This window comes from Macaca nemestrina, unplaced genomic scaffold (assembly GCF_043159975.1).
Source record: "Macaca nemestrina isolate mMacNem1 unplaced genomic scaffold, mMacNem.hap1 Scaffold_73, whole genome shotgun sequence".
NCBI lineage: Eukaryota > Metazoa > Chordata > Mammalia > Primates > Cercopithecidae > Macaca > Macaca nemestrina.
Genome location: NW_027257864.1, coordinates 2,525 through 290,882, shown reverse-complemented (window position 1 = coordinate 290,882; position 288,358 = coordinate 2,525). Strand labels below are relative to the sequence as shown.

General features: G+C 47.7%; 1 protein-coding gene and 2 long non-coding RNA genes across 13 annotated transcripts; 2 read left to right on the top strand and 1 right to left on the bottom strand.

Annotated features, from left to right (window-relative positions):
- The first annotated feature begins 29,484 nt into the window (after positions 1-29,484).
- On the top strand, positions 29,485-51,047 carry LOC139361620 (uncharacterized). The gene is made up of 4 exons (XR_011619200.1): positions 29,485-31,275; positions 34,155-34,272; positions 47,842-47,990; positions 50,029-51,047. It is a non-coding gene; the product is annotated as an uncharacterized lncRNA (long non-coding RNA).
- A 56,006-nt stretch (positions 51,048-107,053) lies between these two features.
- LOC139361618 (disco-interacting protein 2 homolog C-like) lies at positions 107,054-127,976 on the top strand. Of its 3 annotated transcripts, XR_011619190.1 has the most exons (4): positions 107,054-107,492; positions 108,507-108,571; positions 122,369-122,587; positions 126,211-127,976. XR_011619190.1 is itself a non-coding variant. In XM_071090244.1 (3 exons), exons 1-3 carry the CDS (start codon positions 117,834-117,836, stop codon positions 126,273-126,275), a joined length of 321 nt encoding a protein of 106 aa, XP_070946345.1. In that variant the 5' UTR covers positions 117,500-117,833; the 3' UTR covers positions 126,276-127,976. The 3 variants fall into 3 exon arrangements, 1 of the variants encoding a protein (XP_070946345.1); XR_011619189.1 differs by lacking the exon at positions 107,054-107,492 and having other exon boundaries at positions 107,770-108,571; XM_071090244.1 differs by lacking the exons at positions 107,054-107,492; positions 108,507-108,571 and adding an exon at positions 117,500-117,870.
- Positions 127,977-133,286: 5,310 nt separating this feature from the next.
- Positions 133,287-265,254, bottom strand: LOC139361619 (uncharacterized). 9 transcript variants are annotated; one of them, XR_011619193.1, is made up of 5 exons: positions 265,121-265,254; positions 184,400-186,179; positions 136,431-142,624; positions 134,734-134,897; positions 133,287-134,343 (listed from the first exon to the last, which is right to left on the bottom strand). It is a non-coding gene; the product is annotated as an uncharacterized lncRNA (long non-coding RNA). The 9 variants fall into 9 exon arrangements; XR_011619192.1 differs by lacking the exon at positions 265,121-265,254 and adding an exon at positions 222,945-223,479; XR_011619194.1 differs by lacking the exon at positions 265,121-265,254 and adding an exon at positions 222,945-223,475 and having other exon boundaries at positions 184,400-184,548.
- Positions 265,255-288,358: the final 23,104 nt, after the last annotated feature.

Here is a 288,358-nt window from a genome sequence, read left to right as displayed (position 1 = left end):
TCTGTAGGGTGAAATGTGGAGCAGTGTGTGGACTCTGTAGGGTGAAATGTGGGGCAGTCTGTGGACTCTGTAGCATGAAATGAGGTGTTTTATGTAAACAGTTGTCTCGTGCCTGGCACATGGCAGAGCCTCCGTGGATCTTGCTGTTGTGAACTTTCTGATAACTTCTCTACAGTGCCCTCCACACTATAAATACCACACACTGTGGGAAGTCCAGGCCTTTTCAAAGGCTGGGTTTCATTTTAACAAAATTGGAAAGCCCTGCATATTTGGAGTGGCCAGATCATCCTGCACTTAAATGACTTCACCTGTCCGGCTGGGTACAGCTGGCTTTTCTGTTTTTTCTCCGTTTCTTTCATCTGGCAGTCTCTTCAGGGAAACTTTGACTTTGTTGTCAGGAAAACACTGATTAGCGAGAGATCAGATAGCAGCTGTGAAGAATGAAAGCCACACTAGTGCCTGATGAGGAGAGATGCACCTCCCTGCGTGCTGCCAAGGTTTATGGAGCAGAATTCCCTGACACCGCTGCCCTCACTGCCTGCACCTGCATCTGCTGTGGGTTCATTTCCTTATTGGACTTGGCTGGGGACCGCCTAAGGGGTGGATGGGTCAGGACTGGGTAATCTGGGGAAGGTGTGCGCGGCATTCCTGTTTGCAGTCTGGGTCCCTGTTGGAAGAGATACTTTTAGCGCATCCGTTAATCCAGATGTGATTAGCAAGGGCTGTCTCTCCCAGGTGAGAGTTGGTGCATCTCTGCTGAACCACTTCTGACTTCATCCTTTGTCAAGTCTGTTACAAAGAGAACTTTGGTTTCTCAAGGTTTAAGAATTAATGTCAAAGGGCAATTTAGTGTTCTTTTTGAGTCGCCAGCCTGGCTGTGGATGATTCGTGAGTCCTTGGTGGTCAGGGCCACAGCACAATCCGGTGGGCCGTCTGTTCCCCACCCTGGTGGATACTTTCTCACCCAAAGAAATGTATTCTGTTAACATGTCTCAAGTAGAATATTTTAGTAGGAGACAGAGTTATGGCTCTTGTTTTAATTTGTAATAGATAATTACTGTAGCAGGATCAAGGTTGAAACTTGCAGTGTAACTCATGGAAAACACTGATTAGAAACACCCAAAATATATCACCAGCTTTGTTGCTGCAGTTCCAAGGGACAAGGAATGCATATGTTGTTTTTTTTTCTTTTGTTATTATTTATTATTTTTATTTTTATTTTTTTTGAGACGGAGTCTTGCTCTGTCACCCAGGCTGGATTGCAGTGGCATAATCTCAGCTCACTGTAACATCTGCTTCCAGGGTTCAAGAGAATCTTGTGTCTCAGCCTCCCGAGTAGCTGGGATTACAGGTGCCTGCCACTATGCCCAGCTAATTTTTGTATTTTTAGTAGAGACAGCGTTCTCACCGTGTTGGCCAGGCTGGTCTTGAACTCCTGACCTCAAGTGATCTGCCAACCTTGGCCTCCCAAAGTGCTGGCATTACACACATGAGCCACTGTGCCTGGCCGCCATGACCATTTTAAATGTGGCACTGAATATCTGCCTTTTTTTTTTTAAGAAGTGCAGATGTCACCCCTCACACCTCTATTCTGGGGCTGGCCTGGGCTGGCCAGCAGGGTTCCCAGGCTCGAGGCCATGTCTGAAGTGTTGTTGGACAATGTGGATCTGTGACCCTTGGTCTTTGGGGACGTGGGGACCCCGAGACACCCACAGTCTTGCGAGGGTTTACGGCTCTGTGTGTGGCTGCTGTGAGGCAGCTTTGGGCGGGGAGGAAGGAGAGCAGAGCCCATCTGTCCTGGTGTGGAAAATGCCCAAGAAAGTGGGAGCCATGCACCTGTTTGATAATAAGAAGGCATGCTTCTCTTACTGCAAATACAACTTTTAATGGTTTTCTGCCAGAAAGACCCTGTCCTTTATGTAGGATACATAGAGGATCATTTGGCAAAGGATTGGGGATTTGGGGTTAAACTAAAAACAAATTAATTTCATTTTTTTGAGTTAATTATTTGAGTTAATTATTCATTGAGAATTTGAATAGCACACACTGTTCTGACTTCCAATTTCCCCCTAATGAACAGCATTTGCTGTAACATGACAAAACCCTGAGTCTTAGAATTACTGGGTAATGTGGAAAAAGTCAAAGTTGGTTCTCTGTTGTTTTGCTTTAAGGAAATTATATTATTTTGCAGCCACTTAGTTTTCTCCTTTCCAATAAGAAAAATTGCTTTCTTACTACCTGAAAATTCGTGAAGGTCAAGGGGACACAGGCTGCAGTGCATTAAAAGCCACCATCAAATGTGGACGTGGACTGAGTTTTCCCCTGTTCTCTCCCACCATCAAATGTGGAGGTGGACTCAGTTTCCCCCTGGTCTCGCCCATCAGCAAATGTGGACGTGGACCCAGTTTCCCCCATTCTCTCCCACCATCAAATGTGGACGTGGACCCAGCTTCCCCATGTTCTGGGTAACCATCAAACGTGGACTTGGACACACTTTCCCTCTGTTCTGCCCACCATCAAATGTGGACACGGATTCAGTTTCCCTCTGTTCTTGCCCACCATCAAATATAGATGTGGATCTAGTTACCTTCTGTTCTCACCCACCATCAAATGTGGATGTGGACCCAATTTCCTTCTGTTCTCACCCACCATCAAATGTGGACATGGACTCAGTTTCCCTCTGTTCGTGCCTACCTTGCCACCATGGCTCATTTCACAATCACTCAGGAAAGGAAGAAACATTATTTTTAATAGGCATGAAGGCAGTTGTTTTTAACCTAAGGAGCAGGACATAATTCCAGCAATGGAAATTACCAGCTGAGTGGGTCTGTGTGAGGTTTGGAAGAAAAAAAGGATTTTACCTTCCCCTCTCTGTGCGTGCCCACCTTCCCCAGTTGAGAGTCACAGATTTAATTACTTTAATTTTGAGCTTAAAATAATTTGACCGCCTAACAAAAACTACTCAGTCCTATAAAATTCTGCTGTGTGTTTGGTTTTTCAGTTGTTTTCTGAATATGGTAAATGAATACATTATGAGTTGTTATTTTAGTAATTGCTGTAAAAATTAATGTATGTTATAAGCAAGTGTTATAAAGTTAATTTAGCACCAAAGTAAAGCTAAAGCTGCATTGATTTCCCACTGTACTTGTGCATAACAACGGCTCCATGAGGCAGGCACTGTGACCCTGCAGTCTGGTGGGAGCAGGTGCCACCTGGCTGGTGCAGTCGCTGCCCGTCCCCTCTTGCTGCCAGGCAGCTTTGTAGTTTCCAGGCTATGCGGGAGTTGAGGCGGGTGGTCAGTAAGTGACGGTGGGGAGTTGGGTGGTGCAGGTTGGCGTGGGGTGGAAGGAGGCGTGGAGAGCCTGGGGAAGGCTGGACAGCAGCTCCGGTACCTGCACAGGGGGGCAGGGTGAGGCGGCACCGGGCAGTGAGTAGCTCCTGGAAACAGCCCTTGAGGTTTTTATAGACGAGTCTGTCTTCAGCTCTGCACCCATTTCCTGCTGAGTCCGGGTGGAGGGTGGAGGCGTCGAGCACTTGTTTCTCCAGGTGAGGGCCCATCGGACACAGCCAGTGTTTCCTGGAGTCCCCTCACCTGGGAACGTGCCCCTGCTCTTTTCAGAACAAAACAAATCTTAGTTAAACTTGACACATCACCTTTCCAGAAGGTGTTGAAGTCTGTATGCCTGTTAAGCCACCTAACTTTAAAGAGTAATGATACAATATGCTTCTTTTTAGGGGAGAAAACCTAGCTGATTTAAAAGATCAAATCAGAGGTTGGGGTCGCAGCATTTTGGAGGAGACTTGGTTTATGTCCTAGTGGGCAGCAGTGTTTCTTCAAATATTGTGTTTGCTCTATTATTACATTACAGAGGTGACACTTCAAACATAGGGAAATGGAAGGCAAAACAGCCCCCCCATTCAGAGATAAACGTTATCAACATATTCATGCCCTTCCTTCTGCTGTTTTTACTGTTCACTTTTAATTTTAAGACCACGTTCGTAGGATGGATATATAATTGTTTATGGTGACTTTAAAAGCACCTTTCTTGCTAAAAAGAGTATTTTTTCAGTCTGGAAAATTTAGACAACATGTTCTGTTTAAAAATTAATTATACTACCACCATGAAGTCATCAATATTTTTATACATTTTCTTGGTCTCTTTATGGACTTAATATATACAATTTAACAAATTTGAAATAACGTAATTTTATGTATAAAATGTTTCTTGGCATTAGAGATGGAGCAGAGAGGAGGCACAAGGCTTCTCGTTGACTGAGGTCCTCCCAGGGTGTGACCAGCGGCCTCCCAAGTTTAGAGTCTGCACGGAGTAAGATTTCTAAATCGCCTTACACCACACCCCCCGCAGCCATGAGCCCCTTTGATAAAGGGGTGTACTCTGATAGATTTTTCAAGACAAGAGTTTGCTGGATCTGAGGCTGTTTCAGCTGCTTCTGAAGACGGCAGCTCTGGGACGTTTTTGCCAGATCTCCCTCAAGACCCCACAGATGCCACACCCTCGTCTTTTGGAATCCAGTGTTAGAGAGAAGCCTGAAGCCAGTTTGATTTTTGCTTCGTGGTAGGAAACTGACGTTTTCAGGCTTTTCCCCTTTATTTCCATAATGAAGATGATGTCCCACCTCATCCAGAGGTGTCTTTGTTATCTTGTGGGGAATGTCCAGCCCTTATATGCCTCTTCGGGTCCTCAGTCCCTTTCTCAACTTCCTTGCAATCCTCCCCATCTCATCCATCTTCACTGTAATTCTGTTATTTTTTTCATTTTTGTGCTCACTTTCCCATGCGACTTTTGTTCTTGTTTCACGTGCCAAACTTTATGTCTGAGGCTCGGGGGCCGTGTTTTATCCTGTCTGCCTCTGCATACACTTTTGAGAAGTGGGCGTGGAGGTTGCCCCCAGGTGCTGTTTCAGCTGGACCTGCCCAGACTCTCTGAAGTGGGGGCGTCGGGCAGAGCCCATGTGGCTCTGTGGTGGGCCATGTTGCTGAACCGTACGTCTGATGTTTGGGGACCGTGTTTCATTCTGTCTGCCTCTGCATGTACTTTTGAGAAGTGGGGGCGGGGGTTGCCCCCTGGGTGTTTCAGCTGCACCTGCCCAGACTCCCTGAAGTGGGAACGTCGGGCAGCACCTGTGTGGCTCTACGGTGGGCTCTGGTGCTGACAGAACAAGAAGCCACACTCCCCGGACGCGCTCGCAGCTGTGGGCAGGTCTGGGATTGGGACAGGATCATTTCCTTCTCTAAAATACATCTCAACTGTTATCCAGAGGGTTGGCTGTAGGCTTTCAACAGCTTCACTCTTCTTAGTGACCAGGAGACAATTCACTAAACAGAGTTGTGGTCAGGGTTTAATTAGGAATTTCTTCGAGAGGCTGGCGGGACAGCTCCCTCTGCAAGCCTCCTGCAGCCTCCCCGTCCCCACTCTTGGGCCCAGCCACCTGCATTGGTCTGTGGAGGCTGCACATTCTCTGTTCTCCTGAGGGGCTCCTGGACTTCGGGACAGCCTTGGTAAGCTGATGTGTAACTCCCAGTCTCTTCTCTCTTTAAGTAAGTACGTTCATGGAATCCTGATCTTCTAAATTGTTTCATTTTTTTAAAACAGCCACAGCTTCCTAAGCCACCTTGTGTCTGAGTGTGAATCACTTGTTATTTTTCACTGCAGAATGAAGAGAACTGAATCGTAGTATTTAGAGGGTGATGAAAAGACAGAGGTTAGGGTATTCCATTTTCTCACCTTTTCCTTACACTATTTCCTTAAATGCACCCCTCGTATGTCTGTGAAGTTCTTCCCAATTCTGTAACGTCGCTCCATCCTCAAGTGGAACATTTGTGAACAGTAACAAGTATTGATGTGTACACCTCTGCAACCCAGCTGGAATTAATGCTTCTTATTTATCAATAGAGGGTCATCGGATGGCCTGAGGGATTCCCTGTGCATTGTTCCTAGGCCAACGTGCCTACTTGTGAGTGACATGCACATGGCGAGGGCTAGGGAATCTCAGTCTCTGTGATTCGAGTAGTGACATCGTTTACGCAAGGCAGGTGGACGACTGTTTGAGCTTGGCATGCTCCTGGGTGGCACAGCACAGCTGACATGGTGTGGGGCAAGGGCTTGTTCCACGAGCTTCTGTGTTTTTGTTGTTGTTGTTGTTTTTGTTATTTTTTTTTGACATGGAATCTCTCTGTGTCGCCCAGGCTGGAATGCAGTGGCGCGATCCAGGCTCACTGAAAGCTCCGCCTCCCGGGTTCACACCATTCTCCTGCCTCAGCCTCCCGAGTAGCTGGGACTACAGGTGCCTGCACCACGCCCTGCTATTTTTTTTGTATTTTTGATAGAGACGGGGTTTCACAGTGTTAACCAGGATGGTCTCGATCTCCTGACATTGTGATCCACCCGCCTTGGCCTCCCGAAGTGCTGGGATTGCAGGCGTGAGCCACCGTGCCTGGCCTGTTTTTGGTTTTTTTTTGAGACAGAGTCTTGCTCTGTCATCCAGATTGGAGTGCAGTGGCACGATCTTGGCTCACTGCAACCTCCACTCACTGCAACCTCTGCCTTCCAGTTCGAGCAATTCTCTTGTCTCAGCCCCCCAAGTAGCTGGGATTACAGGCATATGCCACCATGCTTGGCTGATTTTTGTATTTTTAGTAGAGACAGGATTTTGCCATGTTGGTCGGCTTGTCTTAACCTGTTGGTCCCTGGTAATCCGCCCTCCTTGGCCTCCCAGAGTGCTGAGATTACAGGCATGGGCCACTGCACCCGGCCCTGTGTTTGACTCTTAAATCTTCTTTTTCTTTTTAATATTTCTCTTTCTGGAGGGCCACTCAGTGGATATGGAGGAAGAGTTCACAGATGTCCGTATTACATTTGTTTCTTAAATTAGCCTCCCTTGAACACCGCTATAGGGTACAGACGCATGAAGGGCTGAAAGGGTGGTTGCGTCCCAGTAAGTGTGAGCGTGGAGGTAGTCTGTGAGACCCCGGTGTAGGTGAAGGCACCCGTGTGAGATGGCCTGGGACGGGGGTGTGCAGAGCCCTGACCGTGGCACACACCCTTCAGCTTTGATGTTTCAGGCCATTGCTCTGGTCATCAGTGAGCAGAAGGTCTAACAGCAGTGATATTTATCACTAGCTGTGTTGGTCAATGTGTTAGGAGGGTGAACCTGTTTGATTTAAGTTGCTTGACTGGTTTGCATTTAAATAGACACCTGGTGACCTGGTGCCTGGACACTTGCTCTGTGACCTACCCCACGTGGCTTCTCCCTCTGCTATGCATTAGATGAGATGGGCGTGTTTAGGGTGGTGTGGCCCTGGACTGGAATGCATTAGAAGTGCAAACCCTGCCTCACCCCAGACCTGCCCCACCCCAGTGTGACTTTTGGAGGTGGAAGCCCAGCATCCTTCACCTGCCCTCCAGTTGGGCCTGAGGATGCTGAGGTTTCAGAGCAGTGCTTTGCTGGCACACCAGCAAGTCCTGCTTAAAGAGACTAGGATCTGAAATGGCAGGTTACCAAATTGTATAGCAGAAAAATAGGAATGTTTCCTTAGAATGGGTGTAGGAAGAAAAATGATTTCCTTCACCGTATCTGGAGAAGATTTCAAATTAGCAGGCACTATTTTTAATTATTAGTGGTCTCTTGTATTTCTTATCTTTTTTTTTTTTTTTTTTTTTTTTTTGATACAGGGTCTCACCCTGTTGCCCAGACTGGAGTGCAGTGGTGCAATCTTGGCTCCCTGCAACCTCCGCCTCCTGGACTCAGGTGATCCTCTCACCTCAGGCCCCTGAGTATCTATCTGGGAATACAGGCACGATACCACACCTGGCTAATTTTTGTATTTTTTTTTTTTTTGTAGAGACGGGGTCTTGCTATGTTGCCCAGACTGGTCTCAAATTCAAGCATTTGTCCTGCCTCAGTCTTCCAAAATGCTTCTGTGCCCCTGTCCCAACAAGGAAGGACAAGAGATGTGAGCCACACTCCCGGCCTCCTGTCTTTCCTTGTTGGAGCAGGAATGGAGAAGCACTTGCCGCAGCTGACTTGAGTATATCCCGTTTTGGTTTGTTTACCTCACGGGTAACCTGGCAGTGCTGTGCACCAGTGTTGCTGGCCAGCTGTTTTTTCGATGGACTGGCAGAAAATGAAACTGAGACCCGGGTTCCTTTCTCCCTGGGTACTGACCAGGTGGGAGAGGAGGGACGTTATCTGAGTATCTTCTTCATGAAGGCTGGTGGGGAAACGTCAACTTTAAGGTGTCTGGGATCTAAGGCATGAAACCCAGCAGTGCAGCGGAACATAGGGGATGTAGACTTGGGAGCAGAGACGTGCTGGCTGGTGCCCTTGTTCCTGGTGGATTCTGAGTGCAGGAAAAGGTTAGTGAACCAGCCGAGGTCACGGAGCAACCTGCCAAGACCTGCCTGGATGTATGGCTAGCTGCCATGCTGGCCCCAAAACTGCTCATTTGGGGATTCCTTGAAGTTGCAGAACCACCTAGGAGTCCGGAGAGTGTCCCAACCATGACCTCAAAGAACGAGGTGTTACCTTGAGATCCTCCAAGGTGAGGGTAGGATTTTTTTTTTTCAATTAGCAATAATTTGTTGTGAGTGATCTTGGACCTATTTTCCACTTCTTTGTATAGGAAGAGAGACAGAATAAAAAGTCTCAATGTGCCAGATGCAACATCAATGGATAATGCTGCGATTTGGTTTCCTCCCGTGGTCCGAAACACGTTCTAGAGATGCCGCTGCTTTGTGTGTACTTGAGACAAGGGTCTAAATGTATTAGGGCCTTGATGTAATCTGTAAGACAGCCACAACATGCCTATTTCAAAGAGGCACTGGACAGGAAAGCGTGCTCTACTCAGTACAATGAGAATGCTTCATTGTCATAAGCAAAGTAAAATGCCTCCAAGGCGAGCTTGCCATGCCTTTAATGACCTTGGATACGAGCTACCTTAACCTGCCAGAAAGTGCTTCCAGCATAGCTTCATGCAGTGGTTTCATGCAGTGGCTTCAGTGGAGAATGTGCATATGCGGCTCATACTGAGAGCTGGGCAACACCCTACTGACCTGACAGGTGCCCATGTGTGAACCGTGAGCCGGGCATCCTGACTTGACGGGTCCCCATATGTGGACCGTGAGCCGGGCAGCACCCTCCTGACCTGACGGGTCCCCTTGTGCCCACTGTGGGACCTCCGTCACTCAAGCAAGTGACACGCGTCAAACTGAATACAGGGAGGAGGGTCCAGGATTGCGTGCGGGCTCCGTGTCTCGTCCTTCTGAGGCCTTCTGGGAAGCCAGGAGGGCAGTGGGGACTTCTATGTGTTTCCTCCTGGTGGCTGTGAATTTGTAGCAATGGCTTTTTGCCAAAGGGCCCGGAGGCGGAATCAGAGCCTGTCTTGGAAAGGATGACACCTTCATGGGCACCTTTTTCCGCCACTCCAGTGCTCCTGTGATTTTCAATATGTGCACCCTGCAGACTTCAGCCTGTTGGTGTCTTGGGGGAATAGATACCAGGATTGCTCCAATGCCTGCAAACCTGAAACAGGAATTTCTCTGCATGAAGTGGGTCACCAAAATGGGAGGTAAGTGGAGAGGGGAAGGAACTTCTTGGCCTCGTCAGCCCTTTTCTTGAAACTCACAGTCAAACTTTGTCAAATTCTAGGTGATGGTGCTTCAGGCGATGCACTTGTGTATGTTATGTCTTGTTTTCTGACTATGGTGCTTCGAGAATTTAAATATTAAGGTGAAATTGCCATGCACAGTTGAATTGGCACCATAATTAGACTCTCTGTAATGCCTTTTGGTTTCCTGTTAGAGTGACTTACCATTTTTTGAGTTAACTGAAGCAAACTCTGCTGTCAGCACGAAGGAACCACTGTATAGTTAGGACATCCAATTAAATAGAATTATCCTAAATAAAGTGTGCTCTTTTCATAAATTTTAAAAATTCATTTATTCATCAAACACATATTGAGTACTTATTATCCTGGTTGCTAGTCACTGTTTGTATATATTTTTAAGGATTACTTCCACCTAGCTCTGAAATAACATTACATTTAGAATTCAGCCCAGAGGTGATTAAGCATGAACTTTTCTCAGCAGTCTTGTTTTCATTTTTACTTGAGAACATGTTCTCAGACTCAGTGCCCAGCTGACATTACCGTGCGTTGCCCGAGGCACACACCTGCCCGGGGCTGTGTCTCTGGGGCTTTAGAGCAGGAAGGAAGGGCTGCCAGGTGTCTGGCCCTTCCATGTTTCCCTGGGGTAAGAATTAGGCCTTGGGCAGGAGTCTTGGCTTGTCTTACTGGATTAGCTGGTGTCATTCAGTCAGCTTTGCCTTGGTGTTAAGCTCTGGACTGACACTGACCTCTGAGTGGCAGAGGAGAGGATGGCGATTTAGAATCAGTCATGTAGACCGGGGCACCCAGCGGGTCTCGGATAAAAAGTGGTAGCAATTGATCACTTGCCTTTTTGGGAGAACTGTGTGGATTGACTCAGACCTCTTCCTTTTGATTTTATCTTGAGACTTTGTAGAAGCAAAAATGCCTTTAGAAAAAATTAAATGATGGGCTTTTGTAATGTTTGTGTCTCCCCAAGATTCACAAGTTGGAATCCTCACCCCCGAGGAGATGGTGCAGGGACGGGGAGCTTTGGGCGGTGAGGATGTTGTGAGGATCTCATAAATGGGATTTGTGCCTCAAAAAGGGACTACAGAGAGCTCCCTCGCTCCTTCCACGGTGTGCGGACCCAGTGAGAAGGCGCCGTCTATGAACCAGGAAGCCTTCACCAGGCAAACCTGTCAGGACTTGGCTAGGGATTTCTCAGCCTGAGACTGAGACTGAGAGCTGTGAGAAATGAACTTGTGTCGTTCGCCAGCCCCCGCCCAGCCTGTGATATGTTGTTAGAGCAGCCTGGGTGAACGAAGGCAGGTTGTGAATTTTCTGTCGTACTTTCTGGCTTCAGATACTTGCTAAGGAGATGTCACCATCTTACCCAGGTGGCACTGTCTGGAATCAGATATTTCGTTATCATTTGACCCTGTTCTTGCCCCACGCCTGTGCCGTTCACACCTCCAGGTGTCTCGGCTGCCCGCGGCCCCTCCAGACGTTTCTGATTCGGGGTGTGATACTGGTCGCGGCCGCGCCGTCAGTGACCAGGAGTAGGAGCTCGCGCACCTCGTGAACCAGCAGCCTCACCCGGAAGCTGCCGAGAAGCGTTTGACAGAAGGTGATCACGCCTCAAGACTGAAACTTCCTGTTTACAGGGAATGGAGGTGCATAGTAGGGAATTTAATGATGGCCCTAGAAACAGATGCCTCTGGGGTAGGGGATATTCTGCAGGACAATGGCCCCGGACTCTCGAAAATTGAAGATCACAAATAAAAGTGTGCGAGGCTGTCCCTGACGAAGACGGGGAAGGAGAATCACTCGGTGCAGTGTGTGGCCCGGATAGAAAAGACGTTTTCGGGACGATTGTGTTTACTGAACATAACCTGGACAGCAATGCTCTGAAATCGTTCTTGTCTGCTGATGATGGCAGTGCGGCTGCAGAGGGGCCCTTATTCCTAGGGAACGTGTGCCTGAGGACTCGGTGAGGCAGCAGGAGCCTCTCACCTTCAAGTGGCTCCAGAGGAGAAACAAATCTGTCTCTCTGTCTGATCTACAGAGAGAGTGAGAAAGCAAATCTAACGACACATTAGCAGTTGTTGGAGCTCCACGTGGAGAAAACTTGACCACTCATTGTACTGTTCTTCCACTTTTTAAATATGTTAGAACATTTTCATAATGAAAATGTGAGAAAGTAAAAATAAATCTGGAAATTAGAACGGAAGTGAGCCCAGCCAAGCACTCTTGGGTTCAGCTGGGAAGAGCCAATCGTCCGTTGGTGTTCTCTCGACTCGTCATGGGGATTTCCTCCTCCTGGGTTCACCACCTAGTTTTCCTTGTGATAGTTATTTTATACATAGCTATGAGCATAGGTGATGCTGAAAACACACGTTTAGTGTGGTTTGTCATTAAGAATTTGGAGAACTGGCTAAAGAAACCACTTGTGCAGATTTGAGATGAGCACTGCCTGCCTCAGCGTCTGTGGTAACAGCTTCATTTGGGTGCAGAGCTTGGCAGAGGTTTGAGTGACCCTGTCTCGATGGTCCTGTGTCAGAGGACAAGGTTAAACGTCACCACCGAGGGCCCTGTTGAGCCTCTGGGCCGGAAGTAACCTCCCCCGGGCTGGTAAGGCAGCCTCTGGGGGCCTTTCCTGACAAAGCCCTTCACTGAGCTTCAGTTTGGCCACCTCTGCCCTCACCTCCCCGACTGCAGGGCCTCGAGGTCTCACCACCTCCAGCCTGAGCGCCCAGTGCCCAGGGGCAATTTCCCGCCTTCCCTGTGGGCTCAGGATGCCGGCTCCTGGGGCAGTGCCTGCAGCTGGGCCCTTCCTCCTGGGCTGGGGGTAAGGCTGGGCACGGCCTCCTGCTATGTCCCACTGGCCACTTCACGACAGCTGCAGCCCACACTGCGTGGCCGCTCCTGCTTCTGTTGGATGAGGAGATGCAGGCCTTCACCGAGGCTTCCCGGCCTTGCCCCTGCTGGCCCCAAGGCTATGCCGCTTCCCCCTGCCCAGCCCCTGGTCTCTGTACAGTGTCTGTCCAGGATGTCTGTCCATCCGTCCTTGGCATTCTATCCAGACGCGGCCACTCTCATCCTAGTCTGTGAGGGGTGAGCAGAGCCCAGGTGCGGTCGATGTGGAGACGCTGATGGACTTCAGTGTGCAGGGAAGTGAGTTCCTTCATATCCACAGCCTCTGCGCAGCCAGCTGGGAGCGCACCCCATTCACTGGTGGATGTGCCTTGTTTTTTAGCCCAATCGCCTACATTAGGTCAGACAAGTCACAATTGCCTGCGTTTCCGGCTTTCGTGACCATCCGCCTCCCTCCTCTGCCTGGGGCTGAATGGTGGGGTCTGTCGTGGGTTCGTGGGAGCCTCTGTTCTTGTGAGGCCACCAGGGACTGTTATCCAGGCTGATTCCATAGAAGGAGTTTGGGGTGAGCTCCTGAGCGAGAGTTGGGAAGACTGACGTCTGCGTAAACCTTGCTTGTTCGTGGTTATTCCTCTCAGTCTTCTTAAATTCTGAAAAATTGGGGGCCAGTTTGAAATAACGATTTAGGTATGGATTGGTGAGGAAAGAACGTTAATCTGATTGAGTTTACGTTGTGTGTGATAATTTTATGCTACCCTCGGGAAGAACTGAAGATGTTGACAGTGTTGTGAGAATCGTTTCTTTCTTTCTTTCCTTCTTTCTTTCTTTCTTTTCTTTTCTTTCTTTCTTTCTTTCTTTTCTTTTCTTTTCTTTTCTTTTTTCTTTTCTCTTCTCTTTTCCTTTCTTTCTTTTCTTTCTTTCTTTCTTTCTTTCTTTCTTTCTTTCTTTCTTTCTTTCTTTCTTTCTTTTTCTTCCTTCCTTCTTTCTTTCTTTCTTTCTTTCTTTCCTCTTTCTTTCTTTTCTTTTCTTTCTTTTTTTTTTTTTTTTTGATGGAGTCTCACTCTTGTTGCCCAGGCTGGAGTGCAATGGTGCAATCTCAGTTCACTGCAATCTCTGCGTCCTGGGTTCAAACAATTTTCCTGCCTCAGTCCCCCAGTAGCTGAGATTATAGGCGCTCACCACCATGCCCAGCTAATTTTTTGTATTTTTGGCAGAGATGGGGTTTTGCTTTTAAGGAGATTGTTCATTAAGTATTAATTGGTGGCCTGCCGTTGAACTAATGTTAGTGTAGTACTGACATCATCAGCCACGGCAGAAACTTACTTGGCATCCCTGGAAAAGAGGGCAGGGAAGCATAGTGCCCTGAAACCACCTCATTCTCCAGTGCTACTTCCAACTCTGAGCTGATGGCATTATGAGTGGATCTGCCCTGAACAAGTAGTTTAGTGCAGCTGCCTTGGACAGGCAGGTTAAAAGTAACAAACTGCCAAGAGATGTAACAAAATGTCAAGAGAGACATGGGGCGCCAGGAAGGGGTGAGGCCTGTCTCCCTCTGTACCATCTGTGTGGAGCCTCAGTACCTAGGACACAGCGTTTACGCAGAGGCCCAGGTTTTTATTAGCATTTCCCTGAATAAAATGTCACTTGTGAGCTGCGGACTGGGAAGCTTTTTCTGATGATTAGGTTTTGTAATGTGGGATCATCAGTAGGCAAGGTGGATCTGAGGGCTGTAGGATCTGGAGACTGTCCAGGGCGGCTTTCTGGGGATGACAGGCTTGTCTCGTCAGCAGTCAAGACACCAAAGAGAGTCTTTCTGAGAATAAAAGAAAGAAGCTTTTAAGGAAAAAAGCAGTTTCTCTCTCTGTTTGGGAGTTGAGTGCATTTTCCTACATTTATTCGGAGATGTTCCTTGGTTCCCACCATGTGCTATTGCCCCGCTATGGGGTAGGGTCACCCCACCGCGTACCTAACCCAGGAAAACTCCTCTGCAGTGATTTCAGAGGCTGTGTGCATTTCTCTTGCCTCAATGGGTGGAGTGAGTTTTTCTTCCTACTTTTTTTAGTCAGTTTTCTTAATCTAGCGTACCTTGCGTAGAGAGCAGTCCACCTGTAACCAGTTTGTTCCTGGAGGTGCTGCAGTGACCTTGGTTACGCGTGGGCCCCGTGGCTCAGGATGGGTCGAGGAAGGAGTGTGTGTGTGAGCAGTGGGCACTGGCCAGAGGCAGGGGAAGTGTGGCCACTTGTGGCTTAAACTCCCCCCATGTGCTCTACTGCACCGCTGGGACGTGAACACTCTCGCCCTGGACGTTTTCTCTGAATGCTCAGTACCCAGGCTCTTGGGTACACAGGTGGCCCCGGGGTTTATTTGAAAAAGGTGTCATGAACAGTGAAGTAACCCACGTGCCTAAGCTTTGATTGACATGAAGGAACGTAGAGGCTGCTGAAATCCTGGTCATTTTAGAACAAAGTATTTTATTAACAGTTTTCTAAAAGAAAGAAATCGTTAAAAAATTGATCCCTGTTGAGGTAGAAGGATCTCGTCCTCATGCTTCTCAGTTCTTTCCAGAATCAGCTTCCAGTTCAGCTGCACAACAGGTTCTGCTGGTGGCTGGAGCAGCCCAGGCAGGTGCTGTTGGGTCTGAGTTCACACTGGTGCCCGTGTGGTCTCCAGTTATGGTGTGGGCTGTGGGGTCTGAGTTGACAGCATTGCCCATGTGGTCTCCAGTTACGATGCTGGCCGTGGAGTCTGAGTTCACACTGGTGCCTGCGTTTAGAACGTGAGTTTGACGTTACTGTGGTAAGGGGTATCCTACACGTCATAATTCCTAGTCAATATCGGGTATTTAGTTAAAATAGAGTCAAGTATAGAGAGGCATTGGCCCCTCTGGCGAAAGGGCAAGGCACGGTGCTTTAGGTCCAGGTCCCCAATATCAACTATGAAAATAAAACGTTGTCAACTCCAATTGCAGCCCTGTTCTCAGCGGGTCATTGTTTATGCTAACAATTATAAACAGCGTGAACTTGCTGTCCTGAGAGGCAACACACCATTCATTCTCTCTGCAGTGCAACTGCCTTGGTGGATGGAACATGCCCCTCCTCCCTCCCTCCACCCTCCTCTCTCCTTCTCTCCCTCATCCTCTCTCCCTTCCTCCCCCCCCTCGCTCCTTCCCTCCCTCCTCCTCTCTCCCTCCCTCCCCCCTCTCCTCTCCTTCCCTCCCCCCTCTCCTCTCCCTCCCTCCCCCCTCTCCTCTCCCTCTCTCCTCTCCTCTCCCTCCCTCCTGCCTCCTCTCTCCCTCCCTCGTCCTCCTCTCTCCCTCTCTCCCCCCTCCCTCTCCCTCCTTCCCCCCTCCTTCTTCCTGTTTTCTCTCACCATTCTCCCTCCACCTTCTCTCCTGGGTGAAGGGCAGAAGAGAAGAGACCTCTGGAATCTTGTGCTTCATCCAAGCAGCTTGGGGGCAGCATCAACAGCTGCAATTTGGCTGCCCCAGCAGGTGCCTCAGGGCAGCCTTTCTAATGGGAGTCCTGGAATCACGTCTTTCCTTAATGTGCCCTAAAGGCTGGAGGACATGAAGTGAAACAATGCTCCATGCTCAGTCCTGTGATTTTGTGTATTTATTGGACTTACTTTGAAATTAAACTAAATGATACTCAAAGTACAGCATGAGAAAAACGAAAAAACAGGCTATGGTGTTTGAAAACCAAACAAAACCGTTTGGTTTGTTGGTTTGTTCTTAGACCTTCACAGGCTCCTAGGTCACACGTTTCAGTTTCTCAGCGAGTGACATTCTCTGCGGAAGCCGTGTCAGCCTCTTGTTTGATGATGTCAGCCACAGCAGAAAGAAGCACTCCATAGGTCCTGTGCTCAGCACCTTGGCGTGAGCTCTTGCAATCTTCTGTTCATCCTCATCACAGCTCTGTGCAGTGGGCGTCCTCCTGATCCCGGTGGGAGGACGGAGGATGGAGGCGGAACGGTGAGTGACAGCAGGATCACATGAGGGGTCTCTCCCGAGGTAGAGAGGGGAACCGGCCCAGAATCTCAGTGCCCATTACGTCCTTCCTACTCCTCCTCTGCCTCTCTGTGACTGACTCAGGCTGCAGGGATAGATGTGAGTATGTGCAGAGTGTGTGTGCACCCCTGGGGGTGTGTGCTCATATTGGCAGGGAGGGATGTGAGTGTGTACAGAGCGTGTGTGCACACCTGGGGATGTGTGCTGGCATTGGCAGGGACAGATGTGTACAGAGTGTGTGTGCACACCTCGGGGGTGTGTGCTGTTGGCATGGACAGACGTGAGCGTGTACAGAGGAAGTGTACACACCTGGGGGTGTGTGCTGGTGTTAGCATAGACAGACATTAGCGTGTACAGGGCATGTGTACACACCTGGGGGTGTGTGCTTATGTTGTTTTGTAAGCGGCAAATACGTGGCCCGATGCTTCTGGCGGCCCTGCGCCCGTGCTGAGTCCGTCAGTGGCTCTCGGGTTGGGGTCTCCATCTCCCCAGACAGCACTAGAGTGTCTTGAGGTTTCAGATTCTTCCTCTCCGGTTACTTGGGCCTCCTCAGACCGAACATCAGAACCAGCCAACTGCAAACTACAAGAACATTCAAATGCATCTTCAGTAGAGAAAACAAAAGCAATTGGAATAATTTTCCAACATGACCCCGTGGTTAAGCCGTTAGATACTCCAGCTAACAGATTGAGTCACTTTAAAATTCACACCAATTAAAATGGTTGTGAGAGTTGCAGAGCTTTACCGCTAAACCTTGAAATAATTGAAGAGTTCTGCTCCACTTGCTTACAAACTGGGGTTGGGGATAACTTTCAGTCCAAAGTAGTAACCTTCTAAATCCAGCTTAGATGCGAGGCTCCCACTCACACAGGAAGAGAGAGAGACCCTTGATTATTCTCCTGTTTCAGATACTTTGTCATTTTTTTTGTATCCTGATCATCACTTCTGCTTTTCCAATTCAAACTAAAGGGAGTTTAGTTCTGTTTTGGAGAAGCTGTGGTTAGTGGTTTCTTTTCATGGTTTGCTTAATCTCTTAAGTCTGGCACTTACATTTATCCAAATGGACTTTGCTTTAGTAAGACGGTGCCATAGCCCAGGGCTTCTCCCTCCATATCTGCTCCCCAGGAGGCCCCCTAGGAATGGGCGCTAGAGATCCAGCCCCTCTCCGTGTGCCATTTTCTTTGAGTCTAATGTAGGTTTGGCTCAGAGAAGAAAAGAGGCCTCCGGGTTAGGTGCCTCTGACTGCTTGCTTGTGAAATGTTTAATGATAAGGCGACTTCCAAACTAATTTTACACATTAATAGTTGTAACTTAAAGTATCACTGCAGTCATAAGAACAAGAAACACTCCCATAAAGTAGATAGGCAGAAAAAAGCCATAAAAGTTTAATAAAGTGCAAATAAAATGGTGTTGTAAGAATGTACAGTGGGAAATGTTCTCAGTCCAGCCAGATCGGCTGTGGCGTCCTCCTGTAAATACATTCAGCCACGTGTGGCCCTGATCGCAATCAGTACTGTGAATTGTAATCCAGAATGTTCTTGGGGGCCGATACCTGGACTGTGCCAGCAGCTGAGTCTGATTGGACGTCATGGAGGTGATGTGCTAGGCGTGGCCAGCTGGGCCGAGGGGTGGCCACCTGTGCACTAGCCACGTGCAGCTGTTATTCTTGTGATGGAGTTGCACGGGGCGTGGCCTGTCCACCTGGGCTACTTATAGTACCGGGAACCCAACCTCTGGTGGGTGCCTCCCGACATGGGAGCTGTCTTTTTTTTCCAGGGCCCTCTGGCGCTGCAGACCCTGAGTGCACGGGGAGGCAAAGGAGGGCTCTGCTGGGCCATGGAGGTCCCCAAGCAGGTGGTCACTCATTGCTTGTGGAGTGGTCCATGGCCTGTGAGTTTATTCCCGGGGTCTGTGTGAGCGAGGTTAACCAGTTCACAGCTGGGCACTTACCCCTTACACAGGTGATACTAGTTAAAGTGGAATCTATATTAGCTCGCACGGGAGCGTGTGAGGAGCTGGGAGGGTGGTGAGGCTTGGCCCTAGCACTGGAGCCCGGGCTCCTGACTTTCTGCGTCTTCCTGTTGCGGGGCCATCAGGGCCGCTGTGGGTCCTGAAGACAGTAGTGCCATATGGACCAGGGGATGCGGAAGCCTCTAGAGGCTGTGGGAGGCAAGGAGACAGTCGCTTCCCCAGAGCCAGCCCTGCCGACACCTCGACGTTAGCTGGTGGGACCTGTTTTGGACTCCAGCTTTCAGAAATGGGAGAAAATAAGTCAGTGTTTAGGACGCTAAATTTGGGGTGATTTAATGGAGAAATAGAAAACCAGCCCACGAAGGTGCACGCATTGAAATGTGCTGTGTCCAGGTGTTCACAGTGGCGTGAGGGGGATGGCGTCAGGGTTCTGGGAACTGTGCAGTTTTACTGAAGGAAGGGGGCTCGCCACGCCTTTCCTCATGTAACTGAAGGTATGTATGCCTGCCACACTGCCCAGGAGACAGGGACTAGAATTCTGACTTTATTTCTTATGGGAACCAAGGTCAGAACACGGTGAGGGCTGAAACGAGCTTCCTACAGCCTGAACTGGGCAGAGGAATCGCAAGTAGTTTGTGTTTTTCTACACAGACCTGTCCTTTCAGGTTTTGTTAAGTTCTGGAAAAAGGGAGAAGCCAGGCACACCTCGGCGACGGACAGTGTTTCTGGAGGTGGTGTGGCTTCAGCCTGAATGTGGCCTTGTGGCTGGGGGGCTCAGAAACTGCCCTCCAAGAGCACTCATCTGTTCCTTATTGCACTAATACCTCATTTACAGAAATCCACAAATTACAGAGCTGTGCGGGAGGCCTCTGGTCTGGATGGCTTTGTGTGGACCGAGGTCACGGGGTGTTGTCCCAAGTGCTTATCCTGATCTGGCAGAGGCTCTGTTCCCAAATGATTATGCCACAGTTTCAGAGCCTATATCTGAGTGATAGTCTTTTAACTTTGGTGCATAAAAGCAAACAAAGTATGTCTTGAGAGTCTAAAAATCCGTTTAGTAGCATGGCTGTAAACTCATACATGGGGCATTGGGATGGAGTGAAAACCACCGTCACCTGGCGTGGACGCTGTGTGGTATTCTGTGTGGTGGCCTGCTCGTGCCTTGAGCTCCATCTGCAGTGTGAACAAAAGCTGTGCATTTGAGAAATGTGGGCAGGTCAGCTTGCTCCTCCAGGGGCCTGCAGGCGTCCGGGCGAGGGGCCTGGGATGAGGCCACGTCAGTGGGAAGGAGCTTGGTTGTGTCAGCAGATATGTCTGTCTTTACAGGCCCGCAAGCCCGCCAGAACCCCGTTTTCTTTGGTCATCTAATGCCAGAAAAAAACCCATTTCTTAGAGATTCTCGTAATTTATGTTAATGAACCATTTGACCATACATAAGATGTTATAAATGCATGAGGCTTTATAACTTGGCAGATGTATAACTCGCATGTTATGATTGAATCAAACTGTTGAAGATACTGGTTTCACTTGAAGATTTTTAGCATTTTATGCGCAAATCAAATGCCAGTAGCATTTTGAAGGAGTATTTTGGAATCGTAAATACAGTGGGACACTGCTGGGTCTCTGCGATGCTGGTGAGGTGTACGTGACCTCAAGCTCTTGGAGCTTACAAATAAGATTCCTAAATTGTCACACCTGCAGTGCTGGAAGTCAAAGTGGATTTCTGTAAAGGAGGTATTAGTGCAATAAGGAACAGATGAGTGCCCTTGGAGGGCAGTTTCTGAGCCTCCCAGACTCCCCAGGAGGAAGCGGGAGAGGGAGGCAGTTACCCACCAGAACATGGATGGTGGAGCTGGGTTTGCTGGTGGCCCTGCGTGGCAGGTAATTACGTGCAATAAGGAACAGGTGAGCGCCCTTGAGGGCGGTTTCTCGCTCTGCTTCGGAACTGCAAGTGAAAGACGCCCCAAAGTGGGGGTGGGGGGTGTGGTTGGTTATCCAATGGGGTCGGATTTGCTGTAGGCCGCTGTGTGGCAGGTCACTGCGGGGAGCGATGGGAGGTGAGTGGAGTGGGAATAGAGGATGCACCCTCCACAGCTACTGCTGGGAGTTGGCTCTGGTAGCAGACGGGGCATAGAGGGATTCCCATGAGGGGCAACACGGCCGGGGTCCCACGTGTGCTGGACGCTGAGGTGTGGCTATATGTGATCTCAGTCTCCACAGCCGTCCTGGGAAGTGGGTTCAGTCACCTTCCTTTCTCCCATTTGAGAAATCTCGGGCTTACAGCACAGCTGGGTGGGTTGGAACTAATGTCTCAGGCAGGACGTTGGCCCGAGAGCCCAGATCTTAACCCCCCCTGCTCTTTTCAGTTCACCAAGCTTGTAGAGAGGGGTGTGTGGTGGTGGGGGGTGGTTGAGAAACCAACACAGTAGAATGGAGGAAGGAAATAAACTGGGCAGGAGACACAGGCTGTGCTTGGGAGGTCTGCACGGGGTGTGGGTGGCACCTCTGGGCCTGTGAACCCCGTTCTGTGCTCTCGGCTTGCCCAACCTTGGCCCTCAGCCATATGCTGTGCACTTTAGGTGAAATCTCAGTCCCTCGAGTGATGCGGGCATCTTTTCTCCCTGGCTTTGCCTCTCCTTAAATCATGGAGTCTCAGTGGGGATGGCGGGGTGGTTGGTGGTCCATGGAATTGGCCCTCCACTTCCCCATCCCTGTCCTGTCCTGTCTGGCCTGTTACCTGTGTCTGTGTCCCTTCAGAGCCTGCAAATGAGTGGAGGCCACGGCAGCCTCTCGCTGATTGGCCTCTCAACTTTTTTATTCATCAGAATCGTGTTAAATGCTGATTCCTAGGTACCCCATTAGACTGTCTACGCCTGCCTGGCATGGGTACTTTGGGGAAGGTACAGAGGGTTGTTGGGCTGTTCCAAGAGGGAATTTGCATTTGTAGAATGTCAGCTGTGGTCTTTCCAGCACTCTACTTTCCACGCACACATGGCATTAAGCCTGGAAGACCTCTGGGTGCTGTGCTGGTGAGGAAGCCCCGGCTGGACGAGGGGCTGCTGGGGCTCGGACTTGATTCCTGGGCTGGGGGCTGTGGGCTTATTCTCTTCAGTGGGTCTGCTGATGGGATGCCCTGGGAAGTCCTGCTGTGCACTCGGGGAAGGTGCAGACACACGCTCGGGAAATACAGACCATGGATTTAAAACTTCCTACTGGAATCTCTTTTATGAGCAAAGTAATTTGCATCTAACTGTAGACAATCATTGCTTGAATAATTGATTTGTTTACCAAATTGGTCCTATGAACAGAATAAAGTTTTCATTCATGCCTTGTCTATAACGTAAATAGGAGCATTACCGCAACCTAAATTAGCTTTAAATTTTGTATCAGATTGCAGTCCAGATTACAAACGGCTGCTTGATAATCTAATTGATAAAACAGAGGAATTTAGTGCTTGGAACCCAGAGTGAAGGGAACAGAATTGCTTTGGTTTCTCAAAAGCGTGTGACTGAGGGGTGACCTGGGGTGAAGAGAAGTGGCTGGAGTCATTACACTCGAGGAGATGATCTGCCCCAGCCTTTCTCAGCTGTCTTCTGGATAAAACAAAAGGGCGATAAACAGAAAAATTCAGCACTGAGTTCATCTATTCCCTGAGCTTCTCATATGGTCATTAATGTGACTGGGCTGTATCTGTGAAGCCGTATAGAGGCACAAAGGAATTAGGCTAGAGTAAGGCGGCCGGCGACCTCTGGCGTCTGTGCCACGTGTCATTTCCTGAAGCCCTTTTGGGCGAAATGACAGTCGCAATGTCTGTTGTTCAGAGGAGTGTAATCTCACGTATGAGATACAGATTTTAAACGATGTAGATTTTAAACACTAAAGCCAGGAAGCTTGGTGGGAGTGGCTGTCTTCCGAGTGGTTTTCTGTGCTGCCATGGACGAGGCGTGGATGTGTCATCCGTTGGTGAGATCCACTGGTGAAGGGGCTAAGCAAACCCTGGGGGGAGGGGGGTGAAACTACATCTCTTCTGGCATCCCTAGTAAATACGTTTTGTAAAACCTGTGAATTTGACCCTAACCCTGAGTGTTGAAGTCTGGTGCAGTGTCTTGAGCCCTCTTCTGCCTTGAGGGTGAGTGACTGTAAATGACCGATTCCTCAGTGATGAAAGTTCAAATTTAGCTTCCCTGAGGAAGCCAGACCTCAGTCACCCGTGTCTCCATTAACACTGCGGTCCCTACTCGGGTGGCTGCAAGTTTCCAGGTCCTCCTTGGAGACAGAGCTGTGCGGTACTTGATGATTAGATAACATCAGCCACCTTCTGTCTAATCGCGGTACAGATGATTCTCCTACAAGGAAACGGATCTAGTTTCTTCCTTGATCGTTGGAAGAAGCAGCCCGCCTAGGGACTGCACCGTCCTCTGCACTTTCACAGCGAAGCCTGTGTCTGTCTGCGAGGAGTGTCGTGGGAATCGTGGGAATTGCCTCCTTAATTCTTTCTGCTTTTGAGGGCTCGGACAGCTCTGCCTGTTTCACCCGGGACGAGCAGCGGGTGGTCTCTGGCTGCTGTGGGACTAGGGCTTGGGGTGCATCATCACATCTGGTGACCTGTCCAGGTGGGCATATTGTCTTGCCTGTTGGCTGAGGCAGCTGTGATGCCATGGGGGTCATGCTTGTATCAGGGCCAACCCAGTTCTTCCCGTGCACACTTCTGCTGCTGGAGTGCCTTTCCTTATGATGACGTGTTGAATTAGGGTGGAGAATGCAGAGAGGCTCTGGGCCTCTCCTTCCCATTCTTACTCCCTGGAGCTGTGATGCCCGACAAGGGAGCCCATAGCCAGAGGCTCCTTTAAATTTAATTAGAATAAAGATTTGATAACATAGCCAAACACATTTGAAAAGAGCTTCACAGATTAAATTCCGGATTCAGCCCTTCAGGCCCAGTGGCCACGTTTTGGGGCTCAGCAGCTGTTAGGTGGCTGTTGTCTTTCTGTGTTGGCTCAGCAGATTGGGACGTTTCTGGTTCAGCAGGCAGTTCTCTTGAATGGCTCTGCCTGTGGTGAAGGCACCTTGGCTGGAGAGCCTCGTGGGGATCCCTTAGGCCTCTGGCTCCAGCCAGGCTGCACGGTTCCTGTGCCCTGTGTCCTCTGCAGGCCCAGAGCTATCCCACCACAGAGTCAGCACTGCTAGACTTGGGTACTGTGTGCAGACAGCAGAGGGGCATATCTGGGTCTTGCAGGGGCTGGGGTGACTGGCCTCCTTGGCCAGGAGCCCGTCTCCGAGTCTTCAGGGGAAATGCATCCACCATCCACACCGTGCACCAGAGGAAAACTGTAGGCTTCTCTGTGGATGGTGAATTGAGATCATGCAGAGTGACTAGGCTTGGGCTCCTGACCAGAGTGAAACCTGATACCTTTAGGTGGAACCTGACATGCCTCCGTGTGTACACGGCAAAGAGAATGCAGCGTTGTCAGCTTGAATCCAGATGTGCTCCCGTTTTGAGGTGGAAGGTTCTGGGAGTATTGGCCATTGGTGATTGTCCTGCCATGGAGGACTTTGAATGCAGGCACTGGTTTAGGACAACCCTGGTTTCCTGGTCCTGTATGTGGGCATCCCTGAATATCCCGGGCTGGAGGAAAGCAGGGCAGATGGGAGGGTGACAAGAGGTCAGGTGTTTCCAGCTCTGGGGAGTGATGCCATCAGACGGCTGAGATCAGGTGGCGGGGGAACAAAGCAGGGGTGCATGGAAATGTCATGTTTCCTGGGGCATGGGGAGGACCTGTTGAGCTCTATTCCTGGGCAACAGTTCTTCCATTCTCAGGAATCTGTGCCATTTGTAACTGAGTAGCAAATTCTAGAATTGCTCTAATTACTTACTGTTAAGTCCCCATCCCAATTACCATGAATTAGCAACAGTGATAACAGTTTGCCAGGTCAAACCTTGCTAAGAAAAACCAGTGGAACTAGTTTTAGTTGCCTCGAGTTCCCTCCAAATCGGATTCCTTAGCGGCTTATGTCCCCACAGCTGCTGCAGTTCTTCCTGGGCCTGGCAGGCACGTTCCAGACATTGACATCTCAGGTCAGATGCAGGCGTGCATATTATAGAAAATCGCACTGTGCTGTGATTGGCTTGAGCTGACGTTCTCTACGTGAGAGGCGGAGGCCGAAGACCTGTGAGGGACTGTCTTGAGTGTCCTCTCATTGACTTGGAGCAGATGCACATCTGTTCTTCAAAAGTTCTAATGGGATGAAATTAGAAATAGGAATTTTTAAAATTCATGTGTTACGAACTGTGTTCAGTGACTTCCTCTGAAATGAGAGACTATTTGCAGACGAGGCATTCAGACTGCAGCTCTCCTTAGAACTGTCCTAGACCTCGATGCCGTCCTTTGGCCTCTTCCTGGGTGTGGGGTGCTCTGCTTGAAGCAAAACCACGTGGTCTGTGCATCACTACTGCAACCAGCTCAACGTACACACCCACTGGGAGGGGGGCCAGATCACTTAACATTTTAAATGCATTTAACATTAAACCAGTAAGTCAGCCAGTGCTTTCTGTAACCAAGCTGCCTGGCTGATGGGAACCTGACACTTAATTTTTCGGAAAAGAATACTTGCTTCTGTGGAGTGTCAATATTTGTCTCATTTGTTGAGACTCTGCTCAAAGTGATGAACGTGTGTAAATTAGGACCCTTTTGTGTAAATTGGGCCACAGAGCTCTCTAGGCACAGTCAGGGGAGTAAACGGCTGTGAAAGATGTCGCCTGATGTGAGCCGTGACCAGGCACTTTGGAACCTGGGATCCCATCTCCAGCCTTTCAAAGGACGTAGAGGAATCGGCCTGATGTGAGCCCTGGCCGGGCACTTTGGAACCTGGGATCCCATCTCCAGTCTTTCAAAGGACATAGAGGAATATAAAATGCAGATGGGAGAGTTCATATTTTGGGCATCTCTGTTCTTTTGAAATCAAAGTGCAAAGAAAACGTTTTGCCTTGAGGTCTTACCCCATCCTTGTTTTTCTCCTAAGGTTTTAACATTTTCTTAACTGCTTTTTTCTCCCCGGATCCTTGGGGAACTTCTATCTTCATATCTTCTTAAAAGATACGGTTAAATTCAACACTGAAATTTAAAAACATGCATTCATATTATTTTTCTTTAAACTGATGTATCTGACATTGGTGAAGAACTAACTGGGCGTATTGGTGTATTTTTATTTTTTTGAGATAGTCTTGCTGTGTTGCCCAGGCTGGAATGCAGTGGCGCGATCTTGGCTCACTGCAGCCTCACCTCCTGGTTCACGCCATTCTCCTGCCTCAGCCTCCTGAGTAGCTGGGATTATAAGTGCCTGCCACCATGGCTGGTTCATTTTTGTATTAGTAGAGATGGGGTTTCAACATGTTTGCCAGGCTGGTCTTGAACTCCTGACCTCATTTGATTCGCTCACCTTGGCCTCCCAAAGTGCTGGGATTACAGGCATGAGCCACCACACTTGGCCTGGGATATTCTTGATTGTAACTGTAATAGATCCCTTTAATAAAAACAAAACAGAACAACAACAGCAACAACAAAGAGCTGTCTGAAAAGTCCCAAAATTAAAGAGCTCACTTGGACAGGGATTAAAACACCAGTTGAATGGCCCAGCACAAACCATAGTTACATGGGCCACTCGGCCTGTTAGATCCTTAGGGTATTTGAAGTCGTGGGGATATTTGCATTTCTGCTTCTGGATATCGTGTCAGTATGAATTCGGCTAGTGTTTGAGGGCCAGGCTCAGATCCAGGAAAGCAAGAGCCCCTGCCCTCACGGCACTTCTCTTCCATGTGTGTGTGTTAGGAAAATAGAAAGCATAAGATATTTTTTTCAATGAGCTGGGAAGATGGAAAAATAAGCTTAAGATGTTTACTTGTTCAGAAGAAGGGAAGTGCAAGGAATACTCATCTTTGTTGCTGCTGAAGGAGGCCCCTGGCGGAGGATGTTTCAGAGGTGGGGTTTGTCTGAGAAAGGTGGTAAGAGGCAAATAGGATGCCCCATCTGGTTTGCCAGAGATGGGGAAAGTCGGTATCCCCAAAACAGCCTCAGCATTCTGGCAAAGGCTTTGGAAAACCAGCTAGGGTGTGGGACGTTGTTGGCTGCTGGGTAGAAGGAAAACATTGCTGGTCCTGAGGACTGTACTGTTCTTCCACTGCTATAAAGAACTACTTGAGGCTGGGTAATAAGGAAAAAAAAGGTTTAATCGGCATACAGTTCTGTGGGCTATACAGGTTTCTACTTCTGGGGAAACAGTGGAAGGTGAAGGGGAGACAGGCATGTCTTCACATGGCTGGAAGGGGAGAGAGAGTGAAGGGGAAGGTGCCATGCACCTCCAAACAACCAGATCTCAGAACTATCATGAGGACAGCACTAGGGGGATTGTGCTAAACCATTAGAAACCACCCCCATGAGTCAGTCACCTCCCACCAGGGCTCACTTCCAACAAAGGGTTAGAGTTCAGCATGAGATTTGGGTGGGGACACACAACCACACCATATCAGGCTTCCCATTCTTCTCCTGCACATGCTTCACAAATGGTTCTGTCATTGGTTTTTGTTTTTGTTGATACATAATATGTGTACATATTTTCAGAGTGCATGTGATATCTTGATTCATCCCTGTATTGATGAAATCTGTGTACTTGGGATGTCTTTCACTTTAGTTTCTTTTCCTTATGCTGATAATGTCAAGTTATTCTCTCCTAGCTGTTTTGAAATACACAGTAGATGACCCACTGCCATCCCCCTGCTGATTTATCAATAGTAGGTCTTGTGCTCCCATTAGGCTGTGTGTTTGTGCCCGTTATGAGCCTCTGCTATCCTGCTTATGAGTGGACTCTGCTGGGCCCTGTTGACCACCTACTCTTGGCCTCCATGAGATCTGCTCTCAGCTCCTGCTTATGAGTGAGAACATGCTCCGTTTCTTTGCTTGGCTCGTTTGCTTAACGTAATGTCCTCCAGCTCCATCCATCCTGTCTCGGATGACAGGGATCTCAGCTGTATGGTGGAGTATTGCTCCTGTGAATGTTCGGGCCACATTCCCTTCATCTCCTGTTGACGGGCACTCAGGTGATTCCAGATCTTGGCTGCTGTGGATGGTGCTGCATTGAAGCTGAGAGCAGTCACTGGCTTTATACTCGGGGGACGTGAGCCACTTTGATGTTCTCAAGCAGCCATTCCCCAAAGTCCTCCGTGGAATGCCGCTTTCCTTTGTGCCCATGGTTTCCACTAGGATGAAGAGCTGGGAAGGGGCTTCGAGTGAACCCTTGGGTTTCTGTCTTTAATTGGTACCCAGCTGCACTGACCAAGTGGGGGTCCCAGTGACCCTGGACACTACCTCACATAAGGTCCAAAGATGCAGTTAGGTTCTTTTTTTAACTTAAAAAACAAAACAAAACAAAAAAAAAACCCTTTTGACCTGGTTAAGCTATAGCATTATCAGTTAGTGTTTTTCTTATTGGAAAGGTGTATATTTTATTTTCTAAGAAGGAAAGAAATCCTGTTAAATACTCTAACTACAGATTAAATCATGTCAAGGAAAGAGGTACTATTTTGGGGGAAAATTATCCCTTCATGTCAATGATCAAGGAGAGGACTTAGATTGTTTAATTGAGTTAATTATGAAATCTTAAGTGGTTTTGAGAAGATGAGCTGTGGATGCTGCAAGACATGAGACTGATGGTGATTTAATGTGAGTCAGCCCTGACAGAATGTGGCTAATATTTAAAGCTTGCTCCAGTATTGCTTGATAGATTGTAAGTTAATGTAAAGATCTGTTTGATGCTTTTATTTTACAAACTATTATGGAGAAAAAGTTTGACAGCCAAGGAACCACCTTCAACCAATTTCTTCCTACTTTCTCTCACTAGAAAAATTTGTCCTGTTAATTCCAGAATTTACTTTTGGAAAGTTCCTGTAAGGAGAGCAGAGGTATTGGTGATTGAATAGTGACTTGAATTTAGGTGAAGATCGTTAAATATTTCATAATCATATTTGTCTTGGTGGTTTTAGCAATTTTATATTAAATTTAGAACTGCGAGTGAAACCAAATGTGTTCTTTTGCTTTTGTGATACTCCTTTGTATGACTATACTGGTAAAGAATGATAAAATGTGTATCGGGTATTTTTTCCGTGTAGATATTAGGATTTTGAGGGGAACAAATTAATCATTCTTCTAATAGACATTGTGCTGTGTGTTGGGTCCTTTGTATATTAGTTGAATCACTATAATGAGGACAACTTGAAAGTTTGTTTCTATACAAGATCTTTTATATGCTGACTTGTGTTACGCAAAATCCTTCATCCTCTAAGAAGACTAAGCAATGGGTTGGAGGAGAGGTTTAATCACCCATTAGGTTTATTCTAAATGCCCAGAATTGAAAGCAAGTACGAATTATGTTTTTGAAGTGTGGTGTGTGTGTGTGGTAGACTCCTTTTTAGGTCATGGGAGGGAGGTAAAGCAAAGATCAGATTTGCTGATAAACATTTGTGCATATGCTAGTGGAGAAGTCATATGACTTGACTGCACCTGCATACTCTGATTTTGGTTTTGTTAGTGTCTGTAGCTACAAGCCACAGCCGCCTCTGGGACTCACTCTGAGGGGCTGTGATGAGGGTTATTACAGAGTTGTGTGTCTTAGCGAATGGCACAAACGGTCTTGTGGGCCTACTTTGGCTTTGTTTGAATCTGTAGATTGTTAAACTAAGTTTAACATTTTGAGGATTATAAATTGTGATTCTTGTCTAAGAAGAGGTTTCTGTTGTCTCTGAAGACAGGAACCACAACACAGATGGTCCCTGGCTCACAATGGTTACATTTGTGATTTTTCTTTTCAACCTTGTGATGGTGTGAACTAGTCACACTCAGTGCATTGTTCGGCCCGAGATGGGCTGCCTCTGGATGAACCCATTGTAAGTTGAAACTATTATGTCAAATGCACTTTCTATTTAGGATATTTTCAGCTTACACTGGGTTTATTGGAACAGTTTCATCCCACGGTAAGTCAGGGAGCATATATGCTCATAAAAGTAGAGAGAATCTCATAGATACCATGAAATATAATGTCTCTGATGTTATAGAGATACGATGAAAACAATCAAGTGGGACTTGGAAGCCTTGGAGGGACTCACATGGGCGGCTCCTGGAATGCAAACGTGAGCGCCACTGGCTTCTGGATGTGACATCTGTGCCTTCTGCTTAGCCCAGTGGGTTATTGGCTGCTCCCGAGGGCAGAGAGGTCCAGCGTTCCTGTGTTTAGGTGTTTGAGCTGCCTTAAGAGGCTAGGTCAATTCTCACTGGTGTCTTCAGGGCTTTAGGTCTTCTGAACAAGCAGGAGGAAGGACGACTTTGTAGAGCTTTGGAAATCTCAACGGACTTCGGGGCCATCCCCCTTGGCAGGAGAGAGCTCCACTGGAGGTGAGCAGGGTACCATGCATGCCTGTGCTGGGCCCAGACGTGTACGGACGTTGTGAGGGCCACAGGACGCAGATCGGTCTTGGTTCACAACTGGTGTCAATGGCCACGCAGCATTTCTGCCAGGTACATGACTGCGGGGACTTGGGTTTTGGGGTGTGCGTCCTGGTTGCCTAGTTGCTTGGAATACCCCCATTCAGACCCCAGCCTGAGTCACCGTGACAGGCCTCCGGCTTCACACGCCACACGGAAGCCGTGGCGTCGGTCACTGACGCCCACCAGCTGTCAGATGTGCGTATGTATCTTCCCTGGTCTCGTGATGTGTCTTGTTTTGAGGTTATAGTAAACGTTCTTTAAGAGGGGTTTTGGATTTTTTATGTTGTTTGCAAGGAGGCAGCAGGGAGTGCTTGAGCAGTGAGATCCCCTTCCCAACCAATGCAATTTCAGATCACAGCAGATAATTAGGGCAGCGGAGCTGTGGGATCACCTACCCAACCAATGAGAATTCAGATCACAGCAGGTAATTACGGCAGCGGGGTGGGTGGCAGAACCCTGAACTGTGGCTGTTTCTGGTGTCTTGCCCCGGACAGAGTGTGCTGGGGCCTCCGTGGTCCTCTGTGGGGTGGGTGGAGCACATGAGCTGGGTGCTGCTGGGCTGTGACTGGCTCCCCAGTCCGGGGTTTATGCAAGACTCGTTCTTAAGACAACTTGGAACCCAGAAAGCAACATGAGGAGAACGGGTTTGTGCGTTTCTGGATCCTTGGTGCTTCCCAGTCTCAGACGCTGTGCAGGCTCTGAGGGGTCTCGCCGGGAAAACTTGAACAGTTGGCCCCCGGGGTGGAGTGGGGCTGCAGCGGGTCTTGCAGAAACTGGAAGTGGGGGTGAGTGTGGCAAGCAGGACCTTTCAAATGGGCCCAGCAGGCTGCATCTGTGGAAATGGTGCCACCTAAAGCAGGGCTGTGGCCAGCAGGGCCTGAAAGGCTACAGCGGGCTCTGTTTCTGCTGTCTTGAGAGAGTCTCTGCATGGTTTTCCTTGGTCTTTGTCTATTTGGAGGACGCTTCCCCCTTTCTTGGGCTTACCAAGCCTTCTGAGCTGCCTTGTTGAGTATGACAAAGCCCTGAGAAGGCATTTTTATCGCATAATTATGTTATCCTGGTGGCTGGATAAATGACCTGCAAATGTGGGTGACTCAGTAGCTCTGAGGGTGCTCAATATCCAAGACAGGTGGGAAGAAAATGTTCAGGCAGGTGTCAGAGAATCTGTTCTCTGCTTCACACTGGGGCCCTGGTTTGCTGACAGTCTTCGCACTCGATCCAAAATGGGGATAATGAAGTCTCACGGATTCGGCTTCAGCTGAGAGCTGCCTCCAGCACAGTCTTGTGTGAGTAAGAGTTTATAGGTTTGGTGCAAAGGGCGGGCGTCAGTTGATCTTATTTGTGGTGGTGCTTATGGTGGCTTTTCCGTAAGGAATTTAGAGTTTATTAGGTTTGGCAAGGGAATCCTGAGTGATAAAGTGGAAGAATGCTTCAGGAAATTCTGGAACCTGCAGTGAGTTTGGAATCTGTATGAAATTGAGATTTAGATTCTCACGATTTCCTAATGCTACCCCGAAACCCAGTAGTTGAGACAGTCATAGAGCTTCAGTTGTGCTGCCCCGGTTCCCCATTTTAAAAGGAACACGTTGCTTTCATCTAGAATGTTCTGAGCTCTGAGTGCTGCCAGCGGAGTTTCCAGCTCTCTGCATCAGAGGGGAAGCCAGGACTGCGCTCACGGTGTCGCGGCAGCTGGGAGCTGAACCTGGACCTCAGGCACGTGTGATGCTGACCATTTTCTGTAAACTCCAAGGGTGCAGTGGTCTCCTTGGCACTGTACAGTCTTCTGAAGCTTTTGATGTGTCTGTACTTTATAGATTTTTCAGAAGTAGAAGGCCTTTTCCCACACCCTTGGGCTGAGTTTTGTCAGAGGCTGGTGTGTGGGAAGCACCACACCCACATTCTGACAGCGAAGACTCTGGTGCCCAAACGAGGTCAGAGTGGAAATTTGTTTTTCCTTCCCTCCAGTCTGGTCCAGCTGCTCCCTGCTTGGCCAGAAGAAAATCATGCTTATCCAAGTCATAGGCAAACCCCCGAAGTCAAACATTTGTCTTTTTTCTTTAATATACCCATTTAGTTTGTATGGGACGATAGATGGAGAAGTGTTTTTTAGGGGAAAATTAATTTCTTTAATTACAGAGAACTTTTTGGACAAAAACTGTAATCAAGAAGCTATTGTGTAATAAGATCTAGTTAAATACTACAGTTGAAAGCTCTTTATATTTGATCTTAAACTTGGGCCTGGTATGCATGTCCGCACGCTCGTGCTCATGACGCCAGGCTCAGCTGTGAACTACAGGCACGGTACAGACTTTCTGGTTGCTTTTTTGAAAGTCTTACTGCTTGGCCTCTCGGACTCAAATGTTGAGTTAGGTTGATTCTGTTCAGAATGTTCATCCCTCCATCTAGGGTCCAGTCATCTTTCAGGAAGGAACCGTCTTCCTCATCTTTGTCCCCTACAGTATTGTATATTTAATAGTTAAATATTTATAGGTTACATGGGTGACTGATCTGTTCATTAGGAGGCAAACAATGCCAATTTTTACATCATTATAATGGACTTGTTAAATGACTGTGAGTATAATGAAGTTTCCATGGCAAAAGAGGCTTTGCAGATGTGACTGTAACGGACAGTGGGATGGGGGAGGACCCTGGATTGTCCAGGTGGGGTCTAGCGTCCTCATATGTGCATTGATGGGAGGGAGTACGAGAGTCTGCCTCAGAGGAGGAGACCTGAGGATGAGATAGAGGCCAGAGGGCTGTGGGGCTGAGGGCGGGGGTGGGGTAGGGGCCGGGTGGGGCATTGTAAACTCTCCCTCCCGGGTTCGTGATTCTCCTCCCTCAGCCTCCCAAGTAACTGGGGTTACAGGCGTCTGCCACCTTGCCTGGCTAATTTTCGTGTTTTCGTTAGAGACGGGGTTTCACCATGTTGGCCAGGTTGGTCTTAAACTCTCGACCTCAGGGGATGCACCCACCTCGGCTACCCAAAGTTCTGGGATTCCGGCCATGAGCCACCACACCCAAGAACTTAATACCATTTTTTTTTTAAATCATAATAGGCTTGTTAAATGCTTACGTTAATGTTTATTTTTAAAAATGTTATCTGTGACCTTTCAGCTTTTCATAGCACTTCTCGTGTGAATATTTTAAAAAGGCCCTTTACTCGTGGGGGAGAAGCAGTTATCCCTTTCAGCAGAGGGAGATGGAGGAACAGGCCCTCGTGGGTCTGAGCACAGGCAGTCACCCCAACCTTGGTGATGGCTTAGGTCTGTTCTCCGTTCACCGTAGCGCATCCACTCTCATTGTCAGCTTAAAAATAAGCTTTTTCCTCTTTCTAATCAGAACAGTTAGTTTGCTAACCATCACGTTAAGGTATCAAGAATGATGGCTTTCAGGCCTCAGATATGACACAAGTAGTAAATGCAGCTGACCCTGAACAACATGGGTTTTGAGCTTCGAAGGATCACTTATGTTAATTATTTTCCAACCAAACCCTTACTGAAAAAGCCTGGCTTTGTGGAGGGCTGACGTTTCCTACATGTGGTTCCATAGGGTGGCCGCGGGTCCTGTGGATACGTAGATTTGGGTAAACTCGGGGGGTATTCTGAAATCCATGTCCCTGTGTATACAGAGGGACAACTGCAGCTTTTTAAAAGTTTGTGTCCTGCCTTGTCCTAAAAGGCTCCAAGGTGGATGCAAAGTTATTTCATCCTTTTGGTTTTCTTGGTGGGATATTGATGTTTATTCTTTAGTGTCTAAAATCCTGAGTGAACAGAGTTACCGCTTCAGGAACAAAGCCAGTCTGGAAACATATATTGAGATATCCACCTTTTCTTCATGGTTTCACAAAAGGCCATGATCATATTTTATTCGGTTGAACTGTAGGAAACTGCCAATATTTGCCGTTTTTGGCCTACAAAATGGCAAGTTCGTACGATATTAAAAACAAAGGCTCCCTGGATGGGGAAAATAGGAATCGGTGAGAACCTGAAGTTGTCTGTCATGGCCTCTGAGTCACAGGTAAATAAACCTGTGTGAGGGGAAGTTGGCTGTACAGTATTTTCCCTCTGTTTTGAGACTGTCAGAAAAAGGAAAGTTCCATTGCGTTGGGTCCCTTTTCCTCACCTTTGCTGCAGTGGGGACTTGCCATTATTCCTCTTGTTTCCAGTGCCCAGGAGGCTGATGCCACATAGAAGACCTGCAGGTCGGTGGATGTGAAACAGGCAACGGACATGTTGTGAACCTTGGGACGCATCTGAGAAGTGCGTGCTTGCAACAGGTCTGAGGTGAGGGCGTGTTCCATCTCCTCTCCCTTCTCTGGCTTTGCAGGCCTTTGAAGTTGGTCCTGGAAAGTGAAATTAGTTAATGCTGATTAGCTCCAGGTCAAAGCCTGGGGGCCGAAGAGACCCGCCCTTCACTCAGGGTGTGAAGCATTGGGCCTTCCCATCAGGAGGCAGCAGGGACTGGAGAAAGCCCCACATGCCCTCCAGTTCCCTTATGTTGAAATTTTTTGTAATCGGCCATGCCAGGTCATTTGGGAGGTAAGTGGGGGGTTCACATGGGGGTGTGCAGTATTCCTAGGTGTCAGGTGTGAGAGTTGAATTTGTAGAAGCTGTGCGGATAGGAAAGGGCCTGGCAGGGAGTGCTGTTTACACGGAGCCAATTTAACGCGAGGTCTGTGCTCTGCCTGGGTCCATGTCTGACCGATGTCTCCCAGTCTGCAACAGGACGTTGATGTGACTTGGTGCCATCGTCCCACTCTGTGTAGACGTCTGAGGATCTGTGCGCGGCTGCTCTGTGAGAATGAGTTGTGATAATGAACTGAGAAACAGTGAACAAACCCTGAATTGGTTAGCACTGGTTCCACAGCCACTTCTGCCGTGGTTGGGGTCATTCATAATAAAGTGTGCTGGACTCCTATGCAGAGCTCTGAATTTCAGAGGCCCTTTAACTCGGCAGCTAACCAGCCGCTTCCTTCAGAAGACATTTGAGTCCCCTTTACCTACCAGGGTGACCCTGGGAGTTTGAAGATGAGTGAGACAAGCCCTCCCTGTCTTGTGGATTTTACTGTCCAGAGGGCAGACAGATGTGGATGGTGAAGGGGGCCCTATCAGAGGTCAGCGCACGTCAGTTTGATTTCTTCAGCACTTGCTGTGTTCAGGCGGTGCCCTGGGCCATGTGCAGAGCATCTGGGGACACTGCCCATGGCATCCCAGGCACAGCTAGCATCTGCGCCATCTTCATACTTGGCCTGAGTTTTGGGGAAGTACCGAGGACGGCTTCTGCCCTTGCTGGAGAGAGTTGGAAGTGAGGGTAGCCCTCCACAAGGAGATGATCGCCAGCTGATTCCTCAAGAAAGAGAGGTGGTCCCCACATGGGCAGAGCAGGGCAGCATGCACAGACCTGGGTGTGGGTCTGGGGCATGTGCATCTGAGTGGGGTCTGCTGGGAGACAGCAGGGGTGAGGTGTGAAGGCAGTTGGAATTGACAGGATAAATGATCACTAAGGCGATGCTGGCAAAACATAAAATCGGGACTCTCTGGGGTAAACGTGGACTTAGGGTGACCCTGGGCATAGGTATTTTCAGGCTCTGAAGGCAGAGATTTAGGAAATTGGGGCAGAGCTGAGCCCCAGATGAGGATGAAGACCACCCTTGGGATGTTGAATGAGACAGGGGTGGAAACCCAGTGAATGTTGTTGGGTCAGTCCAGCAGGAAGGCAGCAGAGGAGACCGGTGTCCTCAAAGGCCCCATGGGGCCTGCCTCTCAAAGTACAGGGATTACAGGCATGAGGCACCGCTCCCTGCCGATACTTTTAAAATTTCTAAGCTACTCTCTCTCATACCCACTCCCATATTTTTTTTTTTTTTAGACTAGGTTTATGGCTATATTTTTTCCAAGGGAACCAAACAGTTACCTGTTTGAAGTACAAATAACACTGTGTTTAAAAACCGAAAATGCCAATTTGCATAGAAGTTTTCAAATACCCAGTTGGTTTGAGGCTTGCATTTCAGTGTCACTACCTGCTCTTAAATTTCTACATGATGTATAGATAGTGAGGCAGGGACGGTTCGTACATCTTCAGGTTTCGATTCTACTAACTTGGGCTATATTTTCATTTATTTTGGCACATCTGTGGGTGTGGCAAGCAAGGCCAGGGTATTTATTTTGAAGCTTGTCCAATAACAGTTGGGAAGATTTTCACATTTTCAGAATTTTCATAGTAATAGTCATAATTTACAAAGAATTTAAAATTGTGCAGTCATTATTTTGCTTTTTTCTAGATATGCCCTGAAACAGGGTTGCTAACTATCATTCTACATCACAGGATTCAGAACAGTACCCTTTTGGAGCAGAAGCCTGTAATCGAGGAATTCCGCCTAGTCAGTTCACTTTAAACTTGTTTAAAAGGTTTTCTTTCTCCTAGTTGGCACCTGTGGCTATAGTTTGTTTTCACTGCTGAGGAATATTCCATGATGAAAACTGTAATTCATCTGTTTTTCATATCGGTGGACATTTGGATTATTTTGGGAGGGTGTGTATGTCTATTCAGCCTTCCTTTTTTCAGGATTTTTTGTAGAAGATAAAGTAACAGTGTAAATCCTCTGCTACGGAGCCAACACGAACCCTGATGACAGCCACACAGACTCATGCACAGACTCTCAGGCCTTGTTACCAACGCACAGAACCATTTTCTTAAGTTGAAACCCAGTAGCAGAACCTGAAGCCATGTGAACGGGTCCTCCGATCTTACACTTGGAATTCACTTTTTATTACTATGTCTGCTAATTAGGAAGCATATCAATTATAGAGAAAACTGAGAACGTAAAATTATATGTTTATAACAGAAAAAAACTTATTTAATAGCCCAGAGCACATGGCTATGTTTTTCCCTCATGCCACACCACTGTTTTCTTTGCTTGAAATGGGAAATGACACTTGAAGGCGGTTTTCTAGCGACTGTTAGACTGGCATAGTTCTTCAGAGACAGAGGATGTAAAGCACATGGAGAATTTCTGTTTGTGGAATGTGATTTCCCGGTCACTTCATTCAGGCTGCCGCCGCCTTCCCCTCTGGCCGCCTGCACCATGGGACGTCTGAGGAGGTCCCTGTTTCATCCTCTGGAAATTCTGAAAAGGAAGGAGAGGAGGGCGTGCAGGGTGTGATGCATTTGTGTTGGTCCTTCCAGCTTTTATTTGGAGTCTCGGCTGCCTTGGTGGTTCCCGCCTTTATGTACCTAGCTCGTGGCTTCGTCCTTGTGTCTAATTCACAGGCAGAGGGATGGAAAGGGAAGTTGTATTCAGCCAACAGCTTGATGTTATTCTCAAGGCTCAAATCGACTGGGTATTTGGAGACTTCTGTGCAAATGGGCATTTTTGGTTTTTAAACACGGTGTCTTATTTGTACTTCAAATGGGTAACTGGTTCTCTTGGAAAAAATATAGCCATAAAGCTGGTTCTTTAATAAAAAAAAAAAAAAAAGGAGTGTGTGTGAGAGAGTGGCTTAGAAATTACACCAATAATGGTTGGGCCTGGTGGCTGAGGCCTGTAATTCCAGCACTTTGAGAGGAGGAGGCAGGTGGATCCCCTGAGGTCAGGAGTTCGAGACCAGCCTGGTCAACATGGTGAAACCCCGTCTGTACTGAAAAGATGAAAATTAGCCGGGCATGGTGACAGGCACCTGTAATCCCAGCTACTTGGGAGGCTGAGGCAGGAGAATCACTTGTACCCGGGAGGCAGAGGTTGCAGTGAGCCGAGATTGTGCCACTGCACTCCACCCTGGGTGACAGAGTAGAAACTCCATCTCAAAATAGGAAGGAAAAAAAAAAAACACCCCGGTAGATGGCGGATTATTTCATTTTTAGTGACAGGATGAATTGGATATGTTTGCAGTATTGATCTTGACAAGGGAAATGGTGAGAACCAAATGTGCCTCCCAGCTTGGGCCTCGCCGTTGGCAGAAGACCCTGGCGGGCAACAGACTGGAGACTCGGAAACCGAGGGGAGAATTCTCACGCCTTGATGCTGGTGCAGTGTGTGCTTCTGGACTCCTGCTGGAGGGAGTGACCCCTTTGCCCTGCAGGCTTTGGTGCTGTGGAGACCTTAGGACCTGCCCCTCCTGGCACACCTTTGGGTATGGCGAGCAGTGCCAGGGCTGAGGCACAGGTGCTGAGCCGGGAACGTGGGACGGGAGAGGCTGCACACGCCAGCAGGTGTCTACTGCAGCAGCCGGGGGTGTCCGCAAGGGGGCGGGGCGTTGGTTTTCTTCCTTGAATTTGGGTGGGGAGGGTGTCCTGGGGTGCTGTGTCTGCACTTGTGTTGCTCTGAGGTCAAGTTGTGGCCCCGAGTCCCTGTCCCTCTGCCAAAGTGAGGGTTTGCCCATTTTCAGGTCAGATTTCCCTTGGGTCCGGGTCTCTAGGAGTGGGGCACATTCGAAGGGGGCGTGAGCACGGTGGACGTGCATGGGCCTCTTCCTCTCCCCTCAGCTCCTGGGCTGTGTGTGAAGAGCTGCCCAGCGGAATCACTCTCCTGCCTGGTGTTTCATTCACCAGAAATCGTTCTCACTGTGGACTCGTGAGTCAAATGTAATGGAGGAATGAAACGTGCTGTTGCTGGATGCCACACACAGCATCAGGAGCTTAGTTGGGGATTATATGATCTTACCCCACACCTTAAAAGTAAAGACTGTAGTTGTCAGGCCTCTGAGCCCAAGCCAAGCCATCGTGTCCCCTGTGACTTGCAGGTATATACGGCCAGATGGCCTGAAGTAACTGAAGAATCACAAAAGTGCAAATGCCCTGCCTGGACTTAACTGATAACATTCTACCAGAAATAAGTGAAAATGGCCGGTCCTTGCCTGAAGCGATGATTTTTTTTTTTTTTTTTTTTTTTTTTTGGTGAAATTCCTTTTCCTGGCTCATCCTGGCTCAAAAAGCTCCCCCGCTGAGCACCTTGTGACCCCCACTCCTGCCCGCCAGAGAACAACCCCTCTTTGACTGTAATTTTCCTTTACCTATCCAAATCCTATAACATGGCCCCACACTTACCTCCCTTCCCTGACTCTCTTTGGACTCAGCCCGCCTGCACCCAGGTGAAATAAACAGCCATGTTGCGCTCACAAAGCCTGTTTGGTGGTCTCTTCACACGGGCGTGCATGACAATAGTTAAGGGGATACTGAAGTCTTTGGCAGCTCCAAGAACCTTTTCAGTTTGTGTCAGGACATTTTAGGCAGAAGGAAGAGCTTGCTTAGAGAAGCTTACAGAAATGTTTGGTGCAGTGCCATTAACTCGTGGAATAAATGTGTAACTTTCCGTGGAGGCCCTCTGGAAAGAGATGCACTTTGAGTGCACCTTGGCCTGCTCGCTACAAGAATCGGCCATGTCACCCCGCTTTCCGTGGGTCTGCAGGTGTGCGTGGTCCATTGCCCTGCACCGTGGCCATGGAAGGGAAGATGATCTGGAATGTTGGCGACAGTTATCGGTGTGTGTTGATGTGTGCTGCTTTCTACAGGGGAGAACATTTCTGTTTAATAAACATCTCATCAGGATGATGACTGCAAGATATTTGAGTTTCATTCAATAGTGTTTCGGGGTTCCTTCTGTTTTTAATCTGCTTTCTAGCACTAGGCAAGTGAAGACATGGAAAGTAAAAACCCATCAAACTTGTAGAGACATGGTGTTGTGTAGGAGCAGACTGTAGCCTCTGGCTCTGTTTAAAGATTGTAGTAAACCTCTTACCTGGCATGGTCAGGGTGTAAATTATCTTGTTTAATCGAAATGTGTATGAGTCAAAGCTGGCGCCTGTATTGTTGATGAAATACCAGATTTTAAGGGAACATGTCAATGTGCCGTAAGATACCAACAAAGTTCCTCACTGAGGTTCGGCGCGGGTTCGGAGGAGCTGAGCCTTAAGTCACCGGGGTCGTCTCTGGGAGCAGATGCTCAGTGTGGGCATTAGTCACTTAACCTTTCCAGAGCTGAGGAACAGCTCTCTGTGATGGTTTTTGGAACCTGCATTTTGAGTCAGTTTGTCCCACTTGACTCGAAGTTGCCGCGCAGTTTCAGACCTTTGCCTCCACCGTGCGCTCGTTTTCTTGTCCCCTGATAACTGCCTCGGTTGCCCCGGCCTGACATTTGAGCCTCGTCGCTCATGGACACAGGCTCCATGGTGGGGCAAAGGCCGCGACTCCGGCTTGCACAGTTCCGTGCCTCTCACCATGGTTTATCACATCACGCCCAGGATCTCCCGTTTAGAGGAAGAGTGTCCCTTTCCTGCAGGCCCTGTGTGGTGTGGAAACCACCCCTACCTACCTTTCTCCCGTTTGAACTGTACCGTGAAGCTATTTCTGTCCTAGTCAACCATCAGAATTTAAGGAACAGTAATTTATGTAACTTATTACACGCTTCTCAGCAGTTCTTTATGAATTTCATTCTGTTGTGAAATTATCGCAGTTTTCACGGCTATGCTGGTTTCAGGTTGTGGCCCTTGAAATGAATTGCCTTCCCCATTGTGTGTTAAGGTTGTGCCTGGGAGCTGTTGAGGCCTCACCTCTGCTTAGGGCAGTGGCTTTGCTCTCCTGACAACAGGAAGAATCTTATTTAGAGCATTTCTAATGTGGTTTTTGCTTCCAGACAGGATTATTTTTTTCACAGAGATGGCCACTAAAGTCATAAATTATGCTCAGGATGGACACACGGGTCAGCTGACAGAGTGGAGTCCAGAACAGATCCAAAGAGGCAAAAGCAGTTCAGTAGAATTTGAGTCTTTTCAACAAATGGTGCTGGAATTATGGGACAGCCGTATGCAAAAGAGTGAAAACAGGGAGAAATTCCTGTATGAAAATTAAGGTGGACCATAGCCCTGAATGTAAAATACCAAACTACACAACTTATAGAAGAAACGGAAATTGTCGAGACCTAGGGTGAGAGCTCTTATCCATACCATGATCCATAATCAAGGAAGAAAACAAGTAGGTAAGACTCATGAAAATTAAACTTCTAATATAAAAGACACCCCTAGGGAATTGAAGAGACACATTTTCGATAGATGGGGAGAAGATGTCTATGAACCGTGCAGCCGGCAAAGGACTCGTATCCAGAATGCACAGGACTCCCACGCCTCATGACAGAGAACAAACCACCTGACTTAAAAGAGGAAGAGACCTGAACAGATGCTTCACTGAGAAGGACGGGAGGATGGCCCGAAAGCATCTGAAATGACCTTCAGCGTGACTGGTTGCACCGAGATGTGCACCGAAGCCGCAGTGAATTTGTTCACGCCCCTGCTGGAGCGCCTGACTAAGGTCTTCCGACAGCCCCAGATGCTGGTGAGGACAGGCAGTCGGGACTCCTGTGCGATGCTGGGGTTCAGCATGGTGCAGACAGCTTGGCGGTTTCTTACAAAACTGAACTCACACAAACGTGGGTCCCGGTGACCCCAATCCTGTGTATTTACCCTAGAGAAACAGAAGCTGATGTTTAAGAAAAACTGTGCCCAGATGTTAATAGCGCTGTCTATAGTTGCCCAACACGGGTTACAGTGTGCCACAGCCATACGTGTAATAATAATCACCCAGCAACCCCGAGGCCTGGCTGTTGATTACAGGACACCCTGGGTGCACCTCCAAGCACGAAGCCCAGGAAATCATGATTTTGCGAGGGTTTTGCCACAACATTCGCAAAAGACAGACCCAGGGGATGGGAGAACACAGAGAGGGTGGTGCTGGGAATGGGAGGGTATGCCTATGAGGCCCCGTGAGTGGGTTTGGGGCTGTTGGACTGTTCTGCTTGTGTGATGATGATTATGGGAATATTTGTGCCGAAATTCACAGAACTGAACACTGTCCACTTTACAGTAATTTTTAAAAAGTGGTAATATGCTCATTCTCAGGACTGTTTTTAATGGAAGATGGAGTTTTCAGATGATTTGTTAGGGCAAGCCTGTCTCAAGAGTTGGTAGATGATTCGTTAGGGGCCTGTCTCAGGGCCCTTGGGTTGGGTTGGGATGGGATGGGATGGGATGAGATGGGATGGGTTGGGTTGGGTTGGAAAAGCCTTCCCTGTTGCGGGCAGTAGCATGGGGCATGGAAAGGACATCGCCAAGGAAACACGTAGAATCCTTTGAGGAAACGTGCATTTCTAGCTTGCTATAAGATAGAATTGGAAATTGTGACGGTTTTGTTTCCTAGAGTCTTGGTAGAATAGGGAAGACAGTGTAATAAAAGCTAATTTTGAAATGAAGAATTTGAAAGATTTTCAACAGCAATAGCTCTAGGAAGTCACCCTGGAAATGTTTTTAAAGATGTTTAGTAGCAATAGCTCTAGGAAGAGTCACCCTGGAGTTGCTTCTTGAGCATTGGTTTCCTGGCTGTATCTTCCGACTTTCATTTTTGAGTTTTGCTGTGAGTTGGGGATGTGTGGGAATAGCCATCCCCAGGTGTTGGGTAGGAGGCCCTGCAGGGGGGTGCTTGTGACCCGAGGCCTGAGGCACTGTTTCCACCTAGCTTGGAACATGGGGACTCTTGTCAGTGGCTGGAGTAAGAGTACCAGCCTGGCAGGCTGGGGGAACCCCGGGGTGGTCTGGGCACTGTCATCCCTGCCTGCAGGATGGCAGCTGGAGGAGCTCGAAGGCTGCCTGCCTCGTGGCTGTCAGCGCAGCAGCTCCTCCTGGCCCTGGAGCAAGCTTTGGGTCTGTGAGTCTCTGCGCCGGGACTTGCCTCCTGGGACCTCCGCCACTGTCCTGAGGGCCCTGGTGCCACTTTCCCGGTGGGACCCAAGCCTCAGGCAGCTGCGACCCCAGATTCGGTTGCTTTCCCTGCCGTCTCATTCCAGCACCAGTGCTCACCTCACTCAATGTAGAGCCTCAGGTTCCTTCAAGATCCCCAGAGATGGAATCTCCCAATTTTACAAGATAGTTGGTGACAAGATTTGAGTGGCACTGATTTAACTCAGCTTCCAGAGTTTAAGTTCCCAAGACACAGTCCTGCTCCTTTCCGGGCCTCATCCTGTGTGGCTGGTGTGGATGTGGGGTTTCCGGAGGGTGGGGTAAGGTAGGTCAGCAGTAGGGGGATGGCTCATTATTGGTCGCTCAATGCCTTGAAGATAACTAGGAGTAATGACCTTTATAGGGCTGTAGGTTTGGGGTATGTGCGTGTGTGTGTGTGTATATATATATATATATATATTTAAACGAGGTGGACACAGTTATCACTGCATTTTTCTGACATGAAACTTGGAGAGCAGAGGGTTTAGGAAACTCCTGAAGCCACACTGTCAGTGGGACCCGGGCGGTCTGGCCTTAGACCCTGCACTCTTTGCCCCTCGCCACGCTGTTTTTGCCTGTCTCTGGGCAGCATTTGATAGCTTGTGAAACAAGATCAAGACTTACTATGAGTGGATACGCCATTATCTGAGATCCAGAACGTTTCCTGGACCTGGCGTTGCCGATGTCACGTAAGGGGAGGTAAAAACATTTTCATTGTGGTCACTGGGGCTCCTGAAATGGTGTTTTTCCCAGTGAACATTGACTCAGAAAAATCTGTTAACTCAATACTATATGAACAGGAAGAAGTGTGTTGGGCTCTAGTTAAATGTCTCAGAGCCACAGAAGTAAATGAGGGCACCTTCCGAGCACAGCCTCCCAGAGGAAGCCAAGGACGTTTGCCTGGAGGGTTTGCCATGAAGCAGGACTCGGGTAGGGCTGGTCTGCCTGGAGAGGCCTCTGCCATGATGTAGGTTAGTTGAAGTAGTTGAGGGGTAGTGGCGTGAAGTCGGTGGGCCCCGAGGAAGCCCCTAGCAAGGCTGATTGCCGTGGGATGGAAAACTGCCATTCAGTGGCTGTAATCCTGGCTTCACGGGTCTGACGTACAATCCTGTACTTGGATACTTGGATCCCAGCCAGGTCAGATGGCCCTGAAAGGACATTTGGACTGTGACGGCTGCACCCATTCTCAGCATCTGTAGGGTCTCCTATGTATGTGTGTGTTTCTATTTTCTTTCAGCACAATTTCTCTCTCCCAGTGAAGTCGCGAGAAACAGAAGGAAACATGGAATGAAGATGTGATTGAGGAAAGTGTGGTGTGGTCTTCGACCTTCTTTTGCTTTTGTTGGTGCTCAAGAACTCCACCTGACCTCAGAGCTGAGCGTTTCTGCAATGAGGTCCTGCCTTTTATCCTACCTCGAGGCCTGTTGAGACACTCCAAGAAGCTTCGTTAACAAGTTGCCTTTTCCTTTTACAGCAGTGGGATATATTTGCGGCAAAATAAAGGAATAACCCCCCAATATGGTGATGAAATGCATTTAAGTATAGATAACATTCAGTCTTGAAGGGCCTGGGATTTTAATCATCTTTGGGTCGTGTAACAAGTGGTGTTGGTGATTAAAATCTCCTGACAGCTTTGGTCTGCCACGTTCCTCAGTTTTGAATGATGATCTTCCTGGTTGTACCTTGGAGGGGCATTTGTGTCAGTAGAGAGCAGAGTGATGGTTCCCAGAGGCTGGGAAAGGACAGAGGTGAGGCCCCTGAAGGACGCTGGTCTTTCTGGTTTAGGGGTTTAGGGCTCAGCCACCTTCCTGTGTCCGTGTAAATTATACCCAGGATCATATTCACTCGCCCCACTTGAGTTGAGCATTGGAGCTTCAGGATGTGTGTGCCTACATCACCTGGGCCGTGATCCTGGAGTTGGGTGAGACATTCCCGGGTTTATAGAATTCCTCTGAGTTTATTGAAAACAGAAGCACTTGAGGCATTCGTAATGCTATTTCTTGAACATAACTTAGGTTCAGTTCTTCAGAAACATTTATCTGAGGAAGCATCTATAATTTTTGTTTACTGCCACTCAGTGCTAGAAAGAATTGTGCAACACTCAAGTGAGTGGCATTATTCCCCTCCCTCCACCATGCAAGCAAGATTAAAGGTACCTCTGGCTCCCCTCAGTCTTCTCACCTGCAGGGCGCCTGGCGTGGCAGTGTGCTGCCTTCCATCTTCTTTCTGGGGAGAATTAGTTGTGTTTGTGTGTGCTGCTCAGCTCAGCCTGGTGCGGTTGTGTGGGTGAGGAGCTTGGTTGCTAGGTGACCCTTCCAGGCCTGCCTCCCACCTCCCTCGGCCTTGTTCTAAACTGACAGATAACCAGTGTGTTTTGGAAGAGGACAGCAGCAGGGCAGGAGAGAGTTTGTTCAGACTTTCTCCGTGCACTGACGTTTGAGCCTTCATTCAGCCTGGGCCGTTCTACAGAGCTGCCTTTGTGTGTTGCAAACCACTTCCTCCCAGGAACCGTGCTTTCAGAGGTTTGGAAATGTGACTGAACTCATCTTCAATTTAAAGCGTACTATTAAATTTTAATGTTGAAACAGATGTATTTTATGGCCTTTATTTGATTTCTCTTGATTTTTTCCCCCATATGAGACATGGCATCTTAAGGGAGACAGCATGGTGTTGGCCTCCTTTCCTAAGGATGGAAGTGAATTCTGAAAGCCCTTTATGTAGGCAGTGAAATATTCAGGGAACCGTTATTATAGCTATGCCTGTCCATGTAAAGCGAGCACGACTCATAAGCAGAAAAAAGTGCAGCCCGGGGGCAAGGTGAGCCCTCATGCTGCCTGTGCCTCACCTCCCCACCATGAGGAACGGAAGTGCAAGCGCAGGTGGTTGAGTTAGCCTCCAAGCCCAGCCTGCACCCCCTCACATCCCTCTGCATCTGCAGGGGCACAGGCCATGCTTCCATCCCTCGCTCAGTGCCACAGCTGATGCATCAGGAACAGGGGGTGCTGTCTGCCCCTTGCTCGGTGCCAGGGATGATCTGTCAGGATCCCTCGTGCTCATCTGGTCCTCCTGTCTTCATCACCAGCCTCCTGCTGGTAACGGGCTTGTTATTACCTTGGTAAGGGTAATAACATACCCATACCAAGGTGTTGTGGGGCGGTGCTCAGTCCTCCGAGGGAATCGGCCCTTAGCCGCTTCATATTCAACAGGACCGGGAAATGGGTTCTTGTTCCATGTCCTGGATCCCAGGAAGCCATGGTCCTGGACCCTGTAATGCCCAGGGTCTTCGTGAGAAACGCTGGTGCCACTGGAGCACAGCCCAGCCCCCTCCAGTTTCTCTGCTTTGTAACTGCACTTGTGTTTAGCAGGTCTTCCAGGACTTAGATGCTGCTTGGTGTGAGCCAGGTTTTGTGTGGAAAGAGGACAGGTCTGAGCTGGCAACGAACCAGCCCAGAATCATCTTTTATGCTTCCAGATTCTGTGGCCAAAAACTTACCCGTGGACATTGAGGGTGATGCATTTCTGCTCCAAGACGTCTGTGGACTCAGCTGGAGGGATGGAAAGGATGTGGAGCCTCTTCACTCCTGGCCTGGTCTTGGACCTGCTGTGGAGCCTCTCAGTGGCACCAGGGCCCCCTTGTGTCACAGCAGTCTTGGGTGGTTGCACTGCCCCAGGATGTCCCAGGCTTCATGATGTCCCGGCTCCCCTGGCATGGCAGCCTCAGGCGGGTGGCACTGCTCTGACGGACGTCCCAGGCTTCATGACGGTAGGGCCTCCTTGTGCCATGGAGGCCTTGTGATGGTGGCACTGCCCCAGGGTTTCCCAGGCTCCAAGACCAGTGTTCCGTCCAGCGAAGGGAAGTTGTACTGTAAGGTCTAGTCTCGGAAGGTGCCTGGGGTCCTATCCTTCAGAGTGGTCCTACACTCACCAGAAATCAAGCCAGGAGGTCCTGCCAGAATTTGCAGCTGCGTTTCAGGTCGTTCCACAAGACCTCTTTTATTTTGGCCTAGTCAGGTATATAATTCTTTTTCTCTTTGGTTTTTTTCAGACAGGCAAAAAAAAAAAAAAAACCTTTTTGTTGCCCAGGCAGTGGTGTGAGCACAGCTTATTACAGCCTCAACCTCCCAGGCTCAAGTGGTCCTCCTGCCTCAGTCTCCTGAGTAGCCAGGACCCACAGGCACATGTCCCCCATGTCCCCATGCCTGACTTATTTATGTATTTTTTTTAGAGATGGATTTTTGCAATGTTGTCCAGGCTGGACTCGATCTCCTGGACTTAAGCACTCCAGCTGCCTCAGACTCCCAAAGTACTGAGATCACAGGCATGAGCCACCATGCCTGGCCAAATGTGTTTCTAATTTCAAAATTAAGAGGACCCAGAGCCAGTTAATTACGTCTCTATTGGAACATGCTCCTTATAGTACATTAGGAAAAATCATCCAGAACTTGGAAAAGGGCCTGGACAGACACAGCCTTCGAGGTTTTCTGATGAACCCCTGGGGTCTTTAACCATCTGGACGGATGTACCGTGTCAGACTCACTGTTGTCGACGGGCTGAAGCCCAGGTTTCATGAGGTTATGTGTCGGCTTGTAGTACTTTCTCTGGCAGAGATGCGAGTGACTTCTGCTCACTGAGAGGCTCATGTCAGGGACTTCATGGCCTGAGGGACGGCAGCCTGTTTGAGCTGATCGAGCAATCTCGCACTACCCTTATTTTCTGAAACGCCTATGAGTGACTTCTCACATGGTCTCTGAAGCGGCTTCATGCCCGCCCTCCTTGGTAATGATCGAATGCTTTTTTTTTGACCCCTCTTCCCCTTTCTTTGGGGTGTTCCAGTCTCAGTTCTCATGTGTTCTGCTTCTGCGGGAATTTCTGAAGCTGCTGAGTGTAGAAAGCACTGAGGAGGCTGTGCTCCCACCCCTGTGAGCCTTCCAGGCATCATCCTCTCCCGTTGGCGAGGCGGCGTCCATGGCACACCGAGGAGGCTGTGCTCCTGTCCCCTGTGAGCTTTCCAGGAGTCCTCGTCTCCCCTCCAGGGGGACGGGAGGAACTTTTCAAACCCTACTTAAACTTGTTTTCATGTCTTTGTTTTAACAGATTTCTTTGCATCTTCTCCCTTATCCAGAAGTGAGGGTGATCGCTGAGTTATTCACGGGAGTCAAGAAACCACACGCAGCCCAAAGTGACGTTTGTTTCCCTGGAATGATTTGTGTGTGTTCACCTTAAAATGCAACTCAGTAAAACAGGTGTGTTTTGAGGAATAACTTTAAATTACCCAGGTAAAAATGTGACAGTTAAATGTCATCGTCTGTGTGGGTGTCCACAGTCCCCTTCTGTGATTGCATGTGAGTTTGTGACTTGTGGTTATTTTTGAAGAAAGAAAATCTGTTGCTGAGGACTTCAGAGGGTGCGCTGGGATTGTGTAGGGTGGACATCGGGGTCTTCAGTGTGTGGCTTCCTTGAAGAGGTTCAAATTAAGGCTGAGAGTCCCTACTCCAAAATGCTCCGAAGCATGAAACATTCCGAGCTTCCCCATGACACTCGAAGGAAATGCTCTTCGGAGCACTTTGAATTTCTCGCTGGGGATGCTCAACTGGAAAATGAAACATTGCTGCAAGACCCTTCTGGCCCCAGGAGGCTTGGATAAGGACATGGAGGGGGCCTGTGCCGTGTGTCCCTGGAGTGTGAGGCAGCCTGGGCTCGCTGGACTGGTTTTTGTAGGAGCCACAGAAAGGAAAGAGGGTCAAAGTGGCCACGTCTGGCTCCTGAGAAGGCTGGACCAGAAGGAGGTGGGCACGGAGGGCAGCAGTTGAGTCCCCAGCGTCCGGGTCTCCTGTCTGGTGGAGTTGAGAGCCTCCTCTAGTTTTGGCCTCTCCCCTGTCAGCAGCCACTGAGGCCTGAAGGGAGAGGAGGGGGCTGAGGAGAGGAGGAAGGATAGGCCTGCTTCTGGAGAGGGCCAACATCGGCCTGTGCTAGCCTCGTTTGTTACTCCCGCGTCCACGGTGCACGGCTGTGCTTCATGGTGTAGCGGTTCCCGGAATGTGCAGCGCTCTTGTCTGCAGTAACAGCTTTGTCTCCGACCCTTGGAGGCAAGTTACCTTTTTCCCCAGTGAAAAGAGGTAGAAAATCTTATAGAAATGCATTTGCTCTAATGTCTATTTTCCGATAAGACATGGTCGCTTAGGCTAAATATTTGGGAGGTCAAGGCAGGAGGATCACTTGAGGCCAAGGGGTTGAAGACCAGCCTGGACAACATAGCAAGATCCCATCTGTATAACAGAAAAATTAATTGAGTGTGGTGGTGCGTGCCTGTGGTCCCTGCTACTCTGGAGGCTGAGGTGGGAAGATCACTTAAGGTTACAGTGAGCTGCGATTGCTCCACCATACTCCAATCTTGGTGACAGAGCCAAGACCCTGTCTCAGAAAGAAAAGTTAAAAAAAAAATCCAGAAATGTCATTTTCTTTTTAAATCATCCGAAAAGAAAAATCGTTTTTTTCTAAGAATGTAAAGGGAAACTGATACGATTCTTTCCTCGCATTGTTTTTCCTTTTCAAATATTTACAGTAGTCCGTCCACATCGTCTCTCATCTCATTACAAAGCAGCAGGTGTCTTTGAGGTTAGTGGTGTTTCTCTGCGTCGCACCTTGGAGAACAGCCAGCATGAAACCTCTTACCACAATCGTGCGCATCGTTTGTAGTCCCAATTAAAATCCTCTCCAGAGATGCCTGTGCTGCTTTTTATAGCAGAACTTTGGTTGTCCTGAAATGTGCATTCAGCTAATGGTTTTAAGTTCATATCTGAGATGATGTTGTATAATTCATGAAGCATATGGGATCAGTAATGATTGAAGATAATTCTGGCTGATGTCATTTAGAGGATACTTTTCACTTCAAGTTAAAGCTTCCTTCGCGATAGTCATTTTGGGATTCATTTAACTATGTGCTTTATTTCATAGCTCAAATTTTCATTAGTCATTTCATAACATAGGATTTTGAAAGCAGATTTGGCAAAATATTTCTAACAAAATGTTTGCTTATGGCGTCCTAAGGAACAGCACTCAGAATTGCTGATAACTGTGGTACATTTTAAGGCTGACGATAGAAGTCACTTGAACGGGAAGGGGTGCTTTGTGAGGCAGATGGGGTTTGAACCCCGACCCTCCTGATACACCAGTCCTGACCCTGGCCTTCTCTCCTCTCCACTGGGAGATGAGAAGGTGCCAGCGTCCACCTCATAGGCCGTCCTGAGAACCTGGGACTAAGGACTTGTGTTCCTCTTGCAGGTGGCGCAGATGTGGGGGCTTGACGATATACACACTGGGCTTACAGATCCCCAGGCTGGCAACCCAGAGAAATCACGAGGGCTCGGCCACGACCCTGGAGGGAGATGGGTACTGGCTCAGGTATGCGAAATATGAGTCCTCATTTCCATACAGTGTCACCTACGACAGCGTCAGGTGAAAGCCAGTGGTTTGGCATTCCTGGGATAGACAGTCCTGGAATTACAAGGGAAGCTTTTTACTCCTCCCCTCTGAACACATGAGGTCCATGGTCCCCTCACATTTAACGCTGGGAATCCGAATCAGTGACTCCTTGTCCACCTGAGGACCACCCAAGAGGATCCACACACCTGCTACAACAGTGGCTCCGCACCTGGTCAGCAGGGGAGCAAAGCAAATCCCACCTTTATGACTAAACTGAATTACCCCGACACTGGCAGTCTGCAGTGACGTCTCCGGTCTTGGCCCCCGCTCCCCGTGGGGACAGGAGGTGGCTTCAGGAGGCTGGTGATGAATGCCTGAATGAAGTCGACTTGTGACTGCAGTTCTGTCTAAGGGCCTCCCTGGGTGTTAGATGTCAGTAAATGACACCTATGTGTGGATCTCATGTGCTGAGAGAAACAGTGGGGGAAATCAAAGCTTGTGGAGTCTGCAGGTTCTGGACTTGGGGGTGTGTGCACCTGTGTACTTGGTGAGTGGTGTGATGTCTGGAATGAGTGTGCACGTGTGTCATGTTTGTGCGTGTGTGGTGAGTGTATTTAGCAGGTGTGGGTGGAGTGAGCATGTTCATGTGTGTCGTATGTATTTGAGGGTGTGTGTGGAGTGTGTACATGCATCACATTTGGTAAGGGTATTTGAGGGTGTGTATGGAGTGCATATATGCGTTTGCGTGTATAGTATTGGGTGAAGGGGTGGCGTGTGTGGAGTAAGCATGCACACGTGTATGCTGTGTGTGGGGTTTCTACGTGGTCCTCCCCTGAGCCTGCTCCTGGGCCCTGCTGTCCTGGCAGCTTTACAGTTTGGTGCGTCATTGATTCCGGAAGATTCTGGAACCAAATTCTGAAGCTGTGATCACAAACTTGCAGCCCTGGAGGACGCTGGCCCATGGAGCTGGCACGAGGGTCTCTGTGCTGGCCTCTCCCTGGGCTCTGTCCACAGAAGAGCATGTCCGATGATTAAGCTGTGCGAGTCTGTGGCTCCCCAGCCTCCAGTCAGCCCTCGGTTCTGCCCCACCTCTGTTTTTCTTGCTGAGGGGCTCCGGGAAGTGGTGCCTGGGATGGCGTTTTCACCCTGGGGTTGCTTCACCAGCTGCCCAGGTGCTGGCTGTCTGAGGCCTGCTGCCATCCTGGGTGGACGGGGCTGTCGCGGGGGCATTCCTGAGCACCTGCGGGAAGGCAGGGTTAGGAGTGCCAGAGGTGAGTGGCTTCCTCCCACACTTGATTTTCTGGAAAGTTCTGGGTCTCCTATTTTTCCCTAAGGGAAGTTAGAAACTGAGTTTGTCTTTAGGGGAACGTCTTCGCAGCGTCTGTTGTTTGAATGTTCTCCAGGTGTGGAATACTCGGGGCCGTATGTGTTTGGGAACATCCGTGTCCTGAGCGAATTCAGTAGGGAATGGAGAGAGGCCTCCTGTCAGCTTGGCCTCTGTTTCCTGCTTGTTGAGAGTTGACAGCTGCTGGTATCCCAGGGAGAGTAAAGCACTGGGCGTTGTGGGATGGGAACGTTCCCTCTGACAAGGTCAGTGGGAAAGCATCTAAACAAACGTCTCTGTTCTCCAGGCTTCTCCAGGCTTCTCGGGGTCGAGCTTGTTTTGTGGTGTTCAGGGAAAGCTACCCTTGTTCCTGTTCCTCACCATTTGAAAGGTGTCCAGGGCTCGTTCCTCTGGAGAGGTGATGTGCGTGAGTGGGGGTCAAGTCGCAGGCTCCGAGGTTATTTGGAATCTGTCAACTGATTTCCTGAACACACAGGTGCTTGGTAAAGATATTCCTGATTAGCTAGAACATTTCAACAGGACGTGATAGCTGGTGGTTTAAAGACTATCACAATTTTCCTGTTACTTTTTAAATGCCTGTTGAATCAGGGGGGATTCACATACTTTTCTTTTCCTGTCTGCATACTTGATATTTTGTTTTTTGTTTTTTATATGGGTGTGCAGTTAACAGGATTTAGAAGCAGACTCAGCCCTGGGGAGACTTCAGGGCCACCTCAGTCAGTGCTGAAGGGAGGCAGGGATTTGGGGGCTACCTCCTCCATAGGACGGACACCAAGGACCAGAGGTCAGCAATCTCAGTGAGGTCACAAAGACGGGCACACCCAGCACCCTGGCCCATGTGCCTCTCCTTCACGTTTGTCTCTGCTGAAACTGCTCTCCTGGGTCATCATGGGTGATCTCTAGGCGTGTGCTTGCTTCTTGCAGAAGTGGTGTCTGGCTGTGGTCAGTGTGGGCGCTCAGGACTTCCATGTTTTTGGCTCAGATTAATATTGGGCAGTGGTGTATGTTTGTTCTGGAGTGGTAGATCAGGTGGATTTTGGCTTTACCAACTCATTTAATACCTGTTCTCCTAGGTATAATACCTGTTCGTAAGCCGCATGTTTTCCTAGGTGCTGGGACCCTATCATAAGCTGTGTGTTCTCCTAGGCGCTGGGACCCTATCATAAACTGTATGTGAGTGATCTCGGAGGTGCTCCTTATGAGGATCCGATGCCTGACCTGAGGTGGAACAGTTGCAATTCAAAACCAGCCCCCTGAAAAATTGTCTTCCATGAAACCCATCCCTGGTGCCAGAAAGGCTGGGGGACAGCTGGCCTAACGCGGGCTAAGATGTCAGTAGATTTTTGGACTCGGGCCTCAGTTGAAGAGGATTAGATTTTGAAAGGTGGGGATTGAAGGCTTCTAAAGGGCAGGTTTTCATCTCCAGTGGGGCCTGGGCACAACTGGGTAGAACTGACCCAGAAGCTGACAACTAGTCAGGCTGGCTCACTGCCTGTGTCCTGTGTGTGCAGCCTTGCTGTTTATTCAATTGTCTGGTGGTGGTGTGGATTCCATCCACTGCCTCAGAGTAGTGGAACCCATTACTTCAAGGCTGACCTTATTTCACTTTATGAAAAAGACATGAAAATAATTTAGTATAAATCTTCCAGATACCTGTATCCTTTCTTTTCCCAGAGGCTTTTAAGTATTTCAACTTAAAAATCTTCAAAAATAACTTTAAAGGAAAAGCTCTAAGTACATTTTTGATGAGCACCCTTGACAGCTTTAATATGTGAAGTAAATTCCCTTGACTTTTGTATTCCTAGAAACTCGTTCATGTTTGCAGAAGACTTTGCATTTTGTCAACAGTGGCCGCTGTTCAGTGACCATCACACCTGCCGTGTCTCATTTAGAAAGTGGGATGTGGGTGGATTAATTTTTCAGACACACAAACACATGGGCTTTTTGTTTTTGGTTTTGATGTTTTTGGGTTTTTTTCCCCCCAGCTGAATTCAAGAAAGGGAAACAAGCAGACTGAAAGCGTCTTAGTGGCTGGGTGGGGGATCCTACTATGGGGTTGGATTGTGTTCTGCCAGACATCGCTCCTCGAAAAGCTGACCCTGAAAGGGCTGGCATTACCCTCACCCTGGGACATTTGTCTGTCTCACCAGAAAATGAAGAATCTGCCAGAGTACTGTGAGTCACATTCAGTCAGAACTCGATTAACTAAAAGGCTAGGACACATTTTTAATTTTTAAGGAGCGCTTCATCGTCAGTTCTGATGTGTACTGCATTAGGAAACCTCTGAACTTCCACGTTCAGTCCCAGAGCTCTGAGGGAAAGTGGTTGTGACCTTCCCACTGTTTTTGTCACTAGCTTTATTCATTTCCTTAAAACCCTTTTTTGTATGAGTTGTATTACAGTTTGAAAAAAAAATTCACTTAGGTAGAACTAGAAGCGTTTCCGCAGTGTTAATACTCATGACCCGTTCTGGGTCTCGGTATATGTGTACTGTATAAATGTGCGTGTTTGTATGTGGTGTACCCATACTACGTGTATTTCCACTGTGCATGTATTTACAGTGTATAAGTATGTACACTACATATGTGTCCTACAGACGTGCATGCTGTAGGCATGCATGTACATGTGTATATGTGTGTATCTCTGGGCACTATGGTTATATGCACACTACTTGGACACCTATCTGTTCTGCATGTGTACATACATGCATGTATTTAATGCCATATGCATACCTGTGTATGTACACCATGTATGTGCACATTATTTCTGCAGATGTATATATACATATGTGCATACAAGCATGCATGTACACTATGCACACTGAATAAACTTTTGGATATGTACACACTAATACATGCTGCATATGTATGTACACTATTGCTTATGTGTATACGCTTTCTATGTTAGTGTACTGATGTACATTGTATACATGTGCATATGTGTACACTGCGCATTTGTATGCATGCTGTCGTGCACCTACGTGCATTGGATAAGAATGTATGCTATATGCATGTGTATACATATAGTAAATAGCATACCTGTGTACATATGGATGTGCGTGTGCATGCCATATGCATGTACATACAGGTTATAGTATACCTGTGTACACTGTATGCATATAGATGTGTGTACATGCTATGCAAGTGCATACATGTTAGCGTACCAGATGTGTGTATGCTCTATGCTTGTACACATGTAGTGAACTTGTTTGTACACTATATATATTTGGATATGTGTACACTCTGCATGTACACTACATGGATCTGGATGTGTGTGCACTCTGTACACATGTAGTGCTCTTATGTACACTATACCTATTCGGGTGTGTGTACGTTCTATGCAGGTACACGTGTTACAGTGTACCATATACGTACAATATGTGGATGTAAATGTGTGTGTGCTCTATGGCACCAGGAATAGGGCTCCCTGAGGGATGCGAGAACGCACTATCTCGCCGGCACCAGAGAATGTAGGAAGAAAACAGTTGTTTGTTGCAACCTAGTTGAAATTTGGCAGGTTACTATACCCTTTGCAACGATTTAGGAACAGTCACTTCATTGATGTGTGTGTTCCTGAAATCATAAACAGCTCTGTGAGGTCTGTCTCATCCCCAGACGAGAGAGGGAACCGAAACAACAATGACTCGGTCACTTAAGTGAGGTAGAAATAACAGAGCAGCTGTCTAGCTTTCCATATTATAACTTTGTCAGGAGCTCAATGAGAAATCGCCATTCATCAGGAAATGTGTCCCCTTTCTACTGTTCCTTATCCGTGGCATATTTACTGCCTCGTGTTATTCCTCATGATGTAGCAAAATCCCTCCTAGAGTTGTGAATATAAACAGTTTATGACAAATGTAGTATCTTCTTTGTTAACATTGAAAACGATATGTAAGTTCATCCTCAGATTCTGTTTGGAAGGATGAGAAAGAAGATGGTTAGGACAAAAGAATAGGGAGCTTTCAAGTAAACAGGGAAAATAAGGACTTTGTGCAAAATATTTCCAAATTTGGAATTTGAGAATACTAAATCTCACATCTAAGATCGTAGGTAGCTTTTTTTGGGTTTTTAAAATTAGTACTTGGTTTTCCATGCCTTTGGGAATTTCAGTCCTGATGGAGGATTGCAAGAATAATCTGATTTTTCAGAACAGAAGGACAGTTTGTCTCTTTTGTAAATTCCAGGTTCTACCATAGAGAAATAGAAATTGCTGCCAACTTTCTGTAAGATTCTTCAGTTGTTTCCTCTTCTGTGGTTAAAAAACCATCTCTGGGTTTAGTCTTAGCCAAGTTCCTCTTACCAGGTTGCCTTACATTTCACACAGCTGTTGAGAGTCTTCATCATTCGTAGTTAACTTGTGAAAAGCAAAACCTTGTATTAGTTAGATCTGAGCACCTTGAAGGCAGGGCTTTGTTTTATATTTTTAATAAGCAGCAGGGTGATGGCAGGGCTGGGGCCCTTCATCCCATCATGCATTCCTTTGAGCTTTCAGAGTTCTCACTGTGTGCTGAGTGTCGTGTTGGCTGTTTAGGGTTTAAATAGGAATACGAGGCTCTGCGACTTGGGACACTCTTACCACCTTCATAGAGAGCTTGGTAACAGCTTAGCATGACAGCTTTCACACCTGTTGTGTATACTTTATTACGGCCCCAAAGAAAGGGTGTTGATTTAAACCTAATAATTTCTCGTGTTTATTTTTGCCTTTATTCCTAGTTACAGTCCCGATACTTTTTCTTCCTTTAAAATCTTGCTAATCGCTGGTGAATTAGTGATAAACTATATTTATGTGTTCTCTAAATCTAGCGATTTAACTGGAGGTCATTATTCTTGTACCATGTGTCAGTGCTATGTCAGGATGGCTCAGTTTTACGTTGTCAAAGGATTAACTAGAGCAGGATGCAGCCTTACTGGAACTTGCCCATTTATGAAATATAGGCACTTTATTTTTTGTTATACTCGAGGTGTGCTCAAATGTAAACAGTTTGAGCTGTGTTAGAAGGATATACAAGATTGTAATGAAGAAAACAATTTGATCAAGTACCAGCTAACGAACTTTATGTTTGAAGTATATGGAACATGGACCTTGGCAATCAGTTTTCATCTTGATCTTTTTTTTATTAGAATCTTGGTCTGTCACCCAGGCTGGAAGGGTGGAGCACAGTAGTACGATGTCCGTTCACTGTAACCTCTACCTCCCAGGTTCAAGCTATTCTTATGCCTCAGCCTCCCTAGTAGCTGGGGTTACAGGGTATGTGCCACCATGTCAGAATCTTTTATTTTTAGTAGAGATGGAGTTTTGCCATATTGGCCAAACTGGTCTCCAACTCCTGACCTCAAGTGATCCACCCACCTCAGCTTCTCAAAGTGCTGGGATTACAGGTCTGAGCCTCCATCCCTGGCCTGATCTTCTGTTCTAATATTGGTTACTCAGTCTCAATGATAGCACCTGGTTGTATTAAATTGGGGTAGAAAGCACAATTAAATGAATTTGGTTGTGTATGTACCTGCTGACTTAGCATTCATGGCAGCACTGTGAGGTGGGCATTGTTCCTGAAGGAAGGCCGCATGGGCAAGTCGGGGCTTAGATATGGGACTTGTGCACAGTCACTGCTGTCCCATGGCTGAGATCAGGCCTGTCTGACACCTGTACCCGGAATTCTTCTTAACACACGAACGAGGAACTGTCAAGAGTCGGTGCTCGAGTGTGATGTGGCCTGTGGTGTTTGCCTCGCAGCCTTGCTTTGGCTTGGGGTAACAGGGCAACAGCTCCCTCCCTCGTGTGGCTGCCTGGGAGTCCCAGGAAAACCCACTGATACCGTTTATAAATGCCGGACATTGAACGTTCTCCTTGGTACCAACACATGTGGACTCGGACAGTGCAGTTAGGATCTCGTCCAGTAAACCTGTACAGGAGTGTGTGAACTCTGCATTTGCTTCTCCCGGACAAAGGTGTATTCCTGGTCACTACTGGATGTGCACCTCAGGAGCAGCACAGAGACGGGCACCCGGGTACAGGAAGAGCATCTGCAAGAGGGGTTGGGGAACGTGACAGACGCACGTGCGAGTTCAGCTGTTACCGTGGGGGGTGGGGGGTGGGGGGTGGGGGGTGGGTAAGACCAGATTTTCTCATTGTTGCCCCTTTCTGAAAAGGACCCTGAATTGACTTCTCTGTGGCTCCTCGTGCCTCCTTGTCAGGTTGGAGGAGACTGCGCCCCTGGTCAGGCCCTGCTTGCGGCGAGACTGAAGCTACTGTTGCTTGCTCTGCCCTCCCTGGGACGTCCTCTGTGCTGTTCTCCTCTGGGAACAGTTCTGCTGAGCAAGCTTGGACTCTGCTCCCTTCTGCTCTTGGATTTCATGTCTGGAAGGCTTGTGTTCTTTCCTGGTTTTTGATGATGCTGAGCTATGTTTTTGCAAGGATCACACGTGCCCATAACAGGGAGAAGCCCCTTTGCAACTTTAACATCTCGACGCTCTCAAGCAGAGCTTGCTATCGAAGTTGACAGACTCCTGTGTTTTTGTTTTGGCAGAAACTGAATTTCAGTCCTAGGACAGCTTCAGCACACTTGATCCTAGCTCTTTTCTCTCACTGCTCCCCTCGTGTATGGCAGAAATCATATGCTCTGAAGTTTACCAGTCCCTTCATTTGAAAATCAGTTAATGTATGCGATCTTCATGAGAATTTTACTTTTTATAAAAGCAATCGGAAACACTGGGTTTTGCAAAACCAGTGTTTTATGTGTATATTAATTGCACTCACAATAAGCTTTGTCTTCTAAATATTTCATGTTTCAGATTAGCACTGGAATCATGCCCTGGAGTAGTTTTGCTTTTCCGCTTTTATTTTTGGCTGAGGTAAAGGTGAGAACATTGTGATATTAGGTGTAGTGAGCCCTTTTAGTTTCTTCTATGTCTGTTTTCCTTTAAGCCAAAACCAGGAGACTGATACCAGTTTGTGAGCACCGGGCATCTCCCAGGCCTTTCCTGGGTCTTCCCTCTGCTGTCTCATGGACAGAGCATTCACTCGTGGAAGGTGAACCTGAGAATTTGTGCGTGGAATTAAGTAAATGTCATAGCTCTCTTTTGTGACGAACCGAATCACATTAAGCCCAGTAAATTGTAACAGTAGGTTTTGCACATACGAAGCATTGAACACCACGACAGGTAACTAGGCTGCGATGCCTCTGGTCCTGCACAAGACTTCCGGTATCACAGCACATTTAATAAATTGGCAGCATTGAGTGTTTGAAAACGTTGTGTATGTACCATGTCCGTGATTTTCAAGGGCCTGGAAAAACACCTCTGTGTTTATAACAGTCTTCATCAATGGGAGCTTAAGGTTAGGACTGGGGCAGACTGTGTTTTAAAGAATCAAGGTCTCTCGAGTATGTTTTGGTTTTCCCATGAAGAAGAAACATATTAGCTGTTCTTTCCTGGACTGTGGCTATCAGAGTGCCCCGCCAAGGTCACTGACACGTTTACTTCATTTCCGTTTAACGGGGCTGGGCTTGGGCCAGAATACTTCGGTTGTCAAATGTCATATGAGGCTGAGGAACTGTCTTCTGCTTCATCGTTGGCATATGGAAATAGTGTTTTCCAAAGCATACTCTACTTTCTCATTTGTGTTTATATAAAATAATGGAATGGTTATGTTAACTGTGCAGTTTCCTATGCTTGGTTATTTAATTGCGGAAAGATAACGGTTTTATTTAGCTAAAATGTGTGCTAGGAATTGTGCAAAATCTTTGTGAAATGCCCAGTTTACTAGCTTAAGTTATAGATCTTTGTATAGAAAAGCAAAAACCTATTGCTACAAGGAGTATTGTCTTTATCGATGCGAAAAGCTTTAGACTTATTGGCCGTGTAGTCAGTAAAATGCATCAGAATGTGGCGAAAATTGAGAAAAGCATTGAAGTTTTAAAATCTGCTCTGCAGTTTTCTTCAACTCCCTTGCAAGATACTTAATTTGAATAAAAGACAGAATAAAGTGTTCCCATTGAGGAAAGTGGCAGGAGGACTGTTCAGAATGTGTTCTGAATCTGAGCAGTCCTGCCACACTCATGTGTGATGTGGTGGTGTCCATGGTACCACTTTTACAGAACTTTAAGAATGCTGCTTCTGTGAATAAAATATATTTATTCTTAGCATTTCAGTTTTGAGTTTTGAGATGTGTAAAACATGTTAATGGTTTCTTTCCCTTACATAATTTTTGTTTGTTTTTTTTTAATGCCTACAAGACTCTGAAGCACATTAATCACTTGAAAAGAAAAAAAAAGGGGCCAGGTATGATGGCTCACGCCTGTAATCCCAGTGCTTTGGGAAGCCGAGGCGGCTGGATTACTTGAGCCTGGGAGCTTGAGACGCACGGAACCAGCCTGGGCAACCTGGTGAAGTCCCACCTCTACTGAAAACACACAAATTAGCTGGGCGTGATGACTGCACACCTGTAGTCCCAGCTACTCCAGAGGCTGAAGAGAATCGCTTGAACCTGGGAGGTGGACCTTGCAGTGAGTGGAGATCACGCCCTTGCTGTCAAGCCTTGTTGACAGAGTTTGGACCCTGCCTGAAAAACACCAACGATAATAACGTATGGGTGAACTACCTGGCTGCTCTGTCTAGAGTAGAATAAATCCAATTACGTTTTTGTCTTTTATTAGCATTGAAATTTTCTTATCCCTTTGTTTTCATTACATTGTAGCAATATATTGCTGCTTAGAGTCTCGAACAAGTAGGCTTCTGTGGATCAGGTTCTTACTGGATTGCTAAAACTTAGAATGATTTTTCCCCTCCTTGGATGTGACTTATAGAACTTTGCCTTTTGAGGTGATATGCTGCATTTGATAGCAGACACAGGAACGCCCAAAGAATTCACTTATGGGGCTAAAATGTACATGCTTTGTAGTGTTTCCCTCCTAGAATGAAAACAGTACCTCTCATTTGGGGGTCTATGATGCTATTTGCTGAAAACATTTTAAATTTTATTCGTTTTAATTTTTTGAGACAGAGTCTTGCTCTGTCGCCCAGGCTGGAGTGCAGTGGCGTGATCTCGGCTCACTGCAAACTCTGCCTCCCAGCTTCACGCCATTCTCCTGCCTCAGCCTCCCGAGCAGCTGGGACTATAGGTGCCCGCTACCACGCCTGGCTAATTTTTTGTATTTTTGGTAGAGACGGGTTTCACCGTTAGCCAGGATGGTCTCGAACGCCTGACCTTGTGATCCGCCTGTCTCGTCCTCCCAAAGTGTTGGGATTACAAGCGTCAGCCTCCGCACCCGGCCGAAAACACGTTTCTTTACTGCCTCAGTCCTCAGTTGGGTAGTCTGTTCTTTGTAGGACATTCAGAGAGCGGGGACATCTTGAGTCTTGAAAGGCGCGCTCTGCGAGATGGGAATCTTCCGGCTGCTTACTTAGGGAATCCTGCCAGCTGTCATTGACTGGAGAGCGGTTTCCTGGCTGCCCTGGTCTTTGAGGGCAGGGAGACTGAGGGGTCATTTTCCAACCTGGACCAATGTGTTTATTAAACCTGGTTTGTGGATCATTTGGATCTTTTTATGAAGGAAAAGCAACATCTGTGACTTTCAGATGAGTGGAAGTCATGTTAAAAAAAAAAAAAATATATATATATATATAAAATATATATTTTGGCTACTATGGAGAAGTTTTGTCCTTGTGACCTGTGAATACAGTCACAGGAGAGCAGAATGTTCACGGTGTGGGTGCTTACAGTGTACATGCAGAGTCACATTCTTCACAAGTATTACGTTACAAAGTGACAAATAAGATAAAAATATTTCCCTCATTACAACCTTGGTAAGAAGCTGGCAGTACTCTTGTTTTTGGAGGGGTGTGAAGGGAATATTGAGAAAGTGTCATCAACATTAAACTCGCCCACTCTGCAAATCCTGTGCCGGCTCGAGTGAGGACCCCGTGATGGAAAGATGCACCCCTCTGCCCGGAAGGAGTTGAATCTTTGTGGCGCTCAGAATGTACGGTTCATCTGTATATAAAGGCAGAGTGTGAAACGCTGTGGAGGCTGAGAGAAGAGATGTGGTTAGCAAGTATGAGTGAGACGTTTGGGGCTTGTTAGCACCTGGCGTGTGTGCAGCAAGCTTTGCTATCTGCACACGTGTGATCCTTAGAACACTGGCGTGTGGAGTCATGAGACTGTCGAGGGCCCCAGCTCCCGGCAGGCTGAGGAGTTCCCTGTTACCACCAGGATAACTGTGATTTTGAAGGGTCGCATTCCTCCCTCCTGGTTCACACCCCTGGGTCCCCACTCCTTCCTCTTGGGGGCTTTGTAGTTTCTGCTGTGCTTGTGCCAGCACGATGAGGCTGAGTGGCAGCTCTAGGGCTGTGACTGCTCACGCAGCTGTGGCATTAGTACAGAGAACTGCGGGGATGCAGCTGCCCTTGCTGTGATGCTTCGAGTGTCATAGTCGGTGTGGGAAGCTGGGTGAGATGTGGATGTCCCAAGAAGGGACAGGAGCCGCCCCTCAGCCTCTGTCAAACACTTCTCAGCCAGGCATGGTGGCTTATGCCTGTAATCCCAGCACTTTGGGAGGCGGGGGTGGGCGGATCACCTGAGGTCAGGAGTTGGAGACCAGCTTGGCCAATGTGGTAATTTTTGACGGATTAAGGAAAATGACTCACACTAGTTTGCCTTGCTTTTTAATTGATGATTGGTGTAGCCCAGTAGACTGAACTTGTTAAGCAACCATTCTTACCGAAAGACTAATGTTTAAAAGTCTCTTCCTCTGGACACGTCTTTGGCTGCTGTAATCAAATGCAATGTAATCAGCACTGGTTAATGGCTTTCCTTGCTTGGCTAACAAATGCTCCTCAGAAACTTTGGTTTCTTGTTATTTTCATTTATAAGTATGTTTTAAGCCTTCTAATTTTTCTAGCTTTCCTGCGAGTTGGGAATAACTGTGATGGGTGCTTAGTTTGGGATGTTGATGTACACTCTACGCCCAGCTACTATGCCATTGTGTGAACACTGATTTGTCACTTTCTCATGAAGACTGATTTCACCTAGTTTGGTAAATTCGATTAATTTTAAGGAAGGGGGTGGAATGCAACTGCTGTTAGGAGGCTTTTTTAAGGATTGAAGAAATGTTGCCATGATTATTACCATTACAGAAGGAACATAAAAACACGTGCTGCCTTCAGTCATGATGAATATGTAAGTCTACATCTGTGACTGCAGAAAACGGCAGCCCCAAATCTTAAAATCTTGTGGACGCACCAAGCCCATCTGCAGGGCACTGTGGAGCAGACTGCATTAGCCGAAGTTGGCCCACAAGTCCTGAGGGATGGTGTCTGAGTTATGATAAGGCTCTGACTTGGAATTAAACAGGCCTCCAAATACTGTGATATTCTAAACAAAGACACGATACTGCCCAGGGAGCCCAGTGGGCACCTGTAGGCAGTGTAGGTGAGAAAAGGCTCCAAGGAAGATTCCTGCAGCTCAGCTAGGAGGATTCTGTAAGGCAGTAGACACATCAATGTTCACATAGGAGTGTTGAGCTATATTCATTCCTTTTAAGCAGCCAGGCTTGTGTGTGTTTTTAGGGGCACTCACATGGCGCCCCTTCCACCCTCACTGCTGGTTGTGCCTGTTTGATGTTCCGGATTTCTTTGTTAAGTGTGTCCACTCCCCAAATGCATCTCTGTCTCTAGAATATTTTAGAGTAGACCATTTATTGTTTAAATACCTGTTTTTAGTGAGGAAGAAATCTTTAAAACTGGCCATACAGACCCTGCTATAACTGTTGAACAATGGAATGTGTAATGTTTGACATGTAGTGTTTAAAATAGAAGACAGTTTAATTTAGAAATCCTGTTGGAATGCCAACTTAAATTACCACCATGCGTATGCATGTGGAAAAGAATGAGAGTGAATGTGCAGAATTGGATTTTTGTCTATTTTGTAGAGATTCTGTAATGTATCAGGTACAAGCCTCACTTCATGATTTAAATGCATGAAGCTGAAATTACAAAACTTGACAAAAATATGCCTTTGAATAGTGAGCCTTTATCCTCCTTGAAATAGTGATTCATTCACTAAAATGTCCACCTGCAACTTTGTCAAACACATTTGTTACATTAGTTCTCAAGCGAGCTCAGTTTTCCAGACAGGGAGATTATTACTGCTTAAAGTTTGTCCCGATGATGTTGGTGAACAGCGAAAATGCTTTGACGTGGATTCTCTGTGTGTGTTAAACATCAGACGCGGCCTGCCCAACCCTCTGCCTGTAACTGGGAACCTTGACTGTCGGGATCATTGTAGAAAACCTTGAGGAAAGCAAAACAAAAAGCCTCTGGAGTAGCAAAAGTTGTAGCTGATTTCATGTAGCAAAACATACACATTTTTCTTTAAAATGCATCCTTCGGAACCTCAGCTTGCTGATTATTTTAGAATCGCTGTAGTCTGCTGACAGCAGTGGTGGGAACAGGTGCATGGCCCTGCTGGTGCAGGAGGGTCTCAGAGCACAGCCACACTGCTGACACCGAAGGAGGGGCTGGAGCCATCACGCTCGGGACTCGTGCAAATGGCTTTGGCTGACCTCCAGAAGAGGAAACGTCAGTATCCAAGGAGGAAAAAGTATATTCATTTCATGAGCATTTGCCTTCGCAATGGCTACAACCCTGAGTTTGTGGCACCTGCTGTCTCTGGAATGAGGAATCTTCCCTTCATGGCAGACAAGCTCTAGATGGGAACAGGAGCTGTGATTGCTGGATTGAAGAGGTTTCCTTCTTGAGGAGGTGGCCTTCGAGCCTGACTCAAGGAAGCTGTGGCTGGCAGGAAAGGGCCTTGGAGACAGTGTATTTACCAGGAGGGTCAGTGACTGAGAACCATCCTGTTCCGAGTGTTGCCATTCTGGTTCTAGAGTAAACTTGGGGAGAAACAACAGCCAAAAGCCTCAAGGAATCTTCTGTGATGTTGATGACATTTGGTAGATTTGTTGCTGAGACTCTGAAATGAGAAGTCCGGGAGGTGCAGGTCTATCAGGCCGTGGGACGTGGGAGAGCTGCTGCTTCAGGGGTTGGAGTCCCCGTGCCAGAGGCTCAGTCCTGCAGAGACTTTTGCACAGTGGACAACTGCTGCCTCCGGTTGATTGTGAGTCCCCCAGATGAATACCCATGAAAGGTACCATGTCAGTAAAGAGTCAAACTCTGTGAAGCATTTGGAGATTTATTCTGAGCCAAATGAGTTACCATGGGCCTTGATACTGCCCTCAGGAGATCCTAAGAACGTATTCCCGAGGTGGTCAGAGCCCAGCCTGGTTTTATAGCTTTTAGGGAGACATGAGGCAATTGATCAAATAAACGTAAGATGTACATTGCTTTGGTCTGGAAAGGTGGGACAACTGGAAGCAGGGGTGTCCAGGTCATAGGTAGATTCAAAAATTTCCTGACTGACAGATGGTCGAGAGAGTTGTCAGATAAGGGGTTGTGGAGACCAAGGCTTTGTCATGTGCAGGGAATCCTTGTCATGTGCAGGGAATCCTCCAGGTAGCTTCGGAGAGAATGGATTGTAAATGTTTCCCATCAGACTAAGAGTCTAAGGTCTGTCTAATTCCAGAAGGGAGGTGGGGTGATGAGGCAAGTCCGACCCCCCAGCGATCACGGTCTGGACTAGTTTTTCAGTTTAGCTTTGGAATGCCCTTGTAAAAAGCAGGGGCTGTTCAGATGGCCAAAGGGGCTTCGAATTCTAATGTTTTTACAACCAGAAAGTGATCGTGTTTTTTTTTGTGGATGACAGCCAGTGTGGTAATTAATATTTTATTAGCAGATTAATTTGGAAGTCAATGTGTTTTCAAGTATGTTAATTATTAAATCATCAACAAACAGAGAAGCGCTTATTTTGAAACCAGCCTGAGACTCAAGAGGCTCATCAAAGAAAACAATGGACGTGTTTACTGCCCCAAGTTTCAGGCATTGTGAGAAGTCTGTGCTGATACATTGTGACTTGAGAACTTAAATCTTGATTGACTCTTGAGAGTGAGGCTTTTTTTTCTTTTCTTTTTAAACGTTCAGTGTTTCTGTCTCCTGTGTTTTGTCTTCCAGCCGCTGAGCACTTTAGGTTTGTGTTCACGTGGCGTTGTTCCCTGAACCACCCGCTTTGCAGCTCCTCTGTCCTGCCCGCCTTGATCGCGTCTTCCCTGCCCCGTGGGTTTTATCCCGGGGACTGTTCTCCGCTGTGTGGAGTGGAGGATCAGTGGACACTGGCTTTACCGACTCATTTTCTATGTAGCTCCCAGTTTCTCAAAATCATAATCGTCTTGGATTCCCTGTGAAACTGGGAGTCAGGCCTTGGGCACAGTGCTGGGTGGCCTTGGGCACAGTAACTGGGGCAGGAGGGAGAGATGAGAACAGGATGGACGGTTTGTCAGGGGAAGGAACCCCTTGCCGCATTCCTGTGTCTGTTTTAGGTTAAAGATGAATGGCCGGGTGGTGGATGTCTCACCTGCTGTGGCTGGACCTCGCTGTGCTGAACCCTGAGCAGGGGCCCCAGCAGCTGCCTCCTGCCAGGCTGGGGCCACAGGGCTGGGCTTCTGCCTCTGGGGTGGGTTGCGAGGGCTCCTGCCAAGGTGCAAGGGTCTGCACCGCTCCTGTGTGACCTGAGGAGCATGGGGGAAGCTGGTCTGTGCTCCTTACCTGGGAGAAGCTGAGCTCACCTGGGCCAGAGCCTCTGGGGAGGTAGGAAGGCAGAGGCCTGGAATTCCTGCTTTCCCCAGACAGCAAGAAAGCTCAGTGTTGCACCTGCTCTGAGATGCCCTCAGCAGCCATATATAGTTGACTTGAACATGAGGGAAGGTGCCACTTAACCCGGCTCTGTGGAGAGCTTTGGGGAGTCCAGGCCCTGGGCCCCGGGCTTTTTAATATTTTCCTTCCTGAACAAAAAACAACAAAAGATCCCTGTGGCTGATGCCGACTGCGTGGGGTAGGACATGCCGAGCTTGCATGGGGCTTGCCCCTGAGTTTTCTTGGTGCTCCTCCCAGGACCCACAGACACCAGCTTTTCCAGGCCGAGGCTTGTCCTGTTTAGACCCTCGTTGGTGGGGTCTGTGGTCCTGGATCGAGGGCCCAAGCACTTCTTTTTGCAAGATTCCTTAGGTTTCATCATTAGTCCCAGCTCTTCAGCAGGTGGAGCTGATTGACTCTGACATTTCCATTATGTTGTTCTTGTGTTGCCTCAGTTAGAATAACCAGTATTTGCCAGAAATAATTGATGGCGTGATGGGAATTATTGGTGATTCCCTGACATAGGCAACCTGTATATATAAGCGTGTTACACGGTGTCTGATTTCTGAGATGTTGGTCCAAACCTTCTCAGCAACACACTTTCAGGGGTAGATTCCTGTGCAGGAGAAGCTACTTTTCCCCGAGACGCAGTGGCGGCCCCTGCACTGGCATGGCAGGGTGGGTGTGTGACTGGGCAGGGCTGGACATGCTCCTGTCCGCCCCTGCACTGGGCCCGTGCCTCCGCACCACATATGTGTCGAGGGTGCCTGCCTTTGTTCCCCCAGCTTGAACTCATAGAATTGTATACCTTGCTTGACACATTCCTGCATAGAAATGATTAGCTCTGGGGCTGAATCTCAATCTGACATGCATTTAGGTATATCATTCACGTGAATGACTTGGGTCCCCCACGTTCAGTGTCAGGAGGCGCGAGATGGGTTTGGAGACAGCTGCCTCGCCTCAGGAAGTTTCTCTCAGAGCCTGTTTCTTTCTCTAGCAAAGTAAATGATGCCTAGCTCACGGGGCTTGACACAGGCTCAGTACTCAGATGCTGTCTGGTCTTTATTATAGTTGGTGTTTGGGGAACAGCGTGGCTGGTAAGAAAATGTGCTATCTTTATAATTTATAGAATGTCATACAAGGCAAGCGTGAAACTAGGACTCTAACCTAATCTGAAGATGCTGGTGCTTACTCTTCTCCTAAAGCATTTTGTTGTAATTCTGGTGTGTCAGCCAAGTCATATGACGGCACCGCATGTGTGATGCCAGCTGAGTTACCTTGGAACAGGAAGCCTGAGGCTGCCAGGGAGCATCCCTCCTGCCTCCAACCCTCGGCGATTTCTTTCTCTCTATTCTTCCCTCTGTCCCCCCCTATCTCCCACTCCTCCTCACCACTCCTGCTCCCCTTCCTACCCTCCTCACTTACTCTACAACAGAGGCTCAGACTTTGACAAATCCCAGCTGGGCCTATTTAATGCTTGGCTGGGAAACCAGAGGGAAAGGGGCCCAGTTACTACAAACATAGAGAATTGAAATAGAATGTGAGCTACTTTTACACATTTTTTATTTTAATCTGAATATAAAAGGCAAGTGTCAACACAAAATGGGTGCTAACTGAGCCACACAGCTCCAAGTCTGCCTTGTCGGGGCTCCGTGGGTTCCCATGCCCTGGCCTTCTCTATGAGCGTCTGGACACGCCATGACTGCGAAAGGAGCATTCAGTTATGATCCTTTGAATGTTCCAGAGTCATGTTTAATAAAAATCTTCACGTTTACCCACAGCCAAGTCTTGATTTAATAACAGGTACTGCAGGTCTCTGGGTGGGCCTAAGCCTCTGTTTTAGAAGCAGCCGTACCATCCGAGGGGCAGGTCCGTGTGGGCTGGCAGGCGGCTTGGTCCTTGGAGCACAGGGTGGACCTGACCCAGTCCTGGCAGTGCGGGGCCTTGCATTTCTAGAATGTAGTGATGCAACCTGTGGCATAAATAAAAAGCCTCATGTGCCCCCATGAGAAACTGGGGCTTCCCCTCAGTACTGTGGTGTGCTGTGTTTGTGATCGTGCAGATGTAAAAGGGTGAGGGAGATGTCTACAAACCAGATTCCAAAGACAGCCCTTCATGTCTGGTGCTTTCACGTGTGTATGCACACCTGTTTGATGCGTGTACACCTTCACGCGTGCACCTGTTTCATGCATGTACAATTGTGCATGTGCCTGTTTCGCACTTGTGCCTGTTTCGTGTGTGTATGTGCCTGGGCATTCACCCTGTATTACGTCATACGTTGTATTTTACAGATTGGGTTTTTTTCAGTTTGTATTGTGAGCTTGTAACGACTTTGTGAATGAAAGACGGATTCCTGGCAGCCTTTGGCTCTCAGAAACGTGATGTCACGGGAACAGATGAGACAGCCTAGGTGAGGCCGGCAGAGGCCATCGTGGCCTGGGAGTCTGTGCACATCCACTGTCTGTCGCTGTGTGACAAGTGACCCCAAAACCTAGGGGCTTAAGGCAAAGTACACGTACGACTGTACAGCTTCTTCAGGTTGCAAATTCAGGGCAGCCCTGCTGAGCTGCTCTGGCCCAGTCCCCTGCATCACCATGAAGGTGCTGTCCAGGGCTGCAGCCATCTGTAGGCTCAGTTGGGCTGGAGGTTCTGCTCCAGGATGCTGTGCTGACGTGTCTGCGGGCAGAGGCCGGGTCCTCCACACCTGGCCCCTCCCTGGGGCTGCCAAGTGCATTCCTGTGCAGGGCCACTCCTTTCCCCAGAGACGTAGCAGTGCTGGTCTTATGCCCAGCGTCAAGGTGGATGGGTCAGGAGCAAAGACTTGTTTCCTCTACTCAGTGGCTACTGCTGCAGGGCTGGGCGACAGGGGAGGTCGCGCAGGAAGGTGTTCGCTGAAGACCGTGCTCTGTGACTTGACGGGTGTTCCTCTCAGGAGGGTGAAATGGAGACTGGACGCTGGGAGCGGCATCCTGCGTGACCCCACGTGTAGTGGGCTCACAGCAGAGCTAAGTCCTTCCTTTACAGATACTTTTCAGAGTTTGCCCGCCTTTAGATTCTCTGATTAACGTGTCTGAGGAGGGTCCCAGGAGTCTGCCACCTGCCAGGCCAAGGAGGTTCCCTACATGTGGCTGGTCCCCTGACACCCTGAGAAACGTGACTCGAGAGGATCACCCGAGTTTCCTAAATGAGTCACCTGCCTTATCTTCTCTTTGCTTTCATGCCTCCCCCAGGGTGGGTCAGTCCTGTCAGCCGCAGCGATACCTGCATGCTGGGGTTCCAAGGAGATTGGGGGTGTGTCTGGTCCCCCAGGGAGATTCGGTGATTGAGGATGCTGTCATAGCAGTCAACATGTCCTTATTGTTTTCACTTTTAATGAAGTTCAGTTACTAGGTTTTCTGAGGCACAATGATGTCCTTGTGAAAAATTGGTGATCAGGGAAACAAGCAAGTGTGGGAAAATGATCCTGCCCTTAAACCTGAAAAATGATGAAACAGCAAAGAGCCCTGAAGAGCCCAAGAACTTCCTCATGGGGCAGTGAGGAGACACCTCAGTAATGGCTTTAAAAAAATGAGATCATACTGAAGAAAAGATAAACTAAATTTTGGGTCTCCTATGGGTAAAGAGATGGTGGTTTACATTTTGGAGGCATGCTTTTATATACTTATTTATTTTTCTTTGTTGGATTTAGAATTAGTTGCCATAAATGTGTTTTTTAATTAAAAAAATTGGGGTATACAAAGTCTAATCTCTTTGTGATATTTCTGTACTGTGAGACTCCACATACAAAAGTGAAGCCCAGACTGTCTATCTCTAATGAAGCAGAGTGAAGTTGTCATCTCCTGCAGGCCGGTCTGGTCTCCAGGCATCTGGCCATCCTCCCAGTCTTGGGCACACCTGCATCACTGGTGCTTCCTGCCAGACTGTGACTCTGCCCAGGTTTCAGGAGCACCCGGAACAGTTTTCCTGGGGGCTCCTGCTTTGTCCTGGCTCCTGGAAGAACGGGCTATTGATGAAGGACTCTCCCCACTGCCAGGTAAATTGGTGATTGCCCCACAGTCTGTATTTATCGCATGGGGCGCAGAGCGTCTGGGCGTGGTGTCCTGGCCCTGGAGCCAGCTCTAGGACTGCACGGTGGCCTTGCCTCTGCCCCTCATCTGGGAACAGGGTGGTGGGGAGGAGAAGGGAAGCAGGGTCTTGCCCCTTCTGTGTCTCGAGAACACGGGAACATATCGTCCCGTTGCCTCGCACCATTCACAGCCCAAGCTTGTGTGAAGTATTATTTTATAACCTCCCCTGACAATGATGTATTTTATATAAGCAGCACATACAGTGATAATTTAATACCCTATCGAGCAAGATTAAACAATAAGGAGCAGATATCACTGTAGAAAAGTTACTTTATCCAGGAAATATTTATCTACTGCAGGTGGATGTAAACCATGCCTTCCTCCTCCGCGGCGCCTGATGAGCCTGTGAGATACTGTCCTGTTCACCACTCTTAGTTATAAGCTACACCTTTCCTTCTATGATGTTAGTTACAAGCTCTACCTTTCCTTCTATGATGTTAGTTACAAGCTCTACCTTTCCTTCTATGATGTTAGTTAGAAGCTCTACCTTTCCTTCTATGATGTTAGTTACAAGCTCTACCTTTCCTTCTATGATGTTAGTTAGAAGCTCTACCTTTCCTTCTATGATGTTAGTTATAAGCTACACCTTTCCTTCTATGATGTTAGTTAGAAGCTCTACCTTTCCTTCTATGATGTTTATTTCTTGCCTGTTCACCGCTGTTACAGTTACAAGCTATACCTTTCCTTCTGCGATGTGTATTTCTTGCCTCTTCACCACTGTTAGTTACAAGCTTTACCTTTTCTTCTGTGATGTATATTTCTTGAAGGCGTGGACTAAATCCTAATTCCATAGTATTTGATGCACATACTCAAGAGATACTTGTTTGAATGAATGGATTAATGGAAAATAGAAGTGGTGACTTCACTTTTAATTCATTATGTCAAACTTTGTTTACACGGAAAATTTTATGGTCGTTTGGATAAGCAAGGCCTCTGTGCAGAGTTGTTAGAGATTGTGAGAGTGCCGCAAATGGCTCTGTGGCTCTAGGCTCACAAAGGGCTTGAGGGACTTGGTGGTGGCACCTGTGTTGAAAACTGAGTTCTGCAAATCCATTCAAGTGACCTGCCAGCACAAACAGTCCTGCTTCCCAGTTGATTTCTGCACAGAGGCTTCTCCGGAATGCCCCAGGTGAACGTGGGTTTAGCCAGCACTGCTGGGCTTCCACAGCAAGCCAGGGTGCTGCAGGGACGAGAGACAAGAGGGGCAGGACCAGGATCTTCCGGGGCCCCAGTGCCCATGTGGGGACGCTGCCTGGCCTGGCTGTTCTGGGGGAGGTCAGGGAAATGATGGCATGGAGGGACTGTTGGCATGAGCCGCTTGCTCAAACATAGATCCCAGGTCTGTGTGGGAGGCAAAATAGAAATTTATGTGGCTATCATCAGTAACATAGCAAATATGGGCTTCTTCCCTAGGGAGGCTGACCCTCTTGCTCATCTGCTGAGCAAAGGCCAGGCCTGGCCTTCTGGGCCCCCGCAGTGAGCTTTTCCCAAGCTCTGTCCACTCCGTGGAGATGGCCGGAGCCAGGGCAGACACGGGGTGTTTGCCAATTTTTTTTTTTTCTTTTTCGAGACGGAGTCTTGCTCTGTTGCCCAGGCTGGAGTGTAGTGGTGTGATCTCGGCTCAGTGTACGCTCTGCCTCCCAGGTCACGCCATTCTCCTGCCTCAGCCTCTCGAGTAGCTGGGACCACAGGTGTCCGCCACCACACCAGGCTAGTTTTTTGCGTTTTTAGTAGAGACGGGGCTTCACCGTGTTAGCCAGGGTGGTCTCAATCTCCTGACCTCGTGATCCACCAGTCTCGGCCTCCCAAAGTGCTGGGACTACGGGCGTGAGTCACCTCACCCGGCCAGGTATTTGTCATTTTTTGAAAGCTGCATTTAAAGAATGAAATAGACCGAACAGAATTACTTCCTTTTGAATATTTAATACTTAGTCTACCAGAACACTTAAATAGAGTTAATGTATTCAAATAATAAGAAAGAACTTTCCCTCTGTTTCCAAAGCAAAAGTATAAACAACCTTTTACTTGGCAGAGATTTCACTATGTTTCTGAAAAGCCAGCAAGCACTTTTCCTGAAATAGACTCGTCTCTTCCTCTGCATAGACCCTATGGACATTTTAGCTACATTTCTGCTGTATCTTGATGTGATAGAATATAGAAAATTCCTTGCTACTGGAACTTCATGATGCTTTCCTTTGAAACATCAAATAGAAAGTATGGATAGTAAATCTCAGATTAGTTGCCATTCTTGGTCTTGGTAGAGCTACCACAAACAGCCTCTGTCAGTTACAAGAGAGTGTGTCTCCCCAGCAACCCGGCTTAGATTGCAGACCAAGCCAGCCTCACCCAGGATTCAGTGCAACGTCTTCCAAAACTGTAGCCACTGCTCTTGGAGGAGACTTGAGAAGAGCTCCCTTTGATGCCTGTGCATGGCTGTTCTCAGATCACAGCAGCTGCAGCAGCATCTCGGAGGATGCCGGCAGGGGTGTCCTGGGTACTGACACCACGGCAGGGGCCTGCAGTGTCTGAATGAAATGGGCCGTGACACTGAGCAGCCTAGAGGAGTCCACAGCCACGTTTCAAAGGTGCAGTGGCCCGAAGTGAACCCCAGAGCACTGAGGAGCCTGGAGTGACCTGTCACAACTCCATTGAAAGAGCTGGCTGAATTCCGTACCTGTACGGGCAAAAGATGGCTATTTGCGCTTGGCCCCTTTCCAGGCCAGGGCTAGGGAGATTGTCTGCACAGCTAGTGGGAGCTTCACTCTGTTCACACTCGGGGTTGAGTCTCGCTCCTTTCTGTGAGCCCAGGGAAGGATAGACATACCGAGCTCTCCTGGAAGAGGGCCCTGACGAGTCGAAACTGAGCTTCAAGATGGTCGGCATTGTGGTGTGCGTGGCGGGTTCGGACTCGGTGTGTGCTATGTGGGGCCCAGCTGCTGCTGTCGCTGATTGGTCTCAGGAGATGCTGTGGGGGACGTGGCTCCTTGTGGTACTTGGTGGTTTTCTCCTCACAGGAGTGGGTTTCCCTGCGGTGAAGGTGTCGGTGCTGTGACAGGCAGCCTGGCAGGAGGAAGGCCCCCATGGGGTTGTGCCCCGAGGCCCCCTTCCTCTTGAAGAGCAGGAAAGGGGGTTTGGGATCCTGCTTCCAGCTGCGCTGCCTTGCTAGGTTCTTGGCCTCAGGCTGGGAGAAGCTGAGTGCAGACTTGAAGCCTAGACCCCTTCCACAGCCTCCTGGGCACTTGTGGTGGTATGCAGGACATGGCCCTTGGAATTCCAAGCCCTACCCTGGCATGCCCCCCCGTTGGGGCGTCTGAGGCACCTGCTGTGTGCTAGGCTCCGTGGTGGGGTGGGCGGTAGCAAGGGCTGTGGGGTAGAGTGGACACGGTACGCGGATGATGATGAGAAGCATCAGGGAGGCAGTGAGAGCACAGCTGAGACCTGCAAGGAGGGGACTGGCTGTGGGTGTTGGGGCTCCGGGAGCTGCCTCTACCCAGAGCCACAGTGGCCAGTGAGGGCAGAGCAGGGGACCGAGGACCAGGGAAGCCGTGTGTATGGGTCGCATCAGGTGTGCAGGTCTGCCGGGATGTGCTGCCCTTCTCAGTCCTGGCTGGGCCTGGGGTCCCAGAGGGAACGGAGGGTCTTCGCATCTCCCTCCTCTTGCTTCCCTGCTGCTTCCTGGTCAAGGGATGCTTCTTTATTGCAACTCTGGCGGTTATTCTGCATATTAAGAGGAGTTTCACAAAATCATAGGGGGAGAGGCGGACTAGGGATTCATTTTTTTTCTCCCCCTGATTTTACACGGAGGCTTCTACTATCCCTTAGTGTGGAGGCAGAGTGCAGATGCTCTACAGTTCTCTGTCCAGGAAGAGAAGAGCTGCTGGGAAGTCACAGATCTGATCATTGCAATAGCACTGACATTTTTAAGTGGCAGAATGCTGATGTCTATAATAATCAGAGTAAAACTTCAGTAGCTTCAACATAAAGATGTTGAGATGATCTTAGAGCCATTTCGTCTCTAGATTCTTCTACAGTGTGGAGTGTGACATCTCTACCAGCCTCTGGTCAGTGGCCGCCTGTGGGTAACGGAATGTTTGAAGTGTAAATGAGAACTTCTAATTTTATTTAATTTTAGTCAAATTTAAATAGCTATATGGGCCGGGCACCGTGGCTCATGCGTGTGTTCCCAGCAGTTTGGGAGGTCGAGGCGGGTGGATCATGTGAAGTCAGGTGTTGAAGACCAGCCTGGCCAACAAGGTGAAATCCCATCTGTACTTAAAAATATAAAAAATTAGTCGGGCGTGGTGACAGGTGCCTGTAATCCCAGCTACTCGGGAGGCCGAGGCAGAAGAATCACCTGAACTCGAGAGGCAGAGGTTGCAGCAAGCCGAGATCGAGCCACTGCACTCCAGCCTGGGTGACAGAGGGGAGACCCTGTCTTAAGAAAAAAAAAGATTTTAAAAAACCCTACATGCCCCTAGTTGCTTCTGTAGGAGACGGCATGTTTCCAGAAGGTAGACTTTGTGTTGAGGACTCTGCAGCGTCAGGCTGAAGACAGTCTCCCTTCCTAGCAGCGTGGGCCCCTGGGCTGCTCTTCTACCAGAAGGGATGGTGGCATCTCTGGGAGGTATCTGTGGACTCAGATCTGTGTGGATTAGTGACTTGTGTTACTCACAGATACTTAAATTTTTGGGTAAATGAATACCTGGACTGGCTGCAACTTCAGGGCGAGATTCGGGAGTAGGGAGTGAAAAGTGACGACGGAACCCTGGGCTTGTCCTGCCGCCCCCACGACCCAGTCGGGGCACCTTCCCGTCTGAAGTCCCAGCACGTGGTCAGGGTACCCCTCCCCTCTGAACCCCACAGGAAGTGATCGGGGCACCAATCCCCTCTGAAGCCCCAGCACCTGATCGGGGCACCCCTCCCTTCTGAATCCCCCAGACCCTCCTGGCCTGCGGTGCTGCTTCTCCAAATTCTGCCCTTGGCTGTTTTCTAGGAATCACCTGCACCCGAGCAGGCTGCGTGTGTCACTTCTTGTCGGATCTGGGGTGTCGGTGAAGCTCATTTATCTTGTCTTCCTCCTCATGTGCCATATCTCACCTGTTGTCTGTCTGAGTTTGTGTGAGTGCGTGTTGTGCGTTCTCAGGCTGTACTCGGGCTTAGGTGACAAGAACGTCCTAGAGCAATGGACTGTCTGCTCCAAAGGACGCTGTGCATGAATCGAGACACGGTTTACTTGTGGGGTGTAAATTTCCTGGGTGTTGGAGGCAATTGGGGAAAAAAGGTCTAAAAAAGCCCCTGGGGATGAGGAAGGCAATAATGAAAAAAATTATTCTATACACACTTAGCAGTGGATTTAATTTGTAGGTGAATTTTGCATTTTGGGAACTACTAAAGCTACTGCTTGTAGGGATTCCTTCATGAGCTTGTTGTTTTCTGTCGAGTAGAAAGTCAAGTGGATCGGTTTTGTCTTTAATTCTGACTGACTAGAATCTACTTCCTTTTTCCCCCCATTCACGTTAGGGTGGGGATTGGGCTAGAAGAGCTGTAGAATCTCTATTTCTGATCTTAAATGAATTTTTTCTTTACTCAGTTTTTTTTTTTTTTTTTTTTTTTTTTTTTTTTTTGGTGAGCTGTTACTTTTTCCTTCAATGCACTGTTCTTTGGTTGAGAAATGGGCTCTATTTGTACCGTGCTTTAAATGTACACAATGGTTCTAAATTGTTACTTTTCGTTAAAGTTAGATAAAACATCTTAATTAAAATGTCATCCATAATTGAGGCATAGTCTGAGGCCTGGAGACCCCTCTTGTCACTTCCTTCCAGCCGTGTCTCCTTCCCTGGCCACGTTGCCCCTGGCAACATCTCCTCCCCACACCACGCCGTGTCATCCCCCCACCACGTCACCTCTGGTCACATCAACTCCCTCCCGGCCACATCACCTCTGGCCTCACTGCCTGCCTCCCTCTCTCCCTGGTAGCCTCTGAGACTCCTGCTGTCTACCCTGCCATGGGTCTGTTGAAGGCTCCTTTCCCGTTTTCTGCTCCTGAGTGGGTCTTGGGGCCTGGATGTTTCACAGGATGCAAGTTTCTTCCCTTCCAGCCGCGGGTCTCTGAGCGACAAGTCCAGAGAGGGCGCTAAGCTCTCCTTACCCACCTGGGGGCCCCGAGCCCTGACCGCCGACCACCAGGGCTTTTCTGTAGGGTGTGGGGCAGACTCATGCATGAATTGGACTCAAAAGGTGCTTCCAGGAATCCTTGTTTTAAGTGCACTGGAGCAGAGATGGGGAGAGGGGACCACCGGGTTTGCTCAGAATTTGGCCCTGCTCACAGCCAATGAGGCAACATAAGCTCCTCCTAAATGAAGCATTCCATAGACTGATTTTACACATGACAGTTGTGATGGCTGGAAAAGGTTTCACACAATGAGTGAGTTTGAGCTGCCTTTGAAGGAAGAACAGGTCCCTGCCGGTGGAACTGAAAGATCAGGGTGACCCAAGCCGTCAGCAGCAGCGGGGGTGGGGTGGTGCAGACTCCCCATTGATGGTGGGCATGGCGGAAATGCAGGAGAGGGCAGGGGTTCGAAGGAACAGCAGGTCGGCAGTAAAATTCCCCTGCAGAGAGGGGACGTGACTGAGATATTGTCACATGTATACAACTGAGAGATGATCTGAGGATGATTTCTGGGAGCCTTTCACGTGCTCATCATCAGTTCTCGGGATCTCTTTTTATGAAGTGAAAACAGTCATGCCTCTGCCTATCTTGTGAGCTGTTAAGATCAAATCGGATAATCTTCAGCGAGACTTGTAAATGCGAAAGGTTATGACAGACTGTTGCAGCCCGCTTGTCTCCACCCTCCTTTCCTCCTCGGTAACGTGAACCCTGCTGGGTACCTCACTATCTGCCTGGCTTCCTCCTCCATAACGTGAGCCTTGAGTACTTGCTGGGTACCTCGCTGTCCACCTTCCTTCCTCAGTAAAGTGAGCCCTGAGTATTTGCTGGGTACCTCGCTGCCTGCCATACAGCTGGCTGTAGAATTGTCAAACGCACTTGACTGGCACATAAACAAAAGTGCTCGCCAGGCCTTATGAGGACTTTCTGACATGTGGGTGCCTTCTGTTCCCTGTTAGGCTGGAGCTGCAGGAGCCCTCCTAGACCAGACAGAGGACCAAAGCTGTGGCCTTGGGGTGGGGACTGGGGGAGCTCGCTGGGTTTATTGTGTGGGTGAGAGCAAACTTCAGTACCGCTGCGGCATTGGGATTCAGGGTTCCTTCTGGAATGTTCTGAGTGAGAAACAGGGAGTGTGCACAGGTGTGTCTTCTGCGGATTTTATGGTTATCTTGGGAGAGCACTGAGCTATGAACCTGCAGAACCACTTCTTCCACTAACGGCCACCTTTCTATAAAGAATGACTTACAAAAGATGCCACTTCAGATGGAGGTATTTGCACGTGTGGCCTGAAAAATGAACAAAATGACTTTCCTCTCAAGGAAAGTACCTTACATTATTCCCAATGATAGGCATTTGAGCTTTCCAGCGAATACTAAAATATAAAAATCTTGTGTCTACCACTTTCTCGTGTGATTAATGATGATATTGATGCGGTTTTTTTTTCTCATATAATGAAATGTGGAAGCTGCTCATAACTCTGAATCAGTGTTATCTAACCAATGTGTGATTACAAAATCGTGTGCTGGTAAAAGCCATTCAATTGCAGGACGGACCAGTCGACTTAGAAGGAATTGGGGCAGAAAGGTCCAACGACCAGAGCACAGACTGTTGCAGACAGCCTGTACGGAAGTCGGAAGTGCCACTTGTTATATTTGGCGGCAGAGAATACCTAAAGTGATCTGAAAACACAGTGAAAATACTGCTTCCTAATTGTATATCAGCATGGGGTCGGACTTTCTTTATAAACTTCAGCCACGGCTCTGCAGCCCACTGAATGCAGATGCAGGCATGAGAACCCTGCTGTCTGAGGTGCAGAGATGTTAGGTGTTTTCACAGCAGCACAACCTGTTGCCACGCTGCTGCTTATTTTGGAAAATGGTTTCTTTCTTAAGACTGTGTTAAGATGTAATGACTTTATCCTTGTAAAATAAACTAAATTGTTAGTTTTTTTTTTTTTTGAGACGGAGTCTTGCTCTGCCACCCAGGCTGGAGTGCAGTGGTGTGACCTCAGCTCACTTCAACCTCTGCCTCCTGAGTTCAAGTGATTCTTGTGCCTCAGCCTCCCTAGTAGCTGGTACTTACAGGTGTTCGGCACCATGCCAGGCTAATTTTTGTATTTTAGTAGAGATTGGGTTTCACCATGTTGGTCAGGCCGGTCTCGAACTCCTGACCTCAAGTGATCCGCCTGCCTCTGCCGCCCAAAGTGCTGGGATTACAGGCATGAGCAGCCACCACTCCCGGCCTGATGAGAAAGCTTTTTTGTGCTCTTTAATAAGGTGCAAAGGGTTCCTGAGACCCAAAATTTGAAAACCACTGGCTTAAACTGACAAAATTGTCCACGATTCTTCAGTGTATCTTCTAATCTGTTGATGGGGAAAGGACGGTAAGGGTTGTTTTACTTTTTGCCTTTCACAACTCAATGGTGCCGGGACAACTGGGGTATCCACATGGAAAAGGATGGACTGGACCCTTCCTCACCATACAAGCAAAGCTCAACATGGATCCAATGTAAGGAGCTGACTGTGAGACCCATTCTGTCAGTCTACTGGGTACCATAAACAGACACCACAGACCGTGCGACTTAGACAATAGCATCTTGTTTCCTTTTTCCTGGAGACTGGAAGCCTGGGATCAAGGTGCGGGCAGGGTTGGATTCTCTGGGGCCTCACCCCATGCTATGTAGATGGCGTCTTCTCTGTGTCTTCACAGATTTCTCTTATGTGCATGGAGCACTAAGGACTGTGTCTAAATTATCTTAACACCAGTAATACTGGATCAGGGCCTACTCTTAAGATCTTATGGGACCTAAATTGCCAAGCTAAGGCCCTGTATCTAAATACAGTGACATTTTAAGTTTCTGGGGTTGTGACTTTAACATGGGAATCGTGGGGGGGGGGGCGGAATGGGACAGTTCAGCCCATGACACCTTTAGGGGAGAATCCTGGAGAAACTGTTAGGTTGGATTAGGCAATGTTTCCTTAGCTGAGAAGTCTAGAGCTATAACAAGCAACTGAAGGGAAAAAGATGGTATCAAAATTTAAAATGTTCATATCAGAGGATACTATTAAAGTAAAAAGACAACCCACAGAACAGGATACATTATCACGATAAGGACCTGATATCAAGAATATATTTAAAAACTCTTAATAAAACTCCAATTTAAAAATGGACAAAGGATTTGAATAGACATTCTCCAAAGACAGACATATAAATGCCTTAAAAAGCACATGAGATGTTTAGCAGAATTCGTCATCTTAGAAATGGAAATCAAAACCACTGTGAGATACCACTTCAGAAACACTGGGATGGGTAAAATCCCAGTATTGGACAGTGACATGGTGGTGAATTTGGGAAAACTGAAATCTTGATATATTGCTAGTGGGAAGGGAAGTAAAATGGTACCGTTGATTTGGAAAAGTCTGGCAGTTCCTCAGAAAAGTTAAGCATGAAATCACCATACGACCCAGGAATTTCACTCCTAGGCATATGCCCAAGAAAACTGAAAACATTTTTACAAAAAAACATCTTATGCAAGAATCTTCATAGCAGCATTATTCGTAGTAGTAGAAACAGTCCAGGTGTCTGTCAACAAGTCACTCACTGTGAGATTCCACTCACCTTGGACGTGAAAGATGCCAGCACCGAAGGTCACGCCAAAGGTCACGAAGCTGTTGAAGGCAGAGGACAGGCAAGAGGGAAGCATGCCTCAGCCCTGGCAAAGAAGACCGTTATTCCGAACGCAGAAGATTCAGGAACACAATCCTTAGGAAGACTGGTGATGTCCGTGAATCTCACCGCTGTTGTGTTAGTATCTGTGCAGCCAGTTACCGGAGCTGTCAGAACCGCACGTGTTGGTATTGGTGTCATCACTCAACGCTTCTGACTTTTTCTGGTGCTGAGGATGACTGCATGTGGCGGAAGCAAAGTACTGACCTAGCACAGATCATCAGATCCCAGTTCTTTTTTATGAAGGGGGGGCAGGATTAGAACCACCCCCACCACACACTCCCCAATCCTATAAGAACTGGGATCTGATCTGTGCTGTCGAGAGAGGCAGGGTTAGAACACCCCACTCCCCAATCCCATTGTTGAAAATAATAGTTGGCTTGGGAGGGTTTTTACTCCTGAGGTTGAAGCTGTGCACTTCTGGAGCCTGGGCTGTCAGCCGTGGTGGCTGAGGAATGCTGGGGCTGCGGTCGTCCGGCCGCTGGCAGCCCTGCTGGTGGGTCCTGCCTCTTTGACACCGTTCATTTCTGAAGCTTGCTTTCACCGGTGTTGGAAGTAGCAGCACTGGAAGAATCGCCGCCTTCCTACAGCGAAGCTCTGCCAGGAGAGGAGAAGACACGGAGCGTCTGTTCAAGGACGTGACGTTCTGGGCACCCCATCATGCGTTCTACTTCTCAGCGGTGCCTCCTGGTTGATGTTACCATCACCTGGCATTTCCCAGGAGGTAACTCGCAGATGTCACACTGATGGAAAGCCGCAGCAGCGCGGTTCGAGTCCAGGGCCAGCTGGAGCACATCAGCAAGGTCAGGCTGGACACATGTGCTTGCTGACAGGAAAATGACAGGAAGACGACAGGAAAGAGTCCCATGAGGAGAGGAACCAGTGGATTCAAGGCAGGGAACCGAAGGAGGGAGCCCTCACAGGGTGGGAGGCTCAGGAGCCAGCAGGCAATTGGGATGTGGCCTCAGGGTGCTGCTGGGTTGGTGAGGGGCCTTCTGTGACTTTTCTATAGTGCAGTCAGTTGTAGGGGTGGGTGCCAACTCCTGGCTCCCGCAGATAAGAGCCAAGCGTCTTGCAGGAAACCAACGTGTGCACTGGGAGTTCCTAGTTGCGTGTCCCAGCATGCGGCCCAGAGGCCCCTGACAAGGCTCAGTCCACCAGGCACACAGTGGACTCTTGGTTCCTGACCCAACGAGGAAGTGAGGGGAGTGAGTGAGGGCCGAGACACAGATGCAAGGATGCACGGGATGGGGTGCAGTCAGGTGGAGAGTCATGCTGTGGGGTCCGGGAGAGACGGGTTCGAGAATAAATGGGACGGGGTTGTAGTCAGGTGGAGAGTCATGCTGCTGGGGTCTGGGAAATGTGTTGTGTTTGCTTCTATGTGAACAGCTGGACCTGAGCATGTCTGTGCTTTGACATTTAATCTGTACACTATCCTTGGCAGGGTGTGTGTCTCTGTGGCAGAGGACACCCCGGCCACAGTGGATGTCAGCGGCGGTGGCTGGACTCAAGGTCCGTGAATGTTGCTTGATCGAACGTGTTTGGTACGTTCTCAGCTCCTGCCCAGGTGCCTCCCTAGTATCGGTTGCTGTGGCTCCCCACACCCTTCCCATCTGTGTGTAGCATGACCACCACCTTCCTACCATGTGTTTGTGCTACCACGGCTGCCATGTCTAACGGGCGCTTTGCTTTCCAGCTACTTTCCTATAATCAAAACCCTTTAACGACTTTGCCTGCATTTCAGAGATGATAGGGTATTAGTCTTTCATGATTGCTCTGAGGATTTCCAAAAGCAAATGCAACTTACAGGATGCAAGATACTGGAAATGACAGTAATTATAGATGAGCTTTCTCAGTCTTTTGATTGTGGTAGGACTGTGGGTGGTGGTGCCATGTTGATGCGGGTCTGTCGGTCTTACAGACATGCTGGTCTGGTGAGGGCAGGAGAATGATGGAGGCTGTGCCTGTGCTAGGAAAGGAGATATGTGAGGACTTTCTGTACTTTCCTCTTGATGTTGCTTTGAACCCAAAACTGCTTTTAAAAATGTCTATTGAAAAGACAAACAAAAGAGTGCTGGCCAGACAGCATCTGTGTGAGGGTGTGGCCTGTGTTCTACATTCAGAATTTCTGTTAGAATATACACATCTAAATTTTTCAAAGTTAAACCTTTGCATTAAGTAACTCACTACAAAGTTACAGTATCAGCTTGAGCGCTGCCAGGATGGCCAGGATCCTGTATCCTGACCAGCTTCTACCCTTACAGGTGCAGTTGACATCCATGGCCACATCCCATTAAGCAGCAGGGCTGGAATCAGGAATCAAGCTTTGCGGGACAGACAGGAAGTGAGATCTGTAAGCACGTGGCTGAGTGCTGGCAGGGGGGAGCCCATGGCAGGGGGCCGGCAGGGATGACTTTTTGATCAGTTTTCCTTATCGCTGAGGCCTTCTTAGACTTGGGGAGTTGGAGTCCCCACTCTTGGGTGCCTCAGAAACCAAAGGCTGCTCGTAATCCTCAAGTTCCAGATGCCTCAGGGGAGGTACCTGGGTTGTTGGGTGCAGTTCCGTTATTTGCTGCTTGGTGGAATTTGCCCGCAGCATTTTTGGTTGTTTTTAAGAGCTGATGTTTGAGCTGCTTAAAATCACATATGGATGTCGATTTACCAATAAAAGTTAAGAATAGAATTTTAGTTCAAAGAGTTGTGAAAATGCTCAAGGTCGTGTACTAGTGTATACATTACATTTGTGGAAATATCTAAAAGTCCAGGATTTATATTAGACACTTCTCTTGATTTTTGTAATATCTACCTGTCGTTTTTCCATTTGATTGATAGATGTCAGAGGGCTTAAATTTTGAGTGCCTGAATTCACTGAAATTAAAACTTCTTATATCAAATGTAATTGAACTGAATGTAGCCAACAGTGCATGCTTCTATAAGTACTGATTAGAATATATATAAAAACATACATCCATGAACATGCAGATGGGGGCAACATATTAAACCATGAAAGTAGAATTAGTATTCTTTGTTTTCTGAGAAGACAAATTTTTAAAAAGCCCAAGGGGTCTTATAACTTTCTACTTTCCAACTTATTTGCCCTAAAGTGAAAGATAGACAGCAGCAGAAGAGGAGATCCTGGTCCAATGAAGGCTCTGGGAGCAGTGGGGTGAGTGCTGGAAGGAGCTGGCTGGAGGCAGAGCAGGGAGGTGCTCAGGCAGGCCAGAACGGCCTCAGGACACACGGCTCAGTGAGTGAGAAAAGGTTCACATTTCTTGGAGAGCCCTTGTCTCTGCCCACGGAAAACCCAAACTCCTTCCAACTGGGATATGCATCTCATGTAAAAATTGTGACTCCCAGGAAGAAAGCCAGTGGATGTAGAAATTTTACGTATGTAGAAATTATTTCAAATTTGTTTCTAACCTTATCCTTTTCTTCCCCCATCTTAATGTGTGGTGACTTTCTGCAGGTGACACACACATCTTAGGAGAGCGCTGTATTTCAGTTGCTGTTGGCTCTGTTGTGACTTTGTGGTGTCCGATGTTCTGGTTCTGAGGTTCTGCCCAGAACGTGGCTCCTCTCTGCTGAGCGTTGCTTGTTGAAGGCCGGCGTGGAAACTTTCCCTGTAAGCTCGTTGACCACAGCAGTCTTGGTTCAGAAATCTTTGGACCTCCTGAGACTCCACACAACCTTCTAAACTTTCTAGCGTGACCTTTTCATTTCACTGTTCCCCATTAACTGAGATGTTTTCTAGAATGTAAGTAATCTGCTGAATGCAGGGTGGGGAGTGCCCTCCGTTGGCTCTGGGGAGAGGCATCGCTGTTTCTCCGGGTGGAGCTTCCCGCCCACCATGGTGTGCTCCAAGACGCAGCAGGGTTCTTTGGCAGAAGTAACCGTCGAAGGCCCGTGTCTCCGTGGCAGGGAGGCTGTGGGTATGCAGCCTCGCGGCCATAGCGGCCCCTCCCCATCAATGGAACCACGGAGAGGAGCAGGGGGAGGCCTCGGATCTGTCTCCAGAGTCACAGCTGTGCTTCCGAGACTGTGTCGTCCGTTTGTAACTAGACATGCAGAGAAAGTGTTGGAGATAAGCAAGAGACGGTATCTGTCCCTAATGAGCTCAGGCGTGCCCTTGAGAGGGTCAGGTTTCTGTGCGGCTGATCTGGACTCAGCCTGGCTGTGGCAGTGCAGGTGACTGCTGGGCTTTGGCAAGGCTGCACCCACTGTCCGTCTGAAATGGCCCCCTTCCCTGGCTCGCGGTGCCAACTGGGACCCCAGGCCTGATTTCCTGCCAGGACGGATGCCCTGTGTATGTGTCGGGGAAGGGGCAGGTGGGGATCCTACTTTATTGCCGTATCCAATGCCACGCAGGGTCAGCACTCAGGAAACATGTGCTGTGTGGGTCAGTGGTTGAGTTCAGAAACCTGGAAAATTCAGCAGTGTAGGCTTTCGGCATGACCCGTCCAGCCTTAGGGCTCTTTCTTTCTCTGAATTTCTTTCCATGGCATCCTCCTCATCCCAGGGTCCCCTGTTCCCATATGGCTGTTGGCAGCTTCACAGGTTCCTCTGCCTCCCCTCCCGGGCCCTGGTGTGGCTGGGGCAGCTAGTGGCTGTACAGACCCCACAGCCAGTAGAACGTTGGTGCCAACGCCTTGGGCCTGGTTTACTTGAGTCGAGGACTGCAGTACATGGCTGAGCCCACCCCGAATGCCTGGATCGGAAGGCCTTGGGTTGCAGAGGGGTGGGGGTTGGATATTGAAGGACAACCTGCAAAGCAGAAGGGGAAATGGCTGTGTTGGATGGGCACCTAGAGGAGTCTGTGCAGAGCCTGGGACCCAGTGCAGACACAGAGCTAACATGGGCAATGCAGTGACACGGCCACCGTGGAAGTGGGCAAAGTTACAGGCTTCAGACCGATATGGAGGGGCTGGTCTAAAACGATCCTCATTTTCCTTTAATCCTAGCAATTGCTGGCTTTCAGGGTGGGGGAGTGAGATCTGTGGTGGCTGCGAGGAGAGACAGGGATTTTAATTAAACCCCCATTTCTGGGAGAGGGGAGTAGCCGTTTCTGTAGGGCGGTAAGCATCGTCATCTCAGGCAGCTTAGGCTGCTGTAACGAAACACCATTGACTGAGCGGCTTATGAACAGCAGGAATTTGTTTCTCACAGTTCTAGAGGCTGGAAGGCAGGATCAGGGTGCCGCATGCGTGGATTCTGGTGTGGGCTCCTTCCTGGTTGGCACACACCTTCTCTTTGGCCCTGACACAATGGGAGGGTGAGGGATTTGCTGGGCCTCTTTCTGAGGCACAAATCCCATTCAAGGGTCTCTAGCCTCGGGAACTCATCACCTCCCAAAGACCACCTGACGGCGTCACATTGAGGGTGAGGATATCAACCTGTGTTTTGGGGGGCAGGCAGTTCGTAACCATCACCCTCTTTGTGTATTTCTGACTCAACATTGAGTCTGCATTCGGCTCTCCAGGAGACAGAGCCTGTGTGGACACTGAGCAAGGTCAGAGCTGCAAGCATGTGCACATCGGGGGCAAGGGAGCTGCCAGGGGTGTGAGAAGGGGGTTTCAGCGTCAATCGGAGCTGCTTTCCTGGCAAATGTACTCATAAGCTATCCTGGCAACATTTGCTTTTCACAAAGGGTCGATGAGGCAGTGGGGGCAGCAGGCGGTGTTGCCAGAAGCTTGGAACTGATGAGCAGCAGAGAAGGGGCAGAGGCCACGACCTTGGGGTGGTCAACAGTGCCAGGTGTCTGCCCTTCAGGCCTCATGTCTCTGACTGTGCAGAGACCGAGCCATCCGGAGCTTGCCGGCCAGTGTGGCTCTCATGCAGGTGATTATCGCGGTGTTCTTTCTATGTAATGTTCCCTCAACTCCATGCCCACCCCACCAATTTCTGTGCCTAGCAGAAATCATGCTGCATTTCCTTGATGAAGCCTTGAGTTTCCTACGGAGATGTAGGAATAGCACGATTTGGCTCACGTCAAAATATTTTGCAGTGAAGCTGCACGGAAGAGGATTCTAGGCTTCCATTTGAGGTTTTCAACAATGCCTGAGTGTTACGGGACCGTCTTGCTTGTTAAAAAGCACCAGATGAAAAAGGCTACTGGTTAATAAAGAAGACTTTTTACATTAGCACAGAGAGGGTGGCTTGAGATAAATTCAGCGTAACGTAGGTTTATTTGTAAGCCGTCAAAAGGACCATCTCTCTGCTGGCGACACATGTTTTCCGGTATTGGTTTTGTTCTGAAAAAGGATGACTGGCATTCGGTAGAGTCACTCCAAAATTCACCTGGAAGGTGTCCACATGGTGCCTTATTTTCTCCTGACATTCTGGGCACCACAAGGAATTATTCCTGTCTTCAGCACTAGCAGGAGACTTTTCCTGAACACCTGCTCCTCTTTGGCGTTGTGGGTGTGAAGGGGTCAGAGTGACCCTGTCTTCATGGAGCTTTCAGACACCATGGGGATAGTGTAGCACGAGTGTCGGGCTCGGGTGGGAGGGAGACTTTCCCCAGAAAACAGCTGCCGATTCCAGGACGGCCCTCGACCCCTCCTCCCTCTGTTCCTCTGCGTCATGTCTGAATTAAGGCTGTTCTATCGTAGCGGGGGTGTCATGTTAACTGGAAGTGTGCTTTTTTACTGGGCAGTAAGTAAATTAATGGTACATTTGCCAAGGACAGCGAGGTTTGATTTGATGAATCCAGTGGGGAAAGTAGAAGGGGCTTGGCTGGGTGGGGACGTGTGTGATGGGAGCAGAATGGAGTAGCCATGCAGGCTGTTGGGATGGAGGGGCCACACCCGCACATCCATGGGGTTCGTCGCTGTTTGTGCCACTAGACCTGAACCTCTGTCTCTACTTCTAACACCCGCATAATGAGGAAGCCCCTGATGGGCCTGAGTTGTTACTTCCCATGGCCCTTGCTGGGAAATGCCCCGGACGCCTCTCCTGGCTGGTGACGGCCCTGGGCCTGGACACTGGCTTTGTCCTGAGTTGTTTCTTCTTGTGGCCATCGCTGGGAAGTGCCCCGGACACCTCTCCTGGCTGGTGACGGCCCCAGGCCTGGACACTGGGTTCGTCCTGAGCTCTGCGAGGGGCTTGGGCTCTACGTGCAGCAGGTACCTGTGCATCCCTTTGGATGTGAGATGTTGGCGCTCGGCTTGGAGGCCAGCGCGATCTGGGTGTGGTCAGGATCCAGTTCATCCTTTGGAAAGAGAGCACCTGCCCGGGGACCCCTCTGAGGTACATAGTCATGCAGTGTCCTCACAGGATGCCCGGTCCTCCGAGAACTTCCCGCCATTCCCCTGGACCCTCAGGTATGGGAGTCAAGTGTGGTGTGTGTGTCACGGGCGGGGGTACTGAGGACACTACATGCCTGCTCGTGCAAAGACCTGAAGGGCTGCGTGAGCTCGTTCCCAACGGGCCGTTGGCATCTGGGGGCCTGTGCGTGTCTTTCCACTGGTAGGAAATAATGGGTGGCCCATGTTACTTTTTTTTTTTTTTTTTTGCCGAAAAGCCCTAATGCCAACGTCGCTGTCCCGCTATTGGAACCGCCCACCTCAGGCTCACTGGCCCTCCTGTTTCTGGGCTGCTGCAGTGTTGTGTTGGGATAACTGTGTTAACTTCGTTTGAATTTTCTTCCTGTTCTTTTGGAATAAGTGTTGATAGTTTGTGCTGCTTGTTCACCCCAGAGGCGAGGATGTCCTTTAGGCCTGGAGGAGCACAGCCCCTGTAGGGAGGTGCCGGGCCTCTACCTCTCGTGTCATCTGCAGCCCTCTCCACACGTCTGCTCTTGGCTCCTCGTGCCCATGGCTGGGGTCACGGGCCGCTCGCTCTGCTGTTTGAAATCCTCGGAAAAGGTGGTGTTTACACTGAAGGGAGATTGGGAGTTTGCGCCTGATTTTAAATAGGAGGAAATGATCGTAACAGAATGAGCAATGCCTAGCACTTAGTCTCAGGCTTGAGAAAGTGTGTTTTAGAAGCAAGGTATCCCCAACTCCGGTTTTCTTCAAATTAAATCTTTTGAAGAGTCCACAAATATAAATAGTTAAAGCCTAAAACTATGCAACAGAGGGCCTAGAGCCCAAGCCACTGCCAACTCTGACTCCAAGACACCTCAGAAACTTGGTCCTCCTCCTCACAGAACCCCCCTTCTGCTCCTCCCTCCACACTCCTCCCTCCACACTCCTCCCTCCACACTCCTCTTCCGCCACACTCCTCTTCCGCCACCTCTCCTTCTTCCTTCCTTCCTCCCCTTCTTCCTTCCTTCCTCCCTTTCCTCCTCCCTCCTCTTCCTCCTCCCCCCCTTCCCCCCTTCCCCCTCCCCCCTCCCTGTCCTTGGGCAACCTCCATGGAACTCTGGTTCAAAGTCACTGGTCTGTGGGGCCGCCCATTTGATAGACGAGCACGCTGGGGACCAGACACAAGTGACTGACTCAGACCCGCGCAGAGGCTGACCTAGCTCGCATGTTTTCTCCTGCCTCCCATAACGCCGGGTTGTCCCTAATGGAAGAGAATCAATGATGCTGCTTCACTGATCTCCTCCAGGGAAAACAGGTTGATAACAGGTTATAAACATGGGAACGTTTTGGAAAAACCGTCGTCCACTTGTCAGCGCCATCTCTCCTGCCCGGAAGATGTAGGGAAAACCTACCTTCAGCCCACCCTCATCCCATAACAGGACAGAGGACAAAGGGGCAGTGACCCAGGTCCTGTCAGTGCCCTCAGGAAACCCCCCGTTTCCTCCTCATGGTGGAAGTGGAAACCATCCCACTGGACTAGATCTTCCCGGGAAGCCCCTCCACCCTGAAAGCAAGGAATCTGGTTTGAGCACACACCATTCTTGGTGCCATCACTTTCTCCAGCTGAACCCTGCATACATGGCCCATTAATCTTGCTAGTCCAGTGTTACTGGGTCCTGGGAGTTTCTGTGGGCTGATGGCAGGTGTTTACCATTGTGTTTAGAGAGGAGAATACAACTTTATTGTGTCGAAATCAGATGATAACCATTGCCATGTGATTCCTTGGGTTGGTTTGGGTGGGGGGGGGGGTGCTCAATGCTTTTCCTGAGGGCTAAGTTCTAGTTTGAGACCGTCTCTCTTTGTCGCCCAAGCTGGAGTGCAGTGGTGCGATCTTGGCTCATTGCAACCTCCGCCTCCTGGCTTTAAGCAGTTCTCCCTGCCTCAGCCTCCCAAGTAGCTGGGATTATAGGTGTGTGCCACCACGCTTGGCTAATTACAAAAATGTTTAATACAGGCTGGGTTTTGCCATATTGTCCAGGGTGGTCTCAAACTCCTTGCCTCAAATGATCAGCCCACCTTGCCCTCCTAAAATACTGGGATTACACGCTTGAGCCACTGTGCCCGGCCTGATCCTGACTTCTTTTAAAGCTGCCTTCATGTACCAAAAGCCAGTCTATGTTTGAAAATCAGTCTTGAAGAGCCTAGGAAGAGAGGGATAAGCTTCAACTAGGTAAATAACTATGCATATGTTAAAAATACGGGCCAAAATCTACCCCAAATGTTAGCTCTTCTGCTTTGCGTATTATATCCATTTATAGTTATTTCAGTACTAAGATTTTTAAAGATTCTTTTGATAATTATGGACAAATTACTATTAAAACTCAGCTGCATTTGTAACACTTCAAAGAACTAATTGGATGACATCATTTTTCCCAGAGGCATTTTGGATTGTTACATAATTAATGTTTATCTCTTTGCCAGAAATCTTTGTTTTTTCTTTTCCAGAACAGATACCTGAAAAGAAACTTTCCTTTGCATTAAGTGTTATTTCACTGTGTGACAATCAATTTTTGAACGTGAGAACAAGATCATCATGTATTTTTGGGATAATTCTTGCTTAATAGTGATAATGCTAAGTGTTAAAATTATGGAACAATTTGTTTCTTTGAAAATTACTGTTTGCCTGCTCACCAGGTGGGAGCTGATGAGAACGTGGATGTAAAAATTAAATTGTATTTAGCTTGTATAAAAGAAGTTTAAAAAAAAAAAGCTTTTTCTGTTTTGTTTTGTGCTACTACTGAAGTTGCTTCGTTGTGGAAATGAGGTTATTGCAGGCACCTAGAATTTTATCTCCTTCACTTGTACAATGGGAAGAAATTCTCCAACAAGCACAGGAATCTGACTTTCTGATATTGAGACTCCTAGGCATCAAGCCCCGTGGAAGGGTTGGTGATTACGTGAGCGTTGGCGTTGATGTGGGCACCCTCCAAGCCGGACGCAGGGAGCAGGGAAGGGCAGAACAGGCCCCTCAGGAGCCATGAGAAAATCAAGTGTTGGCAGCAGTGGTGAGGGTTGATGTCAGGGGCCAGGAGGAGGTGGCGAAGGGAGCATGTGCCTCAAGGCAACCCTGGAACCCCCGGTCCCTGCAGTGAGGTCTGGTCTGCAGGGGACATGGACGGCCACGTGGCGAGGCCCACAGACAGCCTGGACTTGGCTGCCTCACAACTCTGGTGGACGTTGCAAACGACCCCACAGGGTTGCAGTGCACATTCCTTGGACGGAGAAAAGACGCTTGTAACTGTTCTCGGCACGAAGCCAGCGCCCTGTGAACAGTGGCCGCTGCTGTCGTGACTGAGTGCCGTCCAACTGGAGGCATTTGCTCTGCTCAGTTCACTTAATTGGGCCAGGAATGGGGTTGCCCTGCCTTCAACAAGCTTGACGCATTGAACGAGGACTCAGTCAGTAAAGTACTCTGTAAATACGCTCTCCTGGCTAGAGTGAGCAAAGCCCAGAGAGAGAGTGGTTCCTCAGTATTAGACAGGTGTTTGTGGTGGGGCCAGCTCTGCGGCTGCCAGAGCGAATGTGACCAGGAAGCCTCTGTCCCCCCAGAGGTGGCCAGCGTAACTGTTACACGTGCTGTAGGTAGAAAGTGGGCACTGCTGGGAAACTTGCTCATGTTGCTGTTTTCTGATTGGAAATTCAAGGTTTCCGAGCATCCTACATCGAATTTGTACATTGCTGAGACTGTACACCTTTCAACACTTGTTTTTTCCTTCTTTTCGGATCCATACAACCTGGCATTTGGCCGTGGCTTCCAGGACAGGCTGGATGCAGAGTGAAGTCCTCTCCTCACTGTCAATGTTTGCAGATGTCTTTTTGTAAAAACTTTGTATTTCTTGAGAGTCTCAATTAGGTTTTTACTTAACTAGACTTTTCAAATTGCCATGCACATAACTCTACCAGTTACAATCGTGAGCTAAGGTGGGTTTTTGTTTTACTTTGATGAATGTTTAACATTTGCATGCTGGATGTGGGGGTGGAGATCATTTATCTGCTTTTCATATCCTTCTTGGTTATACTTAGTGACTTTCAGGTAAGGTGTGGAAAGCCTGGTACAGGGTGAATTGCAGGCTGCAGTGCGGTGCGGTGGATGAGAGGCGCGGGCTGCAGTGTGCACAGTGGATGAGAGTGAAGCTATTTCCATCCTCGAGGGAAACACACAAGAAACAATTTAAAAAACTGATCATCTAGCTTGCATGAGGTCCAACAAATTCAGTTTGCAAAGTTTAACTTTCAAGTTAACTTAGTAACTTTTCCCCTAAGTCATTAATTTAGTAGCTTATGTTTATTGCCTAAAGCAAGTCATAAATTCTGAAATGAATGACTAAACATGTAATAATTTAGGCATACAGCACCTGAAGGGAAAACTGCCAGTATGCTAAAATTTGGATACAGATGCTCAAAAAACATAATGTAGCATTCTTACAATGCATGTTCTTTTAGCATGTAACTTAGTAGTTTGGAGCTATATTTGTAGGAATGTGTATCTTGAATACTTTGGGGCACTACTGCAGATGTGTGCGTGAGAGGTATAAATACTGAATGTTCTTCTCCCTTCCCTTAAATGAAAAACATTAGCTCCCTTCATTTTTATTTTTATTTTTTGAAGTGGACTCTCGTTCTTATTGCCCAGGCTGGAGTGCAGTGACGCAATGTCGGCCCACTGCAACTTCTGCCTCCTGGGTTGAAGTGATTCTCCTGCCTCAGCCTCCCCAGTAGTTGGGATTACAGGCACCCACCACCATGCCTCGCTAATTTTTGTATTTTTTATTAGAGATGGGGTTTTGCCACACTGTCCAGGCTTGTCTCAAACTCCTGACCTCAGGTGATCTGCCCACCTCGACCTCCCAAAGTGCTGGGATTACAGGCGTGAACTACTGCGCCTGGCCAGCTCCCTTCTATAATGATTTATACAGTTGTTTTTGCTTTTTGTTTTTATGAGACGGTGTCTCACTCTGTTGCCCAAGCTGCAGTGCAGTGATGCAAATCTTGGCTGACTGCAGCCTTCACCTCCTGGGCTCAGGTGATCCTCCCACCTCAGCTTCCTGAGTAGCTGGGACTAGACGCACATCACCACGCCCAGCTTTATTATTATTATTATTATTATTATTATTATTATTATTATTGGTATTTTTAGTAGAGACAGGGTTTTGCCATGTTTTCCAGGCTGGTCTCGAGTTCCTGGGCTCAAGTAATCTGGCCTCAACCTCCCAAACTGCTGGGATTACAGGCGTGAGCACCACATTTGGCCCATTTTTTTTTTTCTTCCAGGATTAGGAGTCGACTTTCAGAAAATCCTTCAACTTTGCAAGCTTAATTTTCCGTAAAAATAATCCTCTAGGATAAAAACAAGACACAAAGAAGTACGTGTGGACTGCAGTTAAAAATTTTCAACACAACTTAGCTTAGGAAAGTTGACATTTACAAAGAGCAGGACGCCCGTTCAGTGCCTTCTAGGCACTGGGAATGGCGGTCTGTGGGCGACCCTAACATGTGAGGTGTCCTGAGACGTGATCGCGGTGTTCACGCTTTTACCGAGGGCTTCCCGGGAGTACCAGAGGCTGTTTTTCTGCAGTCGGCCAGGCAGCAGCTGCTGGAGAAGGAATAAATAGTAAAAGATGTGCACGGTGTTATTGTGGCAGAGAGGGTAGAACCAGGGTCACTTTGTTCTTACAGTTTTAAAAAACTAATAATGAAGTCCTTAAATATGTTCAGGATTTCAAAGCAGTTGTGGGTGTGTCTGTGTCTAGCTGCCGTCGGGTGCTTCCTGCGAAGAGAGCTTAGAGACGCCACCTTTCCTTAATGAGGTGACAGGGCCTGGAGAGGTGTGAACCCCGTGGTGGGGGGGTGACTGAACTGGGGTGAGGCTGGGTCAGCGTGGGGATCCACCCCCACTCCACGTTCCTGTGGGGAATCCACAGTTCTAAGTCTTTCTGATATGGGTAAAATGAACCTGGAAGGGGTGTTATTTTTTAAGAAGTAAGTGCCATGCTCTTTTTTCCTCATACTTTTCCGTGTTTAAGCAGCATTGAAGAAGAAGGCACTAGTAGCATGTTGGTTTGGAAGCAGTGTTGTTGGTTATTTGACGTTGAATCTGACTTTAAGGTTGACTGGTAACAGAAGTTTTCCTTTAACAACATGGGACTCTGTTGAATCTGTTGCCCCATTGGCTGAGCCGCCTGAAATCAGTGCGGTGGCAGCTGAAGAGGCCTCTTCCCCTTGGAGGAAGCCGCTGGATTGGCAGGAGGCACCGCCCTTGATTGAGGCAGGTTTGCAGGGACCCCACGCGGCACCTGCAGCTCTCTCCTGCCCCCTGCTGGTTGGCCAAGCAGCCTCGCGACAGTGTGCTCATTGTGAATGTTCACTGGGGCAGGTCAAGGCTTTTGTTCCAGAAACACTGACTTCAGAAACGGCCGGCCGTGTGTGTTGAGCATGGCAAGAAAGACTTACGTGTGTCTTAAACCTCTTGAACAAAGCAAGTTGATGTTTCAAATGCATCTCGAAGGCTAATGACTTTGCTATGGTCAATATTCAGGAGAAAAGAGGGTTTGATGAAATAGAAAGACAGGAGTGGCAAGTGACGTGCTTGTGCCCCGTATGACTAAGCGATGTCCTGGCTGTTCCACACCACGACCACTGAGCAGCCAGCCTGCAGATACTGGGTCAATTTAGATATCCTTGATCTCTGCAGAACTTTGATCAGGTAGCTCAGGAGCAGATAGACACAAATGCTGACTGGAAACCCTGGCACACGGAGGCACTGGAAACAACAAGCTGCTATTAACATCATAGTGAGAGGCAATCGCCTGCTCTCTTAGGGGTATCAGGTTCTTTTGCTTCTAGACTTTCATCTGCGTTACAATACAGTTTTGCTCGGTTTATCCCCATTACTCCCCTGTCTTCACTGTTAAAGTCTCAGCCAGCACTTAGCTCTGACACTGCAGGAATTTCACTGCGGCTGACCAGGCCTACCTGGCTTGGCTGTAAAGCAGGCGAGAGTTTTCTGGAAGGCAGTGACGAGAACCCGAGGCAGGAAAGAGCGTTGCTGGTCCACATACGGCAGTGCACCTGCAGCAGAGCATGTACGTGCACGTTCAGCCTAAACAGGTGTAGGAGAGAAGAAAACCACCTATGATTAGTCACTTAAAATGCCACATACCCAACCCTTGATACCCTAGCACATAGAGTACTAGTGGTCTTGGAGACGTCAGGTGTGCTGAAGTCTGATTTTCTCACTTAACTTTTCCAGCAGCGTTTTCCTCATCTCTAAGCTGGGGCTAACAACTGCCCTGCATAGATTTGTGAATGGAACCGTGCGTGTAAAGTGGGGTAGCCCCCAGGACCTAGGAAGGACTCGTGTTCAGTATCGGTGGTCATGTGTGCTGTACGGGTCCACCAGGAGGACCATTGCTACAGATAACTTTCTCCGTTCAATGTCACCGAATATAAAAGGTGGGAGCTTGGCTTCTGATGTGTCTGGTTTGCTGCAGGCCGCGCTGCACCCCGTGGTTCCTGAGCCCTGGGCTGAAGTACGCCCCGCTGCATCGCCTGTGCCGCTTTTGCTGTGCAACGAGAGCTCCTGCCCTGGGAAATTTCCTCGCGCCTGACAAGCACCACAGTTTGCAGCAAGACCTGTCCAAAGCGTGGACTGCCAGGAGCCCCGCCTTGGACCTGTCCTCTCCAAGTTGGGAGCGACTTTGTGGGGTTTGTCGGCCCTTCCCTCAGGTGTCCCGTGTCTCATGGATCAGCCGGCGAGACCCGTCTGGAGGAGCACTCTGTAAAACGCTGCCTGCCACGCAGGTCTCCTAGCGCAGAGTGAGGCCACATCTGCAGACCATACCGCACAGAGTCCCGGGGCATTCCGCAAGAAGGGGAGTGGGATGTGTGTGAGTTCCCACTGCGGAAGCCGGCTCTGCTCCGTACTCTGCGTTCGGGGTGCCTGATGTTCAGACCTGCTGTGTCTATTGGGGGCCATGGCAGGGCAGTGGGGGAGGGGGGCGGGGAGCAGTGCGAATGGATCCAGGGAAGGACTTAGTTGAATCCCAGCTGCCCACATACTTGTTGCTGGTCTTGGACAAGCTCCGTAGTTTCTCTGGGCTTCGGTTTGATTGTAAGACTAGGACGCCGCCCTAGTCTGAAGATGTCGGTGTGTGCGGGAATGCCTGGCGCAGTCACGATGGGTTTTCCTTCAGCCTCCTCCGTGCCCCTCCCTGGGTCAATCAGTATCCATGCGTGTCACAAGTAAATTCCAGTCCCTCCGAAAAACCAGTTGACCCGAGTTTTATGGTCAAGCATGGTGAGTGTCCTTGCCAGGAAATGCCACTAGATGTCTTGGGCCTGCTCCTCTATGTCCACAGCAATCCCCGGAACAGGCTGGTTCAGGACGTGGGAGGTGGGAGTCGGTGTTGTACCTAGGACAGGCTGAAGTGAAAGGCTCATTTGCTCTGGGAGGGCTGATCCCGATGACACATCAAGAGGAGCCCCATGGCTGACCCTGGAGGTGGACGGTCGGGTCGGATTGGCCGCCCTCCAGCACGTGTTTCGAGTGATGCCTTCCCTGAGTCACGCAGCCCTGATCTGTAGCGCACAACTTCCCAGCTCCAGCCAATCTGGTCTTGCCGTCTCGTTGTGCCTTGTGTTGGGCATGTGGAGGAGGAAGAAGTTGAACCCATCCCCTCTTTGAGAATGGCAGGGCAGTAACAAAGGCGGTTGATGTATACATGGCCATCCTCGTGAGGTGAGGACCTGAAAGGTTTACTGCTTTCCTGGAAAGCTGCTCTGGCCATCACCATCACTGATCATGGACAGCAGCTCAGAAGCCCGCTTAAGGTGCAGGGAGGGACCAGCGCTGGTCCTGTGCCCAGGCTGTTGGTCACACCGACGGCCAGGCGATGGCTGCCTTTGCACGAAGCTGGGGTCAGAGTTAATTTGGGCAGTGTCAGCTTTGATTTAGGTCAAGATTGGTCAGTCTTCCTAAAATACTAGCCATGAAAGCTTTCATAGATTGTAGTTCTTTGGGAGGTTTATATGTGGTTTTTAAAGCACAGGGCCCATGGCCAGTGTTGAATGACATTTTGTTCAGTGTAACTGACAGGACACTGGACCTGAGTCCCAGGCCTGCCACCGGGTTCAGGGAGCTTCAGAGAGGGAGATGTTTGTGCTCAAGTTTTCGCAGATGGGATGGGACATGGGCATGGGGCTGGAATGCTCTAACCTTCAATCTTCAGTCATCGGTATCACCTGTGCACACGCATATCGTTTTCAAAGATGGACGAGCTTTTGGGAAATAGCTGAAGACTTTTCAAGTTTTGAAAGAAGCCGGGATGACACTGGAAACGTCAGGTGTCTTGGCTGCTGATCAGGTTCATCACCACGCACATGGTCCCTAACCTGGCACACCTCTGATCCCACACAGTGGGTGACCAGGTCCGTAACCTCAAAAGCTTCTGATTGGGTGCAGCTGGTGACTAGGTCTGTAATCTTTCCTGGCTCTGATTGGACAACAGCAGGTAACCTGGTCCCTAATCTCGCACACCTCTGATCATGCACAGCGGGGTGACCAGGTCCATAACCTCAAACTTCTGTGCACAGCAGGTGAACAGGTCCCTAATCTCAAAAGCTTCTGATTGGGTGCAGCTGGTGACTAGGTCTGTAACCTCGCATGGCTCTGATTGTGCAGAGCTGGTAACCAGGTCACTAACCACACACACCTCTATTCGTACACAGCAGGTGACCGGGTCCATCACCTCACACCTCTGTGCATAGCAGGTGACCAGGTCTGGAACCTTGCACACCTCTGATCGTGCAAAACGGGTGACCAGGTCCATGACCTCACGTCTCTCTGCACAGTGGGTGACCAGGTCCATAACCTCACACCTCTGATCGTGGACAGCTGGTGGGCGCAGGACCCACTTCAGTGGGGGACTGACTTCCCAGGTGTGAAGGGGGAATGCTGTGTGGCTCGCTAAGCCCCTCCATGCTTTGGGGGCTCCAGGCTGTGGGCAGCAAGTAGCAGGTTGTCCCATGAGGATGCTGTGTGTTGGGGATGGGAGGCAGCTGCAGGGTGGAAGTAGGATGATGTTGTAGGGGGCCACTGTGGGGGGGGGTGGGACGGGAGGCAACTGCAAGTTGGAAGTAGGATGTTGTCCCAGGAGGCTGCTGTGTGTGGGGGAGGGAGGAGGCAACTGCAGGATGGTGTGGTGGTCCCCGTGCCACTGATTTCAGGTTAAAATCGAATGTGGACCTCTTTTTACCATAGTTTTTAATTGCTCCGCTAGTTTGTGTTGCTGTCTCTTGCTGTGAAGTCCACAGTCTGACGTCTCTGTGGTCCCCATGTTTCCCTCCTGCTCGTGTTACCCAATCCTGTGGGTCAGCTGTGAGGAAACCACTCTCCACTCCTCATCTGGAGTGGCCTCGAGCTGAGTGTACTGCTCTCCTTGTGGGCTAAAGTGTTCTTCTGTTACTGTTTTCTCTGTTTTTTGACTAAATTTAGCAGACTTGTGTATGGTGCAAACACTTTTAAGAATGTCTTTTGCTTTTATGGAAAAAACACCTGCATTGCCTTAAAATGAACCTTTCCTGTGTCTCCATCCTTCCCCATAGATTGCTCTGTGTTAGAAACTCGGTGGTGTGTGTGCTTCATGGCCTCATTCCATCAAGCACTGTAACCTCTGATTGCAACAGTGACTGCACTCAAGGTAAAAAGCTTTGCAAATGTTGAAAAGAATGAACAAAAACAATATGTTGTTCTCTTGTCATCCTGAAATGGCTACTCTTAATATTTTCATGTAGTTCTTTCAATTCTTTTTAAGTAAAGTTGCTTCTAACACAAGCAGTTTGATTATATTGATCAAATTATATTCAGGAAATAAGGAGAAAGTAAAAAGAATATCCAGTTTGGGGCAAAAAGGAAGACGACATAGAAAGAGGCTGTAAAACTCCCTGCAACTTGAAAAGCTGGGTTGTGGTGGTTGTGGTTTTGTTTTTACCGTGAGAGACCACAGGATTCTTCTTGGCACTGAAGGGCAATAAGATAATACCCTGTGTATGTGTGTTCTGGTGGCTGTATAAACCGAGCCACATGTCCGCTTTCGAAGCAGAGTAAAGCATGAGGTTTGAGGTAGTGGTTTGGTAACTTTTGGAAAGTCTGTTTGTAGGACTGCACTGCAGAGATTAGGTCAGTCTGGAGTAGATTCAAATGATCTGTTCAGTCCTTGGGAGCTTTCTACACCGGGTGTACGCCTGTTCTGGATGTGGTGTAGAAGGAAGAGGACTGGGAGGGTTTCTTGCTTCCCGGTCATAGAAATGCCTGAAGTTTTCACTGTTTGTTTTCTCTCGGGAAGTATTTCGGGAAGGAAGTGTCCGTTCCAAGGCTGCTGGTTGGCCTGTCGTCACCCTGGGGGTCTTGGTGTGGGTCACGGGTGCTGTGACTGCTCACGAGTGGAGCTCTGTCTCTCTCGCTGCCGCGCTGGTAGACAGCTGGTCACCAACAAAGTGTGTGTCCCAGTGGCCTTTGAGAAGAATTCTCTGCATCATTTTTATACAAGGTCCTTTTTCCTTTCAATGTCAACATCGTGTCTTCTAGCCAAGCGATATGTTCTTGCAGAAACAGGAAGTGTGGCCCAAGTGAGAAATGAGGGAATTGATCCATAACTGCTATCAGTTTTTATAGAGATGAGCCATTGTAATTTATACATAGACATGTTAAATCTGTAGAAGTGAGTCACGGTGCCAGACCCTCACAAATGCCGAATGTCTACGTGGGACCTCTCTTCTATCGGGTCCACATCACAAGAAGAAAAGTCGCTCAAATGCAGCACGGAGTGGACGTGAATCTCCAAAAACTCCATGAATCAGAGTGACTGCTTTCCCAATTGCCGGTCTCCCCATTTGAGGTTGTGAGATTCCCGTTCTGAAGCTCCTTCAATTTCCCAGCATCCACTTCACTCCTTCATGGAAAAAACAGACTCACACTGATACCTTGTTCTCAGATTTTCTAATTAGAAAAAGCACATATTTCACAAGAATTGTCCAGCTAACTCACTCCTTAGCCTGGGGTAAGCCACATACCTCTTTTCTCTTTAAAATACTCACCTTTCAGAACTCTTGGTAAATTATTTAAGAATAGGAAGGTACCATGACTTTGGGCACAAGCAGTATTATGTATAATGTGCAAGTGAATGCCTTGAGAGCCATGGTTGCTAAAAACAAATTTTCTGAGAAGAGAAAAATGTAAGCAGTTCTTTACATGATCGTTAATTTTGTTTTGCCTAAATAACATCTTGTCTTTGTACAGGGATACAGGATGTTGCTGAGTATTTACGGGGGCGAGTGGGTCCTGCTGCCCCACTATGTGATCCTGAATATCGACAGGGGTGAGTGGGTCCTGCTGCCCCACTGTGTGTGACAAGCCCTTTGTTTCTGGCCCGGAAATGTGCCGGCTCCGTCAGTGCATTGGGCTGGTGTTGGCTCCCTTTGTTAGTTTGCATGCGAGGCAAAATCTCACGCCTTTCACTCTTGTTGACATACAGATGCCAAAGCTTTGAACAAATTCTTACTAAATCAAACCCAGAAATATGTAAAAGGGATAAGAATACCATGACCACTTAGAGTTTGTTCTCATGATCTGTAGTTTTGCATTGCACATTTGGCTCATCATTCAAAAATCAATGTAATTCACCACATTAACAAAAAATAAAGCAGAAAACCCATTGTATCCTCTCGGTAGACACTGGAAAACATCTGTTGAAATTTAATAGTCCTTATACGAATTTCCTGTCACATCAGGAACAGAAGGGAACTTTCTCCATTTGATAAAGGCCACTCCTGAAAAACAAGAGCTGACCCCCCTCCTCGGTGGTGGCAGCCGGGGAGCTCTGCCCACAGTCAGGGGTGTCGGGAGCATGGCCATTCTCCATGGTTCAGGTTCGCATGGTGCGCACTGGGGCCCTCGTCCGTGAAGTGAGTCAGGAAAACTAAAAGGCATAAAGACTTGGAAGCAGGGAGATGCTTGATGTACAGAAGACACAGGGCCTTATTTAGAACATTTTAGGAAATGTACAAACAACCAGAAATGGTGTGAATTTTGCAAGCATGCAAGATGGACTCCTTGCAACAGATGTATACCGATGCCCAGTGGCCCGTGAGGGGTGCTCACCAGGGAGTCATTGGGTAAGTACAACTTAAACCCACGAGGTTCCCCTTCACAAGAGTGGAGAAGGGAGGACAGTAGCAGGTGCTGGTGAAGATATGACAGACTGGATCTCAGACTCATGGAGACTTAAAATGGCACAGCCACTTCAGCACACTGTGGCAGTTTCTTTAAAATGTGTACACTTACCATATGGCCCAGCAGGTACGCTGTAGATGTTCACCAAGGAGAGCTGAAAATGTGTGTCCTTGTAAAAGAATGCACATTATCTGCAGAGTAAATTGTCATAGCCAAGAACTGGAAACAACATAAATGTCTCTCATCTGGAGAAACATGAGCAAATTCTGAGATATTCATACATTGTCCTAGTTCCCATCAGGAAAAACGTACAAAATACTGAAACCAAAACAGAGAATGGGGATGAGTTCCAGGAGCCTTGAACTGAGCAGAGAGTGAACACCACGCCGTGGAGTCCATGTGACAATGGAGAATCTATGCGAGTCTCGGGTGACGGAAGAGCGCCAAGAACACTCCTCGAGAATGAACAGTGGCTGTCTCTTGAGGGCTGGGATTGACTGGGAGGGGACTTGTGGAAACTTTGATGCAAAAGATTTGAGTAGGGTAATAGATTTCCATTTATCGAAATGCGCCAAGTGTACTCAAGATCTGAACATTTCACTGTGTATACTTTGTACTCCCTACCTTCCAAAAAAACAATGAAAAAATAATTACAAATGAGCACTGAACTGGATAGATTTTTCACAGTGGTATTAGATAGCAATTCTGAAAGCATTTCTTTATCTCCAGGCTTAAGCAAATAAGCTTAATAAATCAGTGAATATGTTGAGTGTTGCAGGAGGTACAAGTATAAGCTGGTGGCTCCCGACAGATGTAGACAGGGATAGAAGTGCCTGTGGATGGGTGTGGGTGCACATGCGTGTACGTGCGTGTACATGCGTGTGTGTGTTCTACTTGCCGGCAATGCCCAGCAGCACCCGGTGCCCACTCTTAGCTTCCAAACACCGTTCTTCACAAGAAGGAGCCCTGGTCTAAGGGCTGAGGATTCCGGTGTCAAATCTGGGACCAGTTGAGCAACAGAACAAACCATTGTAACTATGAATCATAACCCACCAAGCCAGACTCTGTGAGTACATATGGATATACGTAAATGAATGTTGAAAGACAAAATTATTTTTCAGTGAATATGGAAGATCTAATGATTTAGAAGGAATGACAGGAAATCAGTGGATGCTAAAACTAGTAGTGAAGAACTCATGGAAAACAGAATATGCACATAGTGTCAGGGTGTCTCCTCCCAAATCTTAATTTCAATGCGAAAAGCAGCACGGAAGCTGTCCAGGCGGCTCTGGCCAGACACAAAGAGCGGAAGATGGCAGTGCCTGTGCCTTCCAAATGCAGGTCCCTGGTCGTGCAGACCTCCATGGATGCCTACACCCCTCTAGGTAAGGGACACGCTCCCCGACGCTGCCTCTTGAACATGCTGGGCACCTCAGAATTGACCGCTAGCCCAGCAGTTGGGTTTTTGCCTTCAAAATCATGGTGCAGAAATGCAGATATTGTGAACCAGAAGTCCGAAAACAGTGTATGAAAAGTAACACTATGTATCTGTATAAATACACATTTTTAACTTTTCATCAAGATTCACACATATGATACATACCAGTAAAATCTCACACAGTTTTGTTCATTTAATTCTTTGTAGTGAAAAGGGAAGAGTTTGTAACACTCTGAGTGGAATTGGACTTTTCTTCTGATTAGGCTGTGGCATGCATATTCTCAAATCTTCAGATAAGTGTGCTATATTGTTGGATTGTTTTAGAACAAGCGAATTGGACAGTTTAGGCTGCTACCCAAATCAGCTCATAAACTTTGCCTGCAAGGTGCTAGCTAGTATTTTAGTTCCTGCAGGCCATAAGGTCTCTCACAACCACTGAACTCTGCCCTCAGCCATGGGTGATAGCAAATGAGTATGACTGTGTACCAATAAAACTTTATTTACAAGAACAACGGACTAGATTTGGTGTACAGACCTGCCAACCCCTGATCTAAATTACTGAAGGTAATCGCCAATTTATATTTCTGCTATATAATACTGCTTTTCTTTAATCTTGAATTTTACATAACTACCCCAATTCTCTATTTTCTCTGCCCAAATAATTATAAACTACATTTCATGATCTTCACGCCCAAGTAAAGCAGAAAGTTTAGTTATCCAGATACTTGCTAGAGACACAGATTGAACCTACGCTATTTGGTGTTTAGTTTCTGTGATTTTGATTCCAACATTATTCATGTCGTTGTTGCAAGCTTGTCTTCTCAAAGGACCTGAATAACCTTACATCCCACGTTGAAGCTACATATCACTTTAAATGACACCGTATTTTTGCTCCAATACCAAAGAAACTTAAGGTACAATACGAATAGTTGAAAATGTACAACATTTTGGGGAGTATTTTTACTTCTGAAGTTTAGCTTAGTCTTGGCAAGCAGTGAGACAGAAGGACGTGCTTCAGATCAGAGCAGAGGTCAAGCGTATGTCCACATTACTGCAGGCAGCTCCTGAGTTTCACCTTTACGTGAAGGTACTGGAATTTAAAGGACAGAACTTAGAGTGCATCATTTTGGGTTTTCGTTGCTTTTTGTTTTGAGACAAGGTCTTGCTCTGTCACCAAGGTTGGAATTCAGCATCATGATGGCAGCTCTTGGCTCACTGCAGCTGTGACCACCTGGGCTCACGCGGTCCTCCCACTTCAACCTCAAGCAGCTGGGATCACAGGTGCTCGCCACCACACCCAGCTAATTTTTAAGTGTTTGTAGAGACAGGGTGTTCCTATGTTGTTTCTGTTTTTCATTGACACATAACGTGTTCTTCTTCTAAAGAACGCAGTGCCAGCAGGCAAGGGAGTGAATGCCGTGCTAGCAAGTTGTTGGCAAGGGAGCCCTTTCTGTCAACGTGCTTCCTGGGGCTCCTCCCTTTCCTTATTTTAATATTAAGCCACATCACATAATTAAGGGCTGGGCACGATAGCTCATGCCTATAACTGCAGTAATTTGGGAACCCAGGGCAGGTGTATGGCTTGAGCCCAAGGGTTCAAGGCCAGCCTGGACAACATGGTAAAATGTACAGAAATGCCTTTTGTACATCTTGTCTTCACCAAAAGTACAAAAAATTAGCTGAGCCTGGTGGTGTGCACCTCTAGTCCCAGCTACTTGGGAGGCTGAGGTGGGAGAATGACTTGAGCCCGGGAGGCAGAGGTTGCTGTCAGCTGAGATGGCACCACTGCACTCCAGCCGGGCCAACAGAGCAAGACCCCCATCTCAATTGGAAAAAAATAACGATAATAAATGCAGACTCTTTAAAAATGATTAGGCCAGGCATGGTGGCTCATGCCTCTAACCTCAGCAGTTTGGGAAGCCAAGGCAGGCAGATTGCTTGAGTTCCCAGCATTTGAGACTAGCCTGGGCAACATTCCAAAGCCCATTCCTACAAAAAATACAGAAATCAGCCAGGAATGGTGTTGTGTGCCTGTGGTCCCAGCTGCTCGGGAGGCTGGAGTGGGAGGATCAGGCTGCAGTGAGCCATGATCGTGCCACTGCACTCAAGCCTGGACAACAGAGCAAGACCCTATCTCAAAAAATAACATGCTCAATCCTGTTTGTTTAGTTAATGGTTATAATTTGCCAAAACTTATGGTAAAATAATTGTATTTGTATGTGTTCTTTGTGTAACTAACAACATGGACGTAAAAGGATAACCCACTTGAAATATTTTAAACCAACTTTTTGGCACTAACCAGTATGTAAGGCAACGGACATTTTTCTTGACCACTTTCTATAAGAGAAATGACTTTGAAATGGAAGAAACAGTGCGGTTATTTGCTTATTTCACTTATTGAATCCAACCGCTGAGAAATGTTACTCGGTCATGTGTGATGAATAACCTCCTTGTACAGATGTCTGCAAAATATAAAAGAATATTATTTGAAATGTTATTTTTGTGAAATATTTGGATTTGACCAACAGTTTTATATAAGCCATAAAGCATCCTTTGTAAATTTTCATCAGGAGTTCTCTTGATATGTCATATGGGGCAGTTTTGTAAAATCGTAAATGTCAATATCATAAAATTTTTTTACTCCCAGCCTATTTTGTGCTTAGCGACAGTTTGCATGTTTATTACCGTACTTATTGATCCAAATCTTAGCTGCATTTTCTTACCTATTTTTCTTGGTTGTTGGTAACAGTGGTTAGATCTTACTCAGTTTCATTGCCCTTCAGAGAATGTTCTTGAAGTTTATCTTCATGAAATGACTGGCTGCTGACCTGGATCCTAGTTTCTGGTACCAGCCAGAACCTGAGGGCGAGGGCAGGAGAATGAATAAGATGCACCCACAGTACACTTCCCCTCTGGAAAACACCTGCAGACCGTGGTGCCGAGAGTTCAGGTGTGGGCAGAGCATGGCCATCCTACCACGTCCAGAAGGCGGAGCTCGGAGAGAGCTCAGGTGTGAGCGGAGTATGGCCACCCTAACACGTCCAGGAGGGGGAGATCAGAGAGAGATCGGGTGTGGGCAGAGCATATCACCCTACCATGTCCGGGAGGGGGAGATCAGAGAGAGCTCAGGTGTGGGCGGAGCATGGCCATCTTACCACATCCAGGAGGGGGAGATCGGAGTGGGTGCAGGATGGGAGCTCTCCACAGATTCACACCAACAGCGAATCCAACCAAGCCTGCCCATGTCACGATGACCCAGCCGTGCCTGTGCTAACTGCTAAAACAAGAGCTGGAAAGCTTTAGAGGAAGGTTAGGGATCCTGAGTGTGCTCAACAAGTTACCCACAATGTGTAATATTCAGCTAATAATCACTGCATACACAGAGAAACAGGAGGTAGAATCTGTGGTCAAGAAAGAGGCAGTAAAAAGTGCACACACATGCAGGATGGTCTCTGTCACTCACCACACGCGGCGGCTGAGCGCATGAAGTGCGCCCGGTCTGAACTGGATTTGCTGCGTGAAAGACATGCCAGTTAATATAAAAAACAGAAAATATTGTATTTGTTTTGTTTTGTTTTTTTTTGAGACGGAGTCTAGCTCTGTTGCCCAGGCTAGAGTGCAGTGGCGTGATCTCGGCTCGCTGCAATCTCCGCCTCCCGGGTTCATGCCATTCTCCTGCCTCGGCCTCCCAAGTTGCTGCCCACTGCCACTCCTGGCTAACTTTTTGTACTTTTAGTAGAGACGGGGTTTCACCGTGTTAGCCAGGATGGTCTCGATCTCCTGATCTCGTGATCCACCCGCCTCGGCCTCCCAAAGTGCTGGGATTACAGACTTGAGCCACCGCATCTGGCCTATTTGTATTTCTTATTGCAAGTATGGTATGAGCATTTTGAGTTAAAAATATACTAGTAAAATTAATTGTACCTGTTTATATATTTATATGAGGCTACAAGGAAGGTTTCAAGTTCTATAACAGGACTCTCATAATTCCGTTGGAAAGTGCCCGTCTAGATGTCTGATACAGCAGAAGACCGAGTTTTTAAATCTACAATTATAAGTATTTAGGGAATCAAATTGCAATGTGTCAAAGAATGAAAATATTTTAATTCTTGAGCCAGAGGAAGGGAAGACACTTTTCACTATAATGGAGTTGGGGAATTTCAGGTTCCATACACGATAATCTTGAGAATTGTCACTCCCTCCTCACAGGTAAAAAGCTGAGCAAACTGAAAAATCAGCAGCTCTTCTTAAACCTGCAAGAGACCTGAGGTCACAGGCAAGCCACTGTCCGTAGCGGTAAAGCAGAGAATCACCATACACTGGAGCACAATGCTCCAAGGAACCCACACTGGGATTGGAAAACCTGAACTGGAATTGACAAATTGCTGCAGTGAGGTGTGGCCACGTCTGAGAGTTAAAACCTCCAGGAGGCCTGTGCATATGGGTCTCATGCTTTTGTGAGTTGTATCATCAGAAGCTCAACCAGGTTCTCGAAGTAAACATCACAGAAAAATCCCCTCATACTTACTACAGGGGAAAGAGAATAGGAATCATTTTTCAATATGTAGGTGCACTCTTCACTAGGTCTACCTTCCAGAGAAGCTAGTTAGCTAGAGACTAACCTGGTGGGATTTTATCAGAGCCTTCTGACCTGGGAGAAAGGGAAATACCCAACTCCAATCTCCAGAACTGAAAAGCAAAAAGGAACAGAGTATCCAAGCACGATGGGACTTCCACAGAGGCATAAAATATGCATAACGGTAATACAAGGGGGAAGAAAGAGGAACAGAAGAAATACTTGTAACATTCATAGCTGAATTTCCTCAGATTAATGCCAGACACCAAACCATAGATCCAGGAAGCTCAAGAAACACCAAGAAGGATAAATGTAAAAACGACGACGACAAAAACAAAACAAAAATAAACTCTATTTGGGCATAAAATATTCAAACTATGGCGAATCAAAGATTAAAAAGCAAAGAAACCAGAGTAATCTCCTTCCCTATGGTGGATCAAAGATAAGAATTATTTTCAACTTCCCCTCAAAAACCATGAAAGCAAGAAGTGGAGTGAAGTATTTAAACTTTTGAGAGGAAAAAAATTCCATTAACCTAGAAGTCTATACTCTGTGAAATTATCTTTCAAAAGTGAAGAAAAAAAGACCTTCTCGGACAAAAATTGAAAAATTTGTCACCGGTAGACCTGCCCTGCAAAAAATGTTCAAAGTTCTTTAGAGAAAATAGTAGAGGTCAGTAACTCAGATGTGCACAAAGAAAGGAAGAGCACAGTCTGTTTACAGGGCTCACAGCTGTCATCCTAACACTCTGGGAGGCAAAGATGGGAGTACAGCTGGAGGCCGCTTAGTTGAGACCAGCCTGGGCAACGTAGTGAGACTCTGTCTCATTAAAAAAAAAAAAAGCCAAACGTGGTGGCCAACACCTATAGTGCCAGCTACTTTGAGAGGCTGAGACGGGTCACTTCTTGAGCCCAGGATCCCGTTCAAGGCTGCGATGAGCTATAATGATGCTGCTCCAGTCCAGCCTGGGCAACAGAGAAAGACCTTGTCTGTTTAAAAAAATAAATAGAAAAACAAAAACCATTAAAAAAGAAATAGTGAAGGTAGAAGGAAATCTTTCATTTTTCTTAATAGATCTAACTTAACAGTTCATTCATATAGCGACAGTAAATATACTGTATTATATGCTTATGTATATGTCATATACACACACTTAAATATAAGTGAAATGAATGAGAGCAGTGATACCCAAGGGATGGGAGAGAGCAATTAGGAATTAGGATTATTTTGTTATTATAGTGTGCTTGCATTATCAAGAAACCAGTGTAGTGTCGTTTGAAAGTGGACTTGGGTTACTTGTAAATTTATATTGCAAATTCCAAGGCAGCCACTTTAAAAAAAAAAAAAAAGAGTAACTGATATGCTAAGAAAGGAAAGAAAATAAATCATAGAATATGCTCAATTAAGACCACAAGGAAAAAAAAAAGTGAAAGACAAAAACAAAGAACAAGGGCAACAAATAGAAAATAGTAACAAATACGGTAGATGTTAATTCAACTGTATATTATTACTTTCAATGTCAGTCCAAATGCACCAAACTATATATTATCTATAAGAAATCCACTTTAGATATAAAGACATACATATAGATCAACAGTAAAGGGATGGAAAAAGATATAAATGTTAACACTAATTTTTTGGTGTGCAATGGCCTGATCTCATCTCACTGCAACCTCTGCCTTCCAGGTTCAAGTGATTCTCCCTCAGCCTCCCGAGTAGCTGGGATTACAGGCATTTGTCGTCATGCCCGGGTAATTTATTATTATTATTATTTTTTTAATTTTATTTATTATTATTATACTTTAAGTTGTAGGGTACATGTGCATAACGTGCAGGTTTGTTACATATGTATACTTGTGCCATGTTGCTGTGCTGCACCCATCAACTCGTCATTTACATCAGGTATAACTCCCAATGCAATCCCTCCCCCCTCCCCCCTCCCCCCTCCCCATGATAGGCCCCGGTGTGTGATGTTCCCCTTCCTGAGTCCAAGTGATCTCATTGTTCAGTTCCCACCTATGAGTGAGAACATGCGGTGTTTGGTTTTCTGTTCTTGTGATAGTTTGCTAAGAATGATGGATTCCAGCTGCATCCAAGTCCCTACAAAGGACTCAAACTCATCCTTTTTGATGGCTGCATAGTATTCCATGGTGTATATGTGCCACATTTTCTTAATCCAATCTGTCACTGATGGACATTTGGGTTGATTCCAAGTCTTTGCTATTGTGAATAGTGCTGCAATAAACATACGTGTGCATGTGTCTTTATAGCAGCATAATTTACAATCCTTTGGGTATATACCCAGTAATGGGATGGCTGGGTCATATGGTACATCTAGTTCTAGATCCTTGAGGAATCGCCATACTGTTTTCCATAATGGTTGAACTAGTTTACAATCCCACCAACAGTGTAAAAGTGTTCCTATTTCTCCACATCCTCTCCAGCACCTGTTGTTTCCTGACTTTTTAATGATTGCCATTCTAACTGGTGTGAGATGGTATCTCATTGTGGTTTTGATTTGCATTTCTCTGATGGCCAGTGATGACGAGCATTTTTTCCATGTGTCTGTTGGCTGTATGAATGTCTTCTTTTGAGAAATGTATGTTCATATCCTTTGCCCACTTTTTGATGGGGTTGTTTGTTTTTTTCTTGTAAATTTGTTTGAGTTCTTTGTAGGTTCTGGATATTAGCCCTTTGTCAGATGAGTAGATTGCAAAAATGTTCTCCCATTCTGTAGGTTGCCTGTTCACTCTGATGGTAGTTTCTTTTGCTGTGCAGAAGCTCTTTAGTTTAATGAGATCCCATTTGTCAATTTTGGCTTTTGCTGCCGTTGCTTTTGGTGTTTTAGACATGAAGTCTTTGCCCATGCCTATGTCCTGAATGGTACTACCTAGGTTTTCCTCTAGGATTTTTATGGTATTAGGTCTAACATTTAAGTCTCTAATCCATCTTGAATTAATTTTCGTATCAGGAGTAAGGAAAGGATCCAGTTTCAGCTTTCTACTTATGGCTAGCCAATTTTCCCAGCACCATTTATTAAATAGGGAATCCTTTCCCCATTTCTTGTTTCTCTCAGGTTTGTCAAAGATCAGATGGCTGTAGATGTGTGGTATTATTTCTGAGGACTCTGTTCTGTTCCATTGGTCTATATCTCTGTTTTGGTACCAGTACCATGCTGTTTTGGTTACTGTAGCCTTGTAGTATAGTTTGAAGTCAGGTAGTGTGATGCCTCCAGCTTTGTTCTTTTGACTTAGGATTGTCTTGGAGATGCGGGCTCTTTTTTGGTTCCATATGAACTTTAAAGCAGTTTTTTCCAATTCTGTGAAGAAACTCATTGGTAGCTTGATGGGGATGGCATTGAATCTATAAATTACCTTGGGCAGTATGGCCATTTTCACGCTATTGATTCTTCCTATCCATGAGCATGGTATGTTCTTCCATTTGTTTGTGTCCTCTTTTATTTCACTGAGCAGTGGTTTGTAGTTCTCCTTGAAGAGGTCCTTTACATCCTTTGTAAGTTGGATTCCTAGGTATTTGATTCTCTTTGAAGCAATTGTGAATGGAAGTTCATTCCTGATTTGGCTCTCTGTTTGTCTGTTACTGGTGTATAAGAATGCTTGTGATTTTTGCACATTAATTTTGTATCCTGAGACTTTGCTGAAGTTGCTTATCAGCTTAAGGAGATTTTGGGCTGAGACAATGGAGTTTTCTAAATATACAATCATGTCATCTGCAAACAGGGACAATTTGACTTCTTTTCCTAACTGAATACCCTTGATTTCTTTCTCTTGCCTGATTGCCCTAGCCAGAACTTCCAACACTATGTTGAATAGGAGTGGTGAGAGAGGGCATCCCTGTCTTGTGCCAGTTTTCAAAGGGAATTTTTCCATTTTTTGCCCATTCAGTATGATATTGGCTGTGGGTTTGTCATAAATAGCTCTTATTATTTTGAGGTACGTTCCATCAATACCGAATTTATTGAGCGTTTTTAGCATGAAGGGCTGTTGAATTTTGTCAAAAGCCTTTTCTGCATCCATTGAGATAATCATGTGGTTCTTGTCTTTGGTTCTGTTTATATGCTGGATTATGTTTATTGATTTGCGAATGTTGAACCAGCCTTGCATCCCAGGGATGAAGCCCACTTGATCATGGTGGATAAGCTTTTGGATGTGTTGCTGAATCCGGTTTGCCAGTATTTTATTGAGGATTTTTGCATCGATGTTCATCAGGGATATTGGTCTAAAATTCTCTTTTTTTGTTGTGTCTCTGCCAGGCTTTGGTATCAGGATGATGTTGGCCTCATAAAATGAGTTAGGGAGGATTCCCTCTTTTTCTATTGATTGGAATAGTTTCAGAAGGAATGGTACCAACTCCTCCTTGTACCTCTGGTAGAATTCAGCTGTGAATCCATCTGGTCCTGGACTTTTTTTGGTTGGTAGGCTATTAATTGTTGCCTCAATTTCAGAGCCTGCTATTGGTCTATTCAGGGATTCAACTTCTTCCTGGTTTAGTCTTGGAAGAGTGTAAGTGTCCAGGAAATTATCCATTTCTTCTAGATTTTCCAGTTTATTTTTATAGAGGTGTTTATAGTATTCTCTGATGGTAGTTTGTATTTCTGTGGGGTCGGTGGTGATATCCCCTTTATCATTTTTAATTGCGTCGATTTGATTCTTCTCTCTTTTCATCTTTATTAGTCTGGCTAGTGGTCTGTCAATTTTGTTGATCTTTTCAAAAAACCAACTCCTGGATTCATCGATTTTTTGGAGGGTTTTTTGTGTCTCTATCTCCTTCAGTTCTGCTCTGATCTTAGTTATTTCTTGCCTTCTGCTAGCTTTCGAATGTGTTTGCTCTTGCTTCTCTAGTTCTTTTAATTGCGATGTTAGAGTGTCAATTTTAGATCTTTCCTGCTTTCTCTTGTGGGCATTTAGTGCTATAAATTTCCCTCTACACACTGCTTTAAATGTGTCCCAGAGATTCTGGTATGTTGTATCTTTGTTCTCATTGGTTTCAAAGAACATCTTTATTTCTGCCTTCATTTCGTTATGTACCCAGTAGTCATTCAGGAGCAGGTTGTTCAGTTCCCATGTAGTTGAGCGGTTTTGATTGAGTTTCTTAGTCCTGAGTTCTAGTTTGATTGCACTGTGGTCTGAGAGACAGTTTGTTATAATTTCTGTTCTTGTACATTTGCTGAGGAGTGCTTTACTTCCAATTACGTGGTCAATTTTGGAGTAAGTATGATGTGGTGCTGAGAAGAATGTATATTCTGTTGATTTGGGGTGGAGAGTTCTATAGATGTCTATTAGGTCTGCTTGCTGCAGAGATGAGTTCAATTCCTGGATATCCTTGTTAACTTTCTGTCTCGTTGATCTGTCTAATGTTGACAGTGGAGTGTTGAAGTCTCCCATTATTATTGTATGGGAGTCTACGTCTCTTTGTAAGTCTCTAAGGACTTGCTTTATGAATCTGGGTGCTCCTGTATTGGGTGCATATATATCTAGGATAGTTAGCTCTTCCTGTTGAATTGATCCCTTTACCATTATGTAATGGCCTTCTTTGTCTCTTTTGATCTTCGATGGTTTAAAGTCTGTTTTATCAGAGACTAGTATTGCAACCCCCGCTTTTTTTTGTTCTCCATTTGCTTGGTAAATCTTCCTCCATCCCTTTATTTTGAGCCTATGTATGTCTCTGCATGTGAGATGGGTCTCCTGAATACAGCAGACTGACGGGTCTTGACTCTTTATCCAGTTTGCCAGTCTGTGTCTTTTAATTGGAGCATTTAGTCCATTTACATTTAAGGTTAAGATTGTTATGTGTGAACTTGATCCTGCCATTATGATATTAACTGGTTATTTTGCTCGTTAGTTGATGCAGTTTCTTCCTAGCCTCGATGGTCTTTACATTTTGGCATGTTTTTGCAATGGCTGGTACCAGTTGTTCCTTTCCATGTTGAGTGCTTCCTTCAGGGTCTCTTGTAAGGCAGGCCTAGTGGTGACAAAATCTCTAAGCATTTGCTTATCTGTAAAGGATTTTATTTCTCCTTCACTTATGAAACTTAGTTTGGCTGGATATGAAATTCTGGGTTGAAAATTCTTTTCTTTAAGAATGTTGAATATTGGCCCCCACTCTCTTCTGGCTTGGAGAGTTTCTGCTGAGAGATCTGCTGTTAGTCTGATGGGCTTCCCTTTGTGGGTAACCCGACCTTTCTCTCTGGCTGCCCTTAAGATTTTTTCCTTCATTTCAACTTTGGTGAATCTGGCAATTATGTGTCTTGGAGTTGCTCTTCTCGAGGAGTATCTTTGTGGCGTTCTCTGTATTTCCTGGATTTGAATGTTGGCCTGCCCTACTAGGTTGGGGAAGTTCTCCTGGATGATATCCTGAAGAGTGTTTTCCAACTTGGTTCCATTTTCCCCCTCACTTTCAGGCACCCCAATCAGACGTAGATTTGGTCTTTTTACATAATCCCATACTTCTTGCAGGCTTTGTTCATTTCTTTTTCTTCTTTTTTCTTTTGGTTTCTCTTCTCGCTTCATTTCATTCATTTGATCCTCAATCGCTGATACTCTTTCTTCCAGTTGATCGAGTCGGTTACTGAAGCTTGTGCATTTGTCACGTATTTCTCGTGTCATGGTTTTCATCTCTTTCATTTCGTTTAGGACCTTCTCTGCATTAATTACTCTAGCCATCAATTCTTCCACTTTTTTTTAAGATTTTTAGTTTCTTTGCGCTGGGTACGTAATTCCTCCTTTAGCTCTGAGAAATTTGATGGACTGAAGCCTTCTTCTCTCATCTCGTCAAAGTCATTCTCCATCCAGCTTTGATCCGTTGCTGGTGATGAGCTGCGCTCCTTTGCCGGGGGAGATGCGCTCTTATTTTTTGAATTTCCAGCTTTTCTGCCCTGCTTTTTCCCCATCTTTGTGGTTTTATCTGCCTCTGGACTTTGATGATGGTGATGTACTGATGGGGTTTTGGTGTAGGTGTCCTTCCTGTTTGATAGTTTTCCTTCTAACAGTCAGGACCCTCAGCTGTAGGTCTGTTGGAGATTGCTTGAGGTCCACTCCAGACCCTGTTTGCCTGGGTATCAGCAGCAGAGGCTGCAGAAGATAGAATATTTCTGAACAGCGAGAGTACCTGTCTGATTCTTGCTTTGGAAGCTTCCTCTCAGGGGTGTACTCCTCTCTGTGAGGTGTGGGGTGTCAGACTGCCCCTAGTAGGGGATGTCTCCCAGTTAGGCTACTCAGGGGTCAGGGACCCACTTGAGCAGGGAGTCTGTCCCTTCTCAGATCTCAACCTCCGTGTTGGGAGATCCACTGCTCTCTTCAAAGCTGTCAGACAGAGTCGTTTGCGTCTGCAGAGGTGTCTGCTGCGTTTGTTTAGTTTACTGTGCCCTGTCCCCAGAGGTGGAGTCTACAGAGACAGGCAGGTTTCCTTGAACTGCTGTGAGCTCCACCCAGTTCGAGCTTCCCAGCAGCTTTGTTTACCTACTTAAGTCTCAGCAATGGCGAGGGCCCCTCCCCCAGCCTCGCTGCTGCCTTGCCGGTAGATCACAGACTGCTGTGCTAGCAATGAGGGAGGCTCCGTGGGTGTGGGACCCTCCCGGCCAGGTGTGGGATATGATCTCCTGGTGTGCCTGTTTGCTTAAAGCGCAGTATTGGGGTGGGAGTTACCCGATTTTCCAGGTGTTGTGTGTCTCAGTTCCCCTGGCTAGGAAAAGGGACTCCCTTCCCCCTTGCTCATCCCAGGTGAGGCAATGCCTCGCCCTGCTTCAGCTCTCGCTGGTCGGGCTGCAGCAGCTGACCAGCACCGATTGTCCGGCACTCCCCAGTGAGATGAACCCAGTACCTCAGTTGAAAATGCAGAAATCACCGGTCTTCTGTGTCGCTCGCGCTGGGAGTTGGAGACTGGAGCTGCTCCTATTTGGCCATCTTGCTCCGCCCCCTCAATTTATTATTTTTTTCTATTTTTGTACAGATGGGATTTCACCGTGTTGGCCAGGCTGGTCTTGAACTCCTGATCCATTCTGCCTTGCCCTTCTAAAGTGCTGGGATTACAGGCATGAGCCACCGTACCTGGCCAACACTCATTTTGAAAAATGAAAGTGGTGATATTAATTTCAGACAGAGTTGGCTTTACATCAAGGAAAGTTACCAGAGATGAATATTATGTAATAAAGAGGTCAATTCTCCAAGAAGATGTAACAATCCTTAAATGCACTTTTGCTAACAAAGCATCAGAATTCCAAAGCAAAAACTGATAAACTTCAAGGAGAAATAATTAACTCACTATTATAGTTGGAGACGTTAACACCCCTTTATCAGAAATGGACCAATTAAGTAGCCAGAAAATCAGTAAGGACAAAATTGAAATCGGCATCCTCAGTCAACTGTATATAACTGACGTTTATAGACTATTTCCTCCAACAACAACAGAATACAGAACATTCACCAAGACATACCATGTTGTGGTCCATAAAACACACCTTAACACATTTAAAAGAATAGGAATCAAACAAGTATGTTCTCAACCACAGTAAAGTAGAAATCAGTAATGGACGACTGGAAAATATATTAGGATATTAAACAGTACACTTATACATAATACATTGTTCAAGGAAGAAACCTGAAGATTTCTTTGAATTTTTGAAGTAAATGAAAATGAAAACTTGTTAAAATTTGTGAGCTGCAGTGACAGTAATGTTTATAGGGAAATTTATAGATTTAAATGCATACATTAAAAAAAATAAGATCTAAAATCAATCAGCTTCCACCTTTGAAAACTAGAAGAACATCAAATTAAATTCTAAGCAGGCGACAAATAATGAAAGAGCAGAAATCAATACGTTGAAAACAGAATATCAGTAGAGAAAAATCAATGAAACAAAAAGCTGGTTCTTTGAGAGAAAATCTGTAAGCCTCTAAAAATAAAAAGAAATACAGCAGATAAATTTTCAATATCAGAAATGAAATAAGGGACATAACTACAGATCCCATGGACATTAAAAGGATAATAAAAATTATGAATAACTCTATGGCCACAAATTTGATAACGTGGATGAAATGAACCAATTTCTTTAAAGACAGAATTTGCCAAAATTTGAACAGGAAGAAATGATCTGTATGGGCCTGTATCTGTTAAATTGAATCAGTGGTTAATAACCTTTCAAAACAGGAAGTGCCAGGCCCAGAAGGGTTCACTGGTGAATTCTACCAAATATCTGAGAAGAAATACCAATTATCTACAATCTCTTTCGGAACATAGAAGCTGAGGAATACTTATTAACTCATTCTATAGAGCCAGCATCATTTTAATATCAAATACCATTTTAATAACAAAATATTACAAGAAAACTACAGAACGTCTCTCATGAACATAGATGCAGTAATCTTCAATAAAATATTAGCAAATTAAATCGAACAAAAATTGTGCACTAAAACCACATGGAATTTCACATATCCAAAGCCGGTTTAACATTGAAAAGCCAATTAATGTAATTCATCACATTAATGGGTCAAAGACTAACAGATGCCTCATCTAAGAAGATAGAGATGGCAAATCGACGTATGAAATGATGCTTCACATCACGTGTCAGAGAAATGCAGATTAAAGCAACAGTAAGATATCACTACGCCAGAATCCAGAACACTATCAACACCAAAGCCTGTAAAGATGTGGAGCTGTGGGAATTCTCTCTCATTCATTGCGGGTCTTAATGCAAAATAGAACAGCCTTTAGGAAGACAGATTGGTGGTTTCTTACAAAACTAAATAGACTCTTACCATATGATAAAGCAATTAGACTCCTTGGCATTTGCTCAAAGCAGTTGAAAACTTATGTCTACACACAAAGCCTGCAAGTAGATATTTAGAGCAGCCTTATTCATAGTTGCCAAAACTTGGAAGCAACCAAAATGCCCCTCAGTAGGTGAATGTATAATGAGCTGCGGTACATCCAGACAATGGGATATTATTTGAGGCTGAAAATAAATGAGCGATCCATAAAAAGACACGGAGGAAACTTAAAGGGCATATTACTAAGTGAAAGAAGCAATCTGAAAAGGTGGTTGTATGATTCCAGCTTTACAACATCCTGGAAAAGGCAAGACTATGGAGACTGTAAGAATATCAGTGGCTGCCAGGGGCCAGGGGGAGGCAGGGATGAATAGGCAGAGCAGGAGAATTTTTAGTATCTTTTGATCTCTGTGATACTGTAATGGTGGATACATGTTATGCATTTGTCCAGACCCATCTATTGTACAACACCAAGAATGAACCCTGATGTGAATGATGGAGTTGGAGTGGTAATGATGTTTCGCTGTAGGAGTATCAGTTGTGACAAATGTACCAGTCTGGTAGGCAATGTCGATGATAGGAGACGCTGTGCATATATAGGGTATACATGAGACTTCACTGTGAAGCTGGAAAATATGACACTGAGATGAAATTGCGCTGATGGGCTTAACGGGTTGGAGAAGGAAGATGAAAATGAATTAACCAAAGTGAAGCCCAGAGAAACAAAATGAAAGAAAAGCCAACAGAACTTCAAGCTCCTGTGATACGTCAATATACTTGTAATACAAGAAGGAAAAGAGAGAGAAGAGCAGGAACATTTGAAAAAAGGAGTCCAAATTTTCTCAGATTGGTGTCAAACCACCTGTGCCCGGCCCCGTGAAGTTCATTGAACTCCAAGCCGAACAAGTATAACAAGAATCACATCCACGTTCATGATAGCCAAAGTACTGAAATCCCAAGATGAAGAGGAGATCCTGAAAGGACTCAGAAGAAAAAGACACGTTACACACCAGAGAAGCATTTGAACAACGCGTGACTTCTGTGAAGATACAGTGGAGACCAGAAGACCATGGAAAGACATTTTTTAAAGCACTAGAAGCAGGAGAAAGGCCTGTCAACTCATATCCAGGGAAAATCTCCTTTATAAACGGGTGAAACAACACACTCCCAAACATGAAAGCTGAGAGAATGTGTTATCAGCAGAACTACACTATAAACGTGCTAAAGAATGTACTTGGCTGATTGCAAAGGATATCAGATGAAAGGTTAGCTCTACGAAAAAGAACCCTAGAAAAATTATAACAGTGCGCTCTGAATTTTGTAGAATATAAAATCATAGAATATTTTACTCTATGATTTTATGGCTTTTGTTTTTTTATGATCTTACAATTTTATGATATAAAGTCATAAGTTTTACATGCTTCTCTATGCCTCCTTTACGTGTTTTGAAGTCCTTGCTGTACCATGCATCGGTAGTTTATTCCTTATTATTTATTTATATTCTATTTGATAGATATGACACATTCTGTTTATTCATTTACCAGTTGGTTATTCATTGTTTGCAGTATTCAGCTGCTGTCGACATTTATGTACCTATCTTTGTGTATGCATATAATTTCCTTTATCTTAAGTGGATGCCAAGTAGCATGATTGACTCTTACTGTAAATTTAGGTTTAGCTTTTTTAAAACTGCCAAATTGTTTACAAAATAGCTGCACTATTTCACACTTCCATCAGCAGCATATGCGCATCCCAGTTTCTCCACCTTATCACCACCAATAGTTATTGTTGATGTTTTGATTTTTGCCATTCTAATTGATGTGAAATGGTATATCATTGTGTATTTACTTTGCAACAATGAATGATGCTAAGCATTTTTAATGTGCTTATTAGCTTTTAATGTGCTAATTCCTATTCAGAGCCATTTGTATATATTGGTAAAATGTTCAGATTTTTTGCTCACGTTTTAAATGGGTTGGTTGTCGTCTTATGGGTTTTAGGTGCCTTATACAATCTGAATAAGAGACTTTTACAGATGTAACGTTTCTCAGTGAAAGAACAAACTATTATGTAGCAGACAGAACAAAGCCTTTCCCCCAAGATACCCAGGTCCCATTCCACAGAACTTATGAACCTGTTGCCTGAAGTGGCAAAAGGGATTTTGCAGCTGATTAATTCGATTAATTTAAGATCTTGAGATGGGACCATTATCCTGGTTTAAGTAGGTAGACCCATTGTAATCAAGAAGGTTCTTACAAGAGAAAAGAACTGGAGACTGGAGTGATGCCCTTTAAAGATGAAGAGGGGCCAGGAGTCAGGGACACAGGTAGCCCCTAGAAGTTGGGAAAGGTAAAGAAATGGATTCTCCTTTGAAGCCTCCAGAAGGAATGTAGTTCTGCTGACACTTGGATTTTACACTTCTGAATTCCGACTTCTCCATCAGTAGGATAATAGATTCGTGTCTTGTTATAAGCCACTAAGATCAAGGTAATTTGTTACATTAGCTATAGGGAGATAATAATCTTTTAAAACTTACTAGTTTTCTATTTTAATGAAGTCCATTTTACTAATTTTTATGGATTGTGTTATTGGAAGTTTTAGAAGTCTCATGGTCTTACTGTTCTTTCAGTTAGGTCTGTGATCCATTTGGAGTTAATTTTTGTGTGTGCAGTAGGGATCTAAGTGGGATTTTTATTTGTTTTGGTTTGGTTTGGGGGATTTTTTTCCCCACGCTTTTTCTTTTTGGTGTGTGGGTACCCAGTTGCCAGTGCAACATTTGTTGAAAAAACAAACTACCTTTCTCTTACTGAATTGTCTTGAGACCTTTGTCAAAAATAAAGTAACCATAAATATAAGGCTTTATTTCTGAGTTTAATTCTGTTCCTTTCATGTATGTGTCTATTTTTGTGCTAATACCACTGCCTTGATAACCATGACTTTATGTTAAGTTTTGAAATCAGATAGTGAAGTCCTCCAACTTTGTTTTCCTTTTTCAAAATGATTTTGGCTATTGTAGGTCCTTTGTATTTCCAGATAAAATTGAGAATAAGTTTTCCATTTCACACACAGCCTTCTGGGATTTTATTAGGCAGTGCCTTGAATTAATGGAACAGTTTGGGAAGAATTTTCTTGATAATGCTGAGTTTTCCAATTCACGATCATGAATCTGCCTCCATTTATTTAGTTTCCATTTATTTGGATCTTTAATTTCTCTCAGTAATATTTTATAGTTGTCATTGTGCACATTTTGCACCTTTTTGTTAGAAGTTCAGCTGAGTGTTTCATGCTTTTGATGCTATTGTGAATGGAACGATTTTCTTAATTGTATTTTCAGGTTGTTTATTGCTAGTGTATGTATATCTTTATCTTGTGTCCTGTGACCTCATCAAACTTTGTTTTAGTAATGTAAACATTTTTGGTGTATTTCTTGCCATTTTCTACATCCCAAAGTCATGTCATCTATGAATAAAGACACTTTTATTCCTTTCTAATCGGAATGTCTTTACTACTAAATTTGTTAATTTATTTCACCAGCTAGAACCTGCCAGATAATGTTGAATCATAGTGGCAAGAGGGGACGTCTTTGTCTTGTTCTCCATCTTAGGGAAAATGCATTCTATTGTTTACCATTGAATACAACGTTAGCTGTGGCTTTTCACGAATGCACTTTAACAGGTTGAGGAAATTGCCTTCTATTCCTGGTTTGTTGAGTTTCATTCTCTTGAATTTGTCAGTACTTTTCTATGTCTCTTAAGGCTAACTTGCGGTTCTGCTCCGTAATTCTATATTGTGTATGACATTAATTCACTTTTGAATGTTAAATCAACTTGACTTCCTGTCCCCATGCTGTGTAATTCTAGTCACCACTGGTCATGCTGTATCATCCATTTCATATGCTGCTTGCTTGGTTTGCTGCTATTCTGTTGAGTGTCTATATCACATTATTCTGCAGGTTTCTTGGAAAAGGTAGGTGGGAGTTAGGAATGAAAGATTGTAAAGGGTTGTGAGAAGAGGTTCTGGGGAGATGGTTGTGCTCCATATGGACACCTGGTTGTGTACCTTTCTCAAAAGTCTCAAGGCTGTGTCAGTTTTACTTTTACTTTTATATAAATTGTGTAAGTTTTCTTAAAAGGCAGGGTGGGCCAGGCGCAGTGGCTCACGCCTGTAATCCCAGCGGTTTGGGAGGCCGAGGCAGGCGGGTCATGAGGTCACAAGGTCAGGAGATTGAGACCAGCCTGGCCAACATGGTGAAACCCTGTTTCTGCTACAAATACAAAAATGAGCCAGGCATGGTGGCACGTGCCTGTAATCTCAGCTACTTGGGAGGCTGAGGCAGGAGAATCGCTTGAGCCTGGGAGTGAGAGGTTACTGTGAGCGGAGATCATGCCACTGCACCCCACCCTGGGCAACAGAGCAAGACTCTGTCTCAAAAGAAAAAAAAGCAAGGTGATAGAGAATTTTCAGGCTCCTAATATTGTTGCTTGTCTAACAAGTAAACTTTAAAAAAAATTCCCAGACAGCATAAGTCATGTGACAGTGGTAATAAGTGTGAATATTGTTTGCTATTATTGTCTTTTAAGAAGCAAACCTGTGTCTTAAGCTTATTTGCTGTGACTCCTCCTCTCACCCAATGATCTGGAGCTGCTCACCTGAGCCAGCACCTCCCATCACTCACCTGTAGGTAGGATTCTGAGTGTCATTCTTACGTTGAAGTTTAACAAATACACCAGCACTTTATTCCCAAAAACCTTGGTACTGCATGAAAAGTTATTAACTGAAAAATGTTCTCCTGAATTATAGTGAAAAAATGGATGTATTTTATCATAATCCAAGATACCCAATTTGTAGATAGAAAAATCAATAATGAGAATGTATAAAAAACGAATTCTGTAAAAGTGAGTAGAGTGTAAAATGGGACATGAGGGTATGTCGTGTGCCCCGGAGGAAAACAGGGAGGTGGAGGGGCCGCTCCATGTGAGGCACATTCTGGTGTCTCTCCTGTTACCATCATCAGCGTCTTGATCCTTAGAGAGCTGCATTCGTATCGAACACACCGACGTAGAAATCCATCACCCTCATGGATATCGAACACACTGACGCAGAAATCACTTGCATGGGTATCGAACACACTGATGTAGAAATAAATCAGCTGCATGGGTATCTAGCACACTGATGTAGAAATAAATCAGCTGCATGGGCATCTAACACACCGATGTAGAAATAAATCAGCCGCATAGGTATCTAACACACCGATGTAGAAATAAATCAGCCGCATGGGTAACTAACACACAGACGGAGAAATCAGCTGCATGAGTATCTAACACATACACCAATGTAGAAATAAATCAGAGCCCAGAAGGGCATCTCAGGAATAACAAGGGGTAAACATAGTCACACTGAGACTACTGAGAGCCGCACAGGTCCTCCGCCTCCCCTTGCCCTCTCACTTTCTGACTGACACAAGAAAACACTTGGTTTCTTCCCAAACTGCTGTGTAGAGGAAATGTGTCAGTGCATCTTTGAGATGACAGTATCAAACATCTTATAGCATGTTTGTATAAGGTGCTTTGGAAGCAAAATTCATTATGCTAAAATAAATGGTTCATTATCTGAAAAGTGGTTTAAATTCTCAAGAGTGTCTACGGCAAAAAGTCATTAAACAACTGTTCAGACTTGCGTGAAGTAAATCTGTGTTTGAGGGACTGAGATTGTGTTGCATGTTTCTGCTGCAATATATAGCAAATCGTTTTTCTTCTTACACAGATACCTCTTCTGGCTCAGAAGACGAAGGCTCAGTGCAGGGGGACTCCCAAGGCACCCCGACCTCCAGCCAGGGTTGCATCACCATGGAGCACTGGATCAGTCAGGCCATCCATGGCTCCACCACGTCTATCACCTCCTCCACCTCCTCGTCCTCCATGCAGAGCGGGGGCAGCAGGGCTGCCCACAGGCTGGCGGAGGTCATGGCCCAGACCCACATAGGTGAGCACGCTTCACAGTGTCTTTCTGTGCCTGTTGTCTAAATGCCTTTGTGGGTGCAGGTTTTCCTCTGTTTGCATCATGGCTGTGGAATCCCTTGGTGGAAAGAGCGCAGAGCCCCTCTGGTCCCTGGGGTGCTTCGGTTGGATTGTTTCTGGAATCTCCTTTACTGCTTCTCATGCCCAGATCCCTCCCACAGCTGGAATTCCAGGGGCCTTGCTACTGGGGAATCCTGCAGCCATATCCACTTCCATCTTTTCTTCTCACTTATGCTCCTTTGTGAAACCTTTACAGTCCCAGTCAACAGGACAGGGTTTTAAAGTGTGCTCCTCCTGACCACGGGAGTCATTTATGGAAACGAGGGCTTTAACCACGGCTGCTTTACGCTGCTGTCTGCCACAGGTGTTCAGATTTCTTGGGTGTGGCGCACTGTTTTGTGTAGGTTCTATGACAAGGGAGATCCTCTGTGTTAGAAAAAGAACGAAGTTAGGATCACTGCCCTACAACGTTTGAAGATGCCGTGGAAAAGGAGTGAAGTGAGAATTACTAGAGGTAGAGCCGGCGCGTGGAGGAGCGGTGATGAGCCTTCGGTCGCTCTGCCTTTGAATGGTTCAGGACTACATGTTTTCCATCAAGTATGGGACTTGGGTTGACTAGGATTTGGTGTGTGTCTCTATTAAAGCAGTAATCGGACACGACTGTGTACCATGTTGCCGATAACGGAGCACAAGCCACAGGCTCAGACCCTCCCGGCATCAGCTACCACAGGAAAGCCTGATCTCTGCAAAACCCTCAGTGGGAAGCAGGTGGACGTCATGTGTGATCAGATAGCCCACAGACACCCCAGAACCCCAGAATGTTCACTTCTAGATCACTGACTCCTTGACACCCAGAGGCGTTTGGGATTGACTTGGGTCCCAGCCCCTTCGGTGCCCACTGACACTGAAAGCGTCAGCTGTTTTCTGTCTGGAACAGGAGTTTGCTGTCAGGAGAGCTGGTCTGTCTCACTTTTCCCAATAACTGCTGCTGGGATCTTGAAGTCCCTTCTCCTGCTTTAGGCTTTGAGTGAGGGAAAAAAAATTGAAAAAAAATAATTTTTCTCTCTCAACTGTTGTCGGTATAAAGGAGAAAACAGAAATACTCTTTAAAAGTTTGCAAAGTAGTACTCAAATGCAAAGCAGTATTACACTTCAGTTTGACACAGTTTCAGGAACATGTACACTCATTTATGTGAATTAATAACCTATACTTGAAATTACAGTAGGTTGAACATTGAACAGAAATGTGTGACTTCTACATATTTTTCCATATTAAAATTCCATGTGTATATTGGATCCCAGGATAGTGGTCGAGGCTCTGCCAGACCTGAACGGGGAGGCCAGACAGCACCTCTGCCACTTGGTGGAAGCATTTGTATCCTCGGAGTTTATTCAATTTTAAGGAAATGCACAGAATCTTACCTGGAAAACACATATTTTTGAACAAATGAAGCACTGCACTTGGGCCTCCCTTTGTGGGTTGACCCTTGCAATACTGGAGGAAGTTTTAGTACAAAGACTTAATTTATCCAAACTGTGAGGGGCTCCTAACTCATGTACATCAGGGCTCAGTGTGACCCAAATGTCACTCTCAGGTGATCACGTTCCGGTAATTTCTAATTGGGCACAAAGGTAATCCTCGTAGACTATCTGGACATTTTCTATAAGTTTGGGATTTTTTTGGAAAAGCCATGGCAAAATAATGAAACTTGAAGAGGAGAAATATTTTGTGTGGCAAAACAAGAGAAGTAAAAAGTCAGATGTGCATGTGACCTTCTGAGATAATCAGAAGCCTGTGAATGAGAACTCAGCGTGTGTGATCGTGTGTGCGCATGCGTGTGAGAGTTCTAAGGAGTCCAGGCACAACATAGTCACACTGGCCACCCCGTCCAAGGGATGGAAGGAGAGGCCACAGAGGCTGCTTTCATGGGAGGGGAGAAAAGCCCAGGGCTGCAGACCCCAGGTCACCCAGTCTCACAGAGCTGGCCGCGCTTCTACTTGTTGTTGAAGCGAAATCTCAAGTCCTTTGTGGATTTTTTTCCACCAATTTATGCCAGCAGTTAAGTAGGAACATCTCACGTATATCTTCACAGTCAAGCCAGTTTGGCATAAGATAGGAAATCGCATTCTAGTTTTCTTTTTCTACTGCTTTACCCGCTGTCCATCTAGAAGCTGTCTGCAGCGCTTTCACACCTCGGAGCTGAGAGGAGGCCTCCCAGACGCTACCATCCAAGTCCGCTGAGGATTGAGGGTTGGTTCTGCAGGAAGTCGGGTGGCCTGCCTCCAGGTGGAAAGTCGTGGCACTGACGGACGGTGTGGCGGACCCTCCCCTTAGTGAGAGCCGATCATTCTTCTCTTCTCAGTCACGGGTTCCAAGTGAGTGGCGTTGCCAAATCGACTTGTGACACCAGACTGACACCCTCAGGAGGGGCTGACGCGGTGCCCAGGCGGCTCAGCACCCCCACTCCACCCGGTTCTCGGATCATAAAGGAGCATCGTTTCATGGCCTCTTTTGTGCCTCGATTTTCTTTGTGCTGTTTTTGTGCGTTCAGTTGATTTCGCCGTCTAAATGGCCTCCGGGCGGGTGCTGACACGGGCAGTGTGCGGTGAAGAAAGGCTTTTGAGGATGAGCACCACTTTCAGCAGCACAGAATATCACGCTTCTGTGTCTTCTGTTGCGTGGGACGGTGGTGGGTGATCCTGAAAAGCTTCTGTCAAAGCAGGATTCAGAATCCAGATCCGCGCTGTGGCGCCCATCCTCAAGATTCTAGGTGTGACGGGCGTCGTCAGTGGGCTGCTTGACACATCTTCCTCAACGTTTTATTCATTAACTAGCAAAGCATGCTTTTCCCCATTTAGCCGTTTACGGCTTGACTTTCTCTCCACGGGGTGCTGTAAGAGAAAGAGCTCCATGCGCTCATTGGCCTTAGGCAGTCCTTAGTACACATTAGGGTGGAAAGGTGGTTTTTTGAATGACTAGTATTGTTTGTACTAAGACAAATAATAGTAGTTCTTGATGTCTCCCCCTTTTGTAAAGAAAATCCTATGAACTGTATATGTGTTAACTCATGTAATCCACCCAACTACCCTACATGGTCATAGCCATTACTGTTCCCATTTGATGAAGAAACTGAGGCACGGAGAGCTTAAGGGACATCCCCAAATCTCCAGAAGTTTCCAGTGCTGGGTTTCCATTTCCAGGCCCTGGGCTCCAAAGCGCCAGTAAAGCCCTGGGCTGTGTCGACGGTGGCTGACAGGAAACGGGACCCTTCCATAAACACACACACGGTTCCTGGTGCCCTGCCATCGCCGGTCTAACGTTATTCTAGTAAAAACGCCGCTGACGTGGCTCCTCTTAGGAAATTGAGGTTTCACCGAACTCTACTCCATTTTCGGCAACATGAGTTATGCTGGGGTCCCCCTTTGTGCCGGATGTTTGTGGCAGACATGGCTGAGATCGGCTTTGGCTTCTCACGGCAACCCCAGGGTGAGAGCCTGCGCTCCGGTCTCTTCCTAAGTTATGGCTTGCTCAACCTGCAGAGCAAACGCCACAACCACCAGAAACACTCATGATGTGCTTCTTTACAGAAAATCATTCTGCACCTCCTGACGTAACCACGTACACCTCAGAGCACTCCATACAGATGGAGTGACCACACGGTTCCACGGGGTCCCGGACAGCGCCCGAGTATGGCAACGCGGAGCTCATGGAGACCAGCGGTGGTACGTCCCAAAGCAGAGATGCGTTTTTTTCTGGTAAACGGTTTGTGCTGATGTCCCGTTCCGTGCCCGTGACTGGGTGTGTTTCTTCCTGGGGTGCAATCTGCTGCCATTTTATCTGCTGAATAACTAACAGTGGTTCAGCAACTGAGAAATTCTTGTACAGGTGTTCAGACCATGAACAGTCACTTAGAAGAGCAAGATGAAGTTAACTGTACAACAGAATTACTGCCAGATGGGCCGATATGTTGCTTTAGACTTAGGAGGAAAAAGGGTCTTTTTATCCATGTTGGACAGAGATGTCAGCGACTTGGTAAAAGGCTCTGGCAGGGGGCTTCTCCTTCCTTCCTTGTGGCCTGGTCTTGGTATGTTCTGATTACAGCGGCCGTTTGTATCACCTAGCCCCTATTCTATTTAAGTCTCAGTCCTTCCTGGGGTCATAAAAGTCAGTGCAGAGCCTAGCAGTGAATGAAACACAATGCCCCTGTGTGAAGCCTCATGGAGCAGTTTTGGCATAGCATCATCTTGCAGTGCATGGGACTCACAGGTGGACAGGGAGGCCTATCCCAGCCCCAACAAGTAGACAGGGAGGACTATCAGAGCCCCGACACTCACAGTGGACAGGGAGGTGTACGCCCTGGGCTTAGATAATGGTGCGTCAGGGTAGCCTTCCACCCTTTAGCACAGAGCTTGGTGTTCCAAAGGCCACGAGGAGTTTCAGACCCTGGACCCCGGACATGTTCCAAGACTCTTACGTTATGTCAGATATGGAAGCCCTGCCTCAGCTTCTCCCAACACTCAGCTTCTCGGAACACTGAGCTTCTCCCAACACTCAACTTCTCTGCCAACATAGAAGAAGCATCTCGATTCTGCTTTTCTTTAAAAAAGCAATGTATTGCTATACATACATGTTTTATACTTAACTGCATATCTTAGAGTATAAACTTTGACATCTAAAAATCTCCATAGTGGTTATCTGTGGGGCACAGGATTGGCGCAGAAACAGGCACTTTCCCTTTGAACTGTGATGTTTGCCTTGTTCATACTAAGAATGTGCTCGCGTTGGCTGTACTCTTTGCTTCTAAGTTTCTATAAAAAGAGAGCAGTAGACTGATGCACTCAGTGTCCTGGGAATAGAGGCTGTCCTCTGGGTCTGAGTGCTGCCAAGCCCCACCACTCCCTTGGGCGGTGAAGTCAACATTTCCGTGCCCGAGTCTTCTCATCTCAAATTGGGGAATAATAACCATAGGCTTGTGGTGAGTTTTGAGTCCCTATGCATGACTCAGAACCATTTGGCACATGGAGGGTAGCACTAGGGCATTGGTTTGCCATCTGTAGGGGGAGGCATCAGCACCACCAGGTCAGAAGTTAAGGGGTGACCCTGGACACCACGTCTGTGGCGAGGTGGGGCTGTGAGGCTGCCTGTGTGTCAGGAGCACCGTGCTTCTGTGCCCAGCTGTGTGTGCCGGGAGCACCACGCTTCTGTGCCGGCCTGTGTGTGTGTTGGGAGCACCACGCTTCTGTGCCTGGCTGTGTGTCAGAAGTGCTGCACTTCTGTGCCTGCCTGGGTGTGTGTGTGGGGGGGCGGGGAACACCACGCTTCTGTGCCTGCCCGTGCCTGTGTTCTGAGCCTGCCTGTGCCTGTGTTCTGTGCCTGCCTGTGTTCTGTGCCTGTGTTCTGTGCCTGCCTGTGTTGTGTGCCTGTGTTCTGTGCCTGCCTGAATACCACGCTTCTGTGTGCGCCCTTGCACTCCAGCCTGGGCGACAGAGTGAAACCGTGTCTCAGATAAAAAGGGGGGGATTTTGTAATGGAGTTGACAAAACATACGTCATTGGGCCCTAAGATGACTTTTCCTCCCAGCCTCTTGCCCGGCAGGTCAGTGTTCTGAATCTTGGCTAGCCCAGCGTTTTGCTGTCATGTGGCTTTTTATTTTTATTTTTATTTTTTTCTTTTTTCTTTTTTCTTTTTTTTTTTGTTTTTTAAAGTTTATTTATTATTATTATACTTTAAATTCTAGGGTACATGTGCATAACGTGCAGGTTTGTTACATATGTATACTTGTGCCATGTTGGTGTGCTGCACCCATCAACTCATCATTTACATCAGGTATAACTCCCAATGCAATCCCTCCCCCCACCCCCCTCCCCATGATAGGCCCCGGTGTGTGACGTTCCCCTTCCTGAGTCCAAGTGATCTTATTGTTCAGTTCCCACCTATGAGTGAGAACATGCGGTGTTTGGTTTTCTGTTCTTGTGATAGTTTGCTAAGAATGATGGTTTCCAGCTGCATCCATGTCCCTACAAAGGACGCAAACTCATCCTTTTTGATGGCTGCATAGTATTCCATGGTGTATATGTGCCACATTTTCTTAATCCAATCTGTCACTGATGGACATTTGGGTTGATTCCAAGTCTTTGCTATTGTGAATAGTGCTGCAATAAACATACGTGTGCATGTGTCTTTATAGCAGCATAATTTATAATCCTTTGGGTATATACCCAGTAATGGGATGGCTGGGTCATATGGTACATCTTCATGTGGCTTTTTAAAACAAAACTAAGTATACCTTAAATTTTCATCACTAAGATAGTGTATTCGGCCTCTTGTAACAAAGTACCACACAGTGGGTGATTTAAACAACAGACACTTGTCTCAGTTCTGGAGGGTGAAGTCGGAGACCCCGAGGTGTCATAGGGCTGGGCCTCTGGAGGTGCTGAGAGAACCTGTCCCAGGACTCAACCCGGCCTCGGGTGCTCAGCGATCCTGGATGGGGGGTACCTGTCACTCCAGTCCCTGCCTCCATCATCATGTGAGCTTCTCGCAGTGTCTGGGCCCCTCTCTCCTCTTTCAAGGACCGAGTCATTGGATTTAGGGTCCATTCTAACCCAGTATGACCTCATCTTAACCTGATCATAAGATGGCCCTGGCTTAAGGTGGTTCAACTTGCGATTTTCACCTTTACAATGGGTTTATCAGGTTGTAACCCCATTGTAAGTCCAGGGGTATCTGTCTCTGCACAGGCCCTGCTTCCAAATAAGGTCACAGATATGAGGGGTGATCTTTTGCAGGGACACGATTCAACCCACAGCAGATACTGAAGCTCACAGTTCCTGACTCCCACATCGATCTTTGTAGAGGACTGTTAGGGTGAGGGAATGGTGGCAGGACCACTGACAACACTGTGTTTTCATTTTGGAGTTTTAGTTTTTTTTGAGGTCTCTGGGAAGTAAAGGCCAGGAGAATAATGTAAAGCCCAGTGATGTGAGCTCACGCTATCTAGGTGGTTCCGTGTGGGTTTTCTTACTTGGGCAGACTTTTCTATCTGATTAGCTCTATCCTTTTTGATTCTTACATCTAGAATAGTTCTGTATCAGGAGTCTTTTATGCTTTTTTCAGTACACCAGTTAATTCATTCAAATGAGATCTCCTCTTGCAAATTTTAACTTTTATGTTGCCTCATTTATGTCTTCAGCTTCATTATAAACCATATTATTTTAAAGTTAAACAGCAAGCTTAGGTCCAGCTTTTATGTGTAAAGTGCATTAAAGATTTACATATGGAAAATTACAGAAACAAATGTGATGTGTACCTAAATTGCGGTGACTCCCTTAGATAACCATTGAGGAATTGTTAGTTTTCAGGAATATAATCCATGATCTTAGATTTTAACTTATTTGTTCACAAATTCAGTCAGCAGATATTTATTGCTAGACATTTTCCAGGGCTGGGATGCAGCAGTGAGCAAAACAAACTGGAGAGTTGGGTCTGAGGGAGGAGGTCGCACAGGTAGTCAGAGATGTGTGCTATGGGGTGGGCACGCTGGGTGGGGAGTGTTTTCTGAGGGGATGAGAAGTCTCAAATTTGAACCAAACTCTGGAGATGCGGAGGGAGAGGGCCGTGCGGAGGTCTGCCGGAGGAACGTCCTGAGTAGCAGCGAGAACCAGCACAGAAGCCTCAAAGCGGGGGCAAGCTGGGGTGTCCGGCAGAGGAGGTGGGGCGGACCCCAGAGTGGTGCACATGTGCACAGTGGTCTTCTGAAACCTGCCTTCTGTGGACCCCCTTCTCCTGACCCACAGTTCATTCTACAGCTTGCCTGCCACCCAAATAATTTTCCTGAGAACTTGGCAGCCAGAATGGCACAGCATCAATCTTATTTTAGATTCTTATATATAAAATTGGGCATACGCCCAGACAGCCTGCGTCTGAATTGAGGCTGAACAGTCAGGATTTCCATCATTTCTGTTGAGTGGTTTTGTCTGCATTCTTGGAGTGGATGCACCCCCTTCCAGACGTTTGCGGAACTGGAAGAGCAGACCATGCAGTGAGCAGGAGCTGGGAGGACAGAGAGAGCCGGTGTGTGCAGGACCTGCAAAGAGAGGTCAGGAGAGGAGCTGCCTTCGTAGTTTTCAGGTATTCTTGAGATTCCCTGAGAACGTAGAGGCGGAAGCAGTAGACTCGCCAGCAGCCGTTCATAAACAGAACGAGCACCCCCTAATGCGGCCACGTGGGTGGCCGGCACTGTTCCCAGGGGTGCCCAGCCTGCCGCGTGTGTGCTGACTGCACAACTGTGGTTGTGATGGCTTGTCTGCCCCTGCATATTCAAGTTAAAAACTGTCGTTGCAGGCCCATGGATGACCGTAACCAGCCCCCGGGCTGGGGCGTCCTCTCCATGCATGGGCTGACCTATGGAGTCATTCGTTTGGACTCCGAAGAGAAGCTCTCCGTGCTCACCATGCAGGATGTCAGCCTCGTGATGCCTGGAGGTGAGTGCGTTGCGAGCCGCACAGATTAACCGGTTATTAAATGCTTTTCTAACACACATCACCAAAGCCCACATTCCCGTGTTCCCACGTTCCTACGTTCCCACGTTCCCACGTTCCCACGTTCCCACGTTCCTACGGTGCGTCCTCTGGCTGCGAGCCTCACTCCCAGTCTTCTGAAGCCCTTGTCAGGCTTCAGACATTTGAGGCAGCGTTCCCTCTCCTGGGAAATGATCAAAAAGATGGGGAAGAGCAGCTTTGCACAGTGGGGCCTCAGGCTTCTCTTCCCTGGAAGGTTTCTGGGCCAGTGCAGTGTCCACACTGGTGCTTGGGCAGCTTCGCTTCTCTGCCCCAGAGGACGTGCCCGTCCATCACCTTAAGGCACCAGTCAGAGTGGGAACAGCCAAGCTTGACTGCCCCCATGGCAGATGCGTGTGAAAACCTAGGAATGTGAGTCTGTGTGACCATGAAGCCTCTTTTCAGCAGTAGAGCCCTTTTTCCAAGTCTCAGAAGCCTTTTCCACAGATGCGTGAGGAAGCACCCAGCTGCAGGGCCCAGCGTGCCTCCCACCAGCCCCACAAGGAGTGCCCAGGCACCTCCCAGGAGCCACTTTACCATTCTCAGGGTGCACACACCTGGCGCTCAACTCATGGGGTCACAGGCAGCATCAGCTCCTGGCTCTCTGGCCCCTGAAAGGGAACCTGGCTCTTTTCTCAGCTGGGGACCCCAGAGCCTGTGTCTCCTGCTGAGCCCTCCAGGCATGGGGTGTGGGCTCAACCCAGCAGGGTAGCCATGCCCGTGCGAGCAGTGCTGCCACCATCAGCAGCGGGTGCAGGACGCCAGGTCAGGTGGGTCTCAGCAGGGACCCCCTCCCCGTGGAGTCTCACACAGGCAGACCCCTCATGCCCCTTCATGGTGAGCTGCACTGGGGCCAGGCGCTCCAGAAACTCTTGCCTTTCTGTTCGCCTGGTTTGGCATAAAAGAAATGAAGGCAGCCCTGGGCTTCCCTCTGCCTCACTAACCCGATTCCCTGTGGACGCCCTCCAACATCCCCGCGGCTCTGCCTCTGCTTCCAGCCCTCCAGCCCCTGTGTCCAGCCCACTCCCTGCCCCCCAGCTGTGGCCAGGCCCCCTGGCTCCCTTTCTTTAATATTTAGTTTTCAAATAAATGGAGCTTCATGGTAAAATCTTCAAAAAGTTCTGAAGGACACAATGGAAACGCTCCTTTGTGACTGTGAGAGCAACCGCGAGCTTCCCATGCTCCCCGTCAGAGGCACCTGGGGCTGTGGGACAGAAGCGTGCGCCCTCCACCCTGTGTGTAATTTTCTGCCCTGGGTTTGGGGATTTTCTCACATCATGATAGATGTGAGAAACTGACAGAAACATGACAGATGTGATAGACTGCCTACACACGCATATTTTATATCTTGGGGTCCTTTGTCAGCATGTAACGAGCTCCGTGCTGTTCTCGAGGTGGCCCAGTGCTACGTTGTGGGAGCACTAAGGTTATTTGAGCCAGCCCTGTTTGGTGATTTTCCCTCTTTTGCTGCTGCGGTGCGTGACCCCTTCGTGGCAAATGGAAACAGTTCTTGAAGTGGGAGTTCTGTTTCAAAGAGAACTGCCGATGTAGCTTTTACGATGATTGTCTTTTTGAAGCCTGTGAGGCTATACACCCTGCTGAGCGGTAAACAGCAGCACTTCTTTCTCCACTCCCTAGCTTATGTGTCCGCTGTTGCACTATTTAGGCACCTGTACTCCAGCCCAGCGGGTGCTGGCTGTTTCAGGCTCTTTCTAAACAGTTCAGCTGTCACTAATGCACACTCCACCCCTCTGAAGCGTGAGGCTCTTGGCTCGCTAATCAGATCTGTAGCTTGCCGTTGGGGGGGATATAGGACGTTGTTGTTCAAAGCATCAAAGTGCTGGTGGCACAGATCATTGCGAACTGATCAGCACTGAACCATGTGCGAAGTGCTCCAGGGGTGTTCTCGGAAGGACTCACCTTGCACGGGGCATGAAATCGAAGGTTCAGATTCCCCTAAGACATTAGAGGCTTGATTTGCAGAGTTCAAGTTGCACCACAGTGCTGATGTCCATGTGGCAGGTGGCCCTGAGGTTGGTTCTGAGGGTCCTCCCCAAATCTCAATGGCAGATGTTACACCCCTAAGTACAACTTGCACACTAACGTTAGAGCAGTTGAAATATTTATTGATGTTTCAGCTCTGAAATTGGACATATTGCTGCAACAGGAAAAATCAAGGTCAAGGGCTCAGTCCCCTGAGCCTGCCCCCGCTTCGCCAATGGCAAGTTTCAGGTCTCGCTTGCTTCTGGATGACCACCTACAAATCGGGGTTGCCATGTCCTTCTACTTAAGGTCAATAACGCGCCAGACTGGCTCACGGTACCTAGGGCAACACCTTGACCTACTCTCACCAGTTCGTTATGAAGGACCTGTGAACAGCCAGATGAAGAGGTGCATTGCTCCAGGCCTGGTGGGTGGGGGCGGGTTCCAAGTGCAAGGGCTTCTGGCCCTGGGGAGTGGGAATGCTGCCCTCCCAGAATGTCAAGGTTTTCCCCAACCTGAAAGCTCTCCAACCCCACCATTTTGGGTTTTCTAGAGGTGTCACTGTAGACATGGTTGATGACATCTTTGGCTATTGGGGATTGACTCATCTCCAGCCCTCTCCCTCCAGGTCAGAGGTTGGGTTGGAGACTGACAGCTCCAGCCCTCTAGTCCTGCCTTGGTCTTTCTGAACCCGAGAACCACCCTGAAACTGCCTAGGGGACCCCAGCTCCCAGGCCTGTCCCGACTACACAAAGGCACTCTGACCACTCGCAAGATTCCAAGGGTCTTAGATGCTCTGTGCCCAGAACCAGCTGAAGACCAAATAGCTACGTCTCCTTGGATGGCACAATCACAAGCTCTCATCAGCTGACGGTCCGGGGCAGGTGTGCTGAGAGAGCTTTGCTATGGCCCTGTTGCTGGGAATCTCTGTTTTCAAGCCTTGCTGGGCAACAGACGCTCTCTGGTCATTCCCCAAGCTGATTGAATTTCCAGTCTTTTCCGTTTGATTCCACTGTTCTGGCCCAGTTCTTCTGAAGCCTCTTTCAACATCGTTGCCTCACCTGGGCGCTGAGATCCTGTGACCCTCACCCAGCAGGAGATACGGATGCCAGGATCCGGCTACCCTACTTCCAGTTGGATTGTGAAGAAGCCGGCTATAAGCCTTCCCTTCCTAGGTCTCTGTAATGCCAGAAATGGGATGTTTTAGAGTTCATTATTTCATTTTAGGTCGATACGAGCGACATACAAATTTGAGTTGGGCAGTTCACTGGCCAGGCACCTGACTCTTCTGGATAAGAAGAGTCTGGGTAAGTCTGGATAAGAAACAGGCCCCACACTGCCAGGACACAGAAGGGCAGCCCCTCTCCCCACAAGGTCGTGACAGAAAACCCCAGCTCCCGCAAATGCAGGAATTCTACAGATTTTCACTTAGAAGAAAATGCCACCCAGGAGTACCCACCCCGATTAATTTTCTCAAAAGTGGTTTTGCAGAGGCTCAGAAGAAAAGTCAGGACACAGGACGCCAGCCAGCCCCATCTTCCCAAAGTCACTTGCCCCGGGGTCACCCACCTGCAATCAAACTGTTAGACATGCCTTTTATTCTCAGCTATTACCAGAGCAAATATTCCTGGAGAAGCACGCATTCGAGTAGGGTGCCTCTTTCCCGAGGTCCTGGAGAGCGAGGCTTCCGCAAGTGACTGGCCAGGGACCCTGGAAACTTCACGGTTGGCGAGCTGGAGGGTAGAGGGGGCAGAACCCTAATGGTGGGTGAGTTGAAAATGGAAGAGCGTTCTTCACCTCAGTCTCCTGGGGTCTTTCCCTTCAGGAACTGAAGAGGTGAGGAGGGCTGTGCAGTCTCAGACAGGTGCTACCTGGGCTTCGAAAGCCGACGCATCTGTCCCCAGAGCTGGGCAGCCGCCAGCCCATCCCACCCTGTAATAACTGAAGTCCTTTGTCCCCACCTAGAGCCAGTCCGGGGGTCGGGTGCACACTGTACTTGACCAACCCATGCCATACAGGCAGTGCTGATGTCACTTTCCTACTTCAACGGCCCCCCCCAAAGTATACCTTCGGGACATTGGAAAAAAGACACCCCTTAATGTAGCCCCAAGGCCTCTGCTCTCCATGAACCTCCTGAGGGCGACTGCAGCATGGCGAGCAGGGAGCCCCGGGCTTCTTGATAAAAGTGTAAAATGAAGCTCTGTCTGAAAGGACACCCATCTGTTAGATTTGGAAAACATCTAAAGGCCGTTTGCTTTTCACAATGAGTAGACTCTTAGGAATGTATTCCAAGGAAAGGCAGAAGATATGGAGAAACAAATTCAACAAGAATATTCTTTGGAGTAATAGCAAGGGAGGGAGGGATGGAGAGAGAAGTAGAGAGGAAAAGGCGAACAGAGGAACCGGGAGACGGGACAGACACAGACAAGAGAAAGAGAAACAGAATGACAGAGGCAGAGCAGCTAGCTCGTTTTCAACTTGACCTCCTGGAAGAATCTAGCAGGATCATAGAATCCTCAGCACATCCTTGTACTAGGACAGCCAAGTTTCAAGCCAAAGTTTCCCAAACTACAAGGTAACAAATACTAAGACTGGAGAAGCTGTGCACGTTCTTTTCCAGCTCCTTTTTGCAGCATCAGCAGAATGGGGCAGGTTGCTGCGTTCATTCTAAAAATCAAAACTGCAAGAGGACTCAGCTGCGGAGATGGGGGTGGGAGGGCAGATGTTCTCTTGCTCACGGAGCTCACACCCCGGAGACGGCCAGCACCTAACGCTGCCTCCACAGGTTCCATGGAGGACACGGGAGAGTCTACGGCCATGTGAAGAGCAGATTCACATTTCTGTGGCTCCCTCCGGGGGGAGCTAAGAGCTGTATCCCAGGAGTCCTCCTCGCTCCCGTTGATCCTGCTGCCCTAGCCGTTAGCATCTCTGCCAATCTTCATGAAAGAGCCTGTTGCACCGCAGTCCAGCAGGGCCACAATATTCAAAATGAAAATTGTAATGATCACTCTTCTGACTGCAAAATCCCAAGTCAGAGAACTTCTCTCACTAAAGAAGCCGGGCGGGGCGGGGCGGGGGGAGCTGGACAGAGAAGCCGCCCTGGCTGTGGGGTGCTAAAAACTGTGACACCGCCTGGCACCAGCGATGAGGGACTCACGCTCGACCCCAGAGGGAAGAACAACAAGGGGCCACCGCGGGTCTCCCCCAAGCTTCCAGCTGTCAGGAAATCTTGTCCAATAACCCACCTTGCCATGCCACCTGCTCACCTGCATTCTGTAGAAGTAGTAATGTATCATTCACGTCCCAGCAGGCCAAGTGGGCAGGAAAATGGGGCCAAAAAGTAGAAAACCATGACCGTAGAAGGCAACGTCACGTGACTGAGCTTTCTGGGTTGTGCGTCCTTGTGGTGATAAACACAGTCCCGAGCTGAACACCAGAATGGAAACGAACCTTCCTCCGTGCTGAAGTCGGAAGAGATGTGCTTGGCTATCTGCAGTGCCTGCCTGTTTGGGCGGTGATTACTGCAGGTCACACGTGCTGTACAGGAGGAGGGCAGGGAACTCTGGAGCCAGGCTGGCCGGGTGCAAGTCCCAGCTCCGTGGCCAGCTCTGTGATCTGGGACAATTCGCCTATGTCCTCTGCCTCTTGATTTCCTCCTCTGTAAAATGGGGGTAATAGTCGCATCTATCTGAAAGGGCTATGTGAGAATTAAACGACCTTGTCAATGTAAGGGGCTGAGAACAGTATCTGTTCTTGGTGAGCAGAAGTATGACCAGCAGGTGACCAGCAAAATACCCCTTTCGAAGCCTCAATACTATTCCGTAGTGAGCAAAGACATAGCTCCTCTACGGACGAAGCCATTAATAATCGATCCTGGCAGGCAGAGTGCAGATTCCTTCGAATCAGAAATTTGAACTCTGGCCAACGACTGCTGTACTGATTGAGTAAATCTTAGGATTTGTTGTTAAGGGTAAAGTAGTCTACAAAAACAAACAGTCTGAAGGAGTTTGAGAGGGTGTGGACTCAGCTGCAACCCCTCCTCCCAATGCCGTTGGTCAACATCATCTCCAGCCCTGTGGAAAGACAGAAGCAGTGAAGAAAATGTCGGACAAACATTTGGTGTGTTTGTACACTTCTCCCAGAAATCTTAAATGCTTTGCATGTTTCAGCTAATAATTCCTTAAAATGGATTATGCTGACCATTTTATAACCTACTTCACTGCTCTCCTGTCTAAATCCATCCCTTTGTGACAAATGTTTTACACTTGGCTCATTTTTGCAATTGTGTTTGCTGTCTTACCCCCATGTAAAGGATAAACGTGCATGCTTATGTTGATTTGACTGAGACAGCTAATGCTAAATATGTCTCTGTTCCTTGAATGTTGACTTGTGATGGTGTCATTTAAGTCTCTTACTTTTTCCCCTTGAGTCAGCAAAATATTCCATGTTACTTTGAGCAAAACTTGCTCACTAGTGTTATGGAGGGTATAAAAACAAATGGAATAAGTTTCCTGCCTTCAGGAGGATTGAAATCTCAAAGTCGGTATGACAGCAAGGATGGGAGTCAGCTCAGTTTGCAGCTTTTAAAACATGTTGGAATCTTTCCTCTGCCACTTTTGATGGTGAGACCCTGAACCAATCACTTCCACAAGCATCAGGCTCTCCGTCTCTGACATGGAAGTAAAAAGAGCAATCTTGACAAAATTGTGATGACTACAGACGTGTACCTAACCTCTTATTTACCGCCTCCTGATAGAAGATATTGTAACTCATCCCATTTGAGAGCTGGTGGTGATCACCCCATCCTGTGAGATTCAAGTATAATAATTATCTGGAATCCCCCATCTTCAGATGAGAAGACCCAGCAGCCCTGACAATGTCTTCTGGAAACTGGATTTTGTTTGAAGGGTGAACTGACTTCAAGTTTCTATTTTCACGTATTGTCCTTCCTACGTGCCTCCTGGGGTTTTTCCCTTCCTCCCAATCTACATTAACCTGATGATAACAGCCAGCTATGTTTTCTAGAATTTCCCTAAATTGACTCATACCAAATACTGAATACAGTAGATTGGGAGGGTTCATTAAATCACGATAGAGCAACCTAAAGGAAAGTAGACACCTTTGTTCTTAAAGGGTCTTCAGCCATCCCACCCTGGAGAAGTTTGCTGATTGCCTCTTCTCCTCAGGCAGTCTTGTTACTATGCATCCTTTTTTTTTTTTTTTTTTTTTTTTTTTTTTTTTTGAGATGAAGTCTCCCTCTGTCACTCAGGCTGGAGTGCAGTGTCATGATCTTGGCTCACTGCAAGCTCCATCTCCCAGGTTCAAGTGATTCTCCTGCCTCAGCCTCCCGAGTAGCTGGACTACAGGTATGTGCCACCACAGCCAGCTCATTTTTGTATTTTTGGTAGAGACAGGTTTCACAATATTGGTCAGACTGGTCTTGAACTCTTGACCTCGTGATCCATCCACGTTGGCTTCCCAAAGTGCTAGGATTACAGGCGTGAGTCACCACACCCGGCCTGTATCACTTTTTATGCCTCGTCTTCATCCTTACAGCTTCTCCTTCCTAGGGGCCTCAACTCCCAACCCCGGAGTAAGGGTCACAACTGTCCATCTTCATGCAACACAGCTTACTTCCCCTCCTTCTCCTCCCCACCATGCTTTTCTACAACCAGAATGGAGCCCCAGAGAGATCTGCTAAACTAAGACAGTTCTCAGCCCTGAGAGAAAAATCTACTTCCCACTTCTCAGTCCCGCTAAACTATTGTTAAGATAAAGAAGGACCATGATAAATCCTATTGGCTAAGAGAAGAACGTTCTCCAGGTTGCCATAGGATAAGAGAGGAGGTGACAGAATCTGCAGCCATTTGGTAGAATATGTGATATGTGAATCATTCTGAGGAATACGTTAAAATTCTGTAGTCATATCTTGGAAAATGGTATTTCCAGCAGAGGGAATAATGTAACAAAAAAACCCAGGCAGAAAACAAATGAGTGTGTGTGGAGAACAATAATAATGTGTTGTGAAAGAAGGATTCCGTGTCATGAGTGAGAAATGGCTGACCGAAAGTAGGGAGATGCAGATAGGAAAATACCACGGGAAGACTGAACATCGCATCAAGTGATTTAGGTGATTCTGCCTGCAGTGCAAATATTTTGGGCTCTGAAGTGAAGTCATCAAAAGGTATACGTCTGTAATGGAGGATTGGTCTAGGTAGCCTCTCAGATCCCACTTGGCTTTGAGATCCTTGATTCTGGGTCACACCTGCGGGTCTGGAGGGCAGTTCTTCAGGGTCATGAAGGAAGGATTCCAGGAGGCTGAAACACGAAGGACATTCAGGTGACCACATCAAGAAATCGAGTGGGGTAACAAGAACCTGAACTAAAAGGAATGCAGTGTAAATATGAAGGAGAAAGAGGAAATGGGAAACTGATTAGAAACGATAAGTAGAGAAAAAGGGGAATATGTGATCCCAAGGTTTAGAACAGTATTTGTAAGTTATAGTCCCATAACTTCTTGCATAAACAGTATCTATGAGAGTCATTTTAAAAAGAAGAGCAAACTTCCAAGTTCCACTGAAAGACACCAGCATCTCTGTGGAGTGAATTGGGGAAAGAGAATGAAGAGGTCTGTTCAACTTTTAGACACGCAAAATGTGAATTGAATTGCATGAGTGACATCAACAATGTGAAGATATTTAGCAGGAGCTCTTTTTTCTCTTTTTGGCCTATGGTATTTAATCCTTCTATCATCATTATCGTCCTTTCTCTAATTTAGTGTCTTTGAACCTTTATTCAAAAATCCACTACGTATATGTAACATGTTTGTGAGATTATTACTAGACCCTCTAGGAGGTTTCATTAACCCAGTTTTCTCTTATTATACCAATACCACACTATCTTGATAGTTCAGGTAAGTCCTCCACCTTTTTTTCCAAGTTGTCTTAGCTCTTCTGGGTTCTTTAAATTTCCAGACACATTTTGCAATCCGCTAGTTCATTTCTACTGAAAAATAAAAAAGTAAAATAAAATCATGCTGGGATTTTGATTGGAATTGCATTAAACCTCTGATCCACAAGGGCAGAAGTGACATCTTAACAATATTGAGCCTGCTGATCCATGAACTTAGTATATAATTTCATTTATTTAGTTATCTCAGCATCACTGCGGGCTGTTCGGTGTATAGATCTTACACATCTTTTGTCAGATTTAGTCTGAAGTATTTCATGTTTTGATGTGCTATAAATAATATTGCTTTGTTAATTTCCATTTCCAATTATTTCTTTGCCAGTGTATAAAGACATAAATATTGCTTGTGTGTTCAGCTTGTATCTTGCAAACTTTCCAAAGTCACTTATTAGTAAGTAACTTCTTCTTATTAGTTTTAGTGGCTTTTTGTGATTTCAGGAGATTTTCCACACAGGTGATCATGTCACCTGCAGATACAGATACGTTTACATCTTATTTTCTAATAAGAGTGCATTTTATATATTTCAGCTTACCTTATTGCACTGACTAGATTCCAGAACAATGCTGAAAAGCAGTGAGAAAAAAGTCATCAGGTGGGATGGTAAATACAGCCCTTGTTCTTCCATTTTGACCTGAAGCACCCAGTGTGATCATTTTCTCATTTGATTTTTGTGAGGACTTTTTGTTTCCAGTTGTTTCCTTTATTTTTAAAAAATACACTATCTTTTAGGCAGTTTCACGTTCACAGAAAAATTGAAAGGTGCAGAGAGTCCTTCTATATGCCTTCTCTTCCCCCACATGCACACCCTCCCCCACTAACAACTCTCCTGCCCAGAGGGAGCATTTGTAACAACTAAAGAACCTACGTTGACATATTGTCACCCAGAGTCCACAGTTTACATGAGGGCTCCGTCTTGGTGCTGGTTCTATGGGTTTGAACAAATGTGTCATGACATGTATCCACCATGATGGCATCGTACACAGCAGTTGCACTAAAATCCTAAAAACCTCATCTCTCCCTCTTCCCAACACTTGGGAACCATGGATATTTTCACACCATAGTCGGGCCTTTTTCGAAATGTCCTTTAGTTGGAAGCTTACAGTATTTAGTCTTTTCTGATGGGCCTCTTTTGTGTAGCTGTGCATGTTTAAAGTTCCTACGTGTCTTTTCATGGCTTGATAGCTCACTTCTTTTCAGTGCTAAAGAATATTCCATTGTCTGGATATATCACAAGTTAGTTATCCACTCACCTAGTGAAGAACAATTTGGTTTCTTCGTTGCCTCCAAGTTTGAGCAATTATGAATAAAGCTTCTATAAATGTCCATGTGCAGGATTTTCTGTGAACACAAGTTTTCAACTCTTTTGGATAAATACTGGAGTGCAATTGCTGGATCACATGTTAAGAGGATATCTCGTGCCCATCAATGATACAGTGGATACACAAAATGTAGCACGTATATACCACGGAATACTATGCAACCATAAAAAAGAATGGGTTCCTGTCCTTTGCAGGGACATGGATGAAGCTAGAAGCCATCATTCTCAGCAAACTAAAAGAGGAACAGAAAACCAAACACCGCATGTTCTCATTCATAAGTAGGAGTTGAACAATGAGATCACATGGACACAGGGAAGGGAACGACACACACGGGGGCCTGTTGGGGGGTGGGGACAAAAGGAGGGAGAGCATTAGGACAAATAATTCATGCAAGCAGGGCTTAAACCCTAGATGATGGGTTGACAGGTGCAGCAAACCACCATGGCACATGTATACCTATGTAACAGACCTGCACATGTATCCAAGAACTTAAAAATTAAAAAAAAAAAAAGTAGAGTTGGGTAAGACTGTGATAATTTTAAAAACACTAAACATGTCATACCCACTTCCCCACCTCCAAGTGCTTTCAACAGCATGCCATTGCTGTTAAGAGAATAAAGCATCTACCATCATCTCCCAGCCCCTGCCTGCCTGCCTTCATTCTTCTCTTGTGCCACTTTCTCCCGTGCTTACTTCCTTGCACGTGCCTGTTTCCTGCTGCAAGAGGCATTCTGCATGCACCCCCATCTCTGTTTAGACCGTGGTGTTCCTACACTCCAACCCCCTCAACAATCAACCTCTACTTCTCTCCAGACTGCAAGGGGATCATACCTTCCAGAATGCATCGATTTTCTACCTCTTATCTCAAGATACACCAGGTTCTTTTACAGCATAAATTTAGAGAATCCCGCTTCCCTTTCTTTGGTGCGCTTTCCTCAATTCTTCATCAGAAACCCATTAGAGTGATTGTCATATTAGTGTCCATTCTCCCCATCAGGCCGCAGGTTCGTGAGCAGGGGCCACGGTCATGTTGGTGAACCATGGTATTCTCAGTGACTATCCATGTGCTTACAAAGTATTTGCTGAATGAGTCAATGGGTCTGCAGTTCCAACCAAAGCTAGAAGCTTGACTTTGGAAGAATGAAAGTAGATGACATCGCCAAAGCAGACCCTATAGCATGAGAAAAGAAGGGAAGAACGGAGGCAAAGCTGAAGGATGAATATCGGCACAGGAGTAGGTGAGAGTTCCAGAAATGCTGGGTTTTCACGTGTTTTTATTTACTTCATATCTGTGTTTCCGTCCCTGTGTAGTGTGACCCTCATATCCCTCTCAATTACTACATTTCTTTACTGACAAGGACAGAGGTGGTGCATTGGACACACTACTAACCAGCATACTCTCTCGGACTTGCAAGAAAATGTAGGAAAACAATCTAGAAATGGTATCTCAGAAGAAAAAAAAAAAAATCAAAAATATGAGAGTAAATGTGGGAAAAAAAATCAACGTTTAAAGACAACTTCCCAACATATTTAGGAATCTCTGGGACCTAAAATTTCATCAGGACTCCCCACACTTCTTTTTACATTGCTGTGTCTGCGCGCGCGCGCGCACGCGTGTGTGTGTGTGTGTGTGTGTGTGTGTGTGTGTGTTCAACAGAAATCTACAAAAAAAAAAAAAAAGCTACTGCTAGAACAGTGCTACTACAGGGGAGAAAAATGTAATCTTTTCTTCCACCCATCTTAGCTTCATTGGCTGGGGTTCCTATAACAAAACCATATGAACCCCATAAAAAGCAAACCGAGGCTTATTAGCATGTATATTACATATATACATGGGAGATACACAGGGAATGAGGGAATCTCAAAGAGACAGCTCAGAGCTTTCTTTTATATAACATCTTCAACAAGGATAATAAATGTTTATAGAAGTGCCAAGACAAAGTAAAAGGACTTTGGGTCATTGGGGGCAACAAATTGTGGGAAGGCCAATAAATGATAGATTTTTGTGTAAATTCCTCTGGTGCTGTTTCCCGAACGATAAGGGTCTGAAGTTGTCTGCAGAGATTGACCTGCGTCCTTTCTGGCAGAGAGGGGAGAAAGGGCACTTTTTTCTTTGTATAATGTGATTATGTTGTGTGCTTTTCAGAAAATAGAGGGAAGGCCAGAGCGCTTCTTAATTGCCTTCAGCTCAAAATATTTTAGCATGGAGTGTTTTCTCTGCACTATTCCTGCTGCAGATATCTTTAAAGGCATCAGTCGCATCCTAAACACTACTTGTGGGGAAATATTGAGCAGAACTGGAATGAAATATATAATTCAGTCCCACAGAATCTGAGCCACAGGACACAGAGAACTGCCTGGGAGTCAAAGCAGACAGTGAGCAGCTGACATTCTAAGAGGCTCCTTCCAGTAGGTCGGCGCATAAACTCAAGTTCTTTTCACAGATTTGTCTGTGTTTCTTTTGTTCAAAAAAAAAAAATATATATATATATATACACACAATATATATATACTATATATATATAATATATATATACTATATATATATAATATATATATACTATATATATACACATATATATATATTGTGTGTATATATATATATATATATATATATATATAGTGTGTATATATATATCCCTGTAGCTAAAATGCCTACTTCATAGTGCAAGAAAAACAACATCTGGAGCCTTTGGCAGAAGCAGCAAAGACCCAAGCAGCCTGGTGGTGTCCGGCGGGGACAGCCCGCGAGATCCATCAGCATGTGGCCACCAGTAACATGTTTACATGCTAATGAATGTCAGGCTCATTTAAAACAAATTTGCATCCATCAAAGTCAAACAGCGAGCAGAGCAGCACATTTTCCTGTGTGTCAGTGGCCCCTGAGATACCAGGGAGAACTTTAATTGCCTGACCCCTTCAACTTCCAAGCATCCCAGAGAGAAAAGGCAGACCCCAGGAAAGGACTGTGCTGGAAACTATTTGTTCTTACAGATGTCCGGAGTAGTCTTGCGACTGACCCAAAGACTCCCCTCTAAGGGTGGGGGATACCTAGGGTAGGTGAAGTTGAATGTGCTGCCTTCTAAGACCTTCCTTCTAAGGGAGGGTGGGGGAGACCTAGGGTAGGTGGAGGTGAGCCGTGCGGGCAGGATCTTTCTTCTAAGGGAGGACAAAGTGTGCTTTGCTAGACTCTACCCTTGAGTCTCAGCTTGGCCGACCGAGATGGGAGCAAGTCACTTCTATCCTATGATTATGGGTGTCCTCATCTGTCATGGAAGCTTTGGTTCGATGAACTTAAAGTCACTCCAGTTGCAAAGCTGTGTGACTTGTAGATACATGCCAGTGTGAATGACTCACTTCACTTTAACAAGTTGCACAGATAGCCAGGCTTCTCCCTTAGATCAGTCAGGAGGCCCCAGAAGACTTTGTCACAGACAAAGAGGTGATTAAAAGGAGTCACTGACGGGATTCTTTGGAGATCGGTGGGCAGGGCCCAAAGGGAAGTGAGAATAGCACTCCCCAGATCATGGGCAAGGGATGCCTGGGGAGGGGCTGCTAACGTGGACAGGCATGACTAAGAGAGGAGGGAGGACAGCTCCTCTCCCTCCTCCACCTTCTACCTGCTGCCAGCAATGAATCCAACCAGCAGCCCTAGGCCAGGCCAGGCTCCCAGAGTCAGAGCCAGGAAGAAGCCAGGCACCTGGTGAAGCCACTAGTCCCCATCAACACCAAGGGTGCAGTAAGAATTTTGATGGAAATATTTAAAAACTCATTCAACAACTTCCTATCTCCCCAACCAGCCTCTACATATGATTCCACCTTTTCCAACTACTGAGCGGTCATCAGGGGTGTCACGGGGGTGGGGCTGCCTGCTCTGCCCAGGGCCCGGGGCCCGAGACCCTCCAACCTTTGGAGGTCTGGGGTCCCCTCTCCCCTCCCTGGCAGCAACTGTCTTCTCTGCTGTCAAATTATCACTTCTATCCTCCCACAAAACATGAGAATTTAAGACGGGATTTTGGTGGGGACACAGCTAAACCATATCAAAGGGGGGACCTGGGGCTCCCTCATGGGGCTCTGGCATGAGCTTGGGTGACACAAGTTTATAAGACCCCATCTGCTTCAGGTTTAATTACATACCCCAAGATTCCCAGGTTGTAGTCCTAACCCAGGACCTCAGAATGTGTCTGTATGTGGAGATAGGCCTTTTAAAGAGGTGATGAAGGTAACGAAGTCATTAGGACTGATGCCCTTGTAAGAAGAGATCAGGACACACACATCTATAGAGTGACAACCGCACGAGGACACAAGAGAAGATGCCATCTGAAAGTCAAGGAGAGAGGCCTTAGGAGGAGCCAGCCCTGAACTCACCTTGACCTTAGACCTCCAGACTACAGAACTGTGGGAAATACATCTCTGTTTTTTCACAAAACTGCCTGTGGCAGCCCAACCAGAGCCATGTGCCATCTTTGGTTCTCAGAAATTCCACTTGTTTTTATGCTCCTGGATTTTAGGAGGCCCCTGGATGACCAGTATGTGGCTACAGTTAGAGAAGGAATTACTGGTGTAAGAGAGCCCCACACATCTCTGAGCGGACACCGTACAGCCCATGAGATATTGGGTGTAATATCACCTTCTCTTCCCTAGGATATTAAGAACTATATCACAGGAGGGGCGTACAGCCGCAGCCCCTGCGTTACTGGGAGCAATAGCATCTTTTCCCCCTCTCAATATAAGGAACAATATCCCAGGGTGGGTGTACATCCCCTGTGATATTGTCATCGTCTCCCAATGCGGATATTGAGCATAGTGTCACGGGGGTGTATACCTTCTTTGCTATCGGGAATAATATCCTCTCCCCTCAGGATTGTAGGCAAAATATCGAAGGGATTTTACAACTCGTGTGTTATGGGCAGTAATATCATCTTCTCCCCACCTAGATGTTAGGAACTCTATCACAGGCGGCCGTACACTTCTTGTGATATTGGGAGTCATATCATCCTCTCCCATCATCGATATTAAGAACAATATTACAAAGGAGGTGTACACTCCCTGCCATATTGAGAGTAATATGCTCTCCCCTTCGGAATATTAGGAACAATATCGCAAGAGGTGTGTACAACCCCTGCGATATTGGGAGTAATATCATCCTCTCCCCCTGCATATAGAAAACAATATTACAGGAGGATGTACACCCCCCTCCTGTATTGGGAGTCGTATCATCCTCTCCCACCCAGGATATAAGGAACAAGACGACCGAACGGATGTACACCCACTGCCATAGTTTCAATAATGACATCCTCTACTCCCTGGCTGTTAGGAATAACATCATAGAGGGGTGTACACTTTCTTTCATATCGGGAGTAATATCCTCTCCCCGCCGGATATCAGGAACAAGTCTATTAATTATTATTATTATTTTTGTTTTGTTTTTTGAGACGGAGTCTCGCTCTGTCGCCCAGGCTGGAGTGCAGTGGCGCGATCTCGGCTCACTGCAAGCTCCGCCTCCTGGGTTTACGCCATTCTCCTGCCTCAGCCTCCTGAGTAGCTGGGACTACAGGCGCCCGCCACCGCGCCCGGCTAATTTTTTGTATTTTTAGTAGAGACGTGGTTTCACCGTGGTCTCGATCTCCTGACCTTGTGATCCGCCCGCCTCGGCCTCCCAAAGTGCTGGGATTACAGGCGTGAGCCACGGCGCCCGGCCGAATTATTAATATTAATAAATATGAGAAAAATTAAGAGTAATCATCGATATTAATAATTACAATAAAGATAGTAAAATACTAAAAATGTTAACGATTAGCATTAATAATAGTAATATCACTATTAATAATATAACATCAGCAATTAATGTTACTTAATACTAAGTGAGGCTGGTAATAAAATGACAATATTAACAATTAATTTTAAGCATGCATAATCATATATTTAAAATAATTATCCATAACAGTATCCTATTAATATCATTGATAATTGTTAATATCGATCATGGATGTTTAATAATTGATCATATTATTACTCCTAATACCGCAGGGGGTGTACACCTACCTGTGATGTTGTTCCTAATATCCAGGGATAGAGAGCATGGGATGTTGTTCCTAATTATCAAAGGGGGGAGAGCGTAATATTACTCCCAATATGGCAGGGTGTGTACATTCCCCCCAAGGGATTGTTCTTGCCATTCAAAACGAGAGAGGATGACATGACTCCAGATATTGAAGAAAGTGCAAACCCACGTGTGATACTCTTTCTAATATGCAGAAAGGAAGAAGAGGATAGTAATCCTCATACGGCAGGAGGGGTACACTCACTCTGATATTTTTCCAAATATGCAAGGGGGAAAGAGGATAATTGCATTCCCAATATCGCACCAAGGGTTGCACACCCCATGTGAGATGGTCCTTCATAATGTTTCTAGGCGGGAGGGATGATATTACATATATGGCAGAAAGTATACACCCCCCAGGGATACTGTTCCCATGATCCTGGAGGGAAGGGGATGATATTACTTTAAATATTACAGAAGGTGTACACGCCCCCAGTGATATTGTTTCTAATTTTTATGTGGCAGAGGAGGATATGACACCCAATAATGCAAGGAGTAGAAGCAATCCTGGGATATTCTTCTTAACATTCAGGGAGGAAGAGGATATTACTCCCAATACAGACGGATGTACACCCTCTGATAGTGTACACACTGAGGGTATACACCCATCTGTGAAAGAGTTCATAATTTCCAGAGGGGGAGATGATATTACTCACAATATCATAAACAGGCTGTGAGTCCACCATGACCCCTAATAGCCAGCGGAAGGAGAAGGGGTGGCTATTAGTCCCCACCTTGTGGGGGGTGTCTCACTAGCTCCTCAACTCTGCCAAGCCTCCACCCGTCGAGTCTGGCCTGGATTCTCACACGCCTGCACAGCCTTCATCTGGTTCATAACTCAGCTCACAAAGGTCCCAGTACCGCGGCAAGGATGGCGGTGGTCACAACTGTGGCCATTTATCCTCTCTGCATCTAGCTCCTCTCCCTGAGGCAACAGCACCTCTGAAGTCACAGTCTGGCCTCCCAACTCTCCCCTCCCGGGCTTCTTGGCGTGTTGCTCTGCTGCACACACCTCAGCAAATACTGCTGATGAGCCAGAATCACCCAGAAATCTCTTAACCTTGATTCTGACTACTTTTGTAATTTGTACTATTTGTACTTCTGGTGTGATTCGAGGAACAACACATTTTAAAATTAGAGAAGATGTGGTTTTTATTCTCCTTTCTACTTGCAACCTTGAAAATTCAAGTAGCAGCAAGGGTTTGTTGAAAGTAACTTCCACCAAATAGAACCTATTACAAAGGTACTACAGAGTGTCAAATAACCACATAGATGTAAAATAGAGATGCAGACACAGATATAGAATCCAATGGTTAAACCAAATTGAGAAATGCTTGCCAGTTTGATAGGACTTCTAAAACTTGACAAAAATGTTGGCTAAGGGATACAAGATGTTATGAGATGAGTGAGATGCTTGGCCTAGAACCACAGGCTCTCTTCTCTTTACAGCAGAAAATCCATAAGGAAGTCAAATCTGAAAGAATCAGGTACCATTGAATGGCATAATCAGTCATCCTTCCCATCCGGGGGCCAGCTGCGGTGACTGGTGGGCCAGTCATTCACCAACATCCATCATCCATCCTCTGGGGCATGGCTACACTTCACTCCCAGGCTCCCTGTCATTATGCAGATTAGGTAAATCATGGCCACTCTCACCTTAAGCCTCCCCCCGCCACCGTGGCAATCACCCAGTCCCAACCACAGCAAGGACAGCCGTGTTCTTGGGAACGCAGAGCAGGGGTCTGAAAGGAACTTGGATCCCTGAATACCTCATGGAGCAGTCACCAGCCTGGAACATCCTCCCTCATGAGTTTGCAAGAGAGAAAAACTCCTTGGTTCCTCAAGCTACAATACTGCAGAGTCTCAGATCACAGCATCCTTACCTACCCTCATCAGGAATCGTTCATGCTCATCAAGACATGAGAACAAAACTGCAGTGGCACAGTCACACTCACCCAGAACGCAGACCACCTGCTACTCACATTCATCATATTAACACCAAAAAGCCGCCGTGGTGGATATCCTGGATGTGGACACTCGGCGGCTTTTTGCTGGAGATGCGCTTTGTGCATTTATCACACGACCATCTTGGCGTCAGGAGGGGCTGCGCAGATGGCAGCTGTACACATCACAGGGAGTCTCACTCACTGGACTCTCAGCCAGCTCCCACTATCAGTGCCCGCAGAGTCCTCTCCTCCGGGAGCACGTGCTTGGACGCCACAGTGACCTGTGGATCCACACAACAGCACTGTGTGCCCCAGAAGCTTAGAAAGTACCACTGCATCAATGCCTCCACAGGTGAGGCCAGGAGCAGAAGCCAACCTCAAACAGTTACGGTCCTCCATGGGGCTGGTGTCCAGGCAGGAAGGTGGCTCAGTGGCTCTCCTCTCACTGTGGAACTTCCTAGGTCCCCACATGGACAGAACCGAAATAACACACAACAAACAACAGGAATGAGAACACGACCAGCAGCTTCTGAGATGAACAAGCTAGGCTGATCATGAGACACCTGATAGGGACGGTGCCAGAGCCCCTCCCAGTGCCCTGTGAGGACAGCGCTGCCAGCATCTCCCTAAAACCAGCCCAAGTCGAGTTAGACTCGAGGCTTCCTAGGAGTGGGCAGATCCATTCAATCTCACAGTCTGAACCTTCTAGGCCGTGTGTTATGGCCCTCATCTCACATATGGGAACGCGGACACTGCACCATAGACCCGGCCCCAAGCCCTGGTTTCTTCTTCGACACCACACACCAGTACAGTGAGCACTTAGGATCTGGGCATTCACAGAAAATACTGCTTAACTAAAACTTCTGATTTAGAACATGTTTAATTCCTACTCACAGAGCTGAAAGTGTTCTGTCCTAGGAGGCGGCAGTTGTAATTAAGCATGAGAGAAGAAGGGACCAGAGTGGTGCCAAGTATTAAATATGCCTCTAAATCTATTTACCAGGTTGCCATGCTATTGTCACCTGCTTCGTTTTCTGTCCTTAAAAGACTTAATAGTTACTTTTCAAAATAGACAACCTGTTTTACTGATGCTTAGCTATAAAATAGCGAGCTACGTATCCAAAAGGGAGATATGGGAAAACAGAAAATGTCCACAAGCGATCGGGTGTGAGGGCAGCTGCAGCAGCACCTGGCTCTGTTGCGTTGTGAGCCAGCCACATGGGCTGGACAGCTCACTTAGCCACTGAAATTATATCATCTAAGATTTTGTTGCAGTTACTTTGATAAATTCTCCTTCCTGCTATGAAGAGTAAGGTTTGAGGTTTTTTTTTTTTTTTTTTTTTTTTTTTTGAGTCGGAGTCTCCTGCGTCACCCAGGCCGGAGTGCAGTATTACAATCACGGCTCATTGCAGCCTTGACCTTCTGGCTCAAGCAATCCTCCCACCTCAGCCTTCCAAGCAGCTGGTACCCACAGGCGAGTTTGATTTCTTTGCTAATGAATTCCTAATTCACCTCGAAGCGGGCCTGTCAGCGCCATATGCTTAGACGTCCACCTTGCCGACCGGCCTTGTGGTCTCTAAGGTGGATGCACTCCGGTTGCCCGGGCTCTGCACGCGATGTTGAGTCTCCAAGTCTGCCGTTGTATAAGGGACTGACAGCCCAGAGTGTCTCGACGTGCCACCGTGAGCTGGGCTTTATTCCACAGGGCGACTCTGCTTCCCGTGACGAGATGTAGCATGTGAGCACAGATCAAAGGGTATCAGCAACTAACCCATTCCCCAGGTACCAAGCAGAGGACCAAGAGTTTAGTTCCTTACTTATTTGCTGCGGGCTTGATTCAAAAGAGCTTTCTGGGATCCTAGGGACAAACATCTCTAACTGGTAAGAATTCTGGCTTTAGTAATGGAAGAACCACCTAAGGCCCATTTTGTAATTGCTGTTCTAATCAGAACTTGAGGCCAAAGCGAAAAATAAAAGGGGTGCCAAGATCGTGACACCCCAGTTTGCACAAGGCCAACCAGACTGCTTGAGGGGATGAAAGGAGTAGGATTTTTAAACTGCTGAGTTTTGAAAACATGGCTGTAGGCTGGGCACACTGGCTCACGTCTATAAGCCCAGCACTTTGGGAAGCCGAGGTGGGAGGATTGCTTGAGACTAGGAGTTCAAGACTGACTTGAGTAACACAGCAATAACCTATCTCTTTAAAAAGAAAAAAAAAAAAAGGTTATTAAAATAGTAACAAAAAGGTTAATACAATAAATTACTATATCAACATGGCACCCCACTGCTGTCAGACGAGGTACAATCTCTATGTCTATGATGAGGTCCGGAGAGAAATGTAACCAGCATCATAGGGAAGGTCGACCCCAAAGCCCCATAGCACTACTCATGTACAGTCTGTTAACCAGCATGAAGTCTCCTCCACAATCAGAAGCCTGCTTTAGAGGAAAGCTGCCCACGGGACCTGGGTGGACTCCAGACGCCGGCCGAACAGAGAGCCCCAACCTGGGGCCCTGCCGGCAGCCTCGACTGGACAGAATGGCCTCATGAGTGTCCTTTCCCACCACAAGCTGCAGACCCTGAGCCAGTCCTGGCTGTGACTGAGGCTGCGCATAAACGTCTGCGCCCAACAGCTCACCTTTGTACATGACACGCCCAGTCCACCTCATTTCAAGTGTTACGCTCGCCCCAAGGCGAACATGGATGTTACAGGTTAACTCACTGCATGTGTGCTAGACTTGCCCTGTAAGTGTTCAGACATTGCACGAACCGGATGAGCAAACCCCACTTTCCCTGTAAACTTTCAGACATTCCATGAGCCCGATGAACACACACAGCCAACAAACCCCGGAACGTGTAACGCCGCGGCCTCCTCCCCTCCTGAGGGGCACGTGCTTCCAGCTCCCCCGAGACCACATTTCCCAAAGCACAGAGTGTTACTCTGAAAATAAAACCTCCTTTTCCCTTCCTTTGTACATCTCGTGGTCATGTTAACAACTATTGCTACAAATGCAGAGAAACGGGGTATCATCCGTGCTGGTCACTGAATTCCTAGCACCAAAGTTTCAGGGCCCCCCAGTCTGAAGGAAGCTTCTATCGACCTAAAGCCAACTCTGGAGACGAAGGTCGAGCTGGGGAAAGGCTGTGTCACCGCAAATCCACACCACGGGGCCCTCTGCAGTTGTGTGTAAGGAACTCTTGGCCTGTCCTGGGGTTTGGGGACATCAGGATGCAAGCAGATACCGTACGCTCTGCCACAGGACCGTGAAGTCTGCGGAACCTCAGAGGAACACGGAGACAAATGGCTGCACGAGTCCCACAGGCCGAGCCTCGATGGGCGCCTGTGTCAAGAACACAGACACGCCGGGAGGGACAGCCGATGCAGGCAACGCCTGCAACCCCAGCACGCGGCAGCGTCCGAGTGTGGGGGTCTCTGGCCAGGCTCCACCGCAACTGCCATATTCTGTGGCAAAATTTAAAAAATAGGTTGTAACTAGTTATAACTCTAACTTGTTTTACACATAAACAGAACACAGGGTACCAACAGGCTCCAAAATACTTCGCCTAGAACCAAGTCTAGAATGCAGATGGCTGTCGCTCCGAGTCTGACGAGTCCCCTTGTAGTGTCATAAATCCTAGATCTAGGTGACTAAGTGCTCTTCCTAAACCAGATGGCACCCTGAGGCCCTGAGGGCACCCTCTGTCCCCAGGCCAGTCCATCAGCCCCGGCAGAAGCTTCTAGAGTAAGAGCCTGTGGATTTGTATTGGACAGATGTAAACCAGACAAAGTCACAGGGGCTCATCCTGGAAGCCCATCCGTTTACCCACTCATGCCCTGGAGAGCCCTGCCCCCAGCTCCACATCCGCAGTCACACTGAACCACAAGAACTGGCTTCTAGGCCCTCAAGCCACTCCCTCTCACCCCTGGACAGAAACTTCTCAAACTGTGAAGCCCAGAGTAGCCTTAACAGATGGTCCCAGCAGAACTGGCCTCTGCATGAATTGATTTTTTGTGTGTGGGGTGGTGGTTCTTGTTCTGTCACTCAGGCACAGTGCACCATAAACACAGTGGTGCTATCATGGTTCACTGCAGCCTCAACCTGCCAGGCTTGGGTGATCCTCTAGCCTCAGCTTCCCAAGTAGCTGGGACCACAGGTGCACATCACCACTCCTATTCAATTTTTTGTAGAGTCAGGGTGTTGCTATGTTGCCCAGGCTGGTCTCGAATTCCTGGGCTCAAAAGTGAACTGCCCACCTCAGCCTCCCAAGGTGCTGGGATGACTGGTGTGAGCCACTATGCCCAGCCTAGAATTGGTTTTTCTTAAACCTGAGTTTGACACATGAACCCCACTCACATAGATATCAGCAACTCTCACAGCTCGAGGGTTTTTCTGAAACCCGATTCTGTCCGTTCCAGGTCAGTATCTAAGAAAGGGTCAGAACTGACCCTCCCTCAGTGAAGCCTAAGGGCAAATGCAGCAGCATCTGGTAATGAGGGGCGCGCCTTCGTGCCCATTCTGTAGTGTTTCCTGTTAGCTATTTTACCTTAAGCTAAAAATGGTTCCCCTTTACCCGGGACACGGTGACACAGACAGCAAAACACATGAGATTCAGTGTGATCCCACGCCCATCACTGCTGACCTCAAATTCTTTATTTTTTCGTTTTGCTTCTAGAGTTTGTACTCTCTCCCGGGGTTCCAGGCCTGTGGAGTCAACCAACCATAGATCAAGAACGTTTTTAATGTGTTTGTACTAAACATTCAGATTTTATTATTCATTAAACAACTACTCGCATGGCATGTCCATGGTATAGCTGTTACGAGCAACCCTGACATGACTGTCTGCAGGAGGACGTGCGTATGCCATATGCAAATACCATGCCATTTTATAGCAGGGATCTGAGTGCCCACAGACCTTGGATTCCATAGGCAGTCCTGCTGCCCACCCCCATGGGCACTGTGGAATGGCTATAATAGAAAATATGGAGGTTTAAACAGTTATGTACTAAATCTAATCTTTTGTTAAGAAATTACTGTGTATCACTTGTATTATTTGGAAGTCCTTCCTGGCCCAGAGACTTGACATGTTCTTATCTTTTTGTCCACTGATCTAGTCATTCCAGTAAGTTTATTGAACACAAATCAATTTTACAATTAAATTCTTACAGGAATCACGCTCAATCTGTAAGCTGCTTTGGTTTTTAAAGTGAAATAACCAATAGTTTTGCAAACCAGCTATGTCATAGAATAACAGGATAAAGCAGCCCCATGACATGCAAAAACATGGGGTTTCAAAGCTAACCAGTATAAAACACGTTACAAACCTCCAAATATGAAAACGTTTTACACCACAACAGATATTCCAGAAGAAAACAAGATGTTCAAAAAAGGCCTTTGCAGAAAAGCACTTTCCCCTTCATTTTTCACATGATTTCCAAAAGCTTGTGTTTGGCGATGACCATGAACCAGAAGTAGCATCCGCTGCAACTACTGCCACGGCAACACAGAATATTAAGGCAAAAAAAAAAAAAAAAAAAAGACACAGCATATTTCCTATTGATGAGAACAGGTAAAGTGTTATAAAATGAGTGTGTTCTAAAGTCAACAATGTTCAAATTCTAGGTCTCCTGCAGACACTAGACGGTAACCTCCAAAGCTTATGTACTTGGTAACGTTCAAGGAGACCAAGTTCAGAGCTGTCACAATGCAGCAGTATCCTCACGCGATTATCTCAGGCGGGTTTGAGGGCAAGTGCCCCCGTCACAGTGGGAAAGCTGCCCAGCCCAGCACTTCCTGTGATCACAGACCTCCGCCCTCCCATGTCTTCAATAGTTCCTTTACACTGGGAACCAGACAGCAAAACCTAAAACACTTCCTCAAATCTCAGGACAGTCTTTAGAGCTCTTCTCCTTGCCCCTTCTCTTACTGAAAAAGCCTGTTTTGTACGCAATCTGTAGTGCTTACCAGAGCTGGGGCGGAAGGAGAACTAGTGTTTGGTAGATCGAGTTTCAAGCGCGGGGAGACCAAGAAGTTCTGGAAATGGATGGCCGTGATCGTGGCACGACAGTGTGAACGCACTTAATGCCACCAAACCATACAATTAAAAATAGAGTGCTATGTAATTTTACCACAATCAAAAGACTAACTGAGAAAACTCATCTATAATTACTGTCATTTCCAACATCTTGCATCCTGTAAGTTGCATTTGCTTTTGGAAATCTTCTGAGCAATCATGAAAGACTAATACCATGTCATCTCTGAAACTCAAAGTCGTTCAAGGGTTTTGATGATAGGAAAGTAGCTGGAAAGCAAAGCATCCATTAGACACGGCAGCCGTGGTAGGACAAACACATGGTAGGAAGGTGGTGGTCATGTTACACACAGATGGGAAGGCTGTGGGGAGCCACAACACCTGATGCTCGGGAGGCACCTGGGCAGGAGCTGAGAATATACCAAACATGTTCGATCACGCAACATTCACGGACCCTGAGTCCAGCCACCGCCGCTGACATCCACTGTGGCCGGGGTGTCCTCTGCCAGAGATATACACCCTGCCGAGGACAGTGTACAGATTAGATGTCAAAGCACAGATATGCTCAGGTCCAGCTGTTCAGATAGAAGCAAACACATTTCCCAGACGCAGCAGCATCACTCTCCACCTGACTGCACCCCGGTCCCATTTATTCTCGAACCCATCTCTCCCGGATCCGACAGCATGACTCTCCACCTCACTGCACCCCCTTTTATTCTCGAACCCATCTCTCCCGGACCCCACAGCTTGATTCTTCACCTGACTACACCCCGTCCTGTGCATCCCCGCACCTGTGCCTCGGCCCTCACTCACTCCCTCACTTCCTCATTGGGTCAGGAACCAACAATCCACTGTGTGCCTGGTGCACTGAGCCTTATCAGGGGCCTCTGGGACGCATGCCGGGACACGCAACTGGGAACTCCCAGTGCACACGTTGCTCTCCTGCAAGACGCTTGGCTTTTATCTGCGGGAGCCGACACCCACCCCTACAACTGACTGCACGCTTAGAAAAGTCACAGAAGGCCCCTCACCAACCCAGCAGCACCGAAGCCACATCCCACTTGCCTGCTGGCTCCTGAGCCTCCCACTCTGTGATTACTTGCTCCTTCGGTTCCCTGCCTTGAATCCACTGGTTCCTCTCCACACGGGCCTCTTTCCTGTCACCTTCCTGTCAGCAAGCACATTTCCTGTCATTTTCCTGTCAGCAAGCACATGTGTCCAGCCTGATCTTGCTGATGTGCTCCAGCTGGCCCTGGACTCGAACCGCGCTGCTGCGGCTTTCCATCAGTGTGGCATCTGCGAGTTACCTCCTGGGAAATGCCAGGTGATGGTAACATCAACTAGGAGGCACCGCTGAGAAGCAGAACGCATAGGTGCGGTGCCCAGAACGTCACGTCCTTGAACAGATGCTCCATGTCTACTCTCCTGGCAGAGCTTCGTTGTAGGAAGGCGGCCATTCCCCCAGTGCTGCTACTTCCAACACCGGGGAAAGCAAGCTTCAGAAACGAACGATGTCAAAGAGGCAGGACCCACCAGCAGGGCTGCCGGCAGCCGGATGACCACAGCCCCAGCGTTCCCCAGCCACCATTGCTGACAGCCCAGGCTCCAGAAACGCACGGCTTCAACCTTTGGAATAAAAACCCTCCCAAGCCAACTATTATTTTCAACAATGGGATTGGGGAGTGGGGTGTTCTAACCCTGCCTCTCTCGACAGCACAGATCATCAGATCCCAGTTCTTATAGGATTGAGGAGTGGGTGGGGGGGTTCTAACCCTACCCCCCCTTCATAGAAAATAACTGGGGTCTGATGATCTGTGCTGGGTCAGCACTTTGCTTCCGCCACATGCAGTCCTCATCAGCACCAGGAAAAGTCAGAAGCGTTGAGTGATGACACCAATACCAACACATGCGGTTCTGGCGGCTTCGGTAACTGGCTGCACAGATACAACCCGACAGTGGTGAGATCCACGGACATCACCAGTTTTCCCAAGGATTGTGTTCCTGAATCTTCTGCGTTCGGAATAACGGTCTTGTTTGCCAGGCCTGAGCCATGCTTCCCTCTCACCTGTCCTCTGCCTTCACCAGCTTCGTGCGCGTTTCCAGGCAAGTGTTTGTGCAGGTGCTATCACTTATTTCCACAGTGAGAATATACACAGACACCACACAGAAATGGGCAACCCCGTTAGGAGCTGTGCAGGGACATCTAACTCATCAGATGTGCCAAATTCCTGTTGCCATGGAAATTTAACTAAACTAACGTTGCTTTGACCTCATCTCTTACTGTACCACTAAAGATCATCCGGGTAAGAGGAATGTGCCTCTGCATAGCATTCAGCTCATGTTTACATGTCGGTTTTTCCTGAATATGGTTATGTGAGATAGAAATCAGTAAGATGGGGTGTAACATCTAGTATAGGATCATTGTGTCACCTAGGCTCAAACACTTCAAGATCCTCAGAAAATGCAGTTTAACTCTGGGGACGTGAGTTACATAGTAACTTGTTTTGGATACTGTCTCTTTCGCCATCTAAATGTCAACACCAAAGAAGTTCTTGAGTTCCTTTTGAAATTGAAAGGAATTTACAAACCATAAAAGCCCCAATATTAAAGGATACAATTCAGTCTGTTTAGCGTATTCTCAAAGCTGCACATCAACCACTAGTATGTAATTCTGGGACTTTTTCACCACGGACCAAAGAAACCTTGAACCCATTAAGAGTCAGCACCTGCTCCTTCCTTCTGCCAGCACCTGGCAATCTCCAGCCAACTTCCATTTCTCTGGATTTGCCCATTCTGGACACCTGTTGTGAGGAGAATCGTACAGTGCGTGACCTTTGGCTTGACCTTCGGTGCTGGCATCTTTCACGTCCAAGGTGAGTGGAATTCTCACAATGAGTGACCTGTTGACACCTGGACTGTTTCTACTACTACGAATGCTGATGCTATGAAGATTCTTGCATAAGATTTTTTTTGTAAAAGTGTTTTCAGTTTTCTTGGGCATATGACTAGCAGTGAAATTGCTGGGTCGTCCGGTGATTTCATATTTAACTTTTCTCAGGAACTGCCAGACTTTTCCAAATCAACTGTACCATTTTGCTTCCCCTCCCACTAGCAATATGTCAAGACTTCCGTTTTCCCAAATTCACCACGTCACTGTCCAATACTGGGGTTTTACCCCTCCCGGTGGTTGTGAAGTGGTATCTCACAGTGGTTTTGATTTCCATTTCTAAGATGATGAATTCTGGTAACCATCTCATGTGCTTTTTAAGGCATTTATATGTCTTTCTTTGGAGAATGTCTATTCAAATCCTTTGTCCATTTTTAAATTGGATTTTTATTAAAAGTTTTTAAATATATTCTTGATATCAGGCTCTCATTGTGACAATGTATCCTGTTCTGTGGGTTGTCTTTTAACTTTAATAGTATCCTCTGAAATGAACATTTTAATTTTGATACTGTCTTTTTTCCTTCAGTTGCTTGTTACAGCTTTAGACGTCTCAGCCAAGGAAACATTGCCTAATCCAACGTAACCGTTTCTCCAGAATTCTCCTCTAAAGGTGTCATGAGTTGAACTGTCCCCCGCCCCCTCTCCAAGATTCCCATGTTAAAGTCACAACCCCAGAAACTCAAAATGTCACTGTATTTAGATACAGGGCCTTTAACTCGGCAATTTAGGTCCCATGAGATCTTAAGAGTGGGCCCCGATCCAGTATGACTGGTGTTCTTTTAAGAGAATTTAGACACAGTCCTCAGTGCTGCACACACATAAAAGAAACCTGTGAGGACACAGAGAGGACGCCATCTACACAGCATGGAGTGAGGCCCCAGAGAATCCAACCCTGCCCGCACCTTGATCCCAGGCTTCCAGTCTCCAGGAAAAAGGAAATAAGATGTTGTTGTTTAAGCCGCATGGTCTGTGGTGTCCGTTATGGTACCCAGCAGACTGACAGAATGGGTCTCACAGTCGGCTCCTTACATTGGATCCATGTTGAGCTTTGCCTGTAGGGTGAGGAAGGGTCCAGTCCATCCTTTTCCATGTGGATACCCCAGTTGTCCCAGCACCATTGAGTTGTGAAAGGAAAAAAGAAAAGCAACCCTTACCGTCCTTTCTCCACCAACAGATTAGAAGATACACTGAAGAATCGTGGACAATTTTGTCGGTTTAAGCCAGTGGTTTTCAAACTTTTAAGTCTCAGGAACCCTTGGCACTTTATTAAAGAGCACAGAAAAGCTTTCTCATCAGGCCGGGAGTGGTGGCTGCTCATGCCTGTAATCCCAGCACTTTGGGAGGCAGAGGCAGGTGGATCACTTGAGGTCAGGAGTTCGAGACCAGCCTGGCCAACATGGTGAAACCCCATCTCTACTAAAATCCAAAAATTAGCCTGCATGGTGCCGAACACCTGTAAGTACCAGCTACTAGGGAGGCTGAGGCACAAGAATCACTTGAACTCAGGAGGCAGAGGTGAAAGTGAGCTGAGGTCACACCACTGCACTCCAGCCTGGGTGGCAGAGCAAGACTCCGTCTCAAAAAAAAAAAAAAAAAAAGTAACAATTTAGTTCATTTTATAAGGATAAAGTCATTACATCTTAACACAGTCTTTTTTTTTTTTTTTTTTTTTTGAGACAGAGTCTCGCTCTGTCACCCAGGCTGGAGTGCAGTGGCCGGATCTCAGCTCACTGCAAGCTCCGCCTCCCGGCTTTACGCCATTCTCCTGCCTCAGCCTCCCGAGTAGCTGGGACTACAGGCGCCCGCCACCTCGCCCGGCTAGTTTTTTGTATTTTTAGTAGAGACGGGGTTTCACCATGTTAGCCAGGATGGTCTCGATCTCCTGACCTTGTGATCCACCCGTCTCGGCCTCCCAAAGTGCTGGGATTACAGGCTTGAGCCACCGCGCCCGGCCGAACACAGTCTTAAAGAAGAAACCACTTTCGAAAATAAGCAGCAGCATCACAACAGTTTGTGCTGCTGTGAAAACACCTAACATCTCTGCACCTCAGACAGCAGGGTTCTCATGCCTGCATCTGTGTTCAGTGGGCTGCAGAGCCGTGGCTGAAGTTTATGAAGAAAGTCCGACCCCATGCTGATATACAATTAGGAAGCAGTATTTTCACTGTGTTTTCAGATCACTTTAGGAATTCTCTGCTGCCAGATATAACAAGTGGCACTTCCGTACAGGCTGTCTGCAACAGAGTCTGTGCTCTGGTCGTTGGACCTTTCTGCCCCAATTCCTTCTAAGTCGACTGGTCCGTCCTGCAACTGAATGGCTTTTACCAGCACACGATTTTGTAATCACACATTGGTTAGATAACACTCATTCAGAGTTATGAGCACCTTCCACATTTCGTTATATGTAAAAACAAACAAACAAACAAACAAAAAACCGCATCAATATCATCATTAATCACATGAGAAACTGGTAGACACAAGATTTTTATATTTTAATATTCGCTGGAAAGCTCAAATGTCTATCATTGGGAATAATGTAAGGTACTTTCCTTGAAAGTCATTTTGTTCATTTTTCAGGCCACAGCTGCAAATACCTCCATCTGAAGTGACATCTTTTGTAAGTCATTCTTTCTATAAAGGCGGCCGTTAGTGGAAGAAGTGGTTCTGCAGGTTCATAGCTCAGAGGCACCAGTGCTCTCCCAAGATAACCATAAAATCCGCAGAAGAGGCACCTGTGCACACTTCCTGTTTCTCACTCACAACGTTCCAGAAGGAACCCTGAATCCCAATGCCGCAGCGGGACTGAAGTTTGCTCTCACCCACACAATAAACCCAGGGAGTTCCCCCAACCCCCACCCCGAGGCCACAGCCTTGGTCCTCTGTCTGGTCTAGGAGGGCTCCTGCAGCTCCAGCCTAACAGGGAACAGAAGGCACCCACATGTCAGAAAGCCCTCATAAGGCCTGGCGAGCACTTTTGTTTATGTGCCAGTCAAGTCCGTTTGACAATTCTACAGCCAGCTGTATGGCAGGCAGCGAGGTACCCAGCAAATACTCAGGGCTCACGTTACTGAGGAAGGGAGGTGGACAGCGAGGTACCCAGGAAGTACTCAAGGCTCACGTTATGGAGGAGGAAGCCAGGCAGATAGTGAGGTACCCAGCAGGGTTCACGTTACCGAGGAGGAAAGGAGGGTGGAGACAAGCGGGCTGGACCAGTCTGTCATAACCTTTAGCATTTACAAGTCTCGCTGAAGATTATCCGATTTGATCTTAACAGCTCACAAGATAGGCAGAGGCATGACTGTTTTCACTTCATAAAAAGAGATCCCGAGAACTGATGATGAGCACGTGATAGGCTCCCAGAAATCATCCTCAGATCATCTCTCAGTTGTATACATGTGACAATATCTCAGTCACGTCCCCTCTCTGCAGGGGAATTTTACTGCCGCCCTGCTGTTCCTTCGAACCCCTGCCCTCTCCTGCATTTCCGCCATGCCCACCATCCATGGGGAGTCTGCACCACCCCACCCCCACTGCTGCTGATGGCTTGGGTCACCCTGATCTTGCAGTTCCACCGGCAGGGACCTGTTCTTCCTTCAAAGGCAGCTCAAACTCACTCATTGTGTGAAACCTTTTCCAGCCATCACAACTGTCATGTGTAAAATCATTCTAATGAATGCTTCATTTAGGAGGAGCTTATGTTGCCTCATTGGCTGTGAGCAGGGCCAAATTCTGAGCAAACCCGGTGGTCCCCTCTCCCCATCTCTGCTCCAGTGCACTTAAAACAAGGATTCCTGGAAGCACCTTTTGAGTCCAATTCATGCATGAGTCTGCCCCACACCCTACAGAAAAGCCCTGGTGGTCGGCGGTCAGGGCTCGGAGCCCCCAGGTGGGTAAGGAGAGCTTAGCGCCCTCTCTGGACTTGTCGCTCAGAGACCCGCGGCTGGAAGGGAAGAAACTTTCATCCTGTGAAACATCCAGGCCCCAAGACCCACTCAGGAGCAGAAAACGGGAAAGGAGCCTTCAACAGACCCATGGCAGGGTAGACAGCAGGAGTCTCAGAGGCTACCAGGGAGAGAGGGAGGCAGGCAGAGAGGCCAGAGGTGATGTGGCTGGGAGGGAGTTGATGTGACCAGAGGTGACGTGGTGGGGGGATGACACGGCGTGGTGTGGGGAGGAGATGTTGCCAGGGGCAACGTGGCCAGGGAAGGAGACACGGCTGGAAGGAAGTGACAAGAGGGGTCTCCAGGCCTCAGACTATGCCTCAATTATGGATGACATTTTAATTAAGATGTTTTATCTAACTTTAACGAAAAGTAACAATTTAGAACCATTGTGTACATTTAAAGCACGGTACAAATAGAGCCCATTTCTCAACCAAAGCAAAGCGCATTGAAGGAAAAAGTAACAGCTCACACACAAAAAAAAAAAAAAAAAAAAAAACTGAGTAAAGAAAAAATTCATTTAAGATCAGAAATAAAGAGATTCTACAGCTCTTCTAGCCCAATCCCCACCCTAACGTGAATGGGGGGAAAAAGGAAGTAGATTCTAGTCAGTCAGAATTAAGGACAAAACCGATCCACTTTACTTTCTACTCGACAGAAAACAACAAGCTCATCAAGGAATCCCTACAAGCAGTAGCTTTAGTAGTTCCCAAAATGCAAAATTCACCTACAAATTAAATCCACTGCTAAGTGTGTATAGAGTAATTTTTTTCATTATTGCCTTCCTCATCCCCAGGGGCTTTTTTAGACCTTTTTTCCCCAATTGCCTCCAACACCCAGGAAATTTACACCCCACAAGTAAACCGTGTCTCGATTCATGCACAGCGTCCTTTGGAGCAGACAGTCCATTGCTCTAAGACGTTCTTCTCACCTAAGCCCGAGTACAGCCTGAGAACGCACAACACGCACTCACACAAACTCAGACAGACAACAGGTGAGATATGGCACATGAGGAGGAAGACAAGATAAATGAGCTTCACCGACACCCCAGATCCGACAAGAAGTGACACACGCAGCCTGCTCGGGTGCAGGTGATTCCCAGAAAAGAGCCAAGGACAGAATTTGGAGAAGCAGCACCGCAGGCCAGGAGGGTCTGGCGGATTCAGAAGGGAGGGGTGCCCCGACCAGGTGCTGGGGCTTCAGAGGGGATAGGTGCCCCGATCACTTCCTGTGGGGTTCAGAGGGGAGGGGTACCCTGACCACGTGCTGGGACTTCAGACGAGAAGGTGCCCCGACCGGGTCGTGGGGGCGGCAGGACAAGCCCAGGGTTCCGTAGTCACTTTTCACTCCCTACTCCCGAACCTCGCCCTGAAGTTGCAGCCAGTCCAGGTATTCATTTACCCAAAAATTTAAGTATCTGTGAGTAACACAAGTCACTAATCCACACAGATCTGAGTCCACAGATACCTCCCAGAGATGCCACCATCCCTTCTGGTAGAAGAGCAGCCCAGGGGCCCACGCTGCTAGGAAGGGAGACTGTCTCCAGCCTGACGCTGCAGAGTCCTCAACACAAAGTCTACCTTCTGGAAACATGCCGTCTCCTACAGAAGCAACTAGGGGCATGTAGGGTTTTTTAAAATCTTTTTTTTTCTTAAGACAAAGTCTCCCCTCTGTCACCCAGGCTGGAGTGCAGTGGCTCGATCTCGGCTTGCTGCAACCTCTGCCTCTCGAGTTCAGGTGATTCTTCTGCCTCTGTCTCCCGAGTAGCTGGGATTATAGGCACCTGTCACCACGCCCGACTGATTTTTTATATTTTTAAGTACAGATGGGATTTCACCTTGTTGGCCAGGCTGGTCTTCAACACCTGACTTCACATGATCCACCCGCCTCGACCTCCCAAACTGCTGGGAACACACGCATGAGCCACGGTGCCCGGCCCATATAGCTATTTAAATTTGATTAAAATTAAATAAAATTAGAAGTTCTCATTTACACTTCAAGCATTCAGTTACCCACAGGCGGCCACTGACCAGAGGCTGGTAGAGATGTCACACTCCACACTCTAGAAGGATCTAGGGATGAAATGGCTCTAAGATCATCTCAACATCTTTATGTTGAAGCTACTGAAGTTTTACTCTGATTATTATAGACATCAGCATTCTGCCACTTAAAAATGTCAGTGCTATTGCAATGATCAGATCTGTGACTTCCCAGCAGCTCTTCTCTTCCTGGACAGAGAACTGTAGAGCATCTGCACTCTGCCTCCACACTAAGGGATAGTAGAAGCCTCCGTGTAAAATCAGGGGGAGAAAAAAAATGAATCCCTAGTCCGCCTCTCCCCTTATGATTTTGTGAAACTCCTCTTAATATGCAGAATAACTGCCAGAGTTGCAATAAAGAAGCATCCCTTGACCAGGAAGCAGCAGGGAAGCAAGAGGAGGGAGATGTGAAGACCCTCCGTTCCCTCTGGGACCCCAGGCCCAGCCAGGACTGAGAAGGGCAGCACAGCCCGGCAGACCTGCACACCTGATGCGACCCATACACACGGCTTCCCTGGTCCTCGGTCCCCTGCTCTGCCCTCACTGGCCACTGTGGCTCCGGGTAGAGGCAGCTCCCGGAGCCCCAACACCCACAGCCAGTCCCCTCCTTGCAGGTCTCAGCTGTGCTCTCACTGCCTCCCTGATGCTTCTCCTCATCATCCGCGTACCGTGTCCACTCTACCCCACAGCCCTTGCTACCGCCCACCCCACCACGGAGCCTAGCACACAGCAGGTGCTCGAGACGACTCAACGGGCGGGCATACCAGGGTAGGGCTTGGAGTTCCAAGGGCCATGTCCTGCATACCACCACAAGTGCCCAGGAGGCTGTGGAAGGGGTCTAGGCTTCAAGTCTGCACTCAGCTTCTCCCAGCCCGAGACCAAGAACCTAGCAAGGCAGCGCAGCTGGAAGCAGGATCCCAAACCCCCTTTCCTGCTCTTCAAGAGGAAGGGGGCCTCGGGGCACAACCCCATGGGGGCCTTCCTCCTGCCAGGCTGCCTGTCACAGCACCGACACCTTCACCGCAGGGAAACCCACTCCTCTGAGGAGAAAACCACCAAGTACCACAAGGAGCCACGTCCCCCGCAGCATCTCCTGAGACCAATCAGCGACAGCATCAGCTGGGCCCCACATAGCACGCACCGAGTCCGAACCCGCCACGCACACCACAATGCCGACCATCTTGAAGCTCAGTTTCGACTCGTCAGGGCCCTCTTCCAGGAGAGCTCGGTATGTCTATCTTCCCTGGGCTCACAGAAAGGAGCGAGACTCAACCCCGAGTGTGAACAGAATCAAGTTCCCACTAGCTGTGCAGACAATCTCCCTAGCCCTGGTCTGGAAAGGGGCCAAGCGCAAATAGCCATCTTTTGCCCGCACAGGTACGGAATTCAGCCAGCTCTCTCAATGGAGTTGTGACAGGTCACTCCAGGCTCCTCAGTGATCTGGGGTTCACTTCGGGCCACTGCACCTTTGAAACGTGGCTGTGGACTCCTCTAGGCTGCTCAGTGTCATGGCCCATTTCATTCAGACACTACAGGCCCCTGCCGTGGTGTCAGTACCCAGGACACCCCTGCCGGCATCCTCTGAGATGCTGCTGCAGCTGCTGTGATCTGAGAACAGCCATGCACAGGCATCAAAGGGAGCTCTTCTCAAGTGTCCTCCAAGAGCAGTGGCTACAGTTTTGGAAGACGTTGCACTGAATCCTGGGTGAGGCTGGCTTGGTCTGCAATCTAAGCCGGGTTGCTGGGGAGACACACTCTCTTGTAACTGACAGAGGCTGTTTGTGGCAGCCCTACCAAGACCGAGAATAGCAACTAATCTGAGATTTACTATCTATACTTTCTATTTGATGTTTAAAAGGAAAGCATCGTGAAGTTCCAGTAGCAAGGAATTTTCTATAATCTATCACATCAAGATACAGCAGAAATGTAGCTAAAATGTTCATAGGGTCTATGCAGAGGAAGAGACGGGTCTATTTCAGGAAAAGTGCTTGCTGGCTTTTCAGAAACATAGTGAAATCCCTGCCAAGTAAAAGGTTGTTTATACTTTTGCTTTGAAAACAGACGGAAAGTTCTTCCTTATTATTTTAATACAGTAACTATATTTAAGTGTTCTGGTAGACTAAGTATTAAATATTCAAAAGGAAGTAATTCTGTTTGGTCTATTTCATTCTTTAAATGTAGCTTTCAAAAACTGACAAATACCTGGCCGGGTGCGGTGGCTCACGCCTGTAATCCCAGCACTTTGGGAGGCCGAGACTGGTGGATCACGAGGTCAGGAGATGGAGACCATCCTGGCTAACACGATCAAGCCCCGTCTCTACTGAAAACGAAAAAAATTAGCCTCGTGTGGCGGTGGACACCTGTGGTCCCAGCTACTCGAGAGGCTGAGGCAGGAGAATGGCGTGAACCTGGGAGGCGGAGCTTCCACTGAGCCGAGATCACACTACTGCACTCCAGCCTGGGCGACAGAGCAAGACTCCATCTCAGAAAAGAAAAGAAAAAAAAAAAAAAGTGGCAGACACCCCATGTCTGCCCTGACTCCAGCCATCTCCACGGAGTGGACAGAGTTTGGGAAAAGCTCACTGTGGAGGCCCAGAAGGCCAGGCCTGGCCTTTGCTCAGCAGATGAGCAAGAGGGTCAGCCACCCTAGGGAAGAAGCCCATGTTTGCTATGTTACTGATGATATCCACATAAATTTCTATTTTGCCTCCCACACAGAACTGGGATCTATGTTTGAGCAAGCGGCTCGTGCCAACAGTCCCTCCGTGCCATCATTTCCCTGACCTCCCCCAGAACAGCCAGGCCAGGCAGCGTCCCCACATGGGCACTGGGGCCCAGGAAGATTCGGGTCCTGCCCCTCTTCTCTCTCGTCCCTGCAGCACCCTGGCTTGCTGTGGAAGCCCAGCAGTGCTGGCTGAACCCACGTTCACTTGGGGCATTCAGGAGAAGCCTCTGTGCAGAAATCAGCTGGGAAGCAGGGCTGTGTGTGCTGGCAGGTCACTCGAATGGATTTGCAGAACTCAGTTTTCAACACAGGTGCCGCCACCAAGTCCCTGATGACCTTTGTGAGCCTACAGCCACAGAGCCATTTGCGGCACTCTCACAATCTCTAACCACGCTGCACAGAGGCCCTGTTTATCCAAAGGACCATAAAATTTTCTGGGTAAACAAAGTTTGACATAATGAAATAAAGTGAAGTCACCACTTCTATTTTCCATTAATCCATTCATTCAGACAAGTATCTCTTGAGTATGTGCATCAAATACTGTGGAATTAGGATTTAGTCCATGCCTTCAAGAAATATATATCACAGAAGAAAAGGTATAGCTTGTAACTAACAGTGGTGAACAGGTAAGAAATACACATCGCAGAAGAAACGGTATAGCTGGTAACTGTAACAGCGGTGAACAGGCAAGAAATAAACATCATAGAAGGAAAGGTAGAGCTTGTAACTAACATCATAGGAGGAAAGGTGTAGCTTATAACTAACAGTGGTGAACAGGACAGAATCTCACAGGCTCATCGGGCGCCGCCGAGGAGGAAGCCATGATTCACATCCACCTGCAGTAGATAAATGTTTCCTGGATAAAGTAACTTTTCTACAGCTATATCTGCTCCTTATTGTTTAATCTTGCTCGATAGGGTATTAAATTACCACTGTATGTGCTGCTTATATAAAATACATCATTGTCAGGGGAGGTTATAAAATAATACTTCACACAAGCTTGGGCTGTGAATGGTGCGAGGCAATGGGACGATATGTTCTCGTGTTCTCGAGACGCAGAAGGGGCAAGACCCTGCTTCCCTTCTCCTCCCCACCACCCTGTTCCCAGATGATGGGCAGAGGCAAGGCCGCCGTGCAGTCCTAGAGCTGGCTCCAGGGCCAGGACACCACGCCCAGACGCTCTGCGCCCCATGCGAGAAATACAGACTGTGGGGCAATCACCAATTTACCTGGCAGTGGGGAGAGTCCTTCATCAAAAGCCTGTGCTTCCAGGAGCCAGGACAAAGCAGGAGGCCCCAGGAAAACAGTTCCGGGTGCTCCTGAAACCTGGGCAGAGTCACAGTCTGGCAGGAAGCACCAGTGATGCAGGTGTGCCCAAGACTGGGAGGATGGCCAGATGCCTGGAGACCAGACCGGCCTGCAGGAGATGACAACTTCGCTCTGGTTCATTAGAGATAGACAGTCTGGGCTTCACTTTTGTATGTGGAGTCTCACAGTACAGAAATGTCACAAAGGGATTAGACTTTGTATACCCCAATTTTTTTAATTAAAAAACACATTTATTGCAACTAATTCTAAATCCAACAAAGAAAAATAAATAAGTATATAAAAGCATGCCTCCAAAATGTAAACCACAATCTCTTTACCCATAGGAGATCCAAAATTTAGTTTACCTTTTCTTCAGTATGATCTCATTTTTTTTAACCCATTACTGAGGTGTCTCCTCACTGCTCCATGAGAAGTTCTTGGGCTCTTCGGGGCTCTTTGCTGTTTCATCGTTTTTCAGGTTTAAGGGCAGGATCATTTTCCCACACTTGCTTGTTTCCCTGATCACCAATTTTTCACAAGGACATCATTGTGCCTCAGAAAACCTAGTAACTGAACTTCATTAAAAGTGAAAACAATAAGGACATGTTGACTGCTATGACAGCATCCTCAGTCACCGAATCTCCCTGGGGGACCACACACACCCCCAATCTCCTTGGAACCCCAGCATGCAGGTATCGCTGCGGCTGACAGGACTGACCCATCCTGGGGGAGGCATGAAAGCAAAGAGAAGAGAAGGCAGGTGACTCATTTAGGAAACTCGGGTGATCCTCTCGAGTCACGTTTCTCAGGGTGTCAGGGGACCAGCCACATGTAGGGAACTTCCTTGGCCTGGCAGGTGGCAGACTCCTGGGACCCTCCTCACACACGTTAGTCAGAGAATCTAAAGGCGGGCAGACTCTGAAAAGTATCTGTAAAGGAAGGACTTAGCTCTCCTGTGAGCCCACTACACGTGGGGCCACGCAGGACACCGCTTCCAGCGTCCAGTCTCCATTTCACCCTCCTGGGAGGAACACCCGTCAAGTCACAGAGCACGGTCTTCAGCGAACACCTTCCTGCGCGACCTCCACTGTCGCCCAGCCCTGCAGGAGTAGCCGCTGAGTAGGGGAAACAAGTCTTTGCTCCTGACCCGGCCACCTTGACGCTGGGCATAAGACCAGCACTGCTACGTCTCTGCGGAAAGCAGTGGCCCTGGGCAGGAATGCGCTTGGCAGCCCCAGGGAGGGACCAGGTGTGGAGGACCAGGCCTCTGCCCGCAGACACGTCAGCACAGCATCCTGGAGCAGAACCTCCAGCCCAACTGAGCCTACAGATGGCTGCAGTCCTGGACAGCATCTTCACGGTGACCCGGGGGACTGGGCCAGAGCAGCTCAGCAGGGCTGCCCTGAATTTGCAACCTGAAGAAGCTGTACAGTCGTACGTGTACTTTGCCTTAAGCCCCTAGGTTTTGGGGTCACTTGTCACACGGTGACAGACAGTGGATGTGCACGGACTCCCAGGCCACGATGGCCTCTGCCGGCCTCACCCGGGCTGTCTCATCTGTTCCCGTGACATCATGTTTCTCAGAGCCAAAGGCTGCCAGGAACCCCTCTTTTCTTCCCAAAGTCGTTACAAGCTCACGATACAAACTGAAAGAAACTAATCTGTAAAATACAACATATGACGCAATACAGGGTGAATGCCCAGGCACATACACATGCGAAACAGGCACAAGTGTGAAACAGACACATGCACAAACAGGTGTACATGCATGAAACAGGTGCACGCGTGAAGGTGTACACGCGTCAAACACGTGTGCATACACACATGAAAGCACCACACATGAAGGGCTGTCTTTGGGAGCCTGGTTTTTAGACATCTCCCTCACCCTTTTACATCTGCACGATCACAAACACAGCACACCACAGTACTGAGGGGAAGCCCCAGTTTCTCATGGGGGCACATGAGGCTTTTTATTTATGTCACAGGTTGCATCACTACATTCTAGAACTGCAAGGCCCCACATTGCCAGGACTGGGTCAGGTCCACCCTGTGCTCCAAGGACCAAGCGGCCTGCCAGCCCACACGGACCTGCCCCTCGGATGGTGCGGCTGCTTCTAAAACAGAGGCTCAGACCCACCCAGAAACCTGTAGTTCCTGTTATTAAATCAAGACTTGGCTGTGGGTAAACGTGAAGATTTTTATTAAACATGACTCTGGAACATTCAAAGGACCATAACTGAATGCTCCTTTCGCAGCCACGGCGTATCCAGACGCTCATGGAGAAGGCCAGGGCGTGGGAACCCACGGAGTCCCAACAAGGCAGACTTGGAGCTGTGTGGCTCAGTTAGCACCGATTTTGTGTTGACACTTGCCTTTTATATTCAGACTAAAATAAAAAACAAGACGCAAAAGTGGCTCACATTCTATTTCAATTCTCTATTTTTGTAGTAACTGGGTCCCTTTCCCTCTGGTTTCCCAGCCAAGCGATAAATAGGCCCAGCTGGGATTTTTCAAAGTCTGGGCCTCTGTTGTAGAGTAAGTGAGGAAGGTAGGGAGGGGGGTAGGGAGGGGAGCAGGAGTGGTGAGGAGGAGTAGGGGATAGGGAGGGAAGGAAGGAAGGATAGAGAGAGACAAACTGCCGAGGGCTGGAGGCAGGAGAGATGCTCCCTGGCAGCCTCAGGCTCCCCGTTCCAAGGTAACCGAGCTGACATCACGCATATGGTGCCATCAGATGACTTGGCTGACACACGCCAGAATGACAACAAAATGCTTAAGGAGAAGAGTAAGCACCAGCATCTTCAGATTAGGGTAGATTCTTAGTTTCATGCTTGCCTTGTATGACATTCTATAAATTGTAAAGATAACACATTTTCTTACCAGCCACGCTGTTCCCCAAATAACAACTATAATAAAGACCAGACAGCATGTGAGTACTGAGCGTGTGTCAAGCCCCGTGAGGTAGGCATCATTTACTTTGCTAGAGAAAGAAACAGACTCTGAGAGAAACTTCCTGAGGCGAGGCAGCTGTCTCCAGACCCACCTCGCGCCTCCTGACCCTGAACGTGGAGGTCCCAAGTCATTCACATGAATATTTACCTACATGCATGTCAGATTGAGATTCAGCCCCCAGATCTAATCATCTCTGTGCAGGAATGTGTCAAGGAAGCTATACAATTCTATGAGTTCGAGCTGGGTGCGAACTCATACACAGATGTAGGGCGGAGGCAGGCGCCCAGCGCAGGGGTGGGAAGGAACACATCCAGCCCTGCCCAGTCACACAGCCACCCTACCATGCCAGTGCAGGGGCCGGCACCGCTTCTCGGGGAAAAGCAGCTTCTCCTTCACAGGAATGTACCCCTGAAAGTGTGTCGCTGAGAAGGTTTGGACCAACATCTCAGAAATCAGACACCGTGTAACACGCTCATCTATACAGGCTGCCTATGTCAAGGAATCACCAATAATTCCCATCTCGCCATCAATTATTTCTGGTAAATACTCATTATTCTAAGTTAACTGAGGCAACATAAGAACAAAATAATGGAAATGTCAGAGTCAATCAGCTCCACCTGCTGAAGAGCTGGGACTAATGATGAAACCTAAGGAATCCTGGAGAACGCAGCAGGACCCCAGACCCCGTGGACCACCCCAGCCTCCTTCCACAGGAGAGTTAGTCGTGGGGCCAAGGAATGGCTTCCAAGGAACCTCAGAGGTTCTCAAGGTCTTGAAAGTTTAACGGGAATTGATTATTTGCATCTGAGTCACACGAGCACATTAAAATTAAAATTTCCTCTTTCCACTAGAATTATGAGCTTGGGGCGGCGACACTGGCTGTATCTCATGCTCACGAGATGTTTGGGGGCAACCGTGCATCTCCGGTGAATCATTTATAACAATGAAAGCAGTGCTTGGGCCCTCGATCCAGGACCACAGACCCCACCAATGAGGGTCTAAACAGGACAAGCCTCGGCCTGCAAAGGCTGGTGTCTGTGGGGGCTGGGAGGAGCACCAAGAAAACTCAGGGGCAAGCCCCACGCAAGCTCGGCATGTCCTACCCCACGCAGTCGGCATCAGCCACAGGGATCTTTTGTTGTTTTTTGTTCAGGAAGGAACATATTAAAAAGCCCGGGGCCCAGGGCCTGGACTCCTCAAAGCTCCCCACAGAGCCGGGTTATGTGGCACCTTCCCTCATGTTAAAATCAACTATATATGGCTGCTGAGGGCATCTCAGAGAAGGTGCAACACTGAGCTTTCTTGCTGTCTGGGAAAAGAAGGAATTCCAGGCCTCTGCCTTCCTACCTCCCCAGAGGCTCTGGTCCAGGTGAGCTCAGCTTCTCCCAGGTAAGGAGCACAGACCAGCTTCCCCCATGCCCCTTAGGTCACACAGCAGTGTCGTAGACCCTTGCACCTTGGAACGAGCCCTCCCAGAGGCAGAAGCCCAGTCCTGTGGCCCCGGCCTGGCAGGAGGCAGCTGCTGGGGCCCGTGCTCAGGGTTCAGCACAGCGAGGTCCAGCCACAGCAGGTGAGACATCCACCACCCGGCCATTCGTCTTTAACCTAAAACAGACACAGGAATTCAGCAAGGGGTTCGTTCCCCTGACAAACCCGTCCTTCTTGTTCTTATCTCTCCCTCCTGCCCCAGTACTGTGCCCAAGGCCTGACTCCCAGTTTCACAGGGAATCCAAGACAATTATGATTTTGAGAAACTGGGAGCTACACAGAAAATGAGTCGGTAAAGCCAGTGTCCACTGATCCTCCATTCCACACAGCAGAGCACGGTCCTCGGGATAAAACCCATAGGGCAAGGAAGACGCGATGAAGGTGGGCAGGACGGAGGAGCCTCAAAGCGGGTGGTTCGGAGAACAAGGCCACGTGAACACAAAGCTAAAGTGCTCAGCGCCTGGATGACAAAACACAGGAGACAGAAACACTGATCGTTTAAAAAGAAAAGAAAAAAAAAGCCTCACTCTTAAGAGTCCATCAAGATTTAAGTTCTCAAGTCACAATGTATCAACACAGACTTCTCATAATGTCTGAAACTTGGGGCAGTAAACACGTGAATCAGTTCTCCCAAGTCCATCGTTTTCTTTGATGAGCCTCTTGAGTCTCAGGCTGGTTTCAAAGTAAGCCCTTCTCTGTTGTTGATGACTTAATAATTAACATACTTGAAAACACATTGACTTCCAAATTAATCTGCTAATAAAATATTAATTACCACACTGACTGTCATCCACAGAAAAAACACAATCACTTTCCGGTTGTAAAAACATTAGAATTCGAAGCCCCTTTGGCCATCTGAACAGCCCCTGCTTTTGACAAGGGCATTCCAAAGCTAAACTGAAAAAATAGTCCAGGCCATGATCGCTGAGGGGTCGGACTCACCCCATCACCCCACCTCCCTTCTGGAATTAGACAGAACTTAGACTCTTAGTCTGATGGGAAACATTCACAATCTATTCTCTCCGAAGTTACCTGGAGGATTCCCTGCACATGACAAAGCCTTGGTCTCCACAACCCCTTATCTGACAACTCTCTCGACCAACTGTCAATCAGGAATTTTCGAATCTACCTATGACCTGGACACCCCTGCTTCCAGTTGTCCCACCTTTCCAGACCAAACCAATGTACATCTTACATTTATTTGATTGATTGTCTCATGTCTCCCTAAAAGCTATAAAACCAGGCTGGGCTCTGACCACCTTGGGAATACATTCTTAGGATCTCCTGAGGGCAGTATCAAGGGCCATGGTAACTCATTTGGCTTAGAATAAATCTCCAAATGCTTCACAGAGTTTGGGTCTTTACTGACACGGTACCTTTCATGGGTATTCATCTGAGGGACTCACAATCAACCGGAGGCAGCAGTTGCCCACTGTGCAAAAGTCTCTGCAGGACTGAGCCTCTGGCACGGGGACTCCAACCCCTGAAGCAGCAGCTGTCCCACGTCGCATGGCCTGATAGACCTGCACCTCCAAGGCTTCTTATCTCAGAGTCTCAGCAACAAATCTACCAAACGTGATCAACATCACAGAATATTCCTCGAGGCTTTTGGCTGTTGCTTCTCCCCAAGTTTACTCCAGAACCAGAATGGCAACACTCGGAACAGGATGGTTCTCAGTCACTGACCCTCCTGGTAAATACACTGTCTCTCTAACGCCCTTTCCCACCAGTCACAGCTTCCTTCGAGTCAGGCTCGAAGGCCACCTCCCCAAGAAGGAAACCTCTTCAATCCAGCAATCAGAGCTCCTGTTCCCATCTAGAGCTTGTCTGCCAGGAAGGGAAGACTCCTCATTCCAGAGACAGCAGGTGCCACAAACTCAGGGTATTAGCCATTGCAAAGGCAAACACTCATGAAATTAATACACTTTTTCCTCCTTGGATACTGACGTTTCCTCTTCTAGAGGTCAGACAAGGCCATCTGCATGAGTCACGAACGTGATGGCTCCAGCCCCTGCTCCGGTGTCAGCAGTGTGGCTCCGCTCTGAGACCCTCCTGCATCAGCCGGACCATGCACCTGTTCCCATGACTGCTATCAGCAGACTACAGCGATTCTAAGATAATCAGCAAACTGAGGTTCCGAAGGATGCATTTTAAAGAAAAATGTGTAAGTTTTACTGCATGAAATCAGCTACATCTTTTGCTACTCCAGAGGCTTGTTTTGCTTTCCTCAAGGTTCTCTACAATGATCCCGACAGTCAAGGTTCCCAGTTACAGGCAGAGGGTTGGGCAGGCCGCGTCTGATGTTTAACACACACAGAGGATCCACGTCAAAGCATTTTCCCTGTTCACCAACATCATCGGGACAAACTTTAAACAGTAATAATCTGCCTGTCTGGAAAACTGAGCCCATTTGAGAACTAATGCAACAAATGTGTTTGACAAAGTTGCAGGTGGACGTGTTAGTGAATGAATCACTATTTCAAGGAGGATAAACCTCACTCTTCAAAGGCATGTTTTTGTCAAGTTTTGTAATTTCAGCTTCATGCATTTAAATCATGAAGTGAGGCTTGTACCTGATACATTAAAGAATCTCTACAAAATAGACAAAATTCCAATTCTGTACCTTCACTCTCATTCTTTTCCATATGCATACGGATGGTGGTAATTTAAGTTGGCATTCCTTAAAGATTTCTTCCTCACTAAAAACAAGCGTTTAAACAATAAATGGTCTACTCTAAAATATTCTAGACACAGAGACACATTTGGAGAGTGGACACACTTAACACAGAAATCCGGAACATCAAACAGGCACAACCAGCAGTGAGGGTGGAAGGGGCGCCATGTGAGTGCCCCTAAAAACACACACAAGCCTGGCTGCTTAAAAGGAATGAATATAGCTGTCAACACTCCTATGTGAACATTGATGTGTCTACTGCCTTACAGAATCCTCCTAGCTGAGCTGCAGGAATCTTCCTTGGAGCCTTTTCTCACCTACACTGCCTACAGGTGCCCACTGGGCTCCCTGGGCAGTATCGTCTTTGTTTAGAATATCACAGTATTTGGAGGTCTGTTTAATCCCAAGTCAGAGCCTTATCATAACTCAGAGACCATCCCTCAGGGCTTGTGGGCCAACTTCGGCTAATGCAGGCTGCTCCACAGTGCCCTGCACATGGGCTTGGTGCAGCCACATGATTTTAAGATTTGGGGCTGCCGTTTTCTGCAGTCACAGATGCTGACTTACATATTCATCATGACTGAAGGCAGCACGTGTTTTTATGTTCCTTCTGTAATGGTAATAATCATGGCAACATTTCTTCAATCCTTGAAAAAGCCTCGTAACAGCAATTGCATTCCACCCCCTTCCTTAAAATTAATAGAATTTACCAAACTAGGTGAAATCAGTCTTCATGAGAAAGTGACAAGTCAGTGTTCACACAATGGCATAGTAGCTGGGCATAGAGTGTACGTCAACATCCCAAACTAAGCACTCATCACAGTTATTCCCAACTCACAAGAAAGCTAGAAAAATTAGAAGGCTTAATACTTATAAATGAAAATAACAAGAAACCAAAGTTTCTGAGGAGCATTTGTTAGCCAAGCAAGGAAAACCATTAACCAGTGCTGATTACATTGCATTTGATTACAGCAGCCAAAGACATGTCCAGAGGAAGACACTTTTAAAGATTAGTCTTTCGATAAGAATGGTTGCCTAACAAGTTCACACTACTGGGCTACACCAATCATCAATTAAAAAGCAAGGCAAACTAGTATGAGTCATTTTCCTTAATCCTTAATGCGTCAAAAATTACCACATTGGCCAAGCTGATCTCCAACTCCCGACCTCAGGTGATCCGCCCGCCCCGGCCTCCCAAAGCGCTGGGATTACAGGCGTGACCCACCACGCCTGGCTGAGAAGTGTTTGACGGAGGCTGAGGGGAGCCTCCTGTCCCTTCCTGGGACATCCACATCCCACCCAGTTTTCCATACCGACTGTGACACTCGAAGCATCACAGCAAGGGCAGCTGCATCCCCGCAGTTCTCTGCACTAATGCCACAGCTGCGTGAGAAGCCATAGCCCTGGAGATGCCACTCAGCCTTGTCGTACTGGCACAAGCACAGCAGAAACTACCACGCCCCCAAGAGGGAGGAGTGGGGACCCAGGGGAGTGAGCCAGGAGGGAGGAATGCGGCCCAGGAGAGTAGGGAGGAGTGGGGGACCTGGGGAGTGAACTATGATGGAGGCATGGGGGCTCAGGGGAGTGAACAAGGAGGGAGGCGTGGGAGCCCAGGGCAGAGAACCAGGAAGGAGGCGTGGGGGCCTAGAGCAGTGAACCAGGAGGGAGGAGTGGGCACACTGGAGAGTGAAACAGGGGGGAGGAGGGTGGAGTTTGGCCCAGGGAGTGAACCAGGAGGGAGGAGTGTGGTCCAAGGAGTGAACCAGGAGGATGTAGTGTGGTCCAGGGAGTGAACAAGGAGGGAGGAGTGTGGTCCAGGGAGTGAACCAGGAGGGAGGAGTGTGGTCCAGGGGAGTGAGCCAGGAAGGAGGAGGGAGGAATGCGGTCCGGGGAATGAACCACGAGGGAGGAGTGCAGTCCATGGGAGTAGGGAGGAATACGGTCCAGGGGAGTGAGCAAGGAACCTCTGGAGGTAGCAAGTTCACACATCACAAATACCTCCCAATCCATCCGCGTGCAGGGAGGGGACGGAAACCACGCAGGACTTGCAGCGCTTTCTCCTCACAGAAGAGGAGTGAGGATACCGACTCATGCATGAAATCAGAGCTAAAGTTCTACCACGGTGGGGAGACGCTTCACAGACCCAAATGGGTGCAAAAAGAAGCCAATCATACAAGATCAGTGGATGGAAATAGATCAGAAATTTAAGCCTGTAACAAGCTTTCAGAAAAAACTTCACTTGATCTGCAACATGACTGCAGCTCTGCTTGATCATTTCTGGAAGTGTCTAACTCGTGATGAGCCATCTCAGAGCCGTTCAAGAGGAGTAACGAAATCAAAACGCCAAGGCATCCTCTGTATTTTAGATAGCCTGCAACAGTATGGAAATGAGCAGCGGTGCCAGAGCTTTCAAGTTTGTTTGAAGTAAATTCCAGCATGAGGGCAGCATCTTCCTGGCTGAAGCAATGAGGTGGGCTCCTGCTCACCGCATGGGAGACCAGCTTTCAGCTAAGGTGCTGTCAAGGGTCCGCAAACCATGATCCCCGACCGAGCCTTGGCCAGGGAACCAGAAGTGATTTTTACACTTTGAAGTTTTCACAAAAGAAATATATACAGAGACTTCTGTGACCCACAAAGCATAACACGTTACCTACCCTGGCCTTTACAGGAGCTTCTAGCTTTGGTGTCAGTTAACAAAGTGTTTCTATAAAATCATGTCACTGATTCTCAAGCATGCCAGGAAAAGTCACACTTCTGAACAACCCTCAATGGACATGCACCATCCTGTATGTTTCACACAGATTTTTGTTTTTTAAAAGCCAAAATAAGGGAAGTAATTCAGCTAAGTATTATAGTAACACAATTTGAGATACTTAATGATGTGTGACAACAGAATAATTGGCATTCCTGTGACACAATAAACTAGCTCACACACAAAACAAATCAAAGCATGTTTTGGCATCTCAAAGTGATCAGTGAAATTGGGAATAACATTCAGTGAAATAATACTTTTTTTAAAAAAAAAAGCAAAACCAAAACAAATACCACTACACCATCACTCCTTAAATTTATTTATCTACTGCTGCAAAATAAAGTGGAGAGACTTCTTACTGAAGGGTAATAATCGGCCATCGTCACCATGAAATAGACCACTGTGCAGGCTCAGGCCCTCCAGCCCACAAAGGCAGGGGGAGGGAGGAGAAACGATGGCCAGAAAGAAACTGACAGGGCAACCATGACCTAGTCAGCAATTGTACTCTCCCAGCTTTCTTCTGGACTTACAATTTTGGAGCCATCTGGGTTTACCTTCCTATGTCCATAAGTCAGCAAGTTCTCGAAGCCAGAAATCTACAATGTTTCTGGCAGCCAAGTCCTCTCGGCCTTCCCCCCCAGGTTTTAGGGTCCCATAAGCTCACCCCTGGATAGTATCAATGGCCTCGGAGATCCAGTCAACCTTGCACTCCACAGACTGAAGTATGCCAAGAGCCACTCGAGGCTGCCACTGTCATGATTAAAGGCTTTCAGAGACAGTCGCCAGCACTGCACAAATCCATGTGGCTTCACCAGGCGCAAAGCGGCTCCAGCATTCCATCCAGTCTGTCGCTGCTACCATAGCTGTGAGTCTATGATGTGTCAGGAAGGGAAGGAAGACACCATGTAGATCATCTCATTTAAGCTTCAGTGTCACAAGGTGGATTTTGTCGTGCCCGTTTTATGGATCGGGAAAGCTTTAAGGAGGGCAAGCACAGGGCCCTGCTGACACAGCAGCAAGCTCCGCAGAGGCCTGGGCATGACCCGCACGCCACACTCCCTGGGTCCTCGTGTCCACTCCTCCCCCGTGGGATCCTGATCCTGGGTCTGCCTGAATTGCTACCATTCCTAAGACACGACTCACGTCTGCCCACCTCCTCCTTTATCTGTTTCCCGGAGCCCAGAGGCGTGTGCTTTTCCATCCAGCCAGACATCACACTTCAGCACCTGCACCTGACACCACTTCAGCCAAAAGCTTCTCTCAAACCTCCCCCCACACCTGCCACTCACACAGATCTGCACCCATCACCTTTCTCACACGAATTCTCACGTATTCCTGTGTAGCACCATCCAACTGATTATAGTCTGAAAGGAGGAAGCTTTGTAGATAAGTCCACATTCTACTTTGCTCCCAGCATTCCATCTTGCATGAGGCAACAGATTAACAGCCAATTCATTTCAGCACAACATTTCCATTTGAAGAAAATCAGGGCATAGAGCTCTGGTCATAATTAAAAGCTTGTTTCATTGGTCATTTGAAATTCCATGTACTGCTGCAACAGCAGCACTCCCTCCTCACCAGGCTCTCCCCGAAGGACATGTCTCTTCCAGCGCATGACTCCCATCAGAACCCCAGCAGCAAGAGCCACGAAGGTTTCCCAGTGCCTCGGGCTGCGGCTTCCATGCTGGGCCAGCACTGACACGACGGGAGTGGTGTCCCCAACAACTACAGGATCGGAAGCTGGCCGACTGCTCTGTAGAATGGAGACATGTTAGTAATCCCCGACATTTCCACTGACAGGCTGCTCAGCTAAACTGGAAAAAATCCACAAAATAGAAAGAATCCATGGGGAGCAATTCTCTCTCCAACCTGGCAGCAAAGAGTGGCTGTGCACACGACCTCTTCGGGATAACCATCGACTGCATCTCAGGTCAGCAACAGCCCTGCTGAGGGCCAAAAAATCAGCTCCCCCTGGCCCTTACTTCCTAAGGGTCAGCTCTCCCAGGCCACCTCTCCTGGAAGATCAGCTCTGACGCACCCACGACGGTCAGGAACCGGCTCTGGGACTCATTTCCCAGGCTCCTGCCCACCGCCCTCTCTCTTCTTCCTCCTCTATCTCCCTCTTTATTCCCATCCTCCCTCCCCCTTTCACTTCCTTTCTCTCCTTTAGTCTCCCTCCCTCATTTCCTTTCAGTCCTCACCTTCCTCACTGTACTTCCCCATCCAACTTAGCCGACGCATTCTCAGGTCAGTAGAGGGTTTTCTTTCACTCTATGTTTTTATTGCAACGATCATTCTTAATGAACAGAAACCTGTTTCAGACCATGTGGATGCCACCTCATGACCAACTGCTGCCCCGCGGCTCCGTGTCCACTCAGTGTCCTCATGGCGCAGGTGCCCAGTAGTATGACTGTGATCAGGGGTAGCAACATGGGACATGAGAGTGGTATCCCAGCCAAGAGGCCCTGCCAAGCCTCCCCAGCAAACCGAAGCAAGGCCCAGGGCGGTAGGGAGAGCGCGGTACTCATGATGTAGGCAGTTCAGCTTCTGCAAACTGTCCATCGACTGCAAATTACTTTGTTTCCATGGTTACAAAAGAACCATAAGCATTCGGAAATATGTTCTTGGTTTCATGTTTGCGAAATCTAGGCAACGTTATAAGAAAAACCACTGAATTCTGCCCGAGGCTCTAGGGGTGTTTTCTTCTCTGAAAGGAGCCCCTTCCAGGACTCAGGATTGAGTGACAGCCTTCAATCACGGTTCTCCTGGTGGTAAGAGGGAACTCCTCAGCCCGGGAGCTGCGGCCCTAGACAGCCTCACGGCTCCACACGCCAGTGTTCTAAGGATCACACGTATGCAGACAGCAAAGCTTGCTGCACACACGCCAGGTGCTAACAAGCCCCAAACGTCTTACTCATACTTGCTAACCACATCGCTTCTCTCAGCCTCCACGGCGTTTCACACTCTGCCTTTATATAGAGATGAACCATGCGTCCTGAGCGCTACAAAGATTCAACTCCTTCCGGGCAGAGGGGTGCATCTTTCCATCACGGGGTCTTCAGGCGAGCCGGCCCAGGCTCCACACATGCCACCCCTTCACCCAATACTATACATGCAAACGGATGTATGCACTCTATACACACCCTCAAATACACTCACCAAATATGATGCGTGTACACACTCCACACACACCCTCAAATACATACGACACACATGAACATGTCCACTCCAGCCACACCTACTAAATACACTCACCACACACGCACAAACATGACACACGTGAACACTCATTCCAGGCATCACACCCCTCACCAAGTACACAGGTGCACACAACCCCAAGTCCAGAACCTGCAGACTCCACAAGCTTTGGTTTCCCCCACTGTTTCTCTCATCATATGAGATCCACACACAGGTGTCATTTACTGACATCTAACACCCGGGGAGGCCCTTAGACAGAACTGCAGTCACAAGTCGGCTTCATTCAGGCATTCATCACCAGCCTCCTGAAGCCACCTCCTGTCCCCAAGGGGAGCGGGGGCCGAGACCAGAGACGTCACTGGGCTTACAGATCCCCAGGCTGGCAACCCAGCGAAATCAAGAGGGCTCGGCCATGGCCCTGGAGGGAAACGGGTACTGGACTCAGGTATGCGGAACATGAGTCCTCATTTCCAGACAGTGTCACCTACGACAGCGTCAGGTGAAAGCCAGTGGTTTGGCATTCCTGGGATAGACAGTCCTGGAATTACAAGGGAAGCTTTTTACTCCTCCCCTCTGAACACATGAGGTCCATGGTCCCCTCACATCTAACACTGGGAATCTGAATCGGTGACTCGTTGTCCACCTGAGGACCACCCAAGAGGATCCACACACCTGCTACAACAGCAGCACCGCACCTGGTCTGCAGGGGAGCAAAGCAAATTCAACCTTTATGACTAAAACTGGATTACCCCTACACTGGCAGCCTGCAGTGTGTATATCATCAAGCCCCCACATCTGCGCCACCTGCCAGAGGAACACAAGCCCTTAGTCCCGGGTACTCAGGACGGCCTGTGAGGTGGATGCTGGCACCCTTCTCATCTCCCAGTGGAGAGGAGAGAAGGGCAGGGTCAGGGCTGGTGTATCAGGAGGGTCGGGGTTCAAACCCCATCTGCCTCACAAAGCAGCCCTTCACGTTCAAGTGATTTCTATCATCAGCCATCAGTGACTTCTCTCATAACCACAGTTACCAGCAATTCTGAGTGCTGTTCCTTGGGACGTCGTAAGCAAACATTTTGTTAGAAAGATTTTGCCAAATCTGCTTTCAAAATCCTGTGTTATGAAATGACTAATGAAAATTTGAGCTATGAAATAAAGCACATAGTTAAATGAATCCCAAAATGACTATCGCGAAGGAAGTTTTGACTTGAAGTGAAAAATATCCTCTAAATGACATCAGCCAGAATTATCTTCAATCATTACTGATCCCATATGCTTCAGGAATTATACAGCATCATCTCAGATATGAACTTAAAACCATTAGCTGAATGCACATTTCAGCACAACCAAAGTTCTGCTATAATAAGCAGCACAGGCGTCTCTGGAGAGGATTTTAATTGGGACTACAAACAATGCACACGATCGTGGTAAGAGGTTTCATGCTGGCTGTTCTCCAAGGTGCGACATAGAGAAACACCACTAACCTCGAAGAAACCTGCTGCTCTGTAATGAGATGAGAGATGACAGATGATGTGGACGGACTACTGTAAATATTTGAAAAGGAGAAACAATCATATCAGTTTCCCTTTACATTCTTAGAAAAAACCGATTTTTCTTTTGGGATGATTTAAAAAGAAAATGACATTTCTAGATTTTTTTTTTTTTTAACTTTTCTTTCTGAGACTGGGTCTTGGCTCTGTCGCCAAGATTGGAGTACAGTGGAGCAATCGCAGCTCACTGTAGCCTTAAGTGATCTTCCCATCTCAGCCTCCAGAGTAGCAGGGACCACAGGCACGCACCACCACACTCAGCTAATTTTTCTATTATACAGATGGGGTCTTGCTATATTGTCCAGGCTGATCTTCAACCCCTTGGCCTCAAGTGATCCTCCTGCCTTGACCTCCCGAAGATTTAGCCTAAGTGACCATTTCTTATCAGAAAATAGACATTAGAACAAATGCATTTCTGTAAGATTTTTTACCTCTTTTCACTGGGGAAAAAGGTAACTTGCCTCCAACGGTCGGAGACAAAGCCCTTACTGCAGACAAAAGTGCTGTGCATCCCGGGAAGCACTACACCACAAGGCATGGCCGTGCACCCTGGACGCAGGAGTAACACACGAGACTAGCACAGGCCGATGTTGGCCCTCTCCAGAAGCAGGCCTATCCTTCCTCCTCTTCTCAGCCCCCTCTCCCTTCAGGCCTCAGTGGCTGCTGACAGGGGAGAGGCCACAACTAGAGGAGGGTCTCAACTCCACCAGGGACAGGAGCCCCGGACACTGGGGACTCAACTGCTACCCTCCGTGCCCACGTCCTTCTGGTCCAGACTTCTCAGGAGTCAGACGTGGCCACTTTGACCCTCTTTCCCTTCTGTGGCTCCTACAAAAACTAGTCCGGCAAGCCCAGGCTGCCTCACACTCCAGGGACATCCGGCACAGGCCCCCTCCATGTCCTTATCCAAGCTCCTGGGGCCAGAAGGGTCTTGCAATATTTCAATTTCCAGTTGAGCATCCCCTGCCTGAAATCCAAAGTGCTCCGAAAAGCATTTCCTTCAAGTGTCATGGGGAAGCTCGGAATGTTTCAGGTTTCGGAGCATTTTGGAGTAGGGAGTCTCAGCCTTAATTTGAACCTCTTCAAGGACGCCACACACTGAAGCCCCCGATGTCCACCCTACACAATCCCAGCACACCCTCTGAAGTCCTCAGTAACAGATTTTCTTTCTTCAAAAATAACCACAAGTCACCAACTCACACGCAATCACAGAAGGGGGTTGTGGACACCCGCACAGACAATGAAATTTACCTGTCACATTTTTACCTGGGTAATTTAAAGTCATTCCTCAAAACACACCTGTTTTACTGAGTTGCATTTTAAGGTGAACACACACAAATCCTTTCAGGGAAACAAACGTCTCTTTGGGCTGCGTGTGGTTTCTTGACTCCCGTGAATAACTCAGCGTTCACCCTCACTTCTGGATAAGGGAGAAGATGCAAAGAAATCTGTTAAAACAAAGACATGAAAACAAGTTTAAGAAGGATTTGAAAGGTTCCTCCTGTCCCCCTGGAGGGGAGATGAGGACGCCTGGAAAGCTCACGGGGGACAGGAGCACAGTCTCCTCGGTGTGCCATGGACGCCACCTCACCAAGGGGAGAGGATGATGCCTGGAAGGCTCACAGGGGTAGGAGCACAGCCTCCTCAGTGCTTTCTACACTCAGCAGCTTCAGAAATTCCCGTAGAAGCAGAACACATGAGAACTGAGACTGGAACACCCCAAAGAAAGGGGACGAGGGGTCAAAAAAAGCATTCGATCATTACCAAGGTGCGCGGGCATGAAACCGCTTCAAAGACCATGTGAGAAGTCACTCATAGGCGTTTCAGAAAATAAGGGTAGCGCGAGATTGCTCGATCAGCTCAAACAGGCTGCCGTCCCTCAGGCCATGAAGTCTCTGAGTTGAGCCTCTCAGTGAGCAGAAGTCACTCGCATCTCTGCCAGAGAAAGGACTACAAGCCGACACATAATCTCATGAAACCTGGGCTTCAGCCTGTCGACAAGAGTGAGTCTGACATGGTCCATCCCTCCAGATGGTTAAAAACCCCAGGGGTTCATCAGACAACCTCGAAGGGCTGTGTCTGTCCAGCCCCTTTTCCAAGTTCTGGATGATTTTTCCTAATGTACTATAAGCAGCATGTTCCAGTAGAGACGTCATTAACTGACTCTGGGTCCTCTTAACTTTGAAATTAGAAACACACTTGGCCAGGCACAGTGGCTCATGCCTGTGATCTCAGTACATTGGGAGGCTGAGGCAGCTGGAGTGCTTAAGTCCAGGAGTTTGAGTCCAGCCTGGGCAACATTGCAAAACTCCATCTCTACAAAAAATACAAAAATAAGTCAGGCATGGGGACACGTGGAACATGTGCCTGTGGGCCCTGACTACTCAGGAGACTGAGGCAGGAGGATCGCTTGAGCCTGGGAGGTTGAGGCTATAGTAAGCTGTGCTCACACCACTGCCTGGGCAACAAAAAGGTTTTTTTTTTTTTTTTTTTTTTTGCCTGTCTCTACAATAACCAAAGAGAAAAAGAATTATATACCTGACTAACCCAAAATAAAAGAGGTCTTGTGGGACGACCTGAAACACAGCTGCGAATTCTGGCAGGGCCTCCCCTGGCTGATTTGTGGTGAGTGTAGGACCACTCTGAAGGATAGGACCCCAGGCATCTTCCAAGACTAGACCTTACAGTACAACTTCCCTTCGCTGGACGGAACACTGGCCTTGGAGCCTGGGACACCCTGGGGCAGTGCCACCATCCCAAGGCCGCCATGGCACAAGGAGGCCCTACCATCATGAAGCCTGGGACGTCCGTCAGAGCAGTGCCACCCACCTGAGGCCGCCATGCCAGGGGAACCTGGACATCATGAAGCCTGGGACATCCTGGGGCAGTGCCAGCAACCCGAGGCCACTGTGACACAAGGGGGCCCTGGTGTCACTGAGAGGCTACACAGCAGGTCCAAGCCCAGGCCAGGAGGGAAGAGGCCCCACGTCCTTTCTATCCCTCCAGCTGAGTCCACACACGTCTTGGAGCAGAAATGCATCACCCTCAATGTCCACGGGTAAGTTTTTGGCCACAGAATCTGGAAGCATAAAAGATGATTCTGGGCTGGTTGGTTGCCGGCTCGGATCTGTCCTCTTTCCACACAAAACCTGGCTCACACCAAGCAGCGTCTAAGTCCTGGAAGACCTGCTAAACAGAAGTGCAGTTACAAAGCAGAGAAACTGGAGGGGGCCGGGCTGTGCTCCAGTGGCCACCAGCGTTTCTCAGGAAGACCCCGGGCATTACAGGGTCCAGGGCAAGGACTTCCTGGCAACCAGGACATGGAACAAGAACACATTTCCCGGTCCTGTGGAATATCAATCGGGTAAGAGCCGATTCCCTCCCTCGGAGGACTGAGCACCACCCCACAACACCTTGGTATGGGTATGTTATTACATACGTTGGTATGGGTAAGTTATTACATACGTTGGTATGGGTAAGTTATTTCATATGTTGGTATGGGTATGTTATTACATACGTTGGTATGGGTATGTTACTACATACGTTGGTATGGGTATGTTATTACATTCGTTGGTATGGGTCTGTTATTACATACGTTGGTATGGGTATGTTATTACCCATACCAAGGTAATAAGCCCGTTACCAGCAGGAGGCTGGTGATGAAGACATGAGGACCAGATGAGCACGAGGGATCCTGACAGATCATCCCTGGCACTGAACAAGGGGTGGACAGTAACCCCTGTTCCTGACGCATCAGCTGTGGCACTGAGCGAGGGGTGGCAGCATGGCCTGTGCCCCTGCAGAAGCAGAGGGATGTGAGGGGGGTGCAGGCTGGGCTTGGAGGCTAACTTAACTACCTGAGCTTGCACTTGCGTTCCTCATGGCAGGGAGGCGAGGCATAGGCAGCATTAGGGCTCACCTTGCCCCCGGGCTGCACTTTTTTCTGCTTATGAGTCGTGCTCGCTTTACATGGACAGGCATAGCTATAATAACGATTCCCTGATTATTTCGCTGCCTACATAAAGGGCTTTCAGAATTCACTTCCATCCTTAGGAAAGAGGGCCAACACCAGGCTGTCTCCCTTAAGATGCCATGTCTCATATGGGGGAAAAAAATCAAGAGAAATCAAATAAAGGCCATAAAATACATCAATTTCAACATTAAAATTTAATAGTATGCTTTAAATTGAAGATGAGTTCAGTCACATTTCCAAACCTCTGAGAGCACGGTTACTGGGAGGAGGTGGTTTGCAACACACAAAGGCAGCTCTGTAGAAGTGCCCAGGCTGGATGAAGGCTCAAACATCAGTGCGAGGAGAAACTGTGAACAAACTCTCTCCTGCCCTGCTGCTGTCCTCTTCCAAAACACACTGGTTATCTGTCAGTTTAGAACAAGGCCTAGGGAGGTGGGAGGCAGGCCTGGGAGGGCCACCTAGCAACCAAGCTCCTCACCCACACAACCGCACCAGGCTGAGCTGGGCAGCACACACAAACACGACTGATTCTCCCCAGAAACAAGACGGAAGGCAGCACACTGCCACGCCAGGCACCCTGCAGGTGAGAAGACTAAGGGGAGCCAGAGGTACCTTTAATCTGGCTTGCATGGTGGAGGGAGAGGAATAATGCCACTCACTTGAGTGTTGCACAATTCTTTCTAGCACTGAGTGGCAGAAAACAAAAATTATAGATGCTTCCTCAGATAAAAGTTTCTGAAGAACTGAACATAAGTTATGTTCAGGAAATAGTATTACGAATGCCTCAAGTGCTTCTGTTTTCAATCATCTCAGAGTAATTCTATAAACCCAGGAATGTCTCACCCAACTCCAGGATCACGGCCCAGGTGACGTGAGCACACACATCCTGAAGCTCCAATGCTCAACTAAAGTGGGGCGAGTGAAAATGATCCTGGGTATAATTTACACGGACACAGGAAGGTGGCTGAGCCCCAAACCCCTAAACCAGGAAGACCAGCGTCCTTCAGGGGCCTCACCTCTGTCCTTTCCCAGCCTCTGGGAACCACCAGTCTGCTCTCTACTGACACAAACGCCCCTCCAAGGAACAACCAGGAAGATCATCATTCAAAACTGAGGAACGTGGCAGAACAAAGCTGTCAGGAGATTTTAATCACCAACACCACTAATTACATGACCCAAAGATGATTAAAATCCCAGGCCCTTCAAGACTGAATGTTATCTATACTTAAATGCATTTCATCACCATATTGGGGGGTTATTCCTTTGTTTTGCTGCAAATATATCCAACTGCTGTAAAAGGAAAAGGCAACTTGTTAACGAAGCTTCTTGGAGTGTCTCAACAGCCATCGGGGTAGGATAAAAGGCAGGACCTCCTGGCAGAAACACTCAGCTCTGAGGTCAGGTGGAGTTCTTGAGCACCAACAAAAGCAAAATAAGGTCGAAGACCACACCCCACTTTCGTCAATCACATCTTCATTCCATGTTTCCTTCTGTTTCTCGCGACTTCACTGGGAGAGAGAAATTGTGCTGAAAGAAAGTGGAAACACACACATACATAGGAGACCCTACAGATACTGAGAATGAGTGCAGCCGTCACAGTCCAAATGTCCTTTCAGGTCCATCTGACCTGGCTGGGATCCAGGTATCCAAGTGCAGGATTGTACGTCAGACCCGTGAAGCCAGGATTACAGCCACTGAACGGCAGTTTTCCATCCCACGGAAACCGGCCTTGCTAGGGGCTTCCTCGGGACCAACTTCACGCCGGCACCCCTCAACTACTTCAACTAACCTACATCATGGCAGAGGCCTCTCCAGGCAGACCAGCCCTACCCGAGTCCTGCTTCATGGCAAACCCTCCAGGCAAAAGTCCTTGGCCTCCTCTGGGAGGCTGTGCTCCGAAGGTGCCCTCATTTACTTCTGTGGCTCTGAGACATTTAACTACAGCCCAACACACTTCTTCCTGTTCACATAGTGTTGAGTTAACAGATTTTTATGAGCAAATTTTCACTGGGAAAAACACCATTTCAGGAGCCCCAGTGACCACAATGAAAATGTTTTCACCTCCCCTTACGTGACATCGGCAACGCCAGGTCCAGGAAACGTTCTGGATCTCAGATAACGGCATATCCACTCATAGTAAGTCTTGCTCTTGTTTCACAAGCTATCAAATGCTGCCCAGAGACAGGAAAAACCCCATAACGTGGCAGGGAGGGGCAACCAGCATGAGTTCTAAGGCCAGACCACCCGGGTCTGCTGACAGCGTGGCGAGGGGCAAACAGTGCAGGGTCTAAGTCCAGACCGCCCAGGTCCCACTGACAGTGTGGCTTCAGGAGTTTCCTAAACCCTCTGCTCTCCACGTTTCATGTCAGAAAAATGCAGTGACAACCGTGTCCACCTTGTTTAAATATATATATATACACACATATGTATGTGTGTGTGTATATATATATATATACACACACACACACACACACACGCACATACATACCCCAAGCCTACAGCCCTATAAAGGTCATTAATCCTAGTTATCCTTAAGGCATTGAGCGATCAATAATGAGTCATCCCCCTGCTGCTGACCTGGCTCAGCCCCACCCTCCGGAAACCCCGCATCCACACCAGCCACACAGGATGAGGCCCGGGAAGGAGCAGGACTGTGTCTTGGGAACTTAAACTCTGGAAGCTGAGTTAAATCAGTGCCACTCATATCTTGTCACCAACTATCTTGTAAAATTGGGAGATTCCATCTCTGGGGATCTTGAGGGAACCTGAGGCTCTACATTGAGTGAGGTGAGCACTCGTGCTGGAAACAGACGGCAGGGAAAGCAACCGAATCTGGGGTCGCAGCTGCCTGAGGCTTGGGTCCTACCGAGAAAATGGCACCAGGGCCCTCAGGACAAGTGGCGGAGGTCCCAGGAGGCAAGTGCCGGCTCAGAGACTCATGGACCCAAAGCTTGCTCCAGGGCCAGGAGGAGCTGCTGCGCTGACAGCCAGGAGGCAGGCAGCCTTCGAGCTCCTCCATAGGCCATCCTGCAGGCAGGGAGGACAGTGCCCAGACCACCCCGGGGCTCCCCCAGCCTGCCAGGCTGGTACTCTTACTCCAGCCACTGACAAGAGTCCCCATGTTCCAAGCTAGGTTGAAACAGTGCCTCAGGCCTCAGGGCACATGCAACCCCCTGCAGGGCCACTCCTACCCAACACCTGAGGATGGCTATTCCCACACATCCCCAACTCACAGCAAAACTCAAAAATGAAAGTCGGAAGATACAGCCAGGAAACCAATGCTCAAGAAGCAACTCCAGGGTGACTCTTCCTAGAGCTATTGCTACTAAACATCTTTAAAAACATTTCCAGGGTGACTTCCTAGAGCTATTGCTGTTGAAATCTTTCAAATTCTTCATTTCAAAATTAGCTTTTATTACACTGTCTTCCCTATTCTACCAAGACTCTAGGAAACAAAACCGTTACAATTTCCAATTCTATCTTATAGCAAGTTAGAAAAACACATGTTTCCTCAAAGGATTCTACGTGTTTCCTTGCTGATATCCTTTCCATGCCCCGTGCTACTACCCGCAACAGGAAAGGCTTTTCCAACCGAACCCAACCCAACCCAAGGGCCCTGAGACAGGCCCCTAACGAATCGTCTACCAACTCTTGAGACAGGCTTGCCCTAACAAATCATCTGCAAACTCCATCTTCCATTAAAAACAGTCCTGAAAATGAGCATATTACCACTTTTTAAAAATTACTGTAAAGTGGACAGTGTTCAGTTCTGTGAATTTCGGCACAAATATTCCCATAATCATCATCACACAAGGAGAACAGTCCAACAGCCCCAAACCCACTTACGAGGCCTCATAAGCATACCCGCCCATTCCCAGCAACCACCCTCTCTGTGTTCTCCCATCCCCCGGGTCTGTCTTTTGCGAGTGTTGTGACAAAACACTCGCAAAATCATGATTTCGTGGGCATCGTGCTTGGAGGTGCACCCAGGGTGTCCTGTGATCAACAGCCAGGCCTCGGGGCTGCTGGGTGTTTATTATTCCACGTATGGCTGTGGCACATTGTAACCCGTGTTGGGCAACTATAGACAGTGCTATTAACATCTGGGCACAGTTTTTCTTAAACATCAGCTTCTGTTTCTCTAGGGTAAATACCCAGGAGTGCGGTAACCGGGACCCACGTTTGTGTGAGTTCAGTTTTATAAGAAACCACCAAGCTGTCTGCACCATGCTGAACCCCAGCATCGCACAGGAGTCCCGACTGCCTGTTCTCACCAGCACCTGGGGCTGTCGGAAGACCTTAGTCAGGCATTCCAGCAGGGGTGTGAACAAATTCACTGCGGCTTCGGTGCACATCTCGGTGCAACCAGTCACGCTGAAGGTCATTTCAGATGCTTTCGGGCCATCCTCCCGTCCTTCTCAGTGAAGCATCTGTTCAGGTCTCTTCCGCTTTTAAGTCAGGTGGTTTATTCTCTGTCATGAGCCGTGGGAGTCCTGTGCATTCTGGATACGAGTCCTTTGCCGGCTGCACGGTTCATAGACATCTTCTCCCCATCTATCGAAAATGTGTCTCTTCAATTCCCTAGGGGTGTCTTTTATATTAGAAGTTTAATTTTGATGAGTCTTACCTACTTGTTTTCTTCCTTGATTATGCATCATGGTATGGCTAAGAGCTCTCACCCTAGGTCTCGACAATTTCCGTTTCTTATACAGGTTGTGTAGTTTGGTATTTTACATTCAGGGCTATGGTCCACCTTAATTTTCATACAGGAATTTCTCCCTGTTTTCACTCTTTTGTATACGGCTCTCCCATAATTCCAGCACCATTTGTTGAAAAGACTCAAATTCCACTGAACTGCTTTTGCGTCTTTGGATCTGTTCTGGACTCCACTCTGTCAGCTGACCCGTGTGTCCGTCCTGAGCATAATTTATGACTTTAGTGGTTGTCTCTGTGAAAAAAGTAATTCTGTCTGGAAGCAAAAACCACATTAGAAATGCTCTAAATAAGATTCTTCCTGTTGTCAGGAGAGCAAAGCCACTGCCCTAAGCAGAGGTGAGGCCTCAACAGCTTCCAGGCACAACTTTAACACACAATGGGGAAGACAATTCATTTCAAGGGCCACAAGGTGAGACCAGCATAGCCATGAAAACTGCAATAATTTCACAACAGAATGAAATTCATAAAGAACTGCTGAGAAGCGTGTAATAAGTTACATAAATTACTGCTCCTTAAATTCTGACGGTTGACTAGGACAGAAATAGCTTCACGGTACAGTTCAAACGGGAGAAAGGTAGGTAGGGGTGGTTTCCACACCACACAGGGCCTGCAGGAAAGGGACACTCTTCCTCTAAACGGGAGATCCTGGAGTGATGTGATAAACCATGGTGAGAGGCACGGAACTGTGCAAGCCGGAGTCGCGGCCTTTGCCCCACCACGGAGCCTGTGTCCATGAGCGACGAGGCTCAAATGTCAGGCCGGGGCAACCGAGGCAGTTATCAGGGAACAAGAAAACGAGCGCACGGTGGAGGCAAAGGTCTGAAACTGCGCGGCAACTTCGAGTCAAGTGGGACAAACTGACTCAAAATGCAGGTTCCAAAAACCATCACAGAGAGCTGTTCCTCGGCTCTGGAAAGGCTAAGTGACTAATGCCCACACTGAGCATCTGCTCCCAGAGACGACCCCGGTGACCTAAGGCTCAGCTCCTCCGAACCCGCGCCGAACCTCAGTGAGGAACTTTGTTGGTATCTTACGGCACATTGACATGTTCCCTTAAAATCTGGTATTTCATCAACAATGCAGGCGCCAGCTTTGATTCATACACATTTCGATTAAACAAGATAATTTACACCCTGACCATGCCAGGTAAGAGGTTTACTACAATCTTTAAACAGAGCCAGAGGCTACAGTCTGCTCCTACACACCACCATGTCTCTACAAGTTTGATGGGTTTTTACTTTCCATGTCTTCACTTGCCTAGTGCTAGAAAGCAGATTAAAAACAGAAGGAACCCCGAAACACTATTGAATGAGACTCAAATATCTTGCAGTCATCATCGTGATGAGATGTTTATTAAACAGAAATGTTCTCCCCTGTAGAAAGCAGCACACATCAACACACACCGATAACTGTCGCAAACATTCCAGATCATCTTCCCTTCCATGGCCACAGTGCAGGGCAATGGACCACGCACATCTGCAGACCCACGGAAAGCGGGGTGACACGGCCGATTCTTGGAGCGAGCAGGCCAGGGTGCACTCAAAGTGCATCTCTTTCCAGAGGGCCTCCACGGAAAGTTACACATTTATTCCACGAGTTAATGGCACTGCACCAAACATTTCTGTAAGATTCTCTAAGAAAGTTTTTCCTTCTGCCTAAAATGTCCTGACACAAACTGAAAAAGTTCTTGGAGCTGCCAAACACTTCAGTATCCCCTTAACTATTGTCATGCACGCCCGTGTGAAGAGACCACCAAACAGGCTTTGTGAGTGCAACATGGCTGTTTATTTCACCTGGGTGCAGGCGGCCTGAGTCCAAAGAGAGTCAGGGAAGGGAGGTAAGTGTGGGGCCGTGTTATAGGATTTGGATAGGCAAAGGAAAATTACAGTCAAAGAGGGGTTGTTCTCTGGCGAGCAGGAGTGGAGGTCACAAGGTGCTCAGCGGGGGAGCTTTTTGAGCCAGGAGGAGCCAGGAAAAGGAATTTCACCAAAAAAAAAAAGAAAATTCATCACTTCAGGCAAGGACCGGCCATTTTCACTTATTTCTGGTAGAATGTTATCAGTTAAGTCCAGGCAGGGCATTTGCACTTTTGTGATTCTTCAGTTACTTCAGGCCATCTGGCCGTATATACGTGCAAGTCACAGGGGACGCGATGGCTTGGCTTGGGATCAGAGGCCTGACAACTACAGTCTTTACTTTTAAGGTGTAGGGTAAGATCATATAATCCCCAACTAAGCTCCTGATGCTGTGTGTGGCATCCAGCAACAGCACGTTTCATTCCTGAATTACATTTGACTCATGAGTCCACAGTGAGAATGATTTCTGGTGAATGAAACACCAGGCAGGAGAGTGATTCCGCTGGGCAGCTCTTCACACACGACCCAGGAGCTGAGGGGAGAGGAAGAGGCCCACGCGCGTCCACCGTGTTCACGCCACCTTCGAATGTGCCCCACTCCTAGAGACCCGGACCCAAGGGAAATCTGACCTGAAAATGGGCAAACCCTCACTTTGGTAAAGGGACAGGGACTCGGGGCCACAAGTTGACCTCAGAGCAACACAAGTGCAGACACAGCACCCCAGGACACCCTCCCCACCCAAATTCAAGGAGGAAAACCAACGCCCCGCCCCCTTGCAGAAACCGCGGGCTGCTGCAGTAGACACCTGCCGGCGTGTGCAGCCTCTCCCGTCCCACATTCTGGGCTCAGCACCTGTGCCTCAGCCCTGACACTGCTCGCCACACCCACAGGTGTGCCAGGAGGGGCAGGTCCTAAGGTCTCCACTGCACCAAAGCCTGCAAGGCAAAGGGGCTGCTCCCTCCAGCAGGAGTCCAGAAGCACACACTGCACCAGCGTCAAGGCGTGAGAATTCTCCCCTCGGTCTCCGAGTCTCCAGTCTGTTGCCCGCCAGGGTCTTCTGCCAACGGCGAGGCCCAAGCTGGGAGGCACATTTGGTTCTCACCGTTTCCCTTGTCAAGATCAATACTGCAAACATATCCAGTTCATCCTGTCACTAAAAATGAAATAATCTGCCATCTCCATCACAGATGACGCAATCAGGTTTCCATTACCGGGGCGCTTTTTTTTTCTTCCTATTTTGAGATGGAGTTTCTGCTCTGTCGCCCAGGGTTGAGTGCAGTGGTGCGATCTCGGCTCACTGCAACCTCTGCCTCCCGGGTACAAGTGATTCTCCTGCCTCAGCCTCCCAAGTAGCTGGGATTACAGGTGCCTGTCACCATGTCTGGCTAATTTTCATATTTTCAATACAGACGGGGTTTCACGATGTTGACCAGGCTGGTCTGGAACTCCTAACCTCAGGGGATCCACCTGCGTCCTCCTCTCAAAGTGCTGGAATTACAGGCCTCAGCCACCACGCCCAACCATTACTGGTGTAATTTCTAAACCACTCTCTCACACCCACTCCTTTTTTTTTTTTTTTTTTTTTTTTTTTTTATTAAAGAACCAGCTTTATGGCTATATTTTTTCCAAGAGAACCAGTTACCCATTTGAAGTACAAATAAGACACCGTGTTTAAAAACCAAAAATGCCAATTTGCACAGAAGTCTCTAAATACCCAGTCGATTTGAGCCTTGAGAACAACATCAAACTGTTGGCTGAATACAACTTCCCTTTCCATCTGTCTGCCTGTGAATTAGACACAAGGACGAAGCCACGAGCTAGGTACATAAAGGCGGGAACCACCAAGGCAGCCGAGACTCCAAATAAAAGCTGGAAGGACCAACACAAATGCATCACACACTGCACGCCCTCCTCTCCTTCCTTTTCAGAATTTCCAGAGGATGAAACAGGGACCTCCTCAGACGTCCCATGGTGCAGGCGGCCAGAGGGGAAGGCGGTGGCAGCCTGAATGAAGTGACCGGGAAATCACATTCCACAAACAGAAATTCTCCAAGTGCTTTACATCCTCTGTCTCTGAAGAACTATGCCAGTCTAACAGTCGCTAGAAAACCGCCTTCAAGTGTCATTTCCCATTTCAAGCAAAGAAAACAGTGGTGTGGCATGAGGGGAAAACATAGCCATGTGCTCTGGGCTATTAAATAAGTTTTTTTCTGTTATAAACATATAATTTTACGTTCTCAGTTTTCTCTATAATTGATATGCTTCCTAATTAGCAGACATAGTAATAAAAAGTGAATTCCAAGTGCAAGATCGGAGGACCCGTTCACATGGCTTCAGGTTCTGCTACTGTGTTTCAACTTAAGAAAATGGTTCTGTGCGTTGGTAACAAGGCCTGAGAGTCTGTGTGAGAGTCTGTGTGGCTGTCATCAGGGTTCGTGTTGGCTCCGTAGCAGAGGATGTTACACTGTTACATTATCTTCTACAAAAAATCCTGAAAAAACGAAGGCTGAATAGACATACACACCCTCCCAAAATAATCCAAATGTCCACCGATATGAAAAACAGGTGAATTACGGTTTCCATCATGGAATATTCCTCAGCAGTGAAAACAAACTATAGCCACAGGTGCCAACTAGGATAAAGAAAACCTTTTAAACAAGTTTAAAGTGAACTGACTAGGTGGAATTCCTCGATTACAGGCATCTGCTCCAAAATGGTACTGTTCTGAATCCTGTGATGTAGAATGATAGTTAGCAACCCTGTTTCAGGGCATATCTAGAAAAAAGCAAAATAATGACTACACAATTTTAAATTCTTTGTAAATTATAACTATTACTATGAAAATTCTAAAAATGTGAAAATCTTCCCAACTGTTATTGGACAAGCTTCAAAACAAATACCCTGGCCTTGCTTGCCACACCCACAGATGTGCCAAAATAAATGAAAATATAGCCCAGGTTAGTAGAATTGAAACCTGAAGATGTACGAACCGTCCCTGCCTCACTATCTATACATCATGTAGAAATTTAAGAGCAGGTAGTGACACTGCAATGCAAGGCTCAAAACAACTGGGTATTTTGAAACTTCTATGCAAATTGGCATTTTCGGTTTTTAAACACGGTGTTATCTGTACTTCAAACAGGTAACTGTTTGGTTCCCTTGGAAAAAATATAGCCATAAACCTAGTCTAAAAAAAAAAATACGGGAGTGGGTATGAGAGACAGTAGCTTAGAAATTTTAAAAGTATCGGCAGGGAGCAGTGGCTCATGCCTGTAATCCCAGCACTTTGAGAGGCAGGCCCCACGGGGCCTTTGAGGAAGGCACCGGTCTCCTCTACTGCCTTCCTCCTGGACTGACCCCACGACATTCACTGGGTTTCCACCCCTGTCTCATTCAACTTCCCAAGAGTGGTCTTCATCCTCATCTAGGGATCGGCTCTGCCCCAATTTCCTAAATCTCTGCCTTCAGAGCCTGAAAACACCCACGCCCAGGGTCACCCTAAGTCCACGTTTACCCCAGAGAGTCCCAATTTTATGTTTTCCCAGCATCGCCTTAGTGATCATTTATCCTGTCAATTCCAACTGCCTTCACACCTCACCCCTGCTGTCTCCCAGCAGACCCCACTCAGATGCACATGCCCCAGACCCACACCCAGGTCTGTGCATGCTGCCCTGCTCTGCCCATGTGGGGACCACCTCTCTTTCTTGAGGAATCAGCTGGCAATCATCTCCTTGTGGAGGGCTGCCCTGACTTCCAACTCTCTCCAGCAGGGGCAGAAGCCGTCCTCGGTACTTCCCCAAAACTCAGGCCAAGTATGAAGATGGCGCAGATGCTAGCTGTGCCTGGGATGCCATGGGCAGTGTCCCCAGATGCTCTGCACATGGCCCAGGGCACCGCCTGAACACAGCAAGTGCTGAAGAAATCAAACTGACGTGGGCTGACCTCTGATAGGGCCCCCTTCACCATCCACATCTGTCTCCCCTCTGGACAGTAAAATCCACAAGACAGGGAGGGCTTGTCTCACTCATCTTCAAACTCCCAGGGTCACCCTGGTAGGTAAAGGGGACTCAAATGTCTTCTGAAGGAAGCGGCTGGTTAGCTGCCGAGTTAAAGGGCCTCTGAAATTCAGAGCTCTGCATAGGAGTCCAGCACATTTTATTATGAATGACTCCAACCACGGCAGAAGTGGCCGTGGAACCAGTGCTAACCAATTCAGGGTTTGTTCACTGTTTCTCAGTTCATAATCACAACTCTCTCACAGAGCATCCGCGCACAGATCCTCAGACGTCTACACAGAGTGGGACGATGGCACCCAGGCACATGAACGTCCTGTTGCAGACTGGGAGACACCGGTCAGACATGGACCCAGGCAGAGCACAGATCTCGCGTTAAATTGGCTCCGTGTAAACAGCACTCCCTGTCAGGTCCTTTCCTATCCGCACAGCTTCTACAAATTCAACTCTCACACCTGACACCTGAGAATACTGCACACCCCCATGTGAATCCACCATTTACCTCCCAAAATAACCCAGCATGGCTGAGTACAAAAATTTTCAACATAAGGGAACTGGAGGGCATGTGGGGATTTCTCGAGTCCCTGCTACCTCCTGATGGTAAGGCCCAATGCTTCACACCCTGAGTGAAGGGTGGGTCTCTTCGGCCCCCCGGCTTTGACCTGGAGCTAATCAGCATTAACTAATTTCACTTTCCAGGACCAACTTCAAAGGCCTGCAAAGCCAGAGAAGGGAGAGGAGATGGAACACGACCTCACCTCAGACCTACTGCAAGCACGTACTTCTCAGATGCGTCCCAAGATGCACAGCGTGTCCGCTGCCTGTTTCACATCCACTGACCTGCAGGTCTTCTACGTGGCATCAGCCTCCTGGGCACTGGAAACAAGAGGTATAATGGCAAGTCCCCTCTGCAGCAAAAGTGAGGAAAAGGGACCCAACGCAATGGAACTTACCTTTTTCTGACAGTCTCAAAACAGAAGGAAAATACTGTACAGCGAACTTCCCCTCACACAGGTTTATTTACCTGTTACTCAAAGGCCATGACAGACAACTTCAGGTTCTCACCGATTCCTATTTTCCCCATCCAGGGAGCCTTTGTTTTTAATATCGTACGAACTTGCCATTTTGTAGGCCAAAAACAGCAAATATTGGCAGTTTCCTACAGTTCAACCGAATAAAATATGATCATGGCCTTTTGTGAAACCATGAAGAAAAGGTGTATATCTCAATATATGTTTCCAGACTGGCTTTGTTCCTGAAGCACCAACTCTGTTCACTCAGGATTTTAGACACTGAAGAATAAACATCAATATCCCACCAAGAAAACCAAAAGGATGAAATAATTTTGCATCTACCTTGGAGCCTTTTTAGGACAAGGCAGGACACAAACTTTTAAAAAGCTGCAGTTGTCCCTCTGTATACACAGGGACATGGATTCCAGAACACCCCCCGAGTTTACCCAAATCTACGTATCCTCAGGACCCTGCAGCCACCCTATGGAACCGCATGTAGGAAACGTCAGCCCTCCACAAAGCCAGTTTTTTTCAGTAAGGGTTTGGTTGGAAAATAATTAACATAAGTGATCCTTCGAAGCTCAAAACCCATGTTGTTCAGGGTCAGCTGCATTTACTACTTGTGTCATATCTGAGGCCTGAAAGCCATCATTCTCGGTACCTTAACGTAATGGTTAACAAACTAACTGTTCTGATTAGAAAGAGGAAAAAGCTTATTTTTAAGCTGACAATGAGAGTGGATGCGCTACGGTGAACGGAGAACAGACCTAAGCCATCACCAAGGTTGGGGTGACTACCTGTGCTCAGACCCACGAGGGCCTGTTCCTCCATCTCCCTCTGCTGAAAGGGATAACTGCTTCTCCCCCACGAGTAAAGGGCCTTTTTAAAATATTCACACGAGAAGTGCTATGAAAAGCTGAAAGGTCACAGATAACATTTTTAAAAATAAACATTAACGTAAGCATTTAACAAGCCCATTATGATTTTTAAAAAAATGGTATTAAGTTCTTGGGTGTGGTGGCTCATGGCCGTAATCCCAGAACTTTGGGTAGCCGAGGTGGGTGCATCCCCTGAGGTCGAGAGTTTAAGACCAGCCTGGCCAACATGGTGAAACCCCGTCTCTAACGAAAATACGAAAATTAGCCAGGCATGGTGGCAGACGCCTGTAACCCCAGTTACTTGGGAGGCTGAGGGAGGAGAATCACGAACCCGGGAGGGAGAGTTTACAATGAGCCCAGATCGTGCCATTGCACTTCAGCCTGGGCGTTGAGTGTAAAACTCCATCCCACAAAGAAAAAAAAAAAGTATCAAGTTTTCCTTCCAATGAACCTATCATTCAGCCACCAAGGTATACTATAGCTACTTATTCAGCCATGAGATACACCACAGGAGATATAGGCGAACAGGACACAGTTCGTCCCTGAAAGAAGTCTACACCCTCAACAGAAGGGAGGCGCACACTCCGAATGGAATCGGCATAGGAAACAGATGCTGCTGCAGGTGGAACTGGCTGCACAGAGCACCCGCTCCAGTGTCTGAGAAACAAGGAGCCGTTGGTGCCATCACCTTCCATACCTGAGCTGGGGCAATGGGGAGCCTGTCATCACCACCACCACCACCCGTGACAAAGAGCCCCAGAACCACACAACGAGCTTACAAACTCACCGAGACGATGACCGAGCAATGTGCGTGGAGTGATGCGAACACGCAGACGTCAGGGCCACGCGTTGCGTTGGTTTTGTGCATCAACCTGAGCGTGCCCGGGGTGCCCAGATGGCTGGTTCTGTATTATTTCTGGGTGAGATGCATGTTTGCCTCTGGATTGAGTGGAGACCCATCCTCGCCGGTGTGGGGGACACCACCCTGTCCACCCAGGGCCCGAGTAAAACAGCAAGGTGGGGAAAACTGGGTTCACTCCACCTGTCTGGCTGATAGGCCAGTGACATCTGTCTTCTGCAGCCCGTGCTACTGGGTCTCAGCTCCTCAGACCCGGGTGGGATCTGCACCCTCCGCTTCTCAAGTCTTCAGGCCACACCCTCCCAGGACTCTAGCTTGCAGGCTGTGGGTCCTGGGGCTTCTTGGACTCTGTAGCCCCTGCAGCAAGCCTCCCCCTGGAGACACACGCACACCCGGCTGGCTGTCTCTCTGGAGAGCCCTGACTAAAAGCCGCCCCTAAAAGTGGTCTTCAGAGTTTCTTTCTAGCCCTAAGATCCCAGCGCCCCTCCTACAATTCTAGGCGGAAAGGTGAACGGAGACCAATGGACAGAGGTGTGTGCGAGGACACGCCAGGCAACCGCACTGGGCAGGAGGGCACTAACGCTCACTAAGCAAAGAATCAATGTTGCTTGCCACAAAAATGAGAACCGTAAAGATTTCTTCAAACAGAAATGAGTTTGTTTCATGATTTGCTCTTAATACATAAGAAAGCATAAAAGTAGGCCTATTAACAATTACGTAAGTGTTTAGAGGCCCTTGAACTACTTCTGTCCCTTTGTGTTTTTATAGAAAATAAGCCTGAGGTTAAAGAGAACAATATCACTGGCCACAGCTGGGGCCACGCGAGGACACAGCTTATACCCCTGAGGTCCCTGGGTGCCCCGAGTCCTTCCCTTGCTATTTATGGCAATGTGGGAGAAACCAGGACGTCTGAGCATGGACCTGACCGTGCTCCCAGGGGCCGAGGAAAGCACCTATCTGTCCAGTCTTCTCTCCACCGCGCCATTCCCTCCTACCCAGACTCTTGGGCTGAGGCGGCTCATGCACTCAGCAGCGCCATCATTAAACGTTTAGCTTCGCATCACAAGGGCCTCCTCTGGCCTCCTCTGACCACTCCTGAACCTGCAGCCTAGAAGGTTGAGGTTGCAGTGATCTGTCATTGCACTACTGCACCCAGCCTGAGAAACAGAGTGAGACTCTCAAAAACAAACAAACTAAAACAAATTAAAGGAGTTCAAATGAACTCGCCCATACCCTTTAAATTTTCATTTGGGTACATGGGGTGATCTAGTTCCTTTTTCCCTTGCAATACATGAATAATCTAATAATTAAATATAATCTAACAATTAAATGGGAAAATTTAATTATTTTCCCATTTCATTATTCCCTATCTCAGGGAAAAAGTTAAAATTATTCCCTATTTCAGGGAAAAAGGTAAAAATCATTTTAAACCTTCCTTCCACAAAACAGTATACTCAGTCATCTCTATCTGCTGTATCATGTGGAATTCAGCTTCACATGTCTACAATACAGTTTTTGTTAAACAGTGTTTATATAGACAGGCAAGAGAAAGAAACACTTGGTCTATGTAGAAGCAGCAGAAGACACGTTTTAACAGAAAAGGGAGAAGATACCACCGTGTGAATCTGGAAATTCTGTCCTCATCTTGTCCACACACACAGAAAACACCCAAGCACGTGCCTAGTGTCCAACAGGAGCACAGAAAGGACAGGGATCCCTCCAGTTGTTTAATGACCAGCCCCACTTGTCACCGCCACATAACAAAATCCGCATGGCAACTTCAGCACGTTTCATTCACGATTCCACGGAAATCAGGCTGAAGAACATACAGATGTTTTGCCCACATTTAAAAATCCAAGTATGGGACTCATAGAAGTAAAACACACTATGGGTTCACTTAACTTTTCCAAATTTTTCCTTGGAGAAACCTATAAAGTTCTTGTCAGTTACATCCTTAAGTTTTTCAATAATTTTTCAATGCAAAGGTCGGGCAAGACTTGTAAATAGGTACACACATACGGCCCGGCGCGGTGGCTCACACCTATAATCCCAGCACTTTGGGAGGCCGAGGTGGGCAGATCACGAGGTCAGGAAACCGAGACCATCCTGGCTAACACGGTGAAACCCCGTCTCTACTAAAAATACAAACAATTAGCCAGGGGTGGTGGCGGGTGCCTGTAGTCCCAGCTACTCGGGAGGCTGAGGTTGGAGAATTGCATGAACCCGGGAGGCGGAGCTTGCAGTGAGATCGCACCACCGCACTCCAGCCTGGGTGACAGAGGGAAACTGTCTCAAAGAAAACAATGGAGGTACACACATACATACCACGTTCTTCTCTCAAAGAGACGGGCCCTTTTTTAAGATTCCAGAAGTAAATGTGGTTGTCACCCTGCTTTTGAGAGGATGAGCTGTGTTTTAAGCATGAACACACTTTCCTCCATGCACCAAGGATGCACCATGGGGGCAGTGCTACCGCCGCCTCCCCAGTCTCTGCTCAGGGTGGGGCAAGGGGAGCTCAGTTGTCTCCCGTATACACCGTCAACAGGCCAGGTGCTCAGAAGGAGGCTTCCAGGACTCGCTGTAGGCATTCGTTAGCAGGGTAGGCAGTGCCTCGTGCTGGTGGGCATCCAGCAGTAAGGGGGTCTTGCACTTCACTCCCTGGGCCCAGCCCCAGACAGAGGGGAAAGAGACACCTGTATCGTAACTCATGTATATTTATAGACACACAGAGACTCTGCAGTGCAAGGTGCAGAACTAGAAGGAATCATGGAAATAAGAGGGAAGACATTTGGTTACAACTGGCAGAGCCACCTCAAGCCTCAGCATTTCCTGCCGGAGCCCTCACTGACCAGACTCCTCCAGGGTCACTGCCACTGCGTTCCCCAGCTCATGACAGGGCAGACAGTGACAGAGCCTCAGAACAACCTCCCACTCCTTCCTCACCAGCCCAGGGGACGAGCTGTCCCAAAGCCTGAATGCGGGAACACAGAGGTGATTGAGCAGAAAGGGGGACAGGAACAATGGCCGCGGGTGAGCAGATATTGCGGGGCACCCCAACAGTCCTTTCCACCTTAAAGAGGACGGCCATGGGTGTGCGGATGCTCCCGCGTGACCCAGCCGTCCTTTCCACCTTATAGGGGAATGGCCACAGGTGTGCGGATATTCCCGGGTGCCCCAGAGCCCTTTTCACCTTAAGGAGATTTTCACAGTCTCATATCAGTCTCCAAGCTATTCAGTGAGGTTGGAGGAGTATCACTGTGGACCAACACCGATTGGCACCAAGTAAGGGCAATTTTATAACCATGTCTCAACCATGAAACAATCAGGTCTTTGGCCATCTGATCTAAGCTTTTTCTATAACAAAGTTGGATAATTAAGTGGAACTTTGGTTTTCCAAAGCTTGTTACAGAAACCACATCTTCCTAGGTGTGGCTCTGTGATGTCACGTGCACACATCAGTAGCCAGGCTTGCCAAGACTCACGGCACATTACACGTTCACCTGAGAAGGCTGCTCAATCACTGAGGGCTCTGGCGTGCTCTGAAATGAATTTGCCACTTCGGCCTACACTCTCCTCCCTTGTTTGGTTAAAGAAACCCAAAAAGCAGAATTTGTTTTGGCCAATCGCCTGCTGACCCAACTGCAGAGGTTTTCATTAGAGTACTTTCATTGCATCATAGAAAGCAAAGTCATATAGATCAATTCATGATTACCACTCCAAAGGTTTAGTAAATCTCCACATAATCAGGCAAACATTTTAAGAAGCTACATTAAGGTTTACAATACTCAAAATTTAAAACTACATCCATACTTCAAAAAACCACCATTCCCATTTTAGATGGCCAAATGCATATGAGAAAGAAAGAAATGTGCTGAGCGCATTTTTGGGGTCATCTTATGGAGAAACTGCCACTTTAAAAATGGCTCTAGTTCCTGGCTCCAGATGGGTGTGGCGGGTTGTCTCACTCAATTTCAACTCCACCTGAAGCTGGGACACTAGAAATCCATTTCCAGACTCCAGGGCACAAGAATTCCCACTTCTGGAAACAGCCTGGAATGCAGACGTGTAGCAGAGAATTCTTTCCTGCCCACCCTAACCGTCCTCTGTGGAAGGCAACAGTCAAAGACAAGTCCACCCCCCTAGGCGCAACTGCACCACGAAGAACCATTTCAAGGTGGGAGGTGATTGATCAGTGGGAACAGACAGTTTAGCTAGTCACTTATAAGGCAGAGATGGGGGGGGTTTGAAGGCCTGTGTCTGGCCTTCTCCTCGGTAAATGGTCATCCGCCAGTCAGCCTAAGCCACATGGGAAGGGGCTTCTTGCAGTAAAAGTGGGGGCCTAGTTGTGGGGAGGGGGAATGTCTTAACCACCACTGTTTTACAGGATCACAGGGCTCAGGAAATGTTCAGTATTATCACACACCAAGGTTTTTACAGTCTGAAGGAAAGTACAGTCCTAAGGTGTCAGTTCTCAAAGCCTTAAGTTCCTCCTGCTAAGATTCCCAGAGGGTCTCAACTTCTTGCACTGAACCCCAACATGCACAGGCACCTGCGTCTTCCTCCTGCAGCAAATGCACATGAGAAGGCTGTGGCTCTGCTGCAGTAATGATGCCATGCAGCCCTAACACCGTGGCAGAGCAATGGCTCTGGCCTGAATGTCCCCAAAACCTCATGCTGAAACCATCTCCGATGGGATACATTAAGAGGTGGGACCTTTGGGAGGTCCTGCTCTCAGGACTGGGGTTGGTGTCCTTGTTGGGAGATGGAGGAGCCCTCCTGCTCCTCCACCATATGAGTCCCGATGAGACGCCTGCTGCCACGCAAGACCCGGTGAGATGCTGCCGTCTGTATGCCACAGGCCCTGGAACACCAGATGTGCAGGTGCCTTGACTTTGGACTGCCTTGACCTTGGACTTTCCAGCCTCCAGAGCTGTGAGCAATAAATGTCTCTTTACAAATCACCCAATCGACAGCAGCCGGACAGAGAGACAGTAATGTTACAACATGAGTCACTTTCTCAGTGGGCCAGAGGCCTCCCCATGAGCCACCACCGTAAAGCAAGAACTCCCTGGAGGATGCAAAGGGGTTCACAAGGAATTCTACCCAGCACCAGGGTGTCTGTCCTTTCTCGTAGGAAGATAGCTGAGCCATGGCAGGAAACTACGGGGTGGGTGGGGCTGGACAGTAATGTGTCACCTGCTCACCTAAGCCTCAGTCTCCTGCCTCTCATCATGACAGCGGGGGTAACCCCCTCACCTGAGCTGTTGGGGGAGGTAAGAGTGTTGGGTGATTAACAATTGTTAGCTCCACAGAAATTAGGCAAAGAATCCGCCCCTACGTCTTAGAAAACCAAACCAGCCCAGGAATTCCACATCACTACTAATTTGCATGGGAAAATGCTGGATTCTCATAAGTTCTGGCATGTCATTTGTATTGATAAAGTTTGCAGAGTTGTCATATACTAAGTATATAAAACAGAAAAAAAAATTCATGCAATTTGGAGGTTGAAGCAGGAGAATCACTTGAGTACAGGCGGCGGAGGTTGCAGTGAGCCGAGGCCAAGCCACTGTACTCCAGTCTGGGTGACAGAACGAGACTCCATCTCAAAAAAAAAAAAAAAATTTGCTGCTTCATGCTAGTAAAGTGGGCAGATTCTACATGCCAACTCTTATTCAAAGGTCGCCTAACACTGACTCAGGAACTCTGGCCCTGATGTGCTTGAAGTTTTAATCCTAACAGTGTTAAAGACCACTCCCCCAGGAGCTCTGAACAAGTACTCCAGGTAGACACTGAACAAGACCACACACTCTCTGACCGAAATCTAACTTCACAGACCCAAACTACAGAACCACAGAAGACACTGCTTCTGTCCAACTTTGTGTTCTGCCACCGTTTGTGTCCGTTATTTCCTACAAACCATCTCATTAGAATTTAGGGCACACAAAAGGCCGATACAACCGGGTTACTTTTCAAAGGTTTGGAGGTGAAGAACAGATACACTGCATTAACTTCCTATTGCTGCTGCAACAAATTACCACAAACGCAAACCTCCTCTCAGCCCTGGAAGTCAGGAGTCACAGGGCTGAAGTCAAGGGGTCAGTAGGTTGTGCTCCTGCCTGGAGTCTCCCAATTCATAGAGGCCACCATGCAGCTTGGTTCACAGCCCCACACCCCTCTGACCACTGCCCCGGCCTCAGCCCTGCACCCCTCCAGCCCCTGCCCCACCCTTGGCCCATGCCCCTCCAGCCCCACTCCACCCCCGCCCTCAGCCCCACAGCCCTCTGGCCTCTATCTCATCCTCAGGTCTCCTCCTCTGAGGCAGACTCTCGTACTCCCTCCCATCAATGCACATATGAGGACGCTAGACCCCACCTGGACAACCCAGGGTCCTCCCCCATCCCACTGTCCGTTACAGTCACATCTGCAAAGCCTCTTTTGCCATGGAAACTTCATTATACTAACAGTCATTTAACAAGTCCATTATAATGATGTAAAAATTGGCATTGTTTGCCTCCTAATTAACAGATCAGTCACCCATGTAACCTATAAATATTTAACTATTAAATATACAATACTGTAGGGGACAAAGATGAGGAAGACGGTTCCTTCCTGAAAGATGACTGGACCCTAGATGGAGGGATGAACATTCTGAACAGAATCAACCTAACTCAACATTTGAGTCCGAGAGGCCAAGCAGTAAGACTTTCAAAAAAGCAACCAGAAAGTCTGTACCGTGCCTGTAGTTCACAGCTGAGCCTGGCGTCATGAGCACGAGCGTGCGGACATGCATACCAGGCCCAAGTTTAAGATCAAATATAAAGAGCTTTCAACTGTAGTATTTAACTAGATCTTATTACACAATAGCTTCTTGATTACAGTTTTTGTCCAAAAAGTTCTCTGTAATTAAAGAAATTAATTTTCCCCTAAAAAACACTTCTCCATCTATCATCCCATAAAAACTAAATGGGTATATTAAAGAAAAAAGACAAATGTTTGACTTCGGGGGTTTGCCTATGACTTGGATAAGCATGATTTTCTTCTGGCCAAGCAGGGAGCAGCTGGACCAGACTGGAGGGAAGGAAAAACAAATTTCCACTCTGACCTCGTTTGGGCACCAGAGTCTTCGCTGTCAGAATGTGGGTGTGGTGCTTCCCACACACCAGCCTCTGACAAAACTCAGCCCAAGGGTGTGGGAAAAGGCCTTCTACTTCTGAAAAATCTATAAAGTACAGACACATCAAAAGCTTCAGAAGACTGTACAGTGCCAAGGAGACCACTGCACCCTTGGAGTTTACAGAAAATGGTCAGCATCACACGTGCCTGAGGTCCAGGTTCAGCTCCCAGCTGCCGCGACACCGTGAGCGCAGTCCTGGCTTCCCCTCTGATGCAGAGAGCTGGAAACTCCGCTGGCAGCACTCAGAGCTCAGAACATTCTAGATGAAAGCAACGTGTTCCTTTTAAAATGGGGAACCGGGGCAGCACAACTGAAGCTCTATGACTGTCTCAACTACTGGGTTTCGGGGTAGCATTAGGAAATCGTGAGAATCTAAATCTCAATTTCATACAGATTCCAAACTCACTGCAGGTTCCAGAATTTCCTGAAGCATTCTTCCACTTTATCACTCAGGATTCCCTTGCCAAACCTAATAAACTCTAAATTCCTTACGGAAAAGCCACCATAAGCACCACCACAAATAAGATCAACTGACGCCCGCCCTTTGCACCAAACCTATAAACTCTTACTCACACAAGACTGTGCTGGAGGCAGCTCTCAGCTGAAGCCGAATCCGTGAGACTTCATTATCCCCATTTTGGATCGAGTGCGAAGACTGTCAGCAAATCAGGGCCCCAGTGTGAAGCAGAGAACAGATTCTCTGACACCTGCCTGAACATTTTCTTCCCACCTGTCTTGGATATTGAGCACCCTCAGAGCTACTGAGTCACCCACATTTGCAGGTCATTTATCCAGCCACCAGGATAACATAATTATGCGATAAAAATGCCTTCTCAGGGCTTTGTCATACTCAACAAGGCAGCTCAGAAGGCTTGGTAAGCCCAAGAAAGGGGGAAGCGTCCTCCAAATAGACAAAGGCCAAGGAAAACCATGCAGAGACTCTCTCAAGACAGCAGAAACAGAGCCCGCTGTAGCCTTTCAGGCCCTGCTGGCCACAGCCCTGCTTTAGGTGGCACCATTTCCACAGATGCAGCCTGCTGGGCCCATTTGAAAGGTCCTGCTTGCCACACTCACCCCCACTTCCAGTTTCTGCAAGACCCGCTGCAGCCCCACTCCACCCCGGGGGCCAACTGTTCAAGTTTTCCCGGCGAGACCCCTCAGAGCCTGCACAGCGTCTGAGGCTGGGAAGCACCAAGGATCCAGAAACGCACAAACCCGTTCTCCTCATGTTGCTTTCTGGGTTCCAAGTTGTCTTAAGAACGAGTCTTGCATAAACCCCGGACTGGGGAGCCAGTCACAGCCCAGCAGCACCCAGCTCATGTGCTCCACCCACCCCACAGAGGACCACGGAGGCCCCAGCACACTCTGTCCGGGGCAAGACACCAGAAACAGCCACAGTTCAGGGTTCTGCCACCCACGCCGCTGCCGTAATTACCTGCTGTGATCTGAATTCTCATTGGTTGGGTAGGTGATCCCACAGCTCCGCTGCCCTAATTATCTGCTGTGATCTGAAATTGCATTGGTTGGGAAGGGGATCTCACTGCTCAAGCACTCCCTGCTGCCTCCTTGCAAGCAACATAAAAAATCCAAAACCCCTCTTAAAGAACGTTTACTATAACCTCAAAACAAGACACATCACGAGACCAGGGAAGATACATACGCACATCTGACAGCTGGTGGGCGTCAGTGACCGACGCCACGGCTTCCGTGTGGCGTGTGAAGCGGGAGGCCTGTCACGGTGACTCAGGCTGGGGTCTGAATGGGGGTATTCCAAGCAACTAGGCAACCAGGACGCACACCCCAAAACCCAAGTCCCCGCAGTCATGTACCTGGCAGAAGTGCTGCGTGGCCATTGACACCAGTTGTGAACCAAGACCGATCTGCGTCCTGTGGCCCTCACAACGTCCGTACATGTCTGGGCCCAGCACAGGCACGCATGGCACCCTGCTCACCTCCAGTGGAGCTCTCTCCTGCCAAGGGGGATGGCCCTGAAGTCCGTTGAGATTTCCAAAGCTCTACAAAGTCGTCCTTCCTCCTGCTTGTTCAGAAGACCTAAAGCCCTGAAGACACCAGTGAGAATTGACCTAGCCTCTTAAGGCAGCTCAAACACCTAAACACAGGAACGCTGGACCTCTCTGCCCTCGGGAGCAGCCAATAACCCACTGGGCTAAGCAGAAGGCACAGATGTCACATCCAGAAGCCAGTGGCGCTCACGTTTGCATTCCAGGAGCCGCCCATGTGAGTCCCTCCAAGGCTTCCAAGTCCCACTTGATTGTTTTCATCCTATCTCTATAACATCAGAGACATTATATCTCATGGTATCTATGAGATTCTCTCTACTTTTATGAGCATATATGCTCCCTGACTTACCGTGGGATGAAACTGTTCCAATAAACCCAGTGTAAGCTGAAAATATCCTAAATAGAAAGTGCATTTGACATCATAGTTTCAACTTACAATGGGTTCATCCAGAGGCAGCCCATCTCGGGCCGAACAATGCACTGAGTGTGACTAGTTCACACCATCACAAGGTTGAAAAAAAAAATCACAAATGTAACCATTGTGAGCCAGGGACCATCTGTATTGTGGCTCCTGTCTTCAGAGACAACAGAAACCTCTTCTTAGACAAGAATCACAATTTATAATCCTCAAAATGTTAAACTTAGTTTAACAATCTACAGATTCAAACAAAGCCAAAGTAGGCCCACAAGACCGTTTGTGCCATTCGCTAAGACACACAACTCTGTAATAACCCTCATCACAGCCCCTCAGGGTGAGTCCCAGAGGCGGCTGTGGCTTGTAGCTACAGACACTAACAAAACCAAAATCAGAGTACGCAGGTGCAGTCAAGTCATATGACTTCTCCACTAGCATATGCACAAATGTTTATCAGCAAATCTGATCTTTGCTTTACCTCCCTCCCATGACCTAAAAAGGAGTCCACCACACACACACACCACACTTCAAAAACATAATTCGTACTTGCTTTCAATTCTGGGCATTTAGAATAAACCTAATGGGTGATTAAACCTCTCCTCCAACCCATTGCTTAGTCTTCTTAGAGGATGAAGGATTTTGCGTAACACAAGTCAGCATATAAAAGATCTTGTATAGAAACAAACTTTCAAGTTGTCCTCATTATAGTGATTCAACTAATATACAAAGGACCCAACACACAGCACAATGTCTATTAGAAGAATGATTAATTTTTTCCCCTCAAAATCCTAATATCTACACAGAAAAAATACCCGATACACATTTTATCATTCTTTACCAGTATAGTCATACAAAGGAGTATCACAAAAGCAAAAGAACACATTTGGTTTCACTCGCAGTTCTAAATTTACTATAAAATTGCTAAAACCACCAAGACAAACATGACTATGAAATATTTAACGATCTTCACCTAAATTCAAGTCACTATTCAATCACCAATACCTCTGCTCTCCTTACAGGAACTTTCCAAAAGTAAATTCTGGAATTAACAGGACAAATTTTTCTAGTGATAGAAAGTAGGAAGAAATTGGTTGAAGGTGGTTCCTTGGCTGTCAAACTTTTTCTCCATAATAATTTGTAAAATAAAAGCATCAAACAGATCTTTACATTAACTTACAATCTATCAAGCAATACTGGAGCAAGCTTTAAATATTAGCCACATTCTGTCAGGGCTGACTCACATTAAATCACCATCAGTCTCATGTCTTGCAGCATCCACAGCTCATCTTCTCAAAACCACTTAAGATTTCATAATTAACTCAATTAAACAATCTAAGTCCTCTCCTTGATCATTGACATGAAGGGATAATTTTCCCCCAAAATAGTACCTCTTTCCTTGACATGATTTAATCTGTAGTTAGAGTATTTAACAGGATTTCTTTCCTTCTTAGAAAATATACACCTTTCCAATAAGAAAAACACTAACTGATAATGCTATAGCTTAACCAGGTCAAAAGGGTTTTTTTTTTTTTTTTTTTTTTTTAAGTTAAAAAAAGAACCTAACTGCATCTTTGGACCTTATGTGAGGTAGTGTCCAGGGTCACTGGGACCCCCACTTGGTCAGTGCAGCTGGGTACCAATTAAAGACAGAAACCCAAGGGTTCACTCGAAGCCCCTTCCCAGCTCTTCATCCTAGTGGAAACCATGGGCACAAAGGAAAGCGGCATTCCACGGAGGACTTTGGGGAATGGCTGCTTGAGAACATCAAAGTGGCTCACGTCCCCCGAGTATAAAGCCAGTGACTGTTCTCAGCTTCAATGCAGCACCATCCACAGCAGCCAAGATCTGGAATCACCTGAGTGCCCGTCAACAGGGGATGAAGGGAATGTGGCCCGAACATTCACAGGAGCAATACTCCACCATACAGCTGAGATCCTTGTCATCCGAGACAGGATGGATGGAGCTGGAGGACATTACATTAAGCAAACGAGCCAAGCAAAGAAACGGAGCATGTTCTCACTCATAAGCAGGAGCTGAGAGCAGATCTCATGGAGGCCAAGAGTAGGTGGTCAACAGGGCCCAGCAGAGTCCACTCATAAGCAGGATAGGCAGAGGCTCATAACGGGCACAAACACACAGCCTAATGGGAGCACAAGACCTACTATTGATAAATCAGCAGGGGGATGGCAGTGGGTCATCTACTGTGTATTTCAAAACAGCTAGGAGAGAATAACTTGACATTATCAGCATAAGGAAAAGAAACTATTTAAAGTGAAAGACATCCCAAGTACACAGATTTCATCAATATAGGGATGAATCAAGATATCACTTGCACTCTGAAAATATGTACACATATTATGTATCAACAAAAACAAAAACCAATGACAGAACCATTTGCGAAGCATGTGCAGGAGAAGAATGGGAAGGCTGATATGGTGTGGCTGTGTGTCCCCACCCAAATCTCATGCTGAACTCTAACCCTTTGTTGGAAGTGAGCCCTGGTGGGAGGTGACTGACTCATGGGGGTGGTTTCTAATGGTTTAGCACAATCCCCCTAGTGCTGTCCTCATGATAGTTCTGAGATCTGGTTGTTTGGAGGTGCATGGCACCTTCCCCTTCACTCTCTCTCCCCTTCCAGCCATGTGAAGACATGCCTGTCTCCCCTTCACCTTCCACTCTGTTTCCCCAGAAGTAGAAACCTGTATAGCCCACAGAACTGTATGCCGATTAAACCTTTTTTTTCCTTATTACCCAGCCTCAAGTAGTTCTTTATAGCAGTGGAAGAACAGTACAGTCCTCAGGACCAGCAATGTTTTCCTTCTACCCAGCAGCCAACAACGTCCCACACCCTAGCTGGTTTTCCAAAGCCTTTGCCAGAATGCTGAGGCTGTTTTGGGGATACCGACTTTCCCCATCTCTGGCAAACCAGATGGGGCATCCTATTTGCCTCTTACCACCTTTCTCAGACAAACCCCACCTCTGAAACATCCTCCGCCAGGGGCCTCCTTCAGCAGCAACAAAGCTGAGTATTCCTTGCACTTCCCTTCTTCTGAACAAGTAAACATCTTAAGCTTATTTTTCCATCTTCCCAGCTCATTGAAAAAAATATCTTATGCTTTCTATTTTCCTAACACACACACATGGAAGAGAAGTGCCGTGAGGGCAGGGGCTCTTGCTTTCCTGGATCTGAGCCTGGCCCTCAAACACTAGCCGAATTCATACTGACACGATATCCAGAAGCAGAAATGCAAATATCCCCACGACTTCAAATACCCTAAGGATCTAACAGGCCGAGTGGCCCATGTAACTATGGTTTGTGCTGGGCCATTCAACTGGTGTTTTAATCCCTGTCCAAGTGAGCTCTTTAATTTTGGGACTTTTCAGACAGCTCTTTGTTGTTGTTGTTGTTGTTCTGTTTTGTTTTTATTAAAGGGATCTATTACAGTTACAATCAAGAATATCCCAGGCCAAGTGTGGTGGCTCATGCCTGTAATCCCAGCACTTTGGGAGGCCAAGGTGAGCGAATCAAATGAGGTCAGGAGTTCAAGACCAGCCTGGCAAACATGTTGAAACCCCATCTCTACTAATACAAAAATGAACCAGCCATGGTGGCAGACACTTATAATCCCAGCTACTCAGGAGGCTGAGGCAGGAGAATGGCGTGAACCAGGAGGTGAGGCTGCAGTGAGCCAAGATCGCGCCACTGCATTCCAGCCTGGGCAACACAGCAAGACTATCTCAAAAAAATAAAAATACACCAATACGCCCAGTTAGTTCTTCACCAATGTCAGATACATCAGTTTAAAGAAAAATAATATGAATGCATGTTTTTAAATTTCAGTGTTGAATTTAACCATATCTTTTAAGAAGATATGAAGATAGAAGTTCCCCAAGGATCGGGGGAGAAAAAAGCAGTTAAGAAAATGTTAAAACCTTAGGAGAAAAACAAGGATGGGGTAAGACCTCAAGGCAAAACTTTTTCTTTGCACTTTGATTTCAAAAGAACAGAGATGCCCAAAATATGAACTCTCCCATCTGCATTTTATATTCCTCTATGTCCTTTGAAAGACTGGAGATGGGATCCCAGGTTCCAAAGTGCCCGGCCAGGGCTCACATCAGGCCGATTCCTCTACGTCCTTTGAAAGGCTGGAGATGGGATCCCAGGTTCCAAAGTGCCTGGTCACGGCTCACATCAGGCGACATCTTTCACAGCCGTTTACTCCCCTGACTGTGCCTAGAGAGCTCTGTGCCCCAATTTACACAAAAGGGTCCTAATTTACACACGTTCATCACTTTGAGCAGAGTCTCAACAAATGAGACAAATATTGACACTCCACAGAAGCAAGTATTCTTTTCCGAAAAATTAAGTGTCAGGTTCCCATAAGCCAGGCAGCTTGGTTACAGAAAGCACTGGCTGACTTGCTGGTTTAATGTTAAATGCATTTAAAATGTTAAGTGATCTGGCCCCCCTCCCAGTGGGTGTGTACGTTGAGCTGGTTGCAGTAGTGATGCACAGACCACGTGGATTTGCTTCAAGCAGAGCACCCCACACCCAGGAAGAGTCCAAAGGATGGCATCGAGGTCTAGGACAGTTCTAAGGAGAGCTGCAGTCTGAATGCCTCGTCTGCAAATAGTCTCTCATTTCAGAGGAAGTCACTGAACAGAGTTTTAAAAATTCCTTTTTCTAATTTCATCCCATTAGAACTTTTGAAGAACAGATGTGCATCTGCTCCAAGTCAATGAGAGGACACTCAAGACAGTCCCTCACAGGTCCTCGGCCTCCGCCTCTCACCTAGAGAACGTCAGCTCAAGCCAATCACAGCACAGTGCGATTTTCTATAATATGCACGCCTGCATCTGACCTGAGATGTCAATGTCTGGAATGTGCCTGCCAGGCCCAGGAAGAACTGCAGCAGCTGTGGGGACATAAGCCGCTAAGGAATCAGATTTGGAGGGAACTCCAGGCAACTAAAACTAGTTCCACTGGTTTTTCTTAGCAAGGTTTGACCTGGCAAACTGTTATCACTGTTGCTAATTCATGGTAATTGGGATGGGGACTTAACAGTAAGTAATTAGAGCAATTCTAGAATTTGCTACTCAGTTACAAATGGCACAGATTCCTGAGAATGGAAGAACTGTTGCCCAGGAATAGAGCTCAACAGGTCCTCCCCATGCCCCAGGAAACATGACATTTCCATGCACCCCTGCTTTGTTCCCCCGCCACCCGATCTCAGCCGTCTGATGGCATCACTCCCCAGAGCTGGAAACACCTGACCTCTTGTCACCCTCCCATCTGCCCTGCTTTCCTCCAGCCCGAGATATTCAGGGATGCCCACATACAGGACCAGGAAACCAGGGTTATCCTAAACCAGTGCCTGCATTCAAAGTCCTCCATGGCAGGACAATCACCAATGGCCAATACTCCCAGAACCTTCCACCTCAAAACGGGAGCACATCTGGATTCAAGCTGACAACGCTGCATTCTCTTTGCCATGTACACATGGAGGCATGTCAGGTTCCACCTAAAGGTATCAGGTTTCACTCTGGTCAGGAGCCCAAGCCTAGTCACTCTGCATGATCTCAATTCACCATCCACAGAGAAGCCTACAGTTTTCCTCTGGTGCACGGTGTGGATGGTGGATGCATTTCCCCTGAAGACTCGGAGACGGGCTCCTGGCCAAGGAGGCCAGTCACCCCAGCCCCTGCAAGACCCAGACATGCCCCTCTGCTGTCTGCACAGAGTACCCAAGTCTAGCAGTGCTGACTCTGTGGTGGGATAGCTCTGGGCCTGCAGAGGACACAGGGCACAGGAACCGTGCAGCCTGGCTGGAGCCAGAGGCCTAAGGGATCCCCACGAGGCTCTCCAGCCAAGGTGCCTTCACCACAGGCAGAGCCATTCAAGAGAACTGCCTGCTGAACCAGAAACGTCCCAATCTGCTGAGCCAACACAGAAAGACAACAGCCACCTAACAGCTGCTGAGCCCCAAAACGTGGCCACTGGGCCTGAAGGGCTGAATCCGGAATTTAATCTGTGAAGCTCTTTTCAAATGTGTTTGGCTATGTTATCAAATCTTTATTCTAATTAAATTTAAAGGAGCCTCTGGCTATGGGCTCCCTTGTCGGGCATCACAGCTCCAAGGAGTAAGAATGGGAAGGAGAGGCCCAGAGCCTCTCTGCATTCTCCACCCTAATTCAACACGTCATCATAAGGAAAGGCACTCCAGCAGCAGAAGTGTGCACGGGAAGAACTGGGTTGGCCCTGATACAAGCATGACCCCCATGGCATCACAGCTGCCTCAGCCAACAGGCAAGACAATATGCCCACCTGGACAGGTCACCAGATGTGATGATGCACCCCAAGCCCTAGTCCCACAGCAGCCAGAGACCACCCGCTGCTCGTCCCGGGTGAAACAGGCAGAGCTGTCCGAGCCCTCAAAAGCAGAAAGAATTAAGGAGGCAATTCCCACGATTCCCACGACACACACGACACTCCTCGCAGACAGACACAGGCTTCGCTGTGAAAGTGCAGAGGACGGTGCAGTCCCTGGGCGGGCTGCTTCTTCCAACGATCAGGGAAGAAACTAGATCCGTTTCCTTGTAGGAGAATCATCTGTACCGCGATTAGACAGAAGGTGGCTGATGTTATCAAATCATCAAGCACCGCACGGCTCTGTCTCCAAGGAGGACCTGGAAACTTGCAGCCACCCGAGTAGGGACCGCAGTGTTAATGGAGTCACGGGTGACTGAGGTCTGGCTTCCTCAGGGAAGCTAAATTTGAACTTTCATCACTGAGGAATCGGTCATTTACAGTCACTCACCTTCAAGGCAGAAGAGGGCTCAAGACACTGCACCAGACTTCAACACTCAGGGTTAGGGTCAAATTCACAGGTTTTACAAAACGTATTTACTAGGGATGCCAGAAGAGATGTGGTTTCACCCCCCTCCCACCAGGGTTTGCTTAGCCCCTTCACCAATGGATCTCACCAACGGATGACACATCCACGCCTCGTCCATGGCAGCACAGAAAACCACTCGGAAGACAGCCACTCCCACCAAGCTTCCTGGCTTTAGTGTTTAAAATCTCCATCGTTTAAAATCTGTATCTCATACGTGAGATTACACTCCTCTGAACAACAGACATTGCGACTGTCATTTCGCCCAAAAGGGCTTCAGGAAATGACACGTGGCACAGACGCCAGAGGTCGCCGGCCGCCTTACTCTAGCCTAATTCCTTTGTGCCTCTATACGGCTTCACAGATACAGCCCAGTCACATTAATGACCATATGAGAAGCTCAGGGAATAGATGAACTCAGTGCTGAATTTTTCTGTTTATCGCCCTTTTGTTTTATCCAGAAGACAGCTGAGAAAGGCTGGGGCAGATCATCTCCTCGAGTGTAATGACTCCAGCCACTTCTCTTCACCCCAGGTCACCCCTCAGTCACACGCTTTTGAGAAACCAAAGCAATTCTGTTCCCTTCACTCTGGGTTCCAAGCACTAAATTCCTCTGTTTTATCAATTAGATTATCAAGCAGCCGTTTGTAATCTGGACTGCAATCTGATACAAAATTTAAAGCTAATTTAGGTTGCGGTAATGCTCCTATTTACGTTAGAGACAAGGCATGAATGAAAACTTTATTCTGTTCATAGGACCAATTTGGTAAACAAGTCAATTATTCAAGCAATGATTGTCTACAGTTAGATGCAAATTACTTTGCTCATAAAAGATATTCCAGTAGGAAGTTTTAAATCCATGGTCTGTATTTCCCGAGCGTGTGTCTGCACCTTCCCCGAGTGCACAGCAGGACTTCCCAGGGCATCCCATCAGCAGACCCACTGAAGAGAATAAGCCCACAGCCCCCAGCCCAGGAATCAAGTCCGAGCCCCAGCAGCCCCTCGTCCAGCCGGGGCTTCCTCACCAGCACAGCACCCAGAGGTCTTCCAGGTTTAATGCCATGTGTGCGTGGAAAGTAGAGTGCTGGAAAGACCACAGCTGACATTCTACAAATGCAAATTCCCTCTTGGAACAGCCCAACAACCCTCTGTACCTTCCCCAAAGTACCCATGCCAGGCAGGCGTAGACAGTCTAATGGGGTACCTAGGAATCAGCATTTAACACGATTCTGATGAATAAAAAAGTTGAGAGGCCAATCAGCGAGAGGCTGCCGTGGCCTCCACTCATTTGCAGGCTCTGAAGGGACACAGACACAGGTAACAGGCCAGACAGGACAGGACAGGGATGGGGAAGTGGAGGGCCAATTCCATGGACCACCAACCACCCCGCCATCCCCACTGAGACTCCATGATTTAAGGAGAGGCAAAGCCAGGGAGAAAAGATGCCCGCATCACTCGAGGGACTGAGATTTCACCTAAAGTGCACAGCATATGGCTGAGGGCCAAGGTTGGGCAAGCCGAGAGCACAGAACGGGGTTCACAGGCCCAGAGGTGCCACCCACACCCCGTGCAGACCTCCCAAGCACAGCCTGTGTCTCCTGCCTGGTTTATTTCCTTCCCCCATTCTACTGTGTTGGTTTCTCAACCACCCCCCACCACCACACACCCCTCTCTACAAGCTTGGTGAACTGAAAAGAGCAGGGGGGGTTAAGATCTGGGCTCTCGGGCCAACGTCCTGCCTGAGACATTAGTTCCAACCCACCCAGCTGTGATGTAAGCCCGAGATTTCTCAAATGGGAGAAAGGAAGGTGACTGAACCCACTTCCCAGGACGGCTGTGGAGACTGAGATCACATATAGCCACACCTCAGCGTCCAGCACACGTGGGACCCCGGCCGTGTTGCCCCTCATGGGAATCCCTCTATGCCCCGTCTGCTACCAGAGCCAACTCCCAGCAGTAGCTGTGGAGGGTGCATCCTCTATTCCCACTCCACTCACCTCCCATCGCTCCCCGCAGTGACCTGCCACACAGCGGCCAACAGCAAATCCGGCCCCATTGGATAACCAACCACACCCCCCACCCCCACTTTGGGGCGTCTTCCACTTGCAGTTCCGAAGCAGAGTGAGAAACCGCCCTCAAGGGCGCTCACCTGTTCCTTATTGCACGTAATTACCTGCCACGCAGGGCCACCAGCAAACCCAGCTCCCTCTCCCGCTTCCTCCTGGGGAGTCTGGGAGGCTCAGAAACTGCCCTCCAAGGGCACTCATCTGTTCCTTATTGCACTAATACCTCCTTTACAGAAATCCACGTTGACTTCCAGCACTGCAGGTGTGACAATTTAGGAATCTTATTTGTAAGCTCCAAGAGCTTGAGGTCACGTACACCTCACCAGCATCGCAGAGACCCAGCAGTGTCCCACTGTATTTACGATTCCAAAATACTCCTTCAAAATGTTACTGGCATTTGATTTGCGCATAAAATGCTAAAAATCTTCAAGTGAAACCAGTATCTTCAACAGTTTGATTCAATCATGACATGCGAGTTATACATCTGCCAAGTTATAAAGCCTCATGCATTTATAACATCTTATGTATGGTCAAATGGTTCATTAACATAAATTACGAGAATCTCTAAGAAATGGGTTTTTTTCTGGCATTAGATGACCAAAGAAAACTGGGTTCTGGCGGGCTTGCGGGCCTGTAAAGACAGACATATCTGCTGACACAACCAAGCTCCTTCCCACTGACGTGGCCTCATCCCAGGCCCCTCGCCCGGACGCCTGCAGGCCCCTGGAGGAGCAAGCTGACCTGCCCACATTTCTCAAATGCACAGCTTTTGTTCACACTGCAGATGGAGCTCAAGGCACGAGCAGGCCACCACACAGAATACCACACAGCGTCCACGCCAGGTGACGGTGGTTTTCACTCCATCCCAATGCCCCATGTATGAGTTTACAGCCATGCTACTAAACGGATTTTTAGACTCTCAAGACATACTTTGTTTGCTTTTATGCACCAAAGTTAAAAGACTATCACTCAGATATAGGCTCTGAAACTGTGGCATAATCATTTGGGAACAGAGCCTCTGCCAGATCAGGATAAGCACTTGAGACAACACCCCGTGACCTCGGTCCACACAAAGCCATCCAGACCAGAGGCCTCCCGCACAGCTCTGTAATTTCTGTGGATTTCTGTAAATGAGGTATTAGTGCAATAAGGAACAGATGAGTGCTCTTGGAGGGCAGTTTCTGAGCCTCCCAGCCACACAGCCACATTCAGGCTGAAGCCACACCACCTCCAGAAACACTGTCCGTCGCCGAGGTGTGCCTGGCTTCTCCCTTTTTCCAGAACTTAACAAAACCTGAAAGGACAGGTCTGTGTAGAAAAACACAAACTACTTGCGATTCGTCTGCCCAGTTCAGGCTGTAGGAAGCTCGTTTCAGCCCTCACCGTGTTCTGACCTTGGTTCCCATAAGAAATAAAGTCAGAATTCTGGTCCCTGTCTCCTGGGCAGTGTGGCAGGCATACATACCTTCAGTTACATGAGGAAAGGCGTGGCGAGCCCCCTTCCTTCAGTAAAACTGCACAGTTCCCAGAACCCTGACGCCATCCCCCTCACGCCACTGTGAACACCTGGACACAGCACATTTCAATGCGTGCACCTTCGTGGGCTGGTTTTCTATTTCTCCATTAAATCACCCCAAATTTAGCGTCCTAAACACTGACTTATTTTCTCCCATTTCTGAGAGCTGGAGTCCAAAACAGGTCCCACCAGCTAACGTCGAGGTGTCGGCAGGGCTGGCTCTGGGGAAGCGACTGTCTCCTTGCCTCCCACAGCCTCTAGAGGCTTCCGCATCCCCTGGTCCATATGGCACCTACTGTCTTCAGGACCCACAGCGGCCCTGATGGCCCCGCAACAGGAAGACGCAGAAAGTCAGGAGCCCGGGCTCCAGCGCTAGGGCCAAGCCTCACCACCCTCCCAGCTCCTCACACGCTCCCGTGCGAGCTAATATAGATTCCACTTTAACTAGTATCACCTGTGTAAGGGGTAAGTGCCCAGCTGTGAACTGGTTAACCTCGCTCACACAGACCCCGGGAATAAACTCACAGGCCATGGACCACTCCACAAGCAATGAGTGACCACCTGCTTGGGGACCTCCATGGCCCAGCAGAGCCCTCCTTTGCCTCCCCGTGCACTCAGGGTCTGCAGCGCCAGAGGGCCCTGGATAAAAAAGACAGCTCCCATGTCGGGAGGCACCCACCAGAAGTTGGGTTCCCGGTACTATAAGTAGCCCAGGTGGACAGGCCACGCCCCGTGCAACTCCATCACAAGAATAACAGCTGCACGTGGCTAGTGCACAGGTGGCCACCCCTCGGCCCAGCTGGCCACGCCTAGCACATCACCGCCGTGATGTCCAATCAGACTCAGCTGCTGGCACAGTCCAGGTATCGGCCCCCAAGAACATTCTGGATCACAATTCACAGTACTGATTGCGATCAGGGCCACACGTGGCTGAATGTATTTACAGGAGGACGCCACAGCCGATCTGGCTGGACTGAGAACATTTCCCACTGTACATTCTTACAACACCATTTTATTTGCACTTTATTAAACTTTTATGGCTTTTTTCTGCCTATCTACTTTATGGGAGTGTTTCTTGTTCTTATGACTGCAGTGATACTTTAAGTTACAACTATTAATGTGTAAAATTAGTTTGGAAGTCGCCTTATCATTAAACATTTCACAAGCAAGCAGTCAGAGGCACCTAACCCGGAGGCCTCTTTTCTTCTCTGAGCCAAACCTACATTAGACTCAAAGAAAATGGCACACGGAGAGGGGCTGGATCTCTAGCGCCCATTCCTAGGGGGCCTCCTGGGGAGCAGATATGGAGGGAGAAGCCCTGGGCTATGGCACCGTCTTACTAAAGCAAAGTCCATTTGGATAAATGTAAGTGCCAGACTTAAGAGATTAAGCAAACCATAAAAAGAAACCACTAACCACAGCTTCTCCAAAACAGAACTAAACTCCCTTTAGTTTGAATTGGAAAAGCAGAAGTGATGATCAGGATACAAAAAAAATGACAAAGTATCTGAAACAGGAGAATAATCAAGGGTCTCTCTCTCTTCCTGTGTGAGTGGGAGCCTCGCATCTAAGCTGGATTTAGAAGGTTACTACTTTGGACTGAAAGTTATGCCCAACCCCAGTTTGTAAGCAAGTGGAGCAGAACTCTTCAATTATTTCAAGGTTTAGCGGTAAAGCTCTGCAACTCTCACAACCATTTTAATTGGTGTGAATTTTAAAGTGACTCAATCTGTTAGCTGGAGTATCTAACGGCTTAACCACGGGGTCATGTTGGAAAATTATTCCAATTGCTTTTGTTTTCTCTACTGAAGATGCATTTGAATGTTCTTGTAGTTTGCAGTTGGCTGGTTCTGACGTTCGGTCTGAGGAGGCCCAAGTAACCGGAGAGGAAGAATCTGAAACCTCAAGACACTCTAGTGCTGTCTGGGGAGATGGAGACCCCAACCCGAGAGCCACTGACGGACTCAGCACGGGCGCAGGGCCGCCAGAAGCATCGGGCCACGTATTTGCCGCTTACAAAACAACATAAGCACACACCCCCAGGTGTGTACACATGCCCTGTACACGCTAATGTCTGTCTATGCTAACACCAGCACACACCCCCAGGTGTGTACACTTCCTCTGTACACGCTCACGTCTGTCCATGCCAACAGCACACACCCCCGAGGTGTGCACACACACTCTGTACACATCTGTCCCTGCCAATGCCAGCACACATCCCCAGGTGTGCACACACGCTCTGTACACACTCACATCCCTCCCTGCCAATATGAGCACACACCCCCAGGGGTGCACACACACTCTGCACATACTCACATCTATCCCTGCAGCCTGAGTCAGTCACAGAGAGGCAGAGGAGGAGTAGGAAGGACGTAATGGGCACTGAGATTCTGGGCCGGTTCCCCTCTCTACCTCGGGAGAGACCCCTCATGTGATCCTGCTGTCACTCACCGTTCCGCCTCCATCCTCCATCCTCCCACCGGGATCAGGAGGACGCCCACTGCACAGAGCTGTGATGAGGATGAACAGAAGATTGCAAGAGCTCACGCCAAGGTGCTGAGCACAGGACCTATGGAGTGCTTCTTTCTGCTGTGGCTGACATCATCAAACAAGAGGCTGACACGGCTTCCGCAGAGAATGTCACTCGCTGAGAAACTGAAACGTGTGACCTAGGAGCCTGTGAAGGTCTAAGAACAAACCAACAAACCAAACGGTTTTGTTTGGTTTTCAAACACCATAGCCTGTTTTTTCGTTTTTCTCATGCTGTACTTTGAGTATCATTTAGTTTAATTTCAAAGTAAGTCCAATAAATACACAAAATCACAGGACTGAGCATGGAGCATTGTTTCACTTCATGTCCTCCAGCCTTTAGGGCACATTAAGGAAAGACATGATTCCAGGACTCCCATTAGAAAGGCTGCCCTGAGGCACCTGCTGGGGCAGCCAAATTGCAGCTGTTGATGCTGCCCCCAAGCTGCTTGGATGAAGCACAAGATTCCAGCGGTCTCTTCTCTTCTGCCCTTCACCCAGGAGAGAAGGTGGAGGGAGAATGGTGAGAGAAAACAGGAAGAAGGAGGGGGGAAGGAGAGAGAGAGGAGGGGGGAGAGAGGGAGAGAGGGAGAGAGGAGGACGAGGGAGGGAGAGAGGAGGCAGGAGGGAGGGAGAGGAGAGGAGAGAGGGAGAGGAGAGGGGGGAGGGAGGGAGAGGAGAGGGGGGAGGGAGGGAGAGAGGAGGAGGGAGAGAAGGAGAGAGGAGGGTGGAGGGAGGGAGGAGGGGCATGTTCCATCCACCAAGGCAGCTGCACTGCAGAGAGAATGAAGGGTGTGTTGCCTCTCAGGACAGCAAGTTCACGCTGTTTATAATTGTTAGCATAAACAATGACCCGCTGAGGACAGGGCTGCAATTGGAGTTGACAACGTTTTATTTTCATAGTTGATATTGGGGACCTGGACCTAAAGCACCGTGCCTTGCCCTTTCGCCAGAGGGGCCAATGCCTCTCTATACTTGACTCTATTTTAACTAAATACCTGATATTGACTAGGAATTATGACGTGTAGGATACCCCTTACCACAGTAACGTCAAACTCACGTTCTAAACGCAGGCACCAGTGTGAACTCAGACTCCACGGCCAGCATCGTAACTGGAGACCACATGGGCAATGCTGTGAACTCAGACCCCACAGCCCACACCATAACTGGAGACCACACGGGCACCAGTGTGAACTCAGACCCAACAGCACCTGCCTGGGCTGCTCCAGCCACCAGCAGAACCTGTTGTGCAGCTGAACTGGAAGCTGATTCTGGAAAGAACTGAGAAGCATGAGGACGAGATCCTTCTACCTCAACAGGGATCAATTTTTTAACGATTTCTTTCTTTTAGAAAACTGTTAATAAAATACTTTGTTCTAAAATGACCAGGATTTCAGCAGCCTCTACGTTCCTTCATGTCACTCAAAGCTTAGGCACGTTGGTTACTTCACTGTTCATGACACCTTTTTCAAATAAACCCCGGGGCCGCCTGTGTACCCAAGAGCCTGGGCACTGAGCATTCAGAGAAAACGTCCAGGGCGAGAGTGTTCACGTCCCAGCGGTGCAGTAGAGCGCATGGGGGGAGTTTAAGCCACAAGTGGCCACACTTCCCCTGCCTCTGGCCAGTGCCCACTGCTCACACACACACTCCTTCCTCGACCCATCCTGAGCCACGGGGCCCACGCGTAACCAAGGTCACTGCAGCACCTCCAGGAACAAACTGGTTACAGGTGGACTGCTCTCTACGCAAGGTACGCTAGATTAAGAAAACTGACTAAAAAAAGTAGGAAGAAAAACTCACTCCACCCATTGAGGCAAGAGAAATGCACACAGCCTCTGAAATCACTGCAGAGGAGTTTTCCTGGGTTAGGTACGCGGTGGGGTGACCCTACCCCATAGCGGGGCAATAGCACATGGTGGGAACCAAGGAACATCTCCGAATAAATGTAGGAAAATGCACTCAACTCCCAAACAGAGAGAGAAACTGCTTTTTTCCTTAAAAGCTTCTTTCTTTTATTCTCAGAAAGACTCTCTTTGGTGTCTTGACTGCTGACGAGACAAGCCTGTCATCCCCAGAAAGCCGCCCTGGACAGTCTCCAGATCCTACAGCCCTCAGATCCACCTTGCCTACAGATGATCCCACATTACAAAACCTAATCATCAGAAAAAGCTTCCCAGTCCGCAGCTCACAAGTGACATTTTATTCAGGGAAATGCTAATAAAAACCTGGGCCTCTGCGTAAACGCTGTGTCCTAGGTACTGAGGCTCCACACAGATGGTACACAGGGAGACAGGCCTCACCCCTTCCTGGCGCCCCATGTCTCTCTTGACATTTTATTAGCTGAGTTTTGTGGCAGTTTGTTACTTTTAACCTGCCTGTCCAAGGCAGCTGCACTAAACTACTTGTTCAGGGCAGATCCACTCATAATGACCATCAGCTCAGAGTTGGAAGTAGCACTGGAGAATGAGGTGGTTTCAGGGCACTATGCTTCCCTGCCCTCTTTTCCAGGGATGCCAAGTAAGTTTCTGCCGTGGCTGATGATGTCAGTACTACACTAACATTAGTTCAACGGCAGGCCACCAATTAATACTTAATGAACAATCTCCTTAAAAGCAAAACCCCATCTCTGCCAAAAATACAAAAAATTAGCTGGGCATGGTGGTGAGCGCCTATAATCTCAGCTACTGGGGGACTGAGGCAGGAAAATTGTTTGAACCCAGGACGCAGAGATTGCAGTGAACTGAGATTGCACCATTGCACTCCAGCCTGGGCAACAAGAGTGAGACTCCATCAAAAAAAAAAAAGAAAGAAAAGAAAAGAAAGAAAGAGGAAAGAAAGAAAGAAAGAAAGAAAGAAAGAAAGAAAGAAAGAAAGAAAGAAAGAAAGAAAGAAGAAAAAGAAAGAAAGAAAGAAAGAAAGAAAGAAAGAAAGAAAGAAAGAAAGAAAGAAAGAAAGAAAGAAAGAAAAGAAAGAAAGGAAAAGAGAAGAGAAGAGAAAAGAAAAAAGAAAAGAAAAGAAAGAAAGAAAGAAAGAAAGAAAGAAAAGAAAAGAAAGAAAGAAAGAAAGAAAGAAACAGAAAGAAAGAAAAGAAAAGAAAGAAAGAAAGAAGGAAAGAAAGAAAGAAAGAAATGATTCTCACAACACTGTCAACATCTTCAGTTCTTCCCGAGGGTAGCATAAAATTATCACACACAACGTAAACTCAATCAGATTAACGTTCTTTCCTCACCAATCCATACCTAAATCCTTATTTCAAACTGGCCCCCAATTTTTCAGAATTTAAGAAGACTGAGAGGAATAACCACGAACAAGCAAGGTTTACGCAGACGTCAGTCTTCCCAACTCTCGCTCAGGAGCTCACCCCAAACTCCTCCTATGGAATCAGCCTGGATAACAGTCCCTGGTGGCCTCACAAGAACAGAGGCTCCCACGAACCCACGACAGACCCCACCATTCAGCCCCAGGCAGAGGAGGGAGGCGGATGGTCACGAAAGCCGGAAACGCAGGCAACTGTGACTTGTCTGACCTAATGTAGGCGATTGGGCTAAAAAACAAGGCACATCCACCAGTGAATGGGGTGCGCTCCCAGCTGGCTGCGCAGAGGCTGTGGATATGAAGGAACTCACTTCCCTGCACACTGAAGTCCATCAGCGTCTCCACATCGACCGCACCTGGGCTCTGCTCACCCCTCACAGACTAGGATGAGAGTGGCCGCGTCTGGATAGAATGTCAAGGACGGATGGACAGACATCCTGGACAGACACTGTACAGAGACCAGGGGCTGGGCAGGGGGAAGCGGCATAGCCTTGGGGCCAGCAGGGGCAAGGCCGGGAAGCCTCGGTGAAGGCCTGCATCTCCTCATCCAACAGAAGCAGGAGCGGCCACGCAGTGTGGGCTGCAGCTGTCGTGAAGTGGCCAGTGGGACATATCAGGAGGCCGTGCCCAGCCTTACCCCCAGCCCAGGAGGAGGGGCCCAGCTGCGGGCACTGCCCCGGGAGCCGGCATCCTGAGCCCCCAGGGAAGGCGGGAAATTGCCTCTGGGCACTGGGCGCTCAGGCTGGAGGTGGTGAGACCTCGAGGCCCTGCAGTCGGGGAGGTGAGGTCAGAGGTGGCCAAACTGAAGCTCAGTGAAGGGCTTTGTCAGGAAAGGCCCCCAGAGGCTGCCTCACCAGCCCGGGGGAGGTTACTTCCGGCCCAGAGGCTCAACAGGGCCCTCGGTGGTGACGTTTAACCTTGTCCTCTGACACAGGACCATCGAGACAGGGTCACTCAAACCTCTGCCAAGCTCTGCACCCAAATGAAGCTGTTACCACAGACGCTGAGGCAGGCAGTGCTCATCTCAAATCTGCACAAGTGGTTTCTTTAGCCAGTTCTCCAAATTCTTAATGACAAACCACACTAAACGTGTGTTTTCAGCATCACCTATGCTCATAGCTATGTATAAAATAACTATCACAAGGAAAACTAGGTGGTGAACCCAGGAGGAGGAAATCCCCATGACGAGTTGAGAGAACACCAACGGACGATTGGCTCTTCCCAGCTGAACCCAAGAGTGCTTGGCTGGGCTCACTTCCGTTCTAATTTCCAGATTTATTTTTACTTTCTCACATTTTCATTATGAAAATGTTCTAACATATTTAAAAAGTGGAAGAACAGTACAACGAGTGGTCAAGTTTTCTCCACGTGGAGCTCCAACAACTGCTAATGTGTCGTTAGATTTGCTTTCTCACTGTCTCTGTAGATCAGACAGAGAGACAGATTTGTTTCTCCTCTGGAGCCACTTGAAGGTGAGAGGCTCCTGCTGCCTCACCGAGTCCTCAGGCACACGTTCCCTAGGAATAAGGGCCCCTCTGCAGCCGCACTGCCATCATCAGCAGACAAGAACGATTTCAGAGCATTGCTGTCCAGGTTATGTTCAGTAAGCACAATCGTCCCGAAAACGTCTTTTCTATCCGGGCCACACACTGCACCGAGTGATTCTCCTTCCCCGTCTTCGTCAGGGACAGCCTCGCACACTTTTATGTGTGATCTTCAATTTTCGAGAGTCCGGGGCCATTGTCCTGCAGAATATCCCCTACCCCAGAGGCATCTGTTTCTAGGGCCATCATTAAATTCCCTACTATGCACCTCCATTCCCTGTAAACAGGAAGTTTCAGTCTTGAGGCGTGATCACCTTCTGTCAAACGCTTCTCGGCAGCTTCCGGGTGAGGCTGCTGGTTCACGAGGGGCGCGAGCTCCTACTCCTGGTCACTGACGGCGCGGCCGCGACCAGTATCACACCGCGAATCAGAAACGTCTGGAGGGGCCGCGGGCAGCCGAGACACCTGGAGGTGTGAACGGCACAGGCGTGGGGCAAGAACAGGGTCAAATGATAACGAAACATCTGATTCCAGACAGTGCCACCTGGGTAAGATGGTGACATCTCCTTAGCAAGTATCTGAAGCCAGAAAGTACGACAGAAAATTCACAACCTGCCTTCGTTCACCCAGGCTGCTCTAACAACATATCACAGGCTGGGCGGGGGCTGGCGAATGACACAAGTTCATTTCTCACAGCTCTCAGTCTCAGTCTCAGGCTGGGAAGTCCATAGTCAAGGCCTGACAGGTTTGCCTGGTGAGGGCTTCCTGGTTCATAGACGGCGCCTTCTCACTGGGTCCGCACACCGTGGAAGGAGCGAGGGAGCTCTCTGTAGTCCCTTTTTGAGGCACAAATCCCATTTATGAGATCCTCACAACATCCTCACCGCCCAAAGCTCCCCGTCCCAGCACCATCTCCTCGGGGGTGAGGATTCCAACTTGTGAATCTTGGGGAGACACAAACATTACAAAAGCCCATCATTTAATTTTTTCTAAAGGTATTTTTGCTTCTACAAAGTCTCAAGATAAAATCAAAAGGAAGAGGTCTGAGTCAATCCACACAGTTCTCCCAAAAAGGCAAGTGATCAATTGCTACCACTTTTTATCCGAGACCCGCTGGGTGCCCCGGTCTACATGACTGATTCTAAATCGCCATCCTCTCCTCTGCCACTCAGAGGTCAGTGTCAGTCCAGAGCTTAACACCAAGGCAAAGCTGACTGAATGACACCAGCTAATCCAGTAAGACAAGCCAAGACTCCTGCCCAAGGCCTAATTCTTACCCCAGGGAAACATGGAAGGGCCAGACACCTGGCAGCCCTTCCTTCCTGCTCTAAAGCCCCAGAGACACAGCCCCGGGCAGGTGTGTGCCTCGGGCAACGCACGGTAATGTCAGCTGGGCACTGAGTCTGAGAACATGTTCTCAAGTAAAAATGAAAACAAGACTGCTGAGAAAAGTTCATGCTTAATCACCTCTGGGCTGAATTCTAAATGTAATGTTATTTCAGAGCTAGGTGGAAGTAATCCTTAAAAATATATACAAACAGTGACTAGCAACCAGGATAATAAGTACTCAATATGTGTTTGATGAATAAATGAATTTTTAAAATTTATGAAAAGAGCACACTTTATTTAGGATAATTCTATTTAATTGGATGTCCTAACTATACAGTGGTTCCTTCGTGCTGACAGCAGAGTTTGCTTCAGTTAACTCAAAAAATGGTAAGTCACTCTAACAGGAAACCAAAAGGCTTTACAGAGAGTCTAATTATGGTGCCAATTCAACTGTGCATGGCAATTTCACCTTAATATTTAAATTCTCGAAGCACCATAGTCAGAAAACAAGACATAACATACACAAGTGCATCGCCTGAAGCACCGTCACCTAGAATTTGACAAAGTTTGACTGTGAGTTTCAAGAAAAGGGCTGACGAGGCCAAGAAGTTCCTTCCCCTCTCCACTTACCTCCCATTTTGGTGACCAACTTCATGCAGAGAAATTCCTGTTTCAGGTTTGCAGGCATTGGAGCAATCCTGGTATCTATTCCCCCAAGACACCAACAGGCTGAAGTCTGCAGGGTGCACATATTGAAAATCACAGGAGCACTGCAGTGGCGGAAAAAGGTGCCCATGAAGGTGTCATCCTTTCCAAGACAGGCTCTGATTCCGCCTCCGGGCCCTTTGGCAAAAAGCCATTGCTACAAATTCACAGCCACCAGGAGGAAACACATAGAAGTCCCCACTGCCCTCCTGGCTTCCCAGAAGGCCTCAGAAGGACGAGACACGGAGCCCGCACGCAATCCTGGACCCTCCTCCCTGTATTCAGTTTGACGCGTGTCACTTGCTTGAGTGACGGAGGTCCCACAATGGGCACAAGGGGACCCGTCAGGTCAGGAGGGTGCTGCCCGGCTCACGGTCCACATATGGGGACCCGTCAAGTCAGGATGCCCGGCTCACGGTTCACACATGGGCACCTGTCAGGTCAGGAGGGTGTTGCCCAGCTCTCAGTATGAGCCGCATATGCACATTCTCCACTGAAGCCACTGCATGAAACCACTGCATGAAGCTATGCTGGAAGCACTTTCTGGCAGGTTTAGGTAGCTCGTATCCAAGGTCATTAAAGGCATGGCAAGCTCGCCTTGGAGGCATTTTACTTTGCTTATGACAATGAAGCATTCTCATTGTACTGAGTAGAGCACGCTTTCCTGTCCAGTGCCTCTTTGAAATAGGCATGTTGTGGCTGTCTTACAGATTACATCAAGGCCCTAATACATTTAGACCCTTGTCTCAAGTACACACAAAGCAGCGGCATCTCTAGAACGTGTTTCGGACCACGGGAGGAAACCAAATCGCAGCATTATCCATTGATGTTGCATCTGGCACATTGAGACTTTTTATTCTGTCTCTCTTCCTATACAAAGAAGTGGAAAATAGGTCCAAGATCACTCACAACAAATTATTGCTAATTGAAAAAAAAAAATCCTACCCTCACCTTGGAGGATCTCAAGGCAACACCTCGTTCTTTGAGGTCATGGTTGGGACACTCTCCGGACTCCTAGGTGGGTCTGCAACTTTAAGGAATCCCCAAATGGGCAGTTTTGGGGCCAGCATGGCAGCTAGCCATACATCCAGGCAGGTCTTGGCAGGTTGCTCCGTGACCTCGGCTGGTTCACTAACCTTTTCCTGCACTCAGAATCCACCAGGAACAAGGGCACCAGCCAGCACGTCTCTGCTCCCAAGTCTACATCCCCTATGTTCCGCTGCACTGCTGGGTTTCATGCCTTAGATCCCAGACACCTTAAAGTTGACGTTTCCCCACCAGCCTTCATGAAGAAGATACTCAGATAACGTCCCTCCTCTCCCACCTGGTCAGTACCCAGGGAGAAAGGAACCCGGGTCTCAGTTTCATTTTCTGCCAGTCCATCGAAAAAACAGCTGGCCAGCAACACTGGTGCACAGCACTGCCAGGTTACCCGTGAGGTAAACAAACCAAAACGGGATATACTCAAGTCAGCTGCGGCAAGTGCTTCTCCATTCCTGCTCCAACAAGGAAAGACAGGAGGCCGGGAGTGTGGCTCACATCTCTTGTCCTTCCTTGTTGGGACAGGGGCACAGAAGCATTTTGGAAGACTGAGGCAGGACAAATGCTTGAATTTGAGACCAGTCTGGGCAACATAGCAAGACCCCGTCTCTACAAAAAAAAAAAAATACAAAAATTAGCCAGGTGTGGTATCGTGCCTGTATTCCCAGATAGATACTCAGGGGCCTGAGGTGAGAGGATCACCTGAGTCCAGGAGGCGGAGGTTGCAGGGAGCCAAGATTGCACCACTGCACTCCAGTCTGGGCAACAGGGTGAGACCCTGTATCAAAAAAAAAAAAAAAAAAAGATAAGAAATACAAGAGACCACTAATAATTAAAAATAGTGCCTGCTAATTTGAAATCTTCTCCAGATATGGTGAAGGAAATCATTTTTCTTCCTACACCCATTCTAAGGAAACATTTCTATTTTTCTTCTATACAATCTGGTAACCTGCCATTTCAGATCCTAGTCTCTTTAAGCAGGACTTGCTGGTGTGCCAGCAAAGCACTGCTCTGAAACCTCAGCATCCTCAGGCCCAACTGGAGGGCAGGTGAAGGATGCTGGGCTTCCACCTCCAAAAGTCACACTGGGGTGGGGCAGGTCTGGGGTGAGGCAGGGTTTGCACTTCTAATGCATTCCAGTCGAGGGCCACACCACCCTAAACACGCCCATCTCATCTAATGCATAGCAGAGGGAGAAGCCACGTGGGGTAGGTCACAGAGCAAGTGTCCAGGCACCAGGTCACCAGGTGTCTATTTAAATGCAAACCAGTCAAGCAACTTAAATCAAACAGGTTCACCCTCCTAACACATTGACCAACACAGCTAGTGATAAATATCACTGCTGTTAGACCTTCTGCTCACTGATGACCAGAGCAATGGCCTGAAACATCAAAGCTGAAGGGTGTGTGCCACGGTCAGGGCTCTGCACACCCCCGTCCCAGGCCATCTCACACGGGTGCCTTCACCTACACCGGGGTCTCACAGACTACCTCCACGCTCACACTTACTGGGACGCAACCACCCTTTCAGCCCTTCATGCGTCTGTACCCTATAGCGGTGTTCAAGGGAGGCTAATTTAAGAAACAAATGTAATACGGACATCTGTGAACTCTTCCTCCATATCCACTGAGTGGCCCTCCAGAAAGAGAAATATTAAAAAGAAAAAGAAGATTTAAGAGTCAAACACAGGGCCGGGTGCAGTGGCCCATGCCTGTAATCTCAGCACTCTGGGAGGCCAAGGAGGGCGGATTACCAGGGACCAACAGGTTAAGACAAGCCGACCAACATGGCAAAATCCTGTCTCTACTAAAAATACAAAAATCAGCCAAGCATGGTGGCATATGCCTGTAATCCCAGCTACTTGGGGGGCTGAGACAAGAGAATTGCTCGAACTGGAAGGCAGAGGTTGCAGTGAGTGGAGGTTGAAGTGAGCCAAGATCGTGCCACTGCACTCCAATCTGGATGACAGAGCAAGACTCTGTCTCAAAAAAAAAACCAAAAACAAGCCAGGCACGGTGGCTCACGCCTGCAATCCCAGCACTTCGGGAGGCCAAGGCGGGTGGATCACAATGTCAGGAGATCGAGACCATCCTGGTTAACACTGTGAAACCCCGTCTCTACCAAAAATACAAAAAAATTAGCAGGGCGTGGTGCAGGCACCTGTAGTCCCAGCTACTCGGGAGGCTGAGGCAGGAGAATGGTGTGAACCCGGGAGGCAGAGCTTTCAGTGAGCCTGGATCGCGCCACTGCATTCCAGCCTGGGCGACACAGAGAGATTCCATGTCAAAAAAAATAACAAAAACAACAACAACAACAAAAACACAGAAGCTCGTGGAACAAGCCCTTGCCCCACACCATGTCAGCTGTGCTGTGCCACCCAGGAGCATGCCAAGCTCAAACAGTCGTCCACCTGCCTTGCGTAAACGATGTCACTACTCGAATCACAGAGACTGAGATTCCCTAGCCCTTGCCATGTGCATGTCACTCACAAGTAGGCACGTTGGCCTAGGAACAATGCACAGGGAATCCCTCAGGCCATCCCATGACCCTCTATTGATAAATAAGAAGCATTAATTCCAGCTGGGTTGCAGAGGTGTACACATCAATACTTGTTACTGTTCACAAATGTTCTACTTGAGGATGGAGCGACGTTACAGAATTGGGAAGAACTTCACAGACATACGAGGGGTGCATTTAAGGAAATAGTGTAAGGAAAAGGTGAGAAAATGGAATACCCTAACCTCTGTCTTTTCATCACCCTCTAAATACTACGATTCAGTTCTCTTCATTCTGCAGTGAAAAATAACAAGTGATTCACACTCAGACACAAGGTGGCTTAGGAAGCTGTGGCTGTTTTAAAAAAATGAAACAATTTAGAAGATCAGGATTCCATGAACGTACTTACTTAAAGAGAGAAGAGACTGGGAGTTACACATCAGCTTACCAAGGCTGTCCCGAAGTCCAGGAGCCCCTCAGGAGAACAGAGAATGTGCAGCCTCCACAGACCAATGCAGGTGGCTGGGCCCAAGAGTGGGGACGGGGAGGCTGCAGGAGGCTTGCAGAGGGAGCTGTCCCGCCAGCCTCTCGCAGAAATTCCTAATTAAACCCTGACCACAACTCTGTTTAGTGAATTGTCTCCTGGTCACTAAGAAGAGTGAAGCTGTTGAAAGCCTACAGCCAACCCTCTGGATAACAGTTGAGATGTATTTTAGAGAAGGAAATGATCCTGTCCCAATCCCAGACCTGCCCACAGCTGCGAGCGCGTCCGGGGAGTGTGGCTTCTTGTTCTGTCAGCACCAGAGCCCACCGTAGAGCCACACAGGTGCTGCCCGACGTTCCCACTTCAGGGAGTCTGGGCAGGTGCAGCTGAAACACCCAGGGGGCAACCCCCGCCCCCACTTCTCAAAAGTACATGCAGAGGCAGACAGAATGAAACACGGTCCCCAAACATCAGACGTACGGTTCAGCAACATGGCCCACCACAGAGCCACATGGGCTCTGCCCGACGCCCCCACTTCAGAGAGTCTGGGCAGGTCCAGCTGAAACAGCACCTGGGGGCAACCTCCACGCCCACTTCTCAAAAGTGTATGCAGAGGCAGACAGGATAAAACACGGCCCCCGAGCCTCAGACATAAAGTTTGGCACGTGAAACAGGAACAAAAGTCGCATGGGAAAGTGAGCACAAAAATGAAAAAAATAACAGAATTACAGTGAAGATGGATGAGATGGGGAGGATTGCAAGGAAGTTGAGAAAGGGACTGAGGACCCGAAGAGGCATATAAGGGCTGGACATTCCCCACAAGATAACAAAGACACCTCTGGATGAGGTGGGACATCATCTTCATTATGGAAATAAAGGGGAAAAGCCTGAAAACGTCAGTTTCCTACCACGAAGCAAAAATCAAACCGGCTTCAGGCTTCTCTCTAACACTGGATTCCAAAAGACGAGGGTGTGGCATCTGTGGGGTCTTGAGGGAGATCTGGCAAAAACGTCCCAGAGCTGCCGTCTTCAGAAGCAGCTGAAACATCCTCAGATCCAGCAAACTCTTGTCTTGAAAAATCTATCAGAGTACACCCCTTTATCAAAGGGGCTCATGGCTGCAGGGGGTGTGGTGTAAGGCGATTTAGAAATCTTACTCCGTGCAGACTCTAAACTTGGGAGGCCGCTGGTCACACCCTGGGAGGACCTCAGTCAACGAGAAGCCTTGTGCCTCCTCTCTGCTCCATCTCTAATGCCAAGAAACATTTTATACATAAAATTACGTTATTTCAAATTTGTTAAATTGTATATATTAAGTCCATAAAGAGACCAAGAAAATGTATAAAAATATTGATGACTTCATGGTGGTATTATAATTAATTTTTAAACAAAACATGTTGTCTAAATTTTCCAGACTGAAAAAATACTCTTTTTAGCAAGAAAGGTGCTTTTAAAGTCACCATAAACAATTATATATCCATCCTACGAACGTGGTCTTAAAATTAAAAGTGAACAGTAAAAACAGCAGAAGGAAGGGCATGAATATGTTGATAACGTTTATCTCTGAATGGGGGGGCTGTTTTGCCTTCCATTTCCCTATGTTTGAAGTGTCACCTCTGTAATGTAATAATAGAGCAAACACAATATTTGAGGAAACACTGCTGCCCACTAGGACATAAACCAAGTCTCCTCCAAAATGCTGCGACCCCAACCTCTGATTTTATCTTTTAAATCAGCTAGGTTTTCTCCCCTAAAAAGAAGCATATTGTATCATTACTCTTTAAAGTTAGGTGGCTTAACAGGCATACAGACTTCAACACCTTCTGGAAAGGTGATGTGTCAAGTTTAACTAAGATTTGTTTTGTTCTGAAAAGAGCAGGGGCACGTTCCCAGGTGAGGGGACTCCAGGAAACACTGGCTGTGTCCGATGGGCCCTCACCTGGAGAAACAAGCGATCGACGCCTCCACCCTCCACCCGGACTCAGCAGGAAATGGGTGCAGAGCCGAAGACAGACTCGTCTATAAAAACCTCAAGGGCTGTTTCCAGGAGCTACTCACTGCCCGGTGCCGCCTCACCCTGCCCCCCTGTGCAGGTACCGGAGCTGCTGTCCAGCCTTCCCCAGGCTCTCCACGCCTCCTTCCACCCCACGCCAACCTGCACCACCCAACTCCCCACCGTCACTTACTGACCACCCGCCTCAACTCCCGCATAGCCTGGAAACTACAAAGCTGCCTGGCAGCAAGAGGGGACGGGCAGCGACTGCACCAGCCAGGTGGCACCTGCTCCCACCAGACTGCAGGGTCACAGTGCCTGCCTCATGGAGCCGTTGTTATGCACAAGTACAGTGGGAAATCAATGCAGCTTTAGCTTTACTTTGGTGCTAAATTAACTTTATAACACTTGCTTATAACATACATTAATTTTTACAGCAATTACTAAAATAACAACTCATAATGTATTCATTTACCATATTCAGAAAACAACTGAAAAACCAAACACACAGCAGAATTTTATAGGACTGAGTAGTTTTTGTTAGGCGGTCAAATTATTTTAAGCTCAAAATTAAAGTAATTAAATCTGTGACTCTCAACTGGGGAAGGTGGGCACGCACAGAGAGGGGAAGGTAAAATCCTTTTTTTCTTCCAAACCTCACACAGACCCACTCAGCTGGTAATTTCCATTGCTGGAATTATGTCCTGCTCCTTAGGTTAAAAACAACTGCCTTCATGCCTATTAAAAATAATGTTTCTTCCTTTCCTGAGTGATTGTGAAATGAGCCACGGTGGCAAGGTAGGCACGAACAGAGGGAAACTGAGTCCATGTCCACATTTGATGGTGGGCGAGAACAGAAGGAAATTGGGTCCACATCCACATTTGATGGTGGGTGAGAACAGAAGGTAACTAGATCCACATCTATATTTGATGGTGGGCAAGAACAGAGGGAAACTGAATCCGTGTCCACATTTGATGGTGGGCAGAACAGAGGGAAAGTGTGTCCAAGTCCACGTTTGATGGTTACCCAGAACAGGGGGAAGCTGGGTCCACGTCCACATTTGATGGTGGGAGAGAATGGGGGAAACTGGGTCCACGTCCACATTTGCTGATGGGCGAGACCAGGGGGAAACTGAGTCCACCTCCACATTTGATGGTGGGAGAGAACAGGGGAAAACTCAGTCCACGTCCACATTTGATGGTGGCTTTTAATGCACTGCAGCCTGTGTCCCCTTGACCTTCACGAATTTTCAGGTAGTAAGAAAGCAATTTTTCTTATTGGAAAGGAGAAAACTAAGTGGCTGCAAAATAATATAATTTCCTTAAAGCAAAACAACAGAGAACCAACTTTGACTTTTTCCACATTACCCAGTAATTCTAAGACTCAGGGTTTTGTCATGTTACAGCAAATGCTGTTCATTAGGGGGAAATTGGAAGTCAGAACAGTGTGTGCTATTCAAATTCTCAATGAATAATTAACTCAAATAATTAACTCAAAAAAATGAAATTAATTTGTTTTTAGTTTAACCCCAAATCCCCAATCCTTTGCCAAATGATCCTCTATGTATCCTCCATAAAGGACAGGGTCTTTCTGGCAGAAAACCATTAAAAGTTGTATTTGCAGTAAGAGAAGCATGCCTTCTTATTATCAAACAGGTGCATGGCCCCCACTTTCTTGGGCATTTTCCACACCAGGACAGATGGGCTCTGCTCTCCTTCCTCCCCGCCCAAAGCTGCCTCACAGCAGCCACACACAGAGCCGTAAACCCTCGCAAGACTGTGGGTGTCTCGGGGTCCCCACGTCCCCAAAGACCAAGGGTCACAGATCCACATTGTCCAACAACACTTCAGACATGGCCTCGAGCCTGGGAACCCTGCTGGCCAGCCCAGGCCAGCCCCAGAATAGAGGTGTGAGGGGTGACATATGCACCTCTTAAAAAAAAAAAAAGGCAGATATTCAGTGCCACATTTAAAATGGTCATGGCGGCCAGGCACAGTGGCTCATGTGTGTAATGCCAGCACTTTGGGAGGCCAAGGTTGGCAGATCCCTTGAGGTCAGGAGTTCAAGACCAGCCTGGCCAACACGGTGAGAACGCTGTCTCTACTAAAAATACAAAAATTAGCTGGGCATGGTGGCAGGCACCTGTAATCCCAGCTACTCGGGAGGCTGAGACACAAGTTTCTCTTGAACCCTGGAAGCAGAGGTTACAGTGAGCTGAGATTATGCCACTGCAATCCAGCCTGGGTGACAGAGCAAGACTCCGTCTCAAAAAAATAAAAATAAAAATAATAAATAATAACAAAAGAAAAAAAAACAACATATGCATTCCTTGTCCCTTGGAACTGCAGCAACAAAGCTGGTGATATATTTTGGGTGTTTCTAATCAGTGTTTTCCATGAGCTACACTGCAAGTCTCAACCTTGATCCTGCTACAGTAATTATCTATTACAAATTAAAACAAGAGCCATAACTCTGTCTCCTACTAAAATATTCTACTTGAGACATGTTAACAGAATACATTTCTTTGGGTGAGAAAGTATCCACCAGGGTGGGGAACAGTCGGCCCACCGATTGTGCTGTGGCCCTGACCACCAAGGACTCACGAATCATCCACAGCCAGGCTGGCGACTCAAAAAGAACACTAAATTGCCCTTTGACATTAATTCTTAAACCTTGAGAAACCAAAGTTCTCTTTGTAACAGACTTGACAAAGGATGAAGTCAGAAGTGGTTCAGCAGAGATGCACCAACTCTCACCTGGGAGAGACAGCCCCTGCTAATCACATCTGGATTAACGGATGCGCTAAAAGTATCTCTTCCAACAGGGACACAGACTGCAAACAGGAATGCCGCGCACACCTTCCCCAGATTACCCAGTCCTGACCCATCCACCCCTTAGGCGGTCCCCAGCCAAGTCCAATAAGGAAATGAACCCACAGCAGATGCAGGTGCAGGCAGTGAGGGCAGCGGTGTCAGGGAATTCTGCTCCATAAACCTTGGCAGCACGCAGGGAGCTGCATCTCTCCTCATCAGGCACTAGTGTGGCTTTCATTCTTCACAGCTGCTATCTGATCTCTCGCTAATCAGTGTTTTCCTGACAACAAAGTCAAAGTTTCCCTGAAGAGACTGCCAGATGAAAGAAACGGAGAAAAAACAGAAAAGCCAGCTGTACCCAGCCGGACAGGTGAAGTCATTTAAGTGCAGGATGATCTGGCCACTCCAAATATGCAGGGCTTTCCAATTTTGTTAAAATGAAACCCAGCCTTTGAAAAGGCCTGGACTTCCCACAGTGTGTGGTATTTATAGTGTGGAGGGCACTGTAGAGAAGTTATCAGAAAGTTCACAACAGCAAGATCCACGGAGGCTCTGCCATGTGCCAGGCACGAGAGAACTGTTTACATAAAACACCTCATTTCATGCTACAGAGTCCACAGACAGCCCCACATTTCACCCTACAGAGTCCACACACTGCTCCACATTTCACCCTACAGAGTTCACAGACTGCTCCACATTTCACCCTACAGAGTTCACAGACTGCCCCACATTTCACCCTACAGAGTCCACAGACTGCCCCACATTTCACCCTACAGAGTCCACAGACTGCCCCACATTTCACCCTACAGAGTCCACAGACTGCCCCACATTTCACCCTACAGAGTCCACAGACTGCTTCACATTTCACTCTACAGAGTCCACAGACTGCTTCACATTTCACCCTACAGAGTTCACAGACTGCTCCACATTTCACCCTACAGAGTTCACAGACTGCCCCACATTTCACCCTACAGAGTCCACAGACTGCTTCACAGAACACTACCAAAGGGGACCATGAAATGATCCCCAAGAAGTAATGAGCACCTTAAAAGTAAGAAAGCCAACCTCCTCCCCCTCTCTTATCTCCCCGGCCCCATTTCCACAGAACCAAGGAAAGATGAAGGGCCAGTGATGCCCCACTGAAGAACGCTCTCCTGGTGGTTACACTCTACATAGGGAGCACAACACTGGTCCGTGCTGCGCGAGGCTACTATTCTATACTACACTAGTACGATCTGTTTGTTCTATTCTATACTATTCCATTCTCTACGATAGAATACAACAGTTTCATTCTATACTATATAATACTGTACTATGTGTTCTATTCTAAACTATTTTCTTCTATACGGAAAGGAGTTAGCCAGCTTGCTTTAGGCGGACAGTAAGGAAAGGGTCTCAGAGAGCCTCCAGCCTCCAGTTTTGTGCAGATAGGGGGACTTGCACAGGGGGCTGGCCTGAACATGCTCACAGCAGACTAAGGGCCCCCATGCGCACAGGGGAATGAGGTGGAGCCACCAGAAAATCGCTCCTTACACAGACAGGGAGCCCAGCCCCATCAGCTTCTATATAAAAGCTCTTGTAGTCAGCTGGGAAGGGGGCAACAAGCAACCTGCTCTCAGGACCCCTGTTTTCGCCGAGAGCTTTCCTTTTAGCTTAATAAGTTCCACTGCACTCACTCTTCGATGTCCACTTGCCTGTTTCTTCCTGGTCATGAGACAAGAACCTGGACTCAGCTGAGCTAAAGAGCAAAACTCCTGCATCAGTGCTACAGAGCACTATCCTCTCTGTTCTGTGCCATGAGACTCTACTATTCCACACCACACTACATAATATTAATACTATGCTGTGTGTTCTAATCTAGACTGTATTATGCTATGCAATACTACGTCATTAGTTCAACTGTATACTCTGCAATACTATCCCACTTGTTCTATTCTAGACCATGCAATACTATTTGTCCTATTGAATACTATACTACATAATGTTACAATGTTTCTTCTGTTCTATGCTACCCTATATAACATTATACTGTTTGTTCTATTCTGTGCTACTCTGTATAATTCTATTCCGTTTGTTCCATTCTATACAATAATCTTGCATCACTTTACCATCCTCCACGATACAAGAGTAGAGCTAGTTATACTTTCATAATCTCTTTCCCAAGCTCTTACCCCGTAAGAAATGTGATGTTTTACTATGCCTCACATAAATGCACATTTCATGATAATCAATGCCATTTCCTATGGTTATAGAATTCTGTCTCTATGATTCTATTGATACAGCTTCTTTGGGCTTTTCTGTAAGTCCTTTGCAGTGTCCGGTTTCCTAGTGAAAAGATGACTAAGGTCCCGATAAGATCCTATGAAACCAGCATCCACACATGCTCACCTGTGTGCACACTGCTGGACTCTGTGTTGAAGGAGTGACAGGAAGACAGATGGCTGTCGGGGATGGAAGGCAACAAGGACAGAGTAGATTCCAGAACTGAGACAGAGTAGATTCCAGAACCAAGGCTCTGGCACAGCTGAGGGTCGATCCCAATTCTAGCCTCTCACAGAAAGGCAGAGGAGACTTAGCACAAAGAGCATGGAACTTTCCTTTAATAAAGCAAATGCTTACCATCCACTGTGAGGAACTCAAGGAGAAATGGTAGTAGGCTCTACTAATAACTACTGCTGTGAAAAATGGAAGAGAGAGTGTACATTTTCACATGGGCCGTGTGGAAAGTTGGCTGGACCTGCTGCTGGACCTGATACTGGACCTGACACTGGAGCTGCGGCTGGACCTGCCCCTGGATCTGACGCTGGACCTGCCCCTGGACCTGACGCTGGACCTGATGCTGGACCTGACACTGGACCTGCCCCTGGACCTGCCACTCGGTCTGCTACTGGACTGCTAACAAATGCTGCAGATTTTTATGGAGAGAAAAGTACAATGCGTCTGAGAGCAGCTGTCCCAGCTCTGGATGAAGCCGGCAGAACAAGGAAGCAGCAGAGAGGCTGGTATCATTCAATGGGCAGAGTCAATGACCCTCCTCTAAGTCCAGCAAAGCTCAACCTGCATGTCTGCAACTAGAAATACCAATCATAAGCCAGACCTCCTGGCAAATATCATTGACCCGCTGTAATTCTGTGTGGTGTATTATGTCCCATGTACAGGAAGTCATTCACAGAGCCTTTAACAAGGAAGTACTAACATGACTTTTAATGCAATATAACAGCTTTGCACCCATTTAACATATATTTAACCCCAGTGGTATATGTAAATATATATTTTATAGAACATCAGGCATGTTTACCTAATGGCTCCAACCTTCACAATGTCTCTCTCCCTGAGAGGACAGCGGAGGATCCCATGCACTGTCTCCAGGAACATGCCCCTCCCAGAGAGGATTCACAAATCAAATGTGCACATGCATGCATGCACAGACACATATCACACACACACATACACATGGACACACACACCTACATGCAATACATACATTCACACATGCACACACATTCACATAATCACATAATACCAACACATAACACATGCATGCACATACACACAACACTCAAACACACACGCACATACAACACTCAAACACACATGCATATACATACACTTTCATGCATATACATTCTGACACACACATACATAAGTAAATGCATAGACATAACATGCACAAATATACATGTATAACTACACACACATGAGCACTCATGTATGCATATTTCCACATGTGTGCACAGTCATGCCTAAACATGTAACACATGCACATGCATACATGCAACACAGATACACATGCACACATATACACATGCATGCACGTGTACATTACACACAAAGGCACACATACATGCACAACACATATACATGTAATACACGCTTTCATACACACAAATGCAAACACACATACATATATACACCCCTCAAGGACCCCATTATTCAACTCTAAACAAAGTGGTTTATCCCCCAAATGTACCTTCTCGTAATTAATAAGCTCTACTGCACATTTCCTGATTTCAAATAATGAGGTCTCACACACGGCACACACACATTTATACTCAAATACATGTGAACATACAAATAGAAATAGGCACACGTGCACGAAGACCCTCTTCTGTAAAGGTTTTCTCAAACTGGAACTGAACGAATTCTGCTAATTATAGTCAGAGTCAGCAAAGGTATATATTTGACCTCGGAATGAATATACTCGTTCTTTTCGTTACCCCTGGCAACAGCAAGAATGTAAAACAGAGTTGTGTGATACGATGCCATTTATTCAATCCCACTTCCTGGGATCTGACTCACTTGTAAGAGCGTTTCTGTCTGAGTGATTTCCTTCTGACTAAAATCATGAGATAATTCCTTCCCTTCCTGCTTTCTCTTTCCCAGGCCTTTTCACTGCCCTTTCATCATCTCAGAAACTAAACCATAGTTGTCAAAACGGAAGGCAAAGAAACAGCCTTAGGAGAGAATCCCACAGTGGAACGGACCCGAGAGAGGAAAAAATATTCTTTTTGAAAATGTACAAAAGGGGCCGGGCGCGGTGGCTCAAGCCTGTAATCCCAGCACTTTGGGAGGCCGAGACGGGCGGACCACGAGGTCAGGAGATCGAGACCATCCTGGCTGACACAGTGAAACCCAGTCTCTACTAAAAAAAAATACAAAAAAACTAGCCGGGCGAGGTGGCGGGCGCCTGTAGTCCCAGCTACTCGGGAGGCTGAGGCAGGAGAATGGCGTGAACCCGGGAGGCGGAGCTTGCAGTGAGCCAAGATCACGCCACTGCACTCCAGCCTGGGCGGCAGAGCGAGACTCTGTCTCAAAAAAAAAAAAAAAAAAAAAAAAAAATGTACAAAAGGAAAAGTCAAGAGGCCTGGGTTCCCTCTCATGATAGAAACAGACATCAGCATAGCAGGTCACTCAGCACAGTTCAGCTCTGTGGATGAAACAGAGATTGTAGTCCTTGTCCCTGTTTCAAGCTCTGTGTATGAAACAGATTCTAGCCCTTGTCCCTGTTTCATGATGTTGCAGTGAAGGAAACAAAACAGACAAAGGGCACAGGCTGGAGAAAAGGATTTTAAAAGGATGACTTTTAAAATGTGCACCTGCTTTTCAAGGGCACAGTGAGGACACTTTCAAGTACATTAAAGCTGATTTATAAGAGACGGGTATAAAGACTCTACAAGGTCATTAGACTTTAGACTTACAAAGAAAACAAATCACATTCTCCTAGCATCACGAGTCAGGTGTTCCACAAATACTAAGAATAGCCACCGCAACGGGATCCACTATGAGGGGTCAAAACATAATCCATGAAGCGTGGCCGAGAGCTCCTATAACCTGATTTCTAGGAATCTAATTTTAAACATCCTCACAGCTAGCACGTCACAAAAATACAGAGCTCCAAATGCCGTAACACAAGTGCTAAGAACACCTAGCCAAAAATATACGAGGCATTTCAGGCAAAAATACCAGAATTAGAAGAACACAAGTTTTCTAAGTTCTTCAAAAGCTGATGCTGGTTGAGACTCTTCTGCAGGTTTCAACAAAAGACACGCTAGAATTAGCCATTGACGGTAACCCTGAGTCAACACGCACCGTGTTCGGAAAAGCACAAGGCCTGCTCTGGGCTTGAGACCCCTGGGAACTTTCTCTGGACCGCACCGAGTGGATGACTTTGGGAACTCAAAATAACCAACAACCAGTCCATGAACAGAGAAAGAAGACTGCAGCCTCCCTGGGGACCTGGCTCCATGCCTGCCCGCTTTCTTCCGGATACCTTTGCCCTTCCCGGCTCCCTGCTTCACCTGGATACACTCTGGGTTCAGGCCCCTCTCCAGCTGCGTCTTGGTCCACGGCTGGCTGCCCGTGTGAAGCACCAGGCCTTGAAGGACCATCTCCACCTGCTCCCTGCACTTCCCACCCACTTCCGCGAGACCCCCAGGCTCTGGCTGCTCTCAGGGATCAGGGCCGCCAGGCTCCCCTCGCAGGCTCCGACTGGAGTCCTGCCCCCTGGTTTTCAACAACACTTGGGACTTTCTCCTGGAAACTCTCGGCTCTGGGCTTTAGTGAACTGCGCCATCCAGCTCTTCTCTGGACTCTAAGCAGGGCCTTTTCTGGGTCTTCCAACCCTTCCTCCATTTCCAAATGTGGGCTTTCCTTTGGCCTCATCTCTCCAGACATGCACGCCTCACACTCTGGCTACTTGACCTGCACTTCTACGTAAGAGGCTCCCAAATGCACCCTGTTCCAGATTTTCCCCAAGCCTCCTCCTGTATTTCCAGACTCGCAGCTTGCAGTGGTGTCTGTAAGTATCTCCGAGTCAGATCCACACTTGCTTCTCCTGATTTCCAGCAAAAGGCAACGCCGAACTCAGGGTGCAGACTCGCAGCTTCTTCCGCCTTCCTGCACTCCCTCTTCCCGTCCTGACCCAGGCACCGAATCGCTCAGCTCACTGGCTGCCTTCTGTCCTCCTCTCGCCACGGCGAGTGCCCTGCATGAGCCTGCTCTGTCCCTCAGGCTCCACGGCGTGCCGCACATCAGAGGCGATTCTCTCCGAAACCCTCAGTGGCTCCCTCGTATCCGACAGGTAAGGACTTCCACATTCTGGCCCCAATCTAACTTTCTGGCCTCAGATATGCACATGCATATTTTATCTATGCAAAGAGACTACAGGCCTCACACCTGCTCTCATTCCTGGGCTCCTAGCTCCTCCTGAAGGTGCTGTAGGAGCTACCTATGCACTTTCCAAACACTAATTGAATATGCGCTTGGAGAACATTTACTTGATAATTTTGTGGCATTGCTGGATAACGTGGACAAAGTGAGAACTACGCAGGTGTGTGGATGCTGCCTTGCCCAGACCTCACTTACCCAGACACTCCCAGATGCTCAAGGTGACCAGCCCTATTGGCGCACAGGCAGGCGCAGGCTGCACCCCCACAGCTGGGCCCCGCGAGCTGAACTATAATCAGGAAGCAGCTGTTTGCTCCTAAATCTGTGTATGCCGGTGCACTTGTTACACATTACTGAAACCAATAAAGTATGACTCCAAAGAGAGAATAATTGTATGAAAACTAAGTTGGATGTCTTTCAAAGACTTAATATGGGGGAAATTTTTTTTCATTTTAATCTTTTCTAAATTGCTATCACATTAGGTATGGGCAAAAAATATACACAATGTTTGAGGAAATAATTTTTAAAGGTTTCAAATGTAACATATCTTGTTTCTCTTGTGTTGCCTATTCTCTTCTAGAAGAATCAAAACTGTGGCAGGTCTGCGATGGCTGTGGTTGAGGAAAGAGGCCACACCCACAGCCAGTAGAACCACGCTCAGCAGCAGCCTAGCCCCCCGTGGAAGAGGCGTGAACACTCTCGGGAGAGGTGGATGTGCACTAACCGTTCCCAGCTCTGATCTCTTTGATTAACTGAATATGGTGATTGGTTTTATCTGAACGTCAGACAAAAGGGTGTCTACGCCCAGGAAAGACTCTAAACACTCTGGACCCTGCTGGGGCAGATGGTGACCTTGACCCAGTGATACCACTCTCCAGTGGGCAGCCAGCCCAGTCTCCTCATCGTAAAGGACATTCATAGCAACACTACGAAAAAGAAACACGACTGTTCTGACCCGGAAAAGTGAAATTTAAAACATTAAATATACAGGTTCTAACTAAGAGGCAGACGGACCGGGCGTGGTGGCTCATGCCTGTAATCCCAACCCCTTGGAAGGCCGTGGTGGGTGGATCACTTGAGGTCAGGAGTTCAAGACCAGCCTGGCCGACATGGTGAAACCCCATCTCTACTAAAAATGCAAAAATTACCCGGATGTGGTGGCGAGCACCTGTAATCCCAGCTACTTAGGAGGCTGAGGCAGGAGAATCGCTTGAACCCGGGAGGTGGAGGTTGCAGTGAGCCGAGATCGCGCCACCGCACTCCAGCCTGGGCAACACTTTCTCAAAAAAAGTAAAATAAAATAAAATAAAATAAAAGGCAGACCAACAAAAGGACATTTCCTCTGATCTTAAAAACAGAAGTATTTGATTCACAGCCTGGATAATTGAAGATCTGCATAGAAATCACCTAGGGCCCCGCCCTCCCTCACAACTGACTGGGATAGAGGGAAGGAGGGCAGGAGCTGGGCCCCTTATCCACGAGAGGCTCCTCCCATCCTATCCCCTTCCTCAGGAGGGCGGCCTGCCCAGCACAGGCTCCATTCTCCCCAGGTAAGACCCTGGTGTCTCTACAGGAACACCCACCTCCCTTCCCTGCAATCCACTCCAGCTGCTCACGGCCAGCCAAGGGGGGCGCTCTTCAGAGAGGAGCAAACAGCTTCGGGGAGAGCCTGAACTCTCACGTCCCAGGTGTAGCTTGCCAGGGAGCACAGAGGAAGGATGCAGGTCCCGAGAAGGAGGAGGCGCAGGAGGACGATGAGAGAGACAAGAGAGACCAGAGAGGCAGACCGCCTAGCGACGCGCTGAGCGCAGGACCTGGGGGAGGCCTCCTGGGGAAGGGCAGAGGCACACATGCTGCTGATTCTAGGCTGCTCCGGAGGATACAAGCTCGGAAGGGGCTGCAAGGCAGGACTCGCTGAGGAGCAGTCATGTGGATGCCCCGCCTCTCACACGGCACACACTGACAACATGCAACTAACAAACAACACAACACGCATGTACAATGCGCTTATACAACACTGACAACACACAATGCACACAAACACACACAACCTATACAACACATACCCAATACATGCAACTCACAACACAATATGCATTTTTAACACTCAGGCAACACACAACCAATACATGCAACTCACAACACAACATGTACGTACAACATACTCATACACACATACAGCACACGTAACTCACATACAACACAACACACACGTACAATGCACTCATACAGCACACACAACACACAACTCACATACAACATGCACATGCAACACACTCATATGACACACAAAACTCATATAACACACAACACACACAACTCACAACACAACATGCACACACAACACTCACACAACATACACACAATACATACAACTCACAACATACACATACAACACACTCATACAGCTCACGTACAAAACATGCAACTCACGTTCAACACAACATGCACGTACAACATACACGACACACGCAAATCAACGCAACATTCACATACTCACAACATACACATACAATACACTCAAACAACACATACAAGAAATGTAACTCACGCACAACACAACATGCGCATACAACACACTACACAACATTCAACACATACAACATACACAATACATGCAACTCAACACAAATACATGTACAATGCACACACAACACACAACACTTACACAACACACAACACATGCAACACACAAACACACGTACAACACACTGATACAACACACAACACTCACACAACATACACACAATACATGCAACTCATATACAACATACACATACACACGTACAATGCACAACACTCATACAACACACATACAACATACAAAACATACAGCTCACAAATACACGTAGAACACACTCATACAACACACATACGACATACAAAACATACAACTCACAAATACACGTACAACACACTCATACAACACACAACACTCAAACATACAATAAATGCAACTCAACACAATATGCACATACAACACACATACAACCCATGCAACTCACATACAACACAACACACTCATGCAACACATTCATACAACACACACTGTACAGATTCTAAGTATGAAATAGAAAACAGCACACGCACGGTTTCTAAAGTATGATGAAAGTGTTTTCAAGAAGGTCGTCCAACATCCAAACTGGTACCATGTCCTCATTTTCAGCTGCTGCTCAGATTCAAGCATTTTAATCATCCGCTCTATGAATTATAATAATACAGCATAAACCCAGTTTTCATTTTACACCCACTTTGGCGTGGGGTGCTCCAAAACAGGGGCCAGGAGCCTCAGAGTCGTCCCTCAGAACAAAACACAACCCACACTCAGAGGCCAGGAAGGGAACTCGGGGGGCGACATGCACTCTCTCATCTGCAGAGCTCTTCTTCAATTACTTCACACGTAACCAGGGCTGGAACGGGGTTGCTGAGGGTACAGACACGGCAAACTGAGAAGAAACTGGCAGGTGGAGAAAGATCGGCCAAAACCCAAGGAAAAATGCTGAACATTTTCCACAAATAGTTCACACGACAGATGATACTCGGGCTACTGAAAGTTTATTGAGAGGGGTCTCGCTCCAAAGAAAAAGTTGTCTCCCAAGGTTATCGAAGATTCACAGCAGACACCTGCCCCCAACACACCATCTGCCAAGGGCCTATGAGTCAAAAAGAAGGTAAGACAGAAGGAAGGGTGCAGGGGAAGGAGAGCAGGAGGGGACCGAGTACTCGGAACCAAGTGAAGTGATGGGCGGACACTGAATGCCTGACTCCAGGGTTATCACCTCGGAAAACAAGTCTGTTGAAGTCCGTAGTAACAGTGTTAGTGCTTTCACTGAACCTGCACTCAACACTGGAGAACCTCCCTATGTTATGAAGACGATCTGAAAAATAACATTAATTCACAAGGTAGAGTGACGATTCAGCCACAGAAAATAAAACTGATATAATCCACTACAAGTCACACTATGTCTTTCTTTAAGACTGGTTTATGATGCAGAAAGAGGCAGCTTGAGATCTAAAATACTGAAACTGGCAGACACCTTGTTTCCCTGAATTCTCACAACCGTGGCACCAGCTAGGGTAAGACAGAGTGGCTTTCAGAACTTCCAGAACAACAGAACAGATCAATCATAAATATGCAAAGGTGATCTGAAGACAGAATTAATATTCCACGTTTTGGCTTAAACTAGTCATGTGATTTCCAATAAGTGGGAAACATCCACACCAATTTTTATAAGAAAGTTCAATGTGAACACATAGTACAGAACACTATCTTTGTTTTGGAATTTATTTAATATGACAATTTCAATTGTCTTTAGGGATTCCTGATATTGAATGCTCATCTTTATTAATGATGACCTACCCATTTTCTGACTGAGGAAATGGAAAGTTGTCACTGCCTAACAGCAATACTCAACACAGCCTGTATGAAAGGGAAAGCTATACCTGTGTGCACACACATGCATACACATGCATACACATACCTACACATGTACACGCACACACATACACGTGTGTGCACGTGCACACACATGCACACATGTGTGCATACATACATATGCATGCACATATACGCACATGCATGCATACACACGCATATACGCACACACATACATATACACGCGTACACATGTACATACATACATGCATATACACGTGCACATGGACACACATACACGCACATACACATGCATACACACGTGCACACGCATGCATGTGTACATGCATACGTAAGTATCATCTCAGGTATGTGGATTCAAAATTCTGATGCAAACAAGAATAATCACAAAACAAGGTAGGGTGTCAACAAGTGAGAATCGAGATGGAAGTCCTGGAATGTTCCAGAGACGATATGAGGGAGGTCTGCACATCACATAAACATCTTACCCATTTTAAACGTGACCATTCCTGCCAACATCGGCCTGGATTAAGAAGATTTCATTTACATAAGGAACAGAAAATATAATACTTGTTCTAATGAGGTTCTCTAATCATTAGATTATTTTCATAATTATAAGTAATCACTAAATAACTTCCTTTCAAGGGTCTAAAAATAAAAAGAAGATAACAAAGTCACAGTCCTGACAGTTTTATCATGCAAATCACAGCTGTGAAAATAAAGCATGGTTTTGAGACTATGCCCTCCTCAAATACCCTTCATGGAATTTTGTACCAGTAATGGCTGGTAATTAATTGTTATACCAGGTGGAAAAGTATATCATTTGGGGTATATGAAGTAAGCATGTAAAGAGAAATGACCACACACGCCTGAAACCAGGTCTCATTTCACAACTGTTTCCTACTTTCGATTTGCTTAATTTACTTCATGAGGTGCCTTGAGGAGAGAAAGCAGAGCTGGGATCCGCCCCGAGGCTGCTTCGGGAAGAGCTGGGTGGACACCAAGGCCCTCAGACCGAGGGCTGAGCTGCGTGGCCATGACCCCATCACTGCGGCTCCCCAAGCTTGTGTCCCTGTGTGTCACACAAACCCCTGCCACACAGATGACACACGCCACACGCCTGACACAGGCTCAGCACACAGGGAGCGATCAGTAAGTGGTGACTAGAGAGAAGCGACAGCCTTCAGAGTGGACGGAGAAAACAGGTCACAGACTCACAGAGGAAACGCCGCAGATCCACAGACGGAGAAAACACCACAGACGCATGAACAGAGGAAACAGACCACAGACGCACGGAGCAAAGAAAAGCGCCACAGATGCACGGAGGGAGGAAAAGCGCCACAGACGCACATATGGAGAAAACGCCACAGATGCACGGACGGAAGAAACGCCACTGACGCACGGACAGAAGAAATGCCACAGACGCATGGATGGAGGAAATGCGCCACTGAGGCACGCATGGAGAAAACAGGCCACAGACGCACGAAGGGAGAAAACGCAACAGACGCACGGACAGAAGAAACAAGGCAGAAACGCGCACACACCAGTGTGGAACATGGGACAGGAACGTCCCGGCCATGCACCTTCCACTCCCACTAGGGACTTCCCACCCCAGAGCACTCAGGATGGCTGTGGAGCTCCTGCCACCCACCCCAGAGGTGAAGCTGGGGAGCCAGTGATGAGCAGGTTCACGTCCATCAAATGCGGCTGCAATCCCTGTAATAACAGGAGGTCACCATTAAACCGAAGGGCACTTCACTTGGAATAAAAGCACTCTGCATAAAATAACTAAAGATTGGCCGGAGACCGCTTAGAGACCATCACAATCATTCTTGCTAGTGACAGTGAAGCTTCAAGAGTGGTCACTTTTCCTGTAGAAACGCCACAGAGGTGATTCCTGGAACTCAGTTAGAATATTTCTTTCCCGGAAACCACACAACCAAGAGTTTAATAATGCCATCTCTTGAGCAGAAAGATTAAGATTTCTGATGAAACAAAACCCTGGCAAGCCTCCTGATTCTAGAAGATGCTATACAGAAAAGCTAACTCAAAGGGGTTGCATTTCTTTTGTCGTCCATGACACACATGAAAAAAATTTTAAATATACAAAAAATGTAGGATTTGTACAGTGAGTACCAATGTATCTACCCCTGGATCACAGATTAGATTTCAAATGTAAAGTTCTAAAGGTTCCCAGCTAAGGAAATGTGCAGTGTAAGCCTCTACCTGGTTAGAACCAAGGGGAATGGAATGAGCTTTCCCCGGCCTTGCTACTCAGCTGGGAGGGGCTGCCACAGCTCGGCCACCCCACCCCAGAGCACCCAGGATGGCTGTGGAGTTCCTGCCACCCATCCCAGAGGTGAGGCTGGATCCCCAATCGAGGTGTTAAGAGTGAGCCAACTGGGCGCGGTGTCTCAAGCCTACAATCCCAGCACTTTGGAAGGCCAAGATGGGTGGATTACGAAGGCAAGAGATCGAGATCATCCTGGCTAACACGGTGAAACTCCGTCTCTGCTCAAAAAAAAATACAAAAAACTAGCCGGGCGAGGTGGCGGGCGCCTGTAGTCCCAGCTACTCTGGAGGCTGATGCAGGAGAATGGCATAAACGTGGGAGGCGGAGCTTTCAGTGAGCTGAGATCTGGCCACCGCACTGCAGCCTGGGCGACAGAGCGAGACTCCATCTCAAAAAACAAAACAAACAAAAAGAGTGAGCCAGGCTTTAGAGGCCATGTGGTATATACTTGAATAGAAAATGTTCCAGGAAACCAAAGATTCAAATGCCTGTGATGAATTCCTACCCATTTGAAACCCAGGCTCCTCATCTATATAAAGAGAACAATGCTCTCTCCTGAGAAAGCATTTCAGAAGGACGAAAAAGGATCCACATGAGAGCAGCTGAAAACTACCAAGCACCCTGCAATTATAAGATTTTTTCCATATCTTTGTTTCAAGGAATGTCAGCATTCTAAATATTGCGCTTCATCCCACATCACCTTTCAGGAGCAAATCATAACGATCAAAAGTATCAGCAGAATCCCTACCAGCTCAGTTGCCGTGTGCTTCTTCTCCCTGCATGAGAATTCCTGCAGAACGATGGGACCATCCAAGAATGGCTCCCTGCCATCATGTGCCCATATTCCTTCCCCAGGGAGCTATTCCTGTACTCATGGGGCATGGGAAACCTGTATAACACCACCAGAAAGTCCTTGTTTGATTTACACACTTCCCAGAAGGGCTGATTTTATCCAGAATCCGAACTGTGTCAAACACTAAACCTAAGAAATCATTAAAAAACAAGGAAATGTAAGGCCATCTCCAGCCCCGGGTGCATGGCTACTAGGCGAGAAATAGAAAATGAGACATGACAGCAAACTTTTAAGATATTCAGAACACCACTGGATGATTCCAGGAACCCATTACAGATCATTGCTGTTCCTAATAACCGGAAAGAAATTCTAAAATTCCAACAGGCATGGTGAGTCCCTCACTTGCATGAAATCAAAATAATAATCCATCGCTATCTTTAAAAGACAAAAGAAAAACTCTATTTCCTCTTCATATGAATTTGTGTACAAATAACTTAAGTGAGGAAATCTTAATGTCTGGACTGTGATATCAATAGCAAAATAACCCCAAGCTTCCCAATTAAAGGATATAGACGGGCTGAGTGGATTTAAAGAAGAAAAACCAACTATTTGCTGCCTACAAAAAACTCACTTCAGCCGTAAAGACACACATAGACTAAATGTGAAGGGATGGAAAAACATGTTCCACATTAATGGAACTCAAAAGTGAGCAAGAGTAGCTATATTTATTTCAGACCAATCACAAGTTAAGTCAAAAACTGTAAAAAGGTAATTATGTAATAAAGAGATCAACATAGCAAGAGGATATAACAATTACGAGTATATGTGCACCCAACAACAAAGCACCCAGATACATACAGCAAATATTAGTAGATCTAGAGAGAGAGGTTGGGCACGGTGCCTCATGCCTGCAATCCCAGCACTTTGGGGGGTGGAGGCAGGTGGATCACCTGAGGTCAGGAGATCAAGACCAGCCTGGCCAACATGGTGAAACCCTGTCTCTACTAATACAAAATATTAGCCCAGGATGGTGGCACACGCCTGTAATCCCAGCTACTTGGGAGGCTGAGGCAGGAGAATCATTTGAACTCGGGATGTGGAGGTTGCAATGAGTTGAGATTGCACCTCTGCACTCTAGCCTAGGCAACAAGAGCAAAACTCGGTCTCAAATATATACACACACACACACACACACACACATATATATATATATATATATATATATATATATATATATAGAGAGAGAGAGAGAGAGAGAGAGAGAGAGACACCAACACAACAATAGTAGGGGCCTCAAAACCCCACTGTCAGCACTGGAGATCATCTAGACAGAAAATAACAACAAATTATCAAGTTGAAAGTACAGTGTAGACCAAATGGACCTAACAGACATTTACAGAACATTTCATCCAACAGATACAGAATGCACATTTTTCTCATTGGTACATGGAACATTCTCTAGAATCAACCACATGCTAGGCTGCAAAAGAAGTCTCAATACATTTTTTTAAAATTGAAATAACATCTAGGATATTCTCAGACTGTAACAGAATAAAGCTATAAATCAACAACAAGGAACAGATACTTCTCAAAAGAAGACATTTATGCAGCCAATAGACACATGAAAAAATGCTCATAATCACTCGCCATCAGAGAAATGCAAATCAAAACCACAATGAGATACCATCTCACACCAGTTAGAATGGCAATCATTAAAAAGTCAGGAAACGACAGGTGCTGGAGAGGATGTGGAGAAATAGGAACACTTTTACACTGTTAGTGGGATTGTAAACTAGTTCAACCATTATGGAAAACAGTATGGCGATTCCTCAAGGATCTAGAACTAGATGTACCATATGACGCAGCCATCCCATTACTGGGTATATACCCAAAGGATTATAAATCATGCTGCTATGAAGACATATGCACACGTATGTTTTTTTCGGCACTATTCACAATAGCAAAGACTTGGAATCAACTCAAATGTCCATCAGTGACAGACTGGATTAAGAAAATGTGGCACATATACATCATGGAATACTATGCAGCCATAAAAAAGGATGAGTTTGTGTCTTTTGTAGGGACATGGATGCAGCTGGAAACCATCATTCTTAGCAAACTATCACAAGAACAGAAAACCAAACACCGCATGTTTTCACTCATAGGTGGGAATTGAACAATGAGATCACTTGGTCTCGGGAAGGGGAATATCAAACACCGGGGCCTATCATGGGGAGTGGGGAGAGGGGAGGGATTGCACTGGGAGTTATACCTGATGTAAATGACGAGTTGATGGGTGCTGACGAGTTGATGGGTGCAGCACACCAACATGGCACAAGTATACATATGTAACAAACATGCACGTTATGCACATGTACCTTAGAACTTAAAGTATAATAATAATAGAAAGAAAGAAAGAAAGAAAGAAAGAAAGAAAGAAAGAAAGAAAGAAAGAAAGAAAGAAAGAAAGAAAGAAAGAAAGAAAGTCAGGAAACAAGAGGTGCTGGAGAGGATGTGGAGAAATAGGAACACTTTTACACTGTTGGTGGGACTGTAAACTAGTTCAATCATTGTGGAAAACAGTGTGGCGATTCCTCAAGGATCTAGAACTGGAAATACCGTTTGACCTAGCAATCCCATTACTGGGTATATACCCAAAGGATTATAAATCATGCTTCCATAAAGACACATGCACACATATGTTTATTGTGGCACTATTCACAATAGCAAAGACTTGGAAGCAACCCAAATGTCCATCAATGACAGACTGGATTAAGAGAAGGTGGCACATTTACACCATGGCATCATACTATGCAGCCATAAAAGAGGATGAGTTCATGTCCTTTGTAGGGACACGGATGCAGCTGGAAACCATCATTCTCAGCAAACTATCGCGAGGACAGAAACCCAAACACCGCATGTTCTCACTCATAGGTGGGAAATGAACAGTGAGATCACTTGGACACAGGAAGGGGAACATCACACACCGGGGCCTGTTGTGGGGTGAGGGGAGGGGGGAAGGATAGCATTACGAGATATACCTAATTTAAATGACAAGTTAATGGGTGCAGCACACCAGCTTGGCACATATATACATATATAACAAACCTGCACATTGTGGACATGTACCTTAGAACATAAAGTTTAATAAACGATCAAACAAAAAACAAATCAACAACAAGGAGAACTTTCAAAACTGTATAAATACATAGAAATTAAACAATATGCCCTTGAATAGCCAATGGGTCAATGAAGAAATTAAGAAGGAAATTTAAAAATTTCTTGAAATAATTGAAAACAGAAACACAACATATCAAAGCCTATGACATACAGCAAAAGCAGTATTAAGAGGAAAGTTTATAACAATAAACTCCTACATTTAAAAAACAGATTTAAAATAAACAACCTAACAATGAACTGCAGTGAGCTAGAAGAGCAAGAACAAATCAAATCCAGAAGTGGTAGCAGAAAAGAAATAACAAAGATCAAAGAGGAAGTAAATAATATGGAAACTAACAAATATAAACGATGAAGAAAAAAGTGTTGGTTGTTTGAAAAGATAAATAAAATAGACAAGCCACACTAAGAAAGAAAAAGAAATCCCAAATAAATAAAATTAGAAACAAAAAAGGAGAATTACATTTGATACTACAGAAATACAAGGGATCATTAGAAACTATTTTTAACAACTGTATGTCAAGAGATTGGAAAACCTAGAGGAAATGGATAAATTCCTGGACATGTACAACCTACCAAGATGGAACCAAGAAGAAACGGAAATCCTAAACAGACCAATAATGAGTAACACGTATGACTATATAATAATAAAATGTCTCCCAACAAAGAAAACCCCAGAACTTGGTGGCTTCACAACTGAATTCTACAAATTTTTATTTCAATTTTTCTCAAACTATTCCAAAAATATTGAAGAGGAGGGAATTCTGCCAAGTTCATTCTTCAAGCCAAGCATTACCCTGATACCAAAATAAGACAAGGACACAATAAAAAGAGAAAACTATAGGTCAATACCCCTGATGAACACAGATGCAAAAATCTTCAGCAAAATACTAACAAACTGAATCCAACAGTAAATCAAAAAGTTTATACACCATGATCAAGTGGGATTTATCCCAGGATGCAAGGATTGCTCAACAAACACAGATCAATAAACACGCTACATCACATCCACAGAATTAAGGACAAAAACCATATCATTTCGACAGATACAGAAAAAGCATTTGATAAAATCAACGCTGCTTCATGATAAAAAGTCTCAACAAACGAGGCACTGAAGGAAACATACCTCAACACAATAAAGGCCATATGTGACAAACCCACAGCCAACATAATGGTGAATGGGGAAATACTAAGAGCTTTTTCTCTGACACCTGTAACAAGAAAAGGACGCCCACTTGTGCCACTCCTATCCAACACAGCACTCAACGTCCTAGTCAAGAGCAGTTAGGCAAGAGAAAGAAATCAAGGGCACCCAAAGTGGAAAGGAGGAACTCTAATTGTCTGTTTGCAGACAATATGCTCTTATATATTTAAAAAAAAAAGGCTCCAGCAAAAATCTCTTTGAACCGATAAAAAAATTCAGTAAAGTTACAGAATACAAAATAAACATATAAAAGTCAGTAGCATTTCTATAGACTAACAATGAGCCAGTGGAAAAAGAAATCAAGAAAGCAATCCAATTTAGCTACAAAAATATAAAATAAAAATAAAAATACCTCAGAAGAAGTCTAACCAAGAGGGTTAAAGATCTCTATGAGGAAAATGATATTCTACCCTCTGAAGGTAGAACAGTGGAACCTAGAGACAGGAAAGGGCGGCGGGAAGGCAGAAAGGGAGAGGTTGGCTAATGGATACAAAATGACATCTAGATAGTAAAAATGAGGTTTAGTGTGCTATAGCCTTGTAGGGTGACTGTAGTTTATAATTTATTGTATATTTTCAAGCAGCTAGAAGAGAGGATTTTAAATATTCCCAGCATTAAGAAATGACAAATGTTTGAGAAGAAGGACATGATAATTATCCTGATTTGCTAATTACACATGATAAACATGTATTGAAATATCACACTGTATCCCATGGATATGTACCATAATGTGTCCATTAAAAATAATAATTGTTAAAAACCCAAGGGCCATTTCTCATTTGTCCTATGTCAATGTCGTGGTCCATTGGTGGAGACCTAGCCATTTGCAAGTTAGACTATAGTCACTTGAGCTGAAAGCAAATGAATCGTCACAAAACCTACCACTGGCACCACGTCTTCTTTCCAGAATTTCCTGGCCACAGCACTGTCACAGTCAGTGTGGGCAGGAAAGACACACTAGCAACCAAGTTTCAACCCCAGCACAGTTAATGCTTTTATTTCTGTGGTTTGGAATAAGTGTGTGTTCATAACTGACATTTACTCCAACTGTCCCCTTGCTTAAATAGCTCCTTAAGGATGATTTTCTGTTACTAAATTCCAACAGCTTCTGAGCACCCATTCTATTCTCCAAAGTAAATAAAAAGAGAAAATGTGTTGAAAGCCTGATAATGTTCACTGAAGAATCCAGCATGATGTACTGCTTGAAATGGCCACTCCACCTTGTTCCTTTACATGACTTTTAAAGTAGCCCCAGTTATTACACATAATTGAAGCCATAATTTCTGCAATACCATTAGGTCCACAAAGGGTGGGGCCAGGGGACTTCAAAGTCTGTCTCTGAATTTTTTTTTAAAAAAAGGAAAGCTCATGAGAGTAGGTAATGAAAATAAATATTCACACAACTCAGAACAGGGCATGGTGACACATAAAGCTCCAGCCTGGCACAGGTGTCCAGCCAGTGAGGGTGGGGACACAGACTCATATGGTCCTCACAATCCCCCAGAAGTGCCACAGACAGGTGGATGGCCTGAGGTAGAATCAGGCTCCAAATTCCAGGAGCTGTCTGGCTCATGTGCACCGCATGTGGTCCACAGTGCACGAAGATGCCCCACGACAACAGTCCCGGTGCAGAGCACAGAATGCCCCATGTCACGAGCCGCCGCTGCAGAGCATAGCCCGAAGGTGCCAGCCCAGCCTCCTACACACACTGGCCACCAAGGCACTACCCTCCAGGAAGGAGGACCCCAGAGGTCGTGGCGGGATGAGGTTCTGCTCTTCATCATCCCCGAGCAGAGGGGAAAGTCCCAGCAGACATTTGGGGAGCCTCTACAGGTGGCTCTGGGACTCTGAATGGAGGTTCAAAGTTGTCCCCAGATACACTAGACTCAAACCTAAAACAGGTCATTCTTCCAGATATGCCCAGACTGGGACCTATATAGGCCATCCTTCCTAGCTTTCCTCTGGAAAAGCAGGCTTAAAAGAGTATCGACTAAAAGGGGCCACCAGGAAGAGGGAAGTCCTATCTTTAAAAAAAGAAATACTTTTTCTAAAAAAGAGGCACTGAGGCTCTGACCCATCTGATCACTGAGTACGTGCTCAGCAGCATCTGTCAGAGCAGAGCAAGTACACACATGCTCTCCATACCCTGTGCTCCGGGTCCCCGTGCTCCCCGCTCCCATGCCCCCCGCACCCGTGCTCCCCACACCTGTGCTCCGGGCACCCTTGCTCCCCGCACCCATCCTCACCACGCCCATGCTCCCCACACCTATCTGTGCTCCCCATGCCTATGTTCCCTGCACCCGTGCTCCCCGCACTGTGTTCCCTGCACCCATGTCTGCTCCTCGAGCTCTCTTTCACTGATTTCCTCTGTACGTCCCTCTTGATAGTCACTGTCACCTCGAATCACCTGGCTAAATGGAGGTAAAGCAAAAGTCTAGAGTAGCACATTGGAGGACAGAGTGGAAGTGGCTGTTTACCAAGCAGGGCTATGAGATGAGCGCATCTGATCCCCATTAATCCTGACGGTCAGTTGATTAGCCCTGTTCAACAGCTGGGGACACTAAGGTGTGGAGGGACGGGCTTGCTTACCCCGGACGATGCTGACAGTGTGGGCCCAGCCCGGTCCCACAGTCACCTGAGGCTCCTGAGTGGGCAGGCGCCGAGGTGCAGCGCAGAGAACGTCTGGGACCCTGGCACAGACTCCTCAGGAAGGAAACAGAGAAAGGTCCACAGAGACTCAAGCAGCACAGAAGAAGGTCACCCACAAGTTAAAAATAGATGTTTGTGCTCTATCGTCCCAGCGTGCTAAAAATCCAGCTCGCTCACACGTACGGCCTGATGTGAGACCGGCCTCCTTCAGCACTGGGCTAAGGGAGAGAGGCACCTGCCCCTCTCCTGACAATAGCAGTCTCGGCAGCTATTCTTCAATGTACTTGACACTCCTCCGTGAGGATTAAGCTACACTCTGTCGACACTGGGTAAGTTTAATCCCGACACAGCTAACCGTGTCGATCTGCAGTGAACAAACAACTTACTTTGGATGACTCTGTCACTGACAAAGACCCTGAATCTCCCAGGAAAGCTTAGTGACACGACTTACCTTTCTGTTTTCATTTCAGGTACACTGGCCCATATGGTCTAGTTTACCTGCTGATAATGCCTTGGAAAGACCACCAGGGGGCCCCACACCATTTTCGGCTTTATAGGGATGTGAATTTCCCTTTGATGACAAAGGTAATGGGGAAATAAAACAAGGATCCAAAACAGATGCCTGTGTGTTTCCTGGGAATGATAAGGTCAGGAACTGCCGCTCTGTGTCAGGTGAGGGAGTAACAGAGAGAATGACACCAACTCCTGAGAGAGGACCTGATGCATGGTGCGGCCACCGCCTGTGGCCATGGAAATTCCAGGGAATGCAGGCCCCAGTTGCATGGTACAGCCACCATCTGCGACCACAGAAATTCCAGGGAATGCAGACCCTCAGTCACATGGTACAGTTACCATCGGTGGCCACAAAAATTCCAGGGAAGGCAGACCCTCAGACACATGGTACAGCCACCATCTATAGCCATGGAAATTCCAGGGAACACAGACCCTCATTCACATGGTACAGTCACCACCTTTGGCCACGGAAATTCCAGGGAACATAGACACCAGTTGCATGGTGCAGACACCACCTGCAGCCACAGAAATTCTGGGGAACGCAGACTCCAGTCGCACGGTGCAGCCACCACCTGTGGCCATGGAAATCCCGGGGAATGCAGGCCCCAGTCTCTAAAGTGTTATTTGTTTCAGGAACTTCACCGCAGTGAATGTGGAAGAGTTTCTCTCTGTGCAGAGCTCAGTATCCAGAAGGGAAGTCGGCCCTAGGAATGCCTTCCTCCTCTTCAGAGCTCAGGGCCCAGGGCTGACGCCCTTGGGAGGGGTCCTTGTTCGGCACCTGTGCCTGTGGAGGGTTCCTCAACACTCACCGTGCACCTCCTAGGAGCGGAGGCTACAACAGGGAGCCAGAGACCAAGCTCTGCTCAGACAACAGTGAGCTGATGGCCCTCCACTCTAAGTTCCAACTGCACGGAGTGTGTATTCCATGAATGCTTGCTAAATGAATGATTCATATAAGGTCGTCTGTGCTGACCTTTGCTGGTCTGCTGACTGTGGGCTTCAGAGCATAGACCTCATTCCTGGAGTAGCCAGTCCTTCCCAGAGTGATGGCTGCTGGAGGACAAAGCCCAGGGCTTCTGTCCTGCAGCAACGCGCTCAGGACCCTGCGCTGGGCACGCTGGGGGCCTCTCCAGCAGGAGATCCCCAGTCCTGACCTTGCAATATCAGTGAACCCCAGGGAGTCCCAACTGCTCAAAATCAAGTAAATGTCCATTGTGATTCAACATATCAATTATAGAAGAAAGGGCAGATTGCCGCCTCCCTCCTCAAACTAGGGACCATAAATCGATCCGCGGCCCTAACTGAGGCTCTGCCTTAAATCCTGCTAAAACTACCAGCCAAATACTCAAATTTACATTAGAGTTAAAGGGAAAAAAAAAAAACAAAACACTAAACCAAACACCTGTAAGAAATGATCAAGCAACCTGTGATACATCAACCTAAAGATTAAACATTAAAACAATGAAGTAGCAAGATATTAAAAGAGTATAAACTCTGTGTACATCGTGGTTCACGGTTCTAAAATTACACAGAGACAAAGACTGGAATGGAAGGGGGATAGGTTTACAGATACATTTTTTATTTTTTGTTTTTTAATTTTAAATATTACTTCTGTAATGTATGATTTGACTAACCAGATAATTCGACAAAAAAAATCAATTATTCCTATAGATAAATATGCACAGAATCCTTCTCTCTGATGCCAATGGAATTGGTTTGCGTCTGGCCCACAGTCTTCAATCTTTTTATTAAGACACAAAAACCAGGGCCGGGCGCGGTGGCTCAAGCCTGTAATCCCAGCACTTTGGGAGGCCGAGATGGGCGGATCACGAGGTCAGGAGATCGAGACCATCCTGGCTAACACAGTGAAACCCCGTCTCTACTAAAAAATACAAAAAAAATAGCCGGGCGAGGTGGTGGGCGCCTGTAGTCCCAGCTACTCGGGAGTCTGAGGCAGGAGAATGGCGTAAACCCAGGAGGCGGAGCTTGCAGTGAGCTGAGATCTGGCCACTGTACTCCAGCCCGGGCGGCAGAGCCAGACTCCGTCTCAAAAAAAAAAAAAAAAAAAAAAAAAAAAAAAAAAAAAAAAAGACACAAAAACCATCTGTCAGGCTATTAGAAAAAAAAAAAAAAAGATTTATAACCAGGAGCCCAGAAGAAAAGGACCTGCTATGTATCACAGCATCTCTCCACGCCTCTCCACCCTGGACAGTGCTCCCTCTATCCCCATTTTCATATCTACAGCACAAATCACTTAGTAAGGAACTATCTCAATTCATGAGTCGCACAGCACAAAGGTCTGATGTCGCTGCCAAACATACCCTGCAGCCCCAAAACGAAGCGGCAACCCCCAGTGAAGGAAGAATGAGAGGCTGCTGGTTGTAATTTTAAATCTCGCAACTCAATGTCTTTGCACTTTCCTGCTTTGTTGGTTTCAAGGGCTTATTAAAATTAACCCCCCTACTGGATATTGAAGAAAGAAAGCAGGATGGTTGTGCAGGCTCTGAAGAGGCAGAGCCCCCGTTCCGCGGCCACCGCTGTCTTTCTACCCACAGCAGACGGGTTCACCAATTAGTCTCCCTTAGAGGGCACTGTTTATGATCATCGCGAACAAATGGATGCAATTGCTTCTTTTGAGATGTAGCAAGTTCTGGGACCTCCGCAGGAAAAAAAAAATAATAATAATAAGGCCACTGGCGCAATAGTCATAACCTCTGCGTGACACACACACAGAAGGAAAATTAAAGCCCTGGAGGCGGAGGCGTTTGGAAAGGGAAGGTGGAAGCAGGAAGGACGCCCACAGAATAGAGTGGTCAGAAACGGACCACGTCACTAAAGGCCGCCTTAGACGGTCCAGAGGACAAAATGTCCCTCTTTCCATGGTAAACACCCATTTGCCAAACAGCCAGTGACGGCAAGCAGGAGTTTGCTTTTTTTTTTTTTTTAAGGCGTCGAAGAGCAAGAAATAAGCTTAATAATGGGACTGACAGGGCCCTGGGCTGCTGACTCAGCTGATGTGCACAGCATCAAAACCCAGGTTCCTCAGTGCGCTCCCTCTGCAGTTCAGGACAGCACTACAACTCACCCCATCAATCACTGCTTTAAAAAAGCAGTTCTAAAAAAAGAGACGACCCATTTGAAAGCAGCTGGAGGAGGAAGACAGAGAGCGACTCGCAGAATCCAACCGCTTGTAGCTTCGGAACCATAACAAGAATATGAAACTAGCCGGCCCAGTGTGAGGCAGAACAGAGACGCCGTCACGGCTCTCAAGAGGCTGAACGGGAAGCCCATGGCTCAGGCCCCGCAACGCCCTAATGGTGCCTGGAGCAGCCCACAGGTCTGTGTCCTTCGTGTGGGTTCACCTTCCTAGTTTCCTGGGTAAATTCAATGTACAGCATTTATTCGCCAAGAAAAGAACATTCAAATCAAACTACTGTCATAACTCTGAAGGACTCTTAACACTCCAGTCCACACGTTCAAAAGCCCACAAATATCAGTGCTGCCACTGTGCAGGTAACAATTTTTGGATGCATCATGCACGTAACCAGTAACGATGTTTTCATGTTTTCCGTAGCCATCTCATTCAGGATACATAAATATCTGTGACGACTTGATACTTAGTTATCTGTGACTTTCAGATAGATTTAACAAGGCTACCTGACGGAGAAGGCCTCACCCTCCTGATCCCGGGCACAGGCGCCCCTACGTGCACCCGGGGCCTGGGGAGTGCACTCTCCATCACCTCCCGCTCTTCAATGTTAAATGTCCTCCCGGCGCGCCCCCGTCGTGGGCCCAGGCTCGGGCCCCTCCTGGAGAGCCGCTTCCACATTGCAGGGCAGGGGAAGCCCAGAGCCGGCGCAGCGGCGCCGCTGACGTCCCGGAGTCCCCGCTTCCTGGTCCTTCCGGTCCGCGGAGGCTGGCGGGGAGGGCCTGGGACCCACTTTAGTTTTCAGTTTTGTCACGAGCCGGAAGGCGACAGCACATGCGAGGACAAGAAACCCTTTTTGTAAATCTTCCAGCGGAAACACGAGGGGCTGCCGGACCGCCTCGGAGACGCCAGGCGGGAACCCAGAGCACCCCCGCCGCGTCCTGCATTGCAGCAGCCGGGACCCCGCCCACACCGCGCGGGGCACGAGGCTACAGGAGGCGTGCGGGGACCCGGCCGTTTGTTCCTCGACATGCTGGGTGGTGGCGTGGGGCGGAGTTGGGGGGCGGGGGGGCACTTAGGAAGTGATCGCGCTGTACCCTCGCTTCGGAGGGGAAACCCGGCCCAGTCCTACAGCTCTGAGGCAGAACGACCCCCAAGGGCGCTCCAGGCGACCGCTCTGCCAGGTTCAATTTAAAACATAAACCGGACGGGATGGAAAGCTCCCTATCTTTCGGATGGAGGTTCCTACTGCCATGTCCCTTCCTCCTCCGCCCCACCCGGCAAGGACCCCGGGGCTGCCTTGACGGTTCACGCTGCCCCGCAGGTACCCCTGCCCTGCCGCTCCCGGGCACCGGCTTCGACCCAGTTCTCCCGATCGCTTCCCCGCTCTTCTCCCCGGTTCTTCCCATCGCTTCCCCATCTTTCCCCGGGTCCTCCGATCGCTCCCCCACTCTTCTGCCCTATCCCCCCATCCCCTTCGCCCTGTTCTCCCTCTCTCCGTCCGTCCCGACCTCGTCGCCTGGAGGGGGGCGCGCACCTTGAGCATCCCCGCCACTGGTCAGCACGCCGATGGCCTTGCCGGCCCCGGAGAGGTGCTCCAGGAACTTCCGCAAAGAGCCCTTGGGGACCCGGGAGTCGTCTGCGTCCGTGGAGAGGAGGCCGAGGGTAGTCGCTAGTCCGGGTGCGCGGCAGGCAATGGGGACCCTGCCCGCGCGCGCCGGACTCGGAACTGCTGCCCCGCCCGCGCCCCCGCCTGGCGCCAGCGCCAATGGGCAGTGACCGGCGGGGCCCGAGCGCACCGGAGGGCCTGCGGGGGCGGGGGCGCGGCTAGGGTCAGGAGCAGGGAAAGGTGCAGGGAAAGGGCAGGGGCTGGCAGGGAGGGGGCGTGTGTAGGCAGGAGCACCTACGCGGGGGTCGTCGTAGGTAGGGGCCGCTCTAGCGATGGGGGAGGTCGCAGGTGCGGGGGTACCGACACAGGTGGGCGGGGTCCCTGTGGGTGGGGTTGCGTTGCTGGTGCGCGAGCCTCACGGGTGGGTTGGAGGACTCTGGTTGGGGGCTTTAGAGATGCCCGGAGCGCCACAGGTGGGGGCAGGGGCAGCGTCCGGGGAGAGGGAGACCGCAGGGGGGCGAGGTCACAACGTTTGCTGGGCGCGCCAAGGAGGGGCGGAATAGAACGCGGGGAGCATCTCCCGGGGGGGCAAGGGAGACCGTGAGTGGGCGCGAACGCCGGGGCGGGTGGAAACCCCGCAGTTGCTGGGAGCGCCGATGGCGGGGCGGGATGGAATTGGGGCGCGGAGACCCTACCTGGACGCGGAGGCTCGCGGCAGGCCCGGCCGCTCCTGCTGTTGTCGGCGCCTAGCCCGGCCGCTCGCACAGCTTGCTGTTGCCCGCAGGATTCCTCTGGGGGCTGCGCTGGGAGCCCCGGGGCGCGGCTTTCTACCCCCGCCCCCAAGTTTTCTCTGCAGCCTGAGGTCGGGAAGGACGCACGGAGAGTGGATCATTCAGGTGGGGAGAAAAGCTGAGCGCGGCGGGCTTAGCTATGACGAAGCTGCGATTTCCCGGGCCCACGGGGGCTGTGGCGCTCCTGAGCCACCAGCCCGGCCCTTTGGGAGAAGAAGCCTTGGGGTGGAGGAGGGTATCGGGGCGCGACCCTCAGAGACGCCTGGGCGCACGGAAGTCAGAGTGGGGCAGGAGGAGGCGCAACACGACTGCCCTCTAGGGGAGGTGGGACGACCCTTCCTCCCCACGGACACGCGCGCTGCTGTACGCTGTGCTGACCTCGGCTGACTTCACTGGCCAACTCCACGTACTGAAATACGCACACCCGATGGGATGTGCGGTTGTCCATCCACAGCTTAACAGCCTGGTGCCGGTTACCCTGCGACGGGAGAGGGGGCAGCCCCCACAAAAGCACGGGCTTATGGGGCCCCGGTTCCTTCAGTGCTCACCCCACGAAGTAGGGCTGCCAAACGGCCCCACTCGAGGGCTTACCGAAGGATGGTCCTGCGCAGTGGGTATTTGTTGAACAGATAAGAGACAACAAAAGAGACTAAGAAGAGGTTTGTTCTATGAACCGGGGAATACGAAGCAATCGCAAAGGAGAGTCTCGCCAAAGGGCAATCCTGGGGAACAGATGGAGAGGCATGGATTTTTCTTGGATGTGTGTCTCATCCTGGGGCTCATCCCGCTGAGCATCAAATATTCATTGCAAAAGAGGAAAAAAAAATATGCTGCGGACAATGCTGGATGGTCTGCTCTCTCCCTTGGCCAGAATGAACGGGGAAATTCCTAACCCCTCGTGGTCCTCAGAATCACCTGTCCTATGCACACCCCCACTAAACCACTGAAGTCCAGTTTCTGCCAGCGCAGCCAGGGAATGTATATTTTTAGACAAACCACCTAGGTTACTCTGATGAATGCAAAGTCAGAGAGCGCTGCTCTCATGCACTGAGCCTGAGCATTATTCTATTAATAAAAAAGGAGAGGAGAATCCTGGGTGTCTTAAGGTGGCAGTTGAGTGGCCTTTGCTTTCTGGCGGGCAGAAGAGCAGACCGAGGCTCTGAGCACCTGCACCCACCGCTGGACTCAGGATCTGTGCTGGAGAATAGAAGGGCTAATTTAATTATTCGTGCCTTTTTAGAGCATATTACATGTGGAGAAGGTAGGGCACACTGAATTTTATTTCAGCCAAATACCCCTTATCTCCTTATACAATTGATATTTTTATATTGAACATTAGGGGATGGGTCATTTGTCATCAAATTGTCTATAACACAGAAAACCATAGACACAACCTAACAGTTCAAACACAATGAGTTAAATAAATGATGGTAAAAATAGACGCTGCAATAATATTTAGTTGCTGTTACCGCTACGAAGATAAGTGTCTACTGAAATGGAAATAAGTTCAGGACATATAAATAAGTGAAAAGGCAGGCCTAGACACAGTGCGAGCCTGTGCGTGCGAGTGTGCGAGTGTGTGTGTGTGTCTGCATATATATGTAAATGTTTCTGAGCATTTTATTTCCTTTCTTTTGCTTAGTATAGGTAATGCCATTTTTTCTCTCCGATGAACAGGTATTGCTTAGGGAATAGAAATAGTTAATTAAACATAATAAAATTTAGAGTGTCAAGACCCCCAAGGCTACAGATTATGTTCAAAAGTTTGTCTGTATATAAGGGCTGAGGTCAGGGTGGTCACTGACGGTCCTCACACATCTGTTCTTATGAGTTTGGCCCATTGCTCAGTCAGTCAGGGAATTAACATATATTAATATATACCTGTAGGTAAGATGGAAAAGAATGGCTATGCTCTTTTTTTTTTTTTTTTTTTTTTTTGCAAGTCATGTATTTTAATGGTGCTACAATTAGAGGTTCTCCTTTTTTTTTAAATCTTTGGCCTTAGCAATGAATCTTCTAATTCAACTGGAAGATATTGTCATGCTCGTCCCTGCGAAGAGACCACCAAAGAGGTTTTGTGTGAGCAACATGGCTGTTTATTTCACCAGGGCGCAGGTGGGCTGAGTCCGAAAAGAGAGTCAGCAAAGGGAGATAAGGGTGGGACCGTTTTATAGGATTTGGGTAAGTAAAGGAAAATTACAGTCAAAGGGGGGTTGTTCTCTGGCTGGCAGGAGTGGGGGTCACAAGGTGCTCAGTGGGGAAGCTTTTTGAACCAGGATGAGCCAGGAAAAGGAATTTCACAAGATAATATCATGGCTTAAGGCAAGGACCGGCCATTTTCACTTCTTTTGTGGTGGAATGTCATCGGTTAAGGCGAGGCAGGCCATTTGCACTTCTTTTGTGATTCTTCAGTTACTTCAGGCCATCTGGGCCTATACCTGCAAGTCACAGGGGATGCGATGGCTTGGCTTGGGCTCAGAGGCCTGTCAGATATTACATGCCGTGCTGACCGTACAGCTTCCACCCAGTAGGACCTGAGGTGTGTGTTTGTTCTTCATTGTCCCTTGACAGGTTACTCCAAACTGTGGCCCACACCAGCACACAGTTATACCCCAGGAATGATTACTCCTTGGGCAGGGAGTTCAGGCTTCACTGGGCCCTCTGCCCCAGGGGCTCTCCGCGGCTGCTGCAGATGTCTGCCCAGGGCTGCTGTGTCTTCTGAAGGCTCAGGCTCATCAGGGGAGGAGCTGCTTCCACGCTCGCTTCTGTGTTGCTGGCAGGATTCTATTGCTTGCAGGCTGTTGGACTGAAGGCCCCAGTCTCTCCGTGGCATCAGCTTAAGGCCTCCCTCTGCCCTCGGCAGGTGACTGGCTATGCCAGAACTAGCACCTATGAAGACCCAGGGGGAGAGTACCAGTGGATGGAACCTGCAGCCCTCCCAATCCAATCTCAGGAGAGATCGCCATCTCTTTTGCCTGGTTCTATTCATTAGAAGTGAGCCGCTGAGTCCAGCCCTCTTCGAGGGTCTGGCTGTGAACACTAGAGGCAGGGGCCAAGGTGAGCCACTTGGGAGGGGAGGTGCTGCCTGGGACCTGCCTAGGACCAGGTGAAGGAGAACATGCATAGGGACAGATGTCCTTCCCGCTTCCCCTCTGTGGTGAGCGCAGGAGATGCCGATGTGCTCTAAAGGAGTTGTGGCATCCCAGGAGGGAAGCAGCTCCCAGCCATGAGGGCACCATGACCCAGTGCCCCAGGATGTCGGGCTGCACGTTCCAGGGCTACCTGAGCTGCAGCCTCTTCCCCTTCCCTGCCGTCTCCGCCTGTGCATGGAGTGGGCATCTCAAATCTGCAGGGGCCAAACTGAGCTCAGGCCTCTGCACCCCCGCACAACCCCCCACCACTCAGTCTTCCTCACCTCAGCTCCTGGTGACTCCATCCTCCCAGGGACTCAGGCTGAAGCCTTGCAGTGCTCCTCCGCCCCGGCATCTAAGTCCCTCAGGAAAGTCCCTCTTGGCTCTTCATTGAATCTGGAGCCACTGGGGCCAAGTCACTTCCTCTGACCTGGACCGGAACAGGCTCCCTCCCCATCCCCTGCTCTGCCCCCACATCCACCCCACCTCCATGCCTCGGGTGTGCTCAACTTCAAAGTCAGGGTGCACCTATCAGGAGGTAATTCAGGCATCTTCTCTGCTGACTTGGAGTCACAGGCCCCACACATGGTACACTGGCCTGTCCTCTGGTCCCTTCAGATCCTGGTGTTGCCCAGAGGCCGATGCAGGCACCCGACAACCTCAGGCCCAGCCTGCTCTTTCCTCAGCCCAGGCCGTCCTTTCCCTACCCACTCTGCCCACCTTCCTCAAGTCTGTCCTGCAAGGTCTTCTGCAGTGGTGAGGCGTCCCCAGATCACCCTCTTAGAAATTCTGGGCTCCATGCACACTCCTGTTCCCTCCCTGCTACTCTTAAAACATCCTCATCATTGTCACACATGGGGCATTTCACCTATCTACTGGGCTTCTCCAGAGGTCCCCCTGCTGAACTCTGAATGCCGTGGATTCAGAGATCTTTGACTATTCCCTGCTGCAGGCCCAGGGCAACAGCGGAGCCCACGACAGAGTGAACCTGTCATGGATGCTGCTGAATGAATGAATGAAGGAGTGAGTGAGTGAGTGAAGGAGTAAGTGAGAGAGTAAATGAGTGGATGGGTGAGTGAGTCAGTCAGTCAGTGAATGAGTGAGTGAGTGGATGAGGGAAGGAGTAAATGAGTGAGTGAGTGGGTACATGAGTGAATGAGTGAACGTAAGTCAGTGAGTGAATTCCTAAGTGAGTGAATGAGTGAAAGAGTGAGTGAGTGAATGGGTGAGTGAATAAGTAAGTGAATGAATGAGCGACTTAGTGAATGAGTGAGTGAATGAGTGAGTGACTGAGGGAATGAGTGATGAGCGAGTGAGTGAGTGAATGAATGAGTGAGTGAATGAATGAGTGAGTGAATGGGTGAGTGGGTGAATGAGTGAGTGAACAAACGAGTGGGTGAGTGAGTGAATGGGTGAGGGAAAGAGTGAGTGAATGAGTCAGTGAGTGAACAAGTGAATGAGTGAGTGAAGAAGTGAGTGAGTGAATGAACGAATGAGTGAGTGAATGAGTCAATAAATGAGTGAGTGTGTGAGTAAAGGGTGAGTGAATGAGTGAGTGAGTGAATGAATGAAGAGGTGAATGAGTGAGTGAATGATTGAGTGAGTGAATGATTGAGTGAATGAATGAGGAAATGAGTGAGTAAATGAATGAGTGAGCGAATGAGTGAATGGCTGAGTGAGTGAATGAGGGTATGCATGAGTGAGTGAATGGGTGAGTGAATGAGTGAGTGATTGGCTTAGTGAATGAGTGAATGAGTGAGTGAATGGGTTAGTGAATAAGTGAATGAGTGAGTGAATGGGTTAGTTAATGAGCGAGTGAATGGGTGAGTGAGTGAATGGGTGAGTGAGTGAATGGGTGAGTGAGTGAATGGGTGAGTGAGTAAGTGAATGGGTTAGTGAATGGGTGATTGAATGAGTAAATGAATGAGCGAGTGAGTAAAACAGTGAGTGAATGAATAAAGGACTGAGTGAGTGAATGAGTGAGTGAGCGAGTGAAGCAGTGAATGAGTGAGTGAGTGAGTGAATGAGTTAACGAGTGAGTGAATGAGTGAGTGGGTCGCTCAGCGGAGATGAGGACCGGAGCTGCCTTCTGACTGCTACAGTAGACAGGAGCTGAGGGAGGAGTCTGAATGGTGGGATGTGCCCACTCAGTACATATACCCTACTCCACACATCCCCAAGAAACCCAATCTCACCAGAGTGGTGTCTTGAGAATTATTAGTAATAACCTTTTTTCCCAATGTTTCATATATGCAGGATGATTTCTTACTTTCCTTAAAATGCCAATCGTTTTTTGGACTTGGAATTCTCCACTGCTGGTCCATGCCACTGTATTCTCCCAGAGGGGCATCCCCCGAGTTGGAGAAAGAGTCATTCCCAGGAATGGATAAAAGCCAGAAGGGCATCATCAGATGGGGCACCTTCTCCTATCATCCTCTCCTTTCTGCTTGGGTAACCCTGAGCGACTTGGTTTGGAGGTCTACAAAATGCGGACATACCAAATTTGGATAAAAGCCTAAGCAGTTTAAGAGGTTGCAATGCTAGCAGGAAGGTCTTTGGCTCCCGGCACCCTCCTCCCCTCCAGTCTCTGCTGGACCCAGGACCCTGTCTCTACCTTCGGGCTTGGGAATTTCCTTCCTTCCTTCCCAGCCACTGAGCCGCCTTGGGCTAATCTGCAACCTCAGAGGCGCAGCCCTCCTCCTTTCCTCCCGCCTCTTCCTCCCTTCTCACTTGCCTTCTGCTTCTTTCGGGACTTTGGAAAGTCCAAGAATAAGCAAAACCGTAGACCAAAAAACGCTGCCTTCAGCCCATTCCCCTCCCACAAGCTTCCCTTCAGATTCTTTGATCTTTAAACGTTATTTTGCTTTGTATCTGGATGCTAAACTTTATACAGAAAACAGGTGGAGCTGATTTCTTGGCCAGGTACAGTGGCTCACACCTATAATCCCACCGATTTGGAGGCCAAGGCGGAACGATTGCTTGAGGTCACATGTTTGAGACTAGCCTGGGCAACACAGGGAGACCTCGTCTCTACAAAATTAAAAAAAAAAAAATTAGCCTGGAGCGATGGCACATCTGTAGTCCCAGCTACTTGGGAGGCTGAGGCAGGAGGATCACTTGAGCTCAGGAGTTTGAGATTACAGTGAGTTATGCTTATATCACTGCACTCCAGCTTGAGTAAGAGAGTGAGACACTATCTCTTAGAAAATAAAAATAAAAAGTGCTGGAGTTCATATCCAAGCCCACAGTCAATTGCGACATGTGGATCTTTTATTTTTATAATCTGCCTCTCTTGTCTAAGTGCCAAATGACACTCACATGGTGTGTAACTACTTCCACCTTTGTCTGGCTTCTATTTCCTTATGTATTAAGAATCAGGTCGCATAGTTCTGAGAAAATAAATAAATAAATCAGCTGTGTGCCGTGTGCCGTGGCTCATGTCTATAATCTCAGCGCATTAGGAGGCTGACATAAGTATTGTTTGAGACCAGGAGTTTGAGACCGGCTTTGGCCACATAACAAGATCCTGACTCTACACAAAATAAAACAACAAAAATAAAACATTAGCAGGACATGGTGGCACACCTGGAGTCCCAGCTGCTCAGGTGGTGGAGGCCTGAGGATTGGCTTGAGCCTGGGAGGTTGAGACTGCAGTGAGCCGTGATCACACCACTACACTTTGGCCTGAGTGACAGTGAGACTGTATTTCTAAATAAATAAATAAAATAAAATAAAATAAAAACAGGTGGAAGCTTCCCAAGACTTTGATGCAGAAACAGGTTGCCCTGAACCAATTAATATTAATATCTAAAAACTGGAAAGAAACGAAAGAAGAAAGTTGCATTATTTCTGTAAAGTATGAGGCCATTACAAGTTTTACTTTCTCTAGGACATTTTCTCAGTGGTGTTAACTGAAGTCCACTTCACAGAATGACTTCATCTCCTGAGCACCTTGGAGAACGATGATTAAAGAGACTTCCTGGCACTCCTGATACTTTTAGTGTCACATGGAAGCAGCAAGAGTCATATGTGTGAAATGGGTGGTATTACAGCGGAAGACATTGGTTTGTTCTTTCACGAACATCATCGGAACATTTCCCTAATGACTAGCGTTATGTCAGAAAATGGGGGAGAGAGATGGTTCTTTATTGGCAAATCAGTTACATAAATTTCCCAGTTAGAAAAACAATCATGATTTTAGCCATGTCAGATGAGGTCAGATATGCCCTATGCTTCAGTTATGGAATGCTACCTCTGAATATTGATTGACAGGCATCTTCCACAGACCTGTGACCTGTCGCTGTGTACAAGCTTGAATTCGTAACTACCAGTCCTTGACACTCCCTTGCTGCCCACGCTGAACTGAAGTGGCTCCCGACAGAGGCATTCAAGGGAGAACTCACTGAAATATTTGAAACCGCCGCCATGAACAAGAATACTCTTCCTGTGTGCCAGGATGTACACCCACAGTGTTATCTTGTTAGCTGTATATGCCAGCATCCTGCAGGAGCTTTTACCTTTTTTTGGGTGTCAGCATTGAGATTCTCAAGTAAGCCCCAGACCTCTTCCTCTGCCTGCAAGCACGCCCACCCACAACCACGTGTTGCCTGAGTTAGAGAACTCCTGAGCCTGTGGCCGCGGCCGCCTACAGGAGGAGGAGTGAAGCCCAGACCAGGGACAGGGTCAGAGCTGCGGTCACTCATCCAGGAATGGACAGCTCTGCATTCTTGGGAGGACCCAGATACCTCTTCTCTTGGAAGGCCAAGCCCAGAGCCTAGGTGATCTTTGAACCCAAATAGACTTTGTGGTCTAGGGAATGAGAGCCCCACTCACCAGGTGAAGAAATTGGGGATCTTGGTCCTGAGTTTGTGGGGCAGACTTTTGCCATTTTCCGCCCTCTTTCCCTGCCATGCCCTATTTGAAAAGAAGTCACTTCCATTTCAGTGAGCCAAGATCAAGCCACTGCAGTCCAACCTGGGCAACAGAGTGAGACTCTGTCTCAAGAAAAAAAAAGAGGTCACTTCAAAACTTCCCTGTTCAAACAGTTGACCCTTGAACAACAGGGTTTAAACCGCGTGGGTCACTTACTTACACTTGGACTTTCTTTCACTTCTGTCACCCCTTAGACAGCAAGACCAATCCTTCCTCCTCTCCTGCCACCTCCTCCTCCTCAGCCTACTCAAAGCAAAAATGAGGACAAGAAACTCTATGATGAGCCACTTAATGAATAGTAAACACATTTTTCCTATGATTTCCTCTAGCTTACTTTACTGTAAGAATACACTATACAATACATACAACACACAAAATGTGCGTTAACCGACTCTCTGCGTGATCACTGAGGCTTCCACCCAAGAATAGGCTATTAGTAAATTCCTTTTGGTATAGCCAAAAGTTATTGTAGAAATTTCAACTGTGTGGCGGCTTGGTGCCGGAATCTCTGCATTGTTCACGGGTCAATTGTATTGCTTAAGAGGTGGTCATTGGAACCCTCCTTAGGGGCTATTTCTTTTTTTTTTTTTTGAGACGGAGTCTGGCTTTGTCGCCCAGGCTGGAGTGCAGTGGCCGGATCTCAGCGCACTGCAAGCTCCGCTCCTGGGTTTACACCATTCTCCTGCCTCAGCCTCCTGAGTAGCTGGGACTACAGGCGCCTGCCACCTCGCCCGGCTAGTTTTTTGTATTTTTTTAGTAGAGACGGGGTTTCACCGTGTTAGCCAGGATGGTCTCGATCTCCTGACCTCGTGATCTGCCCGTCTCGGCCTCCCAAAGTGCTGGGATTACAGGCCTGAGACACCGCGCGTGGCCCAAGGGGCTATTTTTTTTGTTAAAAAAGTTTTTGCCACAATGAGCCACTCATTTAAGGCCCTAGGATTCCTCACTTCTGAGCTCCTGCTGCCATAGACCAAGTGCTGGTCATTTTTGTTGCTCAACATACTTGTCACTTCCATCCATCACAGGACCCACTCTGACCTTCCAGGACTGCTCCTTCCACTGCCTGTGATCCTGAGGGTCAGCACGTCCAGCCAGGCCAAGTAGCGAGATCAGTCCTCTCCTCTGCCCCAGTTCATGGATGGGTACAGGATGCGGGTGGTGGGGGTAGTCCACCCGGTTCCTGCTAATACTACTGGATCATCAGGTGGGGAAAGTCAGCTTGCATATTGAAACCAAAGAGAGCTGCGAGATGGAGAGTGAGAGTGAGAAACCAAGAGAGTGAGACACACACACACGCAGAGAGAGAGAGAAAGAAAGAAAGAAAGAAAGAAAGAAAGAAAGAAAGAAAGAAAGAAAGAAAGAAAGAAAGAAAGAAAGAAAGAAAGAGAAAAAAGAAAGAAAGAGAAAGAAAGAAAGAAAGAAAGAGAAAGAAAGAAAGAAAGAAAGAAAGAAAGAAAGAAAGAAAGAAAGAAAGAAAGAAAGAAAGAAAGAAAGAAGGAGAGTGAGAGAGACAGAGAGAGAGAGACAGAAAAAGTCAGAGAAGCAGAGACACAGAGAGACATGGAAAGATGGAGAAAGAAATGAGGGGAAGAGAGAGACACAGACACACACAGAGTCTTGAAAAGAGACAAAGAGAGACAGAGCAACCAGGAGAGAGGCACAGAGAGGGAGAAACAGAGACAGACAAAGTGAGAGGCATAGAGAGATGGAAAGAGAGATGGGGAGAGGGACAGAAAGAGGGAAGCAAAAGCACAACATTCCTTGAATTGCTTCTGCCTGAAGTCATCATTCTATTTCTGCACTTCCAGTTGCCACCAAGAATCTTTCTAAGTCACCTGTCCTCCTTCCTTGCCCATCTTCCTCACACACTCTCACGAAAGCCTCCTGAAATCTGCCTTCCCAATGACAACTCCTCCTTGAAATGTCACCACTGACTTCCAAACAACCAACAAATAAAAAAGGTTTTTAAAATAATTACTTCCACCAGTTTCTCAGTTTAACTAAAGTTATGGTGCTGTTTATTAATACCTCTCTCAAAAATCTTTCTCTTTGTTTTTTATTTCTTTGCATAAAGTAACATGAAAATAGAGCACAACATATTATAGTGAATATAGACTATAAATGATGTTTTGTGCATATCTTATTATTAGTGATAAACACTGTCTAAGTAATTTATTTTTGCCATTTCTTTCTTACTATGGCTTGAAAGTGTCCCCCAAATTTCAAGTGTTGGAAACTGAATCCCCCATGCAGTAGTGCTGAGGGGAGGGATGTTTAAGGGGTGATCAGGTCATGAGGGTTTCGCCCTGGTGAGTGGACTAATGTTGTTATTGGGGGAGTGGGTTCCTTATCACAAGAATTGGTCTGTTACAAAGGTGAGTTTGACCCCTCTTACTCCTTCATGCTCTCTTGCCCTTCCACCTTCCTGTGGGATGACACAGCACAAAGGTCCTTGCCAGATGCCCACCACCCCTTCACCTTGTACTTCCCACTTCCAGGACTGTGAGAAGTGAATCTCTGTTTTTGTAAATTACCCAGTCTCAGGCACTCTGCTAAGAGAAGCAGAAAACAGGCTAAGACAAAATGTTTTAGGATTCTCTTCCCTCACAGTTGCAGTGAGAAGTTTATAGCTTTGTTTTGCTTTGTGGAAGATAAAATGCTAAATAATAGGCATCATTTTGAAGGTTTCTCCTTCCATCCAAATATTTTATTCATTTTAAAATTTCTATGACACTGAGTTGTTGACCCTTGCTTCTGATGCCTCAGAGATGTCTGGAAGAAAACCACGGAGGAAACCTTGAGTGCCATGTAATCCGTCTTATCTAAGTGCCCTCTGGACTTCAAGAAGGCTCTTTCTGTGAAGCAGAGAGCTAACAATGCAGCCCAGCTCAAGACAGTTTCCTGCAAATGCTTTCAGAACACAGCCATTCCTGGGGAGCATCACAGCTTTTAGACTTCACAACAGGCACCAGAGAGCAATCAGAAGACCATGGGATATTTTGCCTGAATTCCTTCCAGCATTTTGTTCCAGGAACCTTGAAACTCCCTCCCCCTGCACTTGGGTCTTAGGTTTCTCTTTCCCAACCCAAACGGACTAGTGTTTAAACAATCCCCAAGAAGACGACGTCTCAGCGTTACATATAATTGAATTGTAAATCTTCTCAATTCAGAAAGAAAAAGTATGGAAATAATTCAGAAGCCCTTGAGTTTTTAGCAAGAAGAATCTGCAGTGAGGGGGAGACTCTTTTTATCCTCCGAATTCCCAGCGTGCTTCTTCCACACACGATCCTTGCTTGTGTCTCTCTCCAAGCCTGTCTGTGAATAACCCACTCATCCTTCCAAGCTCAACTAAAACGCCATGTGACAGAAACAGTTGGTTCAACATCCATTTCTTCCTCCTCTTCTGACCAAGGCTCTGCACTAAATGCTTCGTTTCCCAGCTGTCTTTGTGCACCCATGTGGCCATGTTGGTGCATTCTGGCCCATGTGATAGAAGTGGAATTGTTGAGTAAGACATCCAAAAGGACTTAAAAGAAGCCAAACTACTGAGTACGACATTGTTTTATTTTTTCTTTTTCCTGCTGCTTTGAATGCAGCTGTGATTGCAGGAACTAAGCTGCTCTCTTGGGGTGTGAGGTGATCTAGAAGATACAACCACCTTCAGTCAAAGTGCCTGAGGGAATGATAGGAGAAGCTGGGCTCTCTGATAAGATCACAGATCCAGTGTACAGGGAGGACTGCCTGCCTTCAGATTCCTTTCAGGTGAAAAGACAGACCTTTCTATGTGTGAGCCTCTGTTAGCTTGTGTCTTCTGTTTTATGCAGCCAAACTTAACCCTAACTGCCACACACCGTCTACTTCTATTTTAGGATGCTCTCTCTAATCTCTTAGGTAATTGTGTCCCCCCAGAAACCTATGGAGAGCTGAAGGGGTTTTAGGATCATGGAATTCACCCTCCTCCTTTGGTAAAAGAGGACAAAGGCCAGAGAGCCGTGCGATGGCTGAGGCATGCGATTGTAAACCAAAAGGTACCTGAGACCGATCTCAATTAATTTAAAAGTTAATTCTGTCAAGGTTAAGGACATGATTGGAAGTAAAAAACACGGAATCACAGAAACAGTCTGTGGTCTGTGCCTTCCTCCCAAGATGATTTTGAGGGCTTCAGTAGTTAAAGGGGAAGGGTGGGCTGGAGGGAAGGGTGGGCTGGAGGAAAAGGGTGGGCTGGAGGGAAGGGTGGTCTGGAGGGAAGGGTGGGCTGGAGAGAAGGGTGGGCTGGAGGGAAGGGTGGGCTGGAGGAAAAGGGTGAGCTGGAGGGAAGGGTGGGCTGGAGAGGAAGGGTGGGCTGGAGGTGAAAGAGGGAGCCTGTGGTCGTCCTCAGGTTGCAAGAGAAAGAGAGCAGGTGGGGAATGGTCAGTTATGTCTTCATCTCACATGCAGTAAATCAGTCCTTTACATAAGATAAGGTGAACATAGACCAGCTTCCTGTGGAGATACGTAACCCTTTATCTGTAGCTATCCGCTTAGGAACAAAAGGAAAGGCAGTTTCTTGCATGATTCAGCTTCCAGCTTAATGCTTTTTTCTTTTTGGCTGTGAATTGGGGTCCTGAGGCTTCATTTTTCCCTGCACACTATATTGTATGTGAAAATTGTTGTCCAGGACCTAAAGTTGTTTACTTACTCTAGCTACATCCCTTAGCTCAATTTCCATTTGGAGTGGCTTCTGGAAGGCTGGAATTGAAATCCACCAGTGCCCATTTCAAGGTGTTCCCAACATCGCCTGGAAAAAAGGAGCCCAGATACGCTTCCCTGTGGATGCAGGTCAGTCATCATAATGCACAGAAACAGCATTGACCTCAGCCTGGAGCCATTGTCCTGAAAGGGGATTCTTCCCAGCTCAGGCCTGAGACTGATCCCTGAGAAGCGGCCGCTCCATCCCTGAACCCTTCCTGCTTGTGTCTCCTCACTTCTTAGTGATCATGGCATTCAGGTTCAGAATGCCACAAGCCCATCCCACTGGAAGCTGCCGAGGTGCCTCCTACCACACAGGACACCCGGCACGGCAGCAGCATCAAGGGACGAGCAGGGAAGAGGCTGCAGTGATTTTGGGGAACAGCCTGAAAATCACCTGGAGCCTGGTGGCAGGTGGTCCCACCTCCTCCCCAATATTGGTTCCCAGAGAAAATGGCAATATAAGCAGCTCATGTCATCATTATTAGCAGAGTCTTTTTATTCTTTCCTTAAATTTTGCCATTAAATTGAGCTCTATAATAGGCCCATTTTCTTTTCTTTTCTTTTCTTTTTCTTTTTTTTTTTTTTAAGACAGAGTCTTGTTCTGTTGCCCAGGCTGGAGTGCAGTGAGACAATCTCAGCTCATGGCAAGCTCTGCCTCCTGGGTTCACGCCATTATCCTGCCTCAGCCTCCTGAGTAGCTGGAACTACAGGCGTCCGCCACCATGCCTGGCTAATTTTTTGTATTTTTAGTAGAGACGGGGTTTCACCGTGTTAGCCAGGATGGTCTCGATCTCCTGACCCCGTGATCCTCCCCCCTCGGCCTCCCAAAGTGCTGGGATTACAGGCGTGAGCCACTCCACCACGCCTATAGGCCCATTTTCTGCTTTTAATGCCACCAATACATGAAATTCCAGAGCTGCTTCTGTAAAAAAAAGTTTCATTTTCATTATTTTATTATTCATTACATTAATTCTATTCTTTTATTCTCTTTGTTTTTTTTAGAAGAACTTCAGCGAGAGAGGGACTATCCCTGCTGCCTTGTGGCTGCAGAAGCAGAGAGAAGGAGCCTCTCCAAAAAAGGGTTTCATGAAAGCCCTGAGGCGAGATACTCACTTCAGAGGGTTCAGGACAAGGACACTCACTTTGTTCTGTGCGGTGTGGACACACGGGTGAGCGTTCCTCAGTGGCACCAACTGGTTCCCTCTCGTCCTCAGCTGCCAGTGCCCTGGGGCATGTCATTTGGACAGAACACTTTTCCATGTCCTGCCATCCATTCCACGGAGGCCAGAGAAAAGGGTCTGGAGGCAGGAACATAAGGCTGATTCACCCTGACTTCGGAGAACCAAATCAAATGGAAACTCTTGAGCTATGACAGGAAATATCCTCTCCATTTACACAGGACATACACCGAGTACATGTCATTGTAATTGTACTTCCTCCTCTTCATTTACATAGGGTGCACACCAAGTAACCAATGGAAACCTCTAGAGGGGATTCCAACACCAGAGACTTCAGTAACGGGCTCCCTGTGCTCAGGCGCTCCCACCCTGTGGAGTGTGCTTTCCTTTTCCGTCAATCTCTGCTTTGCTGCTTCATTCTTTCCTTGCTCCATTTTTGCGTTGTGTCCAAGTCTTTGTTCAAGGCAGCAAGAACCTGGACACCTTCAACCAGTAACATTATCTTAATATCTTGTTTGAAAACTGAATTCTGTTTTTCATCTGTTCACCTAGTTTTCAGAAAATGACAGTGAAATACAACTTGGAACTTACCACAGCTTAATACGAGGGTCATTATGAGCTATACAACAGGTTTGATGTTTAAAAGTTTGCAACATTTTTGTTGCTCTTTCATTTACAAACTACAGTAAATATTTTATTTTTTATGTTTAATTATGAAATATATGACACGTAAGAGTCTATAAAATTTGGGTGGGCACGGTGGCTCATGCCTGTAATCCCAGCACTTTCGGAGGCTGAGGCAGGTGGATCATTTGAGGTCAAGTGTTCAAGACCAGCCTGGCCAACACGGTGAAACCCGTCTCTACTAAAAAAATACAAAAAGTTGGCTGAGCATCATGGCAGGCACCTGTGATCTCAGCTACTCGGGAGGCTGAGGTGGGAGAGTTGTTTGAACCCAGGAGAGAGGAGTTGCAGTGAGCTGAGATCATGCCATTACACTCTAGCCTGGGCTACATGAGCAAAACTCTGCCTCAAAAACCAACCAACAAACAAAACTGAATGCATAATACCAAAGATTAATAATTGCACTGATGTCATCATCCATTAGTATCAACTGTCTTGAAAGGCTACAATATGCCCTTCCTTGATCACCTGGGTCTCCCTTCTTCACCCAGACATAGGACTAATGTGTTAACGTTTGTCTTGCTTTTCATAAGGTTTATCATTTCTGTGTATATTATTAAGCAATGTCATATGTTATGGTTTGTGAACTGTATATGGAATAGCAGTGTATTTTTCAGTAATTTCCTTTGTTTACTCTAATTTTTCATTGTTGATGCTTCTAACTGCAGTTCATTTTCACAGCTGTATCATATTCCACAATATGACTATGCCAGCTTTTTTCCTTGATAGAGGTGTGTTTGGATGGCTTTCAGGTGTTTTCTATTTCTACAATCACAGCCTAAATATTCTTGCCCCGTACGTGTCTCTTGGAGAAGACAGTGCAAGGGCATTTCTGGGGCAGACACGCCTGAGAAGGCAAGTGTGAGGCCACAGAGGGGCGTGTTTACTATTTTATGAAATACAGTCTCTTAGCAGGAGCAACAGCAGTGGATCCTTTGCCAGCAGTTGATCTTTTCCACCTTTTGGATTTTTGTGGCTCTGTTGAATTTGTTTCTTGAATTATTGGATGTATCCACAGTACTTTGTTTACTTAAGTTTTGTAAACTTTTTGCACACGGACTTATCTTCCTTGGAATTTTATGTGGGGAGATGTTTTGAGGACAGGGTTGTATTGTTTCAGCAAAGATGTTCACTCACATGGGGTAGAGGTGAAGTGAGCAGCCGCCTGGTGCCACGTCGATTTGACCCATGCTCTCCAGGTCTTCCAGCATGAACCCCTGGAGGACTGTTTCTCGTCGGTTCTCAGGGTCAGGGTTTTCCCTCCACCCAGCAGCAATGCAGGGACAGCTGCTCTCCTCGCTGCTCCTGCTCTGAGGTGGGCTTTCATTTTAAGTCTAAGATGTCAGATTTCTGAGCTGATTTTGGAGAGACATACAGTTTTGTTTCTGATGCCTCATCCTCTGTGCAACTGTCTAAAGGGAAAAAAAAATTCCACTTTAGTTCCTGCCAATTCTTTATTGACTGCTGTGGATTCTATCCCTCATTGCCAGCTCAGTAATGCACTTACAAAGATGCATTTTGGTAGGTTTTATCCCACATCTCAGTTGTTTTTGTTGGGAAAGCTATTTAGTGTCCCTTATGTTGAAAGTTTAAGTGCCTGGCCACACCATAGGAGAGAGAACTGCTCTTACCCCTTTTCATCATCTTCGTGCTGGGTCCGGGCCTTCTTTTCCTCTATGATTAAGCTGCCACAATGGGCCGGGTACTGTGGCTCATGCCTGTAATCTTAGCACTTTAGGAGGGCAATGTGGGTGAATCACCCGAGGCCAGAAGTTCAAGACTAACCTTGCCACCATGGTGGAACTCCATCTCTACTAAAAGTACACAAAATTAGCCCGGCATGGTGGTGCATGTCTGTAATCTCAGCTATTTGGGAGGCTGAGGGAGGAGAATTTCTTGAACCAGGACCCGGCAAGTGGAGGTTGCAGTGAGCCAAGATCATGCAACTGCCCTCCAGCATGGGCTACAGAGTGAGACTCTATGTAAAAAAAAATATATATATCTATATATACACACACACACACACGTATATGTATATTTGTATATATATGTATATGTATATTTATATATATATTCGTATATGTATATATATACACACACACATATATTTGAAGTATTATCCAATGAGAGCAAGTGTTCCGGAAGACCTCATCTAAATACAGAATCTGAATGCGGGCCCATGTCACACCTGCCATTTTTTTATCTTTGCAGCTGGGCTTTTCTCCTCTTCTCTGCTGGACTCTGCTATTTCCCACAAGGTGTTCAGAGAGTCTGCCCTGAATCCTACAACCAGGAGATGAGAAGCACAGAGTGACACCAGCCGCAGAACATCAAGATGTGGTAACAGTTGTCCTCCTCCTGCAGAGTCCAGAGCAGTGCACTCCTACTGCTGGTGACCTAGCTAAGCCTGGGGGCCAACATGCCCGATGATAGTCTGGGAGTGCTGCAGTCAGGGTCCCCACAATGGGCACCCAGCCTGTGCCCTTGCACTCTGCATGAGCGTGACCATTGTCACCTCAGAGCCCCTGGGTACAGATCAATGCATCCCACCAGAGCTGCATGTGAGGAAGGATCATGTGAGTCCCGGGAAAGAGCTGAGGCCCTGCAGGGGGAGGTGGCCAGGACCGAGATATGATGACTGTGTGGAGAATCGTCTGTGGGTGTGAGTGGCACTGTGCGGTCAGAGCCCGGGTTCTGCTGCTCCCCCTCCTCAAAGATCAGGGCCCGAGCAGGGGCTGGCGTATGTGTGGCACCTGGAACTGTAGGGCCACCACCCATGTGTGAAGCCGTCATGGGGACCTGAACACGGTGTCGTGTGCAGATCCCACCCATCCATTGGCCCCAATTCCTGGCCAGCTTCTGCCAAGGTGAGAGGGTGGAATTTGGAATGTGGGTGTAAGCTGAAGCCTGTCCCCCGGTGGCTGACATACAGTGGTGACACTCTCTGTGTGGGGGAAAGAAAGAGAGATCAGACTGTTATTGTGTCTATGGAGAAAGACGAAGACATAAGAAAGTCCATTTTGATCTGTACTGAGAAAAATTCTTCTCCCTTGAGATGCTGTTAATCTGTAACCCTAGACCCAACCCTGTGCTCACAGAAGCATGTGCTCTATTGACACAAGGTTGAATGGATTTAGGGCTGTGCAGGACGTGCCTTAGTGAAAATGTGTTTGCACCTCCTGGGCTCCAGGCTGCCAGCTGCCTGCCCAGGGTCTGAATGTCCTACGGTGACCTGTTTCCTCACCTGGCCCAGAGGACAGATAGGGAAGGCTTGTTTTGAGGATTAGGCAGGGTAATCCCAGTCAGCCCTCATTAGCTTGCCTATCCTCCAGGTCTTTTTGATTTCTTTTTTCTCTTCTTTGTTAGGAAACTCTGGAGAATTGTCCTCCAGCATGTCTTCAGCTGGGGAGGTGGTAAGACTGGACCATGCCCTTGACTTCAGAGTCCCTTCTAGCTGCCCTCTCCTCCTAGGGTTTTTAAAAGCATATACTTAGCAACATACCCTGTACCTGAGAGAGCTGCAGAGAACCTCCTGCGTGTCCAAACCAGAACACTTTGTTCCCTGACCCCAGGCCCTCATCACACCCCAAAGCCCAAATACTTTCATGTGGCCAGCTTCACACAAGAGTCTGAACTCAATGCTGGCTTTCTGGGGTCTACACAGGCCTGTATGATGGGGCTACCTCTAGTCTACCCCTGTGCCTCCCCCAATCCATTAGGGGCCTCAACTCCAGCGATCCCTAACTGGGAGCAAGGTTCCCCAGGCAGAGAATGCAGCTGTCCCCAGGATGCTGGCCTGGCCATGTCCCAATGGACATCAGTCCTGGAGCAAGAGGTTCAAGACAGGGAGTTTCACCCCCATTTCACCAGGTGTGGTGACCTTTCTGAGTTCCTAGTCTTCAAGATGGGATTTTTACACTGCCACAGTGGGGGAAACGGAGACACAGGGCTGGTGAGCGGTAAAGAAAGAAAACCTCTGTGACTAGGAAATGTGTCCCTTGCCCAGCACAGCCACTCCAGGATAACACCCTTTGGGATGTACCGCTGAGCTATTCCTGGCACGTGGCATGGCACTGTGGTGGAGGTCAGCAGCTTGTGGAGTTGGGGGTGGGGGTGTTGGCAGGAACAGGTAATTTTGGACCCACCATGGGAAGGAAGGGGACATTGCCCCTTTCCCCACACCTTGCACACAGCAGCAATTTTCTTCTCTGATGTGTGTGGGCACCAATGCCTATGTGGGTGTGGGTGCGTCCTCTCCTTTTATTGATGAAGAACCTTCCTGCAGCCATTGGGGTGGGTATGGGCACCACACATACCTGGGAGCAGGGTGGTGCCTGTGGAGGCTTGGCTACTATATGTCTCACTGCCACCTCCCCAGGGGAAGCAGACCCTGTGCCCTAGTGCCCCTCATACCCAGTCCCTCACATTCTTCACTTGGCATCTCCCTGCCTGATTCTCCCAACTCAGCCCCTGCCAGGTTTCTCCAGGCCCTGTGGGCCCTGGGATGGGATCAAAGGAGGCAGCAACTGTGCTGTCTGCCTCTGCCTGAAGTCAGGGATCCCTGGCCGCTACTGACATCTGGTGGGCAGGGTAGGTGGGGAGGTCAGGGGTCAGCTTTTCCACTCCCCAGCCTGCACTGGCTAAGTCACCAGGTGTAACTGGTCTGGAGGCTGATCTGTGTCCTCCACAGTCCCTTGATGCATTATATTGAAGCCAATCCTTGTGTGAATGACTTCACCTGTTGTTACCGCCCAGATCAAACCAGAACCGGAAGACTGTTGCACTTGGGCCCGGAGTCTGGGACAGAGACTGCCATGACCGCTCTGTTCTCTTCCTTCTGTTGCGCTTGGGTGCAGAGCCTGGGGCTGAGGCTGCCATGGCCACCCTGTTGTCTTCCTTTTGGGGTCCCCAGGAGGCTCCCAGGACTGAATGATTCCCATAAAACACAGTGGCCGGGATGGGAGGGCTGGAGGTCAACACCCCCCCACCCCTGCCACCACAACCAAGAAAACCCCATGGAGGTTGGCCCCGAGATGTGGGTCCCTGTGGGATGCAGGCTCCCACAGAGACTTCAGGGGATGAGCACGGGTCCTCCTGGCTGACAGGAGCCTGGTGGGCACTGGGTGTGTGGGACCGGTTTAGGTGGGTTGGACAGCACTGGGTCTAACCAGGGAGCCAGGGACTGGTGTGGCCAAAGAGGGCAACAATATGTTGCCAGAACCAAAACTACAGTGCCACCAGCCCAGCTGGTAGGGAGAAGGAGGCCTGGCTAGCAGGACCACCCACCCCTATCCTGGCCCCAAGCCCAGACTGCCTGCCTGTACTGGACATTGCCTGGTCCAGGAGGCCTGGGCATAAGGGTCAGGTGGTGTGTCCCTGGGTTCCAGGCCTTGGTGGTCCCTTGGGAGCTGAGCATCCTCTGGGCAGGAGGAGGGCCCGCGGCCCACTCTCTGCATCGGCCCCTGGGGGTGTGCCCCCACCCCAGCTTCTCAGCGCACAGGGGGACGTAGCCAGGGCTCCTCCCCTGCTCTGTGGCTCCAGCTCTGAGCAGCTCACTGGGTGACTCTGACAGCTTCCTCCCCAAAACTTGGGTCCTCCTCTGTGGGAATGGGGTGTCCCAGGCCCCCTGCAGGCAGGAACCCACCCCCAGCGCCTCTGGTGGGCCCTCCTGGGCTTTCTTACCTACTGGCTTGTGAGACCCGGTTGGCCAAACTTGGTGTCCTATTTTTATTTTGGCCTTTTTCTTAGTGTGTGTTTTCTGGAACTACTGCTGTGTAGATCTTCTATTTGAGTTTTAGGTAGAGAATCTTGCCCACCCAGAGGTCCCCCACCAGAGAGCCTCCACTTCGGTCCCCCGGGCTGGTCCTGCCTGTGCTCCGCTTGGTGTGAATGTTGAGTGTGATGGATCCACACGGCTGCTTGACCCTGCATCTCCTTCCTTCTTGTTGCTGAGGCCGGTTCTGTTCTCTTTCTCCACCTGAACTGCACTTGAAGCCAAGACGAAGGATGAGAAGTGGTTGCTACGAAGGACCCTCCTGCAGCGAATCCCCTGTGAGTAGGCTGCGCTGGCCCAGCCTGTCCGTACCTTCTCTAAGCTCATTCCAGAGGTCGGCAAGGGGCAGCCTGTCCCTGCCTGTTCTTGTGGCCCGTGAATCAAGAACAGATTTTACATTTCCAAATGGTTGAACAAATAAATAACTAACACTTCGTGACACTGAGAAATTTCCATGTCCGTAAATAAAGTTTTATGGGGGTGCAGTCATGCCCATGTCTTCACAGGCCACCTGCAGAAGGCAGCTGTCATGCAGCCATGGCAGAGTTGCATCCTGGAGGCAAAGATCAGTTGGCAAAGCTGAAAATACTGACTCCTGGCTCTTTAGGGAAACAGTTTCCAGTCCCTGGTTTAAGGGCTGTGTGGCAGGATCCCAGGATCTTGGTCAGATTGTTCCTCTCTCAGGGCCTGCTGTGGCCTTTGCTAGTATGTCTGCAAAGTCTGCGTGCTATGGTGCCTCTCATGGGGCGTTGAGCTCTGTCGTGCTAGATTTCAGGGTGTCTGCCTCATGGTCATCTGTCTCACCAACAGAGACTCTGTATCCAGATTCAAACTAGCAGGAGCAGTTGATCTCTGGCAGCAAGGATACCTTAGAGCTGAGCTGCCACCCACCCTGAGGTGGTCCCATGACACCCACTGTCTGGGTCAAGTTTAGGGCAGGGCTGGTGTCCTGAATTGCCCTGCGATGTGGATCGTAAGAGCCAGTGGGGAGAGGGGGTTTATATTACTCCCCATATAGTGGGGAGTTCCTCACCACTTGCGATGTGGATCGTAATAGCCAATTACTCTCCCCTGCAATGTGTGTCCATTACTAGCAGTTTCTTTTGTTCAGGATATTAGGAAGAATTTCACAGGTTGTGTGTACACAGCCTGCGACAGGAGAACGAATACCATCCTCTGCACCTCCGGATATTAGCAACCATATCACACAATGGGTGTACGCTTTTTGGGAGATTTGGGGTAATGTCCTCCTGTGTTTCCCTGAATATTCGGAGACATATCACAGGGCGGCTGTACACCCACTACTCTCTTGGCAGGAACATTGTACTTTACCTACTGGAAATTAGGAGCAATATCACAGACTGGGTGTCAAGCCACTGTCATACTGGAAGTAATATCATGCTCTCCCCCACAGGTTATGAGGAACAATATTACAGGGGGTTATGTACCTCCTCCGGTAGTGGGAGTAGTATCATCATCTCTTCCTTTAGATGACAGGAACAATATCACAAGGTGGGTGTACACCCCGTGAGTTTTTGGAAGCAATGTCATTCTCTCTTCTTCTAGGTTTTACGATTCACATCACAGGCGGGGTGTACACCCCTTGTTACATTGGATGGAATCTCATCCTCATTCAACCTGTATCTTTAGAACAATATCCCATGGGGGCTGTCCATCCCTTCAATATTGGTAGTAATACCATCTTCTCCTCTCCTGGATATAAAAAACAATATCACAGGAGGGGTGTACACCCCTTGCAATGTTGGTAGTAATATCACCTCTCCCCTGTGCTTATTAAGGACAAAATCCCAGGGTGGCTGTACGGTTCCTACTTTTTTGAGAGTAATATCCATTCACCCCCTGGATATCAGGAACCATATCACGGAAGAAGTGTCCACCCCCTTCGATATTGTCAGCCATGTCATCTTCTTCCCGCTTGGATATTA

What these genes read in the sequence shown, in the direction of transcription:
- LOC139361618 (XM_071090244.1), top strand. Translation starts at nt 117,834, where the DNA reads ATGTACTTGGCTGATTGCAAAGGATATCAGATGAAAG. An exon ending in CAAAGGATATCAGATGAAAG is followed by an intron (nt 117,871 to 122,368) that starts GTTAGCTCTACG and finishes CTTCTTACACAG; the next exon opens with ATACCTCTTCTGGCTCAGAA. An exon ending in CATGGCCCAGACCCACATAG is followed by an intron (nt 122,588 to 126,210) that starts GTGAGCACGCTT and finishes GCTTCTTTACAG; the next exon opens with AAAATCATTCTGCACCTCCT.